This window comes from Periplaneta americana, chromosome 11, assembly GCF_040183065.1.
Source record: "Periplaneta americana isolate PAMFEO1 chromosome 11, P.americana_PAMFEO1_priV1, whole genome shotgun sequence".
NCBI lineage: Eukaryota > Metazoa > Arthropoda > Insecta > Blattodea > Blattidae > Periplaneta > Periplaneta americana.
Window position 1 is genome coordinate 21,862,575 of NC_091127.1, and position 288,358 is coordinate 22,150,932.

General features: G+C 35.7%; 1 protein-coding gene across 1 annotated transcript; it reads right to left on the minus strand.

Moving 5' to 3' along the window:
- Positions 1-2,920: 2,920 nt before the first annotated feature.
- LOC138708875 (furin-like protease 1) lies at positions 2,921-227,009 on the minus strand. The gene is made up of 12 exons (XM_069839148.1): positions 226,911-227,009; positions 190,348-190,467; positions 129,122-129,250; positions 73,998-74,163; positions 65,603-65,775; positions 62,911-63,120; positions 59,835-60,042; positions 57,697-57,814; positions 55,833-55,914; positions 54,540-54,750; positions 43,686-43,991; positions 2,921-8,382 (listed from the first exon to the last, which is right to left on the minus strand). The coding sequence occupies exons 1-12, from the start codon at positions 226,944-226,946 to the stop codon at positions 7,934-7,936; spliced, it is 2,208 nt and encodes a 735-aa protein (XP_069695249.1). The 5' UTR covers positions 226,947-227,009; the 3' UTR covers positions 2,921-7,933.
- Positions 227,010-288,358: the final 61,349 nt, after the last annotated feature.

The following is a 288,358-nucleotide window of genomic DNA, read 5'->3' on the forward strand; positions in this document are numbered from 1 at the left end:
GAAGAAGACCTTTGAGAAGACCGAGACATAGATGGGAAGATAATATTAAAATGGATTTGAGGGAGTTGGAATATGATGGTAGAGAGACTATTAATCTTGCTCAGGATCAATGCTGGGCTTATGTGAGGGCGGAAATGAACCTCCAGGTTCTGTAAAAGCCATTTGTAAGTAATACATATAAAATAGTGTTATGAGAGAGTTCGAAATGTAATTCTCGACACTGCCAAGCTAGCAGATTCTAGAAACATTTCATCTTACCAACTAACCAACTTCTCTTGGGATGCTCGAAGTAATTTAACTAGTACACGAGAAAAGAAGTGTGGAAAATCAGAGGTAAAAATGGATGAGCATTTCAGGAAATGTATGATATCATATATGATATTTTGTTGTCAAACAACCATACATATCTGTAATGGTGGACTTCCACATTTCAGGAAATATTTAAATACCGCTGTGAGAGAGATCTGTGACACCATTATTACCGGTATTTAAATAAGAAATACCAGTAGTTTCAAATTTACAAACCATCTGGTGCAAAATTATTTGTGATTGTGTTAACATGTGATGGTAACGAAAAATTCCGTGGGACTTCCCCAGCCTTTGTAAAGGGCGCACTGAAAAGAGAACTGCGCATTTTTTATGAACCGGAATGTGAAGAGTTTTATGAAAATGATACGAGTACATGCGATTTCTTAAACTCGCACTTTTGTATTTCCTTTGGATTGGACTTCATTGGCTTTAAATAATAATAATAATAATAATAATAATAATAATAATAATAATAATAATAATAATAATAATAATAATAATAATAATAATAATAATATTAGCTACATGGCCCATTCAGACACTGAGAAATGTTTCTCAATCTCAAGATTGACAAAGACGACTTTGAGTCAAATGGACTGGGAACATTACTTCAATATTGTAAAAAACGAATGCAAATCTGTAGCCATTTTAAAAGTTGGGAAGTGACAAATTTTACAAGTCATCAGCTACAAGTTTCATTGAGGTCTCAATCCAAGGAAATTTATTTTCGAGCAAATAAATGGAGATGATTCAGGTGAAAGATTTTGTATTTTTTTTTTTTTTCGGGAAATCATCAAGGAATCATATTGTAGAATTGGATTATCCACAGAGTTAATACATTCATTTTTTCTTTATTAGTTTTTAACAATGCTCTATCAACTGTATTGATTGTGAGGCACTTATGTAAAATAATTACATATCATTTTACAGGATGTACGTTACATTATTATGTACATTCCATATATAGTGTGGGCAAAACATAACGTCCTTACTTTCAGAAAGCACTCGAGGCACTCATCCCTAACCGCCTACTGTAAATATCAGTGAACAAAAGGCAGCCCTTCACTCACAACTACAGTACTGGTACTTTTATTGAAAAAATCACTCAGAAAGTTGAGTTGCAGTAGGGGTGGGTTGAGGACGTTATGATTTGTCTCAAACTACACAAATTTAAAACTGTATAGAAGTGATTGTTCATGAACATGTTCCACACCACAGGTGCAGAATCATTCACCTTCAAACAAATATAAAACCTGTGGGGTTTTTACAGAATTTCATTTTTATTGCTGAAGGAGAGTCAAAACTCTCTCAATTTCAATTTCACACACAAACACACAAGCATGCACTTACACAGATACGCAATATTACTTTTATGAAATAATTTTATCTCATAAATTTGAATGTCCACAATACTGGAATGCTTCATTTTGAAATATGGAACTGAGGTAACATAATATAACTGTGAATCACTTCAAAACTTCAAGCAACACACGTGCAGGACAGACTTCCAGATTCACTTCCTATTTCTATAAAGGAAGCAATGCAAGCAACAGGCCGAAATATTAGGCTAAAAGAAATAATTACTTACCAAATATACTTTATCCGAACTTATTTGAGAGCGGATGTGAATAAAGAAATAGCAGAGTCAAAACTGTCATAGGTAGTTCATCTTGTTCTTCGAAATAAACTTTACAATATAACGTGGTCCAAGATCACCACAATTTGCATGTTAAATGCCAGAATACAAAAGGTGTCTGTGTTCAGTACATGATATATAAGGTATGATGCTCTCGACAACATAATAAAGCCACAATAATAATATAAAATGGATTATTTGCCGTTGTTAATAGAGTTTTAAGTGTCTTTGGATTAAAATGAAAATACCTAAAGTTCATAAATGTGCATGCAAACTGTGAGAAAAGAAACAGAACCGTCGATCTTGCTAATCGATAACATCTCCCGAGACCTTAATCGCAGGTCCAATTCGTCCCAAAGGTGCTCAATGGGATTGAGATCAGGACTCTGTGCAGGCCAGTCCAACCGGTGAACATTATTGTCTGCATACCACTGCATAGTAGCCGCCGAAACATGGGGCCAACTTCCATTGTCCAACTGAGTGCCATGTTGCAAGAGGAATGGCGACGCATTCCAGTGGATATCCTACACAAACTAGTGGAGAGCATGGCTGACAGGGTGGCTGCTGTTATAGCAACAAGAGGTGGTACCACGAGGTTCTAAAGGGGCAAAAATAGTACCCAATTACTTTTAGAAAGTGTATATTAATACTATAAAATATAAAATATAGTTTTGTGTAAAAATGGTGCGTGATGTAACATTTTTGGTGTTGTTTCTGGCTTCAGCACACAAAAATACGTAAAAGAGAGCTAAAATGTTTGAAAAAGTTTTTTCATCCCATGCCTGTGTAATTAAAATAAAAAATTGTCACAAATACGATTGAGTAATGATAACGAAATTATTATGTTTACACAATAATTACAGTATTTTTATTTCCGTTAGTTTGGACATCCTTTATAAACGGAGTAGAATGATTCAGGTTTATTAATAATACTTCTGGTGTATGTTGTATAGGTACCAATATTTATTTTTAGAATTCTATTGTGAAATCGAATATTAAATGTGAGTATCTTCGAAATATCAGTCTAGAAACTCAGTCTTCCTTAAAATGATTTCTAAGGATACTTTCCCTATGATAAGGTGGTCAGAGCATAATATTAATCAAATCTCTATTTCTAATATCGACATTAAGAATGGAAGCCCCAACTTCTTGTCCCCAATTCACCAGTAAGTGGGAAATTATTTGGTGTATACATATGACTTGTCAACCCCATGACAGGCGGAATCGTCCCAGAAGGTGGTGAGTGTTTAAGACTCCCACTATAACAGACTAAGGCCTGGTTTCTTCAACCTTTGTTAAAATGAACCTAACATAGCGTTAATTAACTGTAAGTTAAAAGTATGAATTGCTGTTAAAAATATTGCGTTTCTTGAACTTTACATTTCACATTTTAACATTCTGTTTGTTAACTCTCTGTTAGGACCAGAGATTCTAGAGTTTAACCATAACCTATAACCAAGTATAGGCTCACTTCTGTTTTCTGAACTCTGACTATTGCGATTCTCGCTTGTTTCCATTGTTTGGTTCAGAGAGGATAGAAGTCTTTCTATTCTCTCAGGTTTTATTTCTGCTTCTTTCTTCGTCTGTATCACAATAGCGTGCAGCGGCATATTGGTATTGCTGTTGGAAATGGAAAACACTGGAACAAAAAGAAATCGTTTGCGTTTCTTGAACTTTACATTTCACATTTTAACATTCTGTTTGTTAACTCTCTGTTAGGACCAGAGATTCTAGAGTTTAACCATAACCTATAACCAAGTATAGGCTCACTTCTGTTTTCTGAACTCTGACTATTGCGATTCTCGCTTGTTTCCATTGTTTGGTTCAGAGAGGATAGAAGTCTTTCTATTCTCTCAGGTTTTATTTCTGCTTCTTTCTTCGTCTGTATCACAATAGCGTGCAGCGGCATATTGGTATTGCTGTTGGAAATGGAAAACACTGGAACAAAAAGAAATCGTGGGACTAATTTCTCTTCGTTCGAAAGAAATCTTCTGCTGGAAATTATTTCGCAGCATAAATCAATTAATGAGAATAAACAAACAAACGGATCTAAGTTGAAAGCGAAAAGTGAGGCTTGGCAGAAAATAGCCTACACCTTTGTATGAACTTTTGGTCTGTTAAATCACAGAAATCATCCGCTCTATTTATGTATTCATGGATATCATTTTCTAAATAATCAAGATATATAAGTTCAGCATTTAACGCACCAGCCATATTGGATACTTCTTTGCTAACAGAGAGTTAAATGATTTGACTGCATGAAATTGGGCAGTTAAATTAACATGGGTTTTAACAACCTGTTAGTACTAACAGTAGTTGAAGAAATGCTTCAACTGTTAAGTTTACAGTTAAAATGGAATAACACACTGTTATAATTTAACAGAGATTGAAGAAATCGGGCCAATAGGCATTAATGGCAGTAGAGATGTCAGTCCTACGTGCCTGCTACCTTTACCCTCAAGGAAATGTCCCTGGTACTCATTTCTGTTAGAGGCTGAGAAGACCCCAGGGCCATAGTGCAGCTGGAAGGATTAGATCAATGCAAAAATCCATGACCACATCAGGAATTGAACCCGCAATCTTCCGGCTTGTCAATGATAATTTCTCTTCACTGAAAGTTTGAAAAGTAGGTGTAGACCCTAAATATATCATTTAGCTAACAAGTAGCTGTGTATTTAGAGTTAAGATAGATACTTCTGAGTGTATATTGTGAAATACATAGCAAATGCCAATGTTAGACACCTTATCTTATAGTACAATGTACAGTTACTCATAAAGACACACAAACAAATGTGATAAAATAATGTTCTTCTCTTATAATTAACAAACTAAACCGTGAATTACCTATATTATGAAGAAAGCAATATGACAAAAAAAAAAAAAATGCACTTACACAACACACACAGTGCTTGATCTTTATCAACACAAAATTTTTGCATTCTTACTCTCAAATAAGATGGAATATTAAAACACGTGGCAATCATTCATACGGCATGATTTCCCAATATTCTTCTTGTAACCCTGTCAGTGACAACAGTTTAGGAATTCCACCTTTTTACATAATGGTTGTGAAACTATCGCTTCATTCTACCTCAGAAAATTTTCTCTATGATAATTGAAACTGAGATGTAATACAGAATGCATAAATGAAGATTGGAAAAAGAAACCCTACATCACCAGCCAAAAGTAGAAAGAGATCCTGGACATCTCAGAAGAAACACGGAAGACAGAAGAGGTATTCACATGATGATGGTGATTATAAATTGGTGATTAGTGACATCTGTTGATAAACTGAATCAACCAACAGTTTCTGACAGTGAAGAGGTTATTAAAAGATACAAAATATGTGTTATTGGATAAATATAGTAAGTGATGTATTTATAAACTGGGAATAAAGAAAATTATTATGATATAAACATCTCTCAGGTATGAATAATGCAGTTATACGACGATAAACTTCAAAGAAGTTAAGGGAGAAAGAGAAAAAGAGACGAAAAGTTGTGGTATGGACGTTCGAGAGGTGACAGATAAGGTTACCATATTTTTCGTAACTGACTTAAGGCACTTTCTTGCAAAATATGCTGGTACACAACATAAGATACTTCATACACAAAATTATTGTTTAATTTATTTTTAATCTCCTTACCAAATAGTATTTTAATGAGGAAAATAAAAGGAATTTAACATTCCAAATATCATCAATGTTTACCATTCTTGAAATTACTATCAATAGTACATTTGCTTAGGCCAGGTGCACACAGAATCAGATGTGGCGCTGCTCTTTGCGACACAACATTTTGCTTTATAGAGTCGCCAGTATGAAAGGATAATTCCAAGCCTTTGGCGTGAGACGATCTCGATAGCTCAGAGGTAGAGCGCCTGACCGGAGTACAGGAAGTCGCAGGTTCGAATCCCGCTCGAGGTTATGAAATTTTTCTTTCATACCATGGCATGATTGTGACTATAATAGCATTTAAATTCATCTCCATTAAAATGTTGAATATTTTCAGATATATCAGTAACAGGTAAATATGTCAAATTATAACCTAAATATTTAAATGAGTTTACCTGTTCTAACGTATCGGTTCCAATGCAAATTTTACTCCTAACTGGCTGTTTATCTTGGAACGCCATAATTTTTGTTTTGTTTGGGGAAATTTTCATATTGAAATTTTGTGCTATTATATTCAGGTGATGTATTGAGTATTGCAGCTCGTCTTCATTTGTAGCAAAAAGAACCTGATCATCTGCATATAATAATGTATCTAGAGTACAATTTCGGAAGGGCGGGATGTTTCCATGAATTGTTAGTCGCCAATGTCTGATGATGGAGTTGATGTATATATTGAATAAAAGTGGTGAGCGGGGGCATCCTTGACGAACTCCATAGTTTATTGGTCTCCATTCGATATGTTCTGATCCAATAATAATTTTGATAATATTGTGGTTATATAATTCGTAAATTGTTCTTATAATTGCGTTTGGAACTGAATCATCTGCCAAAATTTGAAAGAGCTTATTTCTGTCAACACAGTCGAAAGCTTTTTCGTAATCAATAAAAGCCAAGTGAGTTTCTTTATTAAATTCCCTGTGTTTTTCGATAAAAAATTATTATTATTATTATTATTATTATTAATAATAATTATTAATCACCTGGTGCTTTCATCTTATTTGAAATTTTCTCCGATATTTTTAGAAACCACATTATTGTCGTGATATGAAGGGTTCAGAGCCATAGTGGGCCAAGCGCCATTTATTAATAACAGAAAAAGCTAGGGTTAAAATTAAGTGAATACCATAGTTTGCTTGCTATATGTTTCATGAATTATGGTAATCACTTAATTTTAATCCTTGTTTTCTCCATTTTTAACAAATGGCGCTTGGCCCACTATGCCTCTGAACCCTTCATATTGTTTCCTGTACTAAAACATCTCACTTGTCCGCATTGAGCCTCCACTCTGAATAGTGTGCACTACAACACAGTAGTATCTGTAGATAGAGTAAGAGTGTAATCGTGGATGTGGCTACTCAAGCATAGGCAGTTCGCTGCAGTTATCAGACCATCTGCTCGTCACCAAGTTCAAGCATCATCCAATGCTGTCTTCTCGTGTCTGCTCATGACCGTCTCGTCACGTCTGATTCTGCATGCACCCCATCATAAGAAATCCAATGGGCGACAAGTACCAACAGACAAAATGTTGCGTCGCATCGCTCCACATCTGATTCTGTGTCCACCTGGCCGTAGAGATTTAATTATAGCACGTTTTTAAACTGTTCGTTTCAATGATGAGGCAAGAACAAATCAGAAGACATAGATTCTGGGAAAGGATGTGTATTGCTATGCATAGACGTAGAATAGGCCTACAAATAAAAAGAAATTTGGATAAATTTAAGGATAAACTTCCTCTCGAGACGTTAAGGGCAACCCAGGAACTGTCTCTGGGAAAAGAAGACGTCTGAAAATCTTAAGATAACGAAATGAAAGATCTTGTGACTGCTTAGTAAGCAAGAAGTGGCTGGGACTATAAAAGAAGGGTTCAGACCATAGTGGGCCAAGCGCCATTTATTAAAAACGGAGAAAGCAAGGGTTAAAGTTAAGTGAATACCATAATTTCATGAAGATTGACATATAATTTAGTTTTAATGTGAATACTTTACATTATTTGCTATATGTTTCATTGAATTATGGTAAGCACTTAATTTTAACCCTTGTTTTTAATGTATGGTGCTTGGCCTACTATGGCTCTGACGCCTTCAAATATAAACAACGAGATTCACAATTGGTCACTAACAGAGTTAAAACTAATTAGCTACTAAAGATTTATACACATAAAAGTTATCACAAATACTGCCTCCAGCAATACTTTCTGATGAGAGGAGAGCAATACTTCGTAGAAATGGCACTTCAACTACAGAACCTCTCCACTGATATCCTGCCTACCTCTGTAATCTAACCGACTGACTTAGATTGACTATATATTTTCTGCGTTATGAGCCATCCATCTCGCTGTCTGACAAATCATAAATGGCGCTAGCTTTGCCTCCGCCTATACTTTCTGGAAGACTAACTCCATTGGTTAACTTGCTGTAATGGTGGTGCGCTCGGCAGTTCTGAATCAGCTTGTAGAACACGATGAGGAAAAGCATGGAAAAATTAGCAGCGAATAAGACGACCATCCAGTAATACCACTTGTTGGTCGTAAGTGCAGGTAGCAGAGCTTTCGGATAGCAGTAGCTTTCAGCCTCGGAAATCTGCTGCAGCAAAGCATCCCCATAGCATGACACACACTGGTAATCGCTGGGGCCGGCACATGCCTTGCACGTGTAGTGGCAATAGGCGCACACTGACTGCGACTGGTTGCTAAGGCTGGGAAACAGGCGTTCCGGGCACACCAGGAGACATTGCCCCTCATGCAGGAACATGCCTTCCACGCACTCTGTAAATCATATCAATACACACATGTTAATTCACATATAATGAATGCTGAAAGGATAGCAATACCATCTATGCACATAATACCAATCATGTTACCGTATCAATACTTTTACAGTACTTTTTATTTTGTTTAAAAATGACTTTTTTTAAATTATACTGCAATGAGAAACACACGTTTGTGAGAGAGAACTATTCTACAAGAGTAATTGCTACAATTTCATTGGTGTTGTCAATCTTAAGACATTCACACTTGAAGGGTACACGGGAAAAACAATCAAGGTCCATCAAAAATCGAAATTGAGTTAATAATGCTATCTTATAGTGGAAAAGACGTACTATCATGTGGTCTAGCTAGTAATAAGAAATCATCGTTCTTGACATTCTACTACGTCAATTTCTATTAAAAACACACATAACAAAGTATTAAGTACTTAAACTTTAAAATTCGTTTTTCTCGAAACTTTCTAAATTGGACCTTGATCGTTATTTCCGTGTACCCTTCACTTTTCATCAGTGTTACTGTATGGTGTTTCAATATTTCCTGTGGAAAACCAAAATATTAGGCTGTGCAATTGAAACTCATACAGAGTGCGAATTAACGGGAGAATGGGGGAGATTTCACCCCCTGTTGGAAAGTTATCCCCCTTTCATAAATTCATATTAACATCCCTGCCAGGGATAACTTCTATCCCCCCTCACAATAGTACATTATGCAACGAGCCTATAATGGTAGTAATTAAGACGCGAGTACGCATGTTTGTTTATGAAACGTCTTAATTACCATTATAGGCAAGTTTCATATGACTTTTTATGCTCGACCATATTTCTAACTTGAAATTATTCATAAGTATTCATGTTATGGTTATGTAAGTGAGGAGCGGAACTGACCTGAATTGTGAGATGTGCGCAGACGCGAAAGTATTGATTTTTTCTGAGGCACGAATGTCATTGACCTTGATATAATCTAGAGAATAACATGAAGATTAGTCTTGATATAACCTGGAAACTGATTTAGAATTGAAAAACGAGATGACAAATTGAATTTATTTGAATATTATTTACAATTAACGCTAATTATTATAGTAACAGAACATAACCTTCTGCAACAGTATTGGATTTCCATCCTCCGTGACTTTTTGCTAACTGTCTTTTGATTGCATATCCAAGAATAATTTATACTTGCGGTTTTATAATGGTACAATAGTGATTTCTCATTGGCTGAACAACTGAATTATAATGAATAGGTGTACTTTAATGAGGTGCATTAAAGGGCTACTACCAGGTGTATAATTACTACATTTCGGCATGGTCGAGCATAAAATATAATTTTACTGTTTTAATACGAGTATACTTTATAAAATATAAAGTAAGCAAAGAAAATAATACTGATGCATTATCAACACCGGCAAGCTGACAACAATCAATAACTTAGGAATTACACATCTTATCTTAAGCCTGCTCATGGATATAATTATTATCATGATCAAGATACAAGACAAACAACTCAATGTGACCAAGCGTTGAGCCGTATAGAATGAGGATAATAATAATTTTATGTATGGTATTCTCTATCTAGGATTCTATCCGCCCCTGATCAGAAATCTTAATTCGCACCCTGATCACAACTATAGCAATATAGACACCGACATGGAAATACTACACATCCAGCCAAGAAAATCAGAAACTTGGCACTCTAAACAATATAAAATTTGCAAACATACAAAAACACACCCCCAACACATCCTGAGCACTCAATTCAATTTCAAAACACATACTCTTTTCGACACAATCATGAACACACGCCACCACAACAAGAAATCAGAAGATAGCGAGCGTGGGCCCATCACTAGGCTTTGGACAATGAAGGATAACACTTCGAAACTAGTAAACCAGGTAATTTCCTAAAAAGTTAACAAAATAAAGAAGTTGTAAAGTTAATCAGTGAAAATTTTGTTTCTGAGTCTGTACATCTAACTGTTCGAACCTGTACTTCCTATTTCTTATATTTATGAAAATAAGATCTTGGTAACAAACGTTCAGTGAAAAGTAAAGATTACTCCAAACTTCAAGATTTACTAAATACAGTATATGTTATAATAGAGAAACGAACTTAATGTTAACAACTCTGAGATAAGACAACCAAAATGCCACCAAATAAGAATACATGCTCCTTATTCTCTACCTCATCAACACCCACTGTTTTCTCAATTTACATCTTTAATATATCATCATTCCACCAGTTTTTCATTTGCTATAATCAATTAAATGAAAAAGATGGGCTCAATTAATATATCTGCCTGCTCATTGGTGAATACAATAATTGTTCATCTTCGTATCTGAGGACAAGTCTCACATACCACCATGATATGATTGGCAATTAACATTTTATATTCTACTTTATATTATGCTGTCAGTAAAACTAAGCAGTTGAGTTGTTAGTTTATATGCGTGCTGGAAAAGCAAATCCAGTGCCCTTGCAACGAAGCATGCAGCAAATGTGTTGCTCTTTTTTGCAGCTTCGCAATCCCAAGTAGGCCGTACCACAAAATAACATGTAAATTTTAATTTGCATTTTATTTTCAACGCACTCACAGTTATTTGCAAACTAAAAGACTGCATTGCAGCAACAAGAGAATAACAAAATTAATATAATGTTGAGGTGCTGTTGTTTGCGGTGATGATTTCAGGATGGATAATGTGAGATGATATAGTGATACTGTATATGGAAAATGGTTAAATAAACATTAAATAGTACATTATGCAACGAGCCTATAATGGTAGTAATTAAGACGCGAGTATATTTATGAAACGAGCGCGAGTTTCATAATTTTCATACGAGCGTCTTAATTACCATTATAGGCAAGTTTCATACAACTGTTTATGCTCGACCATATTTCTAACTTGAAATTATTCATAAGTATTCATGTTATTCTTATCTGACTGGGGAGCGGAACTGACTTTGTGCAATATCTCGTAAATTGTGAGATGTACGCAGACGCGAAAGTATTGATTATTTTTTCCTAGAAACAAATGTCATTGACCTTGACATAATCTAGAGAGTAAAATAAAGATTAATCTTGATATAACCTTGAAATTGATTTAGACAGTGAAAAACGAGATGACAAATTGAATTTATTTGAGTATTATTTACAATTAACGCTAATTATTATAGTAACAGAACATAACCTTCTGCGACAGTATTGGATTTCCAGCCTCCGTGACGTTTCGCTAGTTGTCTTTCGATTGCATATCCGAGAATAATCGATACTTGGCTTTCATATTGCTACAATGGTGTTTTCTGATTGGTGGAACACCTGAACTTTAATGAACAGGTGTACTTTAATGAGGTCCATTAAAGGGCTGCTACCAGGTGTATAATTACTACATTTCGGCATGGTCGAGCATAAAAGAAAATTCAGCAGCTCTGAGAAGTCCTGTTTTATGGTGATTCTGTTTACCACACATCTCACACAGATATAAATGGACATTAAACAACAACTCATCTGGAGAAAAGATGTTGCCTTACTGAATAGCTGCTGGCATGAAGGAAGAGAAGGTAGAGGTGAGTAAAAAGAAAAAGACAGTAATGATGATCATGATGATGGTGATTGTAGTGATGATGAAGATGGAAAGGAAGGAGAGAAAGAAGTGAAAGAAGCCATGAAAGAGGAGAAACAGAATATGGCAAGAAATGAGAGGGGGAAAAGGATAAAAATAGTAAAAAGGGATGGAAGACGAAGATGGGAAAGAAAATTAAGAAAATTAAGATGGACAAAAGAAGAAGAATAAATAGTAGTAGTATTCTATTTAATGAAACTTTTAACTCCAGAAGTTATTTAACATGGACGAGAAATAGCAAAAAAAGTTTGCCCAGAGCTCTCAACAAAGGACAGAATGCTGTAAATCTAAGACATGGATTTCTCAGCTCTATTTCCTTCTCAAAGGAAATCATGCTAAGGATTTTGTTGCATTTAAGGTCCATCGTCCTTGGCCAGGTTTCAACCCAAGACCCTTGGATCTAATAGATAGTTAGCAAGGTAATTGCTAGGTCACTGAGAATGACAAGAAAAAGAATAAGATGGTGATTATGAAAGAAGAGAAAGGAAAAGAGCAGGAGCAGAAGAAGAAAAAGAAGAAATTTAATGAAGTAAAAGATGTGGTAGTAATGATGTTGCATTATTTCGTGGCAGAAAATATAAGCAAATTATCTGTTACCGGTAATGTAATTTATGAAATACTGATAATAATGTACAATATGATATCAAAAATTAATTTTAAGAGAGGTTATGACACAAGTAAAAAATTAAAGGTATAATATTGATAAATAAAATATATAACTAAACAAAATTAAACTTAAAATATTTAACTAGTTACTTTTGTCCCAGAGATGGAACCAGTTGGTTGTTAAGTTTGCTGTACCTGGATATTTGTCTTCGCAAATTGAGGTCCGTTATTACCTAGCAACACTCACACAGAACAAATGTAGCCTAATACATTAACCCTTTCGTGCAATTTCTTGTACCAGTATGTATTTGGTTAGGTATAATGTCTATCCAGTAAATTAGAAGACAATCATTTTTCTGAGGAATCATCAATAAACCAAGGTACCAACGTAAATATTCATGCCTAAGAACAATGTCTAAATGATATCGCCTAAGAAACAAATACATCAGCCAAGCACCGAGAAACATAATCACTAAGATATACAATAATTTTTATTTTTCACTTAAATCAAGAAAACTAGGTGCAAACAAATGTTAGCAAACTGCAGAGGTTCCCAAATTATATGCTTGAAACATTACATAACCATCACATTCCCTTCTTGAAAGTAACATATCTTAAATAATCCATTTTGAATCTTTCGTACACTACTTTTAACACTTTAATATAAATAATTAACTGGCGAACTTACTCATGTTAATTATGTAAGCATGTGCGGCTTACAGCTGTTTCGGTGCTGCTTGACACCATCATCAGAGCCTTCTGGATCTTGGCGTCATTTCGACATCTCTGCCTGTTGTGTGGGTGCGTTCGTGTGATGAAGAATTGAGTCAAATAGTGTGTGTGTTCTGAAATTGATCTGTGTGTTGAGAATTTGATTAGGGTGTATTTTGGTGTGCCTGTATATTTCATATTGTTCTAGTGTGTTGAGTTTTTGGTTTTTGAGTTGTATGTGTGGGATTTCCATGTCTGTATTTATGTTATTGTATGTATGGTTGGCATTAGTTATGTGTTCGGCATATGTAGATGTACTGTGTCCTCCAACCATACATACAATAACATAAATACAGACATGGAAATCCTACACATACAACCCAAAAAAACAAAAACTCAACACACTACAACAATATGAAATATACAGGCACACCAAAATACACCCTAATCAAATTCTCAACACACAGATCAATTTCAGAACACACACATTATTTGACTCAACTCTTCATCACACGAATGCACCCACACAACAGGCAGAGATGTTGAAATGACGCCAAGATCCAGAAGGCTCTGATGATGGTGTCAAGCAGCACCAAAACAGCTGTAAGCCGCACATGCTTACATAATTAACACGAGTTAGTTCGCCAGTTAATCAATTATTTATATCTGAAATAAATTTAATTTTGTGTGCGGTATACTTTTGTTAGTCTTACGCTTTGAACATTAAAAAAAATAAAATACTTAAATGTAACTGATACACTGAGCGAAAGTTAACATAGTGAGATTGGAGATTTCAAAATATTCTTTCCTAGATTTGTTTAAACAGAATGCCTTGCTCTGTGGTGTCCATTTGTCAGGAAATTCATCTCATATTGGTATAATGCAAGGAAGAGAGGAGATAAAGAAACTAACCTTCTAAGCCAATGCACCATTTTATATACAATTTCCTATGAGAGTCGTATTTTAAAATGTATTGGAAATATTGGTTACCGGTATCTTTAAATACCAGTACGTAAAAAAAATAAATTAATAATAATAATAATAATAATAATAATAATAATAATAATAATTCTGAATGAGAAAATGAAATTGAATCAAACAAATTCAAAATTCTTTCACATCTATTATTTACTATTTAAATAACATTGAGTACGGTATATGGGCTACAGACTAGAATGACAATTATTTTATAATTTCGAACATGATAAGATAACGGACATGAATTATTTCCCCAGTAGAGGTAACTTGGTTCTATTAATAGAGTGACATATTAAGGACTGCAAAAGTTTATAGGTGGACGAAGATTTTTCATCTCACTATAACTTTCAAAACGACTCTAGGGTCCTCTCAGCCCCCTATAGCAATGAAAGCAGTGACTTTTGTAAGAATAAAGGCAGCCGGAGCGTGATGCTGATATGACTCTACCTTGCTGTCTCCTGTATACAAAAATGACAAATATATGGACACTGTTACTCAATTATTACTCAAGTGAAAATAAGGTATAAATAAAGGTAAACTAAAATCTTTATCTCTTGCAGATAGCAATGCTTAAGTTTTATATAACTTACTGTATATATATATTTTTTTATTTTCAAAAAGTCGCCTGTCCAGGCATCCTGGGTTGTCAAAAACACAGAATAATATATTACAAGAATAATAATTGATTACAGTAACTGATAAGCAAACATTCTCATGGCGTCGGATAAAAAAAGTTAATTTTTTTTTTCTTCCACCATATTAATAATGTCAATACAAGTGCTTATACAAATTTTGGCCACTCGAGCGCAATTACGAGGGCCGTAAAAAAATAAATTTTCCTGAGGCCGTTTACAGAAAGAAAACACAATTTCATTGGAAAAGTTTATTGGAACAGATACAACACCTGTTGAGCTGTTTTTCAACATATTTCCCACTGGAACTGAGACATCTGTCATACCATGGGATCAACAGAGAGGTACTGTCAGACACTGGTTCCGATCCCAGGTGGCAGACTTCTACAACACAGGGATACAAAACTTGATCCCACAGTATGACAAATGTCTCAATTCCGGTGGGGAATATGTTGAAAAATAGCTCAACAATTGCTATATCTATTCCAATAAATCTTTCAATGAAATTATATTTTCTTTCTGTAAATGGTCCTAGGGAAACTTATTTTTTATGGCCCTCATAATTGGGCTCAAGTGGTTAAAATTTGTATAAGCACTTGTTTTTATATTATTAAATGGTGGAAGAAAAGAAACTAATTTTTTTACCTGTTGTCATGAGAATATTTGAATCGACCCATGCAGAAAGGGCTTCAGTCCATTAGACCTAGTTTTGAGAAATCTAAAGAAAACATTCTGTACACTGTAATCCTTTCTGCATAGAACTCTGAGCCTGACACTTCAGTTTCTATCTTTCCAAGCATTGGACTGAATACCTTTCTGCACAGGCCGATGGAGTCACCCATAAAGTTATGATTTCCACCGAAATCTCGTTTTTTTTATAATTTGTGACTGAAGCCCTTTCTGCATGGGGCGATTCGTTTGCTTGTGAGACAAATTTACGTGAACATAGAATACGAATTTTAGAAATCATATTTGTTATGACATTATTTTCAAACAGAATATTGTGTCCTATGTTATATTTTTAATGTTTACAGTACCAGGAATATAAAATATAAAATCACTTTTTTCTTTTACAATACTGTGTAACAACTGAACCATTCCAACTAAGATAAATATTTTTAAAAATTCCTCGAAAAACATTTTATAAACAGCACATATCCTTATAAACCTACTAGCTTCCTTCCCCACGTGGAATATGTCCCACACTTTGGGAACCTCTGCCATACAGAAACGAAACAAAATTAAATGTAATGAAAAAAACACCAAATTATCATAATGAAAAAGACAGACAGACAAGCACATACCAAAAGACATTCTGGGTAAAATAAACAAAAAATACAACAAAGTGCATACATCGAATGCGTGTAATATCTGTATATTTACAATAAAATTAAAATGTAACAATATAATCTATGTACACTACCATGATTACTATAAAACAGAGGTACTTGCTAGCCCAGATTAAGTTTACACTCTCACCAATTGTAAAGTCTGTTAGAAGCGATTTACTTCATGCACAAGTCCGTGTTAGTGTCATGCGCAATGCACCACATATCAGCTGCGTGTAGGCCGACTCACCATTCATTAGTTCTCAGCCGTCCATCGGAGGCTTCCCATCATGTTTCCACTTTGGCTGGCTGAGGTCTAGAAGCTTTAGAAGCCCTCCACCTGTTTGTACTCGACACAACCTGCTAAGTGTCAAATCATTGCAACACACAGACACAAGCGACAATCACAGTATCATAGCTATTCTACATGTGTGCCGCATACCTTCAAACTCAGCTGTCAACTTCTCAATTTAGATAAATTAGATTATTATGGAATTAAAGGTGTTGCACACCAATGGTTCCAATCATATCTCATAGATAGGAAAGAGAAAGTTGAAATCAATACAACTATGAAATTTGCATCGACATGGGGAACTATTAATAATGGAATTCCTCAAGGATCAATATTAGGTCCCCTACTTTTTCTAGTGTTTATAAATGATCTTGCCCCTCAAATAAAAGATGTAGGTCATCCCACATTATTTGCAGATGACACAAGTATAGTAATTACAGCCAATAACTCCAACACATTCCAATCTTCAACAGAGGAAATTCTCTTCAAAATATGTGACTGGTTCTCAGTCAATAAATTGGTATTAAATTGTAACAAAACTAACATAATTCAATTTAAATCCTGTCCAAATTCAACGTCGCAAATTTCTAGCGCAATAATTAATAATAGATCCCTATTAGAAACAACAACAACCAAATTTCTTAGCTTAAAAATCGATAATGTGCTAAATTGGAAAAATCATATTAAAGAAATTACCCACAAACTAAATTCAGCTTGTTTTGCTATTAGATCTATGCAAAAGATAGTAAATATCAGTACCTTAAAAACAATATACTTTGCATACTTCCACTCGGTAATGAGTTATGGAATAATATTCTGGGGAAATTCCACAGATAGTAACAATATATTTCTATTACAAAAAGGAGTAATTAGAATAATAGTAGGTGCCAAATCTAGGGAATCGTGTAGGACTATTTAAAAAAAATTACAAATAATGCCCACAGTTCATAGCATAAATACACGTCAAAAAAATGACTTTCATACTCCATCGGCAAGTCTATCGTGCTATCAAAAAGGAGTGCGTTATATGGCAGTAAAAGTTTTTAATAGCCTCCCTATCGATATGAAAAATGAAACTCAAAACATAAAATTATTTAGGGCCAAATTAAAGAAGTACCTATTTTCTCATACCTTCTATTCTGTAGGTGAATTCATGACATTCAATAACACTTCACGAAATTGATAATAAAACTTTGTGTTGTACTAGTAGACTATATTGTAAATCTCGTCTGTATATATTTAATCTAGACTGTGACTATAAATTAAGATTTTATAATAATATTAAGTTTTTTGACTTGTTCCATATTCTAGCTGTAAGCATGTATGAATACCATGGAATGTTAATAAATACAATACAATACAATACAATGTTCTTTTTCAGCTTGCAAATTTGCATCCCCTTATTTACTGTCTTGTTTAATCACATCTTCAGAGAGAATGCTTATACAAGATAGACGAGATGAATAGGAGGAAGAGTGTAAAAATCACAATAGAAAACGTGATTAATTAAACCCATTTGTTTTTTCTCATGTCTGAACCAGTATTTGTTGATTCGATCTGACTTGTTGTAGATATGTCCTAAGAACTTTCGTTGGCGTGAGAACTGACCCAAGAAATCGGTATAAAATATATTGTTTGTGAATTCACATTAAAAGATGGCTGTTATGGTGAAAAGTCCATTCATAATGGACTGAAGAACAATAATTGTTTTCCAATACAAGATGTTATCAGCCAGACGAATTTTATAGACAAAACTGTCTGCAGCTATCAAAAGCAAAAGGTCAGGGAAGCTAAGAATAACGCTGTTTTGCATCTGCCTAATGTCAGTGATATTCCAGACTCTATAGCAGTGATCACCAAAAGCTGTGTCGCGACACATGCCCCCGTCTCCACTCAAGCATAACCATGACATCATATCCCCACCCTCTGTTTACAGCCATCACTTCGATATAAGTAAAGACATTTATCAGCAGCGGATGTACACATGTAATGTTACGAGTGTGTAGGATAATATGTTTCGATGTCTTTTCAAAAACAGATAGTAAGTAAAAACTTAATTTTAAGGAGCATGGAAGAAAAAGTATTTATTTTGTGCAGATGGCAAAAATATGAGATACTTAAATTGTTGTAAAATTTTAAATGAAGTATAAAAGAACAATGTACGTTGTCATTATTTTTCTTGTTATGAAGACTACGACGCCCTTACCTGTACCTTGAGTAATAAACGAACAATAAAAAGTAATGGCTTCTATGTCTTAATCGGGGTAAAAAACATCGATGTTTTTTTTCGACGTATATAATGTAATTAGAATATTTCATTAATAAATAAACAATAAAAAGTATTCGCTTCTGTGTTTTAATCGGTGTAAAATACTTCCATGTTTTTTTTCTACGTATGAGTGTAATTTGAATATTTCATTAATAAATAAACAATAAAAAATATCGGCTTCTATGTCTTAATCAGAGTAAAATACTTCAACGTTTTTTTTTAAGTATGTAGTGTAATTTACAACTTCGTGACCAGCCTGGTACGTTTTTCTAATTTCAAATATCTGCTGATGTAAAGTACACGCTCTTTCTATAGTAAATAAGAAAATAAATGTATTTTATTTTATTAATAATACAAAAATAATTAATAGGAGGATAAAAAATTAACATGGAAAAAAGTATGTATAGTTAATAAGTAGAAGAATATTATATTGCTTTCGTTTTTTGGTCGCAGTCCGTCTTTGCACTGTTATTCACTGCATTACCTGAGGGGATACCCACTCCACCCCTCTCCCTGTGATAGTGGTGTGCGGGTTGCATTTCCATTATGTCACAATTTCGTGGTGTTTGGCAACCACTGCTCTATAGCAAATGTGGAGACCCTCTTAGCCCCCTGCTCTTCAATCTTGCAACCGCAGATGTAATAAGAAACACCATAAGCCACAGCAACTCTACCAGAATTTATATATATGCAGATGATATGGTATTAGCCTCCGGCAAGCCAGAAGACATACAGGAATGCCTACATAATCTGCAAAAGTGGGCCGAGACAAATGGACTCCTCATCAACAAAGAAAAAAGCGCGCAGATGATATTCAGGAAAGGTGGCCGAGTATCAGAGAAAGACATAATGCAGATTGGAGACGGGAGGTTACAAGTCGTTAACTCGTACAAGTACCTTGGGGTGACTTTCCAAACTTCTGGAACAACGTTCAACATGCACGTCAAACAAAAGGAGATCTCGGCAATTAGAGCAATGAATGACGTAAACCACATACAGTCATTCACCCTTGACACGGCGATGAAAATATTTAAGGCAAAAATAGTACCCATACTGACGTATGGAATACATATAATATGGGTGCGCCTGAAAAAGAGAGACCTCAAAATCTGGGAGAACGTCAAGGCAACCTACTTAAAGAAGGTGCTCGGTGTGTCGAAATACACACCGTCCAGACTCACATACCTGCTCACCAGAGAACCCTACCTGATTGAAGACCTGCGACACTCGCTGCTGCTGCCAACTACGGAGGCCTACGAGAATCTACTAATCAAGATCCTGCAGAAGAGGAATTTTACACCACCAGTGCCATGACTGACAGAAGCTGGGAAGGAGCTAATCAGCAAATGAGGAACGTTGTTACCAGACTGGTGGTACACAGATTCCACCATAAAGTGTGTGGCATAGATAGGTTCCATGAAGTATCTGAAAACTGCATATGCAAACTGTGTGGTGAAAAATGTGGCAAATATCACGTTCTGAACTGCAAGAAGAATGCCAAAACCATGACTGAACTCAGTATAGACTAACTACTCTGCACACTTGTGCGCATTTCCTATTATTATTATTATTATTATTATTATTATTATTATTATTATTATTATAGCAAATGTGGAGCTTATCTATACAGTCCAGACTTACTACCATGCGAGTTTAATGTGTTTGTGTCTTTCAAGAAATCTTTAAAATAATTCGCTACAGATTATGAGGAAATTATTAACACTTCACAAATAGTTCGGTAAAAAACCAAGGAACTTCTTTTTGAACATTAAAAAATTAGCCAAATACTGAAATCACTCCCTGAGCTTTTCCTCTTATGACAATGATAATTATTTGATATTTGTGTTTTCAAGTACTACATTAAAAGGACGTAAAATAATTTTGATTAAATACTATTAGATCTAATAGTCTAATTGCTTTAGTATAATCACGTCTATGATATTTCTGCATTTTTTGGAACTCGGAAAAGACATGAAAACTCTGTTAGTATAGCCAGTTTCCAAAGTTGTATTTTTATACTACAGTAAATGACTTTCTTTTAGATAGAATATAATAGAAGCATATGTGATATTTTAGCATTATGTACTTGTTGCCTAGCTTGGTTGAACACAAGTCACTAGGGCTGTTTCTGTGTTTGCTAATCATAAGCAGGACTATATTTTCTAATAAATTAGATTAATTTGTTCATCTTAAACAATATGAGTCAATTTACCGAAGAAGTACGAACATGAGTTTTACAATTTCACTAGAAACAATCATTCTAAAAGTAACTACTCCTCATACATACAAAATTTTATTTTTTTACTAAATTCTCTGATACGAGGCGCGTCCATAAAGTAACTTTCCCACTCGTCCCACAGCTAGCAAACCATATATTGCGCGAAGCGACTGCGTGTACGTGATAGAGTAATGTCCTGGCATGGCGCATGCGCTAGCAGAACTTCCCGAGTGCTCTCAGTAGCTTCGTTGCATTGGTTGAAGATGGACGCTCCTATTCCAGCTCCTGCCGTGTGTGAAGTGCGATCAGTGATAAAGTTTCTGAATGCACAGGACATAGTGCCCGTTGAAATTTATCGTCAGCTGTGCCAGGTCTATGGGCAAACAGATGGTGCATCGCTGCTGTAGACAATTTTCAGCAGGATGCCAAAATGTGCATGACGAGGAGCGCAGTGGGAGGCCAACCATCATCACAGACGACCTTGTGGAGCAACGCACCATCTGTTTGCCCATAGACCTGCCACAGCTGACGATAAATTTCAATCGGCGCTGTGCCCTGTTCTTTCAAAAACTTTATCACTGATCGCACTTCACATGTGGTGGGAGCTGGAATAGGAGTGTCCATCTTCAACCAATGCAACGAAGCTACTGAGAGCACTCGGGAAGTTCTGCTAGCGCATGCGCCATGCCAGGACATTACTCTATCTCGTACACGCAGTCGCTTCGCGCAACATATGGTTTGCTAGCTGTGGGACGAGTGGGAAAGTTACTTTATGGACGCGCCTCGTACTTCAATCACTGATTCATCCAGGTATAATCATCACAAAGATAAACTTCTGATGTTTTATCTATGCGTTCTCCGACCGTTACTGTGTAAGAGAAAAGGATGTTGAAAGAAAGAGAAGAACAACATTCCACCCACACTACAGCATTTACAGAAAACTTCAACTGTTCTGAGTAAGGAACACGTGTGCCTATCTTGTGCTTTTAAAAGCATATATATCCTGCTTTTGCTGTGTTCATTGTGTATAAGTATAATTTGTGTATGTAATAAAATAGTGTATATAATCTTGTATTTGTGTATACAATACTTAATATAACAGTACAGTAGGAAAGATAGCGTTCATGATTTATTATTTTATAGTGAGTTGCAGTCAGGCAACCTCCACCACTCTGACGTAAACTGAGTGCACAGATAACGTTTCAGAAGTGTACAGGATATTACAAGCACATTATATGTATATGCCATATGTATTTTCTCATTATTCGATGTACAGAGCGATTATTGTAATAATGCTAAATATAGATTTCGAAATTTTGCGACTCATTTTCAACATCCCTCATATCGAAAAATGCTTTTGGGCATTCTGTCTCTCTCTCTGTACAGCAATTTGTCCAGAATTCAGTAGCTACAATCAATTTATCTAGGAATGATCCACATTAAATATAATAATTTGTAAAAAAAAAAAAAAAAAAAAAATGTATGCCCTATTTGTTTGAAATCAAAAACACACAATGGCAGTCTGTTTTAATATTCAGCATAAGATTTTCTTCACGGTTTTTTCTGTTATATAGAATAACCTGAAATAACACAGTGTATTCAGTATCGACACCCCTGGTTCGAATCCTGGTCAGGGCAAGTTACCTCGTTGAGGTTTTTTCCACAGTTTTCCCTCAACCCAATATGAGCAAATGCTGGGTAATTATCAATGCTGGATTCTGGACTCATTTCACTGGCATTATTACCTTCATTTCATTCAGATGCTAAATAACCTGAGATGTTAATACAGCATCGTAAAATAACCTAAAAGAAAAGCATTGACACAAAAACACCGTTCTAAATTAAATTAATAACTGTAAACAGAATTTTTTCAGATTTCTTTGCGATTTTAGCACAAGTATTTATTCCCTCTGGCCAGATGACTAAGTAAATAGTAGGTAGCTTTTTATTCTCAAAGGATTACCACCAATTGCTAAATGAAAACCCTTTTTATATGTGGGCTACTTTTCACTGATCAAGGTCTTAAAGACTTCGAATAAAAGGAAAACCACGTTCTTAGTATCTCCTTGTAAACTAGTAATTTACTAGTATTTTAACACTTTTATAATATTATTTTCTATTAATTATGAAAAATAGTTATTTAAATCATTACAATATACGAACAGAGCTTTTATATAAATTTGTGTAGAACCTATCTATTTGAACTGTATAATTTTTATATGACGTCAAATGTCTTGGGATTACAAAATTTCTTTGTGTGCAATCCAGAACATGAAAATTCAGTTTCCTAATAGGGTGCACATTAAAACAGCTAATCTCATATACATATGCCGTAATTATTTCTGCAGCAAAAAAAAAATATTATTATCGATCAAAACATGATGAAGAAACTGAATTGTCGCTAATTGTTTAAAACATATACAGAGAAAATTTGCATCAACTTCAGGATACCGGTACTCATTTTACTGTTATAAACAAAACAGATATATGTATGCCTGAGATCTTCGTTCCTTTCCTACTGATGCTTCCATTCGTATTTCATTCAGTTTCTTGAATGCAGTAACTCTACAATGATGGGTGTGCTTCAAGGTAAACCTAGACTGTAGATTCTGTGGGAAGGAGACTGGAACAGCCCAGCACATCATTTGCTTCTGCGATGTACTGGCTTGCAGAAGACACTTTATCTTTGGGAAAGAATCTTTAGAACCAAAAGATTTTGAACCAAGTTCTATATCTGGACTGCACACCTTAATTAAGCAAACAGGGCTGATGAATCACTATTAAATTAACATAGGTAGCACAATGAGGAACTATTAATAATGGAATTCCTCAAGGATCAATATTAGGTCCCCTACTTTTTCTAGTGTTTATAAATGATCTTGCCCCCCTAACAAAAGATGTAGGTCATCCCACATTATTTGCAGATGACACAAGTATAGTAATTACAGCCAATAACTCCAACACATTCCAATCCTCAACAGAGGAAATTCTCTTTAAAATATGTGACTGGTTCTCAGTCAATAAATTAGTATTAAATTGTAACAAAACTAACATAATTCAATTTAAATCCTGTCCAAATTCAACGTCGCAAATTTCTAGCACAATAATTAATAATAGATCCCTATTAGAAACAACAACAACAACCAAATTTCTTGGCTTAAAAATCGATGTGTTAAATTGGAAAAATAATATTAAAGAAATTACCCCCAAACTAAATTCAGCTTGTTTTGCTATTAGATCTATGCAAAAGATCTATGCAAAATATACTTTACATACTTCCACTCGGTAATGAGTTTTGGAATAATATTCTGGGGAAATTCCACAGATAGTAACAATATATTTCTATTACAAAAAAGAGTAATTAGAATAATAGTAGGTGCCAAATCTAGGGAATCATGTAGGGCTATTTTCAAAAAACTACAAATAATGCCCATGGCTTGTCAGCATATCTTTTCATTAATAATCTTCCTCGTATGTAATCGTGAAAACTTTATAAATAATTCAACAGTTCATAGCATAAATACACGTCAAAAAATGACTTTCATACTCCATCAGCAAGTCTATCGTGCTATCAAAAAGGAGTGCGTTATATGGCAGTAAAAATTTTTAATAGCCTCCCTATCAATATAAAAAATGAAACTCAAAACAAAATTATTTAGGGCCAAATTAAAGAAGTACCTAATTTCTCACGCCTTCTATTCTGTAGGTGAATTTATGACATTCAATAACACTTCATGAAATTGATACTAAAATTTTGTGTTGTACTAGTAGACTATATTGTAAATCTCATCTATATATATATTTCATCTAGACTGTGACTATAAATTAAGATTTTATAATAGTATTAAGTTTTTTGACTTGTTCCATATTCTAGCTGTAAGCATGTATGAATACCATGGAATGTTAATAAATACAATACACCTAAGACTGCAGTGCATCCGGAGAAATGACGGACCAAATGTAGGAAAGAAAAAAAAAAAATCTACAATGATCTTCAACAGCTTATTGACAGTGATAGAAAGGACAAAATCTCATCTTTCTTTTTTTAGTTGTTTAACGATGCTGTATCAACTACGAAATTATCTAGCACTAGTGGAATTGGTGATAGTGAGATGGTATTTGGCGAGATGAGGATAAGGATTCGCCATACGTTTACCTGACACTCACCTTACAATTGGAAAAACGTCAAGAAAAAATCCAACGAGGCAATCAGCTAAAATGTAGCCTTCGACAGTAGATCCAACTCACAACCATCTGAGCTATGTCTGTGACTTACTCCTATCTTTCTCAGAAACAAAACGACCGGTTTTCAGATTTTGTCTTTCTATTAATTACTCATGTCCCACGCCGTGGCGTCGTGGTCTAAGGCATCCTGCCTAGGACTCACGTCACGGAATGCGCGCTGGTTCGAGTCCTCATGGGGGAAGAAATTTTCCCATGAAATTTCGGCCAGTGTATGGGACCGGTGCCCACCCAGCATCGTGATGTACTTGGGGAGCTATGATAGGTAGCGAAATCCGGTTGTGAATGTCAGCTATAACGGCTGGGAGGATCATCATGCTAACCACACGATACCTCCATTCTGGTTGGATGATCGTCTACCTCTGCTTCGACATGTAGGCATGAGGCCAGTAGCCGGCTGGTCGGTCTAGGCCCTTCATGGGCTGTAGCGCCACGGATTATTATTATTATTATTGTTACTTACTTACTTACAAATGGCTTTTAAGGAACCCGAAGATTCATTGCCACCCTCACATAAGCCCGCCATCGGTCCCTATCCTGTGCAAGATTAATCCAGTCCCTATCATCATATCCCACCTCCCTCAAATCCATTTTAATATTATCCTCCCATCTACGTCTCGGCCTCCCCAAAGGTCTTTTTCCCTCCGGTCTCCCAACTAACACTCTATATGCATTCCTGGATTCGCCCATACGTGCTACATGCCCTGCCCATCGCAAACGTCTGGATTTAATGTTCCTAATTATGTCAGGTGAAGAATACAATGCGTGCAATTCTGCGTTGTATAACTTTCTCCATACTCCTGTAAGTTCATCCCTCTTAGCCCCAAATATTTTCATAAGCACCTTATTCTCAAACACCCTTAACCTATGTTCCTCTCTCAGAGTGAGAGTCCAAGTTTCACAACCATACAGAACAACCGGTAATATAACTGTTTTATAAATTCTAACTTTCAGATTTTTTGACAGCAGACTAGATGATAAAAGCTTCTCAACCGAATAATAACACGCATTTCCCATATTTATTCTGCGTTTAATTTCCTCCCGAGTGTCATTTATATTTGTTACTCTTGCTCCAAGATATTTGAATTTTTCCACCCCTTCGAAGGATAAATCTCCAATTTTTATATTTCCATTTCGTACAATATTCTGGTCACAAGATATAATCATATACTTTGTCTTTTCGGGATTTACTTCCAAACCGATTGCTTTACTTGCTTCAAGTAAAATTTCCGTGTTTTCCCTAACCATTTGTGGATTTTCTCCTAACATATTCACCTCATCCGCATAGATAAAAAGCTGATGTAACCCGTTCAATTCCAAACCCTGCCTGTTATCCTGAACTTTCCTAATGGCATATTCTAAAACGAAGTTAAAAAGTAAAGGTGATAGTGTTTATTATTATTATTATTATTATTATTATTATTATTAATTACTCATACACTGGGACGCTTTGAAAGAACAGAGAATTGAAATGTGTCCTGCATTCTTTTTTTCTTGAATTATTCATTAATGGAAGGCAAACAACCTCTCTGCATATGTTCTAATTAATTCAACAGGTTACTTTTTTTTGGAATGAACATTCTGAGTTTGAAATATATACTAGCCACACTTACTCCCTTAAATAACCACTACACACATCTAATCTACACGAATGTTATTAACAGTTTGAAAGTTAACACATGGGCTAGCAAGCACCTACCTGCATTGCTGGTGTCTGCAAACTCTAGAGATCCTCGTCCAGCCAGAAATAATTATGTAATAAATTTTACAGATACACAACACTTTGTGTTGTCTGAAACATAGCACCTACTAACAAATAACAGAAAGTATGTAATTTTATAACCTTGCATATGAGAGACACTGAAAATATGAAATTAATATCTTATATATACAGTAAGGAAATAGATATTATTCAACAACTTCTGGTATTGTGTGCTATTTATAATATTGAACACCAAAAGGCATATGTCCTTTGTATTCTTCTTATTCATAACACCAGTTAAGGCTGGTTCACAATAAACCGGGAACGAGAACCAGAATGAAAACGAGAAACAGAGGACATCAATATGAAAATTTTTGATTCACAATAAACCGAGAACGTAGACGACTATGCATATCGATATGTATGTCAATAACGATATGTAAAGTCGATATTACGCATTCTGATGCTATTTGTGTATAATTGACCAATGGCGTTCGCTCATGAGTACAAGGCAGCCAACATAAACACAGGTTAACCAACTTGGAAATTTCAACTGAAACATTTCATTAGGTACGGGACTATAAATATGCCCATGCATCTTTATTATCACAACCTATTTTAAGTCTACCATAACGTAAAATAATTAGAGAAGAAACATTTGTAATAGAACAAAAATGAACACAACAGTAGTTATTGAATTGAAGCATGAATATGTAGTGTATAATACAACCAATACTGTAATAAAATATGATTCGCTTCCGATCGGTGTTCAAAGACGCAGCTATTGAAAGCCACGTATTCTCCTTCATTTTCTAATTTTTATACGAGGCACGCCGCTTATCGTAAACGTGAGGATTTCAATATTAGAATCTCATCAAATAAAACTTGCTCCATGATGCACAGCACAGAACAAAATAATGCAGAGGTTATGTCACGGTCTTCTTGCTACAAAATATACGACGACAAAATAGCTTTTAGATGGCAATAGAATGAATCTAGTGGGCTGTGATCGGAAACGTGAACGCAAAGTTGAAACTTGGCCAATTCTCCGTTCCCGATCTCGGGCTCCGGCAAGCTTTTCGTTAATTGTAAATGCTCACATTTAAATGTATATATTTTAACAATTTTACCGTTTTCCTTTTCGTTCCGATTCTCGTTTCCGGTTTATTGTGAACCAGCCTTTATCAAAACATTACTGCTACAATTGAGTATGTATTATAAGAGAGAGGAAGTAGTCTTTATACACAGAATTTGATATGCTTTTCTGTTATATTCAATATGCGACATATAGGAGTGTGATTTTATGGTGATTATTTTACCCTGATTTCGGAGATTAAAATGGTTTGATTTTGCCGAATATTTCGTCAAAAAACATTAAATTTCATACATATTTCGCACCCTAAAGATACTTAAAAAATAATACAATAACATTTTTTTTAATTTATTATTGAAACAATCCCTTTGAAACTAACAGAAAAATGTTTGCATCAATAATTAAATTTCATTCGAATGTGAGGGGGTGACAGCACTGCTTTCTTGATCGCACGAAGGTAGTTGTTGCAGGAAAGAGAAATGACCATTGTCTGCTTGCGCTGCTACCTGAAAGTAGTCCCTCCTGAAACTATGCATACATCATTGCCAGATGCCACACATATGTAATGCTGAAAGATCAAATATGTTGTTGTTGTTTTCTAATGCCAGGTGTTTGACAATAAAGTCATTTGACCTCTTGCACTCCAATATTTTTCAAAGATATTATTATGAAGCACAGATTTTGAGGTGTTCTGAATCCATTTCTTGGTTTGAGTTGCACAATGGGGAGTTTAGGGGACTGATGTATTCCAATTCTATGCAGGTGTTTGGCCAAACAGTCATGGCCTGTTGCCAATCTAAATAGATCAAATTTGTAGAAGTGTTGATGTATATTTTATAACGAAGAAACATTTCCACTTCTTATTTTGAAGAGTAATTTTTCGTGCGAATCTTCCATGAAATCTGTTTTTATTGAAAATATCTTGACTATGGAGTAATTTCGTGAATTTATATTATTAAGCAAACATTCACGGATATATTTCACTTAATTTTGGACTTTCATTAAGGAATTTGCATTTTCCATGCATAAAATTAAGTTCTTAACAAATTTCGCGTATATCGTTAATACCAAAAAATCACACTCCTAGTGATATAATATAAAGTACATTGATGGTACAACAGTATAAACGTTCCAAAGTTTCAAGTTTATCAACATGATATTGCTCTTGAACCTGAAGGATAAATTCTAGTTGAAGCTGAATTTAAATGCAAACTGCGTGTCAATATTATAATGTTATGATATTTCAGTTGAAATGAGGTTCTTGGACAATTTCTCTCGATTACATTACATGTAGCACAATATTTAAATTTTTTAATTCTGCGATGGAAAGATGGGGAATTAAGAACATTATTCTTGGAAAATAACAAATTGGCAAGCATTGGCACTGAATAAGGAAGCTGAGCAAGAAATTCAAAAGAAGGTTATGGCCAAAAGAAGGCTGTCATGTCATTGATTATTATTATTATTATTATTATTATTATTGTCTTAGTTTTACAGCAAAAAGCATATGTTATTGAAGCATGTTCTTTATAAATTCATACTGTTAAGTATTAATAAAGTAGCATTTTGGTTTATGGTAACAGCTACTGAAAGAAAACAGTAATAATACAATGCCTGATGCTTTTGTAAACTTGGTAGCCATATTATTTTCCGTTTCTATGTGCACCGGTAAGGTATTATGATGTTGAAAAACAATTTTACTGTATCAAACCTTCTTCAGTGACACTTATAGAAGTTATGGCGAAGAAAATCTTTGTATATACTGAAATAGCAGTGAATAAGGACTTAATGTGTATCCTATTATAAATATTAATTATAACACAATTTAATAGTGAATATTTAGCATTTTTTTTTTGTATATTTTGGTACTTCATTTTAAATGCATTTCTAGGCTCTGATCATAGCTGTGAAACTTATCTTCAATCTGGGGTTCAGGAAATTAACTACATTCTAGGTACCAATTGATTGTTCTAGTCCAAATACTATAGTTTCGTTATCTTCTGATGTAACAGAATTGAAAAATTTAAATACATTGCTTTTATTTACCTTCTTTAGAAAGTCATGCTAAGGATTTTTATTGTTCCTTAAAAATTGTCTACCAATTTTCAGTCAGCAAATTTTGGATTCAATGGCGAACACTGAGGATGAATAGTATCATCCCCCCCCCCTTTTTTTTTTTTCATTTATAACACATTTTATCATAAAGTGTTACATCACTTAATTCTCCAATTCCTTCTTTTCTTGCAGTTGCTATTGAAATAGATACCTACATAGAGAAATAACCTCAACAATGGTGAATACAGGATTCTGTTCTTATATTTCTACTTCTTTCAGAACTCTGTAGATTTGAATAAGTGAACAGAATTTTTAGGCAATGAAATAGGTAGGTAAAGAAAATAGTACCTATGCCAAGGTATGAGTAAAACTATTTTAACGGTATTCAAAGCTCTCCAATATGGCAAGTTTAAAGCAAACGTCAGGTGTAATATTTTTTCACATTAATAACTAACTCACTTCATGTCACCAAAAAACTGCAATCTTGTAAAATTCTTTGTACGAAGCAAAAATATTGATGATCCTTAAAATGGGAAGAAAAAAAATGAAATATCAATCTTGGTCTTTTAATTGTTTTGGGAATTAAGATTACTTAAATATAATGGACTTGTTTCTGGAATATTTCTGTGCACAGGAAAAATGTTTCAGCCTCTGGGATTAGGTACATGTTCTTCGTATTTCTCAGTTATCCTTCCCAAAACTCACAGAAAATGATCACCATGGTTATTAAAACAGTTCACAGCTTTTATTATGCTTTTCTTAACCTTAATATACAAATACTGTTCTATTTATGTATAGAATGGTAAAAGATATGTCTTCTCACAAATAACCATTGAGACAACAAAACAAAACAACTTGCAGGGAGGGTAAATCCATATGCAGGGGTAAAATCAACTGGAGTACTTGTTCACAGATCTGAATCTGCCGACAAACAGCTACATCAGTCTTAGAAGAATTAAACAGAGCATAGCATAACATCAACGAGTTATATTGAAGAGATTCGCTTTAAAATCGTATTCACACTCCATTGTAAACAGAACAATCTGTAAATAAATTCATAAAATACAATATTACTCAACCGCCAGATGTTCAGGAGCTATGACGTAGATAATGCAACTCTCAGTGTAGAAAAGGATATGTACTTCGATAACTGAGGCAAAGTACTGCATAACTGGTATCTAATGTGAGAGTTAGCTTGTGACCATCTTATACTGTTGTGTCTATCACAACTATAAATTAATAGCTATTCTAGAGTACTAGTAAAGGGAATGTTGGAACTAATGGTAAAAGGAAAATGACAAGAAAATGGAGTTTTTATAAGAAAACGTTTTCAAAACTGCTTAATATATAAAACAAAACAGCTCATGAAATCTGCCAAAAATCGAGCCCTAACCTCTTTCACAAGATACTGCCAGGTAACTTAAGCACAGCTGAATCTATTATCTTCATAGTCTTGTATTTTTTAACGATCCATTTCGGCTTCATCCAGATGGATCATATGAAGAAAATTTAACAACATTGAAATGAAAATTATAAGGGAAAACGAAGTTCACAGAAAAAATCTTCATATAATTACTTCTTCCTCAAAAAACTATGAACATATATTTTTTGGATCGAACCTCAGTCTCTTGATTGCGCTATAAATGGAATCTAGAATTTTATGTAAATTAAAATGTAGCATTTCTTTAATATGAGATATTCTATTTTTTTACCAAATCAAATCAAGTTTTGAACAATTACACACCAATGACAATATTCTTGGGCAGTTAGTTGATGAAACGTATTTATAAAGTGATCATAGTGACCTTAAAGTTTTGAGCTAAAAACGGAGGATCACAGTTTTTTTAATGAAAACAGAACAAACGCCACACACCACAGTTCAACCCCTTACATTTTTAAACAAGCTCATAAATCTTATACTGTCAGACTTTTGTAAATATTAGCTATAAACGTATATTAAATAGCACATCGTTCAAGAAATTTGAAATCACTATGCACTTCTCATATTTGAAATAAATAACGATTCTAAACATTTTATGAAAAATAAGGGAAAAGAAATTTAAAATAATAATAAAAGTCAGCATGACATACATACAGTAAAATTCGTATCCGGCACCCAAATAATCGGAAATACCAAAACAACGGCACTTTTGGCTAGGCCAAGAAAAAAAAATAGTCAGTCATGCGAAAGGGAAGAGTCAGACAAAGATGTAAGTGGTTTTCGTGGATCTCACATGCCGCATATTGTGTTTATTCTTTACATTGTTCACACTTGAAAACATAGACAAAAAAAAAACCCGTTATGTCCCTGGAGTAGATCAGGTAGCAACGGTAAGCTGTCACTTGGGCCTTGCAAACAATCTTGTAATTAGTACTTAAGATTTTTTACTTTTTGTTTAAATTTATTTAAAAATACTATTCTAAAAATTACTTTTGGTGAAAATATATAATAGTTCGGCTTAACAACAAATATTGATGACTATTTTAAGTTTATATTTTGTACATTAAACTTTAAATACATTAAAAAGCCACTTTTTCACCTACAAAACCAGACGTCTGTTAAGTGAAAAGATTCTGTCTTCATTTTCTTCTGTGTAGTTTTTTATCACTTGCACTTTTATTAGATTTTGCACATTTTTGCCCTCTCGCACTGTTAGTCTGCTCCATTTCGTTTACTACTTATCTCAATCATAAACAAATATTCATGATGTCTTACTCATTGATTACTGATATATTTTAATTATTTTATAATATCTTTCAAGCATAGAAAATCATTAGTAAGGTACCCAAGCACCACCAACACCACCTGTGCACACGCTTATACATTATCATCATCTTCAGTGTACCAACGATCTGTCGCTTATTGTTCAAGGTGTGCAATGTCTAAGGATGACGATTTACACCTTAGCACGTTATTGCTAAAAGGGAACACATGAACGCAGTGATAACCATATTAACGTACTTACTACTAGAAGTAAAATATACGTGGTGACACTGCAATTTACGAGTTTGTTCTAAAGTTCATGTGCTAGAGTGAAATAAAGATAATGGCAGGCCTACATTATGCAACGAGCCTATAATGACAGTAATTAAGACGCAAGTATGTTTGTTTATGAAACTCGCTTGCGCTCGTTTCATAATTTTCATAAGAGCTTCTTAATTACCATTATAGGCAAGTTTCATACGACTTTTTATGCTCGAAAATATTTCTAACTTGAAATTATTAAGAAGTATTCACTTTATTTGTATCTGACAGAAAATCGGAAGTGACCTTGATCATAGTTCGTGAATTGTGAGATGTGCGCAGACGCGAAAGTATTGATTTTTTCCGAGGAACAATAATGTCATTGACCTTGATGTAATGCAGAGAATGTATAACCTGGAAATTGATTTAGAATTGAAAAACGAGATGACAAATTGAATTTATTTGAATATTATTTACAATTAACGCTAATTATTATAATAACAGAACATAACCTTCTGCGACAGTATTGGATTTTCAAGCCTCCGTGACGTTTCCCTCGTCTTTCAATTGCATATCCGAGAATAATCGAAAACCTGAACTTTAATTTATAGGTGTACTTTAATGACATGCATTAAAGGACTGCTAACAGGTGTATAATTACTACATTTCGGCATGGTCGAGCACAAAAAAATTACGTAACTCGGTGGACGCCTGTTTAATTCTTCTAAGACATAAACAACTTAATCGTAAGTTTCACCTTCATAAAAGAAAAGGTGAACAACAAGAGGTACAAATTTCGCCCCAACACAACACGACAGTTAAAAAGTTGAGAACCAATATCTATATCTACATCACAATTAAGTCTACGGAATATTTCAGGAACGTTGGAAAATCGACACAAGTTTAAACTCTACCCATTTTAGTAGCTAGTTAACATCACTTACTCACATCCACACACTCGCGCAGACGCACCCCTCCCACTGTTCAAAGAGTTACAACTGTAAAGCAAAGGGTTTCGTCAATAAGTAACAAGTACAGTCTTTTATACAACCCAGTTACTATAGCGCTCCCTTCACACATGATGATACTGATAAAGCACAACCAGGAGTATCTACAGATAAATATGCCACGCGCTTACAGAGCAACAGTAATACTGATTGTAAAATTGGTACATGTCTCAGTTCAATGTCCTTCAATCTCCCATTTTCACTTTTTAAATTGTTTTGGCAACGCACTTGTATAATTGCACTTGAAATATGTTATGTCATACACACTTAAACATTCTGTTTCATGATGTAGTCATATCCAATCAACAATACTAATTACTAAAATTGCACAACCATTCAATCTCACATTACACTCACTGCTTAAGTCCAGATCTAGACTCGGGCATGCTGGTTTCCGATATGTTTGGTGTCCCAGTTCCACCACAGCTATTTTATTATTTACACAAATCTAATGAACAGTCTAGATGGGAGAGATTAGAGATGGATTATTTTCATAACAATTGGTTAAGGCGAGGTAAATGTTATATGCTACCACTTCAACTACAAGACTGCTTAGAGATAGTGGAATAACAGCATCAAGATAATGGGAGCAACATCAACACGATAAATCGGGAGGAAGGGGAGGGGAACTGTCCCACAGCCATTTTGTCCAGCATAACTATCATTCAAATTGCTAGTAATCGAACCCCGGTCCCTTTATTGAGAAAATGTCGTCAGAGTAAGCTGCTGTTGTGCTTAGTATCCTAGGTTATGTTATTCTCCCGTAATGTATCAGTACAAAGGAAACACAATACACGACATTTCAAGAGTAGTAGTCAAATCACTACTACTGTCCATATCAGTACAAATAAGAGAGAGATTCTCATCGAATCTTTGAATAAGCTGCAAATAATCCAGCTCTAAACTTATTTCAACAATCGAATGGTTTGTGCAGTGTTGCCAGCCATCACGAACAAGAAACATGGTAACACAGTGAAGTCTTTGAAACAAGTGAAGTGAGAGGTCTGGCAACTACTATATTTACAAATTTCCATGGCAACCATTACTATGTGAACACAGCTTTCAAAAGGCAGTAATCCAAGATGGGTCTGACATGCGCAAATAACCTCAAATATGTCAAAGTTATTACTGCACTTGGAGCAATCCTAATGAAATTCTCTACAACACTGACGGCTAAATGGAATGTAATACAATCTTGATTGTATATGACTTGGAAATGGAGAAGAAGAATTAGCTGTTACTGGCGAACTAGTGAATAAATTTACGTCATACAATTTTGCTTACAAATTCCGAACGCATTTACTATAATGCAGAATGGCAACGAAATTAGAGTTCTGTTCATTAAGAAAACATTCGGAGACACACAGATAATAGTTTCGGTTCTTCGGAAACCAGCTTCGAACATATGGATGCCTGTAACTTCATACAATTTTAAGTATCATAGTATGATATGGTTTCTTTACAGGCAATTAGAACATGCTGCAAATAACTGCTTCCAATACTACAAATAAACACAACAAAATCGAGTAGATGTTGCAAATATCATTTACATTAATCAGCCTTCCGACAATACAATGACGAGGGGTTTAAATGGGGCAATATCGCTAACAGACAATTCATTTATTACAGATCCGGATTTCCTTTGGGAATTAGGCCTTCCCGAAACGCTGAACTAGTACACAGAGAGAAATTCAATAGCAGCAATTCGTGGAAATCTTCTATTAGGCGAGGATTCGAAGTGATATGTGAAGTTCAGATTTTAGAGATAATCTGCCACGTACCAGTAATTTGTTATCAATGTCCTAATAGGAATCCTAAAGCAAGATGACTTCCTCCATATGTTTAAGAATAATACATTATTAATATAATGTCGAATTTCAGCATTTCTTGTACCTACTTTCAATTATGCCGCAAATCAAAATTTTCTTTACCCAAAATTAAAAATTGGAAGCAGTCCAGAGAATAACTTCCAGAGATAAAAACAAAAGTGAGGTCATAAAAAATAATAAATATAAATAACAATGTGCATGAAATTAAATAAGTCTAATTTTGGAAAGGGGGAAAGGAATTAGCCAGCCTATCCCATTATCTCCTGGCTTAGTTGCCTCATGAGTGATGCCTTATTGTTGTTACTTGTGACTATGAGGTTCAAACCTGTCTTCCAACAGCTGACTAAACAAACAAACAGGTCTTAGAAACAATGTTTCAGCTACGTAGGAAAACCATCTAGGTACATAAAGTTCCAGATCTAGTTATAAGAGAGATTCAAGTTCACTTTAACATATGAGTGCGCTCCATGTATAATAATGTAACATCGAAACATTGAAGTAGGCCATAAGGAAAAACCAAGGACAGCAGTTCGATCCGGTGATGTGGACGGAGCCTCAACATAGCTCAATGCATATAGGTAAAGGTCCTGGATTCGATCCCCAGTGCCGGAGCGAATTTTTCTCGTTAATAATAATAAATAATAAACATAACAGAGAAATCTGTCGGCTTAAAAAATTAATATTATCATTTCATAGAGATTCAAGACATGAATGGAAGAATCAATTTGAAAATGGAACAAGAAATATTATCCAAACTACGAATCAGAAGAAGAAAGGACCGAGGAAAAGGAAAATACAGAAGAAAAGAAAGAAGATAAAATGGCGAATAAAAAAACAGACAAAACCAGATTTAGATGGAAGCGGTCACTTCAGAATTTAAGTACTTGAAAGGACTGAATCACTGATGAGATAGCTGGCATCGAACTATATTACTCCTATTTGCATACCAAAGTCCACTGAGTGAATCCGCTTTGCTACAATATCTTCAAGAGACTTTGCTTAACTCTCTCTGCTCGCAATACATGCAGATTCTGTCTGATTTATGCTATGATGGAATATATCGATATTCCAGTAGAGGAAAAAATAATAGGCTAAATAATTTTATTTTTTACGCACCTTGAACTCTTTTTCAACTGACAGACGACACTGATATGCCCCTTTTATATTATTTGCCTATATCTCAAGTCTACTCCATTGTGTTGCTATGTGTAAGACATTTTATTACCGATAATGCCTATACATAGGTTGGATAAAAAGTAATGGCAACACTGCTGTCACGTGACGATGGTGCGTTTGAGAGCTGCCAGCTATGTGGACATGAACAAGGACTGTTAGATGAGTTAGTGCAGCCAGCGGCGACAGTACTCTGTCAATCTACTGCAGTGTGTAGAACGTTCACTTTCATAGGGATAGTGCGAGCGCCCTAAGACCATTCTTACAAAACTAGAGCAACGTTCCTGGATCAAAATTGAAATGGCACGAGGTCATAGTGCACAAGAATGTTTTCAGGGACTGCGTGATGCATGTGGTGATGCAGCGTTGCCATATTGCACAGTTGCACGATGGGTTAAAGCATTCCGGGAAGGCCTTGTTGCACCGGTACCAAAGGGAAGGTGACGACTTTCTTGGACGCAATCGTCGCTATGGACGAAACCTGGACTCGCTCGTATGAACCAAACTTGAAACGCCAATCAAATGAATGGAAGCATCCCGGTTCTCCTCGTCCAAAGAAAGTGCACCCTACACAAAGTGCTGTGAAGGAGATGTTCATTGTGGCGTATGACATTGATGAGGTAATACTGCGCCACGCTGTACCTCCAAGGCAGATGGAAAATGCGGACTACTGGAACATCCACCGTACTCACCCGATATGATCAATGCGATTACGATCTTTTCACCAAAGTGAAAGAACCACTGCGAGGGACCCGGTATAATAGCAGAGATGAACTTACCCGTGCTTTAGGGCGGTCAATACGGAACATCAACAAAGATGGACGCGCTGATGGTGTACGACGCCTTCCAAACATTTGGCAAAAGGTAATAAATAAGGGGGGCGACTATATAGAAGGTACGTAAATGTTGTACCCCTGTGAATAAAGCCATGTCAGAAATATCGAACTGTTGCCATTACTTTTTATCAAACCCATGTATTTAACTATTGATTGTAGTGCTGGTAAAATATAAAGTTATGCCTGAATGACGGTTAATATTTAACTTACTTATAATAGCTTGCTATTAGATCTGCAGCATAAATCAGAGAGTTACTGCCTTGCACAAACATCAAACTGGAAGGGACACAGACAATCAATATATCGAAGACCAGAATAAGAGTTATTCTGCACAAGCTGCAAAAAAATCCATAAAACAAACATTGCTTATCCACTGATGTGTGACACTTTCTCACCTTGCCTGGATATGACTGCACCATAACTAGATGGACGTACAGCAATTAGAATATCAACCAATGTCAGTTTTCTTTTTTAAGACTTTTTTTCATATAATATTTTTGTCTTCCACGTACTGCCATTAGGAATGCTGTTTTGCTCTCTTTTGTGCAAGTAATTGGCACTGGTCATGAACACACACGTACACAATTTTGTTGATAAAAATGCAGGCTGTATCATGATTTGGGGTGTTTTACAGAAATTTACTCCTTTTTGAATATCTGGTTTTTTAAAAAAGTATTATAAGGCATTCATAAGAATAATGGATTGTAGTTGCTGACAAAAAATACACTAAATTAAGACACTGGTTCGCCACCTTCCACTTGTGTCAATAAAAAGCTCACACCTCGTATTTCTTTCTCTCTCTCTCTCTTTTTCTCTTGAGCAAGTTGTAAGATCCAGAAACGGTTAACACACTCAGGATCTCCTCCGTTGGATGCACCTAAATCTCATTGAGTCTGCTTGTTCTACAAGATGCAACGAAACAAAACATGGCAGTGCTGGAGTAATAAATCACTGTATAGAGGGCGATAGTTACAAAGCTCATAGCGCTGTCTATAGTATTGCACTGAGTCCCCAGTGTAAGTGTTGCAAACCTCTTAACCTCAAACATGGAAACTTCCAAACCGACTTCTATGGCCTCTAAAATAACATTTAGATAAATTGGAACTTGTTACCGAATATGAAGATGCACCTGTTTACTTATACGTAATTTATTTTAACATTCTGTGTAAATCAATTAGCAGTAAGAGAGGCTATTAAAATTAACAAAATGGATGAAAATATAACGCAACTTCATCAGACTTATCAGTTATCACAAGTGGGAATAGTTAAACAATTGAAAGTTATTCTACAGAATGTAACAGAATAACTATTCCTAATTTTCTGACGTGGTACAAGACATGAAAATAAATATTTTTTCTTAATAAAATAGTGTCCGGAAATGCTTTATATAAAATACAGAGCTCATCACTCACATTATGGCTGCATTTATATTTCAGTCTAGCATATAGTGTCACGAAGCTTGAGTTGTTGAGGGTACTAGGAACAGTAGACTGTGCCGGTACTATTTCACATTGTCTGTAATGAGGCGATAGTAGCGATCCTAGTGGTTAGCAACTACCTATCAGCGTATTCTGAATCTCACCGGACCGGTGGACGATAATGACGTCACGCTGCAGTGAAATAGGAACAAAACTGCTGAAGGTTCGATGGCTATCATGGCGGCTGTACAAGTTGTTGTCTGTGCTACGCTAGCAAGATTTTGCGAAATTTCTTGTTCAAAGAAAAGAGAGCATTAACAATTTATTTCTTGAACCGGTAGTAATAACTGGTCTGTTGACATGTTCGCTCATAAGCCATTAACATATGGTTTTTACGTTTTGCTCATTACAAACAATACAGAAGAACACACCGCCATGACACAACAGTGCACGATGTCATTCGTCTGCTAATTTCCGCCCTATACAAGAACCAATCAGATTCACTGATGGTGACTGATGGAGACTGCAACCACCTCTGCAAGCTGATGGCATCGGTGCGACACCGGTGGAGCATCAGTGACGTCATCATTGAAATTCGGAACACCATGATGCCATCGGATTGCTCAGCACTGAGATTTGGAATACGCTCTTTGGATGCATATTTCCTACGTATTGAGCTTCGTGACCGTATATACTAGACTGTGTTGTTACCATGGAAATAATAATTGAAGTTAGTTTGTTGTTGTATGTCATAAAATATCTGTGAATTCTGTTTATTAAATTTCATGGTATTAAAATGCAATGGTATACAAATATTGAGCTTGCAGACATGCATAATTTGGCAAAGTGACTCTATGAGGAGCAACACCCTCAGCTCCATATTCCTTGCCATACAACACTTTCAAGACTGGATCAAAGTCTTCGAGATAGTGGTCAGATGTACATTTTCCGAATCGTTGGATAGGGAAAGCAGGTCCAGTTGCTTGGCCAGCACGTTCCCCAGACATGACTCCAGTTGATTTTTGTGTTTGGAGTCTTATTATATCAATTATTTATGAAACATCCATCGACACAGCAGAAAAATTAGTTGCTAGAATTATTCTTGCTGACGATCTTCATAACCGATCACAGATATTTCGAAGGATTTGTCCAATCATATGACGTTATAATCTGTGTCAACAATGGCGGTCGCAATTTTGAACAGTTTCTATAGTTTGTCAATACCATTTTCTTAATATCTGATATTAGACAAAAAACAGTTACTGTGTAACCCTAGAATACAAATAAAGTAACTTTCCAAGTTGAGATTATTTTATTTTTTCCTTCATACCACTATCACTTGAAAATGCAGCATTTCCGAACAATATTTTTTAAGAAAAATGTTTAATTTCATGCCCTCTATCACATCAGAAAATTAGGAATAGTTATTCTGTTACATTCTGTTACATTTTGTATATTTAGTGCATAAATACACTTCAGTATTCACTGCTACATATTGATAAAAATTGGAGCGCATTTTTGTAGTGTTATATTAATTTTGGCAACAGTGTGTTGTAACTGCAAGGATTCGATGTATCATTTATAAAAATTGGCAGTCTCCTAGCAGCAACATGATCTTGGATTCTACATACAAATTACAAATAGACACACAAGTGTATTAACGAATGTAGCTATATGTAAGTACTTGTTATTGTTCATTTTAAAATCAAATGTTTACCGAGCTCAAAACAATTATAGGTACTGGTACTGTTGTCACTTCTGAATGTTTTTTTAAGTATTTTCCATTCTCATTTCAATACAACTTCAAGTCTGACACTGCATAAGGAGCTTTTTAATTTCTTAATTGCACTGTAATCTGCTGACAGATATAGTCGACTTGTTACCGGTACTTCTAATCAGTGGCATAGTCAGACTAATATTTTGGGTGGGCCAGATATGCAGGTTTAGAAAGTACCTGACCCAACTCCTGACAATGCCGCTGCCGTCAACTCTCTTGAAACTCATTCTCGGAAGTCTTATTTAATGATATGCAAAATTATGATAAAAAATCATGCAAGGCATATCTATACAAACGCTTCATAAGGTGAACTGGAGCTGTTGAGATTTCCTAGCAACGAATCTGTCGATCGCTGATGATGGGTCCTTCAACAAATCTCAACTTTTCTCTCTCTCTCAATGGATAGAATTGCTAGATTACAAAGCCTTATGCTTGACATGATTGTCGAATTTTTCTTCGTTTCAGAGCTTTGAAACTTTTATATCATTGCCTTAATGAAGGACGAACATTTACTAATATTCATTTTCGGAGACTGAAGTGCTTCCGATAATGAATTTGCAATAGCAAGAATATCGTCTAAACATATGTTGTCAAATTTTTCTAGCTGATATAACAATTCAGTAGCCTCCATGGCTTCCTTCTTTTTATCACTGTCAGACAATTTTTTAGGCCCAATCCAACACAGTTAAATTGGATCTTGAAGAAATGAACGCATTTTTGACTTCTTACCTTAATGCTATCGACTGTAACTATTGCTCTGGATCAATGATTTAGTTTTAATGTTGAGTATTTTCCATAAAAAACGCAAAAATTCGCATATTTTTTGGGTGCGCCTGGGCCCACCTGGCCCACCCGCTGGCTACGCCACTGCTTTTAATTCCTCGAATTTTGGATCAGTACCAGTGCTGAATATTCCAGAGTATTATATGCCAATGCAGTTTAGAGATCAGTAGATTTTTTTATTAGATTATTTTACGACGCTTTATCAACATCTAGGTTAGATCAGTAGATTATGAAAGGCTGAAAGTTATATTAAAAAGAATTAAAATTACTTTGAGAATGTGCTGCGATGATAATAAAATCAAAGAGAGAGGGGTAACAATTTGTTTTTGAGGTTATAAAAACTATATCGGTAATTTATTTTGTTTTCAGTGAATATTACATATTACCGAAGCTTATAACCTCTTTTTTTTATTAGCCTGTATTTTGTTTTCTTATAATAACTAATTCACCAAAACGTTCATCCAAACTCGTAAGTTATTTTGTGCAAGATCGTGCGTATTTGCTTGGTTTCCGCACAAAACCAATCCGCGGAAAGTGTAAAATTCCACATTCAGTATTCCTAACCTAACACACATAACAATTTCCCTCTTCTTACCGCTTAAGTGACATATTGATTTTACTGCTTTAGGCTTTTAACATATTATTTTTAGAGACGTTCAATATAGTAATAATTATAAATTGGACACTTACCACTGCAATTTCACCTAAATTGCACTGTTAATTATTGTTTTTAAATATTTGCAAAAATTAAGTAAACTCTACTAAAGTTACTGCATTCGTGATGCAAGTAACATTAAGGAAGCCGTGAAAAAAATCAACAAGATTCCATAGACTGGGAGAAAAAAAGACAGACGTATATCACGGCCTGCTGGACTATAGTAAACACAGAAAACATTTTAAAGCAACAATGTTGAATATAGATATTTTTGTTTTGCAAATTTGCCGTCAGTGAACAGAAACCAAGATGGATTTCATTGCAACTAATTAGAAATTCCTCTTTCAGGTATGTAATAAACGATCTTCGCACAAAATAATGTACGATACACGAGTGGTATGTTTTCTTTCAATTCTCGGAAATTAAAAAAGCTCAACTACGTTTCACTTTTTCAAACTTTTCCTCGGACATGAAAACTTCAACATACCGCTCTTGTAACGCATATTACTATTACATAACTAAATTTGTGCAGCCTTAGGTTGTAGGGTGTTTTACAGGTTCATTTTCAAGTAAATATAATAATAACAATAAAAATGAATGCTGTACGCACCATGCCTTGAGATTAAGAGGTTTATAATATCAGTAATATCTGTTTCCTATGATTTGGTAACACATGAATCCTTCCTGATACCCGTCTAGATAAAAAAAACAACCACCAACTTTTACGTATTTCATGACATTACTGAACAGCAATGGTTCTCTGTAAAGGAATGAGTATTGTACCATGATAACATAACAGAATGAGTTAACAGATCTTTACAACCGGCACCTCTGTGCTTGAATTGTGTACACTAGATGCTTAGCACATGTTTACTTGTGTTCGATCACTCGAGTCAGTGCGATCTTGACTCAGACTCGGAATATGGATCGACCGTCCGTTCTGTCCGGATGGCATCATCACAGTCAGTTCTCCATCGCTGCGAATGTGGTGAACCATCACCACCCAAATTAGAGCACTTTACCAGTGGCACGTGTCCATCACAAGTTGAAGTAGAGAATGTAGGGGAGGGGGTGAAGTTAACGAACGAAGCTATGAGTATAACAAGAAGGCACAAACCTATACAGTGCTGACCCTTCTTGGAGAGAGCGATGCAGCCTGACGAAGGGGGTGCGTCATCCTCGGTGGTGGTGCGCTGAACCTCGTTGCGTGTCAGGTCGGCACTGTCCACCCGCCCGCTGCCTATCACTGACTCCACTTCATTGTGCCCTGGGTCCTGCTCCACAACTCCGATTGGCGGTGGTCCGACTTTGTTGCTGCCAACGATGTCCTGGTGAATGTCATCTTCCTCATCCTCCTCGTGTTCTTCGCCTTCAGGTGAAGTCTCTGTCCCGTAGAAAACAAGCTTCCAGTCTTTTAGTGTTCCTGCAAACACAGAGACAACGCAACACTAACATTAACACCACATCGAATGTTACTGTCATTTTTCTAACTATCCAGAATGTTTCTTCCATGTTTCGCTCTATAGATTTTGTGTATGGTGATTCATACATGACAAATGCTTAAGCGGTGGTTTCCAAGAGCCACAGATCCAAAGAACTGTGCGTTCATAAATTACAATTAGCCCTATGGGTTAAACTTAATAATGTCGAGTTAACACAGGTTAATTTAGCATGTGACTGTTTTCTGTATTATTAACCTTTAATTGAAATCTTTTTAAAATAATAATTATATGAAGTTCTAAGTTTTTTTAATAGATAGCAGCCCTACAATCACTAAGATTCCAAAACAATATTTGGGACGAAATACAGGAGGAAATATTCTGGGATCTGACTGAAAAATAACTCAGGTGCTGTTAGTTCAAACCTGATACCATACACATGCTTTGTATTTTCAACTGAAACACATTAAAATTTCATGAGAAAGATATAGTATACAATTCAAGGTGGTAGTGCAACTATACTGTAACGACTTCAGCATTAAAGGATAATATGTGGTCAGCACCATGCATCAGTTGATTCATCCCCAGAGAAACAACAAGGCTAGAAGGCCTTCTGAACTATTCTGACCTTTACCAGTACAGAAAAGACAACAATTCCTCATCCTACTTGAAGATCAAACAATTACCCTTCGGAACTATACTGGTAACCATTGAATCTGATTCTTATATACCAAGTTTAAAGAATTTATTTGTCTCGCATCATTCACTTCACGTATGACATAATGACATCTATAACATTATAACAGTTGAATAAAGTTCTCTGTGTTTGAGATACTTCCGGTATATTAAATGTTTGAAGTATTATCAATATCTTGACAACACTTAAAACATACCGGTACTACCACTTTAATAAGTTCAATATAATCTAGAGTGGGCAGTAAGAAAGAAACTTTCAGCCTTCTGAGGTAACTATGCAGAGAGTTTATCTACTTACCACATGTATTTCATTTTTTAAGGTCCAAATCCACGAAGGCAAAAAGTAAGAAATAATACAATGAATATTAATTTTATAGTATATGCATTTAGCATTATTTTGTGTGTTGTTTGTATTGAAATGACGTATTTGATCAGATATGACTGTGTGATACTACTAATACCATTAAATTTGCTTTATTTTAGTACAAACAGGAGCAGACTAAAAATAAAAGCACTATGATGTCACATTTATCAAGAGGAAAACATAATTCTTTAGCTTCTTTTTTTCCTTTCAATTAATTCAACAATAATAAAAGCTTCCATACTATAGAAATAAATGACGCTTTTCTTCCAACTAAGGAACCAAGTAAAATCTACGAAAAGTGCATTTACTTCCTTCCTTACAAGGTTTTTATTTCAAAACTTCTCAGTAAATTATTTCAATTGAATTTAATTACAAAATAATGTTAATTTAGATATTAAAGGGAAGTTTAAAACTAGTTGCATTTAGAATTCAACCCTCCCTCCCCATTGAGTTCCAAAATTGCGCCTGATATTATGGTACTTGAATATGAAAGAATATTCAACTGTTTATACATCCCATTCATTTGTTTCATATCTTTTGTTTTCTATCGTCATTTGGCAATTTGGATTGTTGTATGTAGGTTACACAGCGAATAGGGATTATAAAGAATGGACACTGAGCGAATTTTCCTGTGTTTTGTTTCTCTGTGCGCCAGCGGCTAGTTCCACTTTCAAGCGCTAGAGGTAGTGTAATCGAGCATACGCTAAGATAATAATTGAGAATAGAATTAAGGCACAGGATCCAACATCGCCTACCTTATTGCATATTCCAGTAACGCTTTGCTTCAAATAAATCCAAGTTAACAGCTTTTCCTTATTTCTCAGTGACAAACTAGTTGTAATAATAATATTTTATATTTCAGATATCATAAATTATATTATAAAATAATATAATACATTATGAAATTAAGTATCGAATTCGTTTAATATTTGTATATAATATAATATAATATAGGTATATGGTTTTACTTCTCGTAAGAGTTTTGTTTTTCCATTTTCAGCGCTATCAAATCATTACATATTTTAATTGTTGTTGGGGTCAACGTCTCAACTCTCATTATAAAGGAACTCTAGAGTCTAGACATTACAGTTAATGAAGGATTTATTATTTTATGGATCCAATTTATTTTATTTGAGTACATAATGTACCTAGATGTATTAATTATATGTGTTATATTTCCGCTGTGTCAACTGCTAGCTGATGTGATGTCAGCGCCAACTCTAGGGAGAAAGCAGAATCTCACGCTCTAGCTGGCTTGAAGGTCATTGAAATCGGTCCGGCTACATCAAAAGTACCGACGCGAAGTGTCCATTCTTTATAATCCCTATTCGCTGGGTTACAATTAATTGAATAATTAACGTTAAGGTTATATGGCATGCGTAAACCATGAACTCATTATTGTAATCAGCAAAATATATTTTCCTCGACATCTATGATAACATTATGGTGAAAACTTAGGTTCAACTTAATTCTAAAAGTCCTTGTTACCTCTGTAGTTTTGAAAAGTAAAAATGAGTGATTATCCATTACATTCCTCTCTGCTAATAAGTAAACGAATTAATAATAATATGCAACAGTAAATTCCTGTAAGTGATCGTCATAAATTAAAAAAATATACTGTATAAAAAATGCAGAGTAGTGTGCAAATAAAACAACAAGTGCTCATTTTGATACAAATGCAAGCTAAAAATTTGCAAAACTCATTTGCAACATGTAAAAAAGAAAATGAGAAACGCTACATCAATGAAACCTTTATACTAAAATCATGCAATTATTAAATAAAAAATTGTGCATATACATATACAAGATTCAGATGTGCAGTCACAAATATTTCAAGGTGATACATTGGGACTATAGTCCTACACTGGGCAAAGCTTTCCATGTATAGAGATTGAAAAAAAAAAAAGTGTTCCATATGGGCTATTCCATATGAAATCGATCAGTAAAAAACCTCGCATTTTTTATACTCTAATTTTTTCCCTACATATACAAGGTGCTGAGGGGAGTGCATTTTCAAAAATACACTATCGAAAGTCAAACGGTTTTCGTATTATTGAGCGACAAATTTAGGGTATTTTATAAGAACAAACCTCTTTCAGCACTCAGAACTCTGGAACCATTTACTGCAGAACATTGAACGAGAGCTTATTTTGAAGCTGACATTTGGTAGGTTATGATAAGAAGTAATTCTTATTTTTATTGTACACAGAGAGAGAGAGAGATAATCTGATTTTACTTGCTTTTAGGCTTTTTGGCCATTTGTAAAAATGTAAAAAAATATTGAGAAAAAACCTTGCATTATTAAGAGGGATTCGGCATTGTTTCCTTAGTGATACGGGAATAAGTTTCGAGGGTATTAAATAGATTATTTTCACACGCCTAGACTTGAACAGCCCAGTACCGCACACACTGGCCGAGAGCTGAAGATAAGCGACTATTGGGCGTCATTTTACTCCTGTGTTTATGAAAACCTGTGATGAAGCTAGCACAGCCATGACTGCTAGACGACACATCACGTGTTTGTCTCCTGGCCTTGCTTGTCTCGGCAACCTCCAGTCTCACAGTCAGCTGGTTAGTTCACGCGCATACTATTTATTTTCTTTATTTGATATTTTCAATACTTTATCAACATACCATTAGTAAAAAATATGTGTTTATTTGTACTTTCAAAGCAGAATCTAACTATATATTTTTAAAATATTTTTTCCTAGCCAAAGGTGTCTTAATGAGGAAAAATCTAAATTTCTCCATTTCCATAAAATGTAAGAAAGTCTGTTTACATGTCAATATAAACTTTAATTTCTCAGCATCAAAATAAACCATGATTTTGATCACTGGGTGAAAGGGTTTCGGAGCTACAACAGTTTAAAGTTGCTAATTTTATGAAAATACGATAAATTTAAATATTTTTAATTTAAACACTATTAAGTTCTGATGCTTCAAACTTTGCACAAAGCATTGTATCACAGTTCTCTACGTACAAAAAAAGTTTCATTGTATTTAGAAATTGTAAGGTCACTTTTCTCTATATTTCGGTCGACTTGAGATGAAATAGCTCATATGAATCAACATTTGATATTGAATATCCAAATATCCAGAATTTCAGAGGTTAGGAAGACGGACAGGCAACATAAATGGAAAAAGAGACACACACAAGGCTAACAAAAAATAAATAATATACTAGACATGCTAAAAACATGTATTTGCAACGTCTCGAAACTGCTTTCTACAGCATCAAAATTCTTTTCCTGTATACCAAAAGCTACACAAACGAAACAAAAAGGGATAAGGAATGTGGTTGTCACGAAGTAGGCCTACAATTTACAATGTGTATTGTACTGGTCAGACAGTGGTTCCAGCTGCAAAAGGACATGCTTCACACACAACAGGCAGAGGATCTGCATTCATTAGCATGAAGTGGGAGGCCTTGCCTTCTCCCTGGTGGAGTCGTGAGCCCTCCTGCACGAGCTCCAGGTTGGGCACCAAGTTAGAAGCAGGGTGAAAGGAGGATGGGTCAATCCTGCTCTTGCTAAGGGAGTACACCGGATACACTTTCTGGATTTTGGGGTACTGCTTGAAAATATCTTCTGGCACTTTAGGTGGAGAGTGTGAAGGAATTTCCAGAAGGATGGTCAGATCACTGCCCAGCGACGTTGTGGTAGTAGTGGTGGTTGCGGTGGTCGTATGAGTGGTGGTGGACGTGGTGGTAGTAAAAGTGGTCGTGATATTGGACGTGGTGAGTGGTGGGGGCAGAGTAATATTGGTGAATGTGGAGGAGGTGGTCGTGGATGTGGTACTGGTGGTAACGGGCCGGGTATTGGGCCTTCTGGACAGGGTGGGAGCTGGTGTGGTGGTGCTCTTAATCCGAGGTTTAGGGACGGACGGCGAGGTGGGCTGAAGCACCCTCATGAAAGGGAGGTTTGCAGGAGTGGTGGTGAGGAGTGTGCGTGGCGGTGTTAGTTTCGCTGTTTTCGTCCTGTTCTTGTGTGAGTTCTTGTATATCTTTGGCGGTGACACAGGGTAGGAGGGTGGTATGAGCACCAGGTTTGGGCGAGGAGGTTTCAGGGACGAAGAGGAACCTGTGTTGGTAGGGCGCAGAGGGGGAATAGGCGGGCTGTGCCCTCCGTGCCCGTCAGGTGTGACTGCTGTACCGTAAAATATAAGAGCCCATTCTTGCAGAGTGGCGCGCCCTAGTAATGGGAGAGAAGCGACCAGGGATTAGTATGCATTCGCTAGGATCTACATGGAATACACACCCACACACACAGCTGTACCCACTCCTTATGTGCTCCATACTGGAGGATAGATCAGTATATAATATTTGTAACTAAAGGTATGGTCACACTTCGCTACTTTTGCAGTGCTGCAGTACAAAAAACTGCGCAACTCTCATACTGCGACGTGTGAACAACGGTGCAACCCGAAAAGTAGCGGCTGTCGAACTTGCTGCTCGCTACTTTTTCATGCTGCGCGCAGCTTAAAAGTAGCGACTGTGAACAGGGTTCTCAGGGTTGCAGCCGCAGCATCTTCTTCTTCTTCTTCTTTTGTTTTCTGATGCTATATCGATCCTCTTTCGTTCGATTTTGGCGTTGTAAGTGTTTTGCGAAACAATTATCACTGTAATATCAAAGTATATTGAGAGTCTGACTGTGTGTTTTTTTTTTTTTTTATTTTCATTTTACAGATTTTCATGTGGGTATATAAGAGTTTTCCTATCTGGATTTCATTTTCAACTAATATGTCTGGAATCTTCCAGGGTCCAAATCCTAGTTTTTGGCTGATGTCGTGTATTAGTTGGTCTATGGATTGTTTATGGAGTTGACATTGAAAGAACATATGGTTCATTTCTCCCGACTGTTGTTGGCACTCACACATTTTTTATATCGGTTTTGTTGAAACTTTTGCTGTGGTTGCGACCAGTGTTACCACCCAAATATGCCATTGATACTTTTGTTTGGATATATTTTAATGTTAGACGTGATGAAAATAAATTATTTTTAACAGTTATTAAATGCACAACACAGACTGAGCATATTTGCTGACGATATAATTCATTTTTTTAATTTTCCGTAGTGTATAGTTTGACAACTTCAAGTGAAACCCCGTAAAACACGCCAACTTCTGGAATCTCTCTCTTTCTTTCTTCTCTCTCTGTCGCTCCTCGTCATTCAGTCACCAATCACCACGTAAATATCTGAGAGGGTGTGTGTGGGCATCGCGACCAATAGAAGAACCACTCTCCAGTATTACCACAATAACGGATTCTTCATTTCTGCCTCGACTGTCGGCTAGGAAGGTTCCATTATGCTAGCATTGCAGGCAACTAGTCAACCTTTTAATGCTTTTGTTAGTAGGTGTGACAAACTGTGAGTGGACCTGCAAGTACATAGTGCATAGTGCTCTCTTCCTTCTCCCCGTGCTTTCTCACTTGCTCCTTCCCAAGACAGCCAGCGCTCACGTAGTAACTCGGTCAGGGTTTCAGTTCGATTTGTCAATCTATAGTTTCAAACAGGAGGGTTGCCAACATTGTTTACGTGAATATGCTGTTGGTATCATTTAAGTTTACAGGCATTTTTAAAAGCTTTATAGTAAAAATAATACCAATTTCTGAATACTAGTTAGGACAGAAGAGCAAATAATAGATAAGTAAGCTTTCGTATGAGTTTCTTAATAATGCGAACATAACCACAAAATGTATATTGAGAAATCAACACAGAGATGGAAACCTGCAGCATGACTGCGGCTGCAAAAGTAGCGCTTTGTGTGTGAACAGACTCCAAACCTCCAGTTGCAACTTTTGCTGCACTCGGGTTGCGCAGCACAAAAAGTAGCGTGCAGTACGCTACTTTTGGCTTACATGTGAACACGACACGCAACTTTTGCAGCTGCAGTACAAAAGTTGCACAGCAAAAGTAGCGACGTGTGACCGTACCTTAAGCCAATTTTGTGCATTATAATTTTTTTATTGTTTAAAATTATATACAAATTTGCAAACTTATGTAATAGTCTTGCAATATCTCTACACTTTCGTTTGTAATTTCTAATTTATGAATTTAATTTTTAACTGAACGTAATTCTTGTATAATGTATTTAATATTGTTTACTGTCTATTAATTAATGTATTTATATTGTAACTATGACTCATTCCTACTACTACTTCTTTGTTGTTGTTTTCTAATGCCAGGCTTTTGACAATAAAGTCATTTGACCTCTTGCACTCCAATATTTTTCAAAGACATTATCATGACCAGCCACTGAAGCACAGATTTTGAGGTGTTCCGAATCCATTTCTTGGTTTGAGTTGCACAATGGGCAGTTAGGGGACTGATATATTCCAATTCTATGCAGGTGTTTGGCCAAACAGTCATGGCCTGTTGCCAATCTAAATGCAGCTACAGTTTGTTGAAGTCTAAGTATGTAGATTTAATAAATCTTTTCACAGAGTAATACGCAGATTTAGTAACAGGTCTGTAAGTAGCAATGCTGCCCATCTTTGCTAAAGCATCCGCATTCTCGTTTCCCAGAATTCCACAACGGAATGGTATCCATTGAAATACAATTCTTTTATTGAGTGATATTAATTGAGAGAGCATTTTAGTTATTTCTGCTGTTTGAGATGAAGGTGTGTGTTGAGAGACTGTTGATAGAATAGCTGCTTTGGAGTCTGACAATATAACTGCATTCTTAAATTTATTGATGTGGCATAGAAGATTCCTGAGATTTTCACTTATTGCAATGATTTCTCCATCAAAACTTGTTGTTTCATACCCAAGAGATCTATAAAGTGAGAAGAGACAGCACGTAACACCTGCACCGACACCTTGTTCTCTGGAGATCAAGGATCCGTCGGTGTATAAATGAAGCCAGTTTTGTGGAGGATACCTAATATTAATTGTCTGTAAAGACAATTGTTTCATTATTTCAGTGTTTACTTCTGATTTCAGTACTATTTGAGTTATATTTACTCTTGTACAGTCTACTATTTCTGGTGTATGTTGATGATGGTTAGTTCCACTCTGCTTACTGAAAACTTTACAGCACATAAGGAGTAGTTACGATTGCCTGTAATACTTACAATTCACCTCATAGCATCGACTGAAGAGAGACATAGTGAGTAAACATATTTACACAATTACATCTATCACCAAGGGCGGGTCTTTGTTATGTCAGTATTCATTCAGATCTCCTTCACCACATATTTTGAAGGTTGGACGATTAAATTAGGGCTAGCCAGAAATGTAAAATGGACATAGGATACCTCCACTACTTTTTGTATCACCTTTTTTCACCAATCGACATTATTTTACTAATTTCTCCACTTCCTGGTTCACATTTTAGTTGTTATCTGTGTCGGTGTTGCCTTTTCAACGTGAATTTCTCAACGAATTTTTGGAAACAAATTTTATCTGTGTAACTGTCACGTGAGATATAACTTATGACAACAGTGAGGTACAAGATTACGGTATGACCTTTTTTTGTCGATCAGCAAAATAAAGATAAAGAACAGAGACTGCACTGAAGTAGAGGAAGAAATATTCCCTGTCATTCATCTATCACTTCTATCTATCCCTATTATAGTGTAAGGTGAGGGTATCCCCTTTACACGCCATGAAGGCCCATGGGAGCATGGAGATTATGGCTCCATGATTTTATATATCAACGGTCATTAGTTACATACATCACAGAAATATTAATAAATTCACAATATTACAAGATTTGTGATTTAGTATGAATTTCTTCATGCATGAAACATGTAATTAATTACAACAATAGGTATCGGTAAATATTATTTTATATACCGGTACTATGAAAGCTCTGAGATTCTATTACAACAACGTGGTGAAAACAATGTTAAAAAATGTTATGTTTTATTTAATGACGCTCGCAACTGCCGAGGTTATATCAGTGTTGCCGATGTGCCAGAATTTTGTTCCGCAGGAGTTCTTTTACATGCCAATAAATCTACTGACATGAGCCTGTCACATTTAAGCACACTTAAATGCCATCGACCTGGCCTGGGATCGAACCCGTAACCTCGGGCATACCAACTGAGTCAACCAGGCTGACTGGTGAAAACATTAACATATATTAACACGTTTCATTCAGTCTCACAGAATGTAAAATAGTGTTGTTAGAAAGTTTAGGGACACCTTATAATTTTTATAAAATTCTGCCCTGGCCTTAAATTATTAGAGAAACTAACAATGTTTTAACTGTTGATTAACAATAGGAAGACTAATTTTTAGTAAAATTCCGATATTTATATGATGACTGTTAGTGCTTATAGAAAATTTATAAGTTTTTCAAACAAAATAGAAAAATCTTACATTTTCAGTATTGAATTGAAAATGAATGAGTAACTAATATTGGTGCTCGATTTTCAACTGTTGCTGGATGATGTAAATTAGTAAGGATCTAATATTTGCAAAAAAAATTTCTTTGTGAATGTTCTAGCAGTTCCTAAGGTTTGAAGTTAAAAAAATGGGGAAATTTTGTTATTGGTCAGTTCATCTGCAACTGTTGAATGGACTTTAATAGCGAAAATGTAAGATTTTTTATTTTGTTTCAAAAACATAAATTCTCTATAAGAAGTAACAGTCATCATATAAATACCGAAAATGAACCAAAAAATCAGTCTTTCCTATTGCTAATCAACAGTTAAAAACATTGTTAATTTCTCTATAAATTTAAGACCAGGGTAGCATTTCATAAGAATTATAAAGTGTCCCTAAACTTTCTAGCATCACTGTATATTGCATTAAAGAATTTTATTTTTTTCATCAGAATTTATATTACATGTGAATCAACAATGAATGATTTGTTGCTTAAAATTATTTTATGATTCAATTATAACAAAAATTAAATGTTTACCAATGACCCAACATGATAATACAATACAGTAAATAATAATAATAATAATAATAATAATAATAATAATAATAATAATAATAATAATAATAATAGTAATAATAATAGTAATAATAATAATAATAATAATATACAACTTTATTTCCATTTGTTCTTAACTATAGAATTAAGAATACTGTACATAACATTTAATAGGCCTACTTACTTCAATAATGTACTACATTTGTGTTATAAAATAAAAAGAAAAAGAAAAAGCAAACAAAAGTATGGTTTAAAATATGAAGTTAATGTAACATCAAAAAAATATCGTATTCAGAAAACTGCTTGAATAAAACGTTTTGAGTCACTTCAGTGGTGAAGAAGACACTATTTTCAATATCAAACTGCGATATGTGCAACATCAAAATTGAACTAACCAAAAGATATGATTGTCACTTCTGCTTTCCAAAACCTTTCCAATTATTGACGGTTTAATTAGAGACACAGAAATTCTCTTAGTATTCATGAGGAACTCTTCTTTGTTTAACCTACCTAAAAGTGTGTAGCATAGAGAAGAAGAATGGAGTTGAGATTAAACTATACGAGATATGACTGCCCTACATACCTAGAAAGCGGCCCTCGTTGTGGATTTCCAGTTGCCATATTCCGAAGGGCTTCTCTCCCCACGTGTGGACGGACATAAAAGGCCAGGCCTGGAAGCCCGCTCGAGAGACATCGTGTGGGCGGCGTGCAAGGAGCGTGGCTCGTGTCCCTGCTGGGGACGTCAAGTGGATCTGGAGATCACCCCTTCTTGACGACATAAGACTCACCTTGGCCTACAACACGGAGAACAACGTGAATGACAAATACCCTACGTACGACAAGGAAAGTTTTTTTGTGAGTGTTGGAAACATCTCTTTTTTAATATAGTTATCAAGTCATACACAAGATCATGAAGGTCAATGTGACACTGTGGGTAGTATGATTCTAGGTGTAAAATGTCACATCAGATTGAAATATGATATACTACGAAAACCAGAGTTAAATATAGTGCATACTTTTCTCTGCGGTGTAGAAAGTTGTTTGATTGAAAAGATGATATATACAACAACATATTTGGCGCATTATCAAAATACATTCCTAAAAACTTCATTTACCTTCACCATGCGACCTTAACGATAGTGGTTAGAAGTGTACCTGTGTGTTCATTTTTTACAGCAGTTCTATAATGCGCTTCATTTCATGCAGCGCTGCAGAAAAAAAAGAAAACAAAAAAACGCAATCCGGCCAGCTGTTCTGATTGCAAAATGGTGGACAATATTGACTGTTGTTAGTAAGTGAATTTAACCTTAAAGGAACCGAACACGTTAAATAGTTTCGACTTCCGTGATAATGACATGACATTATTATTACAAAAAGATTTTAACAATAATGAACGTTACAAAAAAAACAAAATACGCATTCCGCCATGATGTTTCGTTTAAAAAAACGCACGGTATAATCCGAGGGGATTCGTAAGTTTTTCTTTGCGTTAAAGATGGGTATTTTCTCTGGATAAAAAGCCTACTAATAAAATAATATTTCCCTAAAGATGATTATTTCCTTCTATACCAAATACACAATATACTGTAAATGGAGTAAATATTAGTATTTTACCGTGGACCAAAATAACTTTTTTAATAACATGTTGCAAAATTACAATCTGTTCAACAATGTGTGCAATAAGTAACAATGATGAAAGAAAAAATAACGAAAATGGAGTAGACATTTTCTCTCGATATAATTAGTGGCATGTACACTTCCGAAGGCTACGACACTGATTACTTTAGAGCAAAAATGACGTATGTTACCGTAATTCGTTTTCTTATTGTTAGTTAGGGTATTACATTTTAAATACTATATTTTCAATGTAGTTTACCTGGACGTGTTCGAGAAAATTGACACCTGCGCACTCCTTCACGTGGAGCTGAAGACTGACATGGCTCTTTGCTGGGATGAGTCTGAAAGGAACAGACAGATGCTTACTGCATATCAATGCCAATCAAATCAATAAAAAGATACAGATCCAAATGTTAAACGGTTATTCTTTTCTGTGTGATTCCTTAATTACAAGAATCTGGTGTCGATAAATCTCAGATTTCATTCACTTCAAAGGTTATAATGCCTGTAACCTAAGAAACGAGGTAGATCTTCGCAAATAATAATTAAAGCAAAAACATTAGATAGTAAGAAATTATTTTTAAGGAATACAGAGACTGTTCTTTTTTAATAACTAGGTATTTTTCTTCCAACAATGTAAATGTATTTCGTAAAAATGTCTGTGGCGGAGTTTTTTTTAGATGGATACAGAATCAACAAGTTTCCTCGGCCTAATACGAGGCGCATCCAGAAAGTAAGTTTCCCTATTAAAAAACAAAGAACACACACTTTCAGGAAAACATTTATTGGCAACAGGTACGGCATTGTTTCAGCTATTTTTCAACATAGCCACCATCAGAATTGAGGCACTTGTCATATCGTGGGATCAACTTTGTATCCCTCTGTCGTAGAACTCTGCCGCCTGTGAATGGAGCCAGCGTGTGACAGACGTCTTCAGCTCTTCGTCGTTGCCAAAACGCTCACCGGAGGACAGGAATTTCTTGAGGTGTAAGAAAACGTGAAAATCGCTGGGAGCAAGATCAGGACTGTAGGGTGGTTAATGAAACAACTCCCAGCCAAATTCCGTCAAAAGAGCTGCTGTGCGCCAAACCGTATGTGGACGAGCATTGTCATGGAGGAGCACAACACCTGCAGTACACATTCCACGCCTCTTGTTTTGAATGGCACGTCGCAATTTTCGCAGTGTTTCACAGCAATGGTCAGCGTTCACTGTTTCACCTCTTGGAAGGAAGTCAATGAGCAGAATGCCTTCCTGTCCCAGAACACCGTGCACATCACTTTCCGTACCGACAGCGTCTGTTTGAATTTCGTCCTGACCGGAGATCCACTATGCCGCCAATGCATTGACTGCTGCTTGGTTTCCGGGGTGAAGTGCGAAATCCAAGTCTCATCGCCCGTGACGATCCTGTCGAGGAACTCGTCACCGTCATCGTGATACCGTTGCAGAAATGTCAGTGCTGCTCTTAAACATTGCATTTTGTGTTCGGATGTCAGGTTTTTCGGCACCCACCTGGCGCACACTTTTTTGAACAGCAGGTGCTTAGTGACAATCTCATGCAACAAGGATCGCGATATCTGCGGAAAATGGCTGTTCAGCTCCGTAATCGTGAAGCGACGGTTCTCCATGATGCACTGCCGCACCAGCTCAACGCGATCATCATTGATGAGGGACGATCGCCCACTGCGCTCTTCATCACGAAAACTGCCTACACCAGCGACGCACCATCTGCTTACTCATGATGTTCGGCCCATAGACCTGACAGAGCTGCCGATGAATTTCAATTGGCGCAATGCTTTGTGCATTAAAGAACTTTATCACCGACCGAACCTCGCAGGCGGCGGGAGAAGGAATAAGAGCTTCCACTTTGGACCACTGCTGCCACGCTACTGGCACCAGGCGGGACCTGTCTGGCTGGCATATGATTGATATGTCATAGATCTGTTACGCATGCACAATTGACACGGCTAATTAAGTTTACTTTCAAGGGGAAAAAATCAGGAAACTTACTTTCTGGATGAGCTTCGTATAATAAAGAAGGCAAGTCTTAATATTTAAAAATGCAGTGTGCTTGGTTTAAATGTGAGTGTTGCGTGGCTCTAGCAAGTATAAGATTTGGTCTCACTTGTCTGTATGTGGCGCTGAAACTTCGCATTTGTGCTGCTCGGGGACAGTCTTCCAGTTGCGGGCAAGCTTCACCATTGCATAGGCGTCCATCAGCCCGTAGCCAAAGGAATGGCTCACTGAAACACATCAAATTGTGGCGATTACTGAAAATCTGGCTACCTTCCGTTTCATTCACCAGACTTGACACATCTTCCCCACAGTCCTAATCCCCTCTTAACCTACATCAACAACCAGCAAAAACAACTTACATTGAAACAGGGGCGTACGCAAGGGGGAGTTACCGGGTTTGCACCTCCCTCCCTTGAACTAAAAAAAAAAATGATTTGAGTATTTTTTTTATCCATGATCGTTTTCCCTTCTCCAATTTTTCATTGTAAGAGTAACAAAATCTACATCGACTTAAGGCATAGTCCTCCTACCCTATCCTTTTCTTTTTGTATTATCTTCATATATTACTTAATCATTTGTGTTTGTATGCCATTTAGTAGGACTCTGCTAATCAACATTTTATGTCTTGTCACCCATATGTATTCTCCAATTAGTATATTAACTGAATAATATATCTCAAGTAAATTAATCGTCCAATTTGTCTCGGGCATTTTAGGTCTTATAAATTGCGTGTGTGTGTGTGTATTCCCCTTATGTTATGTAACTGATTTTGATTATGTGTAATTTTCTACTTTATTTTATATATTATGTAACTGATCTTGACTATTTGTAATTTTATATTACGCAACTGATCTTGTCTATTGTAATTTCCTACTATATTTTATGTAATTTCTAAGGTATTTTCTTATTGTGTTGTTTTGTAATCAAATTTTGTATCTCATGTATATTACTGAAACCTGGTTGAGTGGAAGAGAAGGCCTCATGGCCTTAACTCTGCCAGGCAAAATAAAACAACTACCACTACCACTACCACCACCACCACTACTACTACCCCCCCCCCTCTTCAATAAATTCATCATACCAGTTTCATTCTTTATTCTTGGTGAGTTCCATGTTCCATTATTGTGTTTAATTAAATGTATTTCAATATTTATTTGATTGCTTTCATGGATTTTCCTGTTATGTAAAGTGAAGTCTTACCTACGATATACAAATTACGTTTGACTAAATACAGAGTGTTAAGAAAAAAGTATCCAATATTTTAGGAGGTGCTAGTATGGATCAAAACTAGAAAATAATGTCTAATAAACATGGGTCCTACAACACATACTGTCTGAGATCTGAACACTTGTTCATAGGTGGTGCTCAATGTGACATCTATTCATGGTAATGCATTCCTCTGCCCTCGGTGTAAGGAATCACACACTCTTTAAAACTTGTTTTAATACGTTAATAAGAAAGTCCTGATAACGAGCCCCAGTTAATCTCTGTGGTAGCACGTATGGCCCTCTTAATCTATCACCAAGAACGCCTGCCCATAAGTTGATTGAGAATCGGTGCTGATGCCTTGTTTCTTCAAATGCATGGGGATTTTCATCAGCCCACACATGCTGATTACCAAAATTCACAACACGATCTCTGCTGAACCCTGCTCATATCCGCAAACTTTCAGTATTTCTTGCGACGTATCAGTATTCCATGCCAGGGATGTCAACTACGGTATGATTATCTAGTAGCCTGCTGTATTGTAGGGCAGAAAAATGCATTGCCAAGAATGGACGTCACATTGAGCACCTCCTATGAACAAGTTTTCAGATCTCAGAAAGTAAGTGTCGTACGACCCATGTTTATTAGACATTATTTTCTTGTTTTGATGCATACTAGCACCTCCTAAAATATTGGATACTTTTTTCTTAACACCCTGTATATAGAGTAAAACGTAAGTAATATCAGTAATTTCTTATTTCAGGGGGTTATTCTTTGAGATATTTCAAACAAAAAAAGTTGAATACAATTTTGCTCGCTTTTGCTTCCTTTTCGAGATAAATATGAAGCATTTCATTGAGTGTTTTGGGAAAAATCATTGATTTAATTCTCAATATACTCAGTCAATTTAAGAGATCAGTGTATCAAGATAATAAATAATTGAAAGAATTTTAGATTTGCCCTTTAAAGGTGCAGAAATTTGATCCGAACAGATGTAACTTTTCGTACAGTTTTGAAGCAGTTTGACCGTGTTCAACTCACCATTTCGCCCCACTCCGTTGACTTTCCAGTCGGGAGATTTGAGATTCGCGGGCCGCGCAGTGCGCACCACGATGTGCTGCATGTCCCGCCATGTGAGCTCCCGGTTCGACTCCAGTGCAAGGGCGCAGATCCCTGCTGCGAGAGGCGCAGATGCTGACGTCCCAGTGTGGCTGCTGGTGCACATATGGTGCAGATCTGTAGTCACCACCTGAAATACGATGTTCAATGTTAACGATAATAATAATAATAATAATAATAATAATAATAATAATAATAATAATAATAATAGTGAACATGAAAACCATTGGGGAGGTCAAGACGTAGATGGGAAGAAAAATATTAAAATGGATTTGAGGGAGGTGGGATATGATGGCAGAGACTGGATTAATTTTGCTCAGGATAGGGACCGATGGCGGGCTTATGTGAGGGCGGCAATGAACCTCCGGGTTCCTTAAAATCCATGTAGATCCCGGATGTGTAGGCATTTATAACAGTTAAAATAGGCAGGCAGAAAAGGCAATAAAACGTAAAAATAAGGGACAATAAGCTTTGAAAAAGGCATAATATATTTTAGCAATAAATTTAAATTATATCAACATAACTCACATATTTACTTCTTAGGTGACACATGCTGACTTATAAAACACTTTTGTGCGAGATCGTGCGTATTTGCTTGTTTTCCGCACAGAACCAATACGCGGTAAGTGTGAAATACCACATTCAGTATTCCCAACGTAACACACATAACAATTTCCCTCTTCTTACCGCTTAAGCGCGACATTCATTTTACTGCTTTAGGCTTTTAACATATTATTTTTAGAGACGTTCAACATAGTAATAATTATAAATTGGAAACTTACCACTGCAATTTCACCTAAATTGCAATGTTAATTATTGTTTTTAAATATTTGCAAAAATTAAGTAAAGTCTACTACTCCACGAAACTTATTGCATTCCTGATACAAGTAACATTAAGGAAGCCGTGAAAAAATCAACAAGATTCCAGATGCCGATGTTATTACTGCAATATGTTGTATAAATAAAATTATTAAAATATTAAAATGAAAAATAAATCATTACATAACCTTACCGTTTGTTTTAAGTTCGCATTTATAGACTGGGGGGAAAAAAAAAGACAGACGTATATCACGGCCTGCTGGAGTATAGTAAACACAAAAAACATTTTATAGCAACAATGTTGAAGAAAGATATTTTGGTTTTCCGAAGTTGCCGTCATTAAAGAGAAACCAACATGGAGATTTCATTGCAACTAATTAGAAATTCGTCTTTCAGGTATGTAACAAACGATCTTCGCACAAAATAATGTACGATACACGAGCGGTATGTTTGTTTTCCTCGAACATGAAAACGTCAACATACCACTCTTGTAACGTATATTACTATTTTTCCGTGATTAACTGTCTTTTCACAAACCTTACATAACAAAACTGTTCCATCGGTTGAAAACACATGGGCACCAAATTCACTAACGTAAGCATAAAGTTTACTTTGCAGTGGTTTACTGAATTTAGGCATTCTAGCTAACCGATCTTATACTTTCTGTCAGCCGACAATAACTGACTGTTCCTCACTCAAATTTCTTTCTCCTACAATAATAAACACGTGTAGCACAAAATTGTAACAGTAAGATTTGAAAATATGAAAGTAAACAATTGGAAATGCTACGTGACAACTTCTATGAGAACGAGCTTAATATTTAAAATTATAAAGCTGATTGTTGGTATCATGAAGACATTACAATATTATATTTGTAACTGTGGATTGTCGATCATTATTCATATTACACCAATAGTATTAAAGCACGATTATTAGCAGATTAAGCACCGAAATAAATTACTTTTATTTACTATTGTTAGTAAAATTAGTCACTGTTTCAAAATTTAAATTTCATACACATTACATTACAATTAATTAGAAAATTGCAAATAAATAAGAAATATTGCTTTAAAAGGAGTTTATTATAATGAATAATTTGAATAATTTCGAGGAAAAAATTGTTCCGGGGCCGGGTATCGAACCCGGGACCTTTGATTAAACGTACCAACGCTCTCCCACTGAGCTACCCGGGAACTCTACCCGAAACCGATCCAACTTTTCCCTCTATATCCACAGACCTCAAAGTGGGCTAACAACCGTCAAGCAACCAACATTTGATAACTCTGTGTGACTTTAAATTGTGGTTTTCTGTTACGTACAGTGACGTGTATTATGCAAATTAAGCTTTCAGGAATAACTCCCTGTAAAGTTAATTTGAATAATTTCGAGGGAAAAATTGTTCCGGGGCCGGGTATCGAACCCGGGACCTTTGGTTAAACGTACCAACGCTCTCTCACTGAGCTATTATAGTCGCGACGCTGTTATTTCCGGCGTGACTCCTCCTCTTTGCTTACGTCTTAGGAAGTCAAGGCTCTATAAAGTCTAGGTAGGTAGTATCGTTCGCCATTTTTGTTCTTTCGTTGCCGAGCTACCAGACGAGGGATCTATTTGCCACACCGTTAAACATTATCATGTCGTAGCTCCTATGATAATAAATCAAACGCACTGTAATTCAGCAAATAATTGAGCGGCAAATAACGTCTTCGTGTGCTTTCTGCGAACGCCAATGAAAGAGCCAAAATGGCGGGCAATTATATTAAGTATTCATCCAGCCTTAGGAAATGCGTAACGTCTTCATAAGCGAATCACAAGATGCAAACGTTTAAATGTAGCCGACCTGCAACGTGATTGGCTGCCGGAAATTAGAGCGACGGGACGATAGTAAGAAACACCTTAAAAAAGGCAAAATAAAAATTTGCCCTATAGCTCTGATTTACTACAAATCACATTTATATCTATGCAAATAATGATTTACTTGCACCCAGTAAAAAAAGGCATTTTGCCAAACATCCGGGCTCTAGCTATAAGTAAGTAAATATGATGGAAAACATTATTATCTACCTTCAATTTCTTCACGTTTTTCATGCATTATAGTATTAATGCCTACGAATGTTTATCGGTGACGGTAAGTGTCAATATTTTGAAGCAGGAACTCCGTAATGATGACAGATAGACTGACCTGTTTCTCTCCAGACGCGCCGCTGCTGTAGGTGGTGGCGAGGGTAGAGCTGCAGGCCTCCGAGTACCAGGGCACGTAGCCGTTCTCGGTGGCGCTGCTGATGGACAGCGTCCAGATGGAGTTCGTGTAGCCGTCGCAGTTGCAGTTATCGTGGTCGCGGCCTCCGTTGCCTGACGCCCACACGAAAATAGACCCCTTTCCAGAGCGACCCTGCATCAGGATCACAAGACTAACTTAGTGACAATTACTTGTCTTCGAAACTGCTTATACTTTACCCTTATATTTTGCCCATATAGTATTTCAATTAAAATAAATATGAAAGTACCGTACATCCTATGCAAATTTTGTATTTCATAAATACAGTACATAGTACAGTGACATCATTTTATTTTTACTAACATTTTTAATATTAACTTGCCTATACCTCTGGATCAACGCCGTTTGCTATCCCCTTCCACGACTGGAGTTCGATGATACTGGCATAATATACAAACAAATCACTTTACTAGGTATAGGAGGGAAGAAAAGTAGTTCATCCATTTACGTAAACTAGGAAATATCGCGATTTTGAGTTTGATCATTTTCATTAGGTTTTTGTTTAATCAAAATACAGTACAGTATTAACAATGAGTGTTTTTACTCACGAACTGAGCTGTCCATGTGGACGTATTCATTATACAGTGTATGTTATACTGTCTACAGCACATTAGCCTACAATATAGAGAATGAAGTTAAATTGAAAAATAATCATAATATGGATATTTAAACACATTTTTGAAAATGGTGGCCGCTCATTTCAATACAGGCTTCAGTTCTAATGTGCATATTATCGCACTATAGACTATTGTACCTAATCCCAATTACCAGTTTTGTTCTTAGTACTAGTAACTCATGTTGAAATAATTCTTTACCTACTGTATAAAAGAGTACCTTACGTACTGTAAATTCAATCTTCACTTCTGCCAGATCCGAAAAGAAAAAATTACTCAGACGTACTATCTATTGTCCGTTCAAGTGGTTATGTCGTAGGGTCGTAGAAAGGGAGGAAATCACGTGACAGTTAATTCCTTAACGAGGCCCTTTTATTTAAGTTATTTTAACTGTTGTATAATATTACGTAGACGTCCAATTTCTAACAGAAATTAATGTTCTCAGAAAAGAGCTAAGACAGCCCAGCCACTAGCTGGCAAATAAAAGCTGGTGGGGGAAACCGGGTTACAACGTAGGCAAATGGACGGCAGTACCTGTGCGAAAATGATGCAATATTGAAAGCTCTTTCGTCACTGGAAAACGGGAACATTTTTGGAACGTACTGTTTACTATGACCGTAAGGTTACTATGACTGTATGTGCTGTCTTGGATCTGTGTGGAGGACGGTTGAACTTCGTTAGTAGAAGGGGTGGGAGTGAAGTACATTGAAAAACTCAGGTACAATAAAAATTGAAGTAAAAATAAAATGATGTCCCTGTATAACTTCGGTTAAACAAGTTTACGGTTGACAGAGGTTCGGTGAATGGAGGTTTTACTGGTACAGTATATCTAACAGTACCGGAACTACCATTCATTGTTTTGTTGAACTTTGAAATAATTTTTTTAAAGACATTGTTTCACAGTGACTTAATTTATTATTAATAATACTACTGGGTTCAAAAAGTTCCCGGAATTTTACTACCATTTTTCGTATTAATATATAACAAGGGATATTATACATTTGTTTTGTTGGTAACATTCATGATGTCATTTCCTTAAAGTTTGTTGATAATGGCGATTGTTGGTTTTGAGTTGTAGGCAATTGTTTATCATAGTGTTTTGTTTGTTCGTCGCATTTTGTAATTATGTCCACAGAGCAACGTACAAACATCAAGTTCTGTCTCAGAAGTCAGTTCCGAAAATGTTGTCGGCAGAACAGAAAGGAACAAGAATGACTCTTGCTGGGGACGTGATCAGTATGGCTGATGAAGATGGTGATTTCTTAAACAAAATTATTGCTGGTGATGAAACTTGGTGCTACTTGTACGACCCAGTCCCTAAACGACAGTCATCTGAGTGGAAATCGAAAACATCTCCTTGGAAGCAAAAATTTCGTAGGGTCACTTCCAAAGGCAAAGTTATGTTGGAAGTTTTCTTCGACTCTCAGGGTCTCATCCACCATGAGTTCATTCCAGAAGGTCGTACTCTAACGAAAGAATTGTACGTAGAAATCCTCCGTCGCCTGCGGGACGCAGTGAGAAGGAAACGTCCAGAAAATTGGGTAGAAAACAACTGGTTCCTTATGCATGACAATTCACCTGCTCATCGCGCAATTATTGTAAAGAATTTTCTTGCCAGGCACAACATAACTGCTTTGGATCACCCACCACACTCTCCTGATCTCTCACCACCTGATTACTTTCTGTTTCCCCGTCTGAAAAGTCATCTGAAAGGACGGAGATTCAATGCTGAAGAGGTTATCGCAAACGCGACGAGAACACTAAGACGGGTTTCACAAAATGGTTTCCAGGCCTGCTTCCAGGAACTCTACACGCGTTGGCAAAAGTGTGTTGTTGCGGAAGGCAACTATTTTGAAGGGAATGTTGTAGAATAGTGTTTAAGGTACGTTGTTTCTATGATACTAGCAAATTCCGGGAACTTTTTGAACCTAGTATGTAATAACAGTGAAAACAAGGAAGTGATTGCGACTTGGAGCACCTACCTTGGTAACGCCCTCGATGAAGGCGCGCGTGGCCAACTCGCCCGGCCCGTCAACTGTCTTCCCGTCATCGTCGGGGCCCCACGACGCGCTGTAAATGTCGATATGCTGAGGGTTGAGGCTTAGGGACCGCGCCTCCACAGCGTCGGTGACGTCGCCGTCCAGCATACGCACCCCTGCGAACACAACTCTATCAACTGCTGTCACCACTATAACCTGTTACAGCTGGTGCGAAGCTGGAAGCACAGCTCTTCGTATTGAAGTCAGGAGAACGTACAGCTAGAATTCCCACACTTTAATATCGACGTTAGCAGCACGTTAGTTTTCCAACTAGTCCTAATATGATAGGATAACTCTAATCTTCCAGCAAGCAACCCCATTTCTGAGGTGAGACACCTGAAAGGCTGAAATCATTATCGTAGACGATAGAATGGTAGGTTGAGAGGGTATCGGACAGGGTTGAATTCTGATATTGACGAGAAACGTCTCTTCTTCTTCTTTTTCTTTTTTATTGGGTTATTTTACGATGCTGTATCAACATCTAGGTTATTTAGCGTGTGAATGAAATGAAGATGATAATGCCGGTGAAATGAGTCCGGGGTCCAGCACCGAAAGTTACCCAGCATTTGCTCGTATTGGGTTAAGGGAAAACCCCGGAAAAAACCTCAACCAGGTAACTTGCCCCGACCGGGATTCGAACCCGGGCCACCTGGTTTCGCGGCCAAACGCGCTGACCGTTACTCCACAGGTGTGGACTTTTTCTTCTTCTGGAGGACTTTCATGCAGGGAGGAATTTCTTAATATGCAGAGTTATTGAAAAGTCAAGAAAGATTATTTTATTTTCACAGAAAATTTTGTTTCAATTGTTTCACTATTTAAGTATACACGCTTTAACACACTCGGAAGGAAATTAAACGCAGAATAAATATGGGAAATGCCTGTTATTATTATTCGGTTGAGAAGCTTTTGTCATCTATTCTGCTGTCAAAAAATCTGAAAGTTAGAATTTATAAAACAGTTACCGTATATTACCAGTTGTTCTGTATGTTGTGAAACTTGGACTCTCATTTTGAGAGAGGAACAGAGATTAAGGGTGTTTGAGAATAAGGTTCTTAGGAAAATATTTGGGGCTAAGAGGGATGAAGTTACAGGAGAATGGAGAAAGTTGCACAACGCAGAACTTCACGCATTATATTCTTCACCTGACATATTTAGGAAAGTTAAATCCAGACATTTGAGATGGGCAGGGCATGTAGCACGTATGGGCAAATCCAGAAATGCATATAGATTGTTAGTTGGGAGGCCGGAGGGAAAAAGACCTTTAGGGAGGCCGAGACGTAGATGGGAGGATAATATTAAAATGGATTTGAGGGAGATGGGACATGATGATAGAGAGTTGATTAATGTTGCACAGGATAGAGACCGATGGCGGGCTTATGTGAGGGCGGCAATGAACCTCCGGGTTCCTTAAAAGCCATTTGTAAGCAAGTTACACGCTTTAACATCTGTGGTCATATCGCGTGTTAAGATCTTTGGGTATACCAGTAGTCCGTTGTTACTAATGCAGAGTTCCTGTTGGCGGTGATGAATCATGGTATGTATATTTCCAATCCGGCATTTGCCTTTGTGACTGAGAGAAACCATGAAAAACCCTAGTCAGCAACGGATTTTGAACCCGGGACCTCCTGAATACGAGTCACAAACGTTACCGTCTGCGCCAACTCGCTCGGTTATTTCACTATTATTACTATGACAAATTAAATAAATAAACAGAAAATCAATGTCCCAGGAAGGAGCCAAGATCCCCGTTGCCGTCACTGCAACGATAATGAAACTCTCCCTCATGTTCTTGGTTTCTGTCCCAAAGGGATAATATTAAGAAATAACAGACACTACATGGTGGGGAGTAACATTGACAAATACCTTTAAAAAATTTGAAATCTATGAAGAAATATCATGTATCTCAGCTGAAGATTCCAATAAACGTGCTGACATCATTGCAATCAACAGGAAGAAGAACACTGGCTTTGTTACTCACCCAACAGTAGGTTTTGAAAAACGTGGTTCGGACAGCAAAGAAGTGGATAGTGAAAAAGGGAGGCAGTATGAACCATGCTTCAAATACCTGGAAGAAACATACAGCATGCTTGAAAATCACTGAGAGGTGATTGGATTATTGTTTGAAGCATGTGTAACTATTTCAAAATTTTGTGTAATTTTTTTTTCATATATTTCATATTGATACATGAAATCTCCAGGATATATTTAAACAAATTTTAAGTTTCTCTTTGATGATTCTAAATCACGATTTGTACAATTTTATAAATGAATAAAGAAGCAATTGAATGTGAATATGGAGAAGAGTGGAGCGTGTGGCATGGACAGACAGAATAAGAGTGGGTAAAGAAAGAATAATACTGAATCTGATCACGAAGAGAAAAAGAAATTGGCTGGCCACTCGCTGAGAAGAAACTGCCTACTGAAGGATGTACTGAAGGAATAGTGAACGGAAGAAAAGTTCGAGTCAGAAGAAGATATCACATGATATGGCAACATTAAGAGAAAGCATATGAGTCGTATGCAGAAACTAAGAGGAAGGTTGAAAATGGGAAGATTGGAGAATGCTGGGTTTGCAATGAAAGATCTACACTTGGGCAGAAAACTGTGAATGAATGAAAAACTCTAGTATTGTTCTGGTGCACATTGTATACAGAGCGTCCAACTTCTTGACGCGAGCGTTTCTTCTGATTCGCCGTGATCGGGCGGCAACTTCTCGGGCAGAGCAACTGTGCGGGTACTGCGAAGTAAGGCGTTGCCATTAGCGTTTGTCGTAATAGATCAGTTGACCTACGTATTACGTTTGGAAGTCTGGGAAAACAAATTGGTATACAAAGAAAATCGTACATAAGGAGATAGAAAGAAAGTATCTTATCTTTTCACGAAAATACAGTGAAACCTCTCCTTATGGACACTCTCGTAATATGGACCCCCCTCTAATATATGAACAGATTTTATTGCCCAACTATAATCATATAGAATCAAATACGGACAGCTTTTCATGTTCCCAATTGTAATCACGTAGAAATATTTCTACAATCAACCCTCATTTGCGGACAAGGAATAGTGTTTCACACTTTCTAACCCTGTTTTGTCTCTTGACTGCGGACAAAACTTGGAAGTAGGGGAGTAGTGGGTACAGTGAGACACAAAATATTAAGACATATGTATGCAAGTGAAATTTCAAGTATTTTTAAAATCAAGTGCAACAGAAATATACATTAAAACATGGAGTACAATAATACATAAACAGAAATGTTAATAAATAAAGGACATAATATACAATGCGTGTTTGTCAAAAAAAATGCAAATGTCTCACTGTTCCCATTCAGGAGGGTACAGTGAGACACCACAGTGTCTATTAACGGACATTGAAATAATTTACATTTATTTCAAAAGAAAGTAAAGTTTGCTGTCTCTTTATCTTGCCATGTTCTGTAGGCTTATTTAGAATCATTTTGATATCTGCTTCGAAACCATTGAAACATCTGGAACATTTGGAAAAGTGAATTTTTCATGACTTTTCAAACTTTTCCTAAAAATAAAATGAATTTTTAGTGACAACAAAGCTTATAATTATAAGAATTTAATTTAATTCTTTATTATTTTTTAATATATATTTTTTTTTAATTTTGTGAATAATTTTTTATTTAAGAAACCATTAAAATGTAATGTATCCATTATTTTAAGCTATAGTTCCTAAATTTGTTACTAGTATGTTCATTTTTAATGTTAGTTACCGGTAAATGTAATATAATTACAGTTTATTTTTGCAAATCATTGGTAAATGCGAACAGTGAGACGTCTCAGTGTACCCTTCAATGGCATGTCTCACTGTTCCCTTTACGCATAGTTCGTTTAAAAATGGCGCCATCACTTCAAAATAAAAAAAAAAAAAAGACGAAACTTTGCAAAACATAGTATTAGGTAACAAAACATTCATATTTCTATTTAATTTGTATATCCAATATAACCTTCATTAAACACAAGCCAAAATTTTACTTCTAGAGTGAAAAATTACGAATTATTTTTTCATCACTCACCTTTATAGCTAGAATCAAATCGAGTATGAAAATATTGTTACTTTACTCATGCAACATACAACTCCACTGTTACAAACATTTCAGCATCAAAATTTACCATCTAATAAAAAATATCTCACTGTACCCACTTCTCCCCTACGGTAACAGCGAGTTTTCTTTATATTAGACGGTACGGAGTACCGGCCCAACTACAGCACTGGCTAAACAACATAATAAGCACGTGGGGCATGACAGTACCTATTTTTTTTTAAGAAAACAAATACGTGTTGTTGTTGAAAACCTTCAGTGATAGTAATAATGCAGGGTGACCAAAGTTTTCTCCAGTTGTACATCAGTACAGGAAATTTAAAAAATCTCAGAAAAATAGTAGTAACAGTAGAGTTCAAGAGCCGTGATAAATGTCCGCGTAAGGAGTACCATTGCTCTTAAGGGTCCATCATTATATGCCGAATTTACTAGGGCTGGATAAAAAGTAATGGCAACAGTTCGATATTTCTGACATGGCTTTATTCACAGGGGTATTGTACCGGGTCCCTCGCAGTGGTTCTTTCATTTTGGTGAAAAGATCGTAATCGCATGGACTCATATCGGGTGAGTATGGTGGATGTTCCAGAATCTCCCATTGCCAGCGGCACAAGAGGTCCTTGACAGCAGCAGCGGTGTGACTCCTTGCATTATCATGAAGAATGATGGGATTCTGTACCCCCAAGTGTCGTCGTTTTCTCCTGAGGGCTGGACGAATGTGGTGCTGCAGGAACCTGCAGTAGCAGTCCGCGTTTGCCGTCTGCCTTGGAGGTACAGCGTGGTGCAGTATTACCCCATCAATGTCATACGCCACAATGAAGATCACCTTAACAGCACTTTGTGTAGGGCGCACTTTCTTCGGACGAGAAGAACCTGGATGCTTCCATTCATTTGATTGATTTTCAAGTTTGGTTGGTTCGTATGAGCGAGCCCAGCGACGATTCATCAAAGAAAGTCGTCATCTTTCCTTTGGCACCGGTCCAACAAGGCCTGTGCCACTGCCTAGCGGTGCCATTGTTAAACCTCGGAAATTTCATGGGGTAACCAACGCCCTGTAATTTTGCGGTAACCCAGAATGTCTTGCAGAATGTCGAGCACAGTTTTGTGACATACTCCGACTTCTGCTGCTAACTCACGCGCAGTCCATCGGCGATCAGTATCCAACAGGGAAGCAAAGAGTTTAACTGTGTTGTCCTCCACGCGGGGTCGTCCTGTACGGAGGTTGTCCTGAACGGCGTCCCTGCTTTCCCGGAACGCTTTAACCCATCGTGCCACTGTGCGATAAGGCAACGCTGCATCGGCACATGCTTCACGCAGTCCCTGAAAACATTCTTGTGCACTACGACCTCGTGCCACTTCAATTTTGATCCAGGAACGTTGCTCTAGTTTTTTAAACGTGGTCTTAGGGCGCTCGCACTATCACTATGAAAGCCAACGTTCTACACACTGCAGTAGATTGATGGAGTACTGTCGCCGCTGGCTGCACTAAATCATCTAACAGTCCTTGTTCATGTCCACACAGCTGGCAGCTCTCGAACGCACCATCGTCACGTGACAGCAGTGTTGCCATAACTTTTTATCCAACCTATGTAAATTTGCAAACCTCTGATATAATTTAAGCATGATAACTGTAGAAAGTATCGATTGAAATGGAATATGTGCTAGTACAGTAGACCTGTCCTGTATCCTTATCATGTGTCGTGACTATATTACCAATGGGTATGGAAGGAAACTTCCATGTTGGTAGATTCGTATAATATTATTCATATTGAAAAAAAACTCTCTTTCTGATAGCTTATTCTTTCTCCTCTAGTGAAGCTCACATGCCAGGTCTCGCCTCCTCATCTATATTAATATGAGATACGCATAAATGATTTAGGTTCATATTCTGACACCCTTCTACACTAGATTTTTACTCTGTTTTCATGCGCCTATGTTATAAAGTGAAACTTCTCAATACCGGACATCGCTGGGGAAAAATTAAATGTCCGTTATTGAGAAGTGTCCGCTATTTAGAAAATCGTTAGTATGTATACAGTACATTAAAATTTCTCACACCTATTCAACACTATATTTTACAGTATAGTACAGTAGACAGTGAGATTGTTTACATTATTCATCCAGAGAGTAATCGTACCAGTAAATGTTTTGTAAATGAAATAAACATCAGTCACTATACCACTTCACCTTACACAAAGAAATCTAGAATTCCATTCTCAGGGTATGATTTTAAAATAACATCCTTGTTTTTCAAAACTTAACTAACCAGAGATTTTCCCACATTAAACTTTGTGGCCAGCTCACGAACACTTAATTTCTCCTTCTCACTATGCTTTACAATATCCACTTTCTCTTTTAGTGACAAAAGTTTACGTTTTTGTGACTTTTTAATGTGACTGTACTTCCGAACCTCAAACTAAGAAAGTACGGACTGCTCACGTACAGTATCACAACTAACAACTGTGCTGCTTACCTTCAATAAAGTACAAGAACGTTCAAATGCACGATAATGATTGTTGCAAAGAATTCCGTTAGAGTTCCGTTTAATTTAAAAACTGTGCTGCTTACCTTCAATAAAGTACAAGAACGTTCAAAATGGACGATAATGATTGTTGCAAAGAATTCCGTTAGAGTTCCATTTAATTTACAACTGCCTGTTTCTTTTCTTTTCTTTTTTTTCTTTCACGCTGTCCGTTATTTGGAAGTTTTAATTGAAGCGTCAGCTGGAACAACGTTATAAGTTACATTTGGTAAAATTTACAGGAGATGCAAAGATGTGTACTCGTACAACGTTGTTGTTATAGGGTAACAAACTTTTGAGTGGACAAATTTCACGTACTGCATTGAGACAGTTGCAAGCCAAGGAGTATAGCAAGGTAACATGACATACAACATTATTACATGGAAACACGCCGAATGAAAATTTTGTAACTTACAACGTTGTTCCAGCCGACGCTTCAATTGTTGTTGGCAGATACATTTCAATGTCCGCGTCCGTTATTGAGAATGTCCGCTATTTGGAAGAATTTTATCATAAGGGCCAATGTTATTTTGCAGGGGAATTTTAAAATGTCCGCTATTGGGAAGTGTCCGTTAAGGGAAGTTTCACTGTATTATGTTAGTAAGGTGAATAAACTACAGGGACATCATTTTATTTTTACTTGCATTTTTATTGTACCTGCATTTCTGAAAGTACTTCACTCCCACCCCTTCACTAATGTCCTTGCTCCCGTCAGACACACAAACTTACGGCCGCTGTTGCATTCGAAGTCTTCAAGCAGTGAAGTAAACACTGCAGTGTATAGTGTGTTTCATAAATATGATTGCGTTTTCTATAGAAGAAAGAACCTATATTAATAATATCGTACTAAAAATTATATTCAAGAAACGATAAATTCAATTTCAGAGAATATGCTTCAAAATGTTTTTAATAATATGCGTAAAGAATTGAAGCCTGCATTGTAATGAACGGCAACCATTTTCAGCAACTTGTTTAAAAATTCAGATTAGCTTTTTTTGAATTGAGGTGGCTAGAAGCAAAGGAATGGTAGTGACATTTGTAATAACATGAGTTAAGTGCATCCAGTGTAAGCAAAAGTATCTAAAATTTTAGTGGCAAAGGGATATTTTAATCGCATCACACATTAAAATTTAAATAAAAATTTCACCGATTTTACGAAAGCTTAAATATTTAAACCCCATTTTCTCAAAAGTAACTTAAGTGCACTTATAGCCCTTTACTTATGACCCCCCAATTTAAATGCACTCTCTATATTGTATGTTAACATCAATAATTAATATGCTAAATAAAGTAGACATTACATAACGAACAAGCCGCCTGAAAAGTTGAGTTTTTGAAAAAAAAATGTTACTACTCTACTGTATTTTGATAAATTCCGTAAAAGCGATGATCAAACTGAAAATCGTAATATCGCATTTCCCTACAACATAAATGGATACACTACTTTTCTCTCCTCCTATACCTAGTAAAATGACTTGTTTACATATTGCACTAGTAACATCAAACTCCTGTAATGGAAGGGGGCAGCAGTGTTTCCGAGTATATGTTGGTAAAAATAAAGTGATGTCCCTGTAGAATTATTGTTGGTGGGAGCGAAAGTAGTAATTTTAAAAGGAGGTCATGGATCCACTGATCACAAAAATGTTTCCAGTTTGACCTAGGAAAGGGACAAACAGGTTTAAATATTAGGAAAATTGTGTAAATTTAATGAAATCAATTGCCCAGTGAACCGTGTTGGACAGATGCTGCTCACCTCCTACGCTGGCACCGTAGGCGACTCCGACGGCGCATAGCGTGTTATTTGCGGTGGCCGCAACCTCGCCGGCGCAGCGAGTGCCGTGGCGGTTGGAGTCGATCAGGTCGTAGCGAGGCATCGGGTCTTCGTCGTGGTTGTTCACGTCGTAGCTCGCCTGTGGATCCTGCAACAAGAAAACACCACATTCATCGTCTTTAACAGTTGGTCTAGCCGAGAAGACGCTGTGACTATAAAACTGTTATATTAGACAACGCAACAGGAGATTTGCATCTACCACCTTTACTAGTAATGTTGATCGATCAAAATATTTTAATATACTGTAATACACAACTTGTGTTCAGTGATAAGCACAAGTATTAAATGTTGTATATCTGTATATATTGTATCGTTATATGGTTATATTTCAGTAGCTAATGATTTCGCTTGAAAGTTTATTTCACAGACAAATTTCACAGTCCTTCTAGACCGGAAAGCACTGTAATATTTAATTTTTACCGTTTATTTTATGTTATTTATTTATTTTACAAACTGCTGAGCCATTTATACCCGAACCCACGCTTACAGAAGTCGAAATTGCGATAGAAAATCTGAAAAAGTACAAGTCTACAGGTATCGATCAAATTCCAGCAGAATTAATACAAGAGGGTGGGAGTGCATTATATAGCGAAATTTATAAACTTGTACTTGCTATTTGCGAAAAGGAAATTGTACCAGAACAATGGAAGGAGTCCATAATTGTATCTATTTTTAAAAAGGGGGACAAAACCAACTGTGGTAACTTTCGAGGAATATCACTTTTGTTGACGTCGTACAAAATTTTGTCCAATATTCTTTTGAGAAGATTAACTCCGTACGTAGATGAAATTATTGGGGATCATCAGAGCGGTTTTCGGCGTAATAGATCGACTATTGATCAGATTTTTTGTATTCGACAGATAATGGAGAAAAAATGGGAGTATAAGGGTACAGTACATCAGTTATTCATAGATTTCAAAAAGGCTTATGACTCGGTTAAGAGGGAAGTATTATATGATATTCTTATTGAATTTGGTATTCCCAAGAAACTAGTTCGATTAATTAAAATGTGTCTCAGTGAAACGTACAGCAGAGTCCGTATAGGTCAGTTTCTATCTGATGCTTTTCCAATTCACTGCGGGCTAAAGCAAGGAGATGCACTATCACCTTTACTTTTTAACTTCGCTCTAGAATATGCCATTAGGAAAGTTCAGGATAACAGGCAGGGTTTGGAATTGAACGGGTTACATCAGCTTCTTGTCTATACGGATGACGTGAATATGTTAGGAGAAAATACACAAACGATTAGGGAAAACACGGAAATTTTACTTGAAGCAAGTAGAGCGATCGGTTTGGAAGTAAATCCCGAAAAGACAAAGTATATGATTATGTCTCGTGACCAGAATATTGTACGAAATGGAAATATAAAAATTGGAGATTTATCCTTCGAAGAGGTGGAAAAATTCAAATATCTTGGAGCAACAGTAACAAATATAAATGACACTCGGGAGGAAATTAAACGCAGAATAAATATGGGAAATGCGTGTTATTATTCGGTTGAGAAGCTCTTATCATCCAGTCTGCTGTCGAAAAATCTGAAAGTTAGAATTTATAAAACAGTTATATTACCGGTTCTTCTGTATGGTTGTGAAACTTGGACTCTCACTCTGAGAGAGGAACATAGGTTCAGGGTGTTTGAGAATAAGGTGCTAAGGAAAATATTTGGGGCTAAGCGGGATGAAGTTACAGGAGAATGGAGAAAGTTACACAACACAGAACTGCACGCATTGTATTCTTCACCTGACATAATTAGGAACATTAAATCCAGACGTTTGAGATGGGCAGGGCATGTAGCACGTATGGGCGAATCCAGAAATGCATATAGAGTGTTAGTTGGGAGACCGGAGGGAAAAAGACCTTTAGGGAGGCCGAAACGTAGATGGGAGGATAATATTAAAATGGATCTGAGGGAGGTGGGGTATGATGATAGAGACTGGATTAATCTTGCACAGGATAGGGACCGCTGGCGGGCTTATGTGAGGGCGGCAATGAACCTTCGGGTTCCTTAAAAGCCATTTGTAAGTAAGTAAGTAAGTATTTATTTATTTAATACTTAACACTTGAGCTACATTAGGCATTGCAGCCCGAAAGAGCAGAAGCTCGTGCTCGGGCGCAGTTCAGATCAGTTATACAACATATATCACAAAATTAAGAGAGTTCATTGAGCACAATAACATTAATAAATGGTATAGTAATATGCGTTACAAGAGCGGTATGTTGATATTTTCATGTTCGAGGAAAAGATTGAAAAAGCGAAACGTAGTTGAGCTTTTTTAATTTCCGAGACCATGAAAACAAACATACCGCTCGTGTATCGTACATTATTTTGTGCGAAGATCGTTTATTACATTCCTGAAAGACGAATTTCTAATTAGTTGCAATGAAATCTCCATCTTAGTTTCTGTTCAATGACGGCAATTTTGGAAAACAAAAATATCTCTCTTGAACATTGTTGCTATAAAATGTTTTCTGTGTTTACTATATTGCAGCAGGTCGTGATATACGTATGTCTTTTTTTCCCCCAGTCTATAAATGTGAACTTAAAACAAACGGTAAGGTTATGTAATGATTTATTTTTCATTTTAATATCTTAACAATATTATTTATATAACATATTGCAGTAATAACATCGGCATCTGGAATCTTGTTGATTTTTTCACGGCTTCCTTAATGTTACTTGCATCACGAATGCAATAACTTTAGTGGAGTAGTAGAGTTTACTGAATTTTTGCAAATATTTAAAAACAATAATTAACAGTGCAATTTAGGTGAAATTGCAGTGGTAAGTTTCCAATTTACAATTATTACTATGTTGAACGTCTTTAAAAATAATATGTTAAAAGCCTAAAGCAGTAAAATGAACATGACGCTTAAGCGGTAAGAAGAGGGAAATTGTTATGTGTGTTACGTTGGGAATACTGAATGTGGTATTTCACACTTACCGCGTATTGGTTCTGTGCGGAAAACAAGCAAATACGCACGATCTCGCACAAAAATACATGCAGCATGTAATAATAGAGTCTATATACAAATAGAAAATACAAAAGTACATAAATATTAGAGTATCAATTTTTAACTCAATTAGCTTAAACAATTAAATAATTAATCTGATTTGTTTCTTAAATCTGTGTGTGTTAAGTGTACTTAGCTCAGGGTAAGCTCTAATTAACGCATTATATATTTTGGGTCCAAAACTTCTGCTGTGTTTTAATCCAGCAGTTGTGTGGCATTTCGGAGTAGTTAGAAAGAAACTGTAATTTTGTCTCGTATGGTATTCGTGAGGATCAAATTTAAATTTATTGTGGTTTTTATGGAAGTAAATCAGCAATGTTTGTAACAAAACAACTATTTTAATTACTTACTAACATATTTATTACGAGGCTTATAATTTATTGTGTCAATTTCTCCGGGAATTTTTGAGACAAACATAAATAACAAAAAGTATGAAGACTCGCCTAGTTAATACTGATTCATCCATGATTTTAAACATGTGAGTGCATTCACATGCTCCAAATTAAGTGCCGCTCTACGTTTAATAACAATGTTTCCTGCATCACTAAACACGAAAAAACTTTTGTTCTGTCAAGCACTTCTTCACGATTGTTTAATTTAAATCCAAACGTTTCACCGAGTTTACCTCTCAAATTCTCATATGACATAATGAAGTTTACACTTTTCACAAACCACAGAAAACTGATTTTTTTTTCTTTATCAAACTAAACACACAACCTTCATATACAAACTCAGTACAGAAACTGCAACTGCAAAACTACAGCGATCGAAACAGAAGACTGGCCCCTATTGTAATCGAATTACAAGGTTTTAGAAAGAGAAGAAGGTAGTTACGCTCTTACTGGCACACAGTGTAGACATGGCTATTTTATAAGGGATGAGGGGGACGAGTCTCAGAAAAGTATGTATTTCATATGCTAGAAGATGAGCTGACAACAAGGTGAAAGTTTTCTTGGAAAACCATAAAACTTAATAAGGGTTTCGCATTGTGTTTCAACTTTCAATAGAGGTAGACTAGGTCACTGTCCTCATATCTCAATCTCTTTCTGAAGTGTCTGTGCAAAGATTTTCTCTACGCTACCTAGTTCACAGTTAAAAATAACAGTACTATTGTGCTTTTAGGTAAGGAATTTCCGAGAGAGAAATATTGTCGGAATTTTTAGTATGAGTTTGTATTAAAAAATAATAATTACTATCAACTACAAACGATTAATTTTAATCGACTCGATTATTCGTTTAAATATTTTGATCGATTATCTTACAACAGAAATTGATCGATTAATCGATTAAATCCCACAACACTAATCTTTACATATCGGTCTAGTTAAGATGGTGTCGCGTTTAGAATCCTGCATAGCCGGTTGGGAAAGATGGCAATTATATCCTCCTGCTGAACGTCTGACATACATGTAAATTCTGCGTAACGAAAAAAAAAAAAAAGATGTAATGGCCACTTGCATTAAGGGTATATGTACGTGAACGACCACAAATATTATCAGAACATGCAGGCTGTAAATTTCTAAAATGTTTATAAGGAAATGAACTCACAATTGGACAAAAATTACAAGGTACCACAAGAAGACTTATTAGAACTTAAATATCTGATAAAAGTATAAAAAAGGTTACTAATAATATTTTTGAAACCAATTTTATCAATGTATGAAAAAAAAAAAAACAAACAAAAAATTCTGCAGTTAACTATATCATTTGGTAACCATAACATTATTATGGTCTCTCTGACATCTTTAATATTTTTCTTGCATGTAATAAACACTTATTTCTGAAAAGTAGACTACTCTCAGACATATAGAGTTGTTATTATTATTTATTATTTTTTTATTTGTCCTATACTGGGTGTTCATTTCAAAGTGTGTCATGACGTCACTGTTGTTGAGTCACCGATTTGAAGCGAGTTTCACCTTATATGTCAGAGAAGTTGCCTATTATTCAAGGCGTTCAATCTGAACTTGAGAACGTGTACGGTATAACTTGAACGTCGCAGCAACAGATGGCGGTCTGTACGGTCTGTGTACTACCATAACCTCTTTCTAACTGTGTTTTGCGCGGGCAAGTCGTACGGAGGATATTTGTTATCATCTGTTGCGTACAGCAACATTCCACAACACAAATCAAATGCTCCGTGTCCATATTGACCGTCGAAATTAATGTCAACAAATACGTAAGTAATCGTCTTAACCCTCTCCCCATATCCCGATAGTACGTGTTTCCAAACAGTTCATATTCCTGCCACTACTGGCGTTACCGTACGTATCGGTACGTACTCTTCAGAATGAACGCCGTACTTGCTAGGCAACTTCTCTCGCTCATATGTGATACGCCTCTGCGGAAGTGTAGGAAGATTGGTTTCTCTAGGCTCATCGGCTAGCCACATGACGGCATACAGCGAGCCATGACACAATTTGAACTGAACACTCAGTATAAAATATATTAAAATTTACAAAATGTTTTGTGACCTAATTTTTCTATTTTCAAAGAAATGGGCATTATTGTAGTTTACATTTTGCATAAATGCACGTTAAATCAGTGTACAAAATTTCAGAATTCTATCTCTAATCGTTGTGGAGTTATGAAATATTATGTGTGAAAATTTTCAAATTTTCGAAAATTTAATTTAAACTAAAAAATGAATTCTAAACAATATTATTAGTAGCGTTTTTTATACTTCTATCAGTTATTTAAGTTCTAATAAGTCTTGCTGTGGTACCTTGTAATTTTTGTGCAATTGTGAGTTCATTTTTTTATAAAATTTTAGAAATTTACAGCCTGCATTTTCTGATAATACTTGTGGTCGTTCACGTACAAATATACCCTTAACGTCAGTTAGTGTAATCATTTTTTTTTCCGCTGCGCAGAATTTACATGTATGTCAACTGGCGTCGAAATTCAGAATCTCTTGGGTCTCGTTCATTTATTTGTCGAAATTAAGAGTTAAATCATTATTGCAACATGATAGCTATATGCAAATCAAGATTTCAGGTATAACTCCCTGTAAAGTTGATTTGAATAGTATCGAGGGAAAAATTGTTCCGGGGCCGGAGATCGAACCCGGGACCTGTGGTTTAACGTACCAACGCTCTACTAACTGAGCTACCCGGGAACTCTACCCGACACCGATCCGAAATTATTCATGATAGCTATATTTTATGTTCTGGAAGTTGAAAGCATCAGAAGGCATGGAAGACAAGCCATCCACAAGCAAAGTCCTCCTATGCACAGGTATACTGAGTCAGGCTTCGCTCTCCTTTGTGAGATAAAGCCGTTGAAGCCCTCCGCATAAGCATCTTAGTGTGACGTCACAGATCCGTCAGTCTGGCTCAGGGTATCCACGTAGCTTTGTCGTGATTCATGTTCGTTGAAGAACGTATCACTTTGGTAATGCTTCTTTGCTTTCTTTTAATTATATTTTGATGTACCGAAGTACGAAGCTTTCTTTTGTTTTGACCAGTGGCGGCTCGTGATAAAATATTATATGTGTTCACAATTTTGTGTTCCAAATTCGAAGAGAATTTGAAATCGTACGTTTTTAGCCTAATATGAAATGTCATGATTCCAATGTTTCACTGTCGAAAAAACCGTATATAAATTCAAAACAACATATAATAATAATAATAATAATAATAATAATAATGATAATAATAATAATAATAATGATAATAATAATAATAATAATAATAATAATAATAATAATAATGAAACCTAGTCTTTTTACTTCCAATTTTTCCTGGAAAGCCAGTTTACCCAGTTCTTTACTCTTCAAAATTACTTGAACAGAGTTCATTGTTTACGTCTATTAAAAATTAATACATAAAACAATTTACAAAAGCGTGTGTTCAGTAATATACTGTATTTTAATTCACAACACACTGATACACTATAGCCTATACCAGTACTGTAATCCCATTCGCATAGATTGATTACTATAAATACATGCCAGTAAATATTATTCTTAAATAATATACACCACTATGCAGATATTTACATTCACACCACCATCACATTCAGGCAGCACGTCTTTGAAAGCCAAACTACGCTATATGCCGACACTGAAGTATAGTAGTTCACAAACTACACTCTCGTAGCAGCACTGTACACACATCCACATAAAGTAACCGTTCCGACAGTGAGATGCTGACACCTGCAGGCTAAAATACAGACTTATTAAATTTTCTCCTCGAGATATAGCACGTAAACGATAGGCATCGATGCACCTGACATCTGTAGGATAGATTCACTGTTCACTTAATGCTTTGTGCTCTTGACGAGTCATAAGCGGCCAGCGAAAGACAATTTCCTCCCGCGCATGCGTGAAATTTCTGTAACCTTCTTGAAAAAAGCACGGCTTGTACGTGAACGGATGTTGCCAAGTTTACATAAGAAGTTTATGCAAGATGCGGGAAGTTTAAAATACTCGATCTTGATATTATATATCCCCAGTACGTCAATACGGTATTAAATAATAAAACTAGTCGTGCATTAATGGAAACAAGGTGTTCACGTGCTCTTGTGCTCTTATTGGCGCACCGTCACTGGATCTGACACAAAATATTTCGTCAGTATTTTTAACCAGTTGTTTCACATTACCTTGACCAAATTTCTTCAAAATCGCCAGGTAGTCTTGTAATGAGATTGCCAACTTACAGCCCCTAGACATGCTGTACATTCACTTCTTATCATAAATAGAAATTGAAACTCTACATATATCGATTAATCGAGAGTGAAACAATTTTGCAATTTATTCAGAATTACACCAGAAAGTTGGCAAAGAGCAATAGTAATTCCGGTACACAAAAAAGGTGTTATAAGCAACTGTGATAACTTTAGAGGAATAAGCCTTCTCAATTCTGGCTACAAAATTTATACCAAATTACTAAAAGTTAAATTGAACCAATTTTATGACACTACACTGGATGAAGCACAAAATGGATTCCGAAAAGGCAGATCATGCGCAGATGGATATTTTACACTGAAGATTTTGATCGAAAAACATAGAGAATTTAATATTGAAACCCATCTGGCATTTATTGATATGAAGAAAGCCTTCGACAGAGTAGATAGAAACAAATTATTGAATATTTTAGCACATGATGGTATTCCAAATCAATTAATAATAGCTATTTACAATATTTGTAATAATAATCATATACAGGTTAGGATTGAAAACGAATATTCAGAATGGAAACGAATAAATCAAGGAGTGAGAGAGGGTTGTAGTTTATCTCCTCTATTATTTATGATATACATGAATCACATTATTGAGGAATGGAGATTGAAACCACATGGACGTATACCGATAAGTCGTTTGTCCCAAATAGATACCTTATTATTTGCTGATGATATTGAGCTTATGGCAACTTCAGAACATCAGAAGATAATTTATAACGTTTGGTTTACAACTTTAATCAAATGGCATAATCAAACTGCAGAAAGTTTCAATATGGAAATTTCAACTGACAAATCTAAAATGATGGCTTTTTTTTTTAGGAAAAGTAACCAGTCCGTAGCAAAATTAGCATCAAAATGTTAAACGTTATATTTTTTTAACGACGCTCGCAATTGCAAAGGTTATATCAGCGTCGCCGGATGTGCCGGAATTTTGTCCCGCAGGAGCTCTTTTACATACATGCCAGTAAATCTACTGACATGAGCCTGTCGCATTTAAGCACACTTAAATGCCATCGACCTGGCCCGGTATCGAACCCGCAACCTTGGACATAGAAGGCCAGCGCTATACCAACTCGCCAACCAGGTCGACCTTAGCATCAATAATAAGATAATCTAACAAGTTAAAAATTTTAGTTATCTCGGTTACCAAATTTCATATGAAGAGGAAAAAAAATTAGAATGAGAAAATTATTAAATTCAACAGAGCAATGGGGATAATTAATCAGATATTTAAACCAACCTTAGTACAAAAACACACGCGCACCAGAATTTATAAAACATTGGCCAGACCTATACTCTGTTTTGGTAGTGAAGCTTGGACGATTCGTAATATTGATTCACAAAGATTAACGGCGGCAGAAATGAGGTTTATGCGTCGTACAGCGGGATACACGAGAATTGATCACATTAGAACTGCAGATTGAACCGATTACTGAATATCTACAGAAATACAGACAAAACTGGAGATCACATGTCATCAGAATGTTTCGTTCTAGAATTCCACGCCAAATTTTAAATTACCATCCTGTGGGCAAGAGATCCTTGGGCAGACCGTTCAAGCATTGGCAAGAGACCGTAACGGGCCACTAGGCCTAATACATGCAAGGATGATGATGATGATGATGATGATGATGATGATGATTCAGAATTACACAATAAATTGGAACCATTATGTCGAAATCACTAAGAATAAAAAAAAAAAAAACGTGTGTGTATCTAATGCCTACGCACTTCACATACGCGATTCGAGTTCCGCATATTGCGGATAGATGGCAGGAATATGCCCATTTTCAAGTTGCACACCACTTCGGCGAGCCACGCTGTGCATGATGTGCATATGTGGAGAATTATATCGCAAGTGTAGTGGATGGAATGAGTGGGGATGATGAAGATAAGAAAGGGAGAAGGGAAAACCTGGTGTCGGTACATAGTCTACTTCTGTCTGACCAAGGGGGCCGCCAGGCTTAATGTCCCCTTCCGACGGACGAATCACTATCAACAGTGACATACGTATTATACCTTTTCTTCATATGCACTGCAGAGAGATCTGGGATTTAATCCAGGCATACTGGTGCAAAATCTAGTGGATAAAAGTTGTACACCGCCACCTCACCTAGTCCCAAGGTAGAAACTTTACATGAAAATCTCCCACCCCGCCGAGAATAGAACCCGGACCGGCTAATCTGGAGGCAGACGCGCTACCACAGAGCTAACTCGGCGGACTGCCCTGTAATATAAGTATATAAGAGGAAAACAAACTCCGATAGCAAAGCATGTTTGATAGTACCGTAAAGAATTTGCAGTTTGAAATGTTGGCAAACAAAGAAACAAATGATAGGGTTGTGATAAAAAGAAACAAATGCTAGAGAAGCGATAAAATTGTGCGATAAGGAGCCATGATTGGTTGAAAGACGTCCTTTCATACCGTTTTATTGGTCAAAAATAGTATGACGTTGTAAAAGTGTAGTAGTCTTCGTAATTATCCCCGTTTTATAATCTTATTGCATAGACCTAGTTATTACCGCATGTTTAATTTAGTACAAAATAGTTATTTATAGGAACGGTTTCCGAACACGAGCTTTCTCAAAATGGTGTGTGATACATCACAAATATACAGGGACATCATTTTATTTTTACTAACATTTTTAATATTAACCTGGCTATACCTTTGGATCAACACCGTTTGCTACCCCCTTCCACAACTGGAGTTCGATGATACTGGCGTAATATACAAACAAATCACTTTACTAGGTATAGGAGGGAAGAAAAGTAGTTCATCCATTAGGAATTATCGCGCCTTTGAGATTGATCATTTTCATTAGGTTTTTGTTTAATCAAAATACAGTATAGTATTAACAATGAGTGTTTTTACTCACGAACTGAGCTATCCATTCGGACGTATTCATTATGCAGTGTGTATTATACTGTCTACAGCACATTAGCGTACAGTATAGAGAATAAAGTTAAATTGAAAAATAATCATAATATGGATATTTAAACACATTTTTGAAAATGGTGGCAGCTCATTTCGATATAGGCTTCAGTTGTAATGTGCATATTATCGCACTATAGACTACTGTACCTAATCCCAATTACCAGTTTCGTCCTTCGTAACTAGTAACTCATGTTGAAATAATTCTGTACCTACTCTATAAAAGAGTACCTTATGTACTGTAAATTCAATCTTCACTTCTGCCCGATTCGAAAGGATAAAATTACTCAGACATACTATCTACTGTCCGTCCAAGTGGTTATGTCGTAGGGTAGTAGAAAGGGAGGAAATCACGTGACAGTTAATTACTTAATGAGGCCCTTTTATTTAAGTTGTTTTAAACAATTGTATAATATTACGTAGGCGTCCAATTTCTAACAGAAATTAATGTTCTCACAAAAGAGCTAAGACAGCCTAGCCAGTAGCTGGCGAATAAAAGCTGGTGGGGGAAACCGGGATACGACTTAGGGAAATGGACGACAGTACCTGTGCGAAAATGATTCAATATTGAAAGCTCTTTCGTCACTGGAAAACGCGAACATATTTTTGGAACGTACTGTTTACTATGACAGTAAGGCTACTATGCCTGTATATGCGGTCTTGGATCTTTGTGCAGGACGGTTGAACTTCATTAGTAGAAGGTGGTGGGAGTGAAGTACATACAAAAACTCAGGTACAATAAAAATTGAAGTAAAAATAAAATGATGTCCCTGTACTTATTTTATATTGTATGTAGCAATAAATACTAAATAGCCTACATACTTCAATAAAATGCACCTTGAATGTTTTCTGTATCATCTTTTTCTAAAGACGTAAAGAATGTTTGCCGTTTAGAAGACCTCAAAGAGGCAAGTAGATACTTTTCAAAGGATTCATGATTTACAGTAGTACATAAAATTGCAATGGCAAACGTCTCAGCCCCATACCGGCAACAAACATGATACGAAATACAGGTCGCGTAGCATTAATGTAAGGCACGTGCAGTAAAAGCTCCTTCCTCTTTTATTTGAGACACGGATGTACGGTTGGCTTCCACGTTACGAATCCCCCAAGTATTAGAATCAGAGAATTACGACTTCCGCATGCTCTTCCGGGACGTGAACTCATGACCGACGCGTGTGTGATGAGTTTCCTCTGTGTTTACTGCGCGGACCGGCCCCCTGGTAGTGGACTCTGGCTGCTGCTCAGTGGAGTGAAAGCAAGCAATATGAAACGTGCGTATTTCAAACCCGAGGTGGCTTCTGGGAAAGGAGACTCCGACTTTATTTAACGAGCTTCAGGTCCTGGTGTTACCGAATGGGAAATGCACAACGTATTACAGCAAGCCAGAGTGTACGTGAAAAATATGCAGCGTGTTACTGCCACTGCTACGCAAATTTATAAATTTATGAAAAGGACAGAATGGGTCAGAAGGAGCAATATCGCAATAAAAAACCTTGTCCGATATAGCAGGTACTACGATTTATGATATTACATTAATGGTAGCTGTCAAGACGAGTGGAACATTTATAGGAAAAGACTTCTGTGATGACAAACAAAATTATAAAAATAACGACAAACTTTAGAAGAAATACAATTTAATCCTCTGCAACAGTGATGTCAAAGCAAGCGCATTTTTCTGACCTTAACGTAGTGCGCGGGCATGAACCGCTAGGTATGGAATGAGGAAGGATTATATATATATATATATATATATATATATATATATATATGAATAAGCAACCTGTTGGATTAAGAAAACAGTGGTGTGCAAACTTGAAACGGAACGTGAAATTTTATTTTGTTATTTTTATATGGCTCCTTCCTGTTTGATATTATCTATATTGTCTGTAAAACAAAAGTACTAACACCAATTTCTTAATATTGCAGTTGTGTTTTAAACGTTAATAACATAATAAAGAGTTAAGAAGGAATATTCACATAAATTCCGTAGTAGTACAACTATACTGTACTAAGTTAATGAATCACATAATTCATAAAGAAAGTGATATCCCAAAGAAAGAGATTGAGCACGACATGGTAAGTTGGAATTGATATTGATGGTATTTTTAGCTTTATAAAATAATCAATAAACTAATCAAAACAATATTATAGTACAAAGCAAAGTTACCTAGGTATATGTTTTAACTGTAACTAATATTACATAACAAAACTCTTATCGCGTTATGCTTTTAGGTGATATTGGTGCGCAACTTTCTGTGATCAGAATGTTAAATTATTTTCTCGAAATCTGCTGAAGCTATAGAGCTGACACTTTTACAACACATGGGCACATATCTTTTGCTTATGATGTAACAGTAGTTGCTTTGTTAATTAATTTCCTTACAAACATTTTCCATGCGAATATTTTCAAAATTTGTAATACACTATCTTCAAAAATACGTATTTACGATATATTAGATTTACGAAAACTTTGTTTAGTACCTGTAAGACTACTAAATGAACATATCTGAAAATTTCACTTTCCTGTAAAAAGAGTTGAGAAAATATTCCTTTATAATAAAATGCAAACTTGTGAAAAATGAGAATAAAAATTAAAATTTACATTCTTATAAAGCACTTATACTTCTCAGACAAATAAAAAAATTAACATGGATAAAGATTTAACAAGTTCACTTCCCTTTATACGTTGAATCAGTGATGGTCTACCCTGTACATAGCTCGACCAAGCGGCATATACTACCTCTTTCGTCTGTCTCTTTCCTTTCCGTTGTAAAGCACTCAGGCTCCCCTGAGATCTAAAGTGCGCGCTTGCTCCTATGGGCATCTTTTGACTGCTCTATAATATCACATCATTTCATTTATTGCCACAAAACATGGAGCTATACGTCCATTCTTAGTCTTCATTGAACGTAAAATGACAAGATTAACAAGATTATGTTACGACAGAACCCAGATTTTTTTGTAATTTTTATTAATTTCATTTCAGACCACGAAAACATGGAGCTATACCTCCATTATTAGTCTTCATTGAACGTAAAATGACAAGATTAACAAGATTATGTTACGACAGAACCCAGATTTTTTTGTAATTTTTATTAATTTCATTTCAGACCACGAAAACATGGAGCTATACGTCCATTATTAGTCTTCATTGAACGTAAAATGACAAGATTAACAAGATTATGTTACGACAGAACCCAGATTTTTTTGTAATTTTTATTAATTTCATTTCAGACCACGAAAACATGGAGCTATACCTGCATTATTAGTCTTCATTGAACGTAAAATGACAAGATTAACAAGATTATGTTACGACAGAACCCAGATTTTTTTGTAATTTTTATTAATTTCATTTCAGACCACGAAAACATGGAGCTATACCTGCATTATTAGTCTTCATTGAACGTAAAATGACAAGATTAACAAGATTATGTTACGACAGAACCCAGATTTTTTTGTAATTTTTATTAATTTCATTTCAGACCACGAAAACATGGAGCTATACCTCCATTATTAGTCTTCATTGAACGTAAAATGACGAGATTAACAAAATTATATTACGACAGAACCCAGATTTTTATGTAATTTTTATTCATTTCATTTAAGGCCACGAAAACAAGGAGCTATACCTCCATTATTAGTCTTCATTGAACGTAAAATGACGAGATTAACAAAATTATATTACGACAGAACCCAGATTTTTATGTAATTTTTATTCATTTCATTTAAGGCCACGAAAACAAGGAGCTATACCTCCATTATTAGTCTTCATTGAACGTAAAATAACGAGATTAACAAGATTAAGTTAAGCCAGAATCCAAATTGTGTTGTAATTTTTATTCATTTCATTTAAGATCATGAAAAACATGGAGCTATACCTCCATGCACCCCATGCAGTGTAAAGGGACTACTTCCACCTTCATCTATAAAGCACAGTGTATGAAAATAAATTTAGGAACCTCAATGTTCATAATGTAATTTATTATAACTGTTGTCTACGTATACTACCGTTAATACTGACTTTTAATTTTGAAAAGGCGTTGTTGGTAAAGAATTACTATCTAATTTTAAGTTATCTTTTAATGAAACATTTGTCGGCATGAAAATAAAAAAAGCTGAATAAACCTCCTGATACATGCCAATTTAGAAGTACGGTGCCTGAAATGTCAAGTGAACACGCGCAACATTTTTGTTCCGTTTGCAATGCACAATGCTCGATGCAATCAAAGTAGACATTTTGACACAATATTTGTCTGTGCGGTAAATTGTTTAAAACTAGCTTGCAGATAGATTATGTGCTTCACTGACAGTAAATCATTTTATTTATAACTGACATCCATGTATGCAACGTTTGGATCTGACAGAAGCTATATCATATGTCTCGTGAAATGAAATAAATTTAATACCATGATATGGAAGTTGGACTCTAACAATCAAACATTAAAAAAGATCACCACACCAGAAACACGATAAAGAGCTGATATATGCATAGCAGTTGCAAGTTTAAAAACATTATCATTTCATTCTAACCGAAAAGAATTGTCAGTAAATCCCTACATCGCACAGTGGTCTAAAATCCATATTTAGGAGGAATGTAGAAAAATGACATGTAAAATAATGAAATTAAACCCTTAAATTATTTTTCCTATATAACTGAGTAACACTGAATTGATAATCTTAATCAGCGGAGGTGGCTGCGTAGCGAGATAAGAAGCCGGTAACATGCCACATTTCGCCACCCAGCATTCTAAGGGTATGTACACGTTGGAGCGACGATAAACGATAAAAGAAGCAGCGATGCTATATCAGGGAGAATAGAAGCATGAATTGTCATTGAGGTGTGCATATTGGAGTAACGATAAAAGCGAAGATACACGATAAAAGAAGCAGCGATGCTATATCAGGGAGAATTGAAGCATGCATTGTCATTGAGGTGTGCATATTGGAGTAACGATAAAAGCGAAGATACACGATAAAAGAAGCAGCGATGCTATATCAGGGAGAATTGAAGCATGCATTGTCATTGAGGTGTGCATATTGGAGTAACGATAAAAGCGAAGATACACGATAAAAGAAGCAGCGATGCTATATCAGAGAGAATAGAAGCATGCATTGTCATTGAGGTGTGCATATTGGAGTAACGATAAAAGCGAAGATACACGATAAAAGAAGCAGCGATGCTATATCAGAGAGAATAGAAGCATGCATTGTCATTGAGGTGTGCATATTGGAGTAACGATAAAAGCGAAGATACACGATAAAAGAAGCAGCGATGCTATATCAGAGAGAATAGAAGCATGCATTGTCATTGAGGTGTGCATATTGGAGTAACGATAAAAGCGAAGATACACGATAAAAGAAGCAGCGATGCTATATCAGAGAGAATAGAAGCATGCATTGTCATTGAGGTGTGCATATTGGAGTAACGATAAAAGCGAAGATACACGATAAAAGAAGCAGCGATGCTATATCAGAGAGAATAGAAGCATGCATTGTCATTGAGGTGTGCATATTGGAGTAACGATAAAAGCGAAGATACACGATAAAAGAAGCAGCGATGCTATATCAGAGAGAATAGAAGCATGCATTGTCATTGAGGTGTGCATATTGGAGTAACGATAAAAGCGACGAAGAAGCAAAGTTCCATTTTCTTCGCTCTTGTCGTTCATACGATCTCTGATTAAGATAATATTAATCTGTATAAATACCGGTGATTATCAATATATCCGAATATTAATTAATTTATTATTATTTCGGCTTATTAAATTAATTATTGTAGATATTGACAAATTGATCAGCTGTGTACTTATTCGTCCTATGTTATGTGATCACAAGAACCAATCACAACACAACGAATTTATACTATGTTTGGGATGAGAAACGGGTTGAATTTTGTACTTATTTAAGTTACATTAACCTTGAACTTAGCAGCTGATATTTCCTATATATCTTCTCTCATTAAGTGGATGCATAGAATATCTTCTACTGATAAATCAAAATGCTCGCTTCCCGCGTCCTCGTTGCTCCGATATGAACACTTGATTCTTTGATAATACCAAAGCGTCGCTAGATCATTTCTTTTATCGTTTATCGTTGCTCCAACGTGTACCTACCCTTACTCAGCAAGTGCCGCGAGTCTGCCGTTTTCTTTGTGCTGTAACTCTGTTGTAAGTGGTCGATTCCATTCATATTTCGTATCAACATGTCAAGTAGTTCTTTGGGTATGTAACACTGTTTGTTTTTGTTACATTTAATGTTATTATAATATGTCAAATTAGCATGAATTGACACGGGACAAAATATAAATATTATCATTGAGTACAGACTTTGCTGAGGTAGAGAAAAAAAAACCCTTTGTTTCCTCCAAATTTTTTTTTTCACTTCCTCCAGTATTTACCTCTATTTTAAATCTAGTCTTGAGGTGCGCAGATTTGCGGAAGTAATAAATTATGAGCACTATTCTTTCGAGTTGCAGTAGTGCAATTTTTCTCGGTTGCAGTTATTTCGATATCTGTGAACCGAATCTGCTTCCGCAGTACAATTCAGGGAATTAAAGATGACAGCTTGTTAATTATGTATCAAATAAGCTTCCCAAGTGCCCAAAAAGTGCAATAGTACCTAAAATATTACATTTTGCTCCATAAGATAATTTATCGTTGGAGAGCAAGAGGATAAGGAATATGAGTTTTTTTAAACGAAATGGACATTGGCTTAGTGAGCTACTTCTTAAATTAGGTTCTCATCGTGATAGTAATGAAAATTTATAGAAAAATTACTCCTGGAAAAAGTCGTGGCTGCCCAAGAAAGCTTTTCCATTACAGCAAGTATGAGGTGGAAACAAAGACAATCCAGAGAATTAGAGCTTGTATACAAAACAAGTTTACTACCTGTAACTACTGTATAAAGTTTTATAAAAATCTGTTAAGACAGAAGAAATGTTACAAATTTTGTAAGGGGCACTTCTGCATATACCAACTTAAACAGAGTTTGTACACAAAACAAATGTAGGTCTACTAAGTGTAACTACTGTATAAAATTTCATAAAAATCTGTTAGATAGGACAAAAGTTACTAATTTTGTCTAATTGCGCCACCCCCCTATAAGGGGTAGTTATACTTAGACCAACGTAATAGGAGCTTGTATACAAAACATATATGCTACCTGTAACTACTGTGTAATATTTCATAAAAATCTGTCAGATAGAAAAGTTACTAATTTTGTCTAATTGCGCCTCCCTGTAAGGGGTAGTTCCCCTTATACCAACGTAATCAGAGCTTGTATACAAAACATATATGTTACTTGTAACTTCTTTGTAAAATTTCATAAAAATCTGTTAAATAGAAGAAAAGTTACTAATTTTGTCTAATTGCGCCTCCCTATAAGGGGTAGTTCCCCTTATACCAACGTAACGAGAGCTTGTATACAAAACATATATGCTACCTGTAACTACTGTGTAAAATATCATAAAAATCTGTCAGATAGGAGAAAAGTTACTAATTTTGTCGAATTGCGCCTCCCTATAAGGGGTAGTTCCCCTTATACCAACGTAACGAGAGCTTGTATACAAAACATATATGCTACCTGTAACTACTGCATAAAATTTCATAAAAATCTGTTAAATAGGAGAAAAGTTACTTATTTTGTCTAACTGCGCCTCCCTATAAGGGGTAGTTCCCCTTATACCAACGTAACGAGAGCTTGTATACAAAACATATATGCTACCTGTAACTATTGTGTAAAATATCATAAAAATCTGTTAAATAGGAGAAAAGTTACTAATTTTGTCTAATTGCGCCTCCCTATAAGGGGTAGTTCCCCTTATACCAACGTAACGAGAGCTTGTATACAAAACATATATGCTACCTGTAACTACTGTGTAAAATTTCATAAAAATCTGTTAGATAGCTGAAAAGTTATTAATATGTCCCGCTAAATTTGCATTCTAGACCGCTGTGCATCGGTATGATTTTTACAAGTTCCCACGCTCTGCAGTGGATGTTAAAAGAATCGATGCCGCTGGGAGGGGACCTCTCTTTGACGTTTGAATAACGAGGGGTATCTCAAAGAGCCCTCGTAGCATAAATGGATGGACGTTCGATGTGTAATCCGTACTCATTCGGCGAACACAAGCACATAATCACTGCCCCGGATTTGACCAGCGCAACGCCAGCCCGGGCCGGCAACTTAACCAGCAGATCCGCGGAACGGGTCAGTCTACATTACTTGCGCAGGCACTTTTCGCTCCGTAAAGCAAATGCAGTAGAGCAATCTGTTCAATCGCCTAATATAATTGATTATTTATTCCCTTGACCTTATTTTTTTCTGTTTTCAGGCGTATGGTATAGAAATGAAAGCTAGGCACTTTTGAAGAATTTGTGGTACATTAATTTACTCACAATGTAACCAAGTAACTATTACGTGACGAACCTTAGCAATAGTAGATTTGTACCGATCTTGAATCCAGCTCTTCGGACTTTTGTGTTAAACACGAAGGATGAAAATAATGATGATGACGATAATAATAATAATAATAATAATAATAATAATAATAGAAAAGAAGAGAATTTAATCTCCCTACATACATAATGTTGTTCGTGGATTACGAAAAAGCCTTTGACAAGTTTTTAAGAAATAAGTTATGGAATACAGTATATTGTCCAAAGAAGGATATCCAACACACGTAGTGAAAACGGTTAAAAGCTTATACGAGACAAGAATATCAGTAAGAATGGGAAACAAAACGAGTGATACAATAATTGTAAATCAGGGTGTTAAACAAGGCTGCCCTTTATCTCCAACATTATTCAATATATACATAGATAAAGCCACAGAAGAATGGCAGAATGAAATAACAACCGGCATAAATATAGGCACGACATTATTGAAGTCCATGCTTTTTGCTGACGATCAGATCTTGATGGCAGAATCGGAGGATGACTTGCAGGTGGCAGCTTATCAACTACAATTAATAATGGAAAAATATAATCTTAAAATTTCTAACCATAAAACAAAAACAATGGCATTTGAAGGAGTGGATCACAGAAGATGTAAAATAGTTTTAAATCATGAAATCATAGAACAGATATCTTCGTTTAACTATTTAGGCTGTAATATATCATACTTAAAAGAACAAGACGTCAAAAATAAAATTAGTAAATTTCAAAAGATGTGTGGAACAATACGAAGGACCTTAAAAAATAAAACACAACGTTCAACACAACTAAAACTTTATACAACGTTAGCTGTTCCACTATTAACCTATAGTTCAGAAAATTGGTCTATAAACCGAGCAACTAAAAATAAAATTTAATCCAGCGAAATGAAATTCCTTCGAAGTGCTGCTGGTCTCACTCTTTTAGATCATCAAAAGAATAAAAATATACGAGAACAACTAAATATTTTTAATTTGACTGAGATAATAAAACGACAAAAACATAATTAGTACCAACATATAAGAAGAATGAATTACGACCGGTTACCTAAAGTAATACTGAACTATGAACCAAGAGGACACAGAAATGTTGGTAGACCAAGAACAAGATGGATAGACGACATAAACTTTGAAGACGGAACAGGCCAATAGGCCTAATCCCTGTGGTTGATGATGATGATGATGATGATAATAATAATAATAGTAGTAAAGAATTCCTTTACCTATCCGAATAGACTTCACCGCGATCCCTCAACCTCTGCCTCAAGAGTTACCATGAACCTAGAGGAAAACCCACGGCAAAATAGCACTATTACTAGTATATCGTTAAAGCGTTGCTTTACTAACGATATTTCAGTTATTAAATTGCTACTTTATTCACAAGTAATTAATATAAAATTTTCTTCATTCTTATTGCTAACGTTGCTTTAGTAACGATATTTCAGTTATTAAATTGCTACTTTATTCACAAGTAATTAATATAAAATTTTCTTCATTCTTATTGCTAACGTTGCTTTAGTAACGATATTTCAGTTATTAAATTGCTACTTTATTCACAAGTAATTAATATAAAATTTTCTTCATTCTTATTGCTAACGTTACTTTAGTAACGATATTTCAGTTATTAAATTGCTACTTTATTCACAAGTAATTAATATAAACTTTTCTTCATTCTTATTGCTAACGTTGCTTTAGTAACGATATTTCAGTTATTAAATTGCTGCTTTATTCACAAGTAATTAATATAAAATTTTCTTCATTCTTATTGCTAACGTTGCTTTAGTAACGATATTTCAGTTATTAAATTGCTACTTTATTCACAAGTAATTAATATAAAATTTTCTTCATTCTTATTGCTAACGTTGCTTTAGTAACGATATTTCAGTTATTAAATTGCTACTTTATTCACAAGTAATTAATATAAACTTTTCTTCATTCTTATTGCTAACGTTGCTTTAGTAACGATATTTCAGTTATTAAATTGCTACTTTATTCACAAGTAATTAATACAAAATTTTCTTCATTCTTATTGCTAACGTTGCTTTAGTAACGATATTTCAGTTATTAAATTGCTACTTTATTCACAAGTAATTAATATAAACTTTTCTTCATTCTTATTGCTAACGTTACTTTAGTAACGATATTTCAGTTATTAAATTGCTACTTTATTCACAAGTAATTAATACAAAATTTTCTTCATTCTTATTGCTAACGTTGCTTTAGTAACGATATTTCAGTTATTAAATTGCTACTTTATTCACAAGTAATTAATACAAAATTTTCTTCATTCTTATTGCTAACGTTGCTTTAGTAACGATATTTCAGTTATTAAATTGCTACTTTATTCACAAGTAATTAATATAAACTTTTCTTCATTCTTATTGCTAACGTTACTTTAGTAACGATATTTCAGTTATTAAATTGCTACTTTATTCACAAGTAATTAATATAAAATTTTCTTCATTCTTATTGCTAACGTTGCTTTAGTAACGATATTTCAGTTATTAAATTGCTACTTTATTCACAAGTAATTAATACAAAATTTTCTTCATTCTTATTGCTAACGTTGCTTTAGTAACGATATTTCAGTTATTAAATTGCTACTTTATTCACAAGTAATTAATACAAAATTTTCTTCATTCTTATTGCTAACGTCGCTTTAGTAACGATATTTCAGTTATTAAATTGCTACTTTATTCACAAGTAATTAATATAAAACTTTCTTCATCCTTATTGCTAATGTTGCTTTAGTAACGATATTTCAGTTATTAATTGCTACCTTATTCAATAGTGATTAAAGTACAATTTTCTTCATCCTTATTGTTAACGTTGATTTAGTGACGATATTTAAGTTATTAAATTGATACTTCATTCAATAATGACTGAAGTAAAATTTTATCCATCCTTATTGTAAAGTGTTACTTCAGTAACGATATTTCAGTTATTAAATTGCTACTTTATTCAATAGTCATTAAAGTGAAATTGTATCCATCCTTATTGTTAAAGTGTTACTTTAGAAACGATATTTCAGTTGCTACTTTATTCAATAGCGATTAAAGTAAAATTTTATCCATACTTATTGTTGAAGTGAAACTTTAGTAACGATATTTTCGTTATTAAATTGCTACTTTATTCAATAGTGATTAAAGTAATTTTTTTTCCATCCTTATTGTTAAAGTGTTACTTTAGTAACGATATTTCAGTTATTAAATTGCTGATTTATTCAACAGTGATTAAAATAAAATTTTATCCATTCTTACTGTTAAAATGTTGCTTTAGTAACGATATTTCAGTTATTAAATTGCTACTTTATTCAATAGTGTTTAAAGTAAAATTTTATCCATCCTTCTTGTTAAAGTGTTACTTTAGTAACGATATTTCAGTTATTAAATTGCTATTTTATTCAATAGTGATTAAAGTAATTTTTTTCCATATAATTAATATAAAATTTTCTTCATTCTTATTGCTAACGTTACTTTAGTAACGATATTTCAGTTATTAAATTGCTACTTTATTCTATAGTGATTAAAGTATAATTTTATCCATACATATTGTTAAACCGTTACTGTAGTAAATATATTTTAGTTATTAAATAAATTGATACTTTATACATTAGTGGTTATACTAAAGTATTGTTGTAGTAACTATATTTCAGTTATTAATTTGCTACTTTATTCATTAGTGATTAAAATACAATTTTATCTATCCTTATTGTTAAAGTGTTGCTCTATTAGCGAGATGTCAGTTATTCAGAAATATGCAAATTCCATGATATGAAATGGCAACATAAAACAAGAATAACCATGAGAGTCCCCACCGTCGAAAATGTATTTTTTTGGTAACGACCGCTAGATGGAAGTACAGTTGCTCCATGCAATTCCATAATGGTTACAACGTGATTTCTTTTGCAGTCGCTAGATGGTAGCATAGTGAAATTGGTAAAAGTGGTTGACTTGAAAGTCTATAAGGCTCTTAATCTGTTATGTAAACAGTGGATGCGGGATGACTTAAGGAAAAGTGAAGTTGTTTCGTATCAGAGTATATGGCACGTGCCGCGTCGTCCGTCTTTTGTGTACCTGGCGAGTACAGCAACGTACAGAACGAAGGAACCCCGGTCCGTTCATAGTAATATTGCAATGCAATGTGTGCAGTTGTGTTACCCTGCTACAAGTATTTAGTACGAGTTGAATAGTGTTGTGGTGATCCATTCATAATGTCGAAGGCAAAACGTTCAATTCGCTCAGAGATACGAAATGCAATTAAGAAGTATGAGAGTGACATTTTATGTATTAACGAAGACAATATCGTGTGTAATATAAGTAAAATTTAAATAAAAACCAGAACAACTCAGGCTATAGAGAAACATTGCAACAGTACATCGCACAGGAAATGCGTTGAAATTAAATCTGAGGAACCATCATCATCATCATCATCATCATCATCATCATCATCATCATCATCATTTAGCTGTGCAGGTCTAAACGAAATGTTTTGCAAAGACATGTGCAACAAGATACTCAGTGCAAATATTCTTCTAAAGAAAATTGAGTGATCCCCAATTTAGAAGTTTTCTTCAGAAATTCTCTCGATACAAAAACTGTTTAAGCGATAGGCGAAGACGATTCAGCTTCGACAACTTACGAGAATATATCGTCGTTTACTGCAACGCTAGTAATTGCATCAATGATGACGAGGTATGTGCTACAGTATTTCATTTTTCTTTTCCTTCTGACTGTACGGAGATACAGTAGCATGTTGACGTCGTCTGTTTACGTTTAAAACCTGTTGAGCTAATGGTATGAATGAAAAAAAAAATGTAACATATAGTAAATGTGCACCTACATTCAATGATAAGTCATCCCATATCCACTGTCTAGTCATATGTGATCAGGGCTTTCAGTCTGTTTCTTCCTGACTTGCCAATAATGTACTAATATCAGAATTACAAACCATAAAATAATTAGGTTTTTCCTAAGCACCTCAGCTCCAATTGGTTTAACGTGCCTACATCTTTAACTTCGGATTTCTATCGCTATTAATGCAGTTTATTCCTTCGAAAATATTTCAATGACAATGAGATAGTAGCACTTATGATTAGAACCTTCATCTTAGTCCTAAGAATCGATATTTCTGTTTTTCTGATTGGAACATTATTAATCGCGAAGACAAAAACGTTTCCAGAATTTTTTTATAACACTTATGCCACATTTACAATCTGTCTACAATAGACAATAAGTAAATATTATAAAGGAATATGACATGAGTGGAGATGTTATCCCATGACAACACTCCAAAAGAAAAATAACAATGTTTTAAATAGTTTAGTAAAAATGAATGGAAGGTCAAGAGATTGGCCCTTTTAAGTCTTCTTATTGTTTGACTATTATCCAGCAAATTTAAAGCATGATGATTCGGATGTTGATTTAATCGGTGCAGGTATTTTTTGCTGAACTTAGAGATCTCTTCTTTTATAGTTGAAATGTTTAAATCATGATGAATGACATCATTACGTACATACCATGGTGCAGTAACAAAGGAACGTAAAGTTTTAGACTGATACCTCTGCAGTGTTTCAATGTTTGAGTTGCTAGCAGTTCTCCACAGTTGGATGCCGTATGTCCAGATTGGTTTTAGTATGGCTTTATAAACAAGAAGTTTATTTTCTAATGACAGTTTGGATTTAGGTCCCAATAACCAATAGATTTTTGATGTTTTAAAATTTAATTCTTTACGTTTAGTTTCAATATGTTTTCTCCATGAATTCCAGAAAATGAATAGTAATTTTACTTGTAGCCTTGCTATCCGGGGATAGAGACTTTTCACGTGTCGTACATGTACAAAATGAAATACTTTTGTTTATCTTCTGAAAGAAACCACAATTTTGTCATCCTTACAAATCTATCAGATTGGTTTGAACCCGTAAACCCAGGATACAATAATAATCACTACACAATTAAGGACGTCTTTACTATTCTAGATATCCTTCCTTCAGGCAGGACAAAAAAAAAGACTACAAATTCGAAAGTTGTTGGATTTTATGCTCACATCAGTTTCGCGTCACCAATTGGAGATCATTTCTGGCATTAAAGCAATTGTCTCGTTATACAAAACGAGGCCGCATCGAGTTTGTAATTTTAAGTTGGTAATGGTCGCTGTAAGCCACATAAATAACGCCTAATTTACATCAGCAATTATCCGCTGCCTGCCCGACTGAACAATTTCATTCCCAACACAGCAGCCACGGCGGTGTGCAACCCGTGAATAGAGCAAAATGAACAACATGCACGGCAGTTAAACGTAGCATTTGATTTGGATACAAGAGCGAAACGCACTACCACACGCTTTGAAAAATGACCATTAACATAAATTGCCGCTGAATTAAAACGAATATATTCTAGAATGTGAAAACTGGTCTCACTTTATCGTATGTCTGTTTTATAATGAAAATGTTATTCACAAAATAGAATTATTATTTAATACTGAAGTGAAAATGGGTCACAAATATGGTTTGGGGGTAAGGAAAGGACTCATTTTCTGAGGCTGCGTAGGGCGTGTCTTCGAATCTTGCTTGGGATGATTACCTGGTTAGATTTTTTCGAGGTTCTGCCCAATTGTAAGGGGAATGTCAGGTAATTCCACTACGAAACTTCGGAATCATCTCGCTAAAATACCAGCTTATCACAAATTATATATGACACAACCGCACAATTAATACAGTGTCGTTTAATAACTGTTTGAAAATGACAGGGAATTTAGGAAAATTCAAAGATTGCGTGAAACGTATGTATGCTGAACTATGCGTAATATCATTCATTCCAGAGGGGTATTCTTTGAGATATTTCGAACAAAAAAGTTTAATACAATTTTGCTCGTTTTTGCTTCCTTTTCGAGATATTTTTTTATTACCATAATCTGAAAGGTAGAATTTATATTCAATTCAATTCAATTTATTTGGCCATTAGACATACAGTTTTAGGCTTCGTCAGAATACATTGAAAAACATATAACATAGACTTAGACAGCAAGCAAGAACCTACAAAGACAGCTTACATTCCATTCTGCGGGAGCGTGTCACACAAAATAAGCAGAATCCTCCAGAAGGTAAATATCAAAACCATCCATAAACCACAGAGCAAAATCCGGAGTCATCTACGTCAGGTTAAAGACAGTCAGGGCTTAAGGACTCCAGGGATTTAAAAGATTCCCTGTGAGTGCGGCGAAGTATACATAGGGCAAACTGGCCGCACAATAGAAGACAGAATCAAAGAACATAAGAGGAACCTGAGGCTGTATTACCCGGAAAAATCTGCAGTGGCGCAACACAGCATAGAAAAGGAGCATAAAATACTGTTTGACCACACCAAGGTCATTAACAAATCAAGCCACTACTGGGATCGTACAATCAAGGAGGCCATAGAGATCAAGCTGGAGAAAAACAACTTTAACAGAGACAGTGGACTCCAGCTCAGTCAGGCATGGACACCGGCCTTGGACCAACTTAGGCCCTCTTACAATCAAGGTCATGAAGATCACGGACCGAGGACGGCAACCGATTCCAACCGGCGGAACAGGGCTCGCCGCCCGCCAAACTTCACACAGGAATCCCGGGAGGGGCGGAGCTTACGAGGGATGACGATTCCCGGCCCCGGATTGGCCGATCCGCCAACCAATCCCGTTTCACCTGAGACAGCCTAACATCTATATTACCTTTCGACTTTCTGTTCGGACATCACTTCCCTGAAGATGGCTGCAGAGATAGCAGTCGAAAGCTTGGAGCATTCCAAAATCTTAACTCGGCTGATATCCCGCGAAAACATATTAGCGAACCAACGCCGAGAAAGCCTCAAATCATACATATAAATATATTTTTAAAAACACTAATAAAAGAAACAGTAAAATTTAAATAATACAATGAAAACATGAAATAACTTGAAACTTTTAAATTAAAGAAAACTAACTAAATTGCAATTAAACTTATTTATTAAAATACGATTTCATACAAATTTGTGTTGAAAAACTCAGCAACAGAATAAAAAGGATTATTTAATAACCAATTATAAAATCTAGTTTTGAAGCTTTGGTAATTTATAATGTTGACTTGGGAGCTTATTATATAATTTCATCCCCATAATTAAAAAGTTTGTGTTGCTCTTGTGTAATCTACAATATGGAATATTAATTTGTTCACTATTTCTAATTTCATGATCATGTATATTGGCCACTAATGAGTAATTGCCGATATTTTGTCGAGCGTAAAGTACTAGATCATATATATACAAATTTATGATTGTTAAAATCCGTGATTGTCTGAAAAGTGGCCGACAATGTTTCAGATAGTTTCATTTACATAAAATTCTAATGGATTTCTTTTGTAAAATCAAGACGCTTCCAATTCTGGTTCCATTTCCCCAGAAAATTAGGGCATATCGGATTATCGACTGAAAGAAAGAAAAGTAGGAACATCTTAAATAATTTTGAGAAACGCAAGTCGTTAATTTCTTTAACAAGTATAAAACTCTTGATAGTTTTGTTCATATGCATTCGATGTGCTTATCCCATGTTAAACTGGAGTCTATAAAAAGTCCTAGAAATTTTGTGTAGTTGAGTCAGTTGTCCTTATTTATTAGATAATTTAGGCTGAAAGTTACGTTGATAGTTTTTTCTTGAAAGCAGTTATATTACCGATTGTTCTGTATGGTTGTGAAACTTGGACTCTCACTTTGAGAGAGGAACAGAGATAAAGGGTGTTTGAGAATAAAGTTCTTAGGAAACTATTTGGGGCTAAGGGGGATGAAGTTACAGGAGAAAGGAGAAAATTACACAACGCAGAGCTGCACGCATTGTATTCTGTACCTGGCATAATTAGGAACATTAAATCTAGAAGTTTGAGATGTGCAGGGCATGTAGCACGTATGGGCGAATCAAGAAATGCATATAGAGTGTTAGTTGGGAGATCGGAGGGAAATAGACCTCTGGAGAGACCGAGACGTAGATGGGAGGATAATATTAAAATGGATTTGAGGGAGGTAGGATATGATGATAGAGACTGGATTAATCTTGCTCAGGATAAGGACCGATGACGGGCTTATGTGAGGGCGGCAATGAACCTTCGTGTTCCTTAAAAGCCATTTGTAAGTAAGTAATTGCGTAACGTTGCATTTTACCCACTGTTGTCAGTGCCTAAAGTGAGCCTTTAAAACACTACTGCTTAAAAAATAAGTGATCACTTTAGGTACTGCTATTTATTTTACGCACTACCAAAGCATATGTAATATTAAATGTACAAACTTCATTCAGTAAGAAATTAATGAATTACCTCGATCTTTCATTACTTAAATATTACACGTAACATAAAGTAACAAATTTAACATTCATATCTATATTTTAGTCATTATTCTGAAGTTACATGTAGTACTCATTGTAACAAGATTTACCATTCCACTGTTCCTAACCGCTTTGTTGATTATATGGCAAGTTTAGACGGCCATGAAATTGTGATCATGAATAAAACAGGCTGCCATTCCATGGATACGTACTTCTTAATGGTTCATAGACGGCCATGACATTGTAATATTATAATCTCTACAATTTGAAATATTTATTTAATATAAATTCGTCTTATCGTAGAAAAACATTGTATGACACACATTCGAAAAGTCATCTTTTTGGCTCTCGTGTGTTTATGGAACTGGTTTCGCCTCGTTTCACAAACTTTACACTCGTATCTCATAAGTAACTATTATATCAAAGCATTTCATAAGGTTTCTTGGGGGGGGAAAAAAAAAAAAAAACATTAATTTAATTCTCAATATGCTTAGCCAATTTAAGATAACAATATATTATGATAATAAATGATTGCAAAAAAATAGTTCTATTCTTCAAATAGGCAGAAATTTGATGACAACAAATGCAACATTTTAAGAAACCTTTGAGAATGAAAAGTAACGAATTGCATTATGAACAGCTAAGAAGTACTGGAATTAATAAACAAAAGGAAAGACAGTAAATGTAGCTATGAAATGAGGTTATAGACTTAACGAATGAATAGTTCACGTCTCTTCTGTTGGCCTACTTTCCTTTAGAGAAGAGGATGGCTTTGAGCAAGGTGGCACAGCGGCTTTGAGAACTACAAAGGTTGTTCATACTACGACTTTCTTCTACCGTCTCCGCTCCATAGCAAGGGATTATTCCTGTCTCCACAGGATCACCAGGTCGATGTATGTTGAGTTATTAGCAAGAACCCCTACAGGTATTTTGCTCTAAGACCGTCACAAAGGAAAGCAGTAGGCTTCAGGCATTTCCGGGTTTGGCTACTGCGTTTACTTGTATCCATGGCGACACATTCTCTTCTGCCATCACGCGAGGCAACAGCCTTCTGTGAAGCTTGCATCTTAAGAAATAATCATTCAGGCGTGTATATATGTCTATAAGGTGATGATTTCTATATTCTTATTGTACCATATTTGTGGTTTAGAGCTGGCATTCCATATAGGCCGCACGAGTTGTGATAAAATGATTAGCAGCTGTTTCGGCCCCACATTTCCGGTAAACAGACAGATAGGTAACAGACATATGGGTAGGGGAGAAGTGGGTACAGTAAGACACGGAGAACAGTGAAGTTGTATGTTGCATGAGTAAAGTAACAGTATTTTCATACTCGATTTGATTCTATTATAAAGGTGAGTGATGGAAAAAAAAATTCGTAATTTTTCACTCTAGAAGTAAAATTCTGGCTTGTGTTTAATGAAGGTTATATTGGATATACAAATTAAATAGAAACATGAATGCTTCGTTACCTAATACTATGGTATTTGACGTTATGTTTTGCAAAGTTTCATCTTTATTGTTTTGATTTTGAAGTGATGGCGCCATTTTTAAACGAACTATGCGTAAAGGGAACAGTGAGACATGCCATTGAAGGGTACACTGAGACGTCTCACTGTTCCCATTTACAAATGATTTGCAAAAATAAACTGTAATTATATTACATTTACCGGTAAGTAACATTAAAAAATTAACATACTAGTAACCAATTTAGGAACTATAGCTTAAAATAATGGATACATTACATTTTAATGGTTTCATAAATAAAAATTCACAAAACTTAAGAAAATGTTAAAAAAATAATAAAGAATTACATTAAATTCTTATAATTATAAGCTTTGTTGTCACCAAAAATTCATTTCATTTTTTCGAAAAAGTTTGAAAAGTCATGGAAAATTCACTTTTCCAAATGTTCTAGATGTTTCAATGGTTTCGAAGTCAGACATCAAAATGATTCTAAATAAGCCTACAGAACATGGCAAGATAAAGAGACAGCAAGCTTTCTTTTCTTTTGAAATAAATGTAAATTATTTCAATGTCCGTCAATAGACACTGTGGTGTCTCACTGTACCCTCCTGAATGGGAACAGTGAGACATTTGCATTTTTTTTTACAAACACGCATTGTATATCATGTCCTTTATTTATTAACATTTCTGTTTATGTATTATTGTACTCCATGTTTTAATGTATATTTCTGTTGGACTTGATTTTAAAAATACTTGAAATTTCACTTGCATACATATGTCTTAATATTTTGTGTCTCACTGTACCCACTACTCCCCTACTTAGCGATATTTTTTGTCTGCAGAGGGTCACATTTATTAAGAAACACTCTGTATTATGGTAATAACACAGGCAAAAATTCACTATCAATTTAGCACCGAATACTTGTGTAAATTTGTTTATGCAGCTCTCCGCCATTTCGTGGATAGAATATGAAACTTCTATTCACATCATAGTGGTTTTATTAGTACCTGCTCGAAAAACAAATGCAGTCTCTACTCGGAAATTGTATTTGTAAGCCAAATTACTTGCCATATGTGTGTGTTTTATAGTTAGTAATGCCACCGCAAACTCAATGTGTAGTAGGAATACCGTACACATATCAGACTCACAGGCACTGAACGCTGCATGTTATTTTCATAGCTATCGACAAACAAGGAATATAATAAGTTGGAATAAAACACTACGAAATGAATGGCCGCAAGTTGTTTTATGGAAGTCATAGCGATGGAGCTGTATCAATTTGTTTTGATAAGTTCCGCCATTTCAATGAGGGAAATCACAAAATGACTTTCACTAGATTCAGCAACTACAGGCAAAGAGATGAAGCGTATGCTGATAAAAGTGACGTATTCATTGTAACTGCATATGTGTAGTGAAAATTTCAGTAAACTTTTGTATTTGCTTTTCGTACATATTCAGGATATACTGGTTAACAGAAGATTGCAGTGCTGAGTACATGATCATCGCTGACTACGACATTTAACAAAATGGCATATTCAAGTACATAATTGAATCAATTATTTTTGAAACTGCTTAAGTCAAGAATTGTAAACTTGTGGGAAAACGAAAAAAAAAAAAACTAAATAATTAATAAACTAGGATGTATTTGAGATACTTAGAGAAGAATAAAGAAGTCTATATAGTATTTGTGGACTTAGAAAAAGGTTTTAACAGAGTGAATTGGAATAAACTGATAATAATGATGATGATGACAATAATAATAATAATAATAATAATAATAATAATAATAATAATAATAATAATAATAATTTATTTTAACTGGCAGAGTTAAGGCAATTGGGCCTTCTCTTCCACTCAACCCGTATGATAGAAAATTACTACATTGCTATGAATATAACATAATTAATACAATACAATACTACAATACAATACAATATAATACATAATTAATATAATACAATGGCAATTCTTTTTATCTTTATAACAACAAAATAATTATGTAATAATAATAATAATAATAATAATAATAATAATAATAATAATAAAATAGTCATACCTTAATTAAATTAAATTATTAAACTTGATCACAATTATAACTTCAATTTGACTGCGCCCGTAAGGAATCGTTTAGCCTTTTCTTCAAAGTGGTTATTGTCTGGCAGCCCCTAATCTTCTAAGGTAGAGAATTCCATTCACGGGGGACTGAGACAGTAAAAGAGGATGAATAGTGGGATGTTCTATGGGCAGGAATTGCTAGGGTTTGGCTCTCCTGTGACCTGGTGTTTAGATTGTGATTGGAGGATAAGTAGTTAAACCGGGAACGAAGATAATTTGGTGTAGAAGTGTGGAGAACTCGAATCAGAAGAACTGATGGGGATCCTAAAGAAATTAACGTTTATTGGAAAGAGAGGAGACTGTTCAGTAATCTTTATATGAAACGAGTCAAAGTCAGGATAAGAGAAGAAGTGTCAGAAGAAAGAGAAATTGAGAGAGGAGTAGGCCTACGACAAGGATGCTCTTTATCACCTCCCCTGTTCAACATCTACTTCTTTGAGAATTTAGTAAAGAACTATTTTCAGGATATGGTAGGAGTGATAATAGGAGGAAGAAGAATAAAGTGCATAAGATTTGCTGAAGATATGGCGTTGTTATCAGAAGAGAAAATGATACTAAGGGATATGCTACTGGAGCTAAATGACAGCTGTGAGCAGTATGGGATGAATACAAATGCAAACAAGACGAAGACCATGGTCACAGGAAGAAAAGTAAAGCAGGTAAACTTGCAAATTATAAATGAGGCAGTAGACAGCTTCAAATACTTGGGGTGCACTGTAAGCAGTAACATGAGCTGCTGCCAGGAAGTCAAAAGAAGGATAGCAATGGCAAAGAAAACTTTTAATAGGGAAAGGAGCATAACCTGGAGATCTCTGGAGAAAGAACTAAGAAAGAGACTAGTGAAGTGCTTTGTGTGGAGTGTGGAATTACATGGGGCAGAAACGTAGACATTACGATGAAGTGAAGAGAAGCGATTAGAAGCATTTGAAATGTGGATATGGAGAAGGATGGAATGTGTGAAATAGACAGACAGAATAAGAAACGAAGCTGTGTTGGATAAAGTGGGTGAAGAAAGTATAATGCTGAAACTGATCAGGAAGAGGAAAAGGAATTTGCTGGGTCACTGGTTGAGAAGAAACTGCCTTCTGAAGGATGCACTGGAAAGAATGGTGAACGGGAGGAGAGGTCGGGGCAGAAGAAGATATCGGATGATAGAGGACATTATGATATATGGATTATATGCGAGGAGTAAGAGGAAGGCAGAAAAATGAAAGACTGGAGAATGCTGAGTTTTCCGTGAAAGACCTGCCCTTCGGGAGAACACTATGGATGAATAAATACAAGGTGTCTCAGAAGAATGTAAAATACCTCTGAATAATATTGTTTAGATTAACCTACATCGATTTAACTGATTTACCCATGTTCGAAGTCTAACGGTTGGGAGAAATTAAGGCAAGAAGTACTGAAATGTCTTGCAGTTCCGTGTACTAAAGTAGACTTGTTACGCCAGATCTTTTCCACACGGCAGCATCTGAGCACCGAACCTGCAGCGCAACACACACAATTGTATACACGTTCAATTGATATTTAACTTGTGTATTCGCATAGTGAATCTGCAGACATGCTTTCTCTTTATGGATTTTGTGATGACAATGCATTGGCTGTTGTTCAAGAATACAGACGACGTTTTCCCAATCGAAGGAAATCTATCGGTGTGTTTTTCCTTATTTACCGGACGTTATCCGAAACTGCTAAGCTACCAAGTGTCTCATTGAAGTCGAAAAGAGAACCGGTACAGGTATGAATTTATAATTCATGGAACCCATAAGATGGGCAACCTTAGTGGAATTGCCATAAGAATCGCAAGGTTTACTGTGCACGCGGTATAGACTGTATGAGAAGGGGGCGTGGAACGAATTGAGTATGCCTCTGATGTAAACACTGAGCAGTATACTGCGGTTACAATAAAACCTGTATCCTGCATTCAAGAAATATAATGAATGATCACTGAAGCAGGAAATGTCTAAACATGTAAATACACAATTATTTTATAGTAAGATATATTAATTCTTAAAATTTAATGTAATATACTCACATCATCCTTGAATATGTGCATTGCAGTGAAGAGTTACGTACATTTTGAGCGACTGCAAAGTAACCTCCTCCGACGGTCACTTGAACAGTTTTTATTTTGGGAAAAATGTACGTTCAATATCACACGATGTAATACGTACATATTTGAAGAACGGAAAGTTACTACTTTTTAGTACACCAACTTCTGATGTCTTGTCGTGACCGGATGGTACATAATTTATAATACGAAGTTATGAATAGGCACAATTTTTAGCAATAATGTTTCTCAACTTACATTTAATTTTTTCTGAAATTAGTGAATTGTTATTTTGGATAACGGTTTGTGATACTTTATCCACTATATTAAGGGCTTCTGAGAGTTGTAGTTTAGGTGATTCTAACAGGATGATGCTTTTGGACACGATTTTAAAGTTAGAATCAATGTATAGAATATCTTCCAATAGCTGTTCAGAAGCCAATGATTTTACAGCAGCAACAGCGGAACTGTCTGTGCTACCCAATTACCTCCATTATTTTGCCGTAATGTTCTGCATAATAATTAACAGCATCCAACCACGTTCCCCAATGGGTCAAGACTGGCTGCGGGGGTAAGGGTATTCCAGGGGCAATTATTTGTAACAGCAACACTCTCATTGTAGTATGTTTGATTGAATTCTTGTCTGCACTGAACAAAATATGTTAAGCTTTGACTATTCCAACCACAGTAATGCAAAAACAAGTGCTTACTTAGGTATACATTAGCTGTAGCTGCTCTATTATTTGGACCGGTAACAACTCTTAACATGAACTGCTTATACTACGAGACCGGGCGGTCGCTCACCTCCTCTATACTACCGTACATCGGCAACCTGATAGCATGCTGCGTGTGGCAATTCAACGAAGTCTAGTAATGAGTCTTGCGTAATTATTTTATTTTCTTACTGAGTTTGTACTGAACTATGAAATAAACTTATTAGGATGACACAAGATGCAGCATGTTCAATAATGTATCATGTCACAATGTTCTAAAACGAGAAAATACGTCTATAACGTCTCTCTCCATTTAAAAGCTCGCCTATCAATAACTTCCCAATCGTTACTAAATCGATGTAGATTATCCTGAAGTATTTTACATTTCTCTTGAAACACGCTGCATATCGAGATTTTCTCAGATACAAAAATTTGAAATGAACAGATAAGTTGCCAATTTCAAAGTGTCGGAGTGGATGACTGGAGTTACATTCACAGCCACTACGGAGCATTGACCTCAAGGGCACTGCTACACTTTGCAGCGTTGCAACACGTTGCATTTCGCATTCTCAAAACTATTGGACGTATCAAGAAACTTATTTGACAAAACTTGTTCGCATTGGCTTGATCTATTCCCTCTGTGAATTAATGTAGGGGAGAGTCGGGTAGTATCGGACAGCGGGTAGTATCGGACAGTGCGTTTCTTTCATCTACCACACGATGATAGTAACTGATTGCCATGGTTACGTTTCTGTGATGTTGCATAGAGAAACGTAACCATGTCATTCAGGTACTACCATATGGTGGTAGATGAAAGAAACGCACTGTCCGATACTACCCGTTGTCCGATACTACCCGACTTTCCCCTAATAGATTCCCTTCAATTCTACATAGGACTTATACAGGGACATCATTTTATTTTTACTAACATTTTTAATATTAACCTGTATATACCTTTAGAGAACCGGAAACACCGCTTGCTCCCCCCTCCAAGACTGGAGTTCGATGATACTGGCGTAAAACACAAATCACTCTACTAGGTATAGGAAGGAAGAAAAGTAGTTCATCCATTTACGTAAACTAGGAAATATCGCGATTTTGAGTTTGATAATTTTCATTAGGTTTTATTTAATCAAAGTACAGTACTGTATTAAGAATAAGTGTTTTTACTTACGAAGTGAGTTATCCATGCGAACGTATTCATTATGCAGTGTATACTGTCTACAGCACATTAGCGTACAATATAGAGAAAGAAGTTAACTTGAAAAATAATCATAATATGAATATTTAAACACAATTTTGAAAATGGTGGCCGTTCATTTCGATACAGGCTTCAGTTCTTTTGTGCATATTATCGCACTATAGACTATTGCATCTAATTCCAATTGCCAGTTTCGTCCTTCGTACTAGTAACTCATGTTGAAATAATTCTGTACGTACTCTACGTACTGTGAATTCAATCTTCACTTCTGCCCGATCCGAAAATATAAAATTACTCAAACATGCTATCTACTGTCCGTCCAAGTGGTTATGCCGCAGGATTGTAGAAAGGGAGGAAATCACGTGACAGTTAATTACTTAACGAGGCCCTTTTATTTAAGTTAAATTAAACAGCTGTATCATATTACGTAAACGTCCAATTCCTAAGAGAAATTAATGTTTTCAGAAAAGAGCTAAGACAGCCCAGCTTTTACAGAGGGGCGAGCAGAAGCAGATGGGGGAAATCGGGATGCGACGTAGGCAAACGGACAGTACCTGTGCGAAAATATGATTCAATATTGAAAGCTCTTTCGTCACTGGAAAACGCGAACATATTTCAGGAACGTACTATGCTCAGTAATTCAGTACTGCTTACTATCTGCGGTCTTGGTTCTGTGTGGAGTTGGAACTTCCTTAGTAGAAGGGGTGGGAGTGAAGTACATTCAAAAACTCAGGTACAATAAAAATTGAAGTAAAAATAAAATGATGTCCCTGTATAATATGTATAACACTAAAAGTTTTTAATTAAGAATTTGTAGTTTATTATTTCGGTCTGTATAATTGTTTTAACAACGTAACAGTACAATTCATAGCGACAGAGCTTGTATTTCAACACAGTTTATGTTTCATTACTAAGCAAAAAATTCATCCCAGAGGCAGGTGTATCTGCCAGTGGGCAATTTCAAATCATCCCTAAACGCATTCACCATCTGTCGACGAAATAGAGAAATTTTATCATGACGAGAACATCATATGTAGGATCCCTACGGTTTCTTGTGTTCCACGTAAGATAAAGAAGTAAATTTCACGTTCTGTCTTGATACAGAAACAGAAGCTACAACAGACAAGACGAGAGGAATATCGCTCAATTCCCTTTGTGTGGGCTCAACATGAATGGGGGCCGTGGGATTGCCAATATCCCCGCAGAGCGGCGCTGGAGATTCAATCAATTCCCTCATCCTCCATCTCCTTCCAGATACATTTCTTTGTGAACGCTGCCCCGTTATTCTAGAATTACATTAATTGCTTCTTCGTAGTTATTCCGCTTCTTTCGTGCTCGATATGTTTTTATTCCCCGAGGTTACAGACTTAATTACAGAAAATTAAGGCATATACACCAAAACCTACAAATATACCGACTATTCCATATGAAATCGATTGGTAAAAAACCTCGCATTCTTTTATACTCTAATTTTTTCCCCTATTTATACAAGGTGCTGAGAAGAGTGCATTTTCAAAAATATACTATCGAAAGTCATACGGTTTTCGTATTGTTGAGCGACAAATTTAGCGTATTTTATAAAAACAAGCCTCTTTCAGCGCTCAGAACTCTGGAATCATTTACTGCAGAACATTGAACGGGAGCTCATTTTGAAGCTGACATTTGGTAGGTTATGTTAAGAAGTAATCCTTATTTTTATTGCACACAGAGAGACAGATAATCTGATTTTACTTACTTTTAGGCTTTTTGCCCATTTGTAAAAATGTAAAAAAAATATAAAGAAAAAACCTTGCATTATTAAGAGGGATTCGGCATTGTTTGCTTAGTAGTATGGCAATACGTTTCGAGGATATTAAATAGATTATTTTCACACGCCTGGACTTGAACGGCGCAGTGCTGCACGCACTGGCCGAGAGCTGAAGATAAGCGAGCGTTGGGCGTCATTTTACTCCTGTGTTTATGAAAACTTGTGATAAAGCTAGCCCAGCTATGAGCTACTAGACGAAACATAGCGTGTTTGTCTCCTGGCCTTGCTAGCTCCCGTCTCACAGTCAGCTGGTTAGTTCACGCGCGTACTATTTATTTTCCCCGGCGGTTACAGACTTAATTACAGAAATTTAAGGTATATACACCAAAACCTACAAATATACGGGCTATTCCATATGAAATCGACCAGTAATAAACCTCGCATTTTTTATACTCTAATTTTTTCCCAATTTATACAAGGTGCTGAGGAGAGTGCATTTTCAAAAATATACTATCGAAAGTCAAACGGTTTTCGTATTGTTGAGCGACAAATTTCAGCGCTCAGAACTCTTGAACCATTTACTGCAGAACATTGAACGGGAGCTCATTTTGAAGCTGACATTTGGTAGGTTATGTTAAGAAGTAATCCTTATTTTTATTGCACACAGAGAGACAGATAATCTGATTTTACTTACTTTTAGGCTTTTTGCCCATTTGTAAAAATGTAAAAAAATATAAAGAAAAAATCTTGCATTATTAAGAGGGATTCGGCATTGTTTGCTTAGTGGTATAGCAATAAGTTTCGATGATATTAAATAGATTATTTTCACACGCCTGGACTTGAACGGCGCAGTGCTGCACGCACTGGCCGACAGCTGAAGATAAGCGAGCGTTGGGCGTCATTTTACTCCTGTGTTTATGAAAACTTGTGATAAAGCTAGCCCAGCTATGAGCTACTAGACGAAACATAACGTGTTTGTCTCCTGGCCTTGCTAGCTTCCGTCTCACAGTCAGCTGGTTAGTTCACGCGCGTACTATTTATTTTCTTTATTTGATATTTTCAATACTTTCTTATCAACGTACTTACTTACTTACAAATGGCTTTTAAGGAACCCGAAGGTTCATTGCCGCCCTCACATAAGCCCGCCAGTGGTCCCTATCCTGTGCAAGATTAATCCATTCTCTATCATCATACCCCACCTCCCTCAAATCCATTTTAATATTATCCTCCCATCTACGTTTCGGCCTCCCTAAAGGTCTTTTTCCCTCCGGTCTCCCAACTAACACTCTATATGCATTTCTGGATTCGCCCATACGTGCTACATGCCCTGCCCATCTCAAACGTCTGGATTTAATGTTCCTAATTATGTCAGGTGAAGAATACAATGCGTGCAGTTCTGTGTTGTGCAACTTTCTCCATTCTCCTGTAACTTCATCCCGCTTAGCCCCAAATATTTTCCTAAGCACCTTATTCTCAAACACTCTGAACCTATGTTCCTCTCTCAGAGTGAGAGTCCAAGTTTCACAACCATACAGAAGAACCGGTAATATAACTGTTTTATAAATTCTAACTTTCAGATTTTTGGACAGCAGACTGGATGATAAGAGCTTCTCAACCGAATAATAACACGTATTTCCCATATTTATTCTGCGTTTAATTTCCTCCCGAGTGTCATTTATATTTGTTACTGTTGCTCCAAGATATTTGAATTTTACCAGTAAAAAATATGTGTTTATTTGTACTTTCAATGCGGAATCTAACCATATATTTAAAAATACTTTTTCGTGGCCAAAGACGTCTTAATGAAGAAAAATCTAAATTTCTCCATTTCCGTAAAAAGTAAGAAAAACTGTTTACATGTCAGTATAAACTTTAACTTCTCAGCATCAAAATAAACCATGATTTTGATCATTGGGTGAAAGGGTCTCGGAGCCACAACAGTTTAAAGTTGCTAATTTTATGAAAATACGATAAATTTAAATATTATTAATTTAAACACTATTAAGTTTTGATGCCTCAAACTTTGCACAAAGCATTATATCACAGTTGTCTACGGACGGCAAAAGTTTCACTGTATTTAAAAATTGCAAGATCAATTTTCTCTATATTTCGGTCGATTTGAGATGGAATAGCCCATACGTATTTCAACTACACACGACTACAACCAGTAATGAGTGCAATAAAGACGTGATATTTTAAACGTCTCGTCTTTTTTTTTTTAAGCGAAGAGATCGTAATTTTACTCCACTGGTCCATATGTAGCGTACCCTGGTGTAATATCGCAAAGTTACGGTTACGAGAATCGATATCTTATGGCAAACGGTAGTAAAATATAGTAAAAATAAGCTTACCGTGGGAGAAACGAGCAGTTACTAAATTTCTAAATGCACACAGAGCTCTTAAATTTGCTGAATATTCACACACTTGAAACTTTACTTGCTAAAATGCTACGGCAGATACTCTGTTATAAAACTTCTTTGTTTCATGAAAACACAGTTATAAATTTCGGAGAATTAATATAATTTTAAATCAAATTCGTCCCTAGAACACTTGCACTGTTCAGTTTTAATGTCTCTTTGTACGAATTAAAGTAATCAAATGGACAGGAGATGTAAAGGAACCTAAATCAGGCCACCGAAGTTGATATTGAGAAGAAATCTACGAATATATATGAACCTTGTGTGCGTATTATTAAAGTTGGGAGAATATGGTTTGTTGCGTGTATTTGTGATTTAAATTAATTTTTCTGTATTTAATTATATTTGGGTTTCTATTAGTTTAGTTGGTGGCGTAATTGTTAGCTTAATTTGTATACGTCAGACTGATTTAAAGTCTTTAATTGGTACCTTTCTCAAAAGTACAGGGACATCATTTTATTTTTACTAACATTTCTAATATTAACCTGGCTATACCTTTGAATCAACGATTAAGAACCGGAAACACAGTTTGCTACCTCCTTCCACGACTGGAGTTCGATGATACTGGCGTAATATACAAATAAATCACTTTATTTGGTATAGGAGGGAAGAAAAGTAGTTAATCCATTTACGTAAACTAGAAAATATCGCGATTTTGAGTTTCATAGTTTTCATTAGGTTTTTGTTTAATCAAAATACAGTACAGTATTAACAATAAGTGTTTTTATTTACGAACTGAGCTTTCCATGCGGACGTATTCATTATGCAGTGCATATTATACTGTCTACTGCACATTAGCGTACACTATAGAGAATGAAGTTAAATTGAAAAATAATCATAATATGGATATTTAAACACATTTTTTAAAATGTGTGGCCGTTCATTTCGATACAGGCTTCAGTTCTTTGGTGCATATTATCGCATTATAGACTATTGTACGCAATTCCAATTACCAGGTTCGTACTTCGTATCAGTAACTCATGTTGAAATAATTCTGTACCTACTCTATAAAAGAGACCTTACGTACTGTAAATTCAATCTTCACTTCTGCCCGATCCGAAAAGATAAAATTACTCAGACATGCTATCTACTGTCCGTCCAAGTGGTTACGTCGCAGCGTCGTAGAAAGGGAGGAAATCACGTGACAGTTAATTACTTAACTAGGCCCTTTTATTTAAGTTTTCTTTTAAACAATTGTATGGGTATAATATTACGTAGACGTCCAATTCCTAACAGAAATTAATGTTCCCAGAAAAGAGCTAAGACAGCCCAGCCACTAGCATTTACAGAGAGGCGAATAGAAGCAGGTGGGGGAAACCGGGATGCGACGTAAGCAAATGGAAAATGATGCAATATTGAAAGCTCTTTCGTCACTGGAAAACGCGAACATATTTTTGGAACGTACTGTTTACTATGACCGTAAGGCTACTATGACAGTATATGCGGTCTTGGATCTGTGTGGAGGACGATTAAACTTCATTAGTAGAAAGGGTGGGAGTGAAGTACATTAAAAAACTCAGGTACAATAAAAATTGAAGTAAAAATAAAATGATGTCCCTGTACAACGTCCCTCTTAAACAATGGTCTGTCATTGGTTTGCTGTTTGGCAGTAGAGGTTCAATTACAAAATTCACGTGGAATTATCTTTAGGAACTTCACATTCCTTTTGATTATGTAATGTCTATTCTTATAAATATTGTGACAGCGACGTGAGATTCGAACTCACGACCAGCGTCCCGCAAGAGAGAAGATCGCGCGGGCTCCACGGAGCACTGAGGGACGGAGAGAAGAGAGGGGAAAGGGCCTACGCGGCGAGGGAGTGTGCGCGCGCAACTGCTGCGTGCGGAGTGATGGGGGGGAAGGACCCTCCCGACTCTTCGAGAAGTCCGTCGAAGTGGAAAAATCGGGAATTCGAAGTTTCTCGGTTACGTTGCTGTGGTTATAAATTACGGACGCGAAGGAGTGTGTGTGTCATTCATGATTAGTTCAGTCAGTAAGCCAGTGAACAGAGCAAGCCAGTCTTGTGTACCGGAGTTCGACTCGAGTGTGCGTCCGCAACTGTGTCAGCATCCGAAGGCCTGAGTTCGAGTGCAGTGGACCGCAGTTGGAGGGACCTGAGTTCGAGTGCAGTGGACCGCAGTTGGAGGGACCTGAGTTCGAGTACAGTGGACTGTCTCTGAAGGTCTGTGGTTCGAGATACTGTGAACTCGAGTGACTGAGCTAGAAGAACTGTGAACTGAGAACTGATAGTTCTGATTTGTAAATAGTGCTTTGTAAATATTAGTTAAGATTAACAGTTCATTGTTGTTCGTAATAGTCCAAGTAAATTGTCATTGCCGTCAGTGGAGTGCTATAACGAATACGGTTTTGAGTGAAAATCCTATTGTTGACGAGAGCGTTTAAGGTGAATTGTAGAAAGGAATTATTGTTGGAAGACTAAAATCCTATTGTTGAGTTGAAATAAATTTACAATATTATCAAGGATTCTTTTCAAATATTACATCATCATCTCTATTTCAATTAATCCACTTATATTATTTGCCTTCAACAATTAACATTCTTTTTTCTTTAATATTTTAAATCACATTATACTGTACATGTTTATTGTATTCAGGGCCCTTGTGGTCTCTCAAATTCTTTGAGCTGATGTCTTTAATGAATAAATAAAAAAAAACTCCAATAATTTCTCTAAACTTCTATACTTCAATTGAAATAATAAAATGCAGTATGTACTTTCTTTAGCATTGTAATGTACACCGTGTCCATAAATTATCTACACAACTTCAGATGTAAATAGCTAAATAATGAAACGAGGTATCTCAGTTCTGTTTTTTTCATGTGAAAGAGAATCTCTCAAAGTTTTGTTTTTGCCACGTCAATGCATTTCTATGTGTGCCCCCTTGTCACCTTTAGGTTATCAAGGCGCTAATCGATTTCCTGCCATGTCCACAGTAACTGATGCGATGGCGTCTTGAATTCTTTGTCGTAGGACTTGAATATTGGGAACTGACGTCTGATGTCGGGTGATCGCTGTGGCTAAGGGAATGGGCCATCCCTGCCAATCCATCGCCTAGGAAAATGGTTATCTAAGGGTGTGCGTACCTCCAGAGCTCAGTGAGGTGGTGCACCATCCTGTTGGAAAAAGCTACCTGGTTAGAGATGCTCTAGTTGCGGGAAAACAAATTCCTCTAGCATAGCCACGTAAGTATTGGTGTTAACAGTCTCTTCAGCGAAGAATTTATTTATTTTATTGGGTTATTTTACGACGCTGTATCAACATCTAGGTTATTTAGCGTCTGAATGATATGAAGGTGACAATGCCGGTGAAATGAGTCCGGGGTCCAGCACCGAAAGTTACCTAGCATTTGCTCGTATTGGGTTGTGGGAAAACCCCGGAAAAAAACCTCAACCAGGTAACGTGCCCCGACCGGGATTCGAACCCGGGCCACCTGGTTTCGCGGCCAGACACGCTGTCCGTTACTCCACAGGTGTGGACTCAGCGAAGAAAACGGGACCAATGATTTTATTGTGCAGAATTCCGCACCACACATTAAACTTTGGACTATGGCGATCGATATCTCAAATCTCGCGAGGCTTTTCACACTCCCAAATCCGACAGGATGGATTGGGAGGGATGGCACACTCTCTTGGCCACCACGATCACCCGTCATAACCCCCTTGGATTTCTTTGTGTGGAGTTATGCAAAAGATATTGCGTACCAGACGTCAGTTCCCAATATTGAAGTCCTACGACAAAGAATTCAAGATGCCATCGCATCAATTACTGTGGACATGGCAGGAAATCGATTATCGCCTTGATATCCTAAGGGCGACAAGGGGAGCATACATAGAAGTGCATTGAGGTGGGAAAAACAAAACTTTGAGAGATTCTCTTTCACATAAAAAAAAAACAGAACTAAGATACCTCGTTTCATTATTCAGTTCTTTACATATGAAGTTGTAAAGATAATTTATGGACACGGTGTATTTATTTCATTACCTTATGTATAAATATGTATAAAACAGGTAATTATTCAACTGCTTTAGAGGCAAAAGAAGGCTTCTTTCTTTGACTGGAATGCTTACTATTCAAGTGTTTAATGTGAAATAAAAAATTAATTTCACAGTTTCCTTAGAAATAAACATTCAATTTCATAGTTGTGATTGTTTGGAAATTTTTACCGGTGTCAACAAGGATGTCCTCTCTCACCCCTCTTATTCAATATTTATTACCCTAAGGGCCGACTGTATAAACCATTTAATCTTGGATCAGAAGTTAAATTGATCCTCGTTCTAGCTGAACCTGGAATTTTGTGTTGTATAAAGTCTAATCTCAGATTAATTTGTCTTAAACTAAAGTCAACTTTGACTGAAGAAATTTCTCCGATTAAGTTAGATGATCCAAGTTCAGTTATTTCTTTTCTGTTTGAAATATACGAGTGGCAGATTGTGCAAATAAAATATCCATTATTATTATTAATATTAATAGATATGGTAGGTACATTTATATATATATATTTTTTTTCAATTTCTTGCCTTAATACACAAAGATTCTTATATTTTATAAGGCTCTATCGTGTTCAGCAGTATGAAATAACATGACCTATAATTATATTATGTTTATAACAATCATTAATTATTAATGGATATGATAGGTACATTCATAAATTTTCAATTAACTGTATTACTAAACGAAAATTGTCGTTTTATAAAGCTTTATTATGTTTAGCAGTAGCCTATCAAACACCATAACATGATGATAATTTGGAGAACGGGCAACCTTCTTGTTATTGTCCGCCATTATTTACAATGCACAAAACAAACCAGTGTCTCCAACAGAGTGTACGGAAAGTCGACAAAAAGTAGTTGGAAAGTAGCTAAATTTCTCATTATTAACAAAGAAAGATTAAATTTTGTCACTATTGGGTGTTAAAAAGGTCGCTAAATCCCTATTTAAGCAACATAAAATTTACAAGAAATTGTCGTTGAAAAAGAGTTAAAGTCGCTACATTGGCAACACTGAGCAAACCTGTACAACATGGCCCGCGCATCACATACTTCACCTGTTTATGCGATGTTGCCAAATCCTTTTCACATGAACTTAGATTGCAATTGAACCAAGGTAATTTGATCGTGGAAAAGTTTCATACAATAGAAAAAGTGTCTGAACTCGGTTCACTTTCCGATCTTCGATCAAAGTTGATCTTTAGTCAGAGAGCTTTATACAACTGGGCCTAAGTGTGACAGAAGAATGTCAGGATCGAGTGAGGCACTGTCTTCAGGTGAATGGAGCACATTTTGAATATCTGCGGTAGTGAACATACTGTATACAATGTATCTCAAATTAGAGTAATGTTTCCTATTTGTCAACTGACTTCTGTATCACACGATATATAGTAATCTAATTTTTAAAGTAGGATATAGTATTATAAACTTCCTGATTATAGCAATTTATATAGAGAATTTCGTACTACGATGATCTTTTAAGGCGTACTAGGCAAATACGATTACTATTTAGTCACTTTTATGTAAATAAAGAAGACATCTTGTAACTCAATTTGCAGTGAACTGCGAGGCAACGACAATTGCGACCTCTTATTCTCCTTTCACTGCAGAAACGTACTCGGATCTGTGAGAGGAAAAACTGATTCAGTAGAATTTGATTAAAGAAGTCTTGAAATGACAATATTTCGATGGCAGAGCGAGCAGGAGGCAATGGAATAATGCCCCGTATTCTTTTACAGAATGGAAAGTATCTGCAAGACGAATCTCAACAAAGGAAGAAAGGAAGAAATCGAAGAAGTCTCGGAAAGGACATCTGGTCTGGGGAAGAATCCTAGAATTTTTTATACAGAACAATTTGCGGATTAGGCCAGCAAAAGGGGATTTCAAACACACAATGCGTTCTTTAGAAAACATCGACAAACACAACCTGGTCCAGAGTTTTCTAGGTCGGATTAAAAACAAACTCCATCTTCGAGAAACTCTGTCTGGAGTTTGTTGCTATGGCGATAGACGCGATCTGCTTAATGCATGTTCTTCTCCTTTCAACAACAAATACTTTATAAAAAATTTGAGGTTTTCGTGTAACTCTTGAAAATTAACAAAAACTTGATATATTTTGATTCACAATGTGAATTTTTGACGTGTAATGCCTATACTCGATCTACAAGGACAGAAAAATTAGAACAGAGACAGAGACGATAAGAGACGAAGATAGAGGCGATAACAATAAAAGACTCCTTGGAATAAAAACAACTGAACATCTGAGGTTATAACTAGACATCGGATTTTTAGGCACTAAAAATTGCAGTTTTAGGCGCCTAAAATAAGCTCAAAATTTGTAAAATTAGGCTCTATTTTAATGAAAATAGGCATTTTAGGCATATCAAGGTATCATACTTATTTCTTTCACTGAAATTTTTAGTTATACACTAAAATACGCACAAAAAAGTATGTTTAAACATTAAAAAAGAATACTATATTTATAAACAGAGCTGCACAAATTTAATATATTGAAACGAATGAAATAATGATTATTGATATCAAGATTACTCATTTTAAGTTATTGAAATTCAGTTCCATGCTCAGACTTTATTATAATTATCTGCACAGTACACCACCAGAATTTTTTCTAAATTCTCCACAGTTAACCTTTGCCTTTTGTCACTGAGAATCATTTTGAAAGAAGAAAAGCTTCTTTCAACCGAAACTGATGTGAGAGGCGCAAATTTTAAATTAGGTACAATAGAAACATCAATACTTACTGGAACATTTACACCTAATCCTAATTGTTGTATTGCCGTATTTCTATCACAAAGTTAGTGGGTTCGAACAATCAAAATTTTAATGACCTGCAAATACTTTAACTATCGGAATTTAAAAGGTTAAAGTGTAGTGGTCTTAAAAAGAATTATACCTCAGGATAGCTCAGTCAATGTATAAATATTATAGGCCTACTCATTAAAATTAATAGAATTTATATATTTCAACTATTGTTACATACCTGTTTGCTACAAATCTTGCAGAATATTATTTTTTCCATCATAAGTGAATTCTGAATATTCTGTTAGCCATTGCCGGATCAATGTAGATTTTGCACTTATATTTTTCGGTATTATCGCGTTAAACTTCACAGGAAAACGCCCTACCGCTCAAAACTTCTCAACACAAATAAGGTGAGGGAAAGAGCAACTGTTAACGAGCATTCAAATGAACCGTTGTTATTGAGATTCAATTGGACAAAAATACAAAGTTCCACTTATTGTTGCATTTCCTGGTAGTGTTAACACTAGGAGGGCCATTCTTTTAAATATTTTGTAACGGTTTACCCTACTAATTCGCAGTTTTACGACTTTTCATAAATATTTCAAAAACACTCTTCCTCCAAAAATTGTGATTTCATGACACTCTGAAGGGCAGTACAGCTAATCGGTTTCAGACCGAAAACAGTCATTTTTATAGTATAGTATATCTCTGAATCGGTAGCAGCACATGTTGTGATTGTTGCCTGCTTCAAAACTAAGGTTGGTTCTTTGTCGGCATTTATGCCTCCAAACATGTTAAATTCGGTGAAATCTATTGCGAGTGTCGTGAGATTCAAAACATTTTGTTTCCTTTATCAATGGTTTCATGGCCGGTGTGAAGCAAACTTTCCACTTTTTAAATGCCTTAAATTTCGCAGTGAATGCATGTATAAATTATAAAAAGTAAGAGTAAAATGCGAAACTTTACAGTGAGTTAGGCATTTTTAGGCGAATATTAACAAATTAGGCTCTAATAACCGTTTTAGGGCATTTTAGGGCACTATAAAACTCTTTGAATACCTTTCAATTTCCATGAAACACAAATATTAATAATTATTTTTACTTTTCTCCTAAAGAAACAAAATAGGCATTTGCCCTAGAATCCGATGTCTGGTTATAACACAGGGTTATAACAGAGTATAGTATATACAGTCACGAAGCTCAATACATAGGGAATATGCATTCATAGATAGTTGCTAACTACTAGGATCGCTACTATCGCCTCATAACAGGCACAGTCTATTGTTCCTAGTATCCTCAACAACTGAAGCTTCGTGACTGTATATACTAGACTGTGGTTATAACAACACTTTATTTTAAACTCTTTCATCATCGCTTATCTATAATTTTCAACATGTTTCATTTTATTGCAAACATTTTTACTTATAGTAATTAATTGTGCAATTATTGTAATTGATTATTGTTGCATATTCAGACAGCGAATCTCACGTAATTGCTTGATTGCTGATACACCGAAACAGAGACGATACAAATAAAACAAACGAACGTAAGAGGGAAAACACTATCACTTATTAATTTTGAGCAGCATGCTTTTAACTATCAGTGTAATTCGATTCTCATTGCTCACTCTAGCGTCAATGAGCTCGTTCATTGGCTGAGAAACGTTCGCGTGGGATTATCAACAGTAATCTCTCTAGAGATTTATCTAGAGAAAATCAAAACTCGAGTGGGATTTAATTGACTACTACACGGTTATAAAAAAGTATATAAAGATTAGAAGTAACAAAGTACTCCAATACAATAATAGTACATTATGCAACGTGCCTATAATGATAGTAATTAAGACGCAACTATGTTTGTTTATGAAACGAGCGCAAGCAAGTTTCATAATTTTCATACGAGCGTCTTAATTACCATTATAGGCAAGTTTCATACGACTTTTTATACTCGACCATATTTCTAACTTGAAATTATTCAAAATTAAGTCATGTTATGGTTACGTGCGAACTGACCTGAATTGTGATATGTGCGCAGACGCGAAAGTATTGATTTTTTCCGAGGCTGAACGTCATTGAGCTTGATAAAGAATAACATGAACTAATTTTGATATAACCTGGAAATTGATTTAGAATTGAAAAACGAGATAACAAATTGACTTTATTTCAATATTATTTACAATTAACGCTAATTATTATAGTAACAGAACATAACCTTCTGCGACAGTATTGGATTTCCAGCCTCCATGACTTTTCCCTAATTGTCTTTCGACTGCATATCCGAGAATAATCGATACTTGCGGTTTTATAACGGTACAAAGGTGACTTGTCATTGGCTGAACACCTGAACTTTAATGAATAGGTGTACTTTAATGAGGTGCATTAAAGGGCTACTGCCAAGTGTATAATTACTACATTTCGGCATGATCGAGCATAATATATTAATTGGCTTACGAAAACACAACTGTCTTCAAATGAATTATTGTACCATCTCAACATTACGCTAGATGGCAGTAGTGTTTTATGTTTATGTTTTCTTGTTATCAGTTGTGCAAACTATGGAATCTTCATTTAACTCTGTGGACGGTTACTAGTCAAGAAGGCTTTGTTGATTCAGTTTCATTTTTATTAAAACATTTGCATTCAACTTCAATCATCCGGATCCCAGTAATCAACGTCACTTGACAGATGATTTTCAATAAATCTTAGTATTAAACAATCTCTGATACGTGACTATCCACAATATCATATAGCAGAAGCTATAACAAACATAAATTAAATAATATAAAAAAGTGTTAGAAAAGTTTTAATTAGGGATGATGAAATAAACAAGAAACGTTTTAATTAACGATGGTCAAATAAAAAATAAACATGAATAATTTTAAAAGAAACAATTATTGAAAGTACAATTTTCAAATTTGAAGCTTTAGTGGTTGGTGGTTCAGTTGATGTTATATTGGACGTGTGCGTAAAAGAAGTGAACTCGTTGATGTACATGGTGTTTTCCTCAACTTATTCAGGATTTCCGAATGGTGCTCTTCATATATGACCACTGATCTTTGTTAATTCTTGTTCTTGAATGCCAATGCGAGTCATATTTGAAAGCGCTGTGCATCGACTGGAGTGGTTTGTAATTTTCTGTTTTTGACGTCCAGACCAGTGCAGTTTGAAATGTTAGCAAACAAACAAATGCTAGGGTAGTGATAAAAATAAACAAATGCTAGGGACGCGATAAAATTAAACAAATGCTAGGGACGCGATAAAATTGTGCGATAAGCAGCCATGATTGGTTGAAAGACGTCCTTTCGTACCGTTTTATTGGTCAAAAGTAGTGTGACGTAGTAAAAGTGTAATAGTCATCTTAATTTCTAGTAACTGTAAATTATGTAGCTATTTATAACAAAATAGTAAATAACTATAGCAGTTTCTTTTTTGATAAAATAGTTCTCTGGCATTCAATAATGATAATGATGATAATAATAATAATAATAATAATAATAATAATAATAATAATAATAATAATAATAATAATGACGTCGATCACAATGTCGTTTAGTGGTTCTCAGTCCGAGTTTCATGATATCAAGCAGTTAATAACGTCTAAAGCTTCACGAATTCCATTAATATAATTACATGCAAGCCAAGTGATCTCTTCTAACCCACAAAGCTTTCAATTGGGGTTACAGGATCCCATCCTATGTATGTGTTTAATGGTACAATGCACTGTCAGTAAGCCTATTACAATTTTCAAATGGAGATTATGTAGATTTAGAGGCTGTCCAGTGATGTCCTTAAAAGATCTACCAATTTAAATAATGTAACAGATTGAAACCTGTCCAAAGAGAAACTAACAGCCAGGGCTGTTCTCAACCATTTCGCAAACGTCCACTGTGTACCGCGTCAATGACTATAGGTTACTGCCCATCAAGGAAAGGTTCTGTCATATTAAATACTAGCCGTACCCGTGCGCTTGCTGCACCCGTTAGAAATAAATATAATGTAATTACATAATTAAAATAGGACGTTTGATCCAGGGAACATTCGTGTTTGATAGAAGGATAAATCGTTTAATACGTTAGTTAATTTAAATTGCATTCAAATAATTAAAATGCGATATTTTGGTCCAGAGACACTCATTTGGTGCAATGACAATTCCTTTAACATGTTTCTTAATTTTTATTACATGCAACCATAGTTTAATGAAGATTGACATCATTTAGATTTAATGTGTATATTTTATTTTACTTGTTATAGGTTTCCATTGAATTATGGTAATAACTTAATTTTAACCCTTGTTTACTACGTATTCAGTAAATGGCGCTTGGCCCACTATGGTTCTGAACACTTCAAATAACTTAAATTATATTATATAATATTACATATTATATTATATGTTATATTATATTATATTATATCAGAAGTTACTGTAATAACATTATAGCATTATGTCCATCTAGAGAAACTACACTTTCCAATGGTGAGATAATAATTAATTATACAAATCGGTTAATTTATCTTCCGATATTACTTCATACAAACACAGAAACATTCTCTGTAGGCTATCTTTCATAGCTTTCGATTGCTGCTGTTCAAGGCCCCTTATAGAGGAAGTCATTTGTTTTTTAATTCATTACACGGCCTTAGATGGCAGTTATTTTAATTTTAAAACTCATTTATCTCATTAAATATCAGTCCTATCAAAATTTTTCTAGGAATAAAACTTATCGCAAATTATTTTTAAAGAAACATTTGTTATGTAACATTTTTCACAAAAATCAATAATAAGCGAGATATTTCGATTTATTTAATTCAGGCCCCCTTATAACCCCCCCTTTTAAATAAAATATTTTAAATGCCATATAGCCTGAAATCTAAGTTACAACCAACTTAATTTATATTCCAATTTTCATCGAAATGCGTTCAGCCATTATCGCGTTAAAAGGTAACAAACATACAGAGAGACAGACAGACAGACATAGAAACAAAAATTTCAAAAAAGCGATTTTCGGTTTCATGGTGGTTAATTATATATGTTAGGACCAATTATTTTTGGAAAATCGAAAATTACCAGAAAAATTTCGGCTACAGATTTATTATTAGTATAGATTATTATGAAATAAATAATTAATTTTATATTTACACAACAAAGACACGAGATAGAAATAAACAAGATGATATATGCAAAGCGATAAGAGCAGTTGTGAAGTAATGCATAAGGAAACGTTTCTTTTTTCTTCTTTCAAAGGCTGGTACTTGATTTTACGTCATTCATTCAAGTGTCCCCAGCTAGGTTTAAAGCGCCGAAACTGTAGTTCTTCCTGCCGCCGCAGGCCTCCATGCATAGTGGAAATCGAACTACATACCACAGAACAATGATAGAGTTGATTGTGATTATGTGAGCTACATATGACAGTAACAATAAATTGAGATCGGTGAATTTGGTTGAAAATGTTTTGAAATAAAGTTTTCTGCATACTTTTATTTTTTTTCTGGGCACGGGTTAACTTAGGTGGACCCTAGCTCGCAGAAGCCCTTCTGCTAGAATTGTCACTTGTTGGTGAATGCAATATTGTGAAGACTCTCACGCGATATAAGATCGGAAGGATGAAATGAGATTGATAACTAATGCGGCGATAGAACAACAACCAGTACATAATGATACAGAAAATAGAAGAAATGCAGCAAATATACCCTATATTTACTGCCGATAATAGAATTTAAACGCTAATAAATCGCATAAGAAGTACATAAAGGAATGTAAAACAGAGAGAGTGTACTACGTGTCTGTGTACGTGTGTATGTATGTATGTATGTATGTATGTATGTATGTATGTATGTATTTTTATTTTTTTTATTTTATTGGGTTATTTTACGACGCTGTATCAACATCTAGGTTATTTAGCGTCTGAATGAAATGAAGGTGATAATGCCGGTGAAATGAGTCCGGGGTCCAGCACCAAAAGTTACCCAGCATTTGCTCGTATTGCGTCGAGGGAAAACCCCGGAAAAAACCTCAACCAGGTAACTTGCCCCGACCGGGATTCGAACCCGGGCCACCTGGTTTCGCGGCCAGACGCGCTGACCGTTACTCCACAGGTGTGGACGTATGTATGTATGTGTATGTATGTATGTATGTATGTATGTATGTATGTATGTATGTATGTAGGCCTATGTATATATGTATGTATACTATACAGAATGTTAAAAAAGTGTCGCATATTTTTACAGGAGATATCATAGGCCCAAACTGGAAAAAAATGATCCTATAAATAAATATGAGTAGTTTAATATCAAAGACGGACATCTGTCGTCTCCATAGTTTTGATCTAGAGGCAATTTTTTAATTCACAGTGTTCTTCGTAATATTTAACACAATTTATTTTATAAACGTAGTGTTAGAGTTTGCATATGGTTCCACTATAACTGGAAAAAGCATGAAAAATTGTATAAAAAACCACAGCTATCTAGATTTCGATTGAGGTCAGTGTCCGTCTTTGATATTAAGCTACTCATATGTATCCGGGAACAAATGTCTGTTGAGATATGGGTCTTGCTGTATTTTGACTTATGACCGCCACTCGTTTAAAAACACAAAAAAATGGTGCATGTTTTGAGAGTGGATAGCATCCCTCAACAGAATTAAACAGAGAATGTAGTAGTAAACAAAGGTCCACGATGCTAAGGAGTCTATCAATTTGTTTGTATTACTTACAGTATTCAGTGGTGTAGGTTGTCTTTCTCTTTATGCACGACGGAACATCACCCCATTTTCTAAGCCTCGTGCGATAATACCTAACCCGGAGATTTAATAGGCGATGGATTGGTCGAGGAGTCCAGTAGCATAGCCTCCCCGATCACCTGACCTAAATCCTTTGGATTTCTGTCTATGGGGAAATTTTTGAAGACATTGGTGTATGTCACATCCATCGACAACGTACAAACTTTACAGGAGCATTGTATCCAATGCATGTGAACAAATCTCACAACAGCCAGGTGTGGTCGCAAGAGTTCGTGATTTACTGCCAAGAAGGGGCTGAAGCATGTGTAACAATGCGTGGTAACCAACGTACAACATCTTCTGTAGTGTCTACGCAACAAACAGGTGGGTATTGTAGGCCACAATACAGCATGGCCCATATCTCAACAGACATTTGTTTCCGGACACATGTTTATAGGAACTTTTTTTTATAGTTTCGACCAACGCTACTTCCTGTAAAAATAGACTAACTTACTTACAAATGGCTTTTAAGGAACCCGAAGGTTCATTGCCGCCCTCACATAAACCCGCCATTGGTCCCTATCCTGTGCAAGATTAATCCAGTCTCTATCATATCCCATCTCCCTCAAATCCATTTTAATATTATTCTCCCATCTACGTCTCGGCCACCCAAAAAGTCTTTTTCCCTCCGGTCTCCCAACTAACACTCTATATGCACTTCTCGGTTCGCCCATACGTGCTACATGCCCTGCCCATCTCAAACGTCTGGATTTAATGTTCCTAATTATGTCAGGTGAAGAATAAAATGCGTGCAGTTCTGTGTTGTGTAACTTTCTCCATTCTCCTGTAACTTCATCCCTCTTAGCCCCAAATATTTTCCTAAGAACCTTATTCTCAAACACCCTTAATCTCTGTTCCTCTTTCAAAGTGAGAGTCCAAGTTTAACAACCATACAGAACAACCGGCAATATAACTGTTTTATAAATTTTAACTTTCAGATTTTTTGACAGCAGACTAGATGACAAAAGCTTCTCAACCGAATAATAACAGGCATTTCCCATATTTATTCTGCGTTTAATTTCCTCCCGAGTGTCATTTATATTTGTTACTGTTGCTCGAAGATATTTGAATTTTTACACCTATTCGAAAGATAAGCCTCCAATTTTTATGTTTCCATTTCGTACAATATTTTGGTCACGAGCCTGTAAAAATATGCGACACTTTTTTTAAGCACCCTGTATGTGTGCAACTAATTATGTAAATAAGTAAGCCCACTTATGTCAATGTGTAATTATGTAAGTATGTAACTAAATAAATATATGTAATGTATATATGTAATTATATATGCATGCAATATGTAGCATTCTTTGGATTTCCCTATAGCTTCATGCCCCTGGGCGGTCGATCTTTTACCACCTTTTAACTGCTTTCAGCTGACTTGCTATGGAACAGAATAACATGACACTCACGTAGTTTCTGAAGAGATCCGGATGGTCCTTCTCGAGGCCATCGTCCAGAATTGTGACCACCACACCCACGCCAGTGATACCCTCCATCCAGGCCGGCTGCACGTTCATGTCCAGTCCCTGCCCACGGTTCTGCAACACGCAACACATGTTGTGAAATTACAGCAAAATCCCATTAAGTCACACATCTGTGGCTCGATATGCAAGTTCACAAGACAAGAGGGTTCAACAATGTAGACTACAGGAAGGAACTATTTTATTTAGCTTTCACACAGTAGACATAAAAACATACATTTTATATTTATGTCTATTATATTATAGTCAGAATCATCTACGAGTAATACATTCATCTACTTATTTATTTATTTTATTTATTTATTTATTTATTTATTTAATGTGCTGTACAACAGCCAGTGGCCAATTACAGTTCAGCACAAATATAACAAACACATAAAACAAAAATAATTATTACACATAAATACAATTACAATAATGAAGATGAATGGATAACTAAGAATACTATGAGACAATGATAATTGAGTATAATGCCTAAAAGAATACATAAATGATAAATCGTTGCCAAGAGCAAACTAAGTCTATACATTGAAGGGATCGAATTCGCAGCCATGCATGTTGGCATTTTTAATGCATCTGGAGACTGGTGAAAGAAATTTCGAATTTCTAATATAGAAAAGTTTGTGGGCTCTCATATCTTTTGTTGGAATACGTAAGGTAATATTGTTTAAGAAAGAGTCACAGGATATATCACCTTTGAGGACTTTACAAAAGAACAGATAATCTAGCTCATGGCGTCTAGCATATAGATTTTGACAATTAAAATATTCACAATTTCTCTCATAACTATACCCGGAATTAATGGGCAGAAATCTGAATGAACATAAGGATATAAATTTTCTTTGTATATTTTCTAATTTAGCCGAGTCCGTAGTTGTAATCGAGTTCCAAACTACAGATGCATATTCGAGTTTCGATCGCACCAATGTATAGTATAAAATTAAAAGAGAATCGGGCGTGGAAAAAGAATAAGTTATTGACCGTATTATTCCTAGCATTCTGATTGCGTGATTGTAAATGTAATCAACGTGACTATGAAAATACAATTTACTGTCAAAGAGTATTCCCAAATCTTTTACGCAATCCGTTCTGTTAATTAGTAAATTATTTAGATAAGAATTAAATTTCAGTGCAGAAGTTTTTCTAGAAAAGGTTATTACATTAATTTTGGATACGTTAATTTTCATATCATTTCCTTTCGATCATTTAGCGACTGAATTAATGTCAGATAATAATAATAATAATAATAATAATAATATGGTTAATGGTAATAATAATAAGAATAGTAATAATAATTAGTGCTGTTGATCGATCAAAATATTTAATCGATTAATCGAGATTAATCGAGTTTTGATCGAGTTGAAAAAATGTTTTAATATACTGTAGCATACAATAATTATTGTTAAATTTAACTTGTGTTAGGTGATAAGCATAAGTATTAAATGTTGTATATCTGTATATATTTTATAGTTATATTACAAAACAACTATTTTAATTACTTAGTAACATATTTATTATTGGGCTTATAATTTATTGTGTCAATTTCTCCGGGAAATTTTGAGACAGACATAATTAATACCAAGTATGAATAATAATATCAGATAATTAGTTTTTATTTTCAGTCAATCACTTATCATGTTAACATTAACATGTCTTGTAGATGATGACATGTAGATGATGTTAACATGATAAATGATTGACTGAAAATAAAAACTAATTATCTGATATTATTATTCACAAACTTATCTGAACTCAATATGACTTTTAAATTTAACAAGTATGAAGACTCGCCTAGTTAATACTGCTTCATCCATGATTTTAAACATGTGAGTGCATTCACATGCTCCGAATTAAGTGCCGCTCTACGTTCAGTAACAATGTTTTTTGCATCACTAAACACGAAAAAACTTTTTTTCTGTCAAACATTTCTCCATGATCGTTCAATTTAAATCCAAACGTTTCACCGAGTTTACCTCTCAAATTCTCATATGATATAATGGAGGTTACACTTTTCACAAACCACAGAAAACTGATTTCTTTTTCTTTATCAAACTAAACACACAACCTTCATATACAAAGTCAGTACAGTAACTGCAACTGCAAAACTACAGCGGTCGAAACAAAAGACTGGCCCCTATTGTAATCGAATTACCAGATTTTAGAAAGAGAAGAAGGTAGTTACGCGCTCACTTGCACACAGTGTAGACATGGCTATTTTATAAAGGATGAGGAGGACGAATCCCAGAAAAGTATGTATTTCATATGATAGGAAGATGAGCTGACAACAAGATGGAAGTTTTCCGGGAAAACCATAAACTTAATAAGGGTTTCGCATTGTGTTTCAACTTTCAATAGAGGTAAACTAGGTCACTGTCCTCATACCTCCATCTCTTTGTGAAGTGCTTTTGCAAAGATTTTTCCCTACGCTACTAGGTTTACAGTTAGAAAATAACAGTACTATTGTGCTTTATAGTAAGCAATTTCCGAGAGAGAAATATTGTCGGCATTTTTAGTATGGGTTTGTATTAACAAAATAATAATTAATATTAATTACAACCGATTAATTTTAATCGACTCAGTTATTCGATTCTTGATCGATTAACCTTACAATAGAAACTGATCGATTAATTGATTACATTCCATAACATTAATAATAATAAACTTTATTTGTTGAAACTTTGTGCATACAACACTGAAAGATGGGAGATTCTTTAGAACTCAACATGACGCCCATTGCACACCCTGCACAACTCATAACGGTGATGCAATTCAGCCCATGTCCGTTGTAACATAAGAGGGGTGATTTGTTGAAAAACTTGAGTAATTTTTACTCTCAGATCGTCAATGTTCCTGGGTTTCCGTGAATAGACAATGTCTTTAACAAAACCCTACACGAAGAAGTCAGAAGGGGTTAGATCTGGAGAGTTTGGGGGCCAAGCCATGTGATAGCTGCTTCTCGTAATGGGTTTCGCCTACGACCTCCTGCATGTTTTTTTTTTTAACACAGAACCTGTTTCTACAAATGTTCGATACTACAACATTTAGGTACATTACGCACACCATACTTACGTCGAAATTCCCTTTGAACTCTTTTAACACTCTCAAATTTAGCATACCAAAGGACACATTGTGTCCGCTGTTGATTTGTAGTAGCCATTTTAATTATCTACGATTTTCATTTGTTCTTTCAGATTATGCGTTGTTGATTTTCATATATGGAAACTCCCATCTTTTAATCATAATATAACCAGCAAGAAATTTCTCATACTATTATAATAGCTTAATAATGATAAATTAATATTATCCATACCCAAACGGATCAGACTGTATAATCTTTTCGCTGTAAGAAAAATCCTAATGTAAACAATAGCACGTCACTGAAGTGAGGCTTCATTGGCCGCTGTTTGGCGCCGTAGATTCTCAGTACGTGTTCCCGCCTACTGTTGTACATTCTATTTCATGTTAAAGATTTCCCGTTACTCATCAAGTAGGCCTAAACTCATTACTATGCATTCATTTCCTTAGGAAACATTTACTTTATAATTACTGTGATTAAAACTCACATAACTTATTATATACATTTAAGACTATTTGTATTTCTCCGCTTTTCAGAGGGTTTCCAGTCTTAGGTTTAATAACCAAACACACCGAGGATGCAGAAGCCATACTTCAGTACCACGTGCTTACGTGAACAACTACGAGCTCAAGTGACGCCAGCTTGTTACAGGAACAGACTACCTCGGTATTACTGTTTGTATTCATCCGCGTTCATAGTACATAACAAAATATAAAAGTAGCTTTTCGTTTACATAGCGTTTTACATATGAGTGAAGTTATATGTATGTTTCATTGTGTTTATCAACTAGAATTCAATTTTTTATTTCCAAATAATACAAGATGATAGTTTCCAAATACGAACTATATTTTCCTGCGTCGTGTGTGTGTTTCGATTGGGAGCCAATCACGGGTATGACAGCCAAGTGCTTGTGTTTACATTAGGATTTTTCTTAAAGCGAAAACAGTATAGTAGCTGTGACGCTTTGCACAAAGACAATTTGTCTATAAGAGTCTTTGGTACGTAATGAAGTGGTTACAGCGGTGTTTTATTTACGCGGGTCATGTATCGATTCCAAGTTGCACAACTGATCAGAGCTGCGATTCAGTGGAAGTGCAGTCCGTTAATTTATCTGTAAGACAAGCAAGCCATGCTCTCTCAGTCTGTTGGTCGGATCAAGTCCTTGGGGAAATTTACAGAGTTGATTGCTGTGTTCGCTGTGGCGGGAGTTCGAAGTCAGAGACCGCCGTGTAGGCTGTGGTTTCCCTTTCGTGGCTTAGACTGGAATAAAATTATAATAGGCCACTATCCATACGGTGATCAATTTGCCACTTAGTGCTGTTCTGACGCGTACATATTCCGTCACTCCACGCGTTTCCTCCGGTTTCTGGGTTTTCTCTACAGACCGCATAATTTTAGAATGAGCAGCAGTGACATATTCTTGATCATTCATCATATATTTCTAAATATACACACAAATTGCAAATGGAAATGGGCTGTACGAAGCATTTTATATGGTTACCAAAGAAAGTAGCACTAGTTGATGTTAGACAATTATGCTATTGAAGTAAGCGCTTATGATACATTAGGTTAGTCCACACCTGTGGAGTAACGGTTAGCGCGTCTAGCCGTGAAAGCAGGTGGCCCGGGTTCAATTCCCGGTCGGGACAAGTTACCTGGTTGTGGTTTTTTTCCGGGGTTTTCCCTCAACCCAATATGAGCAAATGCTGGGTAACTTTCGGTGCTGGACCCCGGAATCATTTCACCGGTATTATCATCTTCATCTCATTCAGACGCTAAATAACCTTAGATGTTGATAAAGCGTCGGAAAATAACCTAATAAAATAAAAATAAATAAAAATAAAATACATTAGGTTATAGTGACAAATCTTTATTTATTTATAAGCAGAGCTAGGAAGTTGGTTTGAATTACAAACAATTAAATGAGAATGTTTAAATCTAAGATAACTATGAGATAAGCACATATTAACATATTAAAGATTTTTTTTAAAGTACTCCACTGTAATTTCACAAACACTGTAACGGAAATGTTAAATATGCAAATAATAATACTTACTTACTGGCTTTTAAGAAACCCGCAGGTTCATTACCGCCCTCACACAAGCCCGCCATTGGTCCCTATCCTGAGCAAGATCAATCCAGTCTCTATCATCACATCCCACCTCCCTCAAATCCATTTTAATATTATCCTCCCATCTACGTCTCGGCCTCCCCAAAGGTCTTTTTCCCTCCGGTCTCCCAACTAACACACTATATGCATTTCTGGATTCGCCCATACGTGCTACATGCCCTGCCCATCTCAAACGTCTGGATTTAATGTTCCAAATTATGTCAGGTGAAGAATACAATGCGTGCAGTTCTGTGTTGTGTAATTTTCTCCATTCTCCTGTAACTTCATCCATCTTAGCCCCAAACATTTTCCTAAGCACCTCATTCTCAAACACCTTCAACCTATAGATGTAGATTCATTTTCCGGGCTGAGAGGCCGTGGTCTATTGGTTGGTTTTATACCAGACGTTTCGTCTGCAACTGCGGCAGACATCTTCAGTGGAGTGGTATCCGAGGTCGCAAGACTCTTCTCGGCATACTTGAGGCAACTGATCCTGTGGCTCGAAAAAAATCGAAAAATCGAAAGAGAATTGGGAGGACAAATTTAAAAGGTACGCAAAACGCGTCCTTGCAAGGGGTTCGGGGCTGTACAAAATTAAATATGTGAGCTCCAAGCCTGTTGGCCACTAGTCTCACTCCGGGTTACGCTGCTCCCCGGAAGGAGCTCTAGAAAATTTTGAAGGGGAAGCCGAAATTGGACGTAACCTCTTAGGTACCTCATACGCGAGGGGGACTGAGATTTGATCAAGTGATCATGGAACGGGGCGAGGAGGAGTTGGCTGGTGTTTGCCGTTACGATGGCAAGACGCTGTCATCTGTTGTTCGATGACAAAGCATGTGAAGGCCGTCGGAAGAAGCGCCGTGAAATCTAAATCTGCAATGTGAGAGGTCCCTGTCCTTTCAATTTGCGACTAATTGAGTGACCTCGTATATTTAATAGACAATTTATAGTATCTGAACTAATCCTGTGGTTGAATGAATGAGTGGGGGGAAGTGGGAGGAGAAACTTTAAAGGTACGTGAAAACACGTCCTTTTTGCAAGGGGGGGAGTTGGGGCTGAGAAAAACTGAATATGTGAGCTCCAAGCCTCTTGGCCACTTGTCTCACTTCGGGTTTCGCCGCCCCAGTGAAGGAGCGCTAGAAATTTCTAGTGGGTAAGCCGAAAATGGACGTAACTGATTAGCTACAACATACGGGGGGGAGGAGGGGCAGAAGTACAGCGACCTGATCCGGAGGAGAGACGCGATGGAGGAGGAGTCTAGGCACGAAACGGTGATAGCCAGTTTGGCTGTTTGAAGATTCGAACGCGTAGGGATTAATCTTACAATAGCCAATTGGCTCTCTGATGATTTTTCTCAGATCAGGAGACCAGCCAATTGGCTCGTTGATGACTCCAGTGATCTGTACAAGGGGACGATTGAACCCTGCCAGGGCCCGAGTTCGATGTGAACAATCATTAATCTTGAGCCGTCACCAATGTCTGGGGAAGTGAATGCAGGTCCGTGGCCCATTTCTTTTAGGGCTCATCCCGACATTTGTCTTAACGCCTTAGGAAAACCACGGAAAAACCTTAGGCAGGATGAGATGTCTCAATTTTAGAGACTAGCCAGTTGGCTCTTAGGTAAAATGACTTGATTCGATGGATGTAGACTAGCCAATTGGCTCTATTACAACTCCATCGATCAGCAAAACGGATTTATTAGGGACGATATGTTAGCTCAAGTTATTTAACCATCATAATGGTATTAGCCAATTGGCTTTTTGATGGTTTCTGTCAGATCCGGAGACTAGTCAATTGACTCTTCACTGCGTAGACCTGTAAGAGGGATAGAATGGATTTATAGCCCGAGTTAGAGCAGGCCATTTCACAGCGGTTGCTTATTAGATTAAGTCATGAATTAATAATCTACTACCTAAATCTGGGAGTGACACCTGCCTCCCTGTTTTCCTGTCTTAAGAGAATAGCTAGTGGACCTGTCTGGTGTCTTCGCCGTAACCTAGGATCATACCGGCCAAGGCCAGATATGAGCGGGTTGGGGCTGGCACGAGCGGCCTCATACAGGTTTCTAGCCAATCGAGCAATGAACTCGTCTACGGTTGGCAAGTTTAGCTCATCGTGGAACTTCTCTCTCGAAGCGACTCGCGGGAGATGTGTTATGATGCGAATCACCTGGTTCTGGATAACTTGGAGTTTCCGGAGATGGGTCACTGCCGCGAACCCCCATGCGGGTGCGGCGTAGGTTATTACAGACCGAATGAGGGCCTTATACATGGTAAGTCCTACCCCCAGGTTGTCAGGAGTGAAGGCCGCCAGAATGGGATAGTGTCTAACTATCAATCCATTGGCCTTACGAAGAAGGGAATGGATATGATCTCGGAACGTAAGATGAGAGTCCATAATGATCCCTAAGTATTTAATTTGGTTCATCCACGGCATTGCTTGTCCGAAAAGTGTGGGTGGAGGTGGTATGTCTTCGAGCCTCGCTCTTAGTGAAAAGAGTATGGCCTGACATTTATCTACATTGACCTTGATTCTCGGTAGTGCGGGCGTATTTATAGTGCGGCTCGCGGGCCGAGGCCTGTTGTCGCTGCGGTCCGCGCCGCTTTGTTCGCTGCTCCCGTTCTGGGTTCCGTCCGTTTGTTGTAGCGGCTTCTTATCTGTTCTGTTTAGGACTGGGTACCAACACTCGTTTAGCTTTACGCCTTCTTCCTTGCGATTAAAGTAGTTGTTATGTTTATATATTTCGATCGCTTCTCTATGTAGACGGGGGAAGAAGTGCGTCGTCGTGCTCAAGATGTCCGTGTCCTTGAATCTTATGTTGTGATCGCCCTCTTGATAGGCATGTGCTGCCACTGCCGATTTGTCGATCTGTCCTAGGCGGCAATTCCTATTATGTTCTGTCAGTCTCGTCCTGACGCTCCGCTGTGTAGTACCGATGTAGACCTTCCCACACGAACACCGAATCCTGTAAACTCCGGCGGACAGCAGCTTATCTCGTTTGTCCTTGGATGACCTCAGCATGAACATTTCGGCTTCCCCTTCAAAATTTTCTAGAGCTCCTTCAGGGGAGCAGCGTAACCCGGAGTGAGACTAGTGGCCAACAGGCTTGGAGCTCACATATTTAGTTTTGTACAGCCCCGAACCCCTTGCAAGGACGCGTTTTGCGTACCTTTTAAATTTTCCTCCCAATTCTCTTTCGATTTTTCGATTTTTTCGATTTCGCCACAGGATCAGTTGCCTCAGGTACGCCGAGAAGAGTCTTGCGACCTCGGATACCACTCCACTGAAGATGTCTGCCGCAGTTGCAGACGAAACGTCTGGTATAAAACCAACCAATAGACCACGGCCTCTCAGCCCGGAAAATGAATCTACATCTATAGACTCCGGCCGTGAAAGCCTACACTGCAAGACCTTCAACCTATGTTCCTCTCTCAAAGTGAGAGTCCAAGTTTCACAACAATAAAGAATAACCGGTAATATAACTGTTTTATAAATTCTAACTTTCAGATTTTTTGACAGCAGACTAGATGATAAAAGCTTCTCAACCGAATAATAACAGGCATTTCCCATATTTATTCTGTGTTTTATTTCCTCCCGAGTATCATTTGTATTTGTTACTGTTGCTCCAAGATATTTGAACTTCTCCACTTCTTCAAAAGATAAATTTCCAATTTTTATATTTCTATTTCGTACAATATTCTCGTCACGAGACATAATCATATACTTTGTCTTTTCGGGATTTACTTCCAAACCTATCTCTTTACTTGCTTCCAGTGAAATTCCCGTATTTTCCCCAATCATTTGTGGACTTTCTCCTAACATATTCACGTCATCCGCATAGACAAGAAACTGATGCCGTGAGAAGGAAATAGCAAAAGTTTTGGATTGATTAATTTTCATTCCATTTTCAACAGACCATAGTGGAATTGAAATAATATCTTATTGAAGAATTTGACAATCAGCCAAACTTAATTTTACGAAAGATTTTGAGGTCATCCGCAAATAGATAGATAAATATAGATATAGATAGATAGATAGATAGATAGATAGATAGATAGATAGATATAGATATAGATATGGATAGACAGATATAGATAGATAGATAGATAGATAGATAGATAGATAGATAGATAGATAGATAGATAGATAGATAGATAGATAGATAGATAGATAGATAGATAGATAGATAGATAGATAGATAGATAGATAGATAGATAGATAGATATAGATATGGATAGACAGATATAGATAGATATATAGATAGATAGATAGATAGATAGATAGATAGATAGATAGATAGATAGATAGATAGATAGATAGATAGATAGATAGATAGATAGATAGATAGATAGATAGATAGATAGATAGATAGATAGATAGATAGATAGATAGATAGATAGATAGATAGATAGATAGATATTATTATTATTATTATTATTATTATTATTATTAGTAGATCTATTTATTTAAAATAAAAATGGATATATTTATTTTTATGTCCAAGTTCTATTCATTAGATAGATTTAAATTCTCACAGGTCATTTGAAAAACTCTGAAACATGACCACCTATGTAGAGTATGTTCGACAGGTATGAAAGGTGGTCAACTTAACAGGTTCTACTGTATATAAAGATTATTCATATTGAACACCTCTACCATACCTCAAACTTCATAATAATGCCAGTCTTGCATTCTATATAATATTCCAGCATCTCAGTATCTTAACATGTGAAACAAATTAGCGAAAATTAAACATAGACTAATTTTCGTTAAACTCTGGAGTAGAATTTTGACACAGACTGTCCTGACATAAACATAGTCTGGTCAGGTCCCTTTTTCTGTTCTGCCTTTCTATTTGTGTTGTATCACCATTGTAGAGCATTTATTGTAGCGTTACTAAATTTATTCACTGACGTAAATTAGATTTTTCAATATGAATTTCCATTATTGTCGGTACATTTAACTGCCGTCCATGCATGTAATATTACCGCAACTTACAGTCGCTTGCCGCAACAGGAATAAAATAACAAATCGGTACGGTCTTTGTTGTATTTGCCTATGTCGACATTAATTAAATGTCAGCCGATTGTTAGGAATAACCTTAAAACAAATAATATATGGTGGCATTTTTTAAATATTTATTCGTCAAGTTTATTAAAAGGTAATGTGCATTCAAAAACTCCCCCCCCCCCTTTTAAAAATTTATTAGGAACCTGCCCTAGAATACCGTAACCAAGTGCCTTGTTAAAAGTCAGAGAATACACATAAAAACACTCAAAATATTTACATTATTTGCAGTAATTTAGAGCTTACCCAACATAGTTCCTCGTTTTATATTAAGTGCAACCCCATGACAAAATGTGTAACAATTATACCTATCATAATTAAATCAGAGGTGTCAACCTCTCAACCTTGGATAATAATCAAAATGCGAGAGATATACAGGGTGATTCAAAAGTTCGGCGACAGAGAAACTCCGTTATTACTGCAGATATCAGAAATGGAAAAAGGGGAAAGTTGTCAGATATGTAGCTTTGAATGTAGCGTGCTTGAATTTTCAATAATACATATCTAAAATCCGCCAGAACAAGCGGAAAAGCCTATAACTTGGCATCACGTGCTAGTTTACAGCCTCAACGGTGTATTCTATATTGAAAATTCAAGCACATTAGATTGAAGAACTTTCCCCTCTTTCTATTTTTCGCTATCTGTACTAATAACGCAGTTTGTCTATATCGCCGAACTAATGAATCACTCTGTAGCAATTCATTCATTCATGGTGTTCTGCCCAAGGGCGAATCTTTCACTGCAAACCCAGCATTCTCCAGTCTTTCCTATTTTCTGCCTTCCTCTTTGTCTCCTCATGATCCATACAGTATATCTTAATTTCGTCTATCATCTGATATCTTCTTCTGCCCCGAACTCTTCTCCCGTTCACCATTCCTTCACATGCATCCTTCAGTAGACAGTTTCTTCGCAGCCAGTGACCCAATCAATTCCTTTTCCTCTTCCTAATCAGTGTTTGCTTCCCGTTGCTTTCCGCACACCACTCTCTCTTTCGCATCTTAAATATCCCAGGGGGCCACAGCGTGGAGGTGGGGAGAGTGGATTTGACTAATTAGCCCCTCCGAACTTCACCGAAATTCACCGCAAGGGTTAAATATCAGTTCTATCAGGGTTTTTGACCCGATCGAAGACTGGGAAATCCCAATTAGCCTTTGCCCCCCTCTGTAGCTATACTGAAATGTATTTTATGTGTACATATACGTACGTTACTTAAGAATAAATGCATATGGTGATATCGCAATACTGTGCAAAAATGACTAGGTACGCATAGAAAATTCGTCCGCATTGAATTATTAAAAAAAAATAATAATAATACATCCATATTGTTGTAAATTATAAATAAATTATAGTAATAACTACTGAAGCTTTCCTGGCGACGTGATAACTCAAAATTTTCTCGGGCTTCCAGCCAGGAACTGGGTACCCTCAGATATCATTTAACCCTGAAGATGAGGAAGATGAACATCCTCGAAACGTCGGTGGATCACCAACTTATGACCTGGCTGGAAGCCCGAGAAAATTTTGAGTTAAATTATGGTAAGTTCAAAATTTCATAGGCAGCTGGGTTTTAGAGTAAAGTAGCTAGATTTTGATACAAATGTAGCTGAAAGGGTAGTTCTGAAGTTGGCAAAGCTGCTTGAGAAGTTATTCTGACACCACGTGATACAGCTAGCTAGTCTACTGCTATGGCGTCAGTCACATCCAAGTCAAAAGCTTGGATTTCAAGTGATGATGCTTTTACTAGTCATGGTAAAATAATAATAATAATAATAATAATAATAATAATAATAATAATAATAATAATAATAATAATAATAATAATAATTATTATTATTATTATTATTATTATTATTATTGTTATTATTTTGTAAGCACTTTGTATTTTAATGAATAACACAATTGAACAGAGAAGTAAAAAACAATAAAAGTGCTGCCCTTTAGAAACAAGCACCGTATTTATTGCGTCTCCAAGCAACCAATAATAAAATTAAACGAGGTTGAATCTCGTGCAGCTGTAATTTTTTTCAGTTCTGATTTCTTATCAGTGTGCGAAAATACATTTAATAGATCTTAGGTTTTAAATTAGATATTTTTTTTATGTATTGCATATTTATGTAATTACATGTTATGCTATTTTTAGCTACATATTTATGTACGCCTACATATTTCTCATTTTCATACTGTATAAAATCCGGGCTATCATCATCATCATCATCATCATCATCACTGAGTAGATATTTTGTATTGAAATTTGCTTAACGTTATGACTATTATGAATATCACATCTTGCTACAGTTGTGGATAAGTCAGGCAAACTTAAACTTGAGATTTTCCCTTTCTCAAAGCGTAAGAAAACAACCAAAATTAAATGTAATGCATTTGAAAAGATTTCTCTACAAATTCCGCATGTTTACATAAATGCACTCTAAAGCTGAAGCAGACTACTTACGCAGTCCCAATTAGGCAATGAATCTCTACGCTTTTATAGAAGCAAAGTAAATTTGCTCAAGCATTCCTGAGGGACTGTTAAACGAGTGCCTCACACTAAGAATAAAAGACGTTCAATCCTCTGAGGATCGAGTAGAAAGTAAGACATATTTAGGCCGAGAAGTATCTTAACTATTACGAACATCTTAAGTAACTAAGAAACATTAAATAAAACAATAGGTAATTTATGTTGGGGAACGTCGTGTTTGCAGCAGACAGTGGCGGCGCTAAGCCGCAATCACACGAACTAGCATTGTCCGTACTGCGTGAAATTTAATTTCGTGGTTTTCACTTCAAAAGCTTTGCGGTTAAATATTCCAGAGCCCGCGCGACAAGTCTCCAGCGCTAATATATTTTACGTACGCCGTCTCACTGTAATTACCACTCTTCGCTTTAGCAGACAATTTATGCCAATTTCCTTCGATACCTTATTTATAGACGTGGTCCGAATTATTACGAGGAATACAAGCTTTTATCATTTTATTCAGAGAACTGAGTGCTGTGTATTGCAAACTCTGACTTTATTCTGTTTACTGTATCGTTTAGGAGAATAATTTGTATGTTTTCAGACGTGTGGTGGGACTCAATCGTTCCACAATTACGAATGTATTTGCAGGTTACATCAATGAAGTAGGCCTACTGCCGAAGACCTGGAAGGTATCCTTGCTCTGTTAAGTCCGTTATACAGGGTGATTCACGAGAATTTACCACCACTTAAAGAGCTTAATTCAGAAGACATTCTGACCAAAAAATGTCATATAAACATGTGTCCTAATCTCAATATTTTCAGAGTTGCACTAATATGAAGTTCTTTGTAAAATGCCATTATTCTTTAGTTTTAGGGCTGAAAGAATATTACAAATAAAGAATGAACTATTCAGGAACATCAGTTCTTTAATTAGCTAGTATTCTGTAGCTAAAAATGTGTTATGAAATCCATAGTTGTAGGGTAGGGGGAGAGGAGATATGTATTCAATGTGCTTGCCAAACGTCATAGAAACGTCATTGAAGGCTCCAACCTTGTGGACGGGGAACACTTTCCCCATGCTTCCATCCCTCTCTTTTTCAGTTCTGCATCCCTATTTACACGAAATGTTTAACCACATATCGTTGGAATACTTTTAAAACCTCGTAACTGCAATTCAGGAAATTGTACAAGCAAGTCAATTAACTTACCCTTTTTATACCCCAGCTGACAACTGTTATGCATTTTTAATCATAAAATATAGAACTATTTGCACATTGATTAGGTGTTATCCGCAGACGCATTTTGAAAATATTCGACATTCGGTAAAAATTGGACTTACGGGGTTTTAGAAGTTAGCCGACGATATAGATCTTGATTATTAATGATTATTAGAGGAGAATAAATTCACTCCGGCACCGGGGATCGAACCCGGGTTCTTGGTTCTACATACCAAGTGCTCTAACCACTGAGCTACATCAAAGTTTAATCCACAGCACCGGATCAAATCCCTCTCCTCTAGTATTTTCCCTTTGTGGCCTGACTCCAAGTTCGACATAGCTATATGTTGACATAATGAGTCGTTCAGAGCAGAAGTGGTGTAAGTCAAAAATGGGTAATGATGGTTAAAGTAAAAATTCTGTAAAATACAGCGCAAAGTACCAATTAATATTCAGTTTATTTAAGCTATTAGTAGTCAGTGGATAGCAAGAGGGACATATTAATTGCTACTTTGCGCTGTATTTTAAAGAACTTTTACTTTAAACCTCATTACCCAATTTTGACTTACACCACTTTTGCTCTGAACGGCTCATATATTAATTCAGCTGCCATTATACATGTTACCATAACAGATATATTCTGTAGAATAATTTTTCTCCTCTAATAATCATTGTTACCATAACAGATATATTCTGTAGGAGAATTTTACTTGAGGCAAGTAAAGAGATAGGTTTGGAAGTAAATCCCGAAAAGACAAAGTATATGATTATGTCTCGTGACCAGAATACTGTACGAAATGGAAATATAAATATTGGAATTTATCCTTTGAAGAGGTGGAAAAATTCAAATACCTGGGAGCAACAGTAACAAATATAAATTATACTCGGGAAGAAATTAAACACAGAATAAATATGGGAAATGCCTGTTATTATTCTGTTAAGTGTTATTATTCTGTTAAGAAGCTTTTGTCATCCAGTCTGCTGTCAAAAAATCTGAAAGTTAGAATTTATAAAACAGTCATATTACCGGTTGTTCTTTATGGTTGTGAAACTTGGACTCTCACTTTAAGAGAGGAACATAGGTTAAGAGTGTTTGAGAATAAAGGTTCTTAGGAAAATATTTGAGGCTAAGAGGGATGAAGTTGCAGGAGAATGGAGAAAGTTACACAACACAGAACTGTGCGCATTGTATTCTTCACCTGACATAATTAGGAACATTAAATCCAGACGTTTGAGATGGGCAGGGCATGTAGCACGTTTATGGGCGACTCCAGAAGTGAATACAGAGTGTTAGTTGGGATGCCGGAGGGAAAATGACCTCTAGGGAGGCCGAGACGTAGATGGGAAGATAATATTAAAATGGATTTGAAGGAGGTAGGATATGATGGTAGAGACTGGATTAATCTTGCTCAGGATAGGGACCAATGGCGGGCTTATGTGAGGGGGGCAATGAATCACCGGGTTCCTTAAAAGCAAGTAAGTAAGTAGAATTTTTCTCCTACGTAGATATAAATCTTGGTTTCACATATAGATATGAATATAATGATTGAATATTACACTGGAAACCATTGACAATATATAGTATTTCCTTTTCTACGCGATCTGTTTACATCAACGGACTGTTTATTTAATATTCAAACGTAACAGGTTTGCCAACATCTTATCACTGACCACTTAAACAAAATATGGCTACTACAGGTAGGGCTACTTTGTCTCCGACTGAAATTGTGAATCGGCTATACAAAAAGACGATTTTATAGATCAATAATTTAATATTAATGTTATAAAACTGACAAATCTTGTAAATAACGAGTGTTCATAATATCTGTTTAAAATTGTCAGATTATAAGTAACCAATCTGTTCCCATCATTCCTATAAGAACACCGCCCCAAACTAAAAAACTTCTTCAGACTCTTCAGGCATAGGAAAATATTACCCCGATGCAATGAACCACAATGAAAAAAGAGGCAATAGCAAGAGAAGCAAATACGAGTAAAATACACGTGGTCGCGTAGAGTTTTCTTCACAGCGCAAATTTCTTTGCAAAGAAGCTCCTACGTTTTAAATTACTTTTATGCTCGATCATGCCGAAATGTAGTAATTATACACCTGGTAGTAGCTCTTTAATGTACCTCATTAAAGTATTAAAGTACACCTATTCATTAAAGTTCACTTGTTCCACCAATCAGAAAATACCATTGTAGCAATATGAAAGCGCAAGTATCGATTATTCTCGGATATGCAATCGAAAGACAACTAGCTGTTACTAGCTGTTCTGTTACTATAATAATTAGCGTTAATTGTAAATAATATTCAAATAAATTCAATTTGTCATCTCGTTTTTCAATGTCTAATTCAATTTCAAGGTTATATCAAGATTAATGTTTATTTTACTCTCTAGATTATATCAAGGTCAATGTCGACATTTCTTTCTCGGAAAAAATCAATACTTTCGCGTCTGCGCACATCTCACAATTTACGAGGTATTGCACAAGGTCAGTTCCGCTCCTCAGTCAGATAAGAATAACATGAATACTTATGAATAATTTCAAGTTAGAAATATGGTCGAGCATAAAAAGTCGTATGAAACTTGCCTATAATGGTAATTAAGACGCTCGTATGAAAATTATGAAACTCGCTTGCGCTCGTTTCATAAAAACACTCGCGTCTTAATTACCACCATTATAGGCTCGTTGCATAATGTACTATTTTATCATCTGTTTGAATTCAGTGTCAATTTAATTCGGTAGTACGACATTTTATGAATTTCAGTTCGTGAAAAAATTATTCTTTCGCTTCAAACTCGTATACTTATTCAGTATACCTGCGTATATCGACGGGACTTTCGATGGATGGCCTTCGATAGTTTTTTTACCCATTATAGTTTAAAATATGATCTATGAAGCTTCAGTTCTCTCCACAAGTTTTGAACGAAATATGAAGTTATTGTTTCGATTATGGATGCAAGGAAATGAGGAAGAAGCTCCCGTAGAAACAGCTGTTACAGTTGCTGAAGTTTTACGTTAAACACAGAATTTAGAGATAAAAACGAGGGGTATGAGGGAAAAAGACTTCACAACCCACACGAAGTTCACTTTGAGAAAACGAAGAAAACAGTTCTACTTCAGTTCTATAAGAAGTGTCACAGTTATGGTTTAGGAAATTAATACGCAAATATTTTTCTGAAGGTTATGTCTCAAATTCGAGTGCTATGTAGAATATGTAGCATTTTAATTAATGTCTTATGAGAGTTGTGCATTTCGAAATAATACAAGTTGGCATCCAGTTTTTTTTTATCTATTATTCTCTGAAATTGAGACAACTCATCCTGCCTATGGTTTGTCGTAGTTTTTCTAAAGCGCTAATAGAAATTTCTATGAGCCTTAAAAGAATGGGCGACGGACCTATGTACTCCTCACAATAAATTTCGGCATTTTCAAAATCAAGGCCTTCACGTAGAAGTAAATGAAAAATTAAGTAAATTTTTTATGCACGTAGACAGAAGAACAAACGTTAATAAACTTCTGTGTGAAAATGGATATCATCTCTTATCTTTAGGAGAACTTATTACATCTAGCAGCACACCAAGTGGCACGACACAGTGTGGCACACAGGTCTTACATATAAATTAATGAAGAGTGACCTACCCGATGTCTTCGTTAAGTTCACTGCATCCTTTCTAAGCAGACGGAAGTTTCAAATCAAAGAAGGAGCAGCTTATGTCCATGAAGTAAATGCTGGTCTCCCTCAAGGATCGGTCCTTGGGCCTACACTTTACAACATACAGCTGATATTCCTACCCACCCAGAAACTAACATCCCGCAATTTGCCGACGATAATGCTGTCTTCATAACTCATTAGAATCCCTTGTATGCAGCCAGAACCCTGCAAGTTCACATTTCTCTCTTGGAAAACTGGTTTCAAAAATGGCGCCTGACCTTAAATGGTGATAAAACACAGGCTATTTGCTTCACGAAGTGCACGATGAAAAGAATCCCTAAACTTACCATATGCGATAAAGAGCTGGAGTATCAACCGACTGTCAAATATCTTGGCGTAACTCTGGACCAGAGGTTGTCCTGGCATCAGCATCTCCATCAGATTAAAGGAAAAGCCATTGGACGCATAGTGGATATATTTCCGCTATTAAAATCAGGCGCCATAAGCATTAAACGGAAACTTCATCTCTATAAGGCTTTGGTACTGCCAATTATAACATATGCTGCACCTTCCTGGGGCTATATGAACAGCAATGCTTATAAACCACTACAGGTTGCACAAAACAAGGCTCTTAGACTGATCCATGGGTCTGACTGGTTTACTAGAACATCTCAGATACATGAAGATCTCAATATGCCATATATACAGGAAGTTCTTGTCAAAATTATAAGGAAGTTCTACAGTCGACTTCAAAGAAGCCAAAATTATTTCATTAAAAGAATTGCAGACTATAATGTAGACGACTTCATGCTGCATAGAACGCCGAAAATGGCTATTTTTGATATTGCGTAATAATCTAACGGGTGGTCTTGTGATACAGTGTAAGGACGCACAAACAAATTTCCAAACATTTTCAAGGACATCAACGTCTTCGAATTTGTACGAAAAAGAGATTCTGTGAACTAACAACACAATGAACAACAATATAATAGTGCAGTCACGGACCCATGAAGTCCGATACACTATCAAAATCCAAGAAGAATTAAAAAAAGCAGCGCATCTTGTGTCGAAAAAGTTAAGCTTACTTACTTACTGGCTTTTAAGGAACCCGAAGATACATTGCCGCCCTCACATAAGCCCGCCATTGGTCCCTATCCTGAGCAAGATTAATACATTCTCTATCATCATATCCCACCTCCCTCAAATCCATTTTAATATTATCTTCCCATCTACGTCTCGGCCTCCCTGAAGGTCTTTTTCCCTCCGGCCTCCCAACTAACACTCTATATGCATTTCTGGATTCGCCCATACGTGCTACATGCCCTGTATCGAAAAAGTTAAACAATATGCAGAAAATATTTCATCCCTCCCTCTCTATCCTCAAACCAAACCAATTTAAAATAAAACATTTACATTTTTATTCCTCACATCATCTTCCACTGAAAATTCTTATTGGAGTCAACAGCAAGATGAAAGAGACGGTCTATTTTACACTACCCAATTAAAATATAACCAGACAGAGACAGAAAAGAAAAGAAAAGAAAAGAAAAGAAAAGGTTAGATAATTGGGATTGCATTGTTTGAATATTTAGTGTAGGGCGCAATGGAAAAGTCTGCAAAACTATTTAGATGATGATGATAATGATAATAATAATAATAATAATAATAATAATAATAATAATAATAATAATAATAATCCGTGGCGCCACAGCCCTTGAAGGGCCCAGATCGACAGTTGAATTTATCGGATATTACTATTACTTTACAATATATTTAACAACACTATCTTTACAAGGTTCATAAACATCACTGTTTAACATACACTGCTTATACACACGTATCACTTATTCACTTTTTTCAAGTTTCTGGCTGCCATCTTGTCTTCTCAACCAACGTCTCGAACGGATAAATAGAGAACTATGGGTAATCTACTCATCATGTAGTTCTAATGTTCACCACCTACGACGTCGCGCACTGGTCTTATTTGGTCCGTAACACGTAAGATGGTGCTAACTGCAGTTTCGAATCCTATTACATAATATTTCGATGGCTGAGAACCAGACTGTTCTAAGTCCAACTTTTTATAAGAAAGAAATCTGTGTTCATTGTGTTCCAGTTCTTCTCTGCATATATGAATCGAACAAAATTGTAAATATTCCTCTCCATAAGGTTACTAAGAAGCTATTCCAAATTGTTTAATGAAGATTTGAATGTTAGGGGCTTAAAATAGCTCTCCCGAAAAAAAAAAAAAATACTAAAATGGACTTGGAACAGTCTGGTTCTGAGCCATCGATTTATCCATGATAATAATATCGGTTCCAATATACGGCAAAACAAACCAACTGCTAAAATTTATAAAATACATATCGAATTTTAATACGAAACGTATTGTTTCAACAACTGACAGACGAATGTTTGACATAAATTCCATGCAACTGAAGGTGTCAAAAGCTCATCCGCATAATTTATTATTAATATCTGTGATTTTTGTCGCCTTACGCAAGGCAGATGGGCAGTCACGTGACAACTGACACGGGCTTTGACACGAGATTCTCATTAGCAGTTCGTTTGCATTTTCCACATAACCGTCAACTATTTAATGCCGCCTTGATGTATAGCTGCACGATAAAACAATGCAATAGCTGTAATTAAATGTTGCCATGGCGAAACAAAATTAAAACCAACAGCGCATTCCTGCAGAGCAATTAATGCAAGAAAGGAGCACCCTGCAGCGAAGTAACATCAGATCGTTCCCCGACCTCGTCAAACGCTTCCGCGAGACTGGCGACTCGAAAAGGAAGTCGGAATTTGTTACGGCCTGTTTCACTCCAGTGTTTTCAGGAAAAAAAAAAATATATATATATATATATATGTTGCACGATAGCCCATGGAGGACCAAGGCCTACAGCCGATTGCTAGTTTCACGTCCACATGCCTCAGAAAAAGTGAATGATTATCCAACCAGTATGGGGCTAACATGTAGTTAGCACAATGATCACCGGTCCAATACAGGAGAAAATTTCTTTCCCCATCGAGAAGCGAACTAGTGCTCATTCCGTAAGCCTAGCCCAAAGCATGATGTCTCAGACCATGCAGTTACGATACGGGACGGAAAATACTCACAAAAAAAAAGTGTTATTAAGTGACAGAATACATTCTCACACCTGCATAACATACACAATGAGAAACAAGAAACATACATGAATTTATTTTACCATCGAAAATGCTTCCATTAGTTACAGTATTAACTTTTGAACTTTGCTCTAGAACAGGGCTGGCCATCTGGAGCGGAACTAGACTCTAAACGGGGACGCTTAATATTCATCACTGATGAGCTAGGATTCGTATGTTGTAATAGTTAATATTTTTAGTCGGTATAGTTTACAGACATGCAAGCCATGTCCCCCACTCCTCATACTTGCCATTCTTGTCATTCAGTTCTTCCATTAGTTAGCGCTAAGGGTCTTTAATCCTCTTAACCACTCCTTACAAAACAGCGGGGGTTTAAAAGCTGCATTGTCTAGTCCTTGTGACTTTTCCTACATTTCGAGTCTTGTCAACCAGGCTTAAAACCTTCTTAACCGGCATCACATCGACTCAACTATACTCGGCGTCATTCTTAACTCATACTACATATAAATCCTAGCGGTCTTACTAATAAAAACTCTATATACAGACGTTTAACATGAGTAGCTCGTTTATAAGTCGTGTGTAAATTCCTTACTAATAATCACTACATAACTGTTACACAGATACGTCATAGTTTCGTCATTACTTCGTTACGAAAGGTAATAGAATATCTGAGGTTATCTATTGCATCCGGTAGAGCGCTCTAGTGTGGCGTGTTAAATATCGATAGTACAACTGGCTCTAATCGATTACCACACTACATTTTGGTCAAAGAGTACAAGCTACAGCAATATTATTCTAATAATTCTATGATCTTTGGTTTGTTCTTCTGTGGTTACAAGGTAACCATCATCATAAAATGACAGTCGATACGAACAGCTGTTAGAGGGGCGGCCATTTTTTCTCTATATACAACGCTTAAACAAGGGATTTCATGTATATAACTACTGCAAAGCAATTCCCATTGTATAGTTACAGACTGTTTATACATCCATTGCTTATGCACGGTTTATTAGTAAAGTTTTCTGTCCCAACTCTGCATAAGCCTCGTATAAAAACTATACACGGTTTATTAGTAAGACTGTAGCTCTATATTCATACGTCACTGAATCAACGCTGCGCGGTGTTCGGCGGGGAAGAGAGGGGATGAAGAGAAATCATATGACTCCCCGTGAGAGAGTAGAATCCGCTCTTGCTGCCCAGCCCTGTTCTAGAATATGCCATTAGAAAAGTCCAGGAAAACAGACAGGGTTTGGAATTGAACGGGTTACATCAGCTGCTCGTTTATATGGATGACATGAATATGTTAGGAGAAAATCAACAAAATATTAAGGAAAACACGGGAATTTTACTTGAAGCAAGTAAGGAGAAGGTATGGAAGTACATCGCGAAAAAACAAACTAGGGTAAAGGTTGGTAATATTGTGATATGAGTAATAATGTGATAGTTATTTTTGATAGTTTATTACAATTTTACTGAGCGAGAGGAAGAACAGGTTTTTGCGTCAAAGTATTAACTTCGTGGACAAGTTTCTGCACAAAACCGGTCCTTCTCTCGCTCAATAAAATTGTAATAAATGATCAAAAAGAACTATTACAATATTACTCGTATCACAATATTACCAACCTTTACCCTATATGGTTATGTCTCGTGACCAGAACATAGTACGAAATGGAAATATAAAACTCGGAAATTCATTCTTTGAAAAGGTAGAAAAATTCAAATACCTTGGAGTAACAGTAACAAATATAAATGACACTCGAGAGAAAATGAAATGCACAATAAATACGGGAAATGCCTGTTATTATTCGGTTCAGAAGCTTTTGTCATCCAGTCTGCTGTCAAAAAAGCTAAAAGTTAGAATTTATAAAACAGTTATATTACCGGTTGTTCTGTATGGTTGTGAAACTTGGACTCTCACTTTGAGAGAGGAACAGAGGTTGTGTTCGAAAATAAGGTCTTTAGGAAGATATTTGGGGCTAAGAAGGATGAAGTTACAGGAGAATGGAAAAAGTTACACAACGCAGAACTGCACGCATTGTATTCTTCACCTAACATAATTAGGAACATTAAATCCAGACATTTGAGATGGGCAGGGCATGTAGCATGTATGAGCGAATCCAGAAATGCATACAGAGTGTTAGTTGGGAAACCTGAGGGAAAAAGAACTTTGAGGAAGCCGAGACGTAGATGGGAGGATAATATTAAAATGGATTTGAGGGGGTGGGATATGATGCTAGGGACAGGATTAATCTTGCTCAGAATAGGGATCGATGACAGGCTTATGTGAGGGCGGCAATGAACCTCTGGGTTCATTTAAAGCCATTTGTAGGTAAGTAAGTAAACTACAAATCATAATCTGTTCCGAAAATCCAATCATTTACCTATTTATTTTCAAGAGCTTTAACTACCTATATGTTGATAAATTAATCGAGTATAAAGTTTTCAGGGTCATTTAATATTATCTTATGTTGTATATGTCTGCATATATTGAATATGTTAACGTATATGTCATATCCTATATATATTTTTATTCTATCCTTTATCTAGGCCTATCCAAAATTATTTTTACCATAATGTGAACATAACTGCAAGGGGAATAGAATATATGCATCCAGATGTTAATCCTACTGCACTAAACCGACAATCGATCACCATGAGTAATTTTGAGTTACGGACTCGTCATTGTTTCTTATCGATGTTAGATCTCATTTCTACCGACTCCTTCTTCAAAATTACATTTCCGATGCTGGAATTGTTTTTGTCTCCACTTCACGGATTAGGCTTATTTCCTGTTCTAACTTTACAGCTTTCGTTTCTGTTTTTACGATTTATTCTTTAGAATTACTTCGCCACAATTTTATTCTAGAATACGATTCCTACACCATCAACATAAAAATGTAAAATTAAAAGAAAAAAAAAAGATAACTTGACCAAACTTCTTGCACTTGTCAACGTGAACTAAAAGGCAAGGCTACCTAGCAACTAAATTTCCTTAAAAACAAAACACAATTCGGACAAAAAAAATTCACTTCTCATTTGTCATTCGTCATTTCTTGAGTCTGGGAAACAGAAACTCTATGCTTGTCATTAGCTTTTCTTATCACATGTTGGACTTGAGTGTTTAAGAAACTTGTGGCTGGTTTGTTAACGTCATCAGATATCACGGACAGCATCATGTATCGCATATAAAAACTGTAGCGTAACAACAACAGACTGTTATGTCTTTATTAATATATTTCCAGAATAATGTAGTTTATAACGTTTGATGGAAAATGGAATATTTATGAAAATTGAAAAACCTGCAACACATACAAACAAAATAAATCCCATAAACATTTCATTTCAATTTTAGAACCACTGAAGTAGAATTTCCAATCGTTTTCATATGCTGAATACGATATGAAACAGAATATATAAAGGGTTTAATTAAAATCAATTACTGGTGAGTTATTATGAGGGATGAAAGGGGTTGGAGGCTTGCATAAAAAGTTACACAAGTTGACAAATACAGCTCTCGGCCGATAACAATCGAGGTTCAATACATCCATTTTGAAAAGATTTTCGATATTTGACTTCCATGCCAACGTCATACCAGTTATTTCCATTTGTTCTTAGATATCATTGTTTTTAATATTCTAGGGAAGATCAATAAATAACGTCAGAGGTTTCAAATAAATCGATGATATAGGCCTACTGATATTTTGCGGATGAAAGTAACATACAACCATGCCGATAAATACGTAACGAATCAAAAAGAATTGTGACTTTTATGGCTGGTTTCTTCAAGTATTGTTAAAACATTTAACGAATGTTAAACTCTAAACAGTTTGTTAAATATAGTTTTTTCATGTCTTCAACAATAGTTTGGCTTAACAGGTTGTTTAAATGTATGATTTTAGGCAGTTACCTCATTTGACAGATAGTTAAATACGGCAGGTGACACCACGGCTGTTCAAACAGAAATTGTGTATAATATTTTATGTCTCCCTTTAAGGAATGTTTCGTGAATGATAACATAACATTTAAAATACACTTTGGAAAGCTAATATAGGGAATATAATCTTCAGAAGTGAACTGATTATCATATTGACTGCTTATTTTGATACAGAGCTATGTATATTGCATATTTAGAAAATGTGGGATCTGAAAGTGGCAATGTTACTAGGAATGATGATTTAGGTATATACTATGTGTGATACTCAATTTGTGGCAATATATAGAACTATAAATGAACTATAGAACTATAAATGATTGGAATGACCTACCTGCAGCGGTCTTTGAGGGCTGTCCTTCCTTAAGGAGATTGAAGAATAATTTAAAAAGTTGTGTATAAAGTGAAAATTAAAATTAAGGTGATATTCAACATTTAATTTTTTAAGGTGACATGTATTTATCTAGCCTGACGAGTTTACTTCCTTGGTTTGAATTGTAAATTATTTAAAAATAGCATGTAAGAGGGCCTTAGACTAGAAATGTTTAGTTTAAATGTAGTTCTGTTTATAAGTATGCATAAGGGTGTAATTATTTGACTTATTTGAACTGTTGTATCAGTGAAGCGAGGTGAGTCAGTGAAGTTATGGTTTTACAGTGCAGTGAACAGTTCCGATCAGTGATAATTTATAGCGTCAATGAAATATGTTCTATGGTGTCAATGAAATGTGTTACAGAGTGTCAGTGAAATGTGTGCTAAAGTGTCAGTGAAATGCGTCATAGTGCCACTACAGGGAATGAGATGAGAGTAAAGTGAAAGACTATTGAAACTTATGTAGGACCTATACATAATTATGTAGGTTGTGTTGTAAAATTAGGTGTTTTATTTTATGTTTTATTATTATTGTGTTAAATTGTATTGTGTATTCTTATTGTATTGTGTATAAAATTGTATATATGTTGTAAATTGTATTGTGTATTGTAGATTTTATTGTGTATTGCTTATCATTTTATTGTGTATTGTTAATATTGTATATACCACTGCCACCGGGTGCTTGCCCACTTGCAGTGTAAATACATACATACATACATACATACATACATACATACATACATACATACATACATACATACATACATACATACATACATACATACATACATACATACATACATTTTCAAAACAAGTAGGCCTAAAAATGTTACAAGAAATTTAAATCAGACTTGAATATTCTACAAACAGAAATAGACCACTTACTCCAATTTATTTACTCTTGATACTATGATACTGGCTCTTTTCAACAAACTATAGCCAATGTCAATAGTATTTCAAAATACAAAAAAAGGTTTCAGCAAAAATTCCTTCTTTGAGAAGTCATATGTTAGCATTAGTACTATAACCTTACTTTGTAATAATATTATTCAATAGTAGTCACCAACGAGTTAGATACTATAGAGAGGCCAAAGACCTCTGATAAGCGCTCCCTGCGGAGGCCAACAGTACTACGGATCGTTCCCTACAAAACATGGCGGTCTATAGTACCACCAGCCTCCGCAAGGAGAGTATATCAAAGGTACACTGCCTCTTTGAATAGTTTCCAATGAATACTTTATTTCATATTCTTGTATGATACACTTTCAATAATAATATTTCACAACATATTATTATTGTTATTATTATTATTATTATTTATTTGTATTAATTGTAGACTTGAGTCAGTGGAAGAGCAGGCCTTAACTCTGCCAGGTAAAATAAAATAAATTATATTTTTCGGATACATCAATATTTAATTTAAACATTTCGCTATAGGTTTTGTAAAAAGCTGATTTATAATTGAAAGAGTAATATTTAAGACTTTAAAATTTCCAAAAAGTCTCATTCCCTTGGATTTAAATGAAATGTACCGCAAATCATAATATTCGTTGCTGGATAATCAACCCCTATCAATACATGTACCATTGCCCCAGAGAATTATAAGATAAGACGGACTGAGCTTAAGCGAAATATCTGTATTAATAAGTTTGTACCATCAAGAGTTTAGTATTTATTGTGTTTATAGGGCCTGCTCCAATTTTCTTTTTATTAATGCGTGGGGCTCTTTTTGTTAACAAAGAGGAAAGTTAGCACTTGCATCACACACAATTTGTCATTATTGTTCAAAATAATGTATGAACAGTTTTATTCTGAAAAAGCCTCTGCTTAGTTGCGAGACACGTGTGAGATCAATATTTGTTTCAAATTATATTAGACTACACGATGTCTCCATCACGCGACAATATTTGTTTCAAATTATATTAGAGTACACGATGTCTCCATCACGCGAAAAGAAGTGTAGCTAGCTGTGGCTCCTGTTGTTTCTGATAACAATGTTAATCGTAAGTATCTTATCGTTTCAATAAATGTGGTGAGTTATGATCACGAGTAACTTTCTATTAGTGTCATTCTTTAATTATTATGTTGCATGCTAAGAGGTTATTTGTAGTTTTAATAATTGCAGTTTTCAAAAGTTCTCTGTGTTAATTCCAATTTCAAATGAATTTTTCTCAATAACTTAATTATTAGATTTTTTTTTTTTTTTCAATTTTCGCCACTACCTTTTCTATATTTTACTCCTATTAGTTACATACGTCGTCTCTCTTGAAATCACCTGGTGAGCACTGAATTACATGATTTCATATTAGGTTAGATTAGCTGTAAGGTCATTAAATTTGTGACGAAGTCAAAAAATTATTTATTTTTCTTCTGCCGAATACATTCATCCGTCTTTAGGTGCTTTGCTTTGGTTGCATCGAGTATAGCTTGTCATTTAATATCTGGGCTATATTTAGTGAATGTAATAAAAACATAGGCCTACAGCTGTTAAAAAACGTAAAGTTTTGTGTGTATTTTACTTTTTACTTATTAACATAATCTTAATATCTAACTCAATTCACAATAATACTAACTTCATCACAGTCTTTTTCTACAACATCCGAGCCACGCCCCTTTGTTTTGACTAACCAAAATATGGCGGACCAATGTTCAATTGTCTTCAACTTTCAGAAGTCTTTAGCCTCTCTATAGTATCTAGCTCGTTGGTAGTCACCTACAACTCTCATTTGTCTCCTTCTTTATCGATCATGGCCTACTGTACCAGTTTATGATTTTATTCATGTTTCATGACTTACTCTACAATACAGAATTTAAAGAATAATATCAGCCAATAAAAGATTGGCTTACATGTGCAAAATCTTTACCAACTGCTATTGAGTGGTTAAAATGGTATTAACAGCTGTTATAGGTGGTTGTTTCAAACAAAATGATGTTGAAGAAATGGAAAATACAGTAACAAAACTTTAAAAATAAACAGGCTGTTAATTTAACACTAGTTAAGCCAAATTAAACATTTTTTGGAAAAACTGGCCATTATTGTCGAAAAAATTAGCAGTGAAAATTGCATAAATGGAAATATCTCCTGAAACTCGTATAGTTTCGCTACATTTCAAGTGCTTAGTTTGTAACACCTTGAGATACGATCTGTACATGGACAGGGTTCTTTAATGTGTCTTGTATATAAAATATTGGATGCGCCGGAATGTAATGTTAACCATCATAGTCGACTTGATCTTATGGTCGAAAGCTGTTGTCACTGCAGAAATATGTGGAAGCCTTAGGGATTATTTTGAAGGGTGTTAGTATTGTACTTTGTTTCCATTTGTACATAACAAAACTATGATTTCTAATTATAAATTTTCATTTTCTCTTATCCATTGCCTCATGAACCCAAACCCAATTTAGTACTAGCATTACGAAGCACATTCCAGTGACCTTTAGCCGGATATAGTGAATTTCTATTCCTGCAGGTTTATTGGTTGATATGATATATGATGTAGTTGCCATTACTTATAAAATGGTCCTCGTATACATTGTGTGTATATATATATATATATATATATATATATATATATATATATATATATATATAATGCTTTTACTCACTATTTATATTATTTTATTATGCTTTTATCTTTCTATATGTTATATGTCTCATTTCTATTGACTTGTTATTCTCATAGTATTAAGGGATAAAGAAGTAAAATTTTGGAAATATTCAACATTTTTTTCCTCCATTACTGTATCTTGTACAATAATGAAAATTGGTATGTGTAAAACACTGTCCTTTTGCTATACGATAAAAATATTGTGACAGCGACGTGAGATTCGAACTCACGACCAGCGTCCCGCAAGAGAAAAGATCGCGCGGAGCACTTTGGGACGGCGCGCGGCGAGAGAGTGGAGAGGGAGTTTGCGCGCGCATCTTCTGCTTGCCTAGAGAGGCCGAGAAATCCGTCGAAGTGGAAGACTCGCGAATTCGAACTTTCGAGGCTACGTCGCTGTGGTTATAAATTACGGTCGCGAAGGAACGACGGGAGTTTTCAGTTGATTAGTCAGCCAGTCAGTGGAAAAGCCAGAGCAAGCAAGCCAGTCTTGTGTACCGGAGTTCGACTCGAGTGTGCGTCCGCATCTGCGTCAGCATCCGAAGGCCTGAGTTAGAGTGCAGTGGACCGCAGTTGGAGGGACCTGAGTTCGAGTGCAGTGGACCGCAGTTGGAGGGACCCGAGTTCGAGTACAGTGAACTGTCTCTGAAGGTCTGTGGTTCGAGATACTGTGAACTCGAGTGACTGAGATAGAAGAACTGTGAACTGAGAACTGATAGTTCTGATTTGTAAATAGTGCTGTGTAAATATTAGTTGAGATTAACAGTTCATTGTTGTTCGTACTAGTCCAAGTAAATTGTCATTGTCGTCGGTGGAGTGCTATAACGAATACTGTGTTCAGTGAAAATCCAATTGTTGACGAGAGCGTTTAAGGCGAATTGTAGAAAGGAATTATTGTTGTGACGAATAAATTACATTGTTGTTACTAATAAAATTCACAATATGTTTGCGATTAAAAAAAATTATTTATATCTATATTTTTTTCCAAAATTCAAAATTTACTGTGCAATGATGAAGCGTTTCCCTCGTAACTAAAAAGTATTCAATATTCTGTGATGAATTTTTTGTGTGTATTTATGCATGTCATATCTACAATATGATGCAAAATCATTTCTCTACCTTTGATAGATTGTGTGATAAAAAATGAATTCATTTTAAAAAAATGGTCAGATATCAGTATTTTCTTCTAACGCAAAATAAAAAATAAATTATTTATTAAGGAATGTAGTTGAAAGAGCATGATATTGTAAACATGAGTTTCAGCAATAAAATAAAAGAGAGAGAACATGAAAAAGTTAACAAGTTTATGAGTTATGAGGGAAACGCTTCATCACTGCACAGTAAACTGCCACCGTTTTGAATTTTGAAAAAAAAAATAAATAAATAAATAAAAAAAATAAATAAATATTTTTTAATCATAAAAATATTTTTTCATGTAGAAGGACAGTGTTTTACACATACCAATTTTCATTATTGTACAAGATACAGTAATGGAAGACAAAATGTTGAATATTTCCAAAAATTTTACTGCTGTAAGCTGTGCCTACCCTTAAGATGATCTCTTTCTATTTTTTTGTGTACTACATTTGGTGCATTTGTAATGGTTTTTGGATCGTAGTTTTACTCCTGTTTGAGTAGTAAAAGGCCCTATGACTTTAACTCTGGGAGGTTAAATAAAACATTATTATTATTATTATTATTATTATTATTATTATTATTATTATTATTATTATTATTTATCGGCTGATGCAATAACGTGTCGCAATAATCAACATAAAAACTTCATCTTACACAAAGTGTTACACATTTTCCCAATTTGTAGGTCGAATATTTATTTATTTTATTTATTTATTTATTTTTCTAATAATTGTAACATAAAATACAAATATATAGATGTGCAACTTATTCCACTTAAAAATTACATACTGCCTTGCAAGAATCGTTATGTTACATTTGTACATCCCTGAAGAGTGTGAATAATGAGCCAATTTGTCGCTGATGGAAGATGTGATTTGTTCTGTAGGTTGCGCGTTATCCAGATGAAGAATTGTGGGAAGAACCTCAGCGGTCATCTCGTGGGTGGGCTTGCGCATGCGCTGTGAAACTGCATTCGTCTCGCGAGCAACACACAGACGAACAAGTTCCTTTGGTATTAAATGTTTGCAAGGACGTGGCGAACATTTCTTACGTAGTTCAATTATAACACTTGCAAATCAAGAATTTATCATGTCTGAAGTTGTTGCGGATTATAGCGTACATCTCTATTATGAATTAGACCCCTATTGAAGTACGACATTATGAAACAAAGCATCATGGCAATATCGATAATAAACTTCCCCCCCCCCCTACCAACTGCGAATCTACTCTGGAAAAGCTTTTTTTCTCTTTTGTACGGAGAACAGATTCGAAGACTTACACTGCAGCCTGAGGCTTATTGTGCTTACCAATCCTATTCTGTGAATGATTGGGTAGGCAAACGGCCGCGCTCTTGTACAAGTACAGCACGCCGCACCGTGAACTTAACCCGGGCTGTTGTATGGTTGATATGTGAATTAATGATGGCGAAATGAGTCCGAGATCCAACGCCGGCAGTTACCCAGCAATTCTGCTTCAATTGGTTCAGGAAAAAAATCCAGAAGAAACCTAATCACAATATGAATCTGGACCCTCTCGTCTGGGAATTCTTGCTTTACTTTCCCCCACATGATGGCTTTTTATTGCCCTTAAGGCTATGAATCTGTGAAATTTCTAACTTCCACATTTCTACAACAATTATTCTGGAACCTTTACCACATATTTCTTACAATGTTATCATGGAATACACAATTCTTCACTTTAATATTCCAATTACTTTACTTATAAATAGAGCTGCGATTCGTATGTAGTAAAAGCTAATATTTTTAGTCGGCATAGTTTATAAACTTGCAAGCCATGCCCCCCCCCCACTCCTTATAATTGCCATTCTTGTCATTCAGTACTTTCATTAGTTAGCGCTAAGGGTCTTTAATCCTCTTAACCACCACTTACAAAACAGCGGGGGGGTTTAAAAGCTGCATTGCCTAGTCCTTGTGACTTTTCTTGCATTTCGAGTCTTGTCGACCAGGCTTAAAACCTTCTTAACCGGCATCACATCGACTCAACTATACTCGGCGTCATTCTTAACTCTTACTACATATAAATCCTAGCTCTATATAAGTATTTTTTTAATACTGAATTATAATTGTCACAATTTTAAAAGTTTAATCGACATAATTTTTCTTTAAATTTATATTTACTGTAATCCTGATAGACGTGTGTAAAATATGACATATGTGCTATTGATATTTTTCTAATTACTTTCTGAGAAAAAAAAATATTTACCCTTTTAGTTGTTAATTTTTCAATTTTTTTAAACATAACATCCTCAACACTTGGTGATATGGATACTTTCAATAGCAGAAGAAAACATATGTCAGTTTATATATATTTTGATGTACCGAAGTACATATGATATTTCCACGCAGATATTCTGCGTCATCACATGATGAAAGAGAGATGGAACGGAGAAAAATTCTCTCCGGCGCCGGGATTTGAACCCGGGTTTTCAGCTCTACGTGCTGACGCTTTATCCACTAAGCCACGCCGGATACAATCCCGACGCCGTTTAGAATCGTCTCAGATTAAGCTCCATCTCTTGGGTTCCCTCTAGTGGCCGCCGTCTGCACTACGTCATAGATGTCTATGAACGCAGGACCGAAGTCCATACATGTGTTGAGGTGCACTCAGATGAGTGACTGTTTGGCCGGGATCCGACGGTATGGGCGCGTCTTTAAATCACATGTATGGACTTCGGTCCTGCGTTCATAGACATCTATGACGTAGTGCAGAGGGCGGCCACTAGAGGGAACCCAAGAGATGGAGCTTAATCTGAGACGATTCTAAACGGCGTCGGGATTGTATCCGGCGTGGCTTAGTGGATAAAGCGTCAGCACGTAGAGCTGAAAACCCGGGTTCAAATCCCGGCGCCGGAGAGAATTTTTCTCCGTTCCACCTCTCTTTCATCATATGTCAGTTTACTTCACATGTTTTTGTGGACTCCTGTGAAAATTTTCACTGAGATTGGAGCATTTTGAATGTTACAAAATGTTGAAAATTGGTAAATCGAGAAACACAAGTATCATAGTACAGTATGTATGTTACATATCATCGTTGTTCCTGCAATAACTCCTATGTAACATATTTATCGATTTTCGGATTTTTGCTCTATTAAATAACTTAAATAGTGATACAGAAAATAATAAAATCTCCTATATGTAATTACATTTATTTCGTTCGAAAATGTAAGAATTCACAGGTCTCCTATGTACGGCTTCCATAGGATGAATAAATGTGTTTTTTCCTCCTACCGAAAAATTATGTATTTTGCACATAGGAATTATTGCAGGAACAACGACAGATATATACTATCGATATCCTTCCTTCCTACACAGGTCTACCACACACACATTTTTCTCAGACAAAACAGAGCGAAATATGAACTAAATTAAAAGTAAAATTAGTTAGAATGAAAAACAAAGTCTGTTAGAATGACAGCTGAGTGTCAGTTTAAAGGGCTGCAGCTTCACAAACGCGCTGGTTCCTTTAAATTCGTCCTGAGGGACTGTAAATTGTCATAGGGCAAAAATAAGCATAGATTTAGAAAACTGAAACATTATTTTATTTTTTAGAATTAAATACAAAATTTTCATTTTTTAATGTTTTTTTTTTTTGTTATTTTCACCGATTCATAGCCTTAAACTATAATGTTGTCGACAAGATTCGAACCTGTGGCCCTCAAAACTAACAGCTGCAACGCAGATTGGGTCTACGGCGTGCAAGAGACAGCATTCTGCTGTTTATTACCACACAGAGACTCGAGGGAGGAACAAAATGACGCCCTCTGTTCCCAGAGTCTCTCTACAGACATATACACACGGACCGGCATATATGGACTGCAACGACCCGGACGGAACGAAGTTGGGACAAAAGATAAAGTTTCAATGCTACGAAGAACACGAATCCAACATTTTTCATACAAACTGTTACTACGAAAATTTGTGTATAGCCCTCATAAAAGTTCGTAAAATTTTATCCTGCAAAGAAATGTACGGTAGCTACATAAAGAAGTACTACATAATAAAAGAAGCTACTATAAGTTTGAGAGAAGATTATGCGTCTTGAAGGCCCCGTTTGAACACATTTCATCTATTTTCAAATATATGCTCTTTTGTGACTCGTACTGGAAATTCCATGACCACGATATCTTAGTCTACACATTCATCATCAGCATTAGAATTTTAATACGTTATGATACCATTATTTTTGAAAGTATAGTATGTAATTAAGTCAGCGCGTCTGACCGCGAAACCAGGTGGCCCAGGTTCGAATCCCGGTCGGGGCAAGTTATCTGGTTGAGGTTTTTTTCCGGGATTTTCCCTCAACCCAATACGAGCAAATCCTGGGTAACTTTCGGTGCTGGACCCCGGACTCATTTCACCGGCATTATCACCTTCATATCATTCAGAAGCTAAATAACCTAGATGTTGATACAACGTCGTAAAATACCCCAAAAAAGTATGTAACTAATACACAAGTTATCCTATTTCTTTGTTTAATAGTAATTTATACCTAGTATAAGAGAGTAAAATTAGATTTTATTCGCGACTAGCAAGTTTAACGTAGTAGAGCGTTGGTGCGTTCATTTACATGGACCTGCCACTCTTTTTGCAGATGACAGTAGTGTATTTTATATTACTGAGTCCATTGAAGAACTGTTTGAAAAGTTTGAGGCAGACATGATTACTCTTGAAAACTGGTTAAGCGCAAATATGCTTTCTTTGAATCTGAAAAAAACTGTGTATACGATTTTCACTAAACCTTCATTCAGAAAGAATTAAAGTTTAATGATTCTGTAATACAAAAAGTTGCATCAGTTAAATTTTTAGATTTGATTGTTGATGAACATTTAACATGGGATAAGCATATTTTGGCTGTCTGTGAGAAAATTGCTCCAATGTCTGGTGTTTTGAAAAGGCTTAAAAGATCTTTGCCTATATCTTGTCTCTTGAATGTATATTATCCTTTTATCCATTCTCATTTTATGTATATGTCATTTATTTGGGGACATAATAAGAAAACTGCTTTCAGACCTTTACAAATTATTCAAAATAGAACTTTAAGAAATTTATTGGGTTTTCATTATTTGACTCCAGTTAAATATCTAAATCAGTTTTCTTCCGTTCTACCAGTTGAATCAATTATCAAATTAGGTGCTGCCATTTTCATGTACAAAGTTATTAACAATTTAATATATAGTAATATTATATTTCAGTTTAATAAAGATATACATACTTATTTAACAAGACAAAAAGACAATATATTTTTTTCTCAGCATAGCTCAGTAATTTATGGAACGAAAGGACTTAACCATTTTTATAACAACAACTTTTAACCAACTTCCCTTAGAATATAGAATTTTACCAAATTGCCGGTGTTTTAAGAATTGTTTAAAAATACGTTTTTGGGAAGATTATTTATTTTAATTCTCAGATGAATGATTTATTTCATGGTTTCAAACTTTTTTCTTCTTTCTGCCCAAAACTTTATGTCATCTTATTATTTGTTCTTATTTTGCTTTCTTTCTTTAATAAATTCTTGTGTTATTGTTTGTTTTCACAGACTGTAGTTTCATGACTTTTCAATTACATTGTATAACATATGTATGTGTTCTTGTATAGCCCCTACATATGAGTTATACTCGTTGGGGCATACTCAATAAATTATTCAAGTCTGCTTCACAGGGAGCTTTACCTGAAAGCTATATTTGCACGACTCTTTAGTTGTTCAGTCAACTGTGCGTCACCAACAAATTGTACACCCCTGCACGTCGAGATTCGAATTCAGGCCGCCAGAACCCGGATGCAGCCGCCACAAACCGCTGAGACCCTGGATGCAAAGATGCTGTAATTAATGCCACCACAGAGCGCTCTGGTGGTGACGGCGCGAAACAAGCTGTCAACGTCACGAAGTGGTGTCATAGTGACCGCATACACTTATGCGATTCATGGTCCGCAATCCGAGGTGAGCTCAAAATGCTGTGATTTGCCCCTTGAATACGAAAACGGTGGATTTCTCATTAGCTTCATACTGAAGATCCAGTTTTAAATTCCGCTGAATAAAAATGTCATGTTGCAGATAAACATGGCAAAAGATTATGTTTCCACAGGTATACCTTATTTCCACTGCCAGAGCTTCATGATGACGAAATTATCTTTAACAACCACAGCAAAACATTGGATTTATAATCCATCTGTCTGCTTACCAAACCTCTTCAGTTACAGACAGAGGAGAGAATGTTTCAATGAAGTAAGGTGACGGTAGAATCACAGTCTACTATATACAATCACGAAGCTTGGGATGATTTTTTGCAAATCTCGCGATAGTTGCTAGCCGCTTGGAGCGCTGTGAGTACTAGAAACAATAGACTGTGTCACTGCCATCGTGATCTAATACAGGCCGTACGGCAAACCATGCAACTCGCTTAACCCGATCACGAAGGGCGGCGTTTCAACCATATAAATTAGTTGGAATGCATAAAGAGTAACATATATTTCTCTAAAATGTAGTGTAATTGCATTAATAAAATTTAAAACTTTCAGACATAATTCACTTGCGAGTTATGGTGTAATATTATCTTCGGTGTGAAAATTATGTTGTTCGTATGTGTAATACCTGCCTTTATTTCGATTAAATATTGCGAAATTCTTGTACATTCATTTATGCACGATTCAATAATTTTCAGTTGCACCGCACGGATATTTAGATATGTTCAAATTATAGGTTATGTTTACTGTCCCAGTTGCCCCTTTCTGTCTAATTTTAGTGGTCTCCAATTCCCTACCATTACATATATATGTTATGGCATATGGAAATTATAGACTATCGTTATTATATTTAACTTATATTCCTATTATAATTATTTCTGCAATATGTTAAGCAACAAGAAGTAAATGGAACTCAAGGATACATTACACTAAATAAAGCTTAGCAATGATACGCAATAAAGTTATAATATAATATTTCACTGAGCTCCATACACTAAAAAGAAAACCCGAACATACATTACGGCCTGGTCTAGCTCGAAAAGGCATTCACTGTACCGTATTTCGCATTGTTGTGAAAAGTTGTGTAAACTGTGAAATGTTCGTTGTCGGTTGTAATAACTGTAAATGGCTAAAATACAATAATTTGAATAATAATAATATGGGACAAGGAGACGTTTGTGTAGTATGTAAGAAAAAAAAGTCAGAGTTATCCTTCTTCCGAAAGATCCAGGAAGGTTAGTTTATAAAATATAATATATATTTTATCAAAATAATGTATAAACCTTATGTATTTCATATTTCAATAGTGGAAGGAAGGTGTTAATTTTTTCAAAGGAACACGATATCGAAAGTACAATACATTTTATCGTCTGCTAGGGAAAGAGTCTGTGATGAGGCGATAGTAGCGATCCTGGTGGTTAGCAACTATCTATGGATGCATATTTAGTAAGTATTGAGTTGCGTACTGTATATAGGCCTATTAGACTGTGGTAGAATAATAATGGGCAATAGTGAAATAAAAATGAAATAGGCACACTGAAGTTCTCAGATGAAACGTAATCCACAGATAATTTTACATACAGAAATCTTACAAAATCTGCCAGAGATCGAACCCCGTGTCCCTGTTGGAAATTGTCAATTATGTTAGAGATTCAAAAGTGAAGTTCCATTGTGGTTTAATGTGAAGGGCAACCTTGCAAACAGAAAGCGAAGTGAACGCGGTTACAGTATAAAGGTACGCGACACTTCCATTTCATCGGCTGGTGCACTGATGTTCAAATATACCTGACCTCAACTAATCGATAGTGCTCGATAATTTGCTCGTGTAAGTGTCGCTTCTTTAGTTATTACTTCTGTGGATAGATGGCGAAGGTAACAGCCAGTGTCGCAAATAGCACATAAATATAGCAGCCTTTAAAATGGAAAATTTCATCCCCCTCTAATGATTGTGAAAAAAAAAAAACACTAGATTTACCAAGAAATCGATGTTGACGAAATAAACATATTTTGAAGAAATGTTACTAAATTAATAATCGCTTAGCTGGCATATTTTGTCAAACAAAATCTGATGAACAGTGATGAAACTAGCAGAGAATTTCACATAATTTAAGTTATTGATTGCTTAACAAAACAGAATATTGTTACCGCAATAAAAATAGGCTTAAAACCAGTTACTGTATTTATTATATGCAGACAAATTCATCCACGTGTGGCAACTTGTTACTTACGTAAAGGGAACATTGCTATGACAAAGACGGGTTTGAGATTGTCTTCTCACATAGAGGGATTCTTTTTTCAGGTGTATTTGCTGTGGTGCTTCACGAGACCCAAGGCAAACAGTTGATCTGTCGATACGTTTCTTCTCTCTCGCTGTCAGCTGATGAGGGCGGCAGATCTCTTCAAGTTGTGCCAACATTCTCACGTTCCATAACAGCAGTACAAGTTAAGGATTCCTATTGCCACAAATGCCTGTGTAGTACTAGTATTTTATTTAACGGCGCTTTGAACTGCAGAAATTATTCAATAGGAAGAACAAACTCAGCCAGTATGATAGAAAGAGCAACAAGAACAGCTAGTAAGATAGCAAGAGCAATATGAACAGCCAATATGATAGCAAGAACAAGAACAGCCAGTGCAATAGTAAGAGGAACAAGAACAATCAGTATGATAACAAAAGCAACAAGAATAAGAACAGCCGGTACGATAGTAAGTGCAATAAAAACAGCAATATAAAAGCAAGAACAAGAACAGCCAGTGCAATAATAAGAGCAACAAGAACAAGAACAGCCGGTACGATAGTAAGAGCAATAAAACACCCAATATAATAGCAAGAACAAGAACAGCTAGTGCAATAATAAGAGCAACAAGAACAAGAACAGCCGGTACGATAGTAAGTGCAATAAAACAGCCAATATAATAGCAAGAACAAGAACAGCCAGTGCAATAATAAGAGCAACAAGAACAAGAACAGCCGGTACGATAGTAAGAGCAATAAAAGAGCCAATATAATAGCAAGAACAAGAACAGCTAGTGCAATAATAAGAGCAACAAGAACAAAAACAGCCGGTACGATAGTAAGAGCAATAAAACAGCCAATATAATAGCAAGAACAAGAACAGCCAGTGCAATAATAAGAGCAACAAGAACAGCCGGTACGATAGTAACAGCAATAAAACAACCAATATAATAGCAAGAACAAGAACAGCTAGTGCAATAATAAGAGCAACAGGAACAAGAACAATTCGTATGATAACAAGAGCAACAAGAACAAGAATAGCTAGTACGATAGCAAGAGCAATAAGAACAGCTAATATGATAGCAAGGACAACAGCCAATGCAACAGTAAGAACAAGAACAGTTCGTATGATAACAAGAGCAACAAGAACCAGAACAGCCCGTATGATAAAAGAGGAACAAGAACAGCCAGTGCAATAGTAAGAGCAACAAGAACAAGAACAGCCCATATGATAACAAGAGCAAGAAGTTCAACATGAACAAGAACAGCCATACGATATCAAGAGCAACATGAACAAGAAAGCCAGTACAATAGAAAGAGCAACATGAACAAGAACAGCCAGTGTGATAGAAGAGCAACAAGAACATGAACAGCCAGTACAATAGCAAAAGCAGAAAGAACAAGAACATGACAGCAATATGACAGCAAGAACAGCTAGTACGAAAATAAGAACAGCTAATACGAGAATGAAAACAGCTTGTACGAATATAAAAACAGCTAGTGCGAGAATAAGAAGAGCTAATACGATAATTAGTACGAAAATGAGTACAGCTAGTACGAGAATGAGAACAACTAGTACGAGAATCAGAACAGCTAATACGAGAATCAGAACAGCTAGTACGAGAATCAGAACAGCTAATATGAGAATCAGAACAGCCAGTACGGTAGCAAGAGCAGTCAATATGACAGCTAGAACAGTAAAAAACAAGAACAGTTATTAAGATAGCAGAAACAGACTGTGCAAGAATAAGAACAGATAATACAAGAACAGAAACAAGAATAGCTAATACTTGAGTAGGAACAGTGAGTAAGTACTAAAACAATAATAAGGAGGTAGTATTGGTGCAACACTGATTGTGAGAACAAGAATAACATAATATTTTAGGTTGTTTGGAATATGATACATCTTCATTTCATCTCTCATTTCTCCAGGATCCGCATAAATTTTGTTTACATAACGGAAATTATTTTTAACAGTACTAGTCTTTGATCTTTCATGCTGTTAATATGTTGATATCAGTCCTTTTGTCCTTTCTATATTGTCATAACCATAAGTAGACTTAATATAATCTTAATCAGAGATCATATGAACGATAAGAGAGAAGAAAATGGAATTATTACAGCAAACGCCGCTGCATAACTTATGGCATTTTTTTTCTGCATCGTTGGCACACCTGTATAGAATTGGTCTCCTGGACTGTAACACGTTTACACCGAGTTTGTGTGGTCTAGATTTTTCTCCATAAATTATTTCGAGATACCGTCTGGAGCGTCATAATCGCACAGGAAGTTCTCGTTTGTTGCCTGCATTGTTACGAAGGCGGTGAGGATGGAAAAAGAATATTTATATGCATAAGTATTGCGTGTTGTAATGCATTTAGAATGAAGTGCCGAGCGTTTTGATTTGCGAGATTGCCATAGCAACTTAAAACATATACATAGCATGCAATGTAAGAATACATCTATTATGTCAGTACTGACCTACTAGTTGATTGCGATATCAACAATCTTTCAAACTCAAGGACCTTGACCAGGAAGGCAGCACTGTCGCTAAGTTCACATATTGGTTTTGAATAGTCCCCTTCTGAATCAGTAACTCTATACTAGGGGTTGGCACGCGTACATCTAAAGAGGGTTGATGCTGGGAGCAGCGAGTTCAGTGAACAAGTGAACTCTTTACGTCATTAAGGGTTCAATGCATAGACATTTCGCTAGTCCGCGCTACGAGCGTGCTAAACTAGCCCCGGCCAGAGTCCGTGGATATCCAGAGTACCGTAATCGTTTGAGCCGGCAAATCCGCCATTGTTAGTCCAGCGAGCGCTATGCAGTATACAGTTGTATAGGGAAAGATTGTAATTTAAGTGTGAAAAAATGCAGTGCTGCTGTGTTCAGAACTGTTCGCAGAGAACTGAAAAAAGCGCACATTTGTTTTCTCTGTGACAAGGTGAAAGAAATAAGGAAAAAGGAAAGAAGAGACTATAAATATAAAAATGAACGATCCGCTACCTAAGCGAGCATACATTATGTTTATTTCGAATAAATTTTATTCAGCTTCCTCCAAGTGAAGGCTGCCTAGAAGACAAAGCTTACCATAAAATTGTTGTTATAATGGAAAAAAATAAAACAATGGAGAAGAAAAAGAATAAGAAGTAGCACAATTAGAAATAATTGGAAGAGACATTAATTCCAGAAGAAACATAAAATTCCCTAGTATCTATTAGCTATTGGATGATCACAGTCGTCTATTTAGCACTAGTTGCAAGACCAAACTTAAGTGAGCAGATCGCCATAGCAAAGAGCTCAATCTATATAACTGTAGAGATGGTTTCTTAGGATTTTTATAGATCCCTTCACTGCAGACATAGATACTTCAGTGACAAGAGTTTCTCCTAGACCAAACTGCTTACAAAAATGCGCGAATCTGTTTGTGATGGTTCCTCTAGCCCCAATCAGTAATCCAACAACTTCGATCGACGTTAGATGATATTTTTCCTTATAATATGGTATAGTGGGGTCGTATATCTCGCATTTTTCCTGATGTACCTCAGCAGGTTGATTTTCGTACATTTCCATTCTTACAGTTGGATCAATTATGAATCCGCTTGTTGATCTTGTCGGGATAGCGATGATGTCAATGCGCCTTGTAGATCCATTTGTGGACAAACCATGGACCTCCTCCTCTACTTGGTAGTCTTTTCCTCGTAGGGCCGATGCTAGGAGGGATCGAATCTTGTGGTGACGACTATTCCTCAGTAGTTCTCCATGAGGACAGGCTCCCAGAATGTGAGCAATGAATGACTGTATTTTGATATTTATTTTCTCAAAATTTGGGCCCCAAAATATTTTTATAAAACTAATCTAGAATTTAAGTTGTTTCAGCAATTTTTTTTTTTAATTTCAAAAAAGAACTTTCTACCCGTGCTCAAGCAGGTAGGCTACACATTAAATGAGAAAGATCTCTTCCTCCTCCCAGGATGGAGGCAGCATTTCCTCGCTGAACTGCTATTCCAATGCGTTGACAAAGGAAATTGATACATCTAGGATCGCCGGTACGGGACAGTAGGCGTGTACCAATTTGAGTCAGTAGATCTTTAGCGTCTCTACATCACGTACCAAAGGTCTCAACTGCAAAAGCGACGAAGATGGAATTTGATGTTAAATGTTCATATTTGCGTCGTTTAGCATGGTAAGCGGATTCAGCAGCAGATCCGGCACAATTGACAGAAGATTTTAAATGGGAAAGGGCTAATGTATCTGCACATGTAAAATCCCAGATGAGTGATTTACCTTTGGACCAAGGAATTAATGTCAAGCCGTCAGGTCGTTTACCATCCGACCGGCTAATACCAGATGGTTCAAGAAGAGTTGGAATATCACAGGAGATTAAAGATCTACTAATGATATTCAGCAATGATATTTCTACATAAAACAAATGAAAATCACGTACTAATTAGGATCAGTGTCAAATTTTTACTATCTTCTCCCTTTCAAATCAAGCATTTATGAATTTAATCCTATTTGGTATTTGCAAGAATGACATAATATATTGGTGAAGTTCTGAATTCATTCTTGAGACAAGATTGTATTGTTTGGCTCGATTGGAAAATACAAAGACCGTAGAAACTATAAACCCTATTAAGGTTAGACTGATGTGAAATTTCAATTTTCTAAACTATTCTAGGTAGATCTATGAAATTTTGTACTTTTAATATGTAATTTTAAATTGTGTAAATTTAGGTTTTCAAAAATTGCTACTATTTTGGCCAGAATTTTTGTCTACATACGTGTCAGCCCTTCAGAAAAGAATCTTACTATACAATTTTCCTCTTTATTTTACTAAAAAAATAATTAAAAATATTTAATGCACTAGAAGTGTAAAAACAGAAAAAATTCAACTCGAGCGTAAAAAAATTAATATTAAAAAATACCTCTTCTGGCAGATATGGCATATATATAATCAGGCAGGACATCTCGCATGACGATATGTGTCAGAGGAAGGACAATTGTTTTTAAGCATCTGAAGTCTGATTAGTGGAATACAGTATGTAGCTGTTGTGAACTCTTAAAACTAATGAATTTCGAGAAATTTCAGTATAGTGTGCCCTTATATGCGGAAGTCGGAGAGTTTGCACGAGGAATGCAGTTGGAAATGTTTAGATTTATTGTTATTTTATTTGCAACATTGTTGTTTTCATTTGTTATTTGTAATTTATTAAGTTCATGCTGCTGTAATACCTATAACTTTGACGTTTATGAAGGAGTGTATTGAACACTTAAATGTATATTTATGCTGTAATAATTATTAAATAAAGTTTTTATACGTTATTATGTTAACTGACAATAATGTTCTAAAATGTAAGAAGATCCTTTAGAAGTTTTTGCCCTTCAAATTAAAAATATTTGAGTTTTACTTTAAATATTCCTATCCCTAGCGTGTTGAAAAGGACTAACAATGGCGGCCGACTCGGTGATTGCGCTACTCTGGTATATCCAGGGACTCTGGCCCCGGCTATCGACTGGTTACTTGTATAGGATTCATATCATATCATAACACTGACACTGGTTTATGAATACGAAAAACGTTAGTTCGCTGAAGCGCGGAACCCCGCGCTAAGAGTGTCTTTGAATACGGCCTCTAGAGACTAGCAGTAGCGGCCTGTGTTCTTGCAATGTTTTGATGAAACGATAGTAAAAAAATAATGAATTTTTCCGCAGTTTTTCTTTAAATTTACTCTTAACTGAATATAAGTACAATAATGAAATTCATGTATGTTGGTCAAAGTAAGACCCTTTTCTATTCAACATACAAGAAATTTTATTACTTCAAAAATTAGAAAAAATACATGACTTATGTGATTAGGTACAACAGAAAAATCGATTTTTTTTTACTTATGTGTCTTTTCCCGCCGGCCAAAGTATTGCACAAACGTGCACTGACAAATATGCAACCATTTTATTTCAACTTTCCAATCATAAATAAATTGTACTACTATATTATATAATAATGGAAATATATTATTAATAATATTGAATAATTTCGAGGGAAAAATTGTTCCGTGGCCGGGTATCGAACCCGGGACCTTTGGTTAAATGTACCAACGCTCTCCCAACTGAGCTACCCGGAACTCTACCCGACACTGATCCAATTTTTCCCTCTATATCCACAGACCTCAAAGTGGACTGACAACCGTCAAGCAACCAACATTGAGTGCACACTAAGTCTGTGTGACTTAAATTGTGGTTTTCTGTTACGTACAGTGCAAATCAAGCTTTCAGGAATAACTCCCTGTAAAGTTAATTTGAATAATTTCGAGGGAAAAATTGTTCCGGGGCTGGGTATCGAACCCGGGACCTTTGGTTAAACGTACCAACGCTCTCCCAACTGAGCTACTCGGGAACTCTACCCGACACCGGTCCAATTTTTCCCTCTATATCCACAGACCTCAAAGTGGGCTGACAACCATCAAGCAACCAACATTGAGTGCACACTAACTCTGTGTGATTAAAATTGTGGTTTTCTGTTACGTACAGTGACATGTATTATGCAAATCAAGCTTTCAGGAATAACTCCCTGTAAAGTTAATTTGAATAATTTCGAGGGAAAAATTGTTCCGGAGCCGGGTGCCGGGTAGAGTTCCCGGGTAGCTCAGTTGGGAGAGCGTTGGTACGTTCGGTACCCGGCCCCGGAACAATTTTTCCCCCGAATTTATTCAAATTAACTTTACAGGGAGTTATTCCTGAAAGCTTGATTTGCATTAATAATATTGTTGATAACTAGAGCCCGGATGTTTGGCAAAATGCCTTTTTTACTGGGTGGAATTAAATCATTATTTGCATAGATATAAATGTGATTTGGAGTAAATCAAAGTGATAGGGCCAATTTTTATTTTACCTATTTTGTCCTTTTAAGGTGTTCCTTACTAATAAATGCCATTTTTTGTCATTTTAAAGCAATATTTCTTGTTTATTGGCAATTTTCTAATTAATTGTAATGTAATGTATAAGAAATTTAAATATTTGAAACAATGACTAACTTTACTAACAATAGTAAATAATAGTACATTATGCAACGAGCCTATAATGAAGGTAATTAAGAAGCGAGTATGGTTATTTATGAAACGCTCGCTTGCGCTCGTTTCATAATTTTCATACGAGCTTCTTAATTACCATTATAGGCGAGTTTCATACGACTTTTTATGCTCGACCATATTTCTAACTTGTTATTATTAATTTTCTTTGTATCTGACCTTGACCAATGTCCCGTATGTTGTGAGATGTGCGCAGACGCGAAAGTATTGATTTTTTCCTACGAACAGATGTCCACATTGACCTTGCTAGGCCATAAGAACCTACAGAGATAACATTGAAATAAAATTAGACATTGATAAACGAGATGACAAATTGAATTTATTTGAATATTATTTTCAATTAACGCTAATTATTATAGTAACAGAACATAACCTTCTGCGACGGTATTGGATTTCCAGCCTCCGTGACTTTTCGCTAATTCTCTTTCGATTGCATATCCGAGAATAATCGATACTTGCGGTTTTATAACGGTAGAAAGCTGACCTGTCATTGGCTGAACAGTTGTAACCTGAGTCGTGATTGGCTGAAAGACCTGACCTTTAATGAGTAGGTGTACTTTAATGACATGCATTAAAGGTCTGCTACCAGGTGTATAATTACTACATTTCGGCATGGTCGAGCATAAAAGTAATTTATTTCGGTCCTTAATCTGCTAATAACCGTGCTTTAATGCTATTGGTGCAATATGAATAATGATCGACATAATCCACACTTATAAATATAATATTGTCATATCTTCACGATACCAACAATCTGCTTTATAATTTTAAATATTAAGCTCGTTGTCATAAAAGTTGTCACGTAGCATTTTTGTTTGGTGTCATCTGAGTCTTGACTGTAGGAACTGTAAATGGTTAATACAAATATCGTTCAGAATTTTCTGCTGCATTATTCGGTCGAAATATTCTTCTACGTGTTCCACACTAATTGTAAAAATACTCAGCTCTATTTCATTCCTGAGGCAGCATCACAACATTCTTGAAGCTGGAAGAGACTTCGTGACACCAAATTGCAAACAGTTCTAACTATGCAGAATTAAGGTAGTACGGCCACACATCGCTACTATTGCAGCGCAACTTTTGTACTGCAGCTGCAAAAGTTGCGTGTCGTGTTCACACGTAAGCCAAAAGTAGCGCGCTGCACGCTACTTTTCGTGCTGCGCAACCCGAGTGCAGCAAAAGTTGCAACTGGAGGTTGCGAGTCTGTTCACACACAAGGCGCTACTTTTGCAGCCGCAGTCATGCTGCAGGTTCCCATCTCCGTGTTGACTTCTCAATATACATTTTGTGGTTATGTTCGCATTATTAAGAAACTCATGCGAAAGCTTACTTATCTATTATTTGCTTTTCTGTCGTATCTAGTATTCAGAAATTGACATTATTTTTACTATAAAGTTTTTAAAAACGCCTATATAGGGTAAACTGTATAGTGATTGACCACTTAAGCTAATGAATAATAAAACAATGAAATAGCGGAAAACGGTGGTAACTTATTGAGAGAATTTTAAAGGCATTGGGTCAAGTGAAGATTCAGAAACAAATCAAAATCAATAAACAAAAGAAAAAAGAAAATTTTAATGCAAATATAAATTAAATAAACACAACAAGTCCACTTTTACAGTTATTGACCGTCTACTGCACAGTTATTGACCACACGCTTATTAGTGATTGACCGTCTATGCACTGTTATTGACCACACGCTTATTAGTGATTGACCGTCTACTGCACAGTTATTGACCACACGCTTATTAGTGATTGACCGTCTATGCACTGTTATTGACCACACGCTTATTAGTGATTGACCGTCTACTGCACTGTTATTGACCACACGCTTATTAGTGATTGACCGTCTATGCACTGTTATTGACCACACGCTTATTAGTGATTGACCGTCTACTGCACAGTTATTGACCACACGCTTATTAGTGATTGACCGTCTATGCACTGTTATTGACCACACGCTTATTAGTGATTGACCGTCTACTGCACAGTTATTGACCACACGCTTATTAGTGATTGACCGTCTATGCACTGTTATTGACCACACGCTTATTAGTGATTGACCGTCTACTGCACTGTTATTGACCACACGCTTATTAGTGATTGACCGTCTATGCACTGTTATTGACCACACGCTTATTAGTGATTGACCGTCTACTGCACAGTTATTGACCACACGCTTATTAGTGATTGACCGTCTATGCACTGTTATTGACCACACGCTTATTAGTGATTGACCGTCTACTGCACTGTTATTGACCACACGCTTATTAGTGATTGACCGTCTACTGCACAGTTATTGACCACACGCTTATTAGTGATTGACCGTCTATGCACTGTTATTGAATACTCATTTATTAGTGATTGAACAACACATTTTCACAATTTTCACTTTTTTCTTGTCTGTTTCGTTTCTCTTCTTCTGATCTTTCTCATTAAGAACTATTCGCCACCGGCGTAGCTCTGTCGGTAAAGGTGTTTGCCTGCCGATCCGAAGTTTCGTTCGGGCGCGGGTTCAATTCCCGCTTGGGCTGATTACCTGGTTGGGTTTTTCCGAGGTTTTGCCCAACCGAAAGGCAAATTTCAGGTAATCTATGACGAATCCTCGGCCTCATCTCGCCAAATACCATCTCGCTATCATCAATCCCATCGACGCTAAATAACCTCATAGTTGATACAGTATCGTTAAATAACCAAGTTAAAAAAATAAGAAAAGAACTCTTCTCGCTGCCTTTTCTTTCATTTCTTATTCGCTTCCTTTCTTCTCTTGCCTCTTCTTCCATTTTTCTCTTTTGTGCCTTATCAGAAGCAAGTGTGTGTCATTTCTCTGATGTTATTACAAATGGCTTCACCCAGCACTGGACGAGGACCAAAGAACACTTTTCCTTCAACGGGATATTTGTTTCTGGACGCTAAGGTTGCTTTTAGGACACCAAACTTCTTGGCAGCTTCATTTAAATCAAATCCACTGCGGACAGGTTCTGTAGCGTTTCGTAAAGCTTCCCCTGTATAATGCACTTTACCTGGCTTAGGCATTATAATATAGTATCAGTCCTGTAAAAATCCCCATCATTTAACCGATAACATATATAGAATTGGAACAAATTGGTCATTATTCTAACAAATAATTTATGAACGACCAATCACTGTAGTTTGCGGACATACACTTTATAGTGATTGACCACGGGGCATTTTTATGTCATATAAAAACTTTAACAAAATAATATTCTGTGGACCGAAACCTTATACCTTTTCTCACACTGTGAGTGTAAAAACGAGCACCAGAATTTATATATCCTTTGCAGAATAAATAAATTATTGCGTGCATTATTCTTAGCAATTTCTCAAGTTACTTACACTTCTTTACGTTCAGTTGCATTTCCAATCGATTTCAGTCCTCTCAGACGACAGACACTAACTCAGTGGGATGAACAGCGACAACTAACCACAAATAAGGGTTGCTACTAGAGGTATATGCAGCAAAAAGTGAAATCACGATCGTGGTTTATTCACAATACACTTGAAAAAAGGAACCGGTCAATCACCGTATACTGGTCAATAACTATCTAGTTTACCCTACTTAAATGATAACCAACAGTATATTCACGTAATCATAGTTGGCAACCCTCCTGTTTGGAACTACGCTACGGAAAATTAAAAAAATGAATTATATCGTCAGCAATTATGCTCAGACTGTGCTGTGCATTTAATAACTGTTACAAATAATTTATTTTCATCACATTTAACATTAAAATATATCCAAACAATAAAAGTATCATTGGTACATTTGGGTGGTAACACTGGTTGCAACCGCAGCAAAAGTTTCAACAAAACTGATATCAAAAATGCTGCGGCTGCAACCCTGAGAACCCAGTTCACACGTCGCTACTTTTAAGCTGCGCGCAGCATGGAAAAGTAGCGGGCAGCAATTTCGGCAGCCGCTACTTTTCGGGTTGCACCGTTGTTCACACGTCGCAGTACGAGAGTTGCGCAGTTTTTTGTACTGCATCGCTGCAAAAGTAGCGACGTGTGACCGTACCTTTAGGGTGCTCACACATTCCCCACACTCTACTTCGGTTATCCAGATTTAAAGCGGTTACAACTTGCATATGTTAATTTACATTAATTTATAACGTTTTGCATTCCTCGTACATTTGTCTCAATTCCGACGGTGTGAAAATACGAATGGAGAGCACAGACGAAAAAAAAAAAAAAAAAAAAAAAAAGAACGCTGTGCAGCGAAGCACTCTGTTTCACTTTAGCGCCGGAGCAAATACAGGAAGAAAGGAACACAGCAACCCTCAAGGGACGAGGGGCAGTCAGATGAGGTAACTGCAGCCATATTGTGGCGAAGTTTTATTCACTTCACATAGGAGAATATTCAGTGTTTCCATCTCCTTGTCGAGGGAAAATAAGATAGTCAAAATCCAATTCGACTTAACCCAATGTAGTCGACAACTGTACCGGAAGCTGACTCCAATGTGCAGTAAAATATATATTTAACATTTTCAGTGACTATTACACTTTTACTACGTCACACTACTTTTGACCAATAAAACGGTACGACGAAAGGACGTCTTTCAACCAATCATGGCTGCTTATCGCACAATTTTATCACGTCCCTAGCATTTGTTTAATTTTATCGCGTCCCTAGCATTTGTTTATTTTTATCACTACCCTAGCATTTGTTTCTTTGTTTGCCAACATTTCAAACTGCACTGATCTGGACGTCAAAAAACAGAAAATTACAAACCACTCCAGTTGATGCACAGCACTTTCAAATATGACTCACATTGGCATCTAAGTACAAGAATTAATAAAGATCACTGGTCATAGCTATGCATCTTCCCTGAAACCTTACTTACAAATAAATGAAGAGCACCATTCAGAAATCCTGAATAAGTTGAGGGATACACCATGTACATCACCGAGTTCACTTCTTTTACGCACACGTCCAATATAACATCAACTGAACCACCAACCACTAAAACATTCAAATTTGAAAATTGTACCTACTTTCAATAATTGTTTATTTTAAAATTATTCGTGTTTATTTTTTATTTCATCGTCGTTAATTAAAATGTTTCTTGTTTATTTCATCATCCCTAATTAAAACTTTTCTAACACTCGTTTATATTATTTAGGTTATGTTATAGCTTCTGCTATATGATATTATGAATATTCACGTATCAGAGATTGTTTAATACTAAGATTTATTGAAAATCATCTGTCAAGTGACGTTGATTACTGGGATCGGGATAATTGAAGTGGAATGCAACTGTTTTAATAAAAATGAAACTGAATCAACAAAGACTTCTTGACCAGTAACCGTCCACAGAGTTCAATGAAGATTCCATAGTTGGCACAACTGATAAGAAAACAGCTATTCATAACACACTACTCTCATCTACTAGCGTAATATTTATAATGTTGAGATGGTACAAATTTGAAGACAGTTATATTTTCGTAAGTCAATTAATATTTTATTGCATTGGAGTACTTCGTTACTTCTAATATTTATATACCTTCTTCTAATCGTGTAATAGTCAATTAAATTTCAGTCGAGTTTTGATTTTCTCTAGATAAATAAAAACCTCTAGTGAGATTACTGTTGATAATATATTACACATGGAAATACATCAAAGCTTAAAAAACTCATTCAGCCAAAATGCTAGACGTTTTCGTCAATTCTGTTGAAGGTAAATATCAGCATGACCACAGTTGATGCAAGTGTCATTTAGATGACCGGTAAAAGTAAAAAATCTCACTTATACTTCCCTCATCTCCTCTTCTCTTGATGTTTCTACCCTTCTCTCTCTTGTCTGTCTCTTTTTCTACCTCGTTTCTCTTCTCTCTTCTGTTTTCTCCCTATCCTCTCTTCTATCCTTTCTCGTTTTCTTTCTCTCTTTTCATTTCTGTTCTTTCATTTCTCTCATTCCTCTTTTATCTTTCTCCTCTTTTATCTCTGGTCTCTCTTCTCTTCAATCTTTCTTCTCTCTGCTCTCAAACTCTCTATGTTCTATAAGGCCCACTCTCTTTTCGTTTTAGTCTCTTCTGTCTAATCAATTAGTTTTCTCTAGTGGTCTAATCTCCCTTTTCTCTCCAGTCCTTCATACTTCCGCCTCTGTTTTCTTTGTGGTCTCTCTTTTTCTCCATTCTCTTATCGCTTTTGTTTCTCTTCTCTCTGGTCTCTCTTCTATAATATCACTTCTCTTCTTCCTTTTCTTTTCCTAATTCTTTCCCGCTTACTCTCCTCTCCTCTCCTCTCCTCTCCTCTCCTCTCCTCTCCACTCCTCTTCCCCTTGCCTCCGCATCTTCTCTTCTACTTTCCCCTCTCCTCCCCACCACCTCTTCTCTTCTCTTCTCTACCCTCCCCTCAAACTCTTCTCTTCTCTTTTCTACCGTCCCCTCTCCTCCCCTACAATCTTCTCTATCTTCCCCTCTCCTTGCCTCCACATCTTCTCTTCTACTTTCCCCTCTCCTCCCCTCCACCTCGTCTCTTCTCTACCTTCTTCTCCCCTTCATCTCGTCTCTTCTCTTTTCTACCGTCTCCTCTTCTCTTCTCTTTTCTACCGTCTTCTCCTCTCCTCTCCTCTCCTCTCCTCTCCTCTCCTCTCCTCTCCTCTCCTCTCCTCTCCTCTCCTCTCCTCTCCTCTCCTCCCATCCCCTCCCCTCCACATCTTCTCTTCCACTTTCCTCTCTCCTTCCCCCCCACATGTTCTCTGCTCTACCTTCCCCTCGCCTTCACCTCTTCTCTCCTCTCTCTCCTCTCCCCTCCCCCTCCCCCTCCCCTAACCCCTCCATTCCACTCCTCTTCTCTTCTCTTCTCTTCTCTTTGCCTCCACATCTTCTCTTCTCTTCTCTTCTCTTCTCTTCTCTTCTCTTCTCTTCTCTTCTCTTCTCTTCTCTTCTCTTCTCTTCTCTTCTCTTCTCTTCTCTTCTCTTCCGCTACTTCGTTATTTTTTCTGCATTCTACTAGTAACTACTAAACTACCGTAACTAAAGAGTTCGGCATCTGTTATTCTGAAGGTGTTCTCAGAAAACATTAGTTTATCTCCGTATTAATGAATTCTAGCTGGACGGGTCTTTAATATTAATTTCCTCACCTCAGCCTTGACTGGATAAATTCCTTCAAGCACGTGCGGATTATTATCAGTGGCGTAGAGCTCAAGATAGCCGCGAGTGAACTAATAAACCGTAGAATAGTTGGTTTATGGGGGAATTAAGTGCTCCATAGCCCTTTCCATCGTTTTCTGGTTCTCCAGACAGAGGTTATACAGACACATAACATCTGCTAAGAGACCCATTAACCTCGACACAAAATGGGCGATCGTAAAACAAAATGGCTGGCACGCGTAAATAACTGTATTCCCCAGGGAACTGCCGTGACTAGAAGGCGAATATGGGACTTAGAACTAAGAGTATATTTCACAAAGCCATCAGTTCACTAGTTCTTGAGTTACACACGAAGAATCTGCTTCTAGTAGATTTTGTTTCTGAAAGTATTGCAGTGACGTTAACATCGTCGTTCGTGTTTTCTTAAATGCATAATTTGTTATGCAGAAACCCGGCAGAGAGCGTTAAACTTTGAAGACTGTTAAATCCTTCCCATTATCATCTTTGATACGTAAGTAAATCTGGAATCTCTTCGCCCTAGATTTACGGCGCTAAAATAACTCTGCACATCAATTAGAGGGGACAAAAGAAAATTTATCAGTATCAGATGCTCCACTTACATGAAAGTAAGCTTAAACATTTCCGTAATACACCGCTTCGCCGACTTAGTAGAAAGCGTTTGAGTCTAAAGAAAGCAGCAAACAGTACAACGTGGTCTGTTGTGACGAGAATCCAAGCCCCCGCATAACGATGAGGCACCATGTCACAAACACGTTCACGTCTGACAAGCAAACATTCTAATGGAGGCAGATAAAAAAAGGTACATTTTTCCTTCCACCATGTTAATACTGTAATATCAAAAGAAGTGCTTATTCAAATTTTGGCCACTCGACCGCAATTACGACGGGCGTAAAAAAATAAGTTCGCCAGGTGCCGTTAACAGAAAGAAAACACAATTTCATTGGGAAAATTTATTGGAACAGACACAGCAATTGAGCTTTTTTTTTTTTTTTCAAAATATTCCCCACAGGAATTGAGACATTTATCATACCATGGCATCGACAGAGAGGTGCAGACGGCTGTCAAACGCTGGTTCCATTCCCAGGCGGCTGACTTCTACGACAGAAGGATACAAAAATTGATCCCATACTATGACAAATTTCTCAATTCCAGTGGGGGATATGTTGACAAATAGCGCAACAATTGCTGTATCTTTTTCAATAAATCTTTTCATGCAATTGTGTTTTTTCTGTAAACGGTCCCAGGGAAAATCACTTTTTGGACGGCCTTGTAATTGCGGTCGAGTGGCCAAAATTTGTATAAACACTTCTTTTGATATTGTTAACATGGTGGAAGAAGAAAATTTAACATTTTTATCTGTCCCCATCAGAATGTTTGCTTGTGAGTATTTCTGATGAAGTAAATATTATTCAACACCTTGAAAACGGCGCAAATTTAAAGGATATTGCTGGAGAGTTAAGGTAAATGTATTTATTTGCTTACTTACATAATTACTTACTTTCTTCTTTACTTATTTACTTGTTTAGTTACTTATTCACTTATTTATTTATTTACTTACTTACTCATTTATTTATTCATTCATTCATTATACATTTCTTCCTTTATTTATTTTTTTCTCTCTCTTTATTTATTTATTTATATTTATTTTTGGCTGTTATTTATACTCGCTTTAACATCTTTGGTCATATTGCGAGTTACTCTTCTGTGTGAAATCCGAAGGCCTATGTATTATTGTTGAGACTGGTTCTATTGTTGTGGACTAGATGGCGACTGTATATGTATTACTGATTTGTTATGAATATGATTTCGGTGATGAATGAGGCCGGTGATATTCAGGGATATTGTGGCCCGAATTTCCTCGCATTTGCCTTACGGTTGAGGAAAACCCTGAAAACCTCAACCAGGAAATTCAACCCGACCGGGAATCGAACCCGGGCCCTCTGAGTAAGAAACCAGTATGCTGACCCCTACACCACAAAGGTGGTCAATTTATTTATTTATTTGTATTAAGGTTGCATCAGATTCACTTTTTACACAGGGACATCATTTTATTTTTACTTCAATTTTTATTGTACCTGCGTTTCTAAATGCACTTGACTCCCACCCCTTTCACAAATGTCCTTGCTAACGCCAGTCACATAAACTTACGGCCGCTGTTGCTAGCAGTGAAGTAAACAGTACAGAGTACACTGTGTTTCAGAAATATGTTGCATTTTCTATAGAAGAAAAAGCTTATATCATTGAAGTTTATTTTCACACAGTATGGTGTGTAGCGTAACTGAATTTATCTGTGTGGACTGAGCAGAAGTGGAGATTAGAGTTACCGAAAGTACGGTACCCTATAATATGGTACGGTACTTAACAGCATTATTTAAACAAGAGTTTTGTTTTACTGTTTGTAAGTATGAAGGACGATGATAGAAACTGGAATTACAATATAACCGAATGTGAACAACAGTTTTTCTTGTTTTTTTTTTTTTTTTTCACGCTTTCCTGATTATATCATTACGGAATATTTTCGTAGAAATGTCATTAATCTGATAGATAAATTTAGAGCAACAGAGTGTACAGAAAGGAAGAAAAGTGTAAGATGGCCAACAAAGGTGACAGAAGATGCTGTAGAAGATGCTAGAGAAAGGATGCAGCGAGGTCCTAATAAGCCGGTCAAGAAGTTAGCTGTAGAAATTGAGGTTTCTTACGGAAGTGCTCACAAAATTCTCAGGAATAAATTAGGTTAGCAATATGCTGAATAAAGTAGACATTAAATAAAGTATATAACCGCCTGAAGACTTGAGTTTGTGAAAAAAAATTGTTACTATTCTACTGTTTTTTGATAAAATACTGTAAAGTAATGACCAAATTGAAAAGCGTAATACTATATTTCCATGTAACATAAATGGATAGGGGAGAGTCGGGTAGTATCGGACATCGGGTAATATCGGACAGTGAGTTTCTTTCATCTACCACACGATGATAGTATCTGATTGACATGGTTACGTTTCTGTGATGTCGCATAGAGAAACGTAACCTTGTCATTCAGGTACTACCATATGGTGGTAGATGAAAGAAACGCACTGTCCGATACTACCCGACTCTCCCCTACACTACTTTTCTCTCCTCCTATAGCTAGTAAAATAATTTGTTTACATATTGCACTAGCAACTCCAAACTCCTGTAATGGAAGGGGGGTAAGAGTGTTTCCGAGTATAGCCAGGTTAATGTTAAATATGTTAATAAAAATAAAGTGATGTCCCTGTATAACAATGTATCAATATTTATCTTCAAATTTAACTAGCGAGACAAAACGTTTCTATAGAGTTGTCAGGTACTAAGAGGCGACCTTTGAGAGAAACAGAGACAGGGAACACATATTGCAATGTCGATCCTACACCAGAATCACACGTTGAACTGCAGTATAGCAGACTGTATCCAGTAAACAGACACAAAGTTGCAAGACCCTGGGGACGGCAGAGTCGGTTCTTTAGCAGAGATATTCGCTTGAACGTATGCCAAACATCGCGTTTTTACAAGGCTGACCTACTTGTCTTGATATTGATTCTAAAGCCTGGCTGATGGATGTAAGTTTCTCATATCTGGTGACTACTATAATTGTATCCTTGTTTTGTATTATTGAGGTCTGGGGTTCGGCCTCCATGGTCAGATACGCTCAGCCTCCAGAAAATTGGTGAGGCGACTTTATATTCTTTGACAAAAAATTATAAAAAAAAAATACGAACAAATATTCGATAAATTTAATATCCAAAAGCCATGTCCAAAGTCATATCATGGTGAATAATATCGTTATTTCCGACCGGCATCGAAAAATATTTTGTTTATCTGCATCAATCAAACACCATCCGTGTTATTTTCTATTACATTCATAAAGCCCTCTACGATGTTCAACAAGAGGGTCCTATTATTATCAGAAAAATTTGGCCCCTCACAGTTTTAGTTCAGTTCATTTGTTTTACTTCATTCTGTAGTCTATGCAGATGAGCGTATTCCGAATCTCACCGGACCGGTGGACAACAATGACGTCACGCTGCAGCGAATTAGGAACAAAACTGCTGAAAGGGTCGATGGCTGTCATGGCGACTGTATAAGTTGTCTGTGCTACGCTAGCAAAATTTTGCGAAATTTCCGTACTGCCATCTCGTTCAAAGAAAAGAGAGCATAAACAATTTATTTCTTGAACCGGTAGTAATAACTGGTCCGTTGACATGTTCGCTCATAAGTCATTAACATATTGTTTTTACGCTGTGCTCATTACAAACAATACAGCAGAACACACCGCCATGACACAACAGTGCACGATGTCATTCGTCTGCTAATTCCCGCCCTATACAAGAACCAATCAGATTCACTGATGGCGGCTGATGGAGACTGCCACCACCTCTGCAAGTTGAGGCACTGGTGCGACACCGGTGGAGCATCAATGACGTCATCGGTGGAATTCGGAACACTGTGATGCCATCGGATTGCTCACCAGTGAGATTCGGAATACGCTCATTGCAAACAACAAAACTGTAGAGCATTCAATTGTTTTTTTATATCAGCGCCTACTCGATGCATTCATTTCTTCCCTCTAAAAGCGCATCAAATTGGCCGTGGTTGCTAAATAGCGCTTCTGCAAAATGAATTTATTTCTTAAATAATCAATTAATAAATCGAGACAAGTTGATTGGAAATTCGTTTTCGTGCAACGCAATGAAAAATCAAAGAAATGAGACATGAACTGATTGGTGATCAGGGACTGATTTGATTTGCATTTTTGCAAGCGGGCCAAATTGTGATAAATGTAAACTTTGTTAAAGTTCTGGCCTTTGGTTCAAGTTGAAGCGTTTACGGCTTTATATTAAGTAGACTCGAGTTCGATTCCAGGCAGTGAACTGGAGGTTTCTCCTCTTCCATAGAGGGCGGGTGTGAGTCTGTACACAAGCAGCCGGCATGTCAAAACTTCCTGTTTTCAGCTGAAGGATGCTGACAACGCGTATTTCTGTCAAGATCCAGAAATCGATACTTCGCTCTTGGCATCTGTTTGTTGCGTGCTACAAGTCATTTCACTGTGGCCAGCGGCGCGTAGCGGTCACTCACTGCAGCAACGTAACTTCTTCACTCGACGCGCCAACTCCATGGAAATAAAAAAGAAAGTGTAATACTATGCGCCACTACAGCTTAGACTTCGTTCTTGAACACGGACGAGGCCGTACAAAAAGAATAGCTGCCACGAAGTTATCACAAAAAGTTGCCAGTTTCAAAGTGAATCGAAAACACCCAGAGCCGTTCTTTCAGTTTCGATTTTAGTCTGATCTTCTTTCTACTTTACTTTTCCACTTCTCTATTACTTTCTTATCTCATCTCACCTTTTCTCTTCCTTTCTCTCATTTAGCCCTTTCTCTTTTCCTCTGTTTCTTTTACTTCTTCTATTTCTTTTTTATAATTTCCTATGGGCCAAGGACTTAATTTAGGGTAGCGAGTGAGACTCGAATCCAGACTGATTACACTGAACAACAAGAATTTTGCTCCGACATGTCCTTTATGGTTTGATGTGCGCTGAATCCGAAAATGCATCTCTTTTCTTCGTATCACGTAAGGTTTTTAAGATATACTATGATTTCACTTTTCGATAAGCGCTCCCCCATGAAACATCTGGCGCGGGTTGGGGGTATAAACCAAAGAAAAGCTTATGGATTTTGTGAGTATGTGATTTATTTCCGGTTTGTTATGGTTGTTGGCATGCTCTTTTGTACTTTTAATAAATAAACAGATATTGGTCCCTTCTATTAAGTAAATTTCATAAGAGTTCAAAGTGAGATCTATGCAATGAACAAACAAGGGAGTGGTTTTCAGTATTTAAAGAAAACGTTTACCAGTTTGAGTGAAGGCAAATTAAAAGAGGGCATTTTCATCGGTCCACATATTCATAAGGTTATGGCTGACCCTTTGTTTGAGGAAAAACTTTCCGTTACAGAAAGAATGGCATGGAGCACTTTCAAAGCTGTTTGCTCAAATTTCCTTGGAAATTCTAGGGCAGAGAACTAGATAGAACTTATTGTGGAAACCATGTTAAGTACATATGACAAAATGGAGTGTAATATGTCCCTCAACATACACTTTTTACATTATCATTTGGATTTCTTTCCTAACTTTGGAGCGGTATGCGACGAGCATGGGGAAAGATTTCATCAAGAAATATCTGAAATGGAAAGGCGATATAAAGGAAGATCATCATCCAGCATGCTTTTAGACTAATGTTGGTTCCTTGTAAAATACAGTCCCAGGTATAGTTATAAACGGAAGTCGTCCAGAAAGTTATTTTAAATGTAAGTCCAAATTCCGAGATTTTTCTCATTATACGCATGAAATATTTTTATTGTTGTTGTGTTTTAAACTATGTTGCATCATTTTTGTATCCAGTACACATTTTTCAAGTATTATGAGGAAATTTGAATCCCTAATGTGTTGTAATTTTATCAGTAGCAGTGAAAAATTAAAAATAAAAAAAGTTTTGTCATAAGAAATTCACTTCATTATCACCGGAAAATGGTACGTGATGAGGCAATTTGGATTTTAAATTCAGATTTAGGACACATATATTACTAATATTCACCTATTTTTATTTCGGAGCAAGACAAAAAGTAAACATTTGTTGTTCAGTGATATCTCACAAGCAAACATTCTCATAGGCGCAGATAAAAAAGTTAATTTTTTTCCACCATGTTGATAATGTCAAAACAAGTGCTTATACAAATTTTGGCCACTCGACCGCAATTACGAGGCCTCCACAAAGAGATTTTCCCTGGGGCCGTTTACAGGAAGAAAACACAATTTCACGAAAAAAAATTATTGGAACAGATACAGCAACTGTTGCGCTATTTTCAACATATTCCCTAATTGAGACTTTTTCATACCGGGGGATCAACAGAGAGGTGCAGACGGCTGTCACACACTGGTTCCGATCCCAGGCGGCAGACTACTACGACACAGGGGTACAAATATTGATCCCATGGTGTGAAAAATGCCAGGAAGTAAGTGATTCTTTAGCTGTGCATTTACTGATTCTATCTTTGAAGGCAAACAGAGTATGTCGAATCTCACCGGACCGGTGGACAACAATGACGTCACGCTGCAGCGAAATAGGAACAAAACTGCTGGAAGGATCGATGGCTGTCATGGCGACTGTATAAGTTGTTGTCTGTGCTACGCTAGCAAAATTTTGCGAAATTTCCGTACTGCCATCTCGTTCAAAGAAAAGATAGCATAAACAATTTATTTCTTGAACCGGTAGTAATAACTGGTCCGTTGACATGTTCGCTCATAAGCCATTAACATATTGTTTTTACGTTGTGCTCATTACAAACAATACAGCAGAACTAAAGCAGAACACACCGCCATGACAACAGTACACGATGTCATTCGTCTGCTAATTCCCGCCCTATACAAGAACCAATCGGATTCACTGATGGCGGCTGATGGAGACTGCCACCACCTCTGCAAGCTGATGGCACCGGTGCGACACCGGTGGAGCATCAATGTCCCCATCGGTGAAATTCGGAACACTGTGATGCCATGAGATTGCTCAGCGCTGAGATTCGGAATACGCTCAAAGCTAACAAATACAAGTGGCTCTTGTTTCATCTTCTTGGACAAAGCTAACAAAAGAATGAGACACTTTAGTTTTTTATTTACTGGTTCCATATTGAATAGCAAAACTAACAAAATCAAGCGAAATTGTAGTTGTGCATTTACTGGTTCCATTTTTGGCGACAAAGACAAAAGCAAGTCGTTCTTTAGTTTTGCACTTAATGGTTCCTTCTTTAGGGACAAAGCTAACAAAAGCAAGTGGCTTTTATTTGTAAACTTATTTGCTCTAAGGTATAAACGTAATAAAAACAGGTTCTATTTTACTGTGCACTTACTGACTTTATCATCTGGAACAAAGCTAACGAAAGAAAGTAATAGTTCGGTTATCCAATTATTCTTTCCTCTGCAGAAATAAAGTCAACAAAACCAAGCGGCTGTTTTATAAATCTTTTCGCTGTAAGAAAAATCCTAATATAAACAATAGCACGTGACTGAAGTGAGGCTTCATTGGTCGCTGTTTGGCGCCATAGATTCTCAGTACATGTTCCCGCCTACTGTTCTACATTCTGTTTCATGTTAAACATTTCCCGTTACTCGTCAAGTAGGCCTAACCTCACTACTATGCATTCATTTGTTTACGGAATATTTATTTTATAATTACTCTAATTAAAACTCACATAACTTATTATATACATTTAAGACTATTTGTTTTTCTCCGCTTTTGAAGGGTTTCCACTCTTACGATTAATAACAACACACACCGAGGATGCAGAAGCCATACTACAGTACCACGTGCTAACGTGAACGACAAGCTCAAGAGACGCCAGCTTGTTACAAGAACAGACTACCTCGGTATTACTGTTTGTATTCATCCGCGTTCATAGTACATAACAAAATATAAAAGTAGCTTTTCTTTTACATATCGTTTTACATATGAGTTAAGTTATATGTTTCATTGTATTTAACAACTAGAATTCAATTTTTTATTTTCAAATAATTCAAGATGATAGTTTCCAAATACGGACTATATTTTCCTGCGTCGTGTGAGTGTTTCGACTGTGAGCCAATCACGGGTATGACAGCCACGTGCTTGTGTTTACATTAGGATTTTTCTTATAGCGAAAACAGTATAGTTGTGCAATTTTTGGTTCCATCTCCAAGGATGAAGCTATAAAAGCATATAATCTTTTAGTTGAGTAAAGTTAGTTTACCTAGCTGCCAGACTGTGCAAATACACCTTCCTTCATAGTTGAAGATTAGTTTGTATTCCATGTTGAATTATATTAGACTATTGAAGAAACATAGGTTATTTCTCATAGGTGTTAGTTGTCCTAAATTATGGCACTGGGAAGATGTACTCACCAAATACCACATCTGCGACCAGCGAGGATCGTTCAAATTCACACGGTACGACCTCTGGCGAAGAGGCAGCAAGTCTCGCTTCTGACGCGACCTCACGACCTGTTGTCGCGCCCACTTGACCTGCAATAACACAGCACAAAATTTGTTACATATCACGCAGACACCATACCTACACACTAGCTATGCGAAGTTATGACTATTCAAGCTTGTAATGCAGTTCTAGCTTCGACAGTGAATGATCGAATTAATCTTGAGACACTATTGTGAAGCGTCTATACAAAATCCTTGCGGTACTGTTGTGAAGAATCTGTGTCCCATGTCTCGAAGAAGTGTTTTGCAGAGTTTGTACCCCAGTGATGTCAAAGCAAGCGCATTTTTCTGACCTTGACGTCGTGCGCGGGCATCAAGCGCTAAGTATGGAAAGAGGAAGGGTTGTGTATATGAATAAGCAGCCTGTTGGGTTAAGAAAACAGTGGTGCACAAAACTTCAAACGGAACGTGAAATTTTATGTCGTTCTTTTTATATGGCTCCTTTCCGTTTAATATTATCTATATTGTCTGTAAAACGAAAGTACTAATACTAATTTCTTAATATTGCAGTTGTGTTTTAAATGTTAATAACATAATAAAGAGTTAAGAAGGAATATTCGCATAAATTCCATAGTAGTACAACTATACTGTACTAAATGGATGAAACACATCATCCATAAAGAAAGTGATATCTCAAAAAAAGAGATTGAGTATGACATGATAAGTTGGAATTGATATTGATGGTGTCTTTAGCCTTACAAAAGTAATCAATAAACTAATCAAAACAATATTACAGTACAAAGCAAAGTTACCTAGGTGCTGTATATGTTTTAAGTGCAACTAATATTCCATAACAAAACTCTTATCGCATTATGCTCTTAAGTTGATATTGGTGAGCAACTCCCTATCATCAGGATATTAAATTATTTTCTCGAAATGTGCTGAAGCTATAGAGCTGACATTTTTACAACACATGGGCACGTATCTTTTGCTTATGATGTAACAGTAGTTGCTTTGTTAATTAATTTCCTTACAAACATTTTCCATGCGAATATTTTCAAACTTTTCAATACATTATCTTCAGTAATACGTATTTACGTATATTAGATTTACGGAAACATTCTGTAAGGCTAATAAATAAATAGGCCTATATCTGAAAATTTCACTTTTCTATAATATTTCTTTTGACTAAAAAAATCAAACTTGTGCAAAATGAGCACTAAATTAAAACTTACATTCTTATAATGCACTTATACTTCTCAGACAAATCTAAAAATTAACATGGATACAGTTTTAATAAGTTCTCTTCCCTTTATCCATTGAACCAATGCTGGCCATCCCTGAATATAGCTCGACCAAGCGGCATATACCACCTCTTTCCTTTCCGCTGTAAAGCGCTCAGGCTCTCCTGAGCTCTAAAGCGCGCGCTTGCTCCTATAGGCATCAAATGCCATGACTGCTATAGTACGTCCGCTGAAATGAGAGCCACTTGCACCTACCTTGAGCGGGAGGCGTCAGGTGTTTCAGTCTTGAAGCACGCGGCTGGTTGTTGGTACGCCAGCGCTGTTGACAGATCTAAGTCGGTGCTCCGAGAACAAGTTCATATAGTAATCAGTTTCAGAGGAGCCCGCAAATATAATACAGTTAGCTGAGAACGAGGCAGAAGACTGTAAATGTATATTGTGGCTTTGTCTTCCATATAATATAAATAAAAAAATAAAATAGCTCCAAACTTCTCAACGAAATGCGTAATAAAACACAAGCTACCCAACATGAGTTTCCGTATCAAAGAAATACTTTAATGGAACTATTACATTCAATGGGGTTTAAATATAAAATTCATGGATCTCAACCAGCAGCAATGGAATCATTACGGATAGGGATGTAGCAGTCTTCGTATTTACGGAATATAGAGTAACTATACATGTCATTAAATCGTTAAAATAACATTCTTTTGCCCTCGCCAGTCCCAACAACAAAGTTACATCTGCTACAAGAGATAAAACGTAGCCATTACAGAAAAAAGATGTATGTAATTGACGAACTATTATCGAAATACGGCCATGTTGTACTACGACTGCCCCCCCCCCCCTACCATTGCCATAGAATTCGTTTGTTGGGAACTGAAGAGAAATGTCAGGTCAGAAAATGGATTGGGAAACAAATCTGTTCAAGAAGTAGGCCTGCGCGATTTGATAGTAAATGTGATGGATGACATTAATAATAAAAAGCATTGGGTAAAGTATATCGAACATGTAATGACAAAAGAAAGTGATTATCGCTCCTTAGAAGCTAGCTTGTAATCTTGTGTAATTGACTCAACAGACTTTGAATAAGAGGTGTTCATGTTTTATTTCTGTATTTACAAGACGCCAACGAAGGTTCACTTCAGTCTTCAGAAGGGAGAGATGGCAACGCAGCGTTGTTTACATGGAACCTGTTCGGAGTCGCGTGCCTGCTTGCTCCTTGCGGTAAGTGTGTCCAATCGCACGTTCCAAGTGGCTCTCATTTGAGCGGACGTACTATATACCCCATTTCTCAAGGCTCTGTGGTTGTTGTTTAGTCAACTGTCCGAAGACAGGTTGCAGCCTCATAAGCGACACCAATACGGCATCGCTCATGATGCAACCAAGCCAGGAGATAATAAGGTAGGGTGGCCAGTTCCTTTCCCTCTCCATTACATACAATGCTGACTAGTAACACACTTCACTATCAGACTTAGGTAAAGTGAATTTGTGTGCTGTTATTTTATTGCAAGAAAAGATATTGTGGTGAATACACACACACACGCACGCAAGCATGCACGCACACACAGACACACACAAACAAAACCGTCAGTATATTTGGTGTGCTTGAAAAGTTTTAAGAGTGGGCTTGTAATTTCAAAATTACAAAACTTACAGCCTATTTATCTCTTCAGAGCAGTCGTCTTCTTACTGAACACACCCAGTCCAGCAGTGAACAATGATTATTTCAGTCCTAAAGATAATGCTGTGCAGAATCTATTCTTACGTTTCTGAGATACTATTGTGAAGAGTCTAATCTTTCTGACTCGAGACATTGTCGTGAAAGATATATACTTAAATTTCCAAGGCGTTATTGTGAAGAAACTAAATTTTATGACTCATACTCGAGGCATTGTCCTGAAAGATATATACTTAAATTTCCAAGGCGATATTGTGAAGAAACTAAATTTCGTTACTCATACTCGAGGCATTGTCGTGAAAGATATATATTTAAATTTCCAAGGCGTTATTGTGAAGAAACTAAATTTCATAACTCATACTCGAGGCATTGTCGTGAAAGATATATACTTAAATTTCCAAGGCGTTATTGTGTAGAAACTAAATTTCATGACTCATACTCGAGGCATTGCCATGAAAGGTATATACTTAAATTTCCAATGCGTTATTGTGAAGAAACTAAATTTCATAACTCATACTCGAGGCATTGTCGTGAAAAGTATATACTTAAATTTCCAATATGTTATTGTGAAGAAACTAAATTTCGTAATTCATACTCGAGGCACTGTCGTGAAAGATACATACTTAAATTTCCAAGGCGTTATTGTGAAGAAACTAAATTTCATAACTCATACTCGAGGCACTGTCGTGAAAGATATATACTTAAATTTCCAAGGCGTTATTGTGAAGAAACTAAATTTCATGACTCATACTCGAGGCATTGTCGTGAAAGATATAGGCCTATATACTTAAATTTCCAAGGCGTTATTGCAAATAAACTAAATTTCATGACTCATACTCGAGGCATTGTCGTGAAAGTTATATACTTAAATTTCCAAGGCGTTATTGTGAAGAAACTAAATTTCATGACTCATACTCGAGGCATTGCCGTGAAAGATATATATACTTAAATTTCCAAGGCGTTATTGTGAAGAAACTAAATTTCATGACTCATAGTCGAGGCATTGTCGTGAAAGATATATATATATATATATATATATATACTTAAATTTCCAAGGCGTTATTGTGAAGAAACTAAATTTCATGACTCATACTCGAGGCATTGTCGTGAAAAATATATATACTTAAATTTCCAATGCGTTATTTTGAAGAAATTAAATTTCATAACTCATACTCGAGGCATTGTCGTGAAAGTTATATACCTAAATTTCCAAGGCATTATTGTGAAGAAACTAATTTCATGACTCATACTCGAGGCATTGTCGTGAAAGATATATATACTTAAATTTCCAAGGCGTTATTTTGAAGAAACTAAATTTCATGACTAATACTCGAGGCATTGTCGTGAAAGATATATATATATATATATATATATATATATATATATATATACTTAAATTTTCAAGGTGTTACTGTGAAGAAACTAAATTTCATGACGCATAATCGAGGGACTTTCGTGAAAGATATATACTTATGTTTTCAAGGCGTTATTGTGAAGAAACTAAATTTCATGACTCATACTAGAGGCATTTTCGTGAAAGATATATACTTAAATTTCCAAGGCGTTATTGTGAAGAAACTAAATTTCATAACTCATAGTCGAGGCATTGTTGTGAAAGATATATAGTTAAATTTCTAAGGCGTTATTGTGAAGAAACTAAATTTCACGACTCATACTCGAGGCATTGTCGTGAAAGATATATATATATACTTAAATTTCTAAGGCGTTATTGTGAAGAAACTAAATTTCATGACTCATACTCGAGGCATTGTCGTGAAAGATATATACTTAAATTTTCAAGGCGTTATTGTGAAGAAACTAAATTTCATGACTCATGGCATTGTTGTGAAGAATTTATAAGACGTTCTCGTGAAATATCTAAACTTCACGACTCGAGGCACTGTTGTGAATAATCTATAATGAAATTTTTTAGGTACTGTTTTGAAAAATCAGAAGGAAGAGTCGAGGTATTTTAGCGAAATACCTTCATCACTGCTATTTACTGTCACGATATTCTCTTTTCCCTCGCGATCTGTACCTCCATCGCCGCGGGGGTAATGTCATTATATTCCCTGTAATAATGAAGAACACCAGCCAGCATACCTGCGACAGCTGCCAGAGTGCTTTCACAAATCACACCATGCGAGTGCTTTGTAGTGGAATCTTTACAAACAGATCTCTGATAACATTTTCTGAAGCGATTCATAAATTACTAGACGAAGCTTTTATGGAAGCAATTTAAATGTTATTTCCCCTCGCGCCTCTTTCGAGTCTTCATACACTAATCGATATCGCCCTCCCTTTGGAAGTGAAAATAATTTATTCACAAAGGAAATTAATATTCATTTCATCCCCTCTCTTGCGCGTTCACTAAAGTGGATTAAAATTTCAACTTTCAACTTACGCTAAATTTCCCCCGCAATCTCTTTTATATGCTGTAGTTTTCAAAATAAAAGCGGCGACGATGCAAACGGCCTGTGATGGACATTCTCGCTAATTGCCAGATTAGCTAGGGCCTCTGTTCATTCTAGAAAAGCACTGCAAAACCAATTCACAGTTTACATGCGATTTCGCAGAAAAAAAGGGGTAAGGACGCCGTTGTTACCCATTGTGCGTTGCTAATTGAGAAGCAATTTTCATTAAATATTTTATGAATTTTTACTGAATAGAATTCTAAACAAAATTAGCAAGAAATAGCGTTGCAAATCTCTGGACATATGCCCCAGTGAAAAAAAAAGAAGTAGACGAATGTGTTCCAAATCTAGATAAAAAAAATAGTGATCTGTCATATAGATTTTACTCATTCGTAAAAAAGCCCGATTTATACTAAATTTTGACGAAAAATAGCGATGAACATCAAATTTGAATTACTTACTTACTTACGGCTTTTAAGGAACCCGGAGGTTCATTGCCGCCCTCAAATAAGCCCGCCATTCGTCCCTATCCTGAGCAAGATTAATCCATTCTCTATCATCATATCCCACCTCCGTCAAATCCATTTTAATATTATCCTCCCACCTACGTCTTGGTCTCCCTAAAGGTCTTTCTCCCTCCGGCCTCCCAACTAACACTCTATATGCATTTCTGGATTCGCCCATACGTGCTACATGCCCTGCCCATCTCAGACGTCTGGATTTAATGTTCCTAATTAATGTCAGGTGAAGAATACAATGTGTGCAGCTCTTTCTCCATTCTCCTGTAACTTCATCCCTCTTAGCCCCAAATATTTTCCTAAGCACCTTATTCTCAAACACCCTTAACCTATGTTCCTCTCTCAAAGTGAGAGTACAAATTTTAGAACCATACAGAACAACCGGTAATATAATTTGTTTTATAAATTCTAACTTTAAACTTTTTTGAGACCAGACTCGATGATAAAAGCTTCTCAATCGAATAATGACACGCTTTTCCCATTATTTAATCTGCGTTTAATTTCCTGCCGAGTATCATTTATATTTGTTACTGTTGCTCCAAGATATTTGAATTTTCTACCTCTTCAAAGGATAGATTTTCAATTTTTATATTTTCATTTCGTACAATATTCTCGTCAGAGACATAATCATACACTTTGGCTTTTCGGGGTTTACTTCCAAACCTATCTCTTTACTTGCTTCAAGTAAAATGTCGTGTTTTCCCTAATAGTTTGTGGATTTTCTCCTAACATAGTGACGTCATCCGCATAGACAAGCAGCTGATGTAACCCGTACAATTTTTGTTACTGTGTTTTCTAATTTTTAGTTGAATATTTTACGATGCTGTACTAACTACCAGGTTATTTAGCATCTAATGAATTGATCATATCGAGATGGTATTTGGAGAGACGGGGCCGAAAACTCGCCATGGCTTATCTGACATTCACGTTACAGCTGGGAGAAACCTCATAAAAATACTACCAAGTTATCAGTCCAAGCAGGAATCGAACCTACGCACGATCTCAGCTCTGGATCAACAGGAAAACGTACCTACCTCCTGAGCTACGCTGGTATAATTTCTATTGCTATTCACTTGTTCCTGTAAACCAAACATAATCAAACGTAATCATAATACTTATTTACTTAGTGGCTTTTAAGGAACCCGGAGGTTCATAAGCCCGCCATTGATCCCTATCCTGAGCAAGATTAATCCAGTCTCTACCATCATATCACACCTCCCTCAAATCCATTTTAATATTATCTTCCCATCTACGTCTCGGCCTCCCCAAAGGTTTTTTTCCCGCCGGCCTCCCAACCCGGAGGTTCATTGCCGCCCTCACATAAGCCTGCCATTGATCCCTATCCTGAGCAAGATTAATCCAGTCTCTACCATCATATCCCACCTCCCTCAAATCCATTTTAATATTATCTTCCCATCTACGTCTCGGCCTCCCCAAAGGTCTTTTTCCCGCCGGCCTCCCAACTAACACTCTATATGCATTTCTGAAGTAATCATAATATAAATAATAACAATAGATGGAGCAGTAGAAAGAATGGTTTTGGCTTGGAACCCCCAGGGTAGTAGAACAAGAGGAAGGCCAAAAAATACATGGAAGAGAACAGTTTTGGAAGAAATTGCTAGGGAGTTGAAAACATGGAGCGAAGTGAAGAAGTTGGCTACAAATAGGGTCCGATGGAGGCACTTTTTGAATGCCCTATGCTCCTTATGAAGAGATACAGGAGTTGAATGATTGATTGTCATATAGATTTTACTCATTCGTAAAAAAAGTCCGATTTATACTAAATTTTGACGAAAAATTGCGATGAACATCAAATTTAAATTACACAATGCATAATATTTCTATAGACAAACGAGTGGCCAGATTTTCATCAAACTTGGAAGAAAAGCACAGTTAATATTTGGATCATATATAAGAAAGTTTTTCTTGGTAAAGATAAATGCGGTAGCTTCCCGTTGCTTTCCGCACACCATTCCCTCTTTCGCAACTTAAAAGGTCCCAGAGGCCCCAGCGGTGAGGTGAAGAGAGGAGATTTGACTAATTAGGCCTTCCGACTTCACCGAAATTCAAAAGAAAGGGTTAAATATAAGTTCTATCAGGGTTTTTGACCAAATCAGAGACTGAGAAATTCCAATTAGCCTTGTCCACGTGGGCAGATAAAGACATCCGATGACAGACGACATTGAGATTAAAGGATCGTATGCGGAGAATAAAAGGAAGGTAGAAAATAGGAAAGATTAAAGAATGCTAGGTTTGCAGTGGAAGACCTACCCTTGGACAGAAATCTATGAATGAATGAATATAAGAAAGAGTACGTGAAGAAAGAACAATGCTGAAACTGATCAGGAAGAAAAATAGAAATTGGCTGGGTCACTGGCTAAGAAGGAGCTGCCCACTGAAATATGTATTGGAAGGTATGGTGAACGGAAGAAAAGTTCGGGGCGCAAGAAGATATCAGGTGATATGCAACATTAAGAGGAGACTCCACTAACTTTTTTCCTAATCAGTTTGTTCTACCAAATTTTGAGAGCATTTCTACTATGTAATGGACTAACAAAACCCAAATTTTTAACTCCCAAATGTCTTTGGCTTTTAAATTTTTTTAGAAATATTTTCAAACCCAAATTATTAGTATACGATCTCAATTTTTAAGCTTCCCACAAGACTAGAGGAATATTTCTGTGCATTAATTTTATGAAATATCTCATTTATTCACTTTATTTATTTTTTTTATTTTCAATGTGTTATTTTTTCTACAATTCATGAAACAAATATTAATAAAATTAACTAGCAGCATTTCTTACAAAAATAAATGCATAAAATATGCAGCTATCTCATAAATACTTGCAGTAAACATTTCATCCAGATTAATTAATATTTGGCATAAAAAAGTTGGTGTGGAATCAAAAAAAGAAACTTACGGAATAATGGATTTGAAAGTAAAATGAATATTTATGCAAATTACTTATTTATGGCTTTTAAGGAACCCGGAATTTCATTGCCGCCCTCACATAAACCCGCCATCGGTCCCTATCCTAAGCAAGATTAATCCAGTCTCTACAATCATATTCCACCTCCCTCAAATCTATTTTAATTTTATCCTCCCATCTACGTCTCGGCCTCCTCAAAGATCATACCCCCCTCCGGCCTCCCAACTAACACTCTATATGCATTACTGGATTCGCCCATACGTGCTACATGCCCTGCCCATCTCAAATGTCTGAATTTAATATTCCTAATTCTGTCAGGTGAAGAATAAAATTCATGCAGTTCAGCGTTATGTAACTTTCTCCATTCTCCTGTGATTTCATCGCTCTTAGCCCCAAATATTTTCCTAAGCACCTTATTCTCAAACACCCTTAACCTATGTTCCTCTCTCAAAATGAGAGTCCAAGTTTCACAACCCCACAGGAGAACCGGTAATATAATTGTTTTATAAATTTTAACTTTCAGCCTTTTTGAGAGCAGATTGGATGACAAAAGCTTCTCTACCGAATAATAACATGTGTTTCCCATTATTTATTCTGCGTTTAATTTCCTCCCGAGTATCATTTATATTTGTTACTGTTGCTCCAAAGTATTTGAATTTTCTGCCTCTTCAAAGTATAAATTTCCAATTTTTATATTTTCATTGCGTACAATATTCTGGTCATGAGACATAATCATATACTTCGTCTTTTCGGGATTTACTTCCAAACCTATCTCTTTACTTGCTTCAAATAAAATTCCCGTGTTTTCCCTAATCGTTTGTGGATTTTCTCGTAACATAATCACGTCATGCCCAGAAACAAGGAACTGATGTAACCCGCTCAATTTTTGTTACTGTGTTTTCTAATTTTTAGTTGAATATTTTACGATGCTGTACTAACTACCAGGTTATTTAGCATCTAATGAATTGATCATATCGAGATGGTATTTGGAGAGACGGGGCCGAAAACTCGCCATGGCTTATCTGACATTCACGTTACAGCTGGGAGAAACCTCATAAAAATCCTACCAAGTAATCAGTCCAAGCAGGAATCGAACCTACGCAGCTCCGGATTAATAGGAAAACGTGCCTATCTGCTGAGCTACGCTGGTATAATTTCTATTGCTATTCACTTGTTCCTGTAAACCAAACATCAAGCTAGAACACTATTGAAAATACAGCTGGAGCTCAAAGGGTTAACCACTAGTTTATGGGAATTGGAGAACAGAACCAAGCCCTTCCCGTCCATCACGGAAATCCTCAACCTCTTCCTCCTCCTCCTCATCCTCAGAATGTTGAGTTGGGTTTAAAACTGTTCTCGAGAGATTTAAGGGCAGTAGGAGCGAACTTCACCCCCATGCTCGGGAATTTAGGGGTAGCGTGTGGCCGACATATCTCTCTCCAGGGAGCCCCCCTCTTCGTCACTCCGGACCTGCCCCTTGGCCCGTCTCATCCCGCAACGAATTTGTAGAAATAATTACATCTTCTGAAATGTCAGGCGCAAGTGTTTAAGACCTCATCACATAAGAATAATGTAACTGGAGTCCAAACCTGGGCTCACAGGACAATTTTCGAATTACATACATTTTAGTATGAGCATTACAGGCAATGATACAAACAGTAGGGTGCTTAATATAATTCCAGACGACGCCTTTCGACTCCTGGCTGGAAATTGGAGCTTTATTACCTCCTCATTAAGAGTAGATGTAGGTAATAGTTATTTATGGTACTTGTGAGGTAAGTGCATCTTTATTGCACGAGTGGAAAGATTTAAGCACGAGGCGTCAGCCGAGTGCTTAAATTACACGAGTGCAATAAAGATCACGCTCACAAGTATCATACGTAATTTTATCCATAACCATAACGAAAAATTATGTTTTATAAAAGAAAATATGTTGAAAATAAGTCCTCATGTAATCACATACCATGACATGGATTTTAGAATCAATACGTTACTAGGTAGGTCATGATGTAGGAGGCCATGATTAGTAAAGAATGGTATCTAAGGCGTTGGATAAATAACAAATTATAATTAATTATATAATTTTAATATATATTTTTTCACTTTAAACGTGTATTTTCGTCTTTTTGAAGTTTCAGGGATTATTTAGAAGTGTTCACGGAAATAATGTGATTAAAATAATTTCACATTTTACTTCTGTAAACTTAAGACGAATATTAAAACTTAATTAATCATCGTGTCTGTTTAGCTCAGTTGGCTAACGCACGTTGTTTTAAAATCCTATAAACCCAACTTCGTAGGTTCAAGTCTCCTCGCATCCCAAAAGGTTAATTATTACAAAATTTTAAAAAGATGCATATTAGATATGGATGTAATGTACAAATTACGACGTAGCAGATAGAGAAAAGAGAAGGAGATTGAGTGTATGTATATTTAAGAAATGGTAATAAAGAAGTAGAGGTAGTGACATCTAGTAACTAATATATTAACTTCTTGAGTAATAGTTCAATGGAAATGTATACGTGTGTACCCGGGTACTAGGAAAATACTAATGAACTGTGAGATAAAGTTCAAACTGTGAGGTAAAGTCTTTATCTCACTAGTGAAATAAAGTAATGTTGAATAATAGCCTACTTTACACACGCAAAAGTATTTAGTAAAGGCATGTTTTTCGTTATGGTCATGGATAAAGTATATTATCTGGCTTCTGTTTCTTTCTATTTTGTCTTACGCGATATTCTTGCGCCATGCTGACAACATGAAAAGGCACCCTACTACTGCTTACGAAAAGAGAATAATGGCGGAAATTATAAATATGATCTCTTTGTTATTATTATTTATATATTACTTACTTACAAATGGCTTTTAAGGAACCCGCAGGTTCATTGCCGCCCTCACATAAGCCTGCCATCAGTCCCTATCTTGTGCAAGATTAATCCAATCTCTATCATCATATCTAAGCTTCGTATTCCAGCTACCTAAAGACTGAAGTTAAAGACACATTGGGTATATAGTACGCCGAACACAGGTAATCCAACGGATAAGAATATAAACAAACAGCTCGTCGCTGCATGTTCGTGGAGTACAGTCAACTCCCGACATTCTGAAGCTACACAGGTAAACACATGCTTGAGCGGTGATGTTCATTTTCGTCGTGATCTTTGCAGTGAATAATAACGTGCATTCGTAAGTTACGGAACTTGAACAAATGCACATGTCACTTGAAATTATTTTATATTTCAAGTAATTCTTTCAATAGCACATGACGTTATTGGTGCATGATGTAGTACAAGATATTTTTATTATCTGATAGTTTTTGTGTTTCATTAGGATGTTGCACATCGCTGATCACTGAAAACACAATAATTTTCTATGTACTATTCAAGTACATATATACATTATTTAATTTATTAATTGGGATGGTACACTACACAAATCCATGATAAACTTCGAATTAATATGTTCATAATTTTCAGATTTTGATGGTACTGGTTCTTTTGGATTACGTTCAACACACTTTTTGTGCCTTTTGGTATTGCAGTGTCTGTCAGTGCACTGTTTTTGTCACTTATGTTTATTTTACATAATTTATGTGTAATGTCGTTGAAAATATTAGTTCAAATATCCTCAACTATGCTCTGCAATATTACACGCTTGAGCGTCTTACCTAAGGCATTTTACCGCTGCAATGAACCTTCAATCAGCCACAAAGATGTAGTTATTTAAATAATACGACTAGTAAGAGCAGCGATCGATGAGACTACTCACTATGACTGCGTTCCAGCTTTGACTTTCTAGAGGAAGAGGGCAGACGATGCGTAACTATTTTGTATACGAACGTACCTGTACCTGCGCTGTGACGTCACATGTACTTCGAATCAGACAACTTCATTGCACTTTATAGGTAGCTGAAATACAAAGCTTAATCATACCCCATCTCCCTCAAATCCATTTTAATATTATCCTTCCACCTATGTCTCAGCCTCCCGAAAGGTCTCTTTCCCTCCGGTCTCCCAACTAACACTTTATATGCATTTCTGGATTCTCCCATACGTGCTACATGCCCTTCCCATCTCAAGCGTCTGGATTTAATGTTCCTGAAGAATACAATGCGTGCAGTTCTGCGTTGTGTAACTTTCTCCATTCTCCTGTAACTTCATCCCTCTTAGCCCAAATATCTTCCTAAGAACCTTATTCTCAAACACCCTTAATCTCTGTTTCTCAACCGAATAATAACTGGCATTTCCCATATTTATTCTGCGTTTAATTTCCTCCTAAGTGTCATTTATAGTTGTTACTGTTGCTCCAAGATATTTGAATTTTTCCACATCTTCCAAGGATAAATTTCCAATTTTTATATTTCCATTTCGTACAATATTCTGGTCACGATGACATAATGACACACTTTAACATTTACCTTACCTTCGGAAAAACGCAACCAAGTAATCAGCTCAAGCGGGAATCGAATCCACGTCTGAGCTCAACTCCGAATTCCGATTGAGCATGAGAAATTCAATTGATAATGTAGATAATAGATAAACTGGGAGAAATAACGAAGCTGGATTGTGACGTGTGCGAGAAATGGCTGGTAAATTTTGCCGGCAGTTTCCTCATGTAGACAGAATGTTTTTATGCGTGTCATAATAGTACATTATGCAACGAGCCTATAATGGTAGTAATTAAGCCGCGAGTATGTTTATGAAACGAGCGCAAGCGAGTTTCATAATTTTCATACAACCGTCTTAATTACAATTATAGGCAATTTTCATACGATTTTTATGCTCGACCATATTTCTAACTTGAAATTATTCATAAGTATTCATGTTATTAGTCCACACCTGTGGAGTAACGGTCAGCGCGTCTGGCTGTGAAACCAGGTAGCCCGGGTTCGAATTCCGGTCGGGGCAAGTTACCTGGTTGAGGTTTTTTCCGGGGTTTTCCCTCAATCCAATACGAGCAAATGCTGGGTAACTTTCGGTGCTGGAGCCCGGGCTCATTTCACCGGCATTATCACCTTCATTTCATTCAGACGCTAAATAACCTAGATGTTGATACAGCGTCGTAAAATAACCCAATAAAATAAAAAATAATTCATGTTATTCTTATCTGACTGAGGAGCGGAACTGACCTTGTGCAATACCTCGTAAATTGTGAGATGTGCGCAGACGTGAAAGTATTGATTTTTTCCGAGAAACAAATGTCGACATTGACCTTGATATAATCTAGAGAGTAAAATAAACATTAATCTTGATATAACCTTGAAATTGAATTGGACATTGAAAAACGAGATGACAAATTGAATTTATTTGAACATTATTTACAATTAACGCTAATTATTATAGTAACAGAACTGACTTTATTTCAAATATAGGTGATTTATTGATTTATTGTTGTCTTTCGAACAAGCTGCAGCGTGTGCACAATATGTGTGTCAGATTCATCAGCAATGCTCACAAATTTGACCACATTACACCCTTGTTCAAATCTTTATCCTGGCTGCAACTTAGTAACCGTAGAACACTTCATTCGCTGTCTCTTCCGTTTCGAGTTCTCCACACTTCTACTCCAAATTATCTTCGTTCTAGGTTTAACTACTTATCCTCCAATCACAATCTAAACACCAGGTCACAGGAGAGCCAAATCCTAGCAATTCCTGCCCACAGAACATCCCACTATTCATCCTCTTTTACTGTCTCAGTCCCCCGTGAATAGAATTCTCTACCTCAGAAGATAAGATTAGGGGCTGCCAGACAATAATCACTTTCAAAAAAAGGCTAAACGATTTCTTACGGGCGCAGTCAAATTGAAGTTATAATTGTGATCGAGTTTAATAATTTAATTTAATTTAGGTATGACTATCATTACTATTATTATTATTATTATTATTATTACTATTATTATTAGTATTACATAATTATTTTATTACTGTTGTGAAGATGAATAGAATTGTCATTGTATTATATTAATTATGTATTATATTGTCTTGTATTGTAGTATTATATTGCTTTGAATTGTATTGTATTGTATTGTATTAATTATGCTATATTCATAAGGCCGAATGGCCTTAACTCTGCCAGTTAAAATAAACCATTATTGTTATTATTATTATTATTATTATTATTATTATTATCATTATCCGAAAATAATCGAAACTTACGCTTTCATATTACTACATGGTATTTTCTGATTGGTGGAACACCTGAACTTTATTGAATTGGTGTAATTTAATGAGGTCCATTAAAGGGCTGCTACCAGGTGTATGATTACTACATTTAGGCATGGTCGAGCATAAAAAAACATGAACTCCTTCCTCCATAATCGTTCTGCAGGAGGTCAAGCTAAGTACCTTTAAATACCTTAAAATTCATATCACTTGGCCAGATTTGAATCTATGACCCACTGATATAGTAACAATATAAAACAATGAATTACCTCTGATATCGATAAGGCGTCCCTTAAGCTACAGGACTAGCCATTCACTTTCCGTACATCGTGACACGGTTCAAACCCAACGCAATCAGGGCTCGCTAGTGTCACGCACAGACCTCCTCCCCTCCCTCAGCTGTGACTGATGGTGATGAGCACCACGATGAGTGATGTGCATGCACAGATGAGCGAAACCATTAGCATTTTATTATTATTTTTTGCGAGACAAGATTTCAAAGGAAGGAAGCTTCGAACACACTTCCTCGAGATTTATGTAGTGCGGAGTCTAATTAGATAGAAGGCTAAGAACTAACAGTGTCTTAAGTATGGGCGTTCATTAATGTGCAACGCATATCGTTCTCTTACGCTGAAGACCTGTGTTTAAATCCCCAGAAATTAAAATGGGATGTTTGCAAAAAGATTAAGGGTCGATTTCTAAAACGAGGTCTTTTTCATTTTTCTCAGCCATGGCTCAAAACCGTGGTCTGAAGCGGAGACCACGCCTGGGGTAGGTTTAAAGCCTCGGCTTCATGTGTACAAGATGGAGGTAGATGATCAGCTGGGTGATTATAGAAGGAAAATTTGTCTACGGGTTTTAAATCCCCGGATTAGAGTGATGAGTGACAGGGATAATCCTTTGTAACTATATAACGACGATAATTTCAGGCGAATATTTCGATTTTCGAAGAAAACGCAAAATTTAGCAAGAATGCTAAATAATAATCTGCAACGAAATGCAAGAGGCGGCGGGTTGACAATTTTTTACATGTTCTTGTTGCTTTCAGGGAAGTAAGATATACTATTTTATATTAATTATACCTTTATGTCTATAAGACGATATAACTTAATTTTTAGTCTTTATAGTAGTTTTGAACATTATATTTAATACTCGAAAATGACGTCAGAGTGCAGGAATATGAAGCAAACGTGATTTTGTTTTCTTATTTTAAGTTTTATGCTACTAGGGCTTTCAACGTAGTAGGCCTATTATATATGAAAATAGAACCACACTACATTTTAGTTTGAAATTTTAATCCAGTTAATATTTAGGTTATTAATTCCTTAGAACCGGGTTTTCAGGTAGTTAATGTTGGTAGTAGTTATGAACAAATGATAAAAAACAACATAAATGCTCGATTTGTGCTAATTATTTGGATAATTTCATTCTGGTACCTAAAAATTCGATCCCTATTAAATACTAAGTAATGCTAGTATTTTAACGCACATATATTCTGTAAATTAGTAGACATAACAATACCTTAACTGATAACAAAAGAATGTGACTTACTGCTATTCAATAAAAATATTAATCCCGATGTTCATTTCTTTCTAATATCGACGTTTACAGGAATAAAAATCGATTCTTAGCTGCGTTGCCATATATAAAACCCTCGAACCTCGGTTTCTTCTCAAGCCGCGTCTCGACTTCGTTTTAGAAATCGCATAAGGATTCAGACCTCGATCGGGGTTTAAAAGCCGAGGTTTGGAACTACGATTTCGTCCGTGTTTTAGAAATCGACCCTAAAATTTAATATTCCAAGGGAATGAACGTACATATAATACTGCATCTTGATTAAATTCAACAAAGAAAGATCTTAGCAAAATGCAGTGTTAATTCTCCGCTCCTTGTTTATGGTTTTGCTCGCTGGAAGAACATAATCGTCGGAGATCGTCGCTATGGTTACGACCAATTATAGTGCCTGAGATTGTTTTCTTTAGAACGATGTAGGACCTACAAGTTGGAGCAGACCGCTACTTTTGTCGATCATCGCTGTTGATTGATTCTGAAGCAATTTCACGACGATAAGCTTCTAGTACCTGGAGATTGAAGGAGGTCACGTTCTAAGAGTCATAAAAAAAGTAAAGAAGGCCATGTTAAAGTGTTACAGAATTAACAGCTGTTCATGGACTATAACGGTAAATATGACAGAAAAATAAAAATTATTTTATCACTAGTGATGGGGGAAATAAATACCGATATACTGATATTGCAATATATTGCAAACCTAATTTCGATAATCGATATATATTGCAGAAAATATATCGATATATTGAACGATTATCGATATATCGCTATTACATAAGCAAATTGCATTTTCAGGTCTACATTTACTGTATTACAATAAAATTACTTAAATTTTAATATTTCTTTTTACCAGTCAAAAGCATAAATGTAAAATTGTAGCAATAAACAATACATTTTCAATACCATATGATGTAGGTTCTAACCTAAATCAAAATTATGGTGGAGGCAAGGGAGCTTAAATGATATAGTGGGAAAGAGTTAAGTGGTTGAGTATTTGAGTTTGGAACACGATTGAATTATTCTAATTTTATACAGGATTCAATCCAGAACACAGATATAATGCTCTTTTCTACCTAACAACGTAATCATTTTTAAATGTAAGTAAACAGAACTTGTAATTATTTTTAAATGTAGGTAAACCGTACTTAGAATGTTAAGTTTTAACAAACTTCACAGTTGATTTGATACAATTCTTCTATAGTAAGTTCCCATTGCAAGTTATTGTTACATTCCAAACAACAATGGTGATGATTATGGGGACAGAATTTTTATGCACAAAAAAAATATAATAAAAAAACAGAATGTCAGCACTAGGTTGTGCACAGAAACCATAGACTAAACAAATGTCACATCGGTATTAAATCCTTGTTTCTCTTTTCATTTCAGAATATAGAAATAAAAGTTCTGATATCCCTTTTGTGGTCAGACGGTTCCCTTTGAGGGTGGCAGTTGCTCCTGCCTTGGAGAACATTAATGACAAACCTCCCGTCTGTCTCACGTTCGCACACGCTGCATTTTGAATTTGGTGCTGCATATTAAACAGTTTGAATTCGAATTCCAGTCCAGCCAATTAGATCAAGGTATTGAGTGAGGTTGCACAATTATGTAACTGTCCATCTTCAGTAGCGCCATCTCTCGGGAATTATCAGAGTTGTCTAGTGCGGATTTTGTTGTTGTTGATAATAATAATTCCATAAAAAAATCGATAAATTTATGAGAAAACCGTTGTATTATACGATATATTAAAACAAAATTTCGATATCGATTATATCGCTATATCTAAACGAAAATAATCATGGAGACGTCAAAGTTAGATCATTTTAAAGGTGAAAGTCTGAATAATAATAATAAATGACCAAAATAAAAAATCGACTTTCCCCCCCCCCCTTCAGATTTCTGGCCTACCGGGTCCCCTTAACGACTTCTCTGATAGAGAGATCCAAGCAAAATTTGTCGAGCATTTTTCGCCAATGTCGAACTTTTAAAGTAGTTCAATTGGCCCATATCAGTGAAGGGCACGTAATGCTTAGGCTTACTTCACCCTGCAGTCCAGTTAAAAATTTACTCTGATACGAAATGAGACATAAAACTACCTGTTTAACGAGCAATTGACAGAAGATAGGCAACATACAGAGAATCGGGGTTATTTACAACTTGATACAGAATCGTAATGCCCCATTTTGATTATTGCGATTCCTTGCTAACTAATATAAGTTCACTCTTAGCTGAGAGACTACAAGGTGTTCATAACGTGTGCATACGATTCATCTGCAATACTCGTAAATTTGATCATATAACACCTTCCCTCCAGTTACTTTCATGGGTGCGTCTGAAGGAACGAAGAACAATACATTCACTGTCTCTTCTCTTTAGAATCATGCATACTTCTACTCCGAATTATCTGTTATCGCGCTTTCAATTTCTTACAACTCTTCGAAACCGACATCAAGCACTTCTTTCTATCCCTCATCATAGAACGTCTTTATACTCATCTTCCTATACTGTAGAAATAGCTCGCCTCTGGAATTCGTTACCTAATGACGTCAGGGACTGCCGGACTTTATCACAATTCAAAATTAAATTGGAAAATTTTGTCTTAGTTAATGATTTTTAGGTATTGCTACAAGTATTGATGTGTTTTTTTTTTCTTTTTTAATCTAGATTAAAATTGCACGTTTCTTGTTTAAGTTAGTTAATTAGTTAGGATAGAATTAATTATGATACTTAATCACTCATTTAAAGTTTGTGTGACTGCAACCTGTGTATATTTTTGTGTGGCTTTACTTTGTTTATAGTGTTTTTTTCTCTCTCTATTTATTTCTTGTGTAGCTTTACTTTGTATATAGTGTTTTTTTTCTGTTTATTTCTATTATTGTATTTGTATTCCTGGTGTTGTGGAAGAGAAGGCCTGATGGCCTTAACTACATCAGAATAAATAAATAAATACTAAGTAATAAATACTAAATCGTTGTATTAGGGCTAGCAAATGTTCGAAGTTGCCATGGCAACAAGCAAAAATCACTAACGGCGGACTTGGATTCATTATGTTTACACACAGGCTTTATAACTTCGAGCAATGGTGTGTAACGAAGACTGACGATTTGAATGTTGCAATAGAAAAGAATGAAGAGGACTTGTGGTTGAACAATGCAAACAGACAGAAAAGAACTGAGGCTACGGAAATTTATTTTATAAACCTGAGTGAACAGATTTCTATTTACTCGCGAGCCGTATCTTCACTGGGACCAACTATTAATTTCCCGCGGTGTAGTCAAATAACCCCGCCATTTCTTCAGTTTCCTAGGTTTCTTATTGCCGCTAGCTCCAGACAAAAGAAAATCAATCAAACCTCTCAAAGCGAAGATTAATAAAAGTGCAGAAGACGAGCAGAAGCTAAGACAATTGAATCTAGACAGAAACTCTGTAGATTGACGGGAGACATCAACGGAAGTTTTAAATTCAATGGAATAGATTCGCCAAGTTTCCCTACACAGGTCTCAAAAATATGTTCCCAAGTCAGTACTTAAGAACTAACTTCTTAGGCCCGGTTTCTTCAACCTTTGTTAAAATGCACCTAACATATCGTTAATTAACTGTAAGTTAAAAGTATGAATTGCTGTTAAAAATATTGTGTTTCTTCAACTTTACATTTCACATTTTAACATTCTGTTTGTTAACTCTATGTTAGGATCAGAGATTCTAGAGTTTAACCATAACCTATAACCAAGTATAGGCTCACTTCTGTTTTCTGAACTCTGACAATTGCGATTCTCGCTTGTTTCCGTTGTTTGATTCAGAGAGATTAAAGTCTTTCTATTCTCTCAGGTTTAATTTCTGCTTCTTTCCTCGTCTGTATCACAATAGCGTGGAGCGGCGTATTGGTATTTCTGTTATGAAATGGAAAACACTGGAACAAAAAGAAATCGTGGGACTAATTTCTCTTCGTTAGAAAGAAACCTTCTGCTGGAAATTATTTCGCAGTATAAACCAATTAATGAGAATAAACAAACAAACGGATCGAAGTTGAAAGCGAAAAGTGAGGCCTGGCAGAAAATAGCCTATACCTTTGTATGAACTTCTGGTCTGTCAAATCACAGAAATCATCCGCTCTGTTTATGTATTCATGGATACCATTTTCTAAATAATCCAGATATATTAGTTCAGCATCTAACGCACCAGCCATACTGGATACTTCTATTCTGACAGAGAGTTAAATGATTTAACTGCATGAAATTGGGCAGTTAAGTTAACATAGGTTTTAACAACCTGTTAGTGCTAACAGTAGTTGAAGAAATGCTTCAACTGTTAAGTTTACAGTTAAAATGGACTAACACACTGTTATAATTTAACAAAGGTTGAAGAAACCGGGCCTTAATCTCTTACACGATTGCCTGTTACCACGGTGATGATGTTCAATTATAATGTAGAGTGTTATAATGGCGTAATATACTTGTTAATGGTTGCCTGTTTCCATGACAATAATGTGCTGCTACACGGCTGGAGGTTATCATGGCGATAATATTCTATTAATAGGTTGCCTGTTGCCATGGCAATAATGTGCTGCTACACGGGTGGAGGTTATCATGGCGTTATGTACTGTTAAAAGAATGCCTGTTGCCACGGCAATAAAGTGCTGCAATAAAGTGCTGCTAGACGGGTGGAGGTTATCATGGCGATAATGTACTGTTAATGATTGCCTGTTGCCATGACAATAATGTGCTGCTAGACGGGTGGAGGTTATCATGGCGATAATGTTCTGTTAATGGTTGCCTGTTGCCATGGCAATAAAGTGCTGCTACACGGGTGGAGGTTATCATGGCGATAATGTACTGTTAAAAGGTTGCCTCTTGCCATGACAATAATGTGTTGCTACACGGGTGGAGGTTATCATGGCGATAATATTCTGTTAATGGTTGCCTGTTGCCATGGCAATAAAGTGCTGCTACACGGGTGGAGGTTATCATGGCGATAATGTACTGTTAAAAGAATGCCTGTTGCCATGACAATAATGTGTTGCTACACGGGTGGAGGTTATCATGGCGATAATATTCTGTTAATGGGTTGCCTGTTGCCATGACAATAATGTGCTGCTACACGGGTGGAGGTTATCATGGCGATAATGTACTGTTAAAAGGTTGCCTGTTGTCATGACAATAAAGTGCTGCTACACGGGTGGAGGTTATCATGACAATAATGTACTCTTAAAAGGTTGCCTATTGTCATGACAATAATGTGTTGCTACACGGGTGGAGGTTATCATGGCGATAATATACTGTTAAATGGTTACCTGTTTCCATGGCAATAATGTGCTGCTACACGGGTGGAGGTTATCATGGCGATAATGTACTGTTAAATGGTTGCCTGTTTCTATGGCAATAATGTGCTGCTACACGGGTGGAGGTTATCATGGCGATAATGTTCTGTTAATGGTTGCCTGTTGCCATGGCAATAAAGTGCTGCTACACGGGTGGAGGTTATCATGGCGATAATGTACTGTTAAAAGGTTACCTGTTTCCATGGCAATAATGTGCTGCGACACGGGTGGAGGTTATCATGGCAATAATGTACTGTTAAATGGTTGCCTGTTTCCATGGCAATAATGTGCTGCTACACGGGTGGAGGTTATCATGGCGATAATGTACTGTTAAATGGTTGCCTGTTTCCATGGCAATAATGTGCTGCTACACGGGTGGAGGTTATCATGGCGATAATGTACTGTTAAAAGGTTACCTGTTTCCATGGCAATAATGTACTGCTACACGGGTGGAGGTTATCATGGCGATAATGTACTGTTAAATGGTTGCCTGTTTCCATGGCAATAATGTGCTGCTACACGGGTGGAGGTTATCATGGCAATAATGTACTGTTAAATGGTTGCCTGTTTCCATGGCAATAATGTGCTGCTACACGGGTGGAGGTTATCATGGCGATAATGTACTGTTAAATGGTTGCCTGTTTCCATGGCAATAATGTGTTGCTACACGGCTAGAGGTTATCATGGCGATAATGTGCTTCTAAAAGATTGCCTGCTGTCATGACAATAATGTGTTGCTACACGAGTTGGAGTTATTGTGATAGTGTGTTGTTGACATGCCTCTTATCATGACAAAACTGTACTGTAACACATTTGAATGATACCATGGTGATAAAGTACTGTTACAAGTATGTTATTATGGCGATGAGATACTGTTGAATGGTTGTTTTTTTGTATGACTCTGATGTGCTATTATACGAATGAGTGTTATCATGGCGATAATGTACTCTCAAACATTTGTGTGTTGACTGAATATAATGTGCTGGCGATGATATTTTGTTATAGTTAATTGTTACCATAGCTATCATATTGAAAATCCAACAAATGTTTATATTCTTACTACAAATACTATATATTCGAATTAAGCATATTAATTATGAATAACCCTGTATTTTGATAAAAATAAATCGGTAAGAAATGTAGCGTGGAATTAGGTGGAACTGAATTAGTGTTGATAGAATAAAGCTGTGGGAAACGGGGAAATACTCACCGGCAAACCATTTTCCACCTATCTTTCTCTTAAGTGTACAATAGGCGCTGTTATTTTCGGCGTGACTCCACCTCTTTGCTTACGTCTTAGGAAGTGAAGGCTCTATAAAGTCTAGGTAGGTAGTATCGTTCACCATTTTTGTTCTTTCGTTGCCGAGCTACTATACGAGGAATCTATTTGTCACACCGTTAAACATTATCATGTCGTAGCTCCTACGATAATAAATCAAACGCACTGTAATTCAACAAATAATTGAGCGGTAAATAACGTCTTCGTGTGCTTTCTGCGAACGCCAACGAAAGAGCCAAAATGGCGGGAGATTATATTAAGTATTTATCGAGCCTTAAGAAATGAATAACGTCTCCATAAGCGAATCACAAGACGCACACGTTTAAATGTAGCCGACCTGCAACGCGATTGGCTGCCGGAAATTAGAGCGACGGGACTTACAGTCAACGTTTAGAATCGAACTCAAGCTGGTGGACTGATGAAGTCGATCTCTTGCACTGATCTGTCACAATGGAACGGTTGTTAAAATTCGGATGGCAACTTCAAGAGCTGATGAAGTATTACAAATAATAATTATTTTAAATTAGAGACAATATAAAACTAAAAATTAAAAAAAAAAAAAAATAGAATAAAAGATACTGAGGATAACATTTTGTTTCAATGTTCATCAGATAATATTTTCATCATTAAATTAAAAAGTTTCCACTTTAGTAAAGAAACGAGTAACGTGGCATACTGCTAGAAGGCCATTCAGTGTTATCCTGAAATCATATAAATTAAAAGGTTTTCCTCATCCCTCGACTGAATCGCTGAATAGCTAGGCCATGCCACGAGACAGCACAACTCCACGAGTTTCTATGGCAACTGCCTCCAGACAGAGACGCAGCGGAAAGTTTACTCCAAATAACGGACTACCAAGAAATCCACTTCCGCCTGTCTGTCTACTCTATCTCCAAATGAAACAAGTGACAGTCGCCAGAAGATTGGATTTCTAAAGATATATTAAGCTGTTTCAACGTTGGACACATACACTACATTGTTCTGTAATGGACATTTTAGAGTTGTTTCATTAGGGTAATAATTTGCTAGTATAGAATGTCAGTGGAGATCAACGCACATAACTTTTTGCTTAGTAGGTTCAAGATAATTATTTTCGTAAATTTGTAGGAATAATAGATTTACTGCTACGGTTTTTAATTCAAAATGTATAATTGCACTGCGGAATTTTCATGCAATTACATGTTTTTATTGATTTGGAAAATTGAAAAAAGTAGTATGCCATTAGGAAAGTTCAGGATAACAGGCAGGGTTTGGAATTGAACGGGTTACATCAGCTTCTTGTCTATGCAGATGACGTGAATATGTTAGGAGAAAATACACAAACGATTAGGGAAAACACGGAAATTTTACTTGAAGCAAGTAAAGCGATCGGTTTGGAAGTAAATCCCGAAAGGACGAAGTATATGATTATGTCTCGTGACCAGAATATTGTACGAAATGGAAATATAAAAATTGGAGAATTTTCCTTCGAAGAGATGGAAAAATTCAAATACCTTGGAGCAACAGTAACAAATATAAATTACACTCGGGAGGAAATTAAACGCAGAATAAATATGGGAAATGCGTGTTATTATTCGGTTGAGAAGCTCTTATCATCCAGTCTGCTGTCCAAAAATCTGAAAGTTACAATTTATAAAACAGTTATATTACCGGTTGTTCTGTATGGTTGTGAAACTTGGACTCTCACTCTGAGAGAGGAACATAGGTTAAGGGTGTTTGAGAATAAGGTGCTCAGGAAAATATTTGGGGCTAAGCGGTATGAAGTTACAGGAGAATGGAGAAAGTTACACAACACAGAACTGCACGCATTGTATTCTTCACCTAACATAACTAGGAACTTAAAATCCAGATGTTTGAGATGGGCAGGGCATGTAGCACGTATGGGCGAATCCAGAAATGCATATAGAGTGTTAGTTGGGAGACCGGAGGGAAAAAGACCTTTAGGGAGGCCGAGACGAAGATGGGAGGATAATATTAAAATGGATTTGAGGGAGGTGGGGTGTGATGATAGAGACTGGATTAATCTTGCGCAGGATAGGGACCGATGGCGGGCTTATGTGAGGGCGGCAATGAACCTTCGGTTTCCTTAAAAGCCATTTGTAAGTTGTAAGTGTGGTAATATTTTTTGTAGAAATAATAAATTTACTGCTACGGTTTCTAATTCAAAATGTATTATTACATAGCGGAATTTTCATGCAATTACATGTTTTTATTGATTTGGAAAATTCAAAAAAAGTAGTGTGGTAATATTTATTACTTACTTACTGGCTTTTAAGAAACCCGGAGGTTCATTGTCGCCCTCACATAAGCCCGCCATCGGTCCCTATCCTGAGCAAGATTAATCCATTCTCTATCATCATATCCCACCTCCCTTAAATCCATTTTAATATTATCTTCCCATTTACGTCTCGGCCTCCCTAGAGGTCTTTTTCCCTCCGGCCTCCCAACTAACACTCTATATTCATTTCCATATTCGCCCATACGTGCTACATGCCCTGCCCATCTCAAACGTCTGGATTTAATGTTCCTAATTATGTCAGGTGAAGAATACAATGCGTGCAGTTCTGTGTTGTGTAACTTTCTCCATTCTCCTGTAACTTCATCCCTCTTAGCCCCAAATATTTTCCTGAGAACCTTATTCTCAAACACCCTTAACCTATGTTCCTCTCTCAGAGTGAGAGTCCAAGTTTCACTACCATAAAGAACAACCGGTAATATAACTGTTTTATAAATTCTAACTTTCAGATATTTTGACAGCAGACTGGATGATAAGAGCTTCTCAACCGAATAATAACAGGCATTTCCCATATTTATTCTGCGTTTAATTTCCTCCCGAGTCTCATTTATATTTGTTACTGTTGCTCCAAGATATTTGAACTTCTCCACCTCTTCAAAATATATATTTCCAATTTTTATATTTCCATTTCGTACAATTTTCTCGTCACAATTTAATTAAAAATTTATTATTAGATCACAGAATTTTTATGCAATTATATGTTTTTATTCAATTGGCAAATTTAAAAAGCAAAAGTGAATCTTTGCCGATCATGAAACTAACTTTATTTTGCATAAATGGATATTTCGAGGGTTTTTCCCTTTTAAATCCATAGGGTAAAGGTTGGTAATACAGTGATAGAGTAATATTGTGATAGTTCTTTTTGAGAATTTATTACAATTTTACTGATCTAAAAACACAAAACACATCCAAATGAAATTCTCAACACACAACTCAATTTCAGAACACACACACACTCTTTGACTCCACATTACACTACACAAACACATCTCCACAGGAAACAAAACCAAAGGCGCCAAGACCAGAAACAGGTAGTTCTGAAGATGGCCAATAGCAGGCCGAAGCATGGTAACAGATAATAAAATTTAACACGTGAAAGACACATTATACGTTTTCCAAAGTGATATAGTGTTAAAAGTTGTGTAATCAAGATGTAGTATTAATCTGAATAATCCAAGAATAAGACATTTATTTCATACATTGTACTGTTACGTTCATACTAATAAACCGTGTATAATTTATATAGGGGATTTATGCAGATTTTATTAATTATGTTTTCTGTCCCAACTTGTACTTGTACAAAAGCTCGACCGTTCGGCTACAATATCATTCACAGAACAGGAGTGATAACCACAGACTGCAGTGTAAGTCTTCGGATCACTACTCCGTAAATAGAGAGAGAGAAAAGAAAGATGAACTATGTACCTCGTGGTTTTCTTTAAGGTCCGCATCGCTCCGTTCTTTATTTCATATGCCTCGAGATGTTCCATACGGTTCTGTCTGTCATGTAGTAGCTGTAAGATTACGTTCATTTTCGGCTTTTCCCTTCAAAATTCGCTTTATTTCCTTCACTGAATTGCGAAAAACGAAGTGAGACAAGTGGCCAACAAGCTAGGAGCTCACATAGATTTTTCTTCACAGTCCTAAATTCCCTTGCAGGGACGAGTGACCGCGTACTTTTTAATTATTTCTTCTGCAATTTCTCTTTCATTCATTGTGCTATTTCACACAGCTGTGTCGTTTCAGTATCTGCTTACGGTCTTAGGTAATAAAAACTCTATATACAGACGTTTAACTGTCTTATACTTATACAATGAGTAGCTCGTTTATAAGTCGTGTGTAAATTCCTTACTAATAATCACTACATACGTCGTGTATAACAGTATAATTGTTCCACAGCTACGTCATAGTTTCGTCATTACTTCATTACGAAAGATAATAGAATATCTGAGGTTCTCTAATGCATCCGGTAGAGCGCTCTGGTCTGCCGTGTTAAGTACAGTGACTGTATGAATACAGTCACTGTAGTGTTAAGTATCGATAGTACAACTGGCTCTGATCGATTACCACACTATATTTTGGTCAAAGAGTACAGCTACAGCAATACGTTATTCTAATTATTCTATGCTCTTTGGTTTGTTCTTCTGTGGTTACAAGGCAATCATGATCATAAAATGACAGTCGATACGAACAGCTGTTAGAGGAGCGGCCATTTTCTTCTCTATATACAACGCTTAAACAAGGGGCTTCGTGTATATAACTACTGCAAAGCAATTCCCATTGTATAGTTACATGCTGTTTATACATCCATCGCTTATGCAAGGTTTATTAGTAACGTTTTCTCTCTCAGCTGTGCATAAGTCTCGTATAAAAATTATACACGGTTTAATAGTAAGACCGTTAATCTATTAGATATTGTGTACCATCCTATATAGTAATATTTATTTAATAATTAAATTCATCCTTTCCAAAACTAGAAATTACATAACCTACCAAGAATAATGACGTTTCATGCAATCAAAAGGATGTAATAAATCCCCTGTTACTTTTTTTCATGTTTTTAAAATTAATTTTAAATCTCTCTATAGCCTATGTATTAAGTAATACTGGATGTATGTTTCAATTATTGATTTTTTTTTCCTTTTAGCCTTAATCAAATTTCTATTCCAAAAGTTTTAATTCGTTATGCAATACAGAATACTGGTTGGATTTAATCAAATGTTATTAAGATACAATTTTATTTTATACACATTTCCTTTTACGTTTAAGAGATATTTAAGAAGATTAGGTGTACCACACGTTTTAACAGAATTTGTATTTATGTATTTGGGTTTTCAGATTATTATCTCCGCCATGGTGGCCACGTTGTCCCACGAGAGCAGACAGAAATGAAGGGAACGTAATGGTTGGGCCGGGTGCGATATAAGGGCTGGGGATTTGGCCGTGGTAATTTTATTTCAACTGGAGTTACCGCACTCCCACACACATCATATTACCGGACCTGACGCGAAGACCCAATACCCGGGGAACAGAGGAGGGAGATGGGGAAATCCAGCTTAATTTTTAATTCCGAGCAAATTGTGGAACTGAACGCACGACCTTAACGAGCAGAATTCCGCACATGTGTGTTCAACTGTCAATAAAATTGCGCTCCCTCAAACAGGTTTAACTCTGTATTCTTTTATTTCCCTCGTATCGGAATGCAATAAGATTGCGGTTGCCACAGCAACGCGAAATATGGAAAACCATGATTCAATTGTGTCAGGTAGCGCGGTCGACTGTTGACTGTGGAGTGCTTTAGAGGTAGAGCGAGCTATATCACAGTCTAAATGAGGAACTATGTTTAACTTACATCAGAATATACAGGAACATCATTTTATTTTTACATCAATTTTTATTGTACCTTAGTTTTTTAGGGCCGTATTCATAAACGAGACTGTGGATGAAGACTTCCCAAAGTCGACTTTCGTAGTTAAGTTTAACTTTGTTAAAAGTCCTATTCATAGACAATACTTCTGAGAATTTGACTTTGGCTTTGGTAAGTCGAGATTTGACGATCTTATTCTAATGTTGGCAATCAAAATCACTGCCTTCTAAACGATTTAAATTTATGGATAGTTGAAATAGAGTAGGCATTGAAACAATAAAAGCCATCTTTTGAGTCACAAATCAATTAAACAATTGAACATCGGTACATGTTAAGTAATTGTTAATAGTTCTTGCAGCTTTACATAAGGATAATAATACTACTAGGTTCAAAAAGTTCCCGGAATTTTACTACCATTTTTCGTATTAATATATAACAAGGGATATTATACATTTGTTTTGTTGGTAACATTCATGATGTCATTTCCTTAAAGTTTGTTGATAATGGCAATTATTGGTTTTGAGTTGTAGGCATTTGTTTATCATAGTGTTTTGTTTGTTCGTCGCATTTTGTAATTATGTCCACAGAGCAAAGTACAAACATCAAGTTCTGTGTTTTGCTGGGGACATGATCAGTATGGCTGATGAAGATGGTGATTTCTTAAACAAAATGAAACTGGTGCTACTTGTACGACCCAGTCCCTAAACGACAGTCATCTGAGTGGAAATCGAAAACATCTCCTCGGAAGCAAAAATTTCCTAGGGACACTTCCAAAGGCAAAGTTATTTTAAATGTTATGTTTTATTTAACGACGCTCGCAACTGCAGAGGTTATATCAGCATCGCCGGATGTGCCGGAATTTTGTCACGCAGGAGTTCTTTCATATGCCAGTAAATCTACTGACATGAGCCTGTCGCATTTAAGCACACTTAAAGCAAAGTTATTTTGGAAGTTTTCTTCGACTCTCAGGGTCTCATGCACCATGAGTTCATTCCAGAAGGTCGTACTGTAACGAAAGAATTGTACGTAGAAACCCTCCGTCGCCTCTGGGACGCAGTGAGAAGGAAACGTCCAGAAAAGTGGGTAGAAAACAACTGGTTCCTTATGCATGACAATGCACCTGCTCATCGCGCAATTATTGTAAAGAATTTTCTTGCCAGGCACAACATAACTGCTTTGGATCACTCACCATACTCTCCTGATCTCTCACCACCTGATTACTTTCTGTTTCCCCGTCTGAAAAGTCATCTGAAAGGACGGAGATTCAATGCTGAAGAGGTTATCGCAAACGCGACGAGAGCACTAAGACGGGTTTCACAAAATGGCTTCCAGGCCTGCTTGCAGGAACTCTACACGCGTTGGCAAAAGTGTGTTGTTGCGGAAGGCAACTATTTTGAAGGGAATGCTGTAGAATAGTGTTTAAGGTACGTTGTTTCTATGATGCTAGCAAATTCCGGGAACTTTTTGAACCTAGTATGTATTATTCGAAGGCTTATTGTGAAACTAACGTAAGTACAAAAATTGATATTTTTAGGTCTTTACGCCAATCGATAATAATTTGTTCTTCTACCTGGCCACAAAAAATCGTAACTCAATCTTGTATATAACACAATTCATAACTACAAAACATGATGGTATAGTTTATCTGAAATAGTATTGCCTGTTAGGAATTTTGTTGTGAATAAAACATCTATTGTAGTTAGGTTAGTTTCACAATAAGCCCTGAAATTATTTCATTGTAAAATAATTTTGTTGTGAACATATGGAAGATAAGATTCCACCAATGATAGACTATGAAAGAGACATTCTCTATATGTGTGCAGAAATTACTTACAAATTATCTGAAATCAATATGCAGAAAACATCATTATGATGACTGCATTTCCAACTGCATAACCTATCCTCTATAGAATAAAATAGTAAAAATTAATATTAAGCTATTAATCCTTACCTATAGAGTAAAATCGTGATGAAATAAATTGTATTATTTATTGGTGGAACAGATAATCCTCTCTGATTATTCATCAATGAAAGTTGAAACATGACGAGGATATTTAATACCGTTTGTTTATCAAATCTGTACCTTGATTTGAATTTATAATCTACTAGTGGCTTGTGCAGCAAATGCTGCTGCAAACTAAGTTCGTTAGACGTTTAAATAAACATTTTTCAGATTTATTTTCAATGAAGAATACTTGTCTTTTTGATAGTTATTTGCTTCCATAATAATGAAACATACTCCCTCTGAATGGATTTTTTTTAGGCCACATACTTTTTCTTGAACCTATCCAACTTCAGTTTTTGAGTTTCAACGCGAAAACGCAAGTATCAATGTCAGGACGATAGCAGTAGCTATTTCAGGTCATTGTGGATTGTAGGAAAAAGTTAAAAAATTGTCAGGTTTGCTAAGCTTTCGAACAATAGCATTTTCGTATAGCTGCTGCATGTAGAACTTGAAATGTAGAGCGTAAAATCATTTTATCCTACTAAGAGATCTTGTTGAAATGATCTGGAAACTACAAAAGCTTCTAGGCCTCTTATTTTATCAGTAAGTAATACCTTTTTATCTTTTCTTAGGAACTGTAATTTTTGCGCTCTCTCTCGAGCCAATACTGAAGACAATGACACATATCAATATCTACACTACACCGCCATTACTTACTTACTTACTGGCTTTTAAGGAACCCGGAGGTTCATTGCTGCCCTCACATAAGCCCGCCATTGGTCCCTATCCTGAGCTACACCGCCATTAAGTATATGAAAAAGACCCAACCCCACTGGTTTAATTAGTATAAAATATTTGATTTTTAATAACAATATTATTATCTTACTTAAGTTTTGTAGTTATATATAGCAGCCACTCAGTAAATTATAGAAATGAAGATCTAAATTAAGATATTCTCTACATTTACTTATATAACCTCAAAACGTTTCACTATCATCATCAATATTATATCAATATTATGTACAATTAATGAAGAATAGACGCATCATGATATTAACTATAATAATATATAATTTCTAATGGTAATAATGTCATCAAACCACCTCAAGTTTCGTAGATTTGAATATCCAATACACAGCTGTACTCAGAAAATTATACACTGCAGAATCAGTTTTTAATAACAAATTGAATTGAGCTCTAATATGTCGGCAATCCTGCAGGTCATGGCCTTCGTGTAATAGCCTATTGTTTATTGTAGTGTGTGTTTTGTTCTGAAATTCAATCAAGTCGGCCGTGATTCATTAAAATTAGTTCTCAAAACTGACAACAGATGGATTTTGGAAAATAGGAAAATTATGTAGGAAAATTGACATTTCACTGAAAACTACTACTTTTCCGAAAAACTTTGGATGCCAGGCATAAAAATGAGGGGTCACTCATTAAAATCCGTTCAGCCGTTTTCCCGTAATTTCCATTACCAGTTCAAATTATATATATAGATAATAATACACTAAGGAACATGAGCAGCTTTAATAATCTCCTAGATGTCTTCAATATTCTCGACAAATTAAACAATTTCCCAATATCAGCCATTTTCCTGTCGTCCACGAACGAAAGTCAAAGTCAAAATCTAGATTTTCGGCGACTTCGAAGTAAAGTCACGATTGAAGTTTACTTTCCTCAAAGTGTCGACTGTGAATAGGAAAATGGTGAATTTGTACTTTCCAAAGTCAACTTTGGTCCAAAGTCTCGTCTGTGAATACGACCCTTAACGTACTTCACTCCCACCTTCAGTAAACTTCCAACCGTTCTCAACACAGAACCAAGCGTATCCAGTCAAAGTCGCCTTAAGATCGTAGTAAACACACACAGTACTGAGTTAGTGAGTATAGTACGTTCCAGTAGTATGTTCGCGTTTTCCAGTAACGAAAGAGCTTTCAATATTGAATCATATTCTCGCACAGGTACTGTCGTCCGTTTGTCTATGTTGCATCTCCGTACCCCCCACCCGCTTCTGCTCGCCCCTCTGTAAAGGCTAGTGGCTGGGGTGTCTTAGCTCTTTTCTGGGAACATTAATTTCTGTTAGGAATTGGACGTCTACGTAATATTATACAACTGTTTAAAATAACTTAAATAAAAGGCCCTCGTTAATTAATTGTTACGTGATTTCTCTCCTTTCTACGACCCTCGTCAAAACCACATGTACGGACAGTAGATAGCATCTCTGAGTAATTTTATCTGTGCGGGTCGGGCAGAAGTGAAGATTGAATTTACAGTACGTAAGGTACTCTTTTATAGAGTAGGTAGAGAATTATTTCAATATGAGTTACTAGTACGAAGGACGAAACTGGTAATTGGAATTAGGCTTAGGTACAATAGTCTATAGTGCGATAATATGCAAAGAGGAGCTTAAGCCTTAATCGAAATGAACGGCCACCATTTTCAAAATTGTGTTTAAATATCCATGTTATGATTATTTTTCAATTTAACTTCATTCTCTATATTGTACGCTAATGTACTGTAGACAGTATAATGTGCACTGCATAATGAATACGTCCACATGGACAGCTCAGTTCGTGAGTGAAAACACTTATTGTTAATACTGTACTGTATTTTGATTAAGGAAAAACCTAGTGAAAATTATCAAATTCAAAATCGCGATATTTCCTAGTTTACGTAAATGGATGAACTGCTTTTCTTCCCTCCTATACTTACTAGAGTGATTTGTTTGTATATTACGCCAGTATCATCGAACTCCAGTCGTGTTTCCGGTTCTCAATCATTAATCCAAAGGTATAGCCAGGTTAATATTAAAAATGTTAGTAAAAATAAAATTATGTCCCTGTACCTTCGTTATTGAGGAATAACATTTTTACATAAAGTATGTGCAATATGCAATATAAGTTATTAAAACAAAAATGTTCATTATCTCACAGACTTGGAAAATTTAACGAAATTGTAGGAAATCTGTAAATGCGACATATCACACTTTAACAACCAGTCAGTTATTTAGCGTTCTACATCTACAAAAATGATTTGTGCAATATGTAACTGTCCTTATTGAACACAACTGTGTACAAAGGTTCAACTTTCCACCCAATTTTTTTTATTTTATTTTTTTTTTAGACTCTTAGCTATCGACCTCGCGAAGTTAAAAGTCATGGTAGTGTGTTGATCGAATGGTGAAAGGGAAAATAACCTTGAGAAAAAACTTCAGTAACTCTGCTCATCACAAATTCCATTTTAATTCAGATGTGAATCGAACCTCAGTCGCCACGGCGGAAGACAGAGGGCCTAACCACTCTGTTATAGTCATCTTTATACTGACGTAAATTCCAATAATAATAATAATAATAATAATAATAATAATAATAATAATAATAATAATCTATACTAATAATAAATCTGTAGCCAAATTTTTCTGGTAATTTTCGATTTTCCAAAAATAATTGGTGTTAACATGTATATTTAACCATCCTGAAACCGAAAATCGCTTTTTTTTAATTTTTGTTTGTATGTCTGTCTGTCTGTCTGTCTGGATATTTGTTATCTTTTCACGCGATAATGGCTGAACCGATTTATATGAAAATTGGAATATAAATTAAGTTCGTTGTAACTTAGATTTTAGGCTATATGGCATTCAAAATACTTTATTTAAAAGGGGGATTATAAGGGGACCTGAATTAAATAAATCGAAATATCTCGCTTATTATTGATTTTCATGAAAAATATTACATAACAAATGTTTCTTTAAAAATAATTTCTGATAAGTTTTATTCTATACAAAAGTTTGATAGGACTGGTATTTAATATGATAAATGAGTTTTAAAATTACAATAACGCCATCTAAGGCGCTGTACTAAAATAAAAACAAATGACTTGGTATATAAGGGGCCTTGGACAACAACAATCGAAAGCTATTAAACATAGCCTAAGAGAATGTTTCTGTGTTTGAAGTAATATCGGAAGCTAATTAATTGTTTAATTATTATTTCACCATTGGAAAGTGTAGTTTCTCTAGATGGACATAATTCTAGAATGTTATTACAGTAACTTCTGAAACATATAGCAAGTAATATAAAGTATACACATTGAAACTAAATGATATGTCAATCTTCATTAAACTATGGTTGCATGTAATAACAATTAAGAAACATGTTAAAGAAATTGTCATTGCACCAAATGATTGCTCTTTGGACCAAAATGACCGCATTTTAATTATTTAAATACAATTTAAATTAAGTAACATATTAAACGATTTATCCTTCTATCAAACACGAATGTTCCCTGGATCAAACGTCCTATTTTAATTATGTAATTACTTAATATTTATTTCTAACAGGTTCAGCGGAGCGCACGGGTACGGCTAGTAATAATAATAATAATAATAATAATAATAATAATAATAATAATAAAAATGAACGGGCAATACAACAAGTCTTCGCATTTCAAAACCTGGATTGTGTACCAACCTCAGGATAAATACAACATGGCGAAGCGCAACGAAAACATTTTTGATCGCTAGGTAATAAATATGACGCTTTAAATTTCGACCTCCCCTCTCTCCGACCACGGACCAGGCTGTTTTCTTAATTTAACCCCTTTCAAGAGACCAGATTTCAAAATTAGTGTTATAATTTTATACTACAACAGTTTAATGTAGACATACTGAATAAATTTTGTGAAAATTATATACGAGTACCTTACTGCATCTTCCAAGGTTAAAATTAAATTTGACAACATGCCAGTTATGATGATGAGGATGATGATTATGATGACGAAAAAGGCGAAGATGACAATTAGGAAGAAAATCTCTTATGAAAACGATTTTAAAATTATACAATGTAACAGTTACCCCTTCCTCTTTGTACGGAAGTGAAATATAAGTCTTTGAAGATCAAACGGAAAGCGTGCAAGTAATGGAAATGAAATTTCTACCGTCGGAAAGAAGACTGAAATGAGGGCGTAATGAATGAACGTACAACCTTCTACAGTATCAAGGAAATACTCTGAAAATATAATAGGAATTGGCAAGACAATATTTTGGGGTTTAACCAGGATATAAATTTAACGTTTTATTCCTTGGATAGAGTACAACAAAATTCTAATACCATATTAGTCACAAATGAATACTCTTTTTACAAAAAAATAATATTCCCTTAAATCTTAATACTGTTTTACTCGAAAAGTAGGCTACTATTTTAAAGTGATACACCACTGACCCTATTTCCTGTTAAGGCTGATTGATGAAATCAAGGTCAAGTGAAAGTTAACATGTCGTTTAGTTATAAATTTCAAAATAAATTACTTACGGGTGGTCTGAATCACCCATTGCCTTTTCGTCGCCTCCTAGAAACAGCTGCCCTGACAACTGCCTAGGTTGTGTAGGCCTAAATCCGGCACTGATTGTAATGATTTCTTAACCTATTATTTTACTTGATAAGTTCGTAGACGAAAAAAACCATTCTATTAAAGGTTCAGACCTGCCTTCGGACTGTTGACTAAGCAACTAACAACAACTTTATATTTATAACTTTGGAAATGATTGTTGTTTATACAAACTTATACTTTATTGTACGTGTCCTTACCACTGGACTGTGCAACGATTCCGATACACGAAATTTCTGTCTGATTTTCCTGACAATCAGACAAGAATCGTATGTGAACCTGACTTAACGCGGACTGCTGGAAACAAAGGTACCATTCATTGTACGCTGATAATCCTTATAATACTAGAATCAAAATTGACTATTCATAGCCTGTCTTTTGTGTCATTCTAGTTGTCCTGGAGACGAGAATTTTAGTCCACTCACCTGACTCTCTCGTAGCAGGTTTTCATTATGCTCCATGTTTGGTCCCACTGCCCTTTTTGCCACCTTTTTATGTTCAAAATGGTAGCAGTCGGGAAAAATCTGAAACAAAAGATCGTACATCTAAACAATCCAGAACAGATAAGAGACGTCATATTTTATTTCTGTAGAATATTTTATGTAGTAACGATATGAAAAAGAGAAGTCGGTAATATGGCACTGGGATAGTATGCATACATTTCTAGCTTCAGAACACTAGACAATTAAAGAAATGATACTTCTGAATAGTTCATTCTCTATTTGTAATATTTTTTTTACCCTTAAAAAAGAGAGAGAGAGAGAGAATTTTGCTAAGAACTTCAAATTAATGTTACTTTGAAAATATTGAGATAAGGATAAATGTTTGACATTTTTTGCTCAAAATGTCTTCAGAAATAAGCTACGTAAGTGACGGTAAATCCTCTTGAATCACCCTGTACATAAAAATTGTATGTTGATAAGTGAGTGATAGCTATATGACCGAAGGTCAATGCTGTCATTCAACATTATAACTGTAGCCATAAATAAATAAATAAATAAGTAAATAAATAAATAAATAAATAAATAAATAAATAAATAAAACAAATAAATATTTAAATATATAAGTAAATGTTTAAAAATATAAATATTTAAATAAATATTTAAATACATAAATAAATGTTTAAATATATAAATATTTAAATACATACATAAATATTTAAGTATATAAATATAAATAAATATTTAAGTACATAAATAAATATTTAAATAAATAAATAAATGAATAAATAAATAAATATTTAAATACACAAATAAATGCATAAATAATACATAAATAAATACATATATATACATAAATACACGAATAAATAAAATGAACAAACAAACAAATAAATAAGTAAGTAAATACATAAATATATAAACAAAGAAAAAAAGAAATATTTAAATACATAAATAAATATTTAAATAAAAAATAAATAAATATTTAAATAAAAATAAATATATAAATAAATGAATAAATAGATAAATAAATTTTAAATACACAAATAAATACATAAATAAATAAACAAATAAGTAAGTAAATAAATAAATAATAAAATAAATAAATATTTAAATACATAAATAAATGTTTAAATATATAAATATTTAAATAAACAAATATTTAAATACATAAATAAATACTTACTGCCTTTTAAGGAACCCGGAGGTTCATTGCCGCCCTCACATAAGCCCGCCATCGGTCCCTATCCTGAGCAAGATTAATCCAGTCTCTACCATCATATCCCACCTCCCTCAAATCCATTTTAATATTATCTTCCCACCTACGTCTCGGCCTCCCCAAAGGTCTTTTTCCCTCCGGCCTCCCAACTAACATTCTATATGCATTTCTGGACTCGCTCATATGTGCTACATGCCCTGCCCATCTCAAACGTCTGGATTTAATGTTCCTAATTATGTCAGGTGAAGTATACAATGCATGCAGTTCTGCGTTGTGTAACTTTCTCCATTATCCTGTAAACTTCATCCCTCTTAGCCCCAAATATTTTCCTAAGAACCTTATTCTCAAACACCCTCAATCTCTGTTCCTCTCTCAAAGTGAGAGTCCAAGTTTCACAACCATACAGAACAACCGGTAATATAACTGTTTTATAAATTCTAACTTTCAGATTTTTTGACAGCAGACTGGATGATAAAAGCTTCTCAACCGAATAATAACAGGCATTTCCCATATTTATTCACATAAATAAATACATATTTAAATAAAAAGTAAATACATAAATAAATAAATGAATAAATAAATTTTAAATACACAAATAATAAATACAAAAATAAATAAATGAATAAATAAATTTTAAATACACAAATAATAAATACAAAAATAAATAAAATAAATACGACTAAAACAAACAAACAAATACCGTCGCGCGGGGTGACTTTGTGCCATTCGTGCATTTCATAAAAAAACGTGAGGAAGTAGTCTTTGAAACAGTCACAATGTTTTAAAGACTACTAAACGTAAGGAAGTAGACTTTAAAACCTTGTCACGGTCTTAAAGAATACTTCCATACGTTTTTCGCGAATGGCACAAAGTCACCCCTCGCGACGGTAAGTAAATAAATGAATGAATGAATGAATGAATGAATAAATGAATAAATGAATAAACGAACAAACAAACAAACAAACAAACAAACAAACAAAACGAACGAACAAACAAACAAACCAACAAACAAATAAAAAATAAATAAATAAACAAATAAACAAGTAAACAAACAAACAAACAAACAAACAAACAAACAAACAAATAAACAAATAAACAAACAAATAAACAAACAAACAAAAAACAAACAAACAAACAAACAAATAAACAAATAAAGAAATAAACATATAAACAATTAAACAAATAAACAAACAAATAAACAAATAAAGAAATAAGCAAATAAACAAATAAATAAATAAATAAACAAATAAATAAATAAATAAATAAACAAATAAAGAAATAAACAAATAAATAAATAAGAAATAAACAAATAAACAAATAAACAAATAAATAAATAAATAAATAAATAAACAAATAAACAAATAAATAAATAAATAAACAAACAAATAAACAAATAAATCAATAAATACATAAATAAATAAATAAATAAACAAATAAATAAATAAACAAATAAATAAATAAACAAATAAACAAATAAATAAATAAACAAATAAATAAATAAATAAATAAACAAATAAATAAATAAATAAATAAATAAATAAATAAATAAATAAATAAATAAATAAATAAATAAGCAATTCGTGCGGTACCACTTTTCGGGAAAGAAACTCACTCTTAAGGTCTGAGAAGCAAAAGTCGGGTAAAACAGAGATTCAATTTTACGTCAAGGTTGAATACTTTACCAAGACAAACATGAGCACGAGTCACAACTATGTGCTTAGAGAATGTCACGGACCAACTCTGGCTGACCTAACTTTAGAGTTGTTGCTTACAGCTCACTGAGACGGAAGAGGTTAAAGGACCAAATCCTTTAATGAAGACAGCGAGGAGATCATCTGTCCAGCCGTGCGTTATCTTCATGTTCCTCGACTTACTTCTCAGTTTAAAGACGCCAATTTAAAAACATCTGCATGAATGCTTGTGTTTCACGGCGTGGATCATCCCTAACTAACACGGCGGTTGGGGAAGATTGGTTTGATTCACTCAGTACAGCGTTTCTAGCGTCGCTCTCCCTAATAAAAGCGGATTCGCCGTTGAAGTGCGACGCTACAGTAGAGGCAGGAGGACTTATTTTTATGCGAGGATCTTCTCCCCCCCCCCCCGAGTTAAACCAGGAGAGATTCCCTAACCTCCCCCACTCATTCATCTTGATCTCCAGCAAATCCTTTGCCCTAAAGAGTCACCACAGGAGCAACTGCGACTACAAATCGTAAGACCCGCCTTATCGTTAGCACGATGCGGAGGGATGTAAACTTCGACCCCCCGCGTGATACAGGGCGTGTGTGGTGGGCAGCCCGAGCACGAGAGATCGCTATTCAAGCAAAATCTTTCAAGCTATAACCCCGCATACAATGTAATAGGCTACTAAATCGGGAAATAATACATCCAAAGATTATTGTATTGTATTCATGGTATTCATACATTGCTTTACAGCTAGAATATGGAACAAGTCAAAAAACTTAATACTATTATAAAGTCTTAATTTATAGTCACAGTCTAGATGAAATATATATATACAGACGAGATTTACAATATAGTCTACTAGTACAACACATAGTTTTAGTATCAATTTCATGAAGCGTTATTGAACGTCATGAATTCACCTACAGAATAGAAGGCGTGAGAAATTAGGTACTTATTTAATTTGGCCCTATATAATCTTATGTTTTGAGTTTCATTTTTTATATCGATAGGAAGGCTATTAATAGTACTTTATGCAACGAGCCTATAATGATAGTAATTAAGAAAGCGAGTATGGATGTTTATGAAACTCGCTTGCGCTCGTTTCATAATTTTCATACGAGCTTCTTAATTACCATTATAGGCGAGTATCATACGACTTTTTATGCTCGACCATATTTCTAACTTGAAATTACCGGTATTCAGATGTATACATTTTATTTGTATCTGACAAGATCGGAAGTGACCTTGTTCTAGGTCGTGAATTGTGAGATGTGCGCAGACGCGAAAGTATTGATTTTTTCCGAGGAACAATAATGTCATTGATCTTGTGTAATCCCGTTAAGCGTGGTATAACTTTGATTATTGAATTCGACATTGAAAAACGAGATGACAAATTGAATTTATTTGAATATTATTTACAATTAACGCTAATTATTATAGTAACAGAACATAACCTTCTGCGACAGTATTGGATTTCAGCCTCCGTGACTTTTCGCTAATTCTCTTTCGATTGCATATCCGAGAATAATCGATACTTGCGGTTTTATAACGGTACAAAGCTGACTTGTCATTGCCTGAACACATGTAAGCTCAGTTATCATTGGCTGAAGACCTGTACTTTAATGAGTATGTGTACTTTAATGACATGCATTAAGGACTGCTACCAGGTGTATAATTAGTACATTTCGGCATGGTCGAGCATAAAAATATTTACTGCCATATAACGCACTCCTCTTTGATAGCATGATAGACTTTTTGACGTGTATTTATGCTATGAACTGTTGAATTAGTTACAAAGTTTTCACGATTACATACGAGGAAGATTATTAATGAAAATATACACTGACAAGCCATGGGCATTATTTGTAGTTTTTTTTTAAATAGTCCTTACGATTCCCCAGATTTGGCACCTACTATTATTCTAATTACTCTTTTTTGTAATAGAAATATACTGTTACTATCTGTGGAATTTCCCCAGAATATTATTCCAAAACTCATTACCGAGTGGAAGTATGCAAAGAATATTGTTTTTAAGGTATTGATATTTACTATCTTTTGCATAGATCTAACAGCAAAACATGCTGAATTTAGTTTGGGGGTAATTTCTTTAATATGATTTTTCTAATTTAACAAATTATCGACTTTTAAGCCAAAAAATTTGGTTGTTATTGTTGTTTCTAATAGGGATCTATTGTTAATTATTGCGCTAGAAATTTGCGAGGTTGAATTTGGACAGGATTTAAATTGAATTATGTTAGTTTTGTTACAATTTAATATTAATTTATTGACTGAGAACCAGTCACATATTTTGAAGAGAATTTTCTGTGTTGAAGATTGGAATGTGTTGGAGTTATTAGCTGTTGCGGTATTTATCTTTAATTTACAATATTAACACTAATATAATGCAAGTATTGGTAATATTTAAAGACAACTTGAAATGCAGAGGTTATTCAATAATAAATAAGGACGACAGTCAAAGGTATACAATATTTCTAGTCCTTTTTATAGACTCTTCTTTAACATGGGAAAAGCATATCGAATAAATAGGGTGAAAAATAAGCATGAAATATTACTAATAATTTCTTAAATTTTAATTTTACAGATGTTGGAGATAAACCATACAATATGATACCAGTGTTCGAAAAAGTTATTCAGACATACAGAATGTGACAGTAAACAATTTTTTAAATGACACCCATTATTAAAATTTACATATTCAGATTCTCCATTAAATTTTACGTATGAATGTGTAGAAATTTTACCCATTCACCCGCTTCGTGTCTTTAGCTATTTATTAAACTTGTTTCGTGGACTTAAAACTTGAGACAAATACGTATGAAAAATCATGTTGAGTAGGGCATAAAAGTAAAGAAAACATTACCATTAACCAAACTTGATGATAACCATTCACAATGTCCCTGTCTATCATGAAAACAGTCCACTCTTTCTCACTGTTACATGACTGATTGTTCCATCTCATAACATTTTATAATAGATTATCTCAGAAGTGACTAGTAATAAAGTTCGTCTATTTTGGGAGACATTAATTTTTAAAATAGTTTTCTGATTCACCTGCAAATTCACAGATACGAGGTATCGCTTCTTAACAATCGATAGTTAATATTTCGTGCATTTCAAGAAAAAAAAAAAAACATGCCACTTAAATAAACATGATTTAAAAAAAATTAGATAATATTAAGAATATACAAAATTGGAAAATATATTGTTTGAAAGTAACAATGAAAATCATTTAACTATTTTAAAATCGAAATACGAATTTACAGAACGGTTCTGGAAGACATAACGGCTGATGTGCGCTGACATGACGTACGGATCAGGCTGATCGACGACTCAATTGGCCGTGAAATCCGCTGCTCGCTTGTAAAACAATCTGAGCAATAACTCCGTAATGAGCCGCGTAACAAATTGCATGCAGCCAGCACGCGTCTCTATGCTGGCAGCAGAAATTGACAATACCGCACGAATTTATAAGCGCAATAATACCGAAGCGTATAAAAAGAATGAGCATGCAGAATTAAACTGCGATATGCTTACGTAATATTGCATCAATAGGAAACTGAATAAAAAAAAGAGACGGGATTTGAGGAAATCTGTATGATTGCATGTAACGTTTATACAGGAAATGGGGTAATGGAATTAGGATAAATAAGTACAATTTACTGTAAGATTTGAGTATGTCTAGTGAACGAATGAACTATGAATAAGTCCTCCATAATAATGCATTAAAACCAAATGTATTAAGGGGACAAGTAAAGAACTGCTCTTGGACCACATATTATTAACAATTAACTGGTGTACTGTTAACACTTTATAGCCTGGTGTTTACTGCAGCCATGGCGAAAATGTAACTTACGAGCACATTGCGGCTCGCAATGATAGCTGTGCATGTCTCTTGCTCCCCCAACCCCCACCCTCTCACTCACTGGAGTCAAACTCCGTTCCATTTGTATCTGTCTCTGACCTGCGAGTGGCGTATCGTCGCAATGTCTCCCTCGAAACCATGTACCTCTACAAAAACGAAAGTTTCAAGTAGGATGGGAGGACGCTTTTTTTGCTGCCAATATGATGAGAATATTAAATGTATGATTTGTTCACAAGTATTACGAGGAAAACGGTTGTATAGCATAAAACAGCATTATACTACACGTTACTCATGAAACATTAAAAGATTAAGTGTTATTATTATTATTATTATTATTATTATTATTATTATTATTTCGATCCTTTTTCAGCAGATGTACGAATAATGCGGTTAGGTCTTCAATTTAAACTCACAGATTTACAATGTAATGTTATAATGAAAGCTAGATGTAAGGACTTGACAAATGTTGAACTTTTCAAATCTTTGCCAAAAAATAAATATCCGAAGCTTCGTTCTTTCGCTTGCTCTGTTGAAGCCATGTTCGCTACAACTTACGTTTGTAAAAAATTATTTTCAACAATGAAAATAGTAAAAACCTAATTTAGATTACGACTGGTAGACAAATACCTTCGTGATCAACTACGACTGGCAGTAAGTGACATAATTCCTGATTTTGAAACTCTGTCGCAGAGACATTCTGAAGGCAGTTAACTTTAGATTGTGATAATGTGTCCTATGTTTTCTTGTTCATTTCTTTCTTCGTTACATGTACTAAACATTAGTTTGTAACCTTATACTGTATAAAATTATATTTAAGTACTTGACGTAAGGAAAATGAAAATCCGTTAATAAGTCAGACAGTTGCTTCGCTTCCCCTTCGGGTGTCCGCCTCCCTCCATAGGTGCTATGCACGTTGCAGGTTACACAGTAGCTCGGCGCATGATTACATTTTCGCCACGGCTGGTGTACTGTATAAGCACATCAGAGTATCTCGTAATTATTATTATTATTATTATTATTATTATTATTATTATTATTATTATTGTTATTATTATTATGAAGATCCTGTACTGACTGTGTCTTTACGGGTCAACAACTTATAAAGAAGAGAATAGAATTTAATTTAGAGACCCATATGCTACTATTTATAGATTATGTTAAGGCTTTCGATAAGGTACTCCGTGAGAAGTTATGGTACATTATGGAAAATAAAGGATATCCCTTTCATTTAATATCAATGATAAAGGTGATGTATAAAGACACGGTCAACAGTATTGACAAATGCTCTGAAATAGAAACAATTAATTTAGGAGTAAGACAGGGCTGTCCATTGTCGTTCACACTTTTTAATATACACATAGATGCGGCTGCAGCAGAATGGGAAGCTCAGCTAAGACATCATTTTAAAGTAGGTAATAGTAATATGCGTTACAAGAGCGGTATGTTGAAGTTTTCATGTTCGAGGAAAAGTTTGAAAAAGCGAAACGTAGTTGAGCTTTTTTAATTTCCGAGAATTGCAAGAAAACATACCGCTCGTGTATCGTACATTATTTTGTGCGAAGATCGTTTATTACATACCTGAAAGAGGAATTTCTAATTAGTTGCAATGGAATCTCCATCTTGGTTTCTGTTCAATGACGGCAAATTTGCAAAACAAAATATATCTTCAACATTGTTGCTTTAAAATGTTTTCTGTGTTTATTATACTCCAGCAGGCCGTGATATACGTCTGTCTTTTTTTCCCCCTCAGTCTATAAATGCGAACTTAAAACAAACGGTAAGGTTATGTAATGATTTAGAGTTTACTTAATTTTTGCAAATATTTAAAAACAATAATTAACAGTGCAATTTAGGTGAAATTGCAGCGGTAAGTTTCCAATTTATAATTATTACTATATTGAACGTCTCAAAAATAATATGTTAAAAGCCTAAAGCAGTAAAGTCAATATGTCACTTAAGCGGTAAGAAGAGGGAAATTGTTGTGTGTGTTAGGTTGGAAATACTGAATGTGGAATTTTAGACTTACCGCGGATTGGTTTTGTGCGGAAACCAAGCAAATACGCATGATCTCGCACAAAACAATTTTAGATACAGTTTCATTTGCTGATGACCAAGTCATTTTTGCAGAAACCGAAGATCAACTACAGATATCAGCTTAACAAAATAATGTCACAATATAATTTAGAAATTTAAACTGATGAAACAAAATGCATAGCCTTTCAAGGTAAATACAGGATAAGATCAAACATAATAATAAATAATAAAGCCATTGAACAGGTTTGAAGTTTTAATTATCTGTGCCAGTACTATTTCGCATTGTCTGTCATGAGGCGATATTAGCGATCCTAGTGGTTAGCAACTATCTATGGATGCATATTTACTACGTATTGAGCTTCGTGACTGTATATACTAGACTGTGGCTCTACTAGGAGATAGTCTGCTGTTTCAATACAGCTATGCAGTGATATTCTTTAGCAAAGGAATGGCGAAAAACAGTTGTGTTGAATTTTTCCTCACTCAATCTTCTGTTACGTGCCATAATTTTGTCATAGCGTTCAATTAGGTGTGAATCCGCAAATTTCGGATTCATTGGCAAGAAGAGAAACTACGAAGGACAAATAGAATATTAGGAACTGCCACTTGAGAATATAGTGAAACCTCTCATTTACGGTCATCGAAGGGGCGTAACAATCTGGCCGCATCTGGGAGGTGTCCTTTATTGGGAGGGAGGCTCCCCAATTTAACAGTAAATTTATAATATGTATTATGTATCCATTCACACTTTAAATGAAATTTATTACTGTAGTTTAATTCTAAATACAGTATACGTACTGCAGTAAATTCTTTGCAACTTTGAACTACAGTAGATAAGACCGAAAAAGAAAAATACAGTACTGTGCCATGCAATTTTATTCTAGTCTACAGTTATACAATACTGTAATTTACAGTATTCAACCTAACATTTACGTTCAGGTGCATGTCTCTCGAAACAGAACAACTGATTGAAGTGAAGAGAATAATCCTACTAACTCTATCATGTGTCGAATACAATTTCACGATCGCGGAAACCTTGGACCCGTCAGATAGGTTAAATATTATGACTTTGTTTATCCACCCAGTTCGAGTTAACAAGGGGTAACCGGCTGGGCTAGTGGTACCTACGAGACCCTTATTGTCTTCTTTCATGTTAAAGAATTTCTGTACAGTTCTCAAGACTAAATTTTCCATTTGTGTAACACATTAGGTCTTGAAATCCAAGTTCTGTTCGCAGTCAGGAGGTAAAACAAGCTTCAGAACTGTAAAACAGGTGTCCGTGTCCTTGTCTGAGAGTGTCCGTAAACGAGAGTTAAATTTATCATTATTTCTATATTATTTCAGTTGGGACATAAAAATCTGTCCGTATATGAGGAGTGTCCGTATCTTGGGGGTGTCCGTAAGGAGAGGTTTCACTGTATTTGTTATATCAAAATATCATAGAATGTGGGGGAATGATTTATTGTCCCACAAATGCGACAAGCTTAATAAAACCGTGGATGGTGTTTGTATGGGGTAGCCCACTCTATCACCGAATCGCTCAACTGAAAATTAATTAATCAATCTTTCGTCGCACGGTCTCTTATTCCAGAGACTTCTATTTTGATGGGTGGTTTTTAAGTTCCTCTTTGGAGTGATGAAATGTTTCTCCTTCTGATCAGAGATTATAGAGTTGCAGCGGTGCCTAGTTTCAATCCCAATCATTCGTTTCGAGGACATTCCTATGAAAGCACACCCCCGCCCCCAAACCCTGGCGCCGAGCGCTGTAGCCAATTACACCCCTCGAGGGATGACAATCAATAGCGGGTGTGTTTACTTTGTCGGAGGGTTCTTCACATTACAGCACAAGTATCCAGATTATTACTGAAACCAGCGCCATTTTAATGTCGAGCTCGGTCACTCTGAGAGAGTTACTGCCTGTCCAGGCGAGTTATGTGAAATAACATACGAGAAGATTGCGAGAGAAGCGAATTCAGCGAGCAACTTACACGTACGAGACTTGATTAAACTTCAAAAGTGGAGAGATTGGATGATTAATTTAGATTGTATTATATTTTAAGTATCTTCTATTTAGTTGATTTGTAGTTTTAATGGCATTTGTATAACATACTGGGTGTTCAGTTCAAAATGTGTCTTGGCTCGCTGTATGCCGTCATGTGGCTAGTTGATGAGCCTAGAGCAGTGGCCGGCAGATGCTGCAGTTGTGACGTAAGAGCCAGTCAGATCGCAAGAGCTTGGGAGAGCGAGCAGTTGAGTCTGTCTACAGTATGTCACCCAATTACAGACACGAATAAGTATGTACAAATATTAGAAGAATTGAGTCAGGAATTTGATTGCAGATTTCAAGAGTTTGCAAATCTTCAATCTGATATTTCCATATTTGCGACATTTTCAGTGAATATTGACAGTGTTCCATCATCATTGCAACTGGAAGTCATTGATTTGCAAAATTATATTGAAATGAAAGACCGCTTTGAAAACAAAAAGGATCTATCTACATTTTATAGAAGATTTCCCCAGGCAAGATTCCCTCGATTGCATAGATTTGCTGCTAATATTCGGATCTACGTATGTATGTGAACAGTTCTTTTCTTGTATGAAGATCTGCAAACCACAACATAGAAACCACCTGTCTGATCTGAACTTGAAACATATTCTTCGCTTGTGTGTTAGCCAGATTATGACTCCAAATATTGCAAAATTAGTGCGCGAAAAAAGAGGAAAAAAATCTCGACAAAGCGTTTAGCTTGGGCACGGTAGTGGCACAAAGTGATGGTGGGTTTCAAAAGTTGAAATATACTTTGCATACTACTCACCAAAATAGGGCCTATGTAGTTTAATCTGTATATAATGTAGAGAAATGTGTGTTAAAAACACTTGAACTGTTTTCAAGTTTCCGAGTAGACAAAGTGTTGCAGTACTGCTTAAAGTATTTATTTATATGCTTGTATGTTTATAGCAGTTTCGGAATTTCATTTATATATGCAAACGCTTCTGCAAGTGGCTGTATTATGAGTTTCATGTTATTGTGAGTACATTAAATTTGATTACAAACCAAGATATTTTGTTACATTAATTTATCAAGGTTGTACAGTTTTGTTTTCGTACAAATGTATTGTAATTATGCTCTTCCCATACTATCTCAGAAGAATGGATCGCGCTCTGTCAGTGCATAGACGCCGCACACCACTGTTCAGATGAATATTCTCTCCACGCTGTGCTCAGTATGCAGAGATTGCCGAGCAAAGAGCAAGGCGGCTACGTCGTATGACGTCACAGAGCACGGAACATGCCGGTCGCTGGCCTAGAGAATTCAATCTTCCTACACTTCCGCAGCTCAGTTGTATAACCTAAGAGGCAGAGAAGATGGCTAGCAAGTACGGCGTTCATTCTGAAGAGTACGTACCGATACGTACGATAACGCCGGCAGTGGCAGGAATGTGAACTGTTTGGAAATACGTACTGTCGGGATATGGGGAGAGGGTTAAGACGATTACTTACGTATTTGTTGACATTAACTTCGACGGTCAACATGGACACGGAGCATTTGATTTGTGTTGTGGAATGTTACCGTACGCAACCGATGATAACAAATACCCTGCGTACGACTTGCCGGCGCAAAACACAGTTCGAAAGAGGTTATGGTAGGACACAGACCGTACAGACCGCCATCTGTTGCTACGACGTTTAAGTTATACCGTACACGTTCTCAAGTTCAGATTGAAGAACGCCTTAAATAATAGGCAACTTCTCTAACATATCAGCTGAAACTCGCTTCAAATCGGTGACCCAACAACAGTGACGTCATGACACACTTTGAAATGAACACCCAGTACAAGTAATGCATACATACATACATACATACATACAAATGGCTTTTAAGGAACCCGAAGGTTCATTGCCGCCCTCACATAAGCCCGCCATCGGTCCCTATCCTGTGCAAGATTAATCCAGTCTCTATCATCATATCCCACCTCCCTCAAATCCATTTTAATATTATCCTCCCATCTACGTCTCGGCCTCCCCAAAGGTCTTTTTCCCTCCGGTCTCCCAACTAACACACTATATGCATTTCTGGATTCGCCCATACGTGCTACATGCCCTGCCCATCTCGAACGTCTGGATTTAACGTGTCTTGAACTCAGCCTCATACAGTCTACAAATCGTCTTTTGTTTAAAATGGTGCGTTAGTATTGGAACTACTGCTTGAATCTGAAGACGTGTCGCGAACAGATCTTTGGAGTTGGTAGGTGAGGGAACAAGTTTTGTTCAACTAGTGGTCCACACCGAGAATCATAAGAAGTTGGCACTTCAGTAGTAATAAATAAAGCGTGCGACAAGCAGGCGCGGTTAAACTTGTAATGAATGTACTGCGAGCGTTGTATAAATTGAATTAGGACGCCATTACGGTTAGCTCGTGTTTTATAAATTTCTGTGTTCATAATTTCCGTGGTGCGATAAATGTTCCCTCCCAGAGCCCCATAAAGTGCAAGTCTCAATTCTTTCTGGCATTAAAACTTTTATTGCTAGCGTTTTCAATGGGAACTGTAATTACACGCATCTCTCTTGATGCGGCCGGCCGTCGATGTACTTCCACTCGGCCAGGTCCCTGCGGGTTTCCTTTGTTAGTCTTTTGTTGCGGACAGCATCATTGTTGACGCCGTCCGTTCTATTTCCGCGAACCCAATTTTCAAGAGTAAATTCTGAATTTTTTTTTTTTTAGCTTCACATAGAAAACAATTACTATAAAGGGCCCTACTTCCAGACGCCTGTTCACAACTCACAAATCACAAGTGAAAATGTACTAGCATACTAACATAAACTTCGCGGTATAGTCTTCAATATTTTATTTACAAAAGCATAGCCTAACATATTTTCACGTAGCGGTAATAAGTAGGCCTAATAAAGTGACTTCCAATAAGTGTGTCAGAGTTTTGAAGTGAAATAAATTGTATAAACGAAAGGTTTATTTATTTAATTACTATTATTTTGAAGCACATATGCCCTGTTTCTGGAAGATAGTTACCTGTACATAAAGAGTTATCTACGATTTAACGCTTTGATATGTTTGAAACGAGTTTCCGAAATAACAGTTATCGTCATCTTTACAGTTATCTGTGCTTCAACTGATAACTGTGCCTCGGCCTGTAGTTACCTGGCTGTTAGTACTGATTCGAACAAATACCGACATGCGGCGCTACTGCATTACTGTTTCGTAAACTATAATAATTGATATTAAATAATAATATAGACCACAATAAATTAATTTACTATTTTATCAGTAGAGCAGTGGTTGCCAAACACTACGAAATGATGACGTAATAGAAATGCAACCCGCACACCACTGTCGCAGAGAGTTGAGTGGAATGGGTATCACTTCAGGTAGTGGAGTGCAGAGATGGACTGTGATCGGAAAACAAAAACAAATAATATTCTACTTACTAGTTACATACATGTAATCCATGTTAACTTTTTTTTCCTCCTGTTCATCATTATTGTATAATTATCAAAACAAAATATACTTTTTTATTCGCCATGACAGAAAACACGTACTCTACACCAGCAGACGTTTGAAATCAGAAGTTTCATCATAAGCAACCACCGTAATTTGTGCATGAAGACTCCCATCTGTTAAGCGAGATCTTTTACATGACTTTATAGTGTTAATTTTAGAAAATGATTGTCCACATATGTATGTGGAACCAAACATAGCTTCAGTTCTCTCAGCGACTTTTCTGAGACACGAGAAGTTTGCCAGATCGATATTTTTTATAAGTATCAAAACCAACTAACTCCTTACACTTACTCTTTATAAAAGTATCATTTTGAAGATCGGCAACGTCAAGTTGTAAATCGGGTCTTACATTCAGTAAGTCCATTGTGAAAGGGTTTGCAAAGAGGGAAAAATCAGTTTCTATGTGTTTGAAATCCCCAAATCGTCTATCTTTAAACTCTGTAATTACTATATCTAGGATATCACTGTATTTTTTCATCTTTTGTACCGAAATGTTTGAAAAAAAAAAAGACATTTCGAAACAAAGTAACGACAAACTTACAGTAGGCCTATTACAAGTACACTGTACGTCCGCTGCTGATACCTGTCGGCTTACTTCTAAAGAAATGAAGGGAGTAGGAAGAGGGTGGGGGGTTGATGTCATCGTTACGCTTGAGTAGAGGCATTGGGTGTCGCGACACAGCTTTTGGCGATCACTGCAGTAGAGTTTAAAAATTTGGCGTTTTATTTACGTAACTTACGGTAAATGTTCTACTTTCTATGACATATTAGGATAATAATGTGTGTTTGTAAAGACAATTTCGAATATCTTAAGCTTAATTTTCGTCATAAACTTCAGATTCTATGTCGTCAGTCAAGGAATATTTTATTCTTGGGTGCTCTGCCAATGCCAATGGTATTTCAGTCTCCGAAAAGTCCATTTGAACACATGAAAGCATTCATATGGACGAATATAACATATTTTACATTAACAATATGGCTGCCATAACCACCACAGCTTACTGCGGTTGCAGAAATTACATCTAGTCCTCTCTCCACTAGTATTATATACCTCGATATTCACGCCAAATACCAACAATTATTGCCTTCTTTAATCATATTACGATTGAGATGGAAGTGTACATGTACACTATCGTTTATCACACGGTTCATTAATTAAAAAGCCTTGCTCACTGTCATATTACTACTGAAAACTTCTGCAAATAAAAATAACTATAAATAACTAAAAAAAAAATCACTAACAAAATACTAGCGGAGACATCTATGGACAAGTTACCGCAACTGTTAGTTACAAGATCTGATAAATCTACATTTAACTTTTCGGAAACTCATGAAAGTTATCAGTGTAGTTAAATTTATAAGTGCAGTTAAGTAACTGACAGTTAATTGAGGTGTACCAGAAATCGGGCATAACCGTTTCTGACTTGTTGGCATATACCCTTTATTTAACATAACTCCATAAGAAGTAGTTCAGTGGTGTTAAATCACATGATCTCGGGTGCCAGTTAACATCACCGCCACGAGAAATGATCTCTGAACTCTTCCCTCAAAAGGTCGACTGTTTCGTAAGTAGTATGACACGTGGCGCCATCCTGCTGAAACGAGACGTTTCTGAGATCCATACCTTCCAACTGAGGGCAAAGATATCCCTTATCATAGCCCGGTATATTACACGCACCGTACACTTCACGTAATGCACGGAATGCTTGGCGAACGGATTACATTTTTTTAATGATACATTTTAATGATTTCTACGCGTTGTGGAATGGTGTAACGTTCCAAGATTATTTGTCAATAACAACTGTAACCATGGGAAACCTATGACAGCTATAGCTTCATAAACACGGCACTGTCATATCACAGACTAGTATATAGAGTCACGAAGCTTGAGTTGTTGAGGGTACTAGGAACAATAGACTGTGGCGATACTATCTCGCATTGTCTGTAATGAGACGATAGTAGCGATCCTAGTGGTTAGCAACTATCTTTGGATGCATACTCCCTACATATTGAGCTTCGTGACTATATATACTAGACTGTGGTTATATGTTAAAAGTAGGACATTCTTATTGGAAGACCCCTTAGTAGTAATAAAAAAAATAAAAAAGGCATTGCAAGAATAAGAACATTGAGAATAATAGTGAACTTGACGAAGTCTGACAAGGTGTGAAAACTAGGATTGTCAGCTCTCTCATATTTCAACTTATTATTTTGTAATCTATCGTCTTCGACATGTTTCTGATTTTCCTTTTCTCATTTCCTACATATTTTAAAACAATAATTGTGGTGCTTACGTCCAAAAGCGGACGTATTATCCATGTTATATATTTTTTTAGAAAACCATAAAACTGAAATTGATGCTCATATTACGAGAAAAAAAAATCAGAAAAAATATTAAACATCTGGTTCATTTCTTACTAATCGAATGTGTTAATATGGCATTTATGTGTTCAGTATTTCATTAGTAAAAAAAATATTCTAATTTGGATTTTGTACACTTTTGACTGAACACTGTATTTCCCACTCCCCAGGTTTTCACTGTAAATTCAATTAATATTTCAGTTTGTATGATTTTAATGAAGATGAATAATTTTATTACTTTTATTGCGTTAGAATATATTTTTCGTCTTCAACTTGAATATCTGGTACATTGATTATATCTCAATGAAATGTTTCAATATACAATATTTATGATTCAAACAAAATTATTTGTGACTACATCAAAATCTTTTACATGTATTCGTATTGACTAACATACCGGTATTGGAAAAGTTTTAACTTTATAGACATTTGTTTTAAAGACTCCCAATTCATCTCGGTATATCATTTTCTTCCCAAAAGCTTTCTCTTCCGAGATCTCATATTTATTTGAACAATGAAAGATTACTCCATGGTAGTGCCTATAAAAATTTTAAGTCAATGCTACAGTTGGAATAGAGAATAAATATCACTCATCGAAAATATCGATTATTCAGAATCATTTTACATTTGTCCGTGTTTTTATGGATTACTTTACAGTAAATCTCCATAAGTAAACAATGGGGTATGTCCGTGTTTGGTAGAAAAAAAGGGAAAGAAAAAATTACTAAGTTTGCTCTTATTGTGGATTCCATGAACTGTAAATTCATATCAGGTACCGGTACCGTTCCTCTTTCCGATCTCAATCAAACACTTGGTAGATTTACAGTTTCAGATAACATCCGGTAAACACAGGAAAACATAAAGCTAGATGGAATCCTTCGATTGGGAAAACGTCCTAAACAGCAACCAATGCATTACCATTACAAAATCCGAAAACCAAAAACCATGTCTACATGTTCACTACCAGAATACAGAATACACGAATTAAATGTCAAGTGAACGTGTATGCAGTTTTGTATGTTGCGCAAGCGTTGCAGTGTCCAGGTGGTGCCGTGCAAAAGATATGACGTAACACTGCCGTCAAGTAGGCCTACACATCTATGGAGAGCAATTTATTTTAACATGGGAAAACACACAGCTAGGTGCAACCCTTCGATTGGGAAAACGTCGTCTGGATTCCTCAACAATAGCTAATGCATTGCCATCACAAAATCCGTAAGAAAAGCATACCTGTATACTGACTATGCGAATACACGAAATAAATGTCAAATGAACGTGTATTCAGTTGTGTGTGTAGCGCAGACGTTGCAGTGTCCAAATTGTGCCGTGTGCAAAAGATCTCATGTAAAAGGTCAGCTATAGTGCATGGAACCGCAAGACGTTCCGGTATTTCTCCCCAACCGTTATATTTCGGACTGATGGCCTTAACTACACCAGAATGAATGAATAAATAACTAAATAAATAACCAAATAAACAAATAATAACTAAATAACTAAATAAACAAATAATAACTAAATAAATAAATAAACAAATAACTAAATAAATAAATAAATAACTAAATAAATAACTAAATAAAAACTAAATAAATAACTAAACACATAACTAAACAAATAACTAAATAAATAAATAACCAAATAAATAATTAACCAAATAAATAAATAACCAAATAAATAAATAACCAAATAAATAACTAAACAAATAAAAAAAAACCAAATAAATAAATAACTAAATAAACAAATAAATAAAAACCAAATAAATAAATAACAAAATAAATAACCAAATAAATAACTAAATAAACAAATAAATAAAAACCAAATAAATAACTAAACAAATAAATAAATAACAAAATAAATAACCAAATAAATAACTAAATAAACAAATAAATAAAAACCAAATAAATAAATAACCAAATAAATAACAAAATAAATAAATAATTGAATAAATAAATAACTAAATAAATAAAAACCAAATAAATAAATAACCAAATAAATAAATAACAAAATAAATAACCAAATAAATAACTAAATAAACAAATAAATAAAAACCAAATAAATAAATAACAAATAAATAACCAAATAAACAAATAATTGAATAAATAAATAACTAAATAAATAAAAACCAAATAAATAAATAACCAAATAAATAAATAAGCAAATAAATAACTAAATAAACAAATAAATACATAACCAAATAAATAAATAACCAAATAAATAACTAAATAAACAAATAAATAAAAACCAAATAAATAAATAACCAAATAAATAAATAACAAAATAAATAACCAAATAAATAAATAACCAAATAAATAACTAAATAATCAAATAAATAAAAACCAAATAATCAAATAAATAAAAACCAAATAATCAAATAAATAAAAACCAAATAATCAAATAAATAAAAATCAAATAAATAAATAACAAAATAAATAACTAAATAAACAAATAAATACAAACCAAATAAATAAATAACCAAGTAAATAAATAACAAAATAAATAACCAAATAAATAACTAAATAAACAAATAAATAAAAACCAAATAAATAAATAACCAAATAAATAACTAAATAAACAAATAAATAAAAACCAAATAAATAAATAACCAAATAAATAACTAAATAAACAAATAAATAAAAACCAAATCAATAAATAACCAAATAAATAAATAACTAAATAAATAACAAAATAAATAACTATATAAACAAATAAATAAAAACCAAATAAATAAATAACCAAATAAATAAATAACAAAATAAATAACCAAATAAATAACTAAATTAACAAATAAATAAAAACCAAATAAATAAATAACCAAATAAATAAATAACAAAATAAATAACCAAATAAATAAATAACTAAATAAATAAATAACAAAATAAATAACTAAATAAACAAATAAATAAAACCAAATAAATAAATAACCAAATAAATAAATAACTAAATATTTAATTAAATAAATAAATAATTAATAAATAAATAACCAAATAAATAACCAAATAAATAACTAAATAAACAAATAAATAACTAAATAAACAAATAATTAAAAAAATAACTAAATAAATAAATAACTAAATATATAACCAAATAAATAAATAAGTAAATAAATAACCAAATAAATAAATAAGTAAATAAATAACCAAATAAATAAATAACTAAATAAATAACCAAGTAAATAAATAACTAAATAAATAACGAAATAAATAAATAACTAAATAAATAACCAAATAAATAAATAACTAAATAAACAAATAGATAAATAACCAAATAAATAACTAAATAAATAAAAACCAAATAAATAAATAACCAAATAAATAACTAAATAAATAAAAACCAAATAAATAAATAACCAAATAAATAAATAACTAAATAAATAACTAAATAAATAAATAATTAAATAAATAACTAAATAAATAACTAAATAAATAACCAAATAAATAAACAAATAAATAACTAAATAAATAAATAACTAAATAAATAAATAATTAAATAAATAACACAATAAACAAATAACTAAATAAACAAATAACTAAATAAATAAATAACTAAATAACTAAATAAATAACTAAATAAATAAATAAATAACTAAATAAATAACTAAATAAACAAATAAATAACTAAATAAATAACTAAATAAATAAATAACTAAATAAACAAATAATCAAATAAACAAATAACTAAATAAACAAATAAATAAATAAATAAAATAAAGAACTAAATAAATAAATTAATTAATTAATTAATTAATTAATAAGTAAATAAGTAAATAAATAAATAAATAAATAAATAAATAAATAAATAAATAAATCAGTTAAATCGATTAAGGCTAACCCAAACTATTTTAACATGGAATATTTTACATTTCTCCTCAGACACCCTGCATAGAAAATTAATAAACAGCTCATTTTTGATCACATAAATTCTAATTTACTATGAAACTGTGCAATGTCGGTTCTCTGGAATCGTTCTGCCAACTTTGTATAATCTCGTGAAGATACTCACAGCATAAGTCGGTTTCTTTAGTTTTGACAAGCATCCAAATATTATGAAGCCGAGAATCGCCACGAACAAATTAATATGCAGGGAGAAAGACATAATAGACACACTGAGTCGGTGCATTTTAGAGAGATGGATTGCACATTTTAGCTCATTTAATTCTTTCGTATAATTATTTTGCACGGATTCTCTCAAATATGAGCATCGTATAGCACCACAAGGTAATATATTATACCAACTTTTCCTCTAGCAGCTTATTGTAAAAAGTTTCCTCGTTGTGATAAAGAGCTGAAGCAAGACGGTTGCATAGCAACTGTAGTACAAAGATCGTAGTTTTCGATACATTAAAGGAATTGTAATTCTATCGCTTGGTGTCTCTTTTATAAACTTGAAAACTCCGGAGATGCAATTATAAAATACTGCAAGATGGAGGTAAGAGGAGGTGCGAGGACTAGAAATGCAAAGAATACAACGTTAACACATAAAGAAAACGAAAAAATTCATTCAAATTTCTTATGCAAAATGTTGTGTGAAAAAAATTAAATTGACAGCATAGGATAAGAAAAAATAACCGTGAGCAGTACGTCGGTTAGTTGAGTTATTATGACAGATATCTTCTACAAACAGACAACATAAGAAATGATGCTTTGCTATAAAGCAGCGGTAACCAAAACTCGAGCTGCAGTGATTACATGCGACAGACAGCCTATGAAGTAAGGAGACGGAGGAAAGGTACTTGGCATGAAAACTACAACCAGTGGTGGTTCCTGTACTAACATCTTGATCAATCCCGCGGATAAAAATCTCAAGCTTTGCTGTATCAGTAACGTCACTGCTGTCATCAAGAGCCAGTGAATAATATACGATTTTTCTTGCTTCTTTTTTTTAACTTTACTCTTGAATATAATCAGGAATTTTCTAAATTCTTCTCTCGATACTTGGTCGAGAAATTCATAGTTTTTCAAAATTAAAAACTTCTTATGGACAAGTTACTTAAGCTATTTTAATCATTACTCTTCTGAGAAATTCTGTTCTATTAAAAGGCTTTAGAGCGCGAGATATTTCAAACCCCATTAGGTAGCTGACTTCCTTACATTTATTTATGTCATCTTTCTCTTCCTGGTTATGATTTAATGACATGTCAATTCCTGGCATTTAACAGTTCGTTGGCACATAATATTGAATCAGTTTTTCTACAATATTATTATTAAATGAATAACTAATAAATAGTTACCCTTATTTAAAGATTAAGAAGTTTAAAATTGAGATAAAACCTAATAATTTTATTCTTCTAGGCAGATGATCTAAAAATATCAATATTCATGCACGTACAGAAGAATTATAGAAACACATACTTAGTTTTCAGTAATAATAATAATAATAATAATAATAATAATAATAATAATATAATAATAATAATACATTATTCAGCTTGGCAATTAATGTTTCTATATACTCTTAATTGAACCATTGAGCAAAGTAAACATATTACAATTTGTCCGACAGAACAACAAAAAAGTTCTCCTTCTCATTTTTTACGAAACCACCTCTTACTGCTTGTAGAGACAGAGCTTGTAGAGCGACATGATACCGCCACTGCTTGTCTTCAGTACGTCAATGAAACACAGCAATGTACAGGAAACAAATAGGCTACATAGATTAGTTACTTTAAAATTTGGAAACCTTTACACTAATACAATAACAGTAATATTAGGCATATATTCCGTTTGATTAATGAACTGGATAAAGTTATACAGGGACATCACTTTATTTTTACCCACATTTTTAACATTAACCTGGCTATACTCGGAAACACTGTTGCCCCCTTCCATTACAGGAGTTTGATGTTACTACTCCATGTATGTAAACAAATCATTTTACTAGGTATAGGAGGAGAGAAAAGTAGTATATCTATTTATGTTGTAGGGAAATACGATATTACGATTTTCAGTTTGATCATCACTTTTACGGAATTTATCAAAATACAGTAGAGTAGTAACATTTTTTTTTTCAAAAATGTCAACTTTTCAGGCGGTTATGTTCGTTATGTAATGTCTACTTTATTTAGCATATTAATTATTGATATTATCATACAATATAGAGAGTGCATTTAAATTGAGGGGGTCATAAGTAAAGGGCTGTAAGTGCACTTAAATTACTTTTGAGAAAATGGGGTTTAAATATTTAAGCTTTCGTAAAATCGGTGAAATTTTTTATTTAAATTTTAATGTGTGATGCGATTAAAATATCCCTTTGCCACTAAAATATTAGATACTTTAGCTTACACTGGATGCACTTAACTCACAAATATCACTAGCATTCCTTTGCTTCTAGCCACCTCAATTCAAAATTTTTAAACAAGTTGCTGAAAATGGTTGCCGTTCATTACAATGCAGGCTTCAATTCAGTACGCATATTATTAAAAACATTTTGAAGCATATTCTCTGAAATTGAATTTATCGTTTCTTGAATATAATTGTTTAGTACGATATTATTAATATAGGTTCTTTCTTCTATAGAAAACGCAATCATATTTCTGAAACACACTATACACTGCAGTGTTTACTTCCTGCTTTAAGACTTCGAATGCAACAGCGGCCGTAAGTTTGTGTGTCTGACGGGAGCAAGGACATTAGTGAAGGGGTGAGAGTGAAGTACATTCTGAAATGCAGGTACAATAAAAATGCAAGTAAAAATAAAATGATGTCCCTGTATTACAGTGCCATACCAATCCTTCAGTAGAGCTTCAAAAACAATTGACGGACAGTAGGTAAGATAACTTATGCCTTATACTCGTTTAACAAATAGAGAATTAACGTCAAAGCCTAGATAGAAAAAAGATGCAGTGAATAGAGAAATTATTTGCGTATGTATGGCTCGAAGTAACGACTTTCTCGTAGCTTGTCTCTCTATGGAGCGAGATGACTCAAGTTCAAACTAGAATAAAAGAACAAAAGGTCTTTCGTTATGGAGGAAGTTGAATGGAAAAACTGCGAAACCCAAGTTTTTCGCAGGAAGATCGCAAAGTTGTGTCATTTCATTCATTACCGCGTAACAATCGCACCAACTTCTGACTCGATTCTTTCGATATGAATGTGATTATGGCATCAGTCGAGATTCCAAATGGATTTGCAAGCGAACTTTCGCTACAACTTTTAATTCTCTCTTAACGCTTTTGAAAAGTTTGCTTTTTGTGTCGGAAAAGAAAAAAAATTCTCTCATTGGAACAGTCGCCATATTTTTCCCCGGGGCGGATTATTACAGCAAAACAAGTGACGGTGTATGGAGAACATTTTTAGCTTTGTTAATGCTACATCGCTTCATCAGTTGGTGATAAAGCGTGTAAATCCGTTAAATGCATATATGAGTGAGAGATAACATTTCCAAGTTTTTATTCCACTGAAATTGCCCGATTCTTTCTTTTCATGCTACAATTTATATTTAAAAATACAACTGAAGAGATAAATATATTTATGCTCAACCATGCCGAAATGTAGTAAACCTAGTAGTAGCCCTTTAATGCACCCCATTAAAGTACACCTATTCATTAAAGTTCAGGTGTTCAGCCAATGACAAATCACCTTTGTACCATTATAAAACCGCAAGTGTTGATTATTCTCGGATATGCAATCGAAAGACAATTATCGAAAAGTCACGGAGGCTGCAAATCCAATACTGTCGCAGTAAGTTATGTTCTGTTACTATAATAATTAGCGTTAATTGTAAATAATATTCAAATAAATTCAATTTGTCATCTCGTTTTTGAATTCTAAATCAATTTCCAGGTTATATCAAGACTAATGTTCATCTTATTCTCTACGTTATATCAAGGTCAATGACATTCGGCCTCGGAAAAAATCAATACTTTCGCGTCTGCGCACATCTCACAATTCAGGTCAGTTCGCTACTCACTTTCAAGTTAGAAATATGGTCGACCATAAAATGTCGTATGAAACTTGCCTATAATGGTAATTAAGACGCTCGTATGAAAATTATGAAACTCGCTTGCGCTCGTTTCATAAACAAACTTACTTGCGTCTTAATTACTACCATTATAGGCTCGTTGCATAATGTACTATTTCTATATTTGTGCACTACTAACCCCTTTTTTAAGACAAGCGATAAGAAGGAAGATAATAAGAAACAAAATGTGATCAATCCCCTATGAATATAGAATGAACCGTGAGTAATGCCATTAATATCAGGGGGTTATTCTTTGAGATATTTCAACAAATAATTTAAATATAATTTTGCTCGTTTTTGCCTCCCTTTCGAGATAAAATTGTTTTATATGAAATATTTCACAGCGTATTTTGGGGAAGACATTTATTTAATTCCCAATATGCTCAGTCGATTTAAGAGAGCAGTGTATTATGATAATAAATGACTAAAATAATTTTAATTTTATCCTTTAAATATGCAGAAATTTGATCCCAACAGAAGTATCTTTTCGTTCTGAAATGGAATTTTTCAGTGTTACATTCGTTCGGATCAAATTTCTGCACATTTAAAGGACAAATCTAAAATTCTTTCAATCATTTATCTGTAGTAATCTCAGATCTCGAGTGACATTTATTAGGACTACTGTGTGTTCAGTTCAAAGTGTGTCATGGCTCGCTGTATACCGTCATATGGCTAGTCGATGAGCCTAGAGAATTCAATCCTCCTACACTTCCGCAGACGTGTATTACCTATGTGTCAGAGAAGTTGCATAGCAAGTACGGCGTTCATTCTGAAGAGTACTTACTGATATGTACGGTAACGCCGGTAGTGGTAGGAATGTGAACTGTTTGGAAATATGTACTGAGATGGGTCTTTTTCTTTATGGGGAGAGGGTTAAGACATTTCTTACGTATTTGTTGACATTAACTTCGACGGTCAACATGGACACGGAGCATTTGATTTGGTGTTCCGCAGGGGTCAATTTTAGGTCCATTGTTGTTTCTAGTTTATATTAATGATTTAGCCTTGACCATAAACAATTCATCCCATGTAATTTTATTTGCAGATGATACAAGTGTAATTATTTCAAGCAAACAATACGATCATTTTATAAACACTTCTAATACAGTGCTGAATCTAATGAATGAATGGTTCCATGCAAATAAACTAGCACTTAATGTTGATAAAACCAGTGCAGTCAAATTTAGTACACACAATAGTGCTCAGGTTTCCTACAGTATTCGATTAAATGGAACTCATCTCAAAGAATCTATAAGCACAAAGTTTCTTGGTTTAGAATTGGATAATCACTTGAACTGGAAAACGCATATAGAATGTATTACTCGTAAATTGAGCTCTGCCTGTTATGCATTAAGATCCTTATCTACTATTGGTGATATAAACTTACTTAAAATGTCATACTTTGCATATTTTCACTCTGTAATGAAATATGGATTAATACTCTGGGGTAACTCGTCTGAAGCTAAACACGTTTTTGTTTTACAAAAGAAAGCTATAAGAATAATGGCCGGTGTGCATAAAAGGACCTCATGCAAAAATATTTTCCGAAACTTAGAAATCTTGACTTTACCTTGTGAATACATTCTTTCCCTAATGATGCTGTATATTAAGAACCAAGATAAATTCAGTACTAATGAAGACATTCATCATTTTAATACAAGACATAAATCAGATCTTCATCTACCCTCTGTTAGTCTAAGCTGTTTTAAAAAAGGAGTTCGCTATTCATGTATAACAGTCTTCAATGCACTGCCTAATTATCTTAAAGATTTGAAGAACAACGAGAAAAGGTTCAGAAAAGAATTAACCAAATTTCTACATACTCATACCTTCTACACAATTGATGAATTGTTTATGCTTGTGAATTGAATTATTCTACTTAAATGACATGTACAATTTTATATAGCTCAACTAAAATATGTTTTTATATTGACTTAATCTGTTTACTATGTATTGTATTTTTTGTTTAGCATAACTGATGAATTGTATGTACTGTAAATTGAATAGTATACTGTATAGGTCAACTGATGAATTGTTTAAGCTTATAAATTGAATTAATCTACTTCATATGAATTGTATAGCTTAACGAAAATAAGATTGTAAATTGAACTAATTTGATTGTATATGTTTGTATAGTTTGGCTGATGAATTGTATATGTTCTTAAATGATTACTAGTCAGTGTAGCTCTACTGATGAATTGTATACAGACCTACTGTAAATTGAATGGTAATATGTATAGCTCAACTGATGAATTGTTTATGATTATAAATTGAATTAATCTACTTGATATTAATTGCACAAATTTGTATAGCTTAATGAAAGTATGCTACTTTGTATTGTATATATTTGTATAGATTTGGCCGATGAATTGTATATGCTTTAAATTGAATAGTAATCTATATAGCTCTACTGATAAATTGTTTGTGTTTGTAATTTGAAGTAGTCTGCATGATATGTATTATCAATTTCTGTATATCACAACTGGTTGAATTGTTTATGCCTTAAATTTAATTAAATTGTTTTGTATTATAATATAGCTCAACTTATGAATGATCGTTTGCGTTTGTAAATTTAATAATCTGATTGGCTATGTATTGTATACTTTTAGTAGAGCCATCGATGTTGGTCAGTCGACAGACTCGCTGGGCTGCTGATCCGGAGCTGCGTTCGGGCTTGGGTTGGACCCCCCTTTGGACTTTGGTTTCTTCGGAGGTTTTCCCCAGCCGTGGGACTGAAGCCGGATGGTCTATGGCGAGTCCTTGACATCAACCCCTTTGATTTGATTACCCCCTTTGATTTGATTACCTGGTTGGGTTTTTCCGAGGTTTCCCCCACCGAAAAGGCAAATGCCGGGTAATATTTTGGCGAATCCTCGGACCTCATCTCATCTCACTACATCTCGCCAAAATGTAAAAAAATGTAAAAAAATGTAAAAAAATTGTACAAAATTGTAAAAATTGTAGAAAATTACTAAATTGTAAAACTATAAAAATTTGTAAAAATTGTAATTGTAATATTGTAAAATGTTGACATGTTCCACATCTTAAAGCTTCATTGCACATGTAAGATCTATGGAATAAAATAAATGAATGAATGAATGAATTGTGGAATGTTGCCGTACGCAACCGATGATAACAAATACCCTGCGTACGACTTGACCGCGCAAAACACATTTCGAAAGAGGTTATGGTAGCACACAGACCCTACAGACCGCCATCTGTTGCTACAACGTTCAAGTTACACCGTACACGTTCTCAAGTTCAGATTGAAGAACGCCTTGATTAATAGGCAACTTCTCTGACATAAAAGCTGAAACTCGCTTCAAATCGCTGACTCACAACAGTGACGTCATGACACACTTTGAAATGAACACCCAGTATTTCGTGAATAAAATAAAAATGTAAATAATATATCCCTAAAATTCGATTACAAAATGTTAATAATTGTATATTTACGAATACTTAACCTATTCAGACATTGTGAAGTTGAAATAGATGAATATCGATTACTACAATAAAGAAATTCGATGTTATTATTCAGTAATGCCAACTGCGAAAAGCACCCTGGTACATCCGCAATGAGAACCTACACAAAGACTTGTGTGTCTACAGTTGAATCCACCCTGCGCAGCTCCTACATACGACTTCATCGCTCAATGGTTAACCATCAAAATGAACTGCTTTTTACCATCCCAGAACAACTTCCACCGCGTCGCCAAATAAGAAGATTAAAAAGAAAAAGACACTCAGATCTGTTGTTTGAAGATTAACGTTTTTGATTTATTTCACATATTGCCAGAGGACAGTCATAGGACTGCAACCTCCATACATGTTTTTGTGTGCTTTTATAGCACAGTTTTTATAATTTTTAAGCACAATTGTATTGTACATAATTGTATCATAAAGTTTTCTTAAGGGGAGAGGATGACATTTTTTGGTGAAAAATGAGTAAATTAAAAAAAAATCTTTAGAATACTATGTGATATGTGTGGAATGCATTGCATATCGTTTTATGGGTATTTGTGCCCTTAGCGAATGTCGAGACGCCATTTTTAAACTATCTGCGCTATGGATTTTTAAATCACACGTCCCTTTTCATTGTTGTTTCTTGTAAATTAAATTTAAAAAAAGTCTTTAAAATACTATTTAATATGTGTGGAATGCATTGCATAACATTTTACGGGTATTTGTGCCCTTATCAGATGTTGAGACGCCATTTTTTAACTTCCTGCGCTATGGATTTTTAAGTCACACGACCCCTTTATCGTTGTTTCCGATAACTTCATTTTTTTGCTACATTGCCAGATAAAAATTGAATAATTTCTGAACTATTAACGATACATGCATGAAATTTAGAACACACATTCTTTAGACTATTAGGAAACTTTTCTCTGTAACAGAATTTTGTTAATAGATTTCATTTTTAAAATATGCCCGTTTGTTTGCGAAAAAGGAAATAAAAAAAGTGTTATTAAATTTTAATTGTTTATTTTACAAACGTAGAGACTAATATCAAAATTCTGTTACTGATAGATTGTAGAGCATGCTTTTGCAAATACATTGCAAAAAACTGTTTGAATCTATCTTTAAAAGCGGTTTAGATATATATCGGTTTTAGTACAATCCTGCATTGGGTATTTATTTTTTCAAATTTGGGCTCCCAAATATATATTTTTTCAAAATATTTTTATTTTGTTGAGTTGCCACAGCTATGCGCTCTCTACGTACAAAAAATTAATATTTTACACCAAATAGGAAAAAAGTTACAAAAAATACCATCCTCACCCCTTAAATTAAAAAAGAAAACGAGCGTACTTGAAAAAAAATGCCAGATACCGTACATGTCAGTCATATTACTTCATGTTGTTCTACCAGGATTTGAACTCGGACGTTCAGCGTGGAAAATCAATGCGCCTGTCCTTCGGCTACGATAGCTGTGAGGAATACCTACAGGTCTACTTTTTATTAAGCAGGCTAAAAATTTTCAATCGTAGCACTTCTTTTGGTACATGCTGTATTTAATATCAACAACAAAAGACCCAGTGTGCCGAGTCTGAAGCTAAAGATCTTTCTACAAGAAGCGTAAAGAACGGAGGTACACAGTAGAGAGTTCTGGAAACAAATTCAGGTCTTTTACATCGTTCCCGACATTGCAATGTTATAGCCTACTCCTGACTTTATCCGCGAAGCGAGGTTCAGAAATATAATACTGAAGGCGGGAGAACGGGATTCTTTCGGAGAGGGGAATTATATTCCTCTAACAAGTCTAATGGTCTCGATACATCCATACTTCCAGCTCGCTCCAGCAATTCTATTGATGACGGAAAACGTGACACCTCTAAGGCAATTGGCACCTTCTCGGATCGCGGCGCTACAAGAAAAAACAAGTTTTTTTTAACGTGTATCTTGTTCCTCCATAAAAAGGAAAAAGGTAGCCTATTACTATAAGGTGTTCCCGTTACATTATATCTACATCCCCACTACGAAAGGGCTTTGATACGTCGTTGCACGACGAACTATTGACCGTTCTTCGGATACAATAATCGAATCTAGAGATGGGAACGATATATCGATCTTTGCGAAATACCGATATTTTCGTTCCGATATAGCGATATATCGATATCGAAATTTTGAATCAATATATAGTATAACATATCGGTTATCTCATAAATTTATCGATTTGTTTATGGAATTATCATTATAAACAACAAAATCTACACTAGACAACTCTGATAATTCCCGAAATATGGCGCTACTGAAGGTGGACAGTTACATAATTGTGTAACCTCACTCAATACCGGTGTTGCCAAGTCAGCGGTTTTGTAGCTAAATCAGGTTATTCAGGATTACAGAATTTTACCGTCAGTGGCTAGCTATTTATTTGGCATTTTTTGATGATTCCGGCAAAGGCAGACGATATATTTTTTTTCTATAAAGATGTTACATTGTATTTATATGTACTTGCGGACAACAACATTAGTTAATCATAAAGCAGAGATTAATGTGGTATTATCACAATTTTTCATTGTGCGAGTGGAAAGTTTTCTGGACACTGGAAAGTCTTCTTTTCTCAATCGTACTATCAGGGACTGGAATGCTTTACCTGCAAACTTACTAAAGGCTTTACCAACAACCAAAAACGTATTTAAAAATAGGCTTAAGGACTTTACTAATAGACGGTAATTATACACAGTATGTAAAGGATGTAAATTATATTTTGTTATTGAAGTGTTGTATCAGTGAAGAATTATGTTGTGTCAGTGAAGTGTGTTGAGTAAGTGAAACGTGTTCCTGTCAGTGAAGCTGTATAGTTTATAGTGGCAGTGCAAAGTATTTGAACAGTGAAATGTTTTTGAAGTGTTAGTGAAATCAGGATAGAATCAGTGAAATGTGTCGTAGTTCCAGTGCAGTGAGTGAGTTGACAGCGAAATGAGTGTAATGTGGAAAGATACTTGTGCAGATATGAACATATCATACTCGTGGGTTTTAGTTCGAACTTAGATTTAAGATACAAATTAGATTTATTTTAAATGTTATTTTAAGTGATCGTGCTTCATTTAATTTAGGATATTCCCTATTATTATTATTATTATTATTATTATTATTATTATTATTATTATTATAAATTATTGTTAGTATTAATTATTTGTATTAATTATTGGTATTATTATTAACTGTATTTTTAATTAATAAGTTTATTATTGCCATTATTGAGTGCAATTAGTTACCACTGCCACCGAGTATATACCCATTGCAGTGTGAATAAATACATACACATACACATACATACAATATCAATGTTACAGGAGCATGGAGAAAGTTACACAACACAGAACTGCACGCATTGTATTCTTCACCTGACATAATAAGGAACTTTAAATCCAGACATTTGAGATGGGCAGGGCATGTAGCACGTATGGGCGAATCCAGAAATGCATATAGTGTTAGTTGGGAGGCCGGAGGGAAAAAGACCTTTAGGGAGACCGAGACGTAGATGGGAAGATGATATTAAAATGGATATGAGGGAGGTGGGATATGATGATAGAGAATGGATTAAACTTGCTCAGGATAGGGACCAATGGCGGGCTTATGTGAGGGCGGCAGTGAACCTGCGGGTTCCTTAAAAGCCAGTAAGTAAGTAAGTAAGTAAGTAAGTAAGTAAGTAAGTAAGTAAGTAAGTAAGTAAGTAAGTAAGTAAGTAAGTAAGTAAGTAAGTAAGTAAGTAAGTAAGTAAGTAAGTAAGTAAGTAAGTAAGTAAGTAAGTAAGTAAGTAAGTAAGTAAGACATCTATATTAAAAAAGGCAGAAAAGGGCAATATAAAGGTATAATTCGTACAGATTTACTTTCAAAATGAAGATAGCTTTAACACATTTAAAAATACATTTTGCCAAAGTTCCGGTCTCTGGTCATCAGCAACGCTATCAATTATTATGTTGTGACCATGATACAGCTTAATAAAAGAGGTCATTGGCGTAGCTCAGGCCGTAGGTGCGCTTGCCTGCTAAACAGGAGCTGATCTGGGGCATGAGTTCGATTCCCGCTTGACTTGATTACATATTTCGGTTTTTTTTTTTCGATATTTTATTCGGATATAATGCGAAAGTCAGGTAAACCATGGCGAATCTTCGGCCTTATCTTGTCATATTTCATCTCGCTTCCACCAATTCTATCGGTGCTAAATAATTTAGTTGATAAAGAGTTATTAAACAACCCAATAAAAACAATCACTAGATAAGTATACAACAGACAAAAACCAGTCTACTCTACCAATTTCACAGAATCTACGTGGATAGAACCCTTGTAAATTTGATAATAAATCATGCTAATGACAGCAATATCTCGATAAAGATCCACGGAAGTTACAAAAGCGTTTCAGCACGTATGCTGCAAGCGAGATCCATCGCAACTGCAGTGTTGAAAAGACTCGCTGCCTGTTTCCATTTAGCACCACGATTTAAGGACCTCGCGTCGACTCCCGCCAAATCCCACGAGCCTGTCTGAAGCTGTGACAAGAATTTCTCCAGCCTCATATCCTACTCTCTTATTCTATTCCACGCCGTCGACCCATCTGACTGCCACGTATGTTGTGTTGAAATGAAGTGAGACGAGGGATCCGAGGAGAATGGAGAAGCTCTTCATCCCGTTACTGTGACGACCGGACGGAAAAGCAAGAGGCTATACCGAAGTCTTCATACTTCTGTAATATAATATAATATAATATAATATAATATATAATATAATATAATGTAAAAAAGTAAAAAGTAAATAAATCCATGGCGCTACAGCCCATGAAAGGGCCAAGATCGACCAGCCGGCTGCTGGCCTCACGTCCACATATTGGACAATCATCGAACCAGAATGGAGGTATCGTGTGGTTAGCAAGATGATCCCCCCAGCCGGTATAGCTGGTTTGCGAAACCGGATTTTCGCTACCTATCGTAGCTCATAATATAATATAATATAATATAATATAATATAATATAATATAATATAATATAATATAATATAATATAATATAATATAATATAATATAATATAATATAATATAATATAATATTATATTATATTATATAAAGTAAAAAAAGTAAAAAGTAAATAAATCCATGCCGCTACAGCCCATGAAGGGGCCAAGATCGACCAGCCGGCTGCTGGCCTCACGTCCACATATTGGACAATCATCCAACCAGAATGGAGGTATCGTGTGGTTAGCACGATGATCCCCCCGGTCGTTATAGCTGGTTTGCGAAACCGGATTTTCGCCACCTATCGTAGCTCATAATATAATATAATATAATATAATATAATATAATATAATATAATATAATATAATATAATATAATATAATATAATATAATATAATATATCACCTTTACCTTTTAACTTCGCTCTAGAATATGCCATTAGGAAAGTTCAGAATAATAGACAGGGTTTGGAATTGAACGGGTTACATAAACTTGTCTATGTGGATGACGTGAATAAGTTAGGAAAAAATCCACAAACGATTAGGAAATACACGGGAATTTTACTTGAAGCAAGTAAAGCGATAGGTTTGGAAGTAAATCCTGAAAAGACAAAACACATGATTACGTCTCGTGACCAGAATATTGTATGAAATGGAAATATAAAAATTAGAGATTTATCCTTTGAAGAGGTGGAAAAATTCAAATATCTTCCAGCAACAGTAACAAATATAAATGACACTCGGGAGGAAATTAAACGCAGAATAAATATTGTAAATGCCTTCGGTTGAGAAGCTTTTGTCATCTAGTCTGCTGTCAAAAAATCTGAGGGTGCTATTCATAGAGATTTCGCTCGCCCCGCTACGAGCGTGCTAAACTAGCCCCAACTTTGCCAGAGGAGGGACGAATTATTCATATCGCTAACATTGGTTTATGAATATGAAAAACGTTAGTTTCGCTGATCATCCACCGGAAGCCCGCGCTAAAAATACCTATGAATACGACCCTATAAGTTATAATTTATAAAACATTAAATTACCGGTTGTTCTGTATGTTTGTGAAACTTGGACTCTCACTTTAAGAGAGGAACAGAGATTAAGGATGTTTGAGAATAAGGTGATTAGGAAAATATTTGGGGCTAAAAGGGATGAAGTTACAGGAGAATGGAGAAAGTTACACATCGCAGAACTGCACGCATTGTATTCTTCACCTGACATAATTAGGAACATTAAATCCAGACGTTTGAGATGGGCAGGGCATGTAGCATGTATAGGTGAATCCAGAAATGCTTGTAAAGTGTTAGTTGGGAGGCCGGAAGAAAAAAGACCTTTGGGAAGCCGAGACGTAGATGGGAGATAATATTAATATGGAATTGAGGGAGGTGGGATATGATGATAGAGAATGGATTAATCTTGCTCAGGATAGGGACCAATGGCGGACTTATGTGAGGGCGGCAATGAACCTGCGGGTTCCTTAAAGTCATTTGTAATTATAATATAATATAATATAATATAATATAATATAATATAATATAATATAATATAATATAATATAATATAATATAATATATTATAATATAATATATAATATATATCACCTTTGATTGAGGTTCTTGCTGATGTGTCCATCTATTATTATTATTATTATTATTATTATTATTATTATTATTATAAGGCAGTACATCTTACACTACGATGTATCAGAGGAACAATTGTTAGTTCACATCTCAAGGGTTATTAGTGCAATAAGATTTTTTAGTGGGTTATTTTAAGATGCTGTATCAACATCTCAAGTTATTTAGCGTTTGAATGAAATGTAGGTGATAATGCCGGTAAAATAAGTCCGGGGTCCAGCACCGATAGTTATCCAACATTTGCTCAAATTGAGTTGAGGGTAAACCCCGGGAAAAAACCTCAGCCAGGTAACGTGCCCGACCGGGATTCGAACCCGGGCCACCTGTTTTTCGCTGTCAGACACGTAACCGTTACTCCACAGTTGTGGACTGTAATATATTACTATACTCGTACTGCATTGAATAATGTCTGACAGGCAACGTAAACATTGCCCGCAGAGGAAGGGAGAAGGATAGTTATTGCTGTTCAACCAATGACAAAGGTCACATTCAAGGTTGTCTTGACGTTGGGCGGTCTGAAGTGTTATACTTCCGGCCAACTTTAAGATAAGCCAGGAATGTGACCTTTGTCATTGGTTGAATAGCAATTATCCTTCTCCCTTCCCCTGCCGGCAATGTTTACGTCGCCTGACAGACATTGTGGAATGCAGTATACTCAGCTATGTTTATAATGGAGGAGGAAAGGAACTGGCTAACCTATCCTATTATCTACTGGCTTAGTTGCCTCATGAGCGATGCTTTATTTGAATCACTTATGAGGTCCAAACCTGTATTCCGACAGTTGATCAAACAATAACAATACATCATATACATATCATAGCGTATATAATATAGGCCACTGATGTCAAAGCAAGCGCATTTTTCTGACTTTGACGTCGTGCGCGGGCATCAAGCGCTAAGTATGGAAAGAGGAAGGTTTGTGTATATGAATAAGCAGCCTGTTGGATTATGAAAACAGTGGTGCACAAACTTCAAACGGAACGTGAAATTTTATGTCGTTATTTTTATATGGCTTCTTTCTATTTAATATTATCTATATTGTCTGTAAAACAAAAGTACTAACACTGATTTCTTAATATTGCACTTGTGTTTTAAATCTTAATAACATAATAGAGAGTTAAGAAGGAATATTCACTTAAATTCCATAGTAGTATAATATTATACTGTATTAAGTGGATGAAACACATCATTCATAAAGAAAGTGACATTCCAAAGAAAGATATTGAGTATGACATGATAAGTTGGAATTTATATTGATAGTATCTTTAGCCTTACAAAAGATATCAATAAACAAATCAAAACAATATTACAGTACAAAGCAAAGTTATCTAGGTACTGTATCTGTTTTAAGTGTAACTAATATTACATAACAAAACTCATATCGCATTATGCTTTTAAGGTGATATTTGTGAGCAACTTCCTATCATCAGAATATTAAATTATTTTCTCGAAATCTGCTGAAGCTATAGAGCTGACATTTTTACAACACATGGGCACGTATCTTTTGCTTATAATGTAACAGTAGTTGCTTTGTTAATTCATTTCCTTACAAATAATTTCCATGCGAATATTTTCAAAATTTTCAATACTCTATCTTCAGTAATACATATATACGGTATATTATATTTACGAAAACATTCTGTAAGGTTAATAAATAAATAGGCCTATGTCTGAAAATTTCTCTTTTCTATACGAAAAGTTGAGAAAATATTTCTTTTGAATAAAAAAAAAAACTTGTGAAAAATGACCATTAAAATTAAAACTTACATTCTTATAATGCACTTATACTTCTCGGGAAAATCTAAAAATTAACATGGATACAGTTTTAATAAGTTCTCTTCCCTTTATCTATTGAATCAGTGCTGGCCATCCCTGAATGTAGCTTGACCAAGCGGCATATACCACCTCTTTCGTCTGTCTCTTTCCTTTCCGCTGTAAAGCGCTCAGGCTCTCCTGGGCTCTAAAGCGCGCGCTTGCTCCTGTGGGCATTAATTGACATGCCTGATATAGGCCTACATTTGCGTGTCACATTAGAACGGTGCAATGATGTAATCAGGAAGGGCGGGAAGATTATTTGGTTTCGTGGCGCGTGACAGACCACCAGAGAAGTGGATTCCGAGAAGTCGGTCGGCTCTCTTTTTTCTGCTTCGTAATACATATAAAAACAAAACTTTCATTTATAGAAACAAATTTCTCGTGGAAAGCTCGTCTGTTGATAAAATCTGACTTTAAGAAAAAGCGTCGAGAGTCTTGACTATCAGTCAGGGGAATGCTGAAGTGATCAGGAGGAAGCAGTTCCTGGAAACCATGGCAACTGCCGAAGCCACTTACGTGGCCATAATAGGTCACTCTAGTCGATTCCACTCGAAACAAGATCCGCAACCCGCTGCGTGGTAGAGCACTGCCGGGCTGCATAAGGAACGGGCGCGTCAAAAAGCGTAGTCTATGTCTTAGGTGGACAAGAGAACTGGACAAATTGTAAAATTGAATTACTATTATTGCTATGCCTATTCGATATGAAGTTACACCATGGGATATCTCGAAAAAGAAATAAAAGAAAAATAAAATTGAGGAAAAAGTATAATTTTGTTGAGAAAATGAAGCACATTCCAATACAATAGAGAGTTAAGGCCCATTCACAATGAAAATTAAACGCAAGCGCAACATCAACGCAAGACTTTGGACCCATGTTATTTAATGAAAGCATTCACAATGAAATACGTAAGCACAAACGCTAAAATAAACGCAAGAAAAGTTCGCAAACTCCAAACTTTTGCGCATGCTTTTATGTTATTTTGAAACAAAACACGATCGCAGAGCGCTCTTTTTACTAACACCATCTGTTGGCTGTTTCTACAAACCGCATTATTAATCAAATCCTGCTTCAGAACGTTCCAAGTAAATAATTCTCATTTGCTACGGAATGATTTGATGAAACATTAATTACTTTGCATCAAGAACAGCGTTGCCTTTATGACAAGAGACACAGGTATTATAGAGGCAATGCAACTTGCATGAACATAAATTGTACAGATGAATGGTCACTTATGTAATTTGTTGCAATTTCTATAGTTTCGAAATATATAGACGACTTTTCATCAGATAATCCAGTAGGCAGTGTCTACACATAACCTTTACACTTTAATTCTAGAAGGCCGTGCTAAGTTCTAGCGTTAACGCTTACGTTTTCATTGTGAATGGTATCACGTCTTTATGTCTTGCGCTAACGTTGCGGTAACGTTTGCGTTTTCATTGTGAATGGGCCTTTATATGTTATTTCCATTAAATAAGATGCTATAACACGTACACCAGAGTGCTGCATTGGAGTTAAATCGCTCGCTTGAACTCAGTCGAGTGTCGCACCCTCGAATGAGATACGATCGGTCGTGATACGCTTGTAATAAATAGAAGCACAGTACAAGGTCATCTCACCGACATGTCTTATCTTGTGTGGAAGGCGACAGATAAGATACACATATGTTTTGCTCACACGGTAAAAATAAGGCTTTATTTTCTGCGTTTATGACAAACGTTTAATGGAACAGTAATGGAACGTACCAAAACAGGAACATGAACTTATTATTATTATTATTATTATTATTATTATTAATACTAGAAAACTTGATACATTTCTTCCATTATCGTCATTGTGTTCTCCGTTTATAATAATTACATTTACATCCAATGGCAAAAACAAAATCACTCCTGTGGGGGGAGGGAAACCTACAACATTTATATTACATTTTGAAGCAAGTTTTGTAGTTGTACTATGGAGAGATTAGTTAAACACTGCAAAGTTTTGAAATGATAAACATCTATGATGTTACTACATAGTTCATCACTGTAACAAGAACGAATGTCTAACGCTCGGCTTATACCGTTCAAGGATTTATCGCTCGCGACAATTTTACCCATCATGCATGTGCGCTACCTATCGGATTATGCTATGAACTACTTGGCGCTCGAGCGAAAACGTCCGATGCAGACCTCTGACGTACACCATGAAAATATACTAAAATGACATGTCTGGAAATGTAACAGAGGTATCGTCTATCATAGAAGGAGAGAGAACAGTTTCCTTGGGGGGGAGCAAATTATTATTATTATTATTATTATTGGGTTATTTTACGACGCTGTATCAACATCTAGGTTATTTAGCGTCTGAATGAAATGAAGGTGATAATGCCGGTGAAATGAGTCCGGGGTCCAGCACCGAAAGTTACCCAGCATTTGCTCGTATTGGGATGTCCAGAAAAAAAACCTCAACCAGGTAAGTTGCCCCGACCGGGATTCGAACCCGGGCCACCTGGTTTCGCGGCCAGATGCGCTGACCGTTACTCCACAGATGTGGACGGGGGGAGCAAAACCATATAATTCCGATATAACAAGGTTATGGGGGACATCATTTACCTCCTTCCCTCGTTATAGCTGGACCTTGGTACAGTCTATCGGAATATGGTCATTTAATAAAAGTATTGTAAAATAAAGTAAAACTGTAACAAAATACAGGTTACAGATAATTTTATTTTTTTTCCTCATACATTTTCAACAGTCTTTGAGATCTAGTTTTGAATCATGGATGGAGCGTCAACTGCAGCACAAACAAGATGCAAGTGCTCCCTTATAGTACCTGTGACGCGCCAAATAATATCACAGCAATAATTGAGGCGTTGACATGGGAAAAGTAGTAACTGCCAAAAACAAAATTTTTCAGGGGAAGCAAAAAACAAATTTATGAACACTTTCTCACTTACATTATTACAGAAACTGCTTTAAATGAAAGGCATACACTCATGTTTGTGTTACATATGAAATTTGAAAAGTCTGGCACAGATTTATCTGTGAAATCCTATTTTATGAAAATACAACACTGAAATCACTCCTTAGCCAAACTGAGAATTAACGTTATTTATACATTATGCACAAATTTTTCGGTAAATGCATGATACTTTTCATCGACCAAGTCTAACATAGATAACAAGTCTCTCTTTTTGCCAACAGGGACGACTGGTCTTCTTTCAAGGCGACTGCAAGTTAGTGATTGACGTTAATGACTGTCCTTTTTTAAAAATCCTGTGCTCTGTCCACATTTCAAGGTCATTAAATGACTGTCTTGTTTTTATTAGAGGTAAATCAGATCTTGAGAGTCTAATCCAGTTGAGGGTGCTGATTTTGATAGGAGTTGTATTCAAAAACTTGTCACATTCTGCAGAAAAGTCGAAGAAATCCTCATCCTTCATCATTATTACATTATTAGGCCTTACCTCTTCTGGAACCATGGTCTTGCATCTTTTTTTTTTTCTTTTTTCTATGATGCCAAATTCCCTATCACATGGCATGTAGGTATGTTCTGAAACCAGGAATTTCAAGTCCACTGAATCAAAATGTTTCTTGGCAATAATGTAAATCAGGACCATTAGAATCATCCGATTCTTATTCTGCCCTGCACAGTTATCAGCCCATATTTTTCTAGACACACTCTGATGTTGTACCTTCTCCGCGCCAACAGCTGTGCACATACAACTTACAACATCTAGTGACTACGATTCCAACTTCGTTTCATTACATACTGACATACTACCTTTTCTGTGCCAGTGGCATGGCCATTTACTACCTTCTCAATGAAAAACCTAAAAATTTGAATTTTTGGCAGTTACGACCTTTCCCATGTCAATGATTCAATTATAGTCTGTGAACAACTAACCGTATGTCCGTACGCCCTGGAACAGAATACAGTCCATATTGATAAACACGAGTGTCTGTTATCATTTACTTGACCCCAGTGAGGAGTGTTGAAAGATGTCAGTGTCTGTAGTTAAACAATATCTTTCGGTAGAGTATGATTCGCTACAATTTAGAACAACGCATATTTATTTACGACTGTTATGTGAAACTTAATAGTACATTATGCAACGAACCTATAATGATAGTAATTAAGAAGCGAATATGTTTATGAAACGAGCGCAAGCGAGTTTCATAATTTTCATACGAGCTTCTTAATTACCATTATAGGCGAGTTTCATACGACTTTTTATGCTCGACCATATTTCTAACTTGAAATTATTCAGATGTATACATTTTATTTGTATCTGACAAGATCGGAAGTGACCTTGTTCTAGGTCGTGAATTGTGAGATGTCCGCAGACGCGAAAGTATTGATTTTTTCCGAGGAACAATAATGTCACTGGCCTTGATGTAATCCCGTCAAACTTGATATAACCTTGATTATTGAATTCGACATTGAAAAACGAGATGACAAATTGAATTTATTTGAATATTATTTACAATTAACTCTAATTATTACAGTAACAGAACATAACCTTCTGCGACAGTATTGGATTTCCAGCCTCCGTGACTTTTCGCTAATTCTCTTTCGATTGCATATCCGAGAATAATCGATACTTGCGGTTTTATAACGGTACAAAGCTTACTTGTCAGTGGCTGAACACCTGTAAGCTGAATTGTCATTGGCTGAACACCTGTAGTTTAATGAGTAGTGTACTTTAATGACATGCATTAAAGGACTGCTACCAGGTGTATAATTAATACATTTCGGCATGGTCGAGCATAAAAGTTATAAAAGTATAGGAGGACATTCGAAAGAAAGAAAAGTTCACTGAATGAAATAAGACACGTCCTAATATATGTAATCAGTAGAGGACTGTGGCCTGCGAGGTCACCTGATTTAAATTCAGGCTATTTTTTTCTGTGGAGTACACTGAAGGTGAAATTGAACGAATATAATCCGCATAATGGAATAATTAAAAGAGAATAATTGGCATACGATAGCTATGATTACAGCGGCTTAGGTTCAAAGAGTGTCTCAGACCTTAGAGTTGTTTGTGGACTGTAATGAAAGGCATTTCAAGTCTCTGATGTAAAGGTAGGATTAGATTTACCGTACGAATTTGCTGTTGCTCATACATCTCTTTCAACAGTCATCCAAACCTGCTTCCTTGATTTCCACCGAGAGTTTGGTTGACGTACGACTAGCACCGGCGACTTATAAATAAGGGACCCTTTATCTTTTTGCATAATGCCAAGAAATATAACGAGTTCAGGACTATCAGCCTGATATCACAATGGACGAAAATTCTTCTGCGAATACTGAATCGAGGTTTATATTCTAAGATGGAAGAACGGTTGGAAGAAGAGCAGTTTGGCTTCAGGAAGGGAAAAAGGTACGAGAGATGCAATTGGAATGCTACGAACAATTGGCGAAAGATACCTAGAGAAGAATAAAGAAGGTATATATATATAGTATTTGTGGACCTAGAAAAGGCGTTTGACACGAGTGGATTGGAACAAACTGATGGGGGTCGTAAAGAAAATTGACGTAGATTGCAAAGAGAGAAGGTTGTCCAGTAACTTTTATATGAAACAACGAGTCAAAGTCAGGATAGGAGAAGAATATAAGTGATGATTAATTATGCTAATCGATGACAGTGCAGTGGAGGATATGTCCAGGGTGCTGTCAGGAACTTTTAATTTTCGGAAGACTTCTAAGGATTCCCGTGGGATTGTGCCTCTAGCCCCAATCATAATTCCTATAACGTCTCATGTCTTGATGTTATATTTGGTCCCCAAATCGCTGCAGCATGGCAGATAAATTGCCCGTTTTTCTTTGCAGACTTCTCTAGGTTGTTCCTCGCTGTTCTCAAATCGGACTGTGGGATCGAGAAAAAGAAGCACCTTCTGCGGACCTCTGGAGAAAACTAAGGAAGAGACTAGTGAAGTGCTTCGTGTGGAGTGTAGCATTGTATGGGGGCAGAAACATGGACATTATGACGAAGTGAAGAGAAGCGACTAGAAGCATTTGAAATGTGGATATGGAGAAGGTTGGAGCGTGTGAAATGGACAGACAGAATAAGAAACGAATCTATGTTGGAAAGAGTGGGTGAAGAAAGAATGATGCTGAAACTGATCAGGTAGAGGAAAAAGAATTGGCTGAGAAGGAATTGCCTTCTGAAGGATACATTGGAAGGAATGGTGGACGGGAGAAGAGTTCGGGGGCAGAAGAAGATTTCAGATGATAGACGACATTATGATATATGGGTCATATGAAGAGACAAAGAGGAAGGCAGAAAATAGAAAAGACTGGAGAATGGTGGGTTTGCAGTGAAAGACCTGCCCTTGGGCAGAACACTATGAATGAATAAATGCATTACCTTTTTGTCATCACCAATCCCATCGACACTATAAAATCTCGTAGTTGACACACTATCGTCAAATAACGTAATGAAAACCTCTCATTCAGGGGACAGCATTATCTTACGTGCTGTAACTGTAGATACAAAACCACCGGGTTTACCTCCTTTTTGAACGAAGTCATAATAAGCACTTCCTAATCATGTGTTACACGTTGAAAGTATCGAGATATGTTGCTGGACCTTGGCGTGCAAGGATCATTCGTCTGAGCCTTATCTGGAGGTATCTAAAGATCGAACATTGGGACACTACCATGCATTACCCTCCACGTGCTCTAGGAAGCTTTCAAAGCGCATTCAGATGGTATTTACCCCCACTCCGTAGGAAGGGTTATATTCAGAACTTAGTAATGATGTGCTCTATTGTGAGGTACAGGGGTAGTTTTATGCTGTTTGCGTCCGACCCGGCATCTTGCGGTTCACTGCTGATGCTGCTCTATTGAGACAATATCCTTCCAGCCTTGATTGTTAGAAAAATACGTATCCTCTTTAGTTTACAAATCCTGAAAGCGTTGTCTTGGTTACAAGGAGTCAATGTTTGCTGTATATCAGATTAATCAAGTACTGAATTTTTGCAACTCATATTATACAAATGGTTTCAGATAATGTTGAAGTGTATAGAAAAGATTTCATTCTAAATAACAAGAAAAAGGGCAATAAAATTCTTGTGCGACGAGAATATCTTCCTTATAAACACCTCGGATTTTTCTTTTTACTGCTACATGCTATTATGTTACTTTTTATTTCGATCTAGTCTGTTTTTATTCTACTCAATTTTAGCCTCTTCCAATCTAGTGCATTTCTGTGTACCGGTCTATTCTATTTTCTTCTGATCTATTCTATTACGTTATATTTCATTTATAATAATACAGTGTTCTAACGTATGTTCCTGATAAGTTCTATTATGTTCTAATCCCATCCAACCCATACTGTTCTCACTCATTATTCTCTTACGACCAATTCTACTCTACTCTATTCTAACCTAACCTAGGTCATCCATATCTACCAGGTTATATTCTCAACAGTAATATCACTAATCTCTCGGAAGTAAATCACGAAAAGACAAAGTATATGATTATGTCTCGTGACGAGAATATTGTACGAAATGGAAATATAAAAATTGGAAATTTATCCTTTAAAGAGGTGGAAAAATTCAAATACCTGGGAGCAACAGTAACAAATATAAATTACACTCGGGAGGAAATTAACACAGAATAAATATGGGAAATGCCTGTTATTATTCGGTTCAGAAGCTTTTGTCATCGAGTCTGCTGTCAAAAAATCTGAAAGTTAGAATTTATAAAACAATTATATTACCAGTTGTTCTATATGGTTGTGAAACTTGGACTCTCACTTTGAGAGAGGAACATAGGTTAAGGGTGTTTGAGAATAAGGTGCTTAGGAAAATATTTGGAGCTAAGTGGGATGAAGTTACAGGAGAATGGAGAAAGTTACACAACACAGAACTGCACCCACTGTATTCTTCACTTGACATAATTAGGAACTTTAAATCCAGACGTTTGAGATGGGCAGGGCATGTAGCTCGTATGGGCGAATCCAGAAATGCATATAGAGTGTTAGTTGGGAGGCCGGAGGGAAAAAGACCTTTGGGGAGGCCGAGACGTAGATGGGAGAATAATATTAAAATGGATTTGAGGGAGGTAGGCTATGATGATAGAGAGTGGATGAATCTTGTACAGGATAGGGACCGATGGCGAGCTTATGTGAGGGCGGCAATGAACCTCCGGGTTTCTTAAAAGCCAGTAAGTAAGTAATTAACTAAATAATCTCACTAGAGATTTTGATTTATCTAAAGAAAATCAAAACTTGGGTGGGGGTTTAATTGACTATTAGGCCTACACGGTTAGAAGAAAGTGTATCACGATTAGAAGAAATAAAGTACCCTAAAACAATAAAATATTAATTGACTTACTGAAATTCTATTTCACTAAAGTTAGCTTCACGAAAACGTTTGAAAGGAGCCGCCATTTTCAATTGACGGTCTATGCTTTAAACAAATGACGATTGCAAAGCGTGTTTTATAGTACTCTCTTTTTTTATCAGTACAATAAAGAATTTTCAGTTTGAAATGTTGGCAAACAACGAAACAAATGGTTGGAAAGTGATAAAAACAGAAGAAAGTATATAAAGATTAGAAGAAATAAAGTACTCTAATACAATAAAATAGATATTAACTGACTTAGTAAAATTTTATTTCACTAATGTTACCTTCAACAAAATGTTTCAACGGAGCCGCCATTTTCAGTCAATTACCTAGTGGAAAACAAATTACGATCGCAAGTACCGTAAAGAATTTACAGTTTGAAATGTTGGCAAACTAAGAAACAAATGCTAGGGCAGTGATAAAAACAAACAAATGCTACAGAAGCGATATAATTAAACAAATGCTAGGGAAACTAAGATTTAACGAGTGTCACTTATATTTTGTGTCTAGCAGACTAACGATATTCAACATGAAAAAACTTCACTCTAAAGTCTAAATATAACACACTAATGCAACACCAATTATAGCTTTTTTTTGCACGAGAGTGTTTTTTTATGTATTTACAGCTATTGCTGTTACACCTTGAAAGTTAGAATTCCCACACAGAAACTTGTTGCTAGGGAAACCATTCTTCTTAAGTTCATAACATAAAACTGTACTGAAATAGACGCATTACAGTACAGTTATTGTTACTTAGTTACCATTACAGTATAGTTTTGCGAAAGTTTTGGAATAATACTGCTCTAAATTTTCAATGCAAAATATTATATTTGTAATTTTAAAAATATGATCGTGGAAAGAATGTTGTACAATACACGTTTGTGAAGTGTATTATAAGATCTTGGAAGGAAATTTTCCTCGATTTTGTAAAGAGCACTTCCCAACCTTGTAACTGTTCGTTACGTAGCCCGTCTGTAGACAGAAACTAACAATGAAACATTTATTACACCATACTGCGGAGTGAAAAAGAGCAGGACTATATAATAGAGATAATATCTATATCAAACTTCTGATCACTAGGGAGCGGATTTTTATGTGCTAAAATTTAAATATATTTATTTTTATGTCCTAAAAAGTACGAAAATATTTGCTAAAAATAAAGAAATATTTTTCTTAATATGACAAAAATACCTTACTTAGCTTGGAAAAAAAAAAAAATGTTACTAGGTACTCACCAACCACACTTGAGTGCTAGTAGTTGGCCGAGAATTGCAGTGAACAACAAAGGTCATCTCCAAATTCTCCATCACAAATGCATGCCGATTATCTATGAACAACGATTTATACTGTGAAAACGATCTTTCCACGTCAAAGGACGTCAGACGTGCATATTTAAAGAGAGGAATGTCACAAACACAAACACCGTCAATTTCACCTACAGGCACATCCTCCAATACTTGAGCAAATTTACACATTTTTTGTATCCAACTGTTTTTCCCAAACACATTCTGGAATTTGTCCCTTAGTACTTGTACTTCTGAACCTGGTAGCGGGAACAGTTTAATTTTCACGGCACGCACCTCTCTGTTCCAGACAACAGGTTTTTGGATGATTCGAGTTTTTTTATGGTGTCACACAAAAAGCTTAGATTTGCTAATAGGAAAGCCAAATCTTTTTTTAAACAGCTATCTTTCAGTATATCTTGAAGGATATCAATTGATGAAGCCCAATAACAGGGAATCACAACATAATGTATTGCCTTACTTGATGGACATGAGCGAGAGTAGAGAGATTTGTTTAAATTAAATAATGTTCATACCCGAGCTCTTATCTGTTGTGTTTCACAAACAAAGTGTGGAATGAAATCGTCTGCAGCAACAATAAACACTCCTAATTATGTGTTGCAAGATCTCTCCTCCTTGTCCATGTTAATTTATTCTCTAATAATAACATTGATATGCTGCCTAGCAGTTCTCAGAACTTGAGGCGATACTATTACAAAAATGGACCACGGATACACCACACAGCTTAGAAACACGAAGCAAACAAGAATTCTTAAAAAGATAACGCACTTTTGAGTAACATATTGATTTAGTTTTAAACTGTTTAAAAGTTCTTGTAAAAAATTATTTAAGTAAAAAAACTCCAAGATTTATGTGTTTATAATAGATTTCCTGAAAATATGTATTTACATATTTTTTTTGTGAAAATATGTGCTTTTATGTGAAATAAAATTCGGGTTTTAAAATTGAAACTTAATGTTCGGAATTTTTAACTTTGTTAATTGTGTTTTATCACACACAAAAATAATATTTAATAACATAGGAATCCGCTCTTTACTGATCACAGTAAACTTCGCTTTACATTGCAGTCGGTAGCAGTTTCGTCTCTGATCCCATCCGACGTTGGGAGGGTGACATGTATGGGTATTTAGGAGGGAGGAGGGGGGTAGAAAGCGAGACAACTGCTGTGTTTGTGGGACAGCTAATACACGGGCGCAGACATCAACTCAAGGGGCTTCCATATTACTTGATCTAAAGAGCTTACGCCGTAGGAATGCCATTAAATTGTTCTCATGAGGAGACGGCACGGTATGGTAAATTACAGTTGCTATTATACCGGTAATAAGAAATATCTTGAATTATGGGTAAATGGTAGAATAGAAGGGACTGTAACGCCTCTCGCTTCGTCCCGGTTAATATCTCATCCCCCATTTCAAATCTCCTGCATATAGCGAGAACCAATAGCGACATAGCACATGGGCTGTAGTATAGGGCTATCCCCCATACCTTATTGACAGGTATTGTACCGGAATGGGATACTTTGTCCCGTGTTCGAGACATTGATGATAACATCCTGGGATTTTCTATATAATATTTTCCCATAACGACCTTAATATGGAACATTTCATAAAATAGTAATTACAAAACAGGACATACTTATTTACAAATCGCTTTTAAGCAACCCGTAGGTTCATTGCCGCCCTCACATAAGCCCGCCATCGGTCCCTATCCTGTGCAAGATCAATCCAGTCTCTATCATCATATCCTACCTCCCTCAAATCCATTTTAATATTATCCTCCCATCTACGTCTCGGCCTCCCGAAAGGTCTTTTTCCTTCAGGTCTCCCAACAAACACTCTATATGAATTTCTGGATTCGCCCATACGTGCTACATGCCCTGCCCATCTCAAACATCTGGATTTAATGTTTCTAATTTTGTCAGATGAAGAATGAAATTCGTGCAGTTCTGCGTTGTGTAACTTTCTCCATTCCCCTGTAACGTCATCCCTCTTAGCCCAAATTTTTTTTCCTAAGCACCTTATTCTCAAACAACCTTAACCCATGTTCCTCTCTCAAAGTGAGAGTCCAAGTTTCACAACCTTAAAGAATAACCGATAATATAATCGTTTTATAAATTCTAACTTTTAGATTTTTGACAGCAGATTGGATGATAAAAGCTTCTCAAACGAATAATAACAGACATTTCCCACTTTTATTCTGTGTTTAATTTCCTCCCAAGTATCAGTTACATTTGTTACTGTTGCTCCCAAGTATTAGAATTTTTCCACTTCTTCAAAGGATAAATTTCCAATTTTTATAGGTATTTCCATTCCGTACAATATTCTCGTCACGAGACATAATCATATACTTTGTCTTTTCGGGATTTACTTCCAAACCTATCTCTTTACTTCCTTCAAGTAGAATTCCCGTGTTTTCCCTAATCGTTTGTGAATTTTCTCCAAACATATTCACGTCATCCGCATAGACAAGCCGCTGGTGTAACTCATTCAATTCCAAACCCTCTCTGTTATCCTGGACTTTCCTAATGGCATACTCTAGAGCAAAGTTAAAAAGTAAAGGTGATAGTGCATCTCCTTGCTTTAGTCCACAGTGAATTGGAAACGCATCTTACAGAAACTGACCTATACGAACTCTCCTGTACGTTTCACTGAGACACGTTTTAATTAATCGAACTACTGGGTGTTCATTTCAAAGTGTGTCATAACGTCACTGTTGTTGAGTCACCGATTTGAAGCGAGTTTCAGCTTATATGTCAGAGAAGTTGCCTATTATTCAAGGCGTTCTTCAATCTGAACCTGAGAACGTGTACGGTATAACTTGAACGTCGTAGCAACAGATGGCGGTCTGTACGGTCTGTGTGCTACCATAACCTCTTTCGAACTGTGTTTTGCGCCGGCAAGTCGTACGCAGGGTATTTGTTATCATCGGTTGCGTACGGTAACATTCCACAACACAAATCAAATGCTCCGTGTCCATGTTGACCGTCGAAGTTAATGTCAACAAACACGTAAGTAATCGTCTTAACCCTCTCCCCATATCCCGACAGTACGTATTTCCAAACAGTTCACATTCCTGCCACTACCGGCGTTATCGAACGTATCGGTACGTACTCTTCAGAATGAACGCCGTATTTGCTAGGCAAGTTCTCTGCCTCCTAGGTAATACACCTTTGCGGAAATGTAGGAAGATTGAATTCTCTAGGCTCATCGGCTAGCCACATGACGGCATACAGCGAGCCATGACACACTTTGAACTGAACACCCAGTAGTTTCTTGAGAATACCAAATTCGATAAGAATATCATATAAAACGTCTCTCTTAACTGAGTCATACGCCTTTTTGAAATCTATGAATAACTGATGCACTGTACCCTTATACTACCATTTTTGTCCATTATCTGTCGAATATAAAATATCTGATCAATAGTTGATCTATTACGCCTAAAGCCACACTGATGATCCCCAATAATTTCATCTACATATGGAGTTAATCTTCGCAAAAGAATATACTAACTTAGAAAAAAACGTTTAAATCGTTCTTAAGCAAGTGAATGGTGTGAAAAGGGCGACTCATCGTAGAATAAAAGTTTGAATTTAGCTTGATGGAGAAATAATTTTTATTCACACTGTAAAGTATGCTTACTTAATAAAATAATGTTTCCTTTTCTCTCTTTCTCTTTGTTCTGAACAAATATAACATCGTAAAATTCCTTTGCAGAACGAAAGGGGAAGTAATATATACATATTAATTCAATAACACAGGTATGTATTGGAAGTAAAAATCATGGCAAAGAGTTAAATTTATTTGAGATAGCATATACTCAGAGAACTCATGTGTGGCTGCTATACAAGCAACAACCCACCCCCATGTATGTGTATATAACATCCACATTAGCTGTACATGTACTTCTTACATAGTCATGAATTGGTGTGCTATGTACAACATTCCTCATACAGATGGCAGCTGCAAATCAAATTTCTACACATTTAAGGGACAAAACTGAAATTCTTTCAACTATTTATTATCGTAATAAACTGTTCTATTAAATTGACTCAACATTTTGGGAATTAAATCAATGGCTTTTCCAAAATACATTATCATATGTTTCATAGAAAACAATTTTTTCTCAAAAAGAAAGCAAAAACACTGTAGTAATTTTTTATCATACTGGTTGAGTGGAAGAGAAGGCCGAATGGCCTTAACTCTGCCAGTTAAAATAAACCATTATTATTATTATTATTATTATTATTATTATTATTATTATTATTAAAAACGAGCAAAATTGTATTAAGCTATTTTGTTTAAAATATATAAAAAATAACCCCCTGAAATTAAAGGCACTATGGAGCTATCTCCTTTTTGGGCTAACTTTGGAACAGATAACCTTGGAATAAACCAACGTCATACAACACTGTGCTCCATTTATTTTAGAGTTAAGTTATTATACGAACAGCTATTCCAGAATTTATTCCGCGAACGTACAACTTGGCCTTAGTGATTTAATAAGTTACATCGTAAAATGTATACCTGTGTCAATAACACGACACCGTTTATTTAGGCCTATGAAGTGAATACGTTCTCGCTGTCTGGGAGGAGAACATCTGTGTTGCGGGAAGCGTAACTTTCAGGCACTATACCTTATTAATTAAAAGTGGCTGTGGTAGAAAAACCACCCCCAGCCGCCATCCGTAGGGGACGCTCTAGAAAAATTGGGACAATATAAAGTAGCTGCATCACCCCCCCCCCCCAGGAATCGATACGCGCTCCCCTTCTCATCCTCCAGGCATGCAAACAAGACGGCACGACGAGACATGTATGACTATGGGCTACTGGGCAGAACGCACAACGCTGCATCAACTGCACGAGATACGGCAATAAAACTCTTCATTCTGACTACTTTCAAAATTAAATTGGAAAATTTTGTCTTAGTTAATGTTTTTTAGGTATTGCTAGAAGTATTGATTTGTGTTTTTTTTTCTTTTTCTTTTTTAACCTAGATTAAAATTGCAAGTTTCTTGTTTATGTTAGTTAATTAGTTAGGATGGAATTAATTATGACACTTAATCACTCATTTAAAGTTTGTGTGACTGCAACCTGTATATTTTTGTGTGGCTTTACTTTGTTTATAGTGTTTTTTTTTTCTCTCTCTTTATTTCTTGTGTAGCTTTGCTTTGTATATTATAGTGTATTTTTTTTCTGTTTATTTCTATTATTGTATTTGTATTCCTGGTGTTGTGGAAGAGAAGGCCTGATGGCCTTAACTGCACCAGAATAAATAAATAAATAAATAAATAAATAAATAAATAAATAAATAAATAAATAAATAAATAAATAAATACTTTCGTAGCCATTTCTAATAGGCCGCTCCTTTTCACTACCGCCACCTCCTTCTATTGGACTTTAGGCCTTTTCGACTTCGCACTTACAATGGTTTTGAATCACAACTAAAATCATGCGTACTCTACTCCCTGATCACGCGGTCATCATATAGAAATGATCATACCTTGTGACAACACAGGGTAAACATGACAGAGCAGTCGGAGTGAAAAATCTTTTAAGTACACTCTACTTAGAAATGTTTTTAATGAACAGAACTAGACTCTTGCGGAAGTTTCTAAATAGTCTTAAATGACCAAGTTGTTATTTTTTCCCCTCTCTCTTCTTCTTTTTTTATTTCTTATCTTGATATATTACTTAATCATTTGTATTTGTATGTCATTTACTACGACTTTGCTAATCAACATTTTATGTCTTGTAACGCACATGTATTCTCCTATTAGTATATTAACTGTATAATATATCTGAAGTGAATTAATCGTCGAATTTATCTCGAGCATTTTAGGTCTTATAAATTGTGTGTTTGTGTGTGTGTATTCCCCTTATGTTATGTAACTGATTTTGATTATGTGTAATTTTATACTTTATTTTATATATTATGTAACCGATCTTGACTATTTGTAATTTTATATTATGTAACTGATCTTGACTATTGTAATTTTCTACTATATTTTATGCTCGACCATGCCGAAATGTAGTAATTATACACCTGGTAGCAGACCTTTAATGCATGTCATTAAAGTACACCTACTCATTAAAGGTCAGGTCTTTCAGCCAATGACGACTCAGGTTATAACTGTTCAGCCAAAAACAGGTCAGCTTTCTACCGTTATAAAACCGCAAGTATCGATTATTCTCGGATATGCAATCGAAAGAGAATTAGCGAAAAGTCACGGAGGCAGGAAATCCAATACTGTCGCAGAAGGTTATGTTCTGTTACTATAATAATTAGCGTTAATTGTAAATAATATTCAAATAAATACAATTTGTCATCTCGTTTTTCAATGTCTCATTTTATTTCAATGTTATCTCTGTAGGTTCTTATGGCCTAGCAAGGTCAATGTGGACATCTGTTCCTCTAAAAAAATCAATACTTTCGCGTCTGCGCACATCTCACAACATACGGGACATTGCTCCAGGTCAGATACAATAAAATTAATAATATCAAGTTAGAAATATGGTCGAGCATAAAAAGTCGTATGAAACTCGCCTATAATGGTAATTAAGAAGCTCGTATGAAAATTATGAAACTCGCTTGCGCTCGTTTCATAAATATCCATACTCACTTCTTAATTACCTTCATTATAGGCTCGTTGCATAATGTACTATTATGTAATTTCTAAGGTATTTTCTTTTATGTTGTTTTGTAATCTAATTTTGTACTTCATGTTGTATATTATTGAAACCTGGTTGAGTGGAAGAGAAGGCCTCATGGCCTTAACTCTGCCAGGCAAAATAAACTTACTACTACTACTACTACATATACACATTGTTCTGAGAGAGGAGTTTCCAACCAAAATCGAACATGATTCGATTGACTATATATTCCCACCATACAATAATTATATACGTATAAAATAGTGTTGTAGAGTTAAACTACAGGCAGGACTTTCAGAACCTTTCTATACACAGAAGGGCCTTAGACAAGGTGACGCTTTTGCATGTTTGTTGTTCAATATTGCTTCGGAAAATGTTATCCGAAGCTCAGGAATTGAAAGAAGGGGTACAATATTCCACAAATCGGTGCAAATATTGGCTTATGCTGATGATATTGACATTGCTGGGAGATCAGAAAGACCCATAAAAGATGTATTCATCAACCTAGACCCTGCAGCACAGCAAATTGGCCTCAAAGTAAATGAGGGTAAAACCAAGTATATGGAGGTATCAATCAATCCTTCAGAAATGGAGTATCTTGAAGTAAGGGGATACAAGTTTGGAAAAGTTACCGAATTTAAGTACCTAGGTTCACTAGTTACCTCAGATAATTATGTGAGTGCAGAAATCCAACATAGACTCCTCACAGCAAATAGATGCTATCATGGACTCCAAAAACAGTTAAGATCACATGTTATCAGCCTCAACACTAAGTGCAAATTATATAAATCATTAATAAGACCAGTCTTGCTTTATGGATCTGAAACCTGGGCAGTTGGCAGTAATTGTAGGCTGAGTATATTTGAGAGAAAGGTTCTGAGGACGATATACGGACCAGTAAATGACGAGGGCAGTTGGAGAAAAAGGTATAACTATGAATTATACCAATTTTTTAAAGAACCAGATGTTTGCTGAGAAATTAAAGCTAGGAGAGTCAGGTGGCTGGGCCATATCTGTAGGAAGGATGAAAATGATCCTTGCAAGAAATTGACTCTCACTATACCTTTTGGCACCAGAAAAGTAGGGAGACCTCAGCTAAGATGGCTGGATGAAGTGGAGAAGGATATAATAGCAGCAGGTGTTAGGGGATAGAAAACAAAGGTGTTAGATCGAAGGACATGGAAAAGCATCGTTGGGGCGGTCAAGGCTGGAACCCGGCTGTAGAACCAAAGAAGAAGAAGAAGATAAAATAGTGTTAAATGAATAGCTTCCGTTTGTTTGTTTGTTTTGTATTTATCTGATGCATGTAACCTATAAGATAAAACATTGTAATAAATATAAGATCATTTTCTTAATTAATAACAGTGTATATCTCCAATAAATGATTTCTTAGCATCGCCACAGATACACTTGATTGTACTTATCACTATCTCTCTCACTAGAGAGTTATTGAAATTTATATTTTCCCCGCCATTCATAAAATATTTTGATATGATACCTCTTGCACAAAAGGGGAGATCTATAACTGAAACTTGATTAATATATTTCAGTATTATTTGTATTTATCCTGGTAATAGCGAACAGTTTGAATCGTAGACATTTTGTTTTTCAGCATTAACTTCCCATGATTGTATAAGACGATTCGAAGAGAACGGCAGTTACGTAGACTTTCGGCTCCCCACTACTACCAATAATGCATAACACAATGTCAATACGGCGGTTGCTGTCGTCTGCTATACATCGAACTCTTCTGTTGATTTTCGAGTTCGTCATTTTTTTCTGGTTATTATATGCTTATTTAAGTTGTGTTAACTCTCGCTAGTGGTTTTATATTTTATTTTATCCGTCTTAGTATTTATTTTATTATTTTAAATATTTTTGTTTTTTATTACTATTATTATTATTATTATTATTATTATTAATGAATTAATTTGTATTACTATCTTTGTATTATCTCCGTCACGGATATTCTATTATTATTATTTTATGATTATTATTATTATTATTATTATTATTACTATTACTTCTAACATCAACTTTATTTTTGATATCTTTAAAATTTATGTAGACTACTGGACTGTACCCGAGCACGAGCATATGCTCATTTCGGGTATATATTCATATGTATTCAAGTAAAATTTCCGTGTTTTCCCTAATTGTTTGTGGATTTTCTCCTAACGTATTCACATCATCCGCATAGACAAGAAGCTGATGTAACCCGTTCAATTCCAAACCCTCTGTGTTATCCTGAACTTTCCTAATGGCATATTCTAGAGCGAAGTTAGAAAGTAAAGGTGATAGTGCATCTCCCTGCTTTAGCCCGCAGTGAATTGGAAAAGCATCCGATAGAAACTGGTCTATACGGACTCTGCTGTAAGTTTCACTAAGACACATTTTAATTAATCGAACTAGTTTCTTGGGAATACCAAATTCAATAAGATTATTATATAAAACTTCTCTCTTAAGCGAGTCATACGCCTTTTTGAAATCTATGAATAACTGATGCACTGTACCCTTATACTCCCATTTTTTCTCCCAATATCTGTCGAATACAAAAAAAAATCTGATCAATGGTCGATCTATTACGCCTAAAGGTGCAACAGAAATTTAATAGGAGGACAAAGTGTACATGAAAGGTAGAGATATCTGAATAACATAGTCCAGGGCGTAGCGAACAAAATAGGTACGGAACTAGAAATACGTTTCCTACTCTTGACTGCAACTCAGTCACAGGGACGGTCTGCCACTGGAGTGCAACCCCAGACCTCGTGCACGGGAGCAGCAGTCCGTAAGAATAATGAACAGACGACGCCGGGGCGGGGGCGGGGGCGAGGGCCGCATTTACGCTACAGTAATTTAGAAATAATTCTTTTTCAAACAAACAAACGCTGTGGTCGCAGAACAATATATTCAACACTTTTTATCTGCTCGGTTTGTGTGTGCTATTAAGTAATCCAATTAAAACGACTTTTTTTCCCTCCGTTGCGGTATAATATGAATTAAGTGTGGTGAAATAAAAACACACACTTGCTACAATTAGGTGCATGAAAGCCGTGAAATATGACAACAACGCGCATTTGTGACTACCCGTAAATATTTCCATTACACGTTTAGCACCAACGTTTCAACAACTCCGTTGCCACGGCAACCAAAATTATATGGCGCAAACCATAATGCCTACCGCCGCTGTTGCCAAACTTTTCGTTTTGTTATCGAAGTTCTGCTCGCAATAAAGAGAATACGCATTACACTCATGTTGATGGACCTAGCGTGTCTTTTCAAAATATGTGAAAATGACATTAGATAGGATATATTATTTCAATGTACCGAAGTACATATGATATTTCCATGCAGATATTCTGCGTCATCATACGATGAAAGAGTAATGGAACGGAGAAAAATTCTCTCCGACGCCGGGATTTGAACCCGGGTTTTCACCTCTACGTGCTGATGATTTATCCACTAAGCCACACCGGATACCACCCCGGCGTCGGACAGAATCGTCTCAGATTAAGCTCCAACTCTTGGGTTCCCCTTTTAGTGGCCGCCCTCTGCACTACGTCATAGATGTCTATGAACGCAGGACTGAAGTCCACACATGTGCTGAGATGCACTCGTTATGAGTGACTAGTTGGCCGGGATCCGACGGACTAGTCACTCATAACGAGTGCACCTCAGCACATGTGTGGACTTCGGTGTCTATGTTCATAGACATCTATGACGTAGTGCAGAGGGCGGCCACTAGAGGGAACCCAAGAGTTGGAACTCAATCAGAGACAATTCTGTCCGACGCCGGGGTTGTATCCGGTGTGGCTTAGTGGATAAAGCATCAGCACGTAGAGCTGAAAACCCGGGTTCAAATCCCGGCGCCGGAGAGAATTTTTCTCCGTTCCATTACTCTTTCATCGTATTAGAGAGGATGGTCAACAGTTCCAGCACTTACTATAAATAATAATTAAATACGTGACGCGACAGCCCATGAAGGTCCAAAGCCGGTCAGCAGGCCACTGGCCTCACGTCCATATTCTTGATTAGAAGTGAACGATCATCCTACAAGAACGGAGGTATCGTCTAGTTGGCATGATGAGAGGGTTCAACCGTTATAGCTGGTTTTCGTTAGATATCGTAGCTACCCAAATTCATCACGATGCTGAGTAAACACCGGTCCCATACACTGGCCGAAATTTCATAAGAAAATTCCTCCCAAATGTGGACTCGAGCTAGCGTTCATTCCGTAACATGAGTCCAGTCATAATGCCTTAGACCACGACGCTACGGCGTGGGACACTTATTATCCTACGTATAAGGAAAGCCAAATAAATTACATTTGTAATGTAATAATAAATGGAGATATTGTATTGCCGAAAGCTAATGCGATGAATTGCAGGTAAGCGGACTGGTACTTGCGCGTCATTTTCCGAATGGCACCGTACTAAGTGAAACCTGTTTTCAGGCGTACACCTCATAACCTTTCAAATGCTTTGGTATATACAGGGTGAGTCGTAAGTAATGTCATTCATTACAAGGTATTATTCTTTGAGCTATTCCAAACAAAAAAGTTTCATACAATTTTGCTCGTTTTTGCTTTCTCTTGGAGATAAAACCTGTTTTATATGAAACATTTCATAGCGTGTTTTGGGAAAGCTATTGATTTAATTCCCAATATTCTCTGTTATTTTAAGAGAGCAGTATATTATGATAACAAATTATTGAAAGAATTTTAATTTCGTCCTTTAAACGTTCATAAATATGATCCGAACAAATGTAACATTTTAAAAATTCTTTGCAGAACGAGTTACATTTCTTCGGCTCAAACTCTGCGTATTTAAAGAACAAAACTAAAATTCTTTCAATCATTTATTATCATAAATACACTGCTCTCTTAAACTCATCTCGAAAATGAATGAAAGTATGTTTGTAAATTGAATTAATCTGCTTACTTTGTACTGTATATGTTTATATAGTTTTGGCCGATGAATTGTATATGCTTTTAATTGAATAGTAATCTGTATAGCTCTATTGATGAATTGTTTGTGTTTGTAATGTGAAGTAGTTTGCATGATATGTATTATCAATTTCTGTATATCACAACTGATTAAATTGTTTAAGCCTTAAATTGAATTAACTTACTTGTTTTGTATTATACATATAGCTCAAGTGATGAATGATCGTTTGCGTTCGTAAATTTAATAATCTGATTGGCTATGTATTGTATACTTTTGGTAGAGCCATCGATTTAGCTCAGTCGGCAGACTCGCTGGGCTGCTGATCCGGAGCTGCGTTTGGGCTTGGGTTGGATCACCCTTTGGTCTCATTGAATGGTTTCTTCCGAGGTTTTCCCCAGCCGTGGGACTGAAGATGGATGGTCTATGGCGAGTCCTCGGCCTCACTTTATTTCACCCCTTTGGTCTGATTACCTGGTTGGTTTTTTCCGAGGTTTTCCCCAACTACAAAGCAAATGCCGGGTAATCTTTTGGCGAATCCTCGGGTCTCACCTCATCTCATTGCATCTCGCCAAAATAATGTAAAAAATTGTAGAAAATTGTAAAAATGGTAAAATATTGTAAAAATTGTAAAAATTTGTAAAAATGTAACTGTTATATTGTAAAATTTTTACTTGTTCCACATGTTAAAGCTTCATTGCTCATGTAAGATCTATGCAATATAATAAATGAAATGAAAAAAAGGAAGCAAATCCGAGCAAAATTGTATTTAAGATTTTTGCTTGAAATATCTCAAAGAATAGTCCCACAACATTCATGACATTACTTACGGTTCACTATGGATAGTAGTGTATTGACCAAACTAGCAGAACATTTCGTAGGCTTACTTCTAAAACCCCATAAGTCGAACTTTTACTGCATGTCGAAATATGTGCTGGCCTACTTTCAAAATGCGTCTGTTGATAACACGTCGTGAGTGTGCAAATTTTTCTATATTTTATATATATAGAGTTCTTACTTGGTGTATAAAAAGAATAATTTATTTTGCTCGCTTGTACAGCTTCCTAAAATGCAGTTACGATATTTTAAAAGTAAGCCAATGCTATGCATAAAAAAATATATAACCACGATGATGGAACCTATTAACTAGTTACGATGGAGATATTAAAACTCAGGTTTCGTAACTCCGAAATTTTCTTCACGTTCAGAATTTTCATCGCACATTAAAATCGATCGCTGTTTATCGAATATGAATCGAGAAATTCGGATTTAGTGTCAAGCACACAAACTAGGCCATGAAGAACGAAAGATGTAGGTTAATCAAAGTAGAGCCTTTTTGCTGAAAATGGCAGAGTTGGATCTTTGGAAAACATTCAGGGATTTTTGGAGGATATACAGAGTGTTTCCGGGCTAGTGTTACAAACTTTCAGGGATGATGGCGAAGGGCACATGTATCAATTTGAGATAAGGAACCGTGGTCGAAAGTTACAAGCAAAAATAGTTGTATGGAAATGAAATAATTTTATTCCTCTGTACACCTTATTTATGTGTATTTATCTATACATCTTACACATACTGTATTCATCTGACGTGTTTACGTTGTCTACTTACAGTATTCCATTCAGTGCGCTGTCTGAGGGATGGGGACAGGAAACTACACTAAAGCAATGCAGATAGCGTAATGTGTAACGAACATGGTCGGTCCTGATATGCACGTCTGTAGATAGCAATGTATGTGTACAAGTTGCAGTGTCCAGTCGATGAGTCCTAGTGAAATGGAGGAGTACACGAGAGCAGAATATGCAGACCTGTTTTTGAATACGGATGAGCCAATGGGAACAGTAGACAAGCTCACAGATTGTATCGGGACAAGTACCCACGTAGGAGACATCCGGCCCATACCATCTTTCCACGACTGTTCCAAAAGTTAAGGGAAGGAGGGCACGTGGTGCGAAATTACAATTCCATTTCCACACAACTATTTTTGCTTTTAACTTTCGACTCAGTCATTTCCGGACCAGGGTTCCTTATCTCAAATTGATGCATGTGCCCTTCCCAATCATCCCTGAAAGTTTGTAACACCGCCCGGAAACACCCTGTAGATTAGATAGTCCAAGAGCATTTTTGTATCCCATGTTACTCCCATACCACAACTCCGCCGACAGCGCCACGTAGTCCAAAAAGTTCTCCTGTACAGAGCTACAGTCTTTCTCCCACCCAGCTTCTCATACTGCGGGATTACTGCGGAATTAGCAGAGAGGCCAACCATCTGCTCATTACGGAGTGATGCAGAAACCAATACTGGCTGATCTCCTGCGGGAGGATAATGAAGAAGGCAATTGTATAGGAGGATTCGTCCAGCACAATAGAAGAGGAAACCTACCCATCCCAGCTCATTGTACTTACGTGAATACTTCCATCTGTCTTATTTCCTCGTCTTCATTCTTTCTCTAATTATTTGCTTTTCTTCCTTTATCCGTTTCTGTTTCTCTTCGTGTTTTTCTACTTTTTTTCGCCTATTTGTTCCCCTTCACTCTCCTTTTTGTTTCTTATGTTTCCGTTTATTTTTATTCCCTTACCCCAAGTTCTAGCTAAATTTCTCCTTAATTTCATCATTCACATTTCTTTGCCATTTTCCATTGTATGTGTATCTCATTTCCTGCCCAAGTATAATTTATTTTTCTTCCTTGTTGCCTTACTCCTATATACTTGGTCGTTTAACTACCTTTCTATTGTTGTTCTATTTTTTACATCTTGTTTTCCTCTTATTTTTTTATTTTTCTTATACTCTTCTGTATTTGTTTCTATTTACTTAATATTCTGCTTTCCACTGCTTTTTTACTTTTGCTTCTGTCTATCCCATTTCCTTGGTTTATGTGTTCTCTTCTTCATTGTTTTTCTAATTATTTTCGTTTCTTCTTTAATTCGTTTCTGCTTATTCTATTTTTTCCCCTAATTGTTCCCTTCACTCTACTTTTATTTTCTGTTTTATCACCTATTTTTATTCCCATTTTTTCCAAGTTTTCTAGCTAAATTTCCCCTTAATTCTCTCCATTTTCCATTGTCTGCTTCTCATATTCTCCCGAAGTATGATTTTTCTTCCTTCCTGCCTTAGTTCTATATATTTGGCAGTTTAAGGGTTAGATACAGCTTACAGCAGTAAAATTTTGGAAGTGTTCACCATTTTTTCCTCCTTAGGCTATGTATCGTTTTTAAAGCATTATTATTTATGTGTGCTTGTATAGTAATTCATGTTATGAAGGATTCTCAAGATATTCGTTTTATGGGTAATTTGTCCTTTCAAATGCCTTTAATTTCAACGTGTTTATGCATTTCTAATTTTGCTTTATGTAGTATACCATTTCTAGCTGGATTTTATTCAAAGGATTTAATTTTGGAAATAGTATCTTTCAGATACTTGAATATCTTTGGTTTTTTGTTTGTTTTATTTTTCTACAATAATGAAAATTAGTATGTGTAAAACACTGTCCTCCTGCTATTTGAAAAACATATTTTTACGATTTAAAAAAAATTATCCACTTTTTTTTTTTAATTCAGTTCACTTTGCAATGATGAAGAGTTTCCGACATAACTAAAAAACTACCGAACATTCTGTGAAGAAATTTTTTATGTGTATTTAT

What these genes read in the sequence shown, in the direction of transcription:
- LOC138708875 (XM_069839148.1), bottom strand. Translation starts at nt 226,946, where the DNA reads ATGGAGCATAATGAAAACCTGCTACGAGAGAGTCAG. An exon ending in CTACGGTGCCAGCGTAGGAG is followed by an intron (nt 65,776 to 73,997) that starts GTGAGCAGCATC and finishes TTGTGTTCGCAG; the next exon opens with GGGTGCGTATGCTGGACGGC. An exon ending in ATTTTCTCGAACACGTCCAG is followed by an intron (nt 54,751 to 55,832) that starts GTAAACTACATT and finishes TCCGTGTTGTAG; the next exon opens with GCCAAGGTGAGTCTTATGTC.